This window comes from Elgaria multicarinata, chromosome 3 (assembly GCF_023053635.1).
Source record: "Elgaria multicarinata webbii isolate HBS135686 ecotype San Diego chromosome 3, rElgMul1.1.pri, whole genome shotgun sequence".
Lineage (NCBI taxonomy): Eukaryota > Metazoa > Chordata > Lepidosauria > Squamata > Anguidae > Elgaria > Elgaria multicarinata.
Window position 1 is genome coordinate 38,398,834 of NC_086173.1, and position 288,358 is coordinate 38,687,191.

Below are 288,358 nucleotides of genomic sequence, written 5' to 3' on the forward strand. Positions count from 1 at the left end.
ATATAGCACCATCAACGTACATGGTGCTGTACAGAGTAAAACAGTCAATAGCAAGACCCTGCCGCATAGGCTTACATTCTAATAAAACCATAATAAAACAATAAGGAGGGGAAGAGAATGCAAACAGGCACAGGGTAGGGTAAACAGGCACTGGGTAGGGTAAAACTAACAGTATAAAGTCTGCACAACATCAAGTTTTAAAAGCTTTAGGAAAAAGAAAAGTTTTTAGCTGAGCTTTAAAAGCTGCGGTTGAACTTGTAGTTCTCAAATGTTCTGGAAGAGCGTTCCAGGCATAAGGGGCAGCAGAAGAAAATGGACGAAGCCGGGCAAGGGAAGTAGAGACCCTTGGGCAGGCGAGAAACATGGCATCAGAGGAGCGAAGAGCACGAGCGGGGCAGTGCTGTGAATTTACATAGGTCGGGGCAACCATTTTTTTAAATTAAAATCCCTAGAAGCATATTAGTTCAATTATATGGTATGGGTGTGTTCTCCTGCTCTTGCAGTCCAAGATTATCCTTCTGATGAATATTTATTCATTAAAGATTTTATCCTGCTCCTTTAGTGCCTATTTGCATCACTCAGGGTAGATGACAAGAATTTAAAATCACAATGTCATACAATGCAATGAACATACAACAAATGAAGAGACCACAAATAAAACATAATTTTTACATAAAACAGATATTTAACGCTCCATCACACCTACACTTTTGCCCTCATATTATCCCCCTTCGTTTCCATAGCGTGTAAAGCCCTGATCACTTACACCTGTGCGCTTTTAGGGTTCATGCATCTTTACACCTCTACTCCCCTGCGCACCTGCAAATCGGCTATTGCATCCGCCCGCAGATATCCTTTGTACCTCCCCCTACACTTTAATGGTGGTTGGATAACTCCCCACTCCCCCGCACTGACTGTGATGGACATGGGGCTACTAGGGTGTTACTCTGCTTTTTCATCGGCAGTAGCTTCTCTTGTTGCTGAACAGATTTGGGAAAAACAAGGACTTCTCTCCCCTAAGTAATTTCATGGATATCCCCTGTAAGTCATTAAGTGCCCTCCTACACATCTTTACTTGGAAGTAAGTCTTGGTTAGGAGCACTGAACACTGCCTGGGATTGGGCTGGTAGAAGAAAGAAAGGAAAGGTGTGTGTGTTGGGGGGAGAGAGAATCCCACTTTAGTAAAGTGCCCACCTGTATGGAAAGAGACATGGGGCTCTCACTTCCCTGCTGCTTGACTCGAGGTTGCCTCTCCAACTCCCCTTGATGTAAAAAAGAGGGGGGGCACCTGGAATAAGAAAAGCCACCGCTGCAGCCCTCCCAGGATTGGTGTCCTCAGCCAACTGCAGAGACAGCTGGTGTCCAAGCCTTGTGGAAAGGGCACCAGGTAAACCCGATTCCCCTCACCCGCTTCCTCTCCCCGCCTCGCACGGTGCACCTCTCATACGCACTCCATCTGTCAAACACACACACATACACACACGAGCCATCCGTGGCGCTCTAGAACTGGAATATGTGTTGACTCAGAAGTAAGACTCTCTTTGTTCAATGGAGTTTACTCAAAGGTAACCCTGCATGTGACTTTAGCAGTTGAAATCAATGGGATTTACTTTTGAGTAAGGGAACCAGCAGATTTTTAGTTTACGAACTTGAAGATGCACAGTTTCGCATGATCAAAGGAATGGAAGATCGATCCTATGATCCTTCGCACTGGTGCAAAACAGAGGAAAAGAATTTAAGGGGGAATTTAAAAAATCATTAAAAAATCAAGGGACCCAATCTGATTCAAATGTGGTATGCTGAAAGCTCTCCTTAAGAGCTACCACTGTGCCAATTTGGATCTCTTTATTTTTAAAACTTATGCAGATGTAAGCATATGTTTAATTTCCATTTTAAAAATCCCTTAAAATCAAGCTATGATCCAATCGGATTCAAATTGGGCATGGTGAAAACCTTCCTTAAGGCCTATCACTGTGCCCATTTGGATATCTTTAACTTTAAAAATGAGGGTGCTGCTGGCAAGAAGGGTGTGTTTTCCACATTTCTTTTAAGGTGAAAATGCCTACTCAGGAGTAAGAACATAGAGTTCAATGGGTCCTCTTCTTGCTCCAGAGGGACTGCTTATAACCCACATGCAAATTTAGTCCATAGATTAATTGATTAATCAACTAAAACTCCCTTTTATTGAAAAGGAGAGAGGGAAAGGGGGGGGATAGAAGCTACGCAGCCCTCTTTTGTCAGCAATACCGCCCCTTGAAAACACACCCACAGAACATCAGATTGAAAATGATGGATGAAAATGCATGTTGGTTTGAGTGGTGTGCTTTTGCATTACCGGAAGAACCAGACTTTCCGTACGCCAAAATATGTCGCTGGGGGGTGAGGCGGGGGGAAGAACCACAATCACAGCAGGACATGGTTGACGTCATATGAGTCATTTGCATGCAATTCACCAGGACAGCAGATTATAACGCTGGTGTGATTCAGCTTTTAGCAAGCATAAGCCTGTCAGAATAAAAGTATCTTTATTAATTAACATTTATTTATTTATTTATTTATTTTTGGCAAAGAACATCTCTGCTTTTACACACCAGGAAACATTAAGCATGTTATTTCTAAGGGCTCATGAGTGTTGGCATTTAAGTATGAATGCAGTTAAATGTGCTATGCAACATCATAGGCAGTAAAATACATATATTTAAGCATTTCTTATGAAAGTAGAGTGCTTAAACAGGAAGTGTTTCTACAACAATGTTCCTATCAGCATTGGTGATGTATAGATTCAGAAATAAGTTTTCATAGATGGAACTTGCTGCTGAATTGAGTTACTACAACTATTGACTCCCTATTGTCATCATTGCATGCTAGTAAACCAGAACAATGCCTGCAGAATGTTTTTAATGGGGATTCACACAAGAGGGAAATAAAACCAACATTTTGCTATGTATCCTAGACCAAAAGAAGAGTTCATAGTGTTTCACCAACTTTAATGAAGTGAAACCCCAGTTTGTTTTGACAGTTTGCATTATTTAAAATATTTCTAAATTGCTTGTTTATAGGGTGGCCATCTTGCTTCATCTTGATGATCACAGGGGGAAAGCACATTGCTCTTATTCTCCGGAGAATATACTTCCAGGTAGGGGTCAGGCCAGGGCCGGTGCCAGACCTTTTTGCACCCTAGGCAAGGCGAGCTACTTGCACTCCCCCCCGCAAAATTGCGAACTTCAATTCAGCTGTTCAAGAAGAGTTTCTGAACTATTATATTTTCCTTTTATTATGTTTTTCTTAAAACAGCTAATTTGTATAAAACTGGGACCCTTAAAGGTCAGTACTGCGCCCCTCTGAGGTCCGTGCCCTAGGTGGCTGCCTAGTTGGCCTAATGGTAGCACCAGCCCTGGGTCAGGCAGAAGTAATAGCTCCCCCTCTCCCCCCATTATGTCCACTGTTCTGAAAAGAAGCAAATCTCTTAAGTTATCCAGGGCAGGATCTGAAGGGAGGGTGCTCCATATAACTGACTCAGCGTCACTGTGCAGCTACTGAAGAGTTTAGAAGCTGTATAGAAAAGGAGGACAGAGCTCCTGCATCTTTAACCCCAGAGAGGTCCGCCTGGCGCCTACACTGTACTGCTTTTGTCGCCAGCTGAAGACCTTTTTATTCTCTCAGTATTTTAACACTTAATTTTAACTTAAATTTAAATTTTACTGTTCTAACTCTGTATTTTAATCTTATATCACTTTTGTTGCGTGGTTTTATTCTGGTTGTGCTTTTTATACTGTATTTTTGTAATTGTGCTTTTAACATGTTGGTTGTTTTATTATGGTTTTAATTTTTGTGAACCGCCCAGACATAGGCTATTGGGCGGCATAGAAATGAAATAAATAAATAAATAAATAAAATTTAACAGTTGTATAGAAAAGGGCATTTCAGCAGGTGTCGTTTATATGCATGCAGCACCTGGTGAAATTCCCTCTTCATCACAAGAGTTAAAGTTGAAGGAGTCTTGCCCTCTTTTGTATCTGGTCACTCTAGCTATGCTACAGTGACCAGATACAGGAGCCCTGTTGTCCTTTTCATGCGGTCACCCTCATAATCTGAGCTATGTACAATATAAAACATAAAAAAGAATAAAAACAACAAGATAAAAACCAATAAATCATATGAGTAACAACAAAGTAAAAGGCCCAATATCAGTCATTGGGAAAAGCCAGGGTAAAGAAGAAGTGCCTTCAAATGACGTAAACAACAAAAGAATACCATAGGATCTCAAAAACTTTAAGCATGTGAAACCCCCATTATCTTTCGTTCATGACCATTTCCCTCCACTCGCTCCCACACCCAGCATATGGCCTGGATCATGTTTGTTTTAGCTGAAGCAATTTTTTCCACAGGCGCTGCTAACAAGCGTACTATCATTCTCCAGCTACTCCGCAACCATTTGTGAAGACTGCATGCACGTTTTCAAGTCAGCCTCATCAAATCCATGTCATGCCTCTCACAATCAACTCTGTTTTATTATGAGATAAATAACAGAGATAGAACACAAGAAATTTAAAAAGAAATGGTGGAAGGGAAACAAAAACAAAAAGGGTCAGATCAAATGTAAAGGACAAGGAGAAGCATAAGTTGCTTGGGCAGTAGTGATTCCACAAAAAAAGAAATGCATTATAGCCTGTGAGTTCCCTACTGTGGCAGTAGGTTACAGCCTTAAACACTAGGAACATTCATTAACTCTTAAAATGCTATGCGATCTAATTTACTTCTGCTCCCTTTTCATTCCCTAATGACACACACACACACATGGGAGAATAAAAACAACAAAATGGAGACAATGAAACTTTACCATACAAACAGTGTGGTTCTGCTCACCCAACATGCTAACGCACACTAGCCCCGTTCAGAAGATACCTTAAACCAGCGTTTCTCAACCGGGCCCCCCCAGGATATTCCAAGGGCCACGGCACGAGACTAGGAGGCCACAGAGGTTTCAAAATTTGGTTTAAAATAAACTAGCAGGGCGCTTGCATGAGTCTCTACAGATTGTAATAAAAGCAGTAAATTACATTAAATCAAATGCACTTAAGACCGCCTGTTTCGACAGCTTTGCGAGGACAATAACGAAGGCTTCACACGCTTATTATTGCATACAAAAGTCTGTTGGCTGTCCAAAGGTAACTGCCTTTGTCGTCTTGTTGCTTTGTGGGACTCAGCTGTGACATTTTTCAGAGGCAAGGAAATGGAAGAAAAGATAACCTCCGCTAAATGTGATATATTTTACCTGTGTGATGTCTTCGAAAAGCTCAATTTGTTAAACAAACAACTACAGGGCAGGAATTATGACCTTTTTTCAAGCAAGGAGATTATTATAGGGTTTCTTGGAAAAGTCAAGCTTTATGCCACCAATATTGGACGTCGAGAATTTGCCCAGTTTTCCTGTTTGGCAGCAGTTAGTGATGAATTGAAAGATTATGAAATAATTGTGTATGTGGATCATTCGAAGCAGCTTTATAATGATATGGAAGTTCTTTTCCGTGATCTGCTGGACATGGATATTCCGGCCTGGGTAGTTGATCCATTTGCTGTGAATGCTGCTGACGTTGATGTTTCTTTGCAAGAAGCGCTCATAGAGCTACAGAGCAACATAGCAGCCAAAGTAACTTTCAGTCAAGAAAAACACCATTTTTGGATAAAGAGTACAATATCTAAAACGTTTCCACAGCTTTGGGATAAAGCAAAATTGTTTTTCATGGCATTTCCTACTTCATATTTGGTAGAATCAGGTTTCAGTCGTGTGAATTATTTACTCAGCCTAACGTGGAATCGCCTTAACATAATGGACAGAGGTGATCTTCGGTTATCCCTCACAGCAATAGAACTGGATATTAAAAAGCTTGTTTCTGGTCATCAAGCACAAGGGTCACATTGATCGAGAAATACTTAAAGTATAATTTTTTATGTAATTGTATTTTATATAAATTATAAATAAAACATGTTCTATTTACAAATAAAACATTGAAATAGCTACCTTTCTACCGATAGGACGGGGGGGGGGGGGGCACAGGAAGAAAACAAGGTCGGAAGGGGGGCACAGTTGGAAAAAGGTTGAGAAACACTGCCTTAAACCACAGCTTTAACCACAGTGGTTAAGCCAGAAAGCCAGGCTGTGTTCAGAAGACACTTTAAACCATGGCTTTAACCACTGTGAATAAGGCTTTTTGCTGTAGTCACTGTGGTTAAAGCCATGGTTTAAGGTGTTTTCTGAACACAGCCCGGCTTTCTGGCTTAACCACCATTGTTAAAGATGTGGTTTAAGGTGTCTTCTGAACGGGGTCATTGTGGTTGAGTGTGGGTTGTTGTTGAACCACAGGTTGTTTGTTGAATTGTGGGTCAGCGTGTTGTTGTCTTGAGCGATGGGAGTGGCAAGCAAGAAGTCCTTTCAAATTTCATGAAATGTCTCAACATCTAAAGAACCTGTAAACAACTGTGAGTAAAGAATCATGAGCGCACAATAAATGCCTCATGTAGAAAAGCTCCAGTTCTGCAACTTGGGGCTTTGCTAGACCTACCGGGTGTTCCGTTGTTGAGGAGCGGTGAAAGCGGCTTTTCCCGTTCAGCTGTGACGCCTCATCATCCACACCTGCCTTCGATTTGTGGCGGAAGTTTGCGCCAGTTGTGCTGCTGCCGCCGCGAGCACGGTTGCGCAGCCACACCAGCCTGATTACCGCGGCTTTTTTTTCCGCTCGGTGCACGGTTTGCGCAAGTCCGAAAGACCGCAAACTTGCGCAGCCGTCAGCGGATCCGGAGCTGGCGGCGGCGGCGGCAGTGCCAGTGCTAGCTGAAGTGCTGCTGGTGCTGTTGAGGGTCAACATTGATGCGGTCACTTCCTGATGGGGGTCGTGGCGGGTGTAATATGACCCGAGGTCAATCGTCTGCATGGGCACTCTGTGCCTACATCTCCCATCATGCCTCTGAGGTGTCAGCGCCGATGACCGCCTCTGTGCCCTCTGCCCCATCCCAAGGAGCCAACCCACATCTGGCCGTAGCCATGGCAGCAGCCCACAAACAGCTCTGCCCTCTGCCAGCCTGGTACGCCCACCGCGAGGAGTCACCAACTCCCCATGAAGGCGGACTGTGGGATGCCCGGCTTTCCGAAAACTGACCCACGCAGAGGTTGCAGTAGAAAAAACAGGCGCACATGCCCCAGCAGCGCACCAGCCACTTTTCCGGTCCTCCGGTCCTGCGCAAATTGTCACTGTGGAAATAAAAAAAAAAGCCACTCCGCCGCGCTGCCCCAGCTGGCGGGCTGGGCGCAAATGGCGGAGGCGGCTTGACCAAAGCCGCTGGCCACTCCCCTTAGCACGCCTTTTCCTGACCAGTACGGACCGCAGTGACCTCACATCCTCCCACACGTACTCCGAATTAGCGCGGGCAGCCAGGAAAAGGCGCACTAGAACTCACTTTTTTAAAGTCGGGAGAAAGAGGCTTCACCGCAGGATAATGACGGATCCTGGTGAACGTCATCTGGAAGCCTCGACACGACTGCGGAAGGTAACGGGCGCTACAGCCTCGTCTAGTAACGCCCTTGGTAAAGAGAAGTGAAAGAAGATTCGTAATCAGTGAATTTTGGAGAAAGAGAGAAGCATGGTTTGCAAACCCAAGGATGCTTCATTAACAGTTGAAGAAAGAAATCAATCTAGTTTGAGCTGCAATGTACATTAGCCCTTGGCAGGATAAATCAAGGAAGTCTCACAGAAGGCTTGGTTCTCATGGCTTTCCGTATTTACATAAAGTCTCCTTTGTTTCTCTTGGGCTCAATGGGAAGTTCTTCCCAAGTCTATAACTTCAGGTGTAATCTGTGCTACAGTCTTTTCTATTACATACATTTCTGTGGCATTTTGCAACAGGAAGCAGGAAGGAAATATTCTTCTGTGTAACAAGGTCTAGCAAGTACTCAAAGTCACCATTTTACAAGCAGAGGGGGGGAAATAACACAGTAGCCATAGCAATAAATGACCAGGAAGTAACTTGCAGGCTTGTTAGCATAGTGTTTATGTTCCTTATCCTGATTTTGTTTTTTAATAAATACTTTTCACACAGCTTTGAAATACTGGCCAGGTGCCATTCTGCCTCTCCAGAGTGAAGTAGAAGAAAATGTGCAGACATATAGACCTCCAGCGACTGTGGCGGAGCAGAAAGACAACGCAGGCCTGTCTTGACAATGGTGCATTGGTGCTGCAAGCCCCACAAACCCTGTGCCACTCCTGCGGGGTTGTGCTACATTTTCCCCATGCCAAGGAGCGAGTGTGGGGTTTATATGGATCATCAGTGGAGCAGGAGTTGCTGCTGCCGCCGTCACTGCCTGTCCCTCTCTGACTTTTCCTCCCTAACCTTGCGGGGATTGAAGCCAAGGGAATGGAGAACTTTACCCCCAGCAAAAGGGAGACTCTTCTCCCCTCCACGCCAGAGGCAGTGCTGGGGTGTTCCGGCAGTCATTTGGCTCGGCCCCTGCCAGGCGGACAGGAACCAATCAGGGGTTGCCATCCACCCGGCCACACCTCTACCTCGCTCCAGAGTGGCGATAGATGGCAGGTATGCCATCCTCACCTTGCTCTGGAGAAAAAAGTGGGGGTAAATCAATGTCTTTTTACTTCGGAGCTTCGGGGAAAAGCCCCGGGACAGCTCTGCAGTGACTGGCATCGGATCACGATGATGGTGAGCAGTGGCTGGCAGAGTGAAGCTACAGGATCAGCCCGTCTGTCTATGATCCAGCCAAAGGCTGTGATACAACACTTTCAATTCCCTTCTGTTTCAAGCCTAAGCTTAATTTTGCCTGGACCATGCCTGAAACTTCTAATTGTGCACTTAATGTGGGAGTTTTTAAACAAGCATCTTGGAGCTCAAACGTCACAAGTCGACCTTAAAAATGATGAAGTACAATTGAGAGGTTTTAAATACCTGGGGACATGCAGTATTCCGACATTTGTCTGGCAAGACATGAAATGCACACAAAACAATGGATATTTTCATTCTAAACAGATCACAACTTCAGGCTTTAAATAGCTCATCAAAAGTCTTGACACTTGCCATTAAATCATGATAACCCTCCCTTGCACTAGCTTTTCTTTTAGCTTTAAAATACACGTAAGAGCCTTTGTTTGTCCATACTCTAACCACTATGTACCACCCTGACTCCACATGGCAACTCCCAGCATCCCAAGCCAGCATCACCATCTTAAGGGCACCAGGTGGTGTAAGATTTATTTAGAGTGACTGGTTAATCAGTGACATGAGTAAATAAGCATGGAGCTGCAGTATTAATGGGGCCTTTTGACAAATCCTGTCAGACTAATTTGATCTCATTTTTTGATAGGATAACCTCCCTTGTGGACTGTGGGAATGCTGTGGACGTCATATATCTTGACTTCAGCAAAGCTTTTGACATAGTACCACATGACATTCTGATTAACAAACTAGCTAAAAGTGGGCTAGATGGAACAACTATTAGGTGGATCCACAGTTGGCTACAGAATCGGACTCAAAGAGTACTTATCAATGGAACCTTCTCAAACTGGGGAGAGGCAACGAGTGGGGTGCCGCAGGGCTCAGTCCTGGGCCCAGTGCTCTTCAACATTTTTATTAATGATTTGGACGAGGAGGTGCAGGGAACGCTGATCAAATTTGCAGACGACACAAAATTGGGTGGGATAGCTAATACTCTGGAAGACAGAAACAAACTTCAAAGTGATCTTGATAGGCTGGAGTGCTGGGCTGAAAACAACAGAATGAAATTTAATAGGGATAAATGCCAAGTTCTACATTTAGGGAATAGAAACCAAATGCACAGTTACAAGATGGGGGACACTTGGCTCAGCAATACTACAAACGAGAAAGATCTTGGAATTGTTGTAGATCACAAGCTGAATATGAGCCAACAGTGCGATATGGCTGCAAGAAAGGCAAATGCTATTTTGGGCTGCATTAATAGAAGTATAGCTTCCAAATCATGTGAGGTACTGGTTCCTCTCTATTCGGCCCTGGTTAGGCCTCATCTAGAGTATTGCATCCAGTTCTGGGCTCCACAATTCAAGAAGGACGCAGACAAGCTGGAGCGTGTTCAGAAGAGGGCAACCAGGATGATCAGAGGTCTAGAAACAAAGCCCTATGAAGAGAGACTGAAAGAACTGGGCATGTTTAGCCTGGAGAAGAGAAGATTGAGGGGAGACATGATAGCAGTCTTCAAATACTTAAAAGGTTGTCACACAGAGGAGGGCCAGGATCTCTTCTCGATCCTCCCAGAGTGCAGGACACGGAATAACGGGCTCAAGTTAAAGGAAGCCAGATTCCGGCTGGACATCAGGAAAAACTTCCTGACTGTTAGAGCAGTGCGACAATGGAATCAGCTACCTAGGGAGGTTGTGGGCTCTCCCACACTAGAGGCATTCAAGAGGCAGCTGGACAACCATCTGTCAGGGATGCTTTAGGGTGGATTCCTGCATTGAGCAGGGGGTTGGACTCGATGGCCTTGTAGGCCCCTTCCAACTCTGCTATTCTATGATTCTATGATTCTATGACTCTTGGGTGCCACCTTGGCTATGCCCAAAATGTCTGGACCTGTATATGCTAGCTGTTGGAGGAGACATGACACTTGCAGGTTTGATGTGCAGGGCTAAACCTTTGTCCCGGTGCAATGTGGTGTGAATAGGATGAAAGACTTGTGCACTTGGTGTACATGTGAGTCCTAATACTGTTAAACATTCTAATGTGCTATGCAAAATATTGTTGGATTAACAAAGCTATCTTATTCCTTAGATTGAAGACTTTGCAGTGGTCACGTTCATCCTATTGCCAGCCTTTTTGATGGCAAAAAGTATAAAGGGCGGCCAGTGATGTATATAACCTGATGGGTGTACATTGGGTGCTTACCAAGCTTCTGTCGATATTCCACTTAAAATGGATAAAGAATGTGTTTATATATTGGGAGTCATGCAAGGTACAATCACAATCTGAAAATTGTATCGGAAAAGGTAATGAGAGTTTGAAACTCGTGTCAATTTTGATGAGAGAGGCCAGATGAGTTTGAGCTTGTTTTCCAAAAACAGCACTACTTCTCTCTCTCTCCCCACCCCCTTGCAATTCTATGGGAACATCTGTTTTTTTCTGTAGCTTATCTCTCACACTTCTGCTGTTAGTGGCAGTTTTGTTGTTGTTGTTTTTAATTTTAGATTTTGACGGGCTGGTGGATACACACATTTTGCCAGCTGCTGGCAGTCGAGTGTGTTAGCGAGTCATGGGGGTGGGTGGGGAAGTGAGTGTGCTATCCCACAGGACCCTGCCCGCTAACTGTGCGTGCCTTTGAGTGGCAGACCGTTCTGCAAGTACAGCAAGAGGATGATCATCATGATGTTGGCTGTAGCGCGGGAAACTAACAAACCATGGTGCACAAAGCAAAGGACCAGTAGTTCGTTAAGAGTGAGTGAGTATGAGAGAGAGACTTGAGTGAGGAACGAATTTAAGGTACATGAATCCAGCCACATATTTTGCCACCTCTACCTGCTTGCCAGGAGCAAATCCCAATTAGGTGTTCAACCACACGGCCAATTTCTCTTGCACTGTGTTTAGCTTAACTTCCATGGAGAGCCATGTTGCTGGAGGTTCATGTTCAGGGCTTGGCTTGAAGAGCTGGGGGAGAGAGGATGAATGCTCTGCAGGACAGGATGAGCAACCATCACCTCAATTATTTGCAAGAGGGAGGGTTAATTTTACTTACATGTACCAGCTTTTACCCTTGCTATCTCACCTCTTTTTACTCCGCTCCATCTTTGTCTCACCTGCTGGTGAAATTCAGATCTGTTTTGTTTAGTTTATTCTACAAAACTGCAACGTACGTTGACATTGCTGTTTAATAGTATTCCATGATACTGGTACAAAGTTAGGAACTGGTGATGCTCCTGAGTAAGCTTGCTAATTGAAACAGTATGAACCCTACTGAAGAGGGTTTACACTGTTTCAATTTACAGTGCTACAAAATGTGTGGCAGTTGGGGTGGTGGCAGTGGGGGAAGGAATCTTGTGATACGGATGATTTACAGGATGCCTAAAGTAGGCTGCAGCGTCAGCGGAGTGTGTTTGGGATGCACAGGGGAGCCATCGCAGGATGGCATCCCATGTGCCCAAGGCTGCCTCCCCCTGGCAAGTTGGCACCTTATTGGGCTGCTTCTGGTAGTCTCAAAGGTCTTTGTGATGGTTGACCAAGACCAGGTTCTTTTTATGATGGCTCTGCTGTATATCAACCTGTTTTTGAAAAACAGGGAGTATGGGATAAAGTCATTACAGTTATCATATGTACATAGAATGGGGGCAGACTTTGTACCCATCTTCATGCTATGCTTTTGGCTACTGCCTTATTTCTCCCGCCTCTCTTTCCACTTCTGTGGACCAACAAATGTATTGCACTTGCCCAAGTTCATATTTTCCATCAGGTTTATGGCTTTTGTTTGTATAGTTGAGTACTCTTTGTATCAGAGGCAGTCCGCCTCTGAATACCAATTGCTGGAGAACCTGAGCTATAGTTGGGCTCATGTCCTGCTTGCTTGTGTGCTTTCCAGAGGCATCTGGTTGGCCTCTGTATGAACAGAACAAAAACTAGCTAGGCCTTTGGTCTGATCCAGTAGTGTTAGAAAAAGAAAGCTATGTTAGCCAGAGTGAAGCCATTTTAGAAAGGAAGTAGAACTGCAGGCATTTCACAGCAAGCGAGAAGTCACGTCTATCCATAGGTGTCAGCTTGTTTCCCCCTTTATCTAACAAAAACTGTTACTCCTAGCTCCGGCCTAGAAGGTCATTGTTGATGTGGAACAAAAGAACAGTGTTAGTTGTTATAAGACGAAAAGAATACAGAGCAAGATAACTGTTATGCTAAACTTTATGTTCTGATTGGCTAACGCTGTCACTGGGCAAAGCCCAGACACTAACCATATAAAGGTACTTAACTTTCGTTTTGTTTGTCTGACCACTCGCCTTTTAGAGCTCAGATCTTGATTTAAATCAATAAAGCGCTTTTTGAACCCTCTGTCGTTGTGAAACTAGAGCCGTGCTTTAGGGCTAATTGGATCTCGCCCCTGGGCAAAAGAACCTTTGTCTAACAAATTGGTGCCGTGACTCGGATATTAGCCCAGCGCCAGTTCGTGGATCTGCCAGTGAACAAGGACGCCTGCTGAGAGGAAGCGCGCCAGGAGATTTTTTTCCCCTGCCTCTTGCCTGGTTGAAACGCTCGCCGAGCGGACCGTGACTGGATTGGCGGGACTAATTCGAGCCATAATAAATCAACCCTACGTGGCAGACGGAAACCTAAGCAGCAGAAAAAGAGGTCTGACGTGACTAAAGGAGTTAAAGGAGAAGCACAATTGCTTGGTGAGTACAGAATCATCAGCTTCGGGACCTCAGCTTCGGGGGAAAGGAGGAGAGGGCAACCTCCCCAGGGACTCCCAGGCAGGGGAAAAGAGAAGACAGGGTGATTCATTGGCCCCAGCGATGGGGGGTACACAATCTGTGCAATATAAAACTCCGTTGAACTGCTGTTTATAGAAATTGGAAGGCCTTCATTGCTAGTGACTGTGGTACTAAACTGGATAAGAAAGAGTTAATGTGTGAAAGAGAGTGGAGGAATTTTTGTGTTAGATTGCCCCCTTGTGGATCTTTTGGTATTTGCATACGTAAACGTAGACATGTTAAATAATGCAAAAGTTGAAAAGTTAATGTTTGTATATTTGTATGTTTTTCAATAAGTTGTGTTAAAGTAAAGAAAAAGAATTTCAGTTTGTGTTTCCACCCGGCCCAAGTGAAGAAATTGAAAGCTTTTTCAATTTCCCCCTCAGCGTTACATCCCCCTTCGCCTCCTCCTTCCTGTTTGCTGCTTGCCACAGCTAGAGAGAGAGAGAGAGGGAATGCTATAGTCTTTTTTTTTGGCTTGGTGCTTTGCAGACATGTGCAAAGCAGAATGAAATGAAGTTGTTTAAGAAAAGTTGATGCAAAAGCAAACAGGGGAAAATGTGCATTATGTTTTTCCACCCGGCTCAAGTGAGCAAGAAGAGATTTTCTTTTCTTCCCCCGCTGCTAGACGCCCCCTCTGTCTCAGCTTGTAGATACCTCACCTTCCCCTCTCCCTTCCTCCCCCTCTCCTCCGTCTCGGGCTCTCTCTCCCCAAATCCTTCACCCAACCCCCTCCTCTTCTCACTCTCAGCCGCCTGTCTTGTCTCCTCAGCAAACCCAGTCTCCCCTCCCACCTTACAGAAAGCCTTGAAGAAGGAAACCTTATGCAGTTTCCTGACCCCCTCCCTCCTGCGCCCACAGCTTCTCCCGCTCTAACGCGCGCCGCTGCAGCTCGAGCCAGAGAAGCAGCCCTTTTGCCTCAGAGCCCGCCCCCCTTTCAAATGCCTTTGCGAGAGGTGGTTCAGGGAGACGGAACGTCTTTCGTGTATGTGCCTTTCACGACGTCTGATTTATATAACTAGAAAACTCATAACCCTCCATTCATGGAGGACCCTCTAAGGCTAACCAGTTTGATGTGTTCTCTGGTGTGCACCCATCAGCCTACCTAGGGTGATACGCAAATGCTTTTGAATACTTTGTTACCGGAAGTGAAGGCCCAAATTCTTGCTGGGGCAAGGAAAGCGTTTTTGGAGCAGAATGATGGGGCTAACGAAGCCCAGATTCTGAATGCATTGCCTGTTATTGCGCCTGACTGGAACCATCTTCTAGATGAAGGCAGAGCAAGAGCTGCTGCTTATTATGGCTTGATATTAAGAGGCATGCAAAAGGCAGGACAGAAACTTCCCAGTATGAATAAGATTATAGAAATTGAGCAAGAGGGATCCTGCTCCCAGCCAGCAAGCAAGGCCTCCCAGCCAGCAGGCAACCCCCCATCACTCAGCACGTCTTTACACAGAAGAAGATTGAAGATGTCAAGGGCAGGGAACCTGACCCCATGGTAAAGATAAAAGTAAGGGAACATGTGTTTCAAGGCCTGATCGATATAGGCACCTCTTTGTCCCTCCTCCCTACGTCAAAATTGCCTGGTGGTAGAATTAGTGTTAAAACTATTGTGAGCGTGAATAGACAATTTCAAAATCTTGACGTCTTGCGCCCTCTGCTGACGAAGATTAGAAATATTGAATTGCTATATTTTTGTGTGTGTTTTGAATATTATGTTCTGAAAATTGCCCAGTGGCTCTTTTGGCCAGAGATATTCTAACTAAGTTATAGGCCCAAATTTCCTGTGGCCTAATAGAACACTTGAACTGCTCTTTGCCCAAGTATAAGACAATTGCTGGGCCATCATGAGTCCTAAATGTAACTGTGTCCTTGCGTCAGTATCCTTTAAAATTAAAAGCCAGAAGAAGAATACAGCTATTTATTGCTTTTTAAAAATGGACTTGTGAAATAATTAAAGCAATTAAAAACTCAAGCTTACACTGGCTTTACCTGATGAAAGAAAACCTTACCGAATATACATCCATGAAGAGAAAAGAATAGTCTCAGGTGTGCTGTGCCAAAAAGTCAAGTCCCACCTGGAGACCAGTGGAGTACAGTAGAGGAAGCCGACACCTGAACCCCGCCTGCCAGTCCAGATATGAGATCAGCCTCCTCATGGACCCAAGGCTCGCCTCATTGAATTCTGCCACATTGATGCCTGAACTACAAAGAAAAGAAGACGTTCCAGAGCATGATTGCCCTGAAGCCTTGCAATTTGGCACCAAACCTCGCCCAGACCTGTATGATGACTTCGAGTTGTTTACCGATGGATCCAGCTACAATTGTAAAACAAGCTGCTGAACTCGTAGCATGCACAGAAGCCCTGAAACTTGCTTCAGGCAAAAGACTATATTTACTGATTCAAAATATCACATGGACATATTTAGAAAGAAAGAAGATTTGTGACTGCCAGTGGGCAGCCAGTGGCCCATAGAGGATTAACAGTTGATTGGTTAAAAGCCCTGATGTTGCCAAAAGAATTGGCTAATTTGTCTACAAACAAGCTGCCATGACTGGAGCTAGCCGAATTTCTCAGCATTTGAATCCACACTATGAGAAAGAAGACTTGAAGTTAGCACAAGTACTCAAAGCTTCCAAAAACCCAGAAAGATGGTCTGTCGCACCAGACGGACGATTTGTAGTGCCAAGAATCATCATGAACACTTTGCTTAAAGACCTGCACACCCAAGATGGACACCCAGCAGCTTCTTCAATGGTTGAAAGACTTTAGAGAACCATGATCAGTGAAGGAATATAGATAGATGCTCCACGAATTGTTTCTACTTGCCTCATTTGTAAATGCATCAAAGAAAAGCCCCTGCAGCCATAGGAGAGAAGACATAGGCTTGTTATCCTTTTTAAGGAGCCCAGATTGACTTTGCTGAAATGTAGAAGTTTTTTTTGAATACCTACTTATTTTTGTTGACTAACTGACTAGTTAAGTCGAAGCTTTTCCCTGCCTAAAACCATAGAATCGGATCTAGAAGGCTATTTTACTTCTTAAGTAGTATAGAACATGGCAAAAGCCCTATAGAGACTCCAGTCTAGTAGATAAGTAGAGAATGAATAGGACCCTGAAAGCGAAAATTAAATTAGAAATTTCCTTGAAATGGGTGGATGTACTTCCTATTGCATTGTCAAAAGTCAGAAAAAGTCTTAAATTGTTTTCTTTCGAGTTCTAGGGGGGCGGGCAAGAAGAAATTAAATAAGAATTAGGGAATGATTTATTCCAAGAATATGTAATTGCCCTGCAGTTTTCTTTTTCAGCTACATCGCTACGCTGTGCCCTTCCAGAGATTGCCACTAGAAGGACCTATCCATCCATTCCAGCCTGGTAAGGAGGTCCTGCTCAAGAAGTGGAATCCTGAAAAGTTGTGAGAAAAGTGGGAAGGGCCTTACCGCATTGTACTTGTGAGTTATTCTGCAGTAAAACTGTTGGGGACACATAAATAGACACATTGCTCTAGAATAAAACCATTTCATTGGCCTCTGCCTTCTGGCGCACAGAAGCTGCCAGAGACGCAGGCAACACTGAGAACAACAGCCATCTGCCTTCTGGCGCACCGGAAGCCGCCAGAAACACAGGCGAAGAAACCAGCACGGAGCAGCCTAAGTACACAGCTCAACACTTGGGGGGGCACAAGGGTTAAATTTCATAAACAGAACCAATAAGCCTACAATCACGTGATGATATTGTAACTGTGGTTTTAATGATTTTGGTCCTGTTTACAGGTTTCCTGCTTTAGGGGTTCGAAGTTCCTCTTTGAAAACACAATAGAAATCAGCACTCATCTTATAGAAAAAGAGAGTGTCCAAAGCAAAAGCCTTTAAGATGAAGTTTTGTTTGTATTTGTGCCTTTTTAGCCTTACTTGGCCCTACAATGGCCAAGCACTCTATGCAAATCATAGAGTGTACTAATCATTTCTTTAAATGTGCACACCACTATGTTGATGAAACAAGTATTGAGATAAAGATGAGACCTAGAGATAGCAAAGCTGTTAATGTAAAAAGGTATATCCTTTCTCTCTTTCTTGCTGAGCAAGGATTATACTTTTTATGTAGAGAAAATCTGTATAAAGCCCTTCCTCCCAAGTAGAAAAGAAGATGTACTGTATCATTCGCTGTGCCAAATCTACACATTGTTAAAAACCTTACTTCTGACCAAATGACCACTCTTAGCTTTGCACATAGAGTTGTCCAAAGATCTGCTAACCCTTTAGCTAGACGCAACACTGGATTTCATTCTACTACCCGATGGATGTTCCCTTGGCTAAGAGTAGCAGAATTAGAGAAAGCTGTCAAGAACACCTCATTAGAATTAGAAAAGGCCTTTAACAGTACACTGGATGCTATAGAGAATTTGCAAACTGAAGTTCCCTCTCTCAGCAATGTAGTTCTGCAGAATCGTATAGCTTTGGACTTATTATTGGCCCAGCAAAGAAGTGTGTGCGCCATAATTAATGAATCTTGTTATTTTTATATAAATGAAGAAAGCAGAATTGAAACTGACGTAAAGAAAATAAAGCAAGCAGTACAGGTCTTTCATAGAACAAGAAAACCTCCTACTTATGACCTGTTTAGATGGCTTACTAGTTAGTTACCAAATCTTAGATGGTTAAAAGAAAGATTTATTTCAATATGTCTTATTGTAATGATTTTGCTCATTTTAGCCTTTTGTCTCCCCTGTTTGTTGTCCCTTGTGAAGAATCTTGTAAAGTCTGTAATCCATCACCAGATGTATATGCATTATGAAGCTTTAGCCATAGAAGATTTTGAAATAACTTATGTAAAATCAGCTTGAGTTTTAAATTGCTTTAAAAGGGGGGAAACTGTTAGAAAAAGAAAGCTATGTCAGCCAAAGTGAAGCCATTTTAGAATTGCAGCCATTTCACAGCAAGCGAGAAGTTACGTCTATCCATAAGTGTCAGCTTGTTTCCCCCTTTATCTAACAAAAACTGTTACTCCTAGCTCTGGCCTAGAAGGTCATTGTTGATGTGGAACAAAAGAACAGTGTTAGTTGTTATAAGACGAAAAGAATACAGAGCAAGATAACTGTTATGCTAAACTTTATGTTCTGATTGGCTAACACTGTCACTGGGCAAAGCCCAGACACTAACCATATAAAGGTACTTAACTTTCGTTTTCTTTGTCTGACCACTCGCCTTTTAGAGCTCAGATCTTGATTTAAATCAATAAAGCGCTTTTTGAACCCTCTGTTGTTGTGAAAGTAGAGTCGCGCTTTAAGGCTAATTGGATCTCGCCCCTGGGCAAAAGAACCTTTGTCTAACATACTGATGACTTGGATTCACGTGGCCTTTGTAAATCTCCATCTCTCAATTCTAAATTCCCCACCTATGAAAGGGGTGTCATAGTGAGCCACAGAGGGTAAATATTTTAAAGTCTCTTCCACAAATTAAATGTGGTATAGAAATAAGCAGCAGGAGTGTAAGGTGCTAGGGATGGGGAAATCACAGGTGCCTTAGAATTGGGGAGAAAAACACAGCTCTGGCGAACACTGATTGAGACCCTATCAGTTTTTCATTAGGAGTAACTCTTAACCGAGCATAATACACACAAATCAAAATGTGCATTGGGCACAAGAGCACTGAGTGGAGCAGTTCATGCGGCAGTTAAAAAAACCATGACAACATAGTTCTAGAATCTTGTTCTAGAACCTGACAGAATAACTGTGTATTTTTGTTTCAAGTGTTCTTCCTCCCTCTTCTTCAATCAGCGTGAAGATTACACACAGAGATTTTGTTTAACTAACCTGTGAAATCCTGTCCGACCTCCAAACTGGCAATGTCAAGGGTACCGAGTCCTCCTCCTCCGGCAGAGATGTCAAGTGGACCTGTTGCAGAGAGCTTGTTTTACACTCAAGTAAGTCTGCAGTTAGGGATCCTTCTGGCATTGCCTTATTGAGGGAGAAAGGATATCGGATAATGGTTGTGATACCAGCTGGCATTCAGTGTCCCCTGTTTGAATTGCCATGGCCCCAAACAAATGTCGTGATGTTTTCCAAGTAACTGAATTTGATCACTAAAACCTTGAAGGTCAAGTCCTGCCGGCTTTAGTAGTGATGAATATAATGTAAAAAAATAAAAAGTATGGGATTCCCAGAAACCTGTGGTGCCCCCTGCCAAGCTCCCTAGGGATGGACATCAACTTGCCCTATTATGGGTGCTCTGCTAAGGTCCACTCAGGTCCCCAAGGGAGCCAGATCCCAGCCCCTCTGGCATATGTACCATCGTTTGCAGTGTCTCCGGAAATCTATATAGTCCAAACTTTCACAAAGCATGAAATGTTGCCTTTTCATTTGTTCTTGGGAGTTTGATTTCTTTCTTTTTTAACCCAAGCCATCCTTCGAATAGTTAATGCGTCAGCACAATAAAATCAAATGGGCCCTTGGATATAAAGCTCTTAGCACACAATCCAAAGCTAGGCTCCCTTTGACTTGAGTGGGAAAAAGTTAAGCACATGAACTCTCCCCTTCAATTCATTCATTTATTTATTACATTTCTACACCACCCAGTAGCTGAAGCTTATTGAGGCCCAGACGTCAGAATTTTGGCTGTATTGTGCCCTTTATCCACAAATGCATTGACAATTCCCTTTAACTGCTTCACCCCAGCCATTAAAAATCATCCTAGATATAATAAGGAGTTGGCACTCCTTCCAGAGCATGCTGGGGCTCAGACGCCTACAGGTCTTCAGGGAAAGGGAGCCTTGTGTTTCGTTGAGCAGCCTGCAACGCTGCCACTCTCTGTTACAGGGAGTTATAATCAAGAAAGGTGTTTTCCATTGGTTTTGAACACCACGGTCTCAAGTGAGTGGACCTCCATTGTGGTATCCAGTAGTTGAATCCTGAGAATCTAAACATTCATAAAATGCAACAAATTCTAATCCTCATGGATGCAAACAAGAAAACCTATTGGCAGCAAACTTGTATACCTGTTAATAGCCATGGGAGTCTCTCAGTTGGTTAAAAGCCCATGAATTGCAGGATAAATGCTCCCGTTTGCTTCTATGTGAGAGGAACAAGCGTAGGAGTGCTGTGGGAAGCCATTAGTTTGCACAGATGAGACCCTTTTGGTGTACTTATCACATTTCAAGAGGATGGCAACATTTTCATGATATCGTAACACTTTATTTTCTCTAATGTGGATGAAAGATATTCACTTCCCAACCCCAGATTTCTTTGATTAGTAACATTAGTGGAATTCTTTTAGTTTCTGCCTTTCTTTTTCTTTGTAACTGTGTATATGAATTGTTGGCTGCTATTCTTTTTCCTTTTCCTTTAAAGATTAAAGTGGTCAAATTTTCCTACATGTGGACTATCAACAATTTCAGCTTTTGCCTGGAGGAAATGGACGAGGTCATCAAAAGTTCAACATTTTCTTCGGGAGCAAATGACAAATTGAAATGGTAAGGACCAACCTGGCCAAAATCTACAGTGAGGAGTGTCACGACTGCTCCCCTTGGGTCTCCTTTTTACCTTCCTCTATAAAGGATCCCAACCGTGGTCACAGTTGGTATACTTCTGTCCCCTGGTTTTGTGGTTTTATGACCCCTTTTTAGTCCCACAGCAACCAGCTTGGCACTCTGTGTCAAGGGCTCCAAATGACCGTTCGAGAAGATGGGGGCCACTGACCCCAGGAGGAAGGTGAAGAGCAATGGGATTGCAGCTCAGAAACAAAAGGCGGATGGATAGTCAAGGATATGGAGGGAAAGAGAGCAGATGAAACTGGAAACTCTGCTTGGCAAGAGGTTATGTAGGAGATATGTATGCTGTCGATCCCAGGGTGTGCTGTTGGTTACAGAATTCAGCTTTCAGGGTTTTGTTTTGGGTTTTTTTGAGAGGCAAGTTTCTAGCTCCTACGGCTGCAAATATAATACTTGAAAATGTGCAGCCAATGCTTACTGATACTCCAGAAGTCTGATGGATTGCTTTAAAAGATGTCCAGTTGTTGGAGGCAGATTTCAATGATCTTTGCCCTTCGCATAGCTAGCAAAACCAGAATGAATAATGCAAGAGTGTAAAATGTGTTCAACCTGCATCATTTAAACAGATTGCAGAATTCAGCTTAACTTAGATTGCCTGTGAGCAGAATGTGTGTGTGGCTTGTTTGGTTTTTAAAAATTTAGCACAGAGCGCACACAGTCCTGTATACCCTGTGGTGAGCTGGTTTAACTGAGGCTGACCTCACAGGCGGGCGGCATCCTCATTAAACTGCAGTTTCCGGATCCTCTCTTGCTTTGGGGTTGGGAGGGGATAGATGGATTTGGGGAAAGGTACTTTTAAATGCGTTTACTTCAGTGTACTTAAGCCCTCGGGAAGACCTTTGATACATTTCTCTCGTGAATATTGTATTTATTTTTGATATGTCCCCTTTTATATCGGTGCCTGTATTTGGAGGTACTGACTGTATGTGTCAGTTCCTCTCTGGAGAGGAAGTGTATCTCTTTGCATCTTTTTTAAATTGTGTTTGTGTGTTCTCTTTCCCTCCTCCCCACTCTGCCTACGGCAACAGCACGGTCTCCGGTTTTCAGCGCTATGTTTGAACATGAGATGGAAGAGAGTAAAAAGGTAAGTGGATGGAGGAGGAGGCAGCTTTCTAGTCTTGACAAAGAGCTGTTTGCTGGTCTGCAGGTGGGGAGATGTTGAGGAGGTGAAACCATTCTTGGTTGGCCCAGCAAGTGGCTTAACATGTTTGCAGGCTTTTGACATCCACCCACAAATGCCTTGCTCAGTCAAAGAGGCTCAAAGCAGAAAGAAAAGGTATTGCTGTTAATGTATCCAGGCTGACAGGATGTCTTGCTCCAGGAACAAAGAAGAAGACAGCTGACACTGAATTGCATCTTGGGCCGTTAGGTCTTGACCGGAAGAATGGCTAGGGAACCAGCACTGCCCACGAAAACAAAATGTTGCTGCAGTTGGGCAATTGATTTCCATTTTTTTCTGTTTTAAAGGGCTAGAGCACTGCATGGTACACTGAGATTCAAACCTCTGTTCGCCTGTGGAACAAGTTACAAGCCCTATGCAGGCATCTGCCGGCGTAGGGTGACCAGACCACCCGGAAAAATCCGGATAACTCCCCCAAAACAATGAGGGCCCGGAGCAACCGAGTCTCAGGTCGATTTACCGGGAATTGGGCGCCCCGGCAGCTCACAAGTATTTTTTTACCTTTTAAAATTATCCAGGCCCAGATCGCCGCATGTGAGTTCCTAGAGAGGTCATTTCCGGAAGTGCAGGAACAGGCCTCTCTAGGCATCTCCAAGGTCCGTCTATGCTTCTTCCAGGTCATTGCAATAGCAACGACCCCAAAGAAGCTCAGATCGCTGCTCCAGAGAGGCTAGAGAGACCTGTTTCTGTATTTCCGGAAATAGGCCTCTCCAGCCCCTCCCACTTCCCCTCTGGGCCATTCCTGGCCAGTGCAATGTCGCCGGCCAAGGAAAGCCCCGGAGGTGCGGCCTGGCCTGGCCTGGTCCTCCTTTTAGCTGTGGCCCTGCCTGGCACCTCAGCCAGGTGGTGGCAGTGTGTGGCCTGGCCTTGGAACCATGGCAACACCACCAGCAGCAATGGCTTAGCTACTTAGGGTAAGTCACCTACATTTTACAAGGACTTTGGGGGTAAAAAAAATTAATAAACCATTCATGCAATTGTAAAATCCATTCACTGAATCAAGCACGTCTTGGTTGCAGGGAAGTCACAAATCTGTTCCTCTTAAATCCATAGCTCTATTAGCATCACTCAGGCTTTTATGTTTCTTAAAGAGAGCTGTCAACTTTGGAACTTTCCTTCTGCACCACTGTTTTATTTGTAATGATCTCCTAGACCATGCCACTATTTTATTTATGCTGTAAACATGTAAATATTAATGCAAGAAAAATCATTTGAAATGGGGGGGGGGAGAGAGAGAGACAGAGAGACAGAGAAGAAGGAAAAAAGAGAGAAAGCTCTGTGTGATTCCTGCTTATGAACAGCAAAAATCCTATTTAGAAGCAGCAAAAGTAAGGATAATACTTTCTGCCTTCTCTGTCAACCCTGTGTTGCCAGCTGAATATTATTTATTTATTTATTTATTTATTACATTTTTATACCGCCCAATAGCCGAAGCTCTCTGGGCGGTTCACAAAAAATGACTGAATGACTGAAGAAGGGCACATGTACGGCTTTCTCATTGTTCACCTGGCTTTTCTTTTCTTCGGGATCTTCATTTTTAAAAAAGAAAGAAAGAAAAAGGCCTGGTAATAAATTAAAGACTTTTTAGTTGAGTAAATCATCTGCTCCTTTAGTGGTTGTATATATATATTTGCATATTACAGAAACTAGGGCCCTAAGGTTTTGTTTGTTTAAAAGATGCTGTGCACTTTGCTATCTTTGTGTGCCCTTTAAATTATTTAGGCTGCGATCTTATATTTATTTATTTATTTATTTATTTATTACATTTTTATACCGCCCAATAGCCGAAGCTCTCTGGGCGGTTCACAAAAATTAAAACCACAGTAAAACACCCAACAGGTTAAAACACAATTACGAAATACAGTATAAAAAGCGCAACCAGGATAAAACCACACAGCAAAATACAGAGTTAGAACAGTAAAATTTAAATTTAAGTTAAAATTAAGTGTTAAAATACTGAGTGAATAAAAAGGTCTTCAGCTGGCGACGAAAGCAGTACAGTGTAGGCGCCAGGCGGACCTCTCTGGGGAGCTCGTTCCACAACCGGGGTGCCACAGCGGAGAAAGCCCTCCTCCTAGTAGCCACCTGCCTCACTTCCTTTGGCAGGGGCTCACGGAGAAGGGCCCTTGTAGATGATCTTAAGGTCCGGGTAGGTACATATGGGAGGAGGCGTTCCTTCAGATAACCTGGCCCCAAACCGTTTAGGGCTTTAAATGTCAATACCAGCACTTTGAATTGGGCCCGGACCTTTAAAAATAATTTAAAGGGCACACAAAGATTATACCCATTTACCTGGAAGTAAACTCAATACAGTGAACTCAATTGAGCTTACTTCTGAGTAGGATTATGTTACACTGGCTAGTCATAGCTACAAAGTTAAAGAGAATTAACTTGAACTTCATATAGACTATGTATTGCTAATGTATAAAATGCCTGACTTGTGGTTTGTGATATAGTGGGGCTAGAGTGTTGGATTGAAAGTTGGGAGATCTGGGTTCTAGTCCCCACTTGGCTATGGAAACTCACTGGGTGACTTTGGGCCAGTCATAGAGTCTCAACCCAGCCTACCTCACAGGGTTGTTGTTAGGATAAAATGGAGAGGATGATGATTATGTACTCCACCTTGGGTTCCTTGGTGGAAAAATGGTGCGATATAAATGTAATTAAAAAAAATGTAAACTCTGTAATCTTGTAACTTGTAGTCAGATGTTTTGATAGTGTTATACGGTTTGGTAGAAACTCACCACTGAGGCCCTATGGTGGGTGCTTATCAGTTTTCCTAATAGTGTACAGCTAAAAATCTGAAAAAGGCTATGCCTGGAGCAAGACCTTTAATAGAAATTTAGTTGTGAAAATCTAGTTTACATTACATTTCAAATGTTAGAATGTTTTAAAGAGAGCCGCTCTTTCTTGCTTAATATTAAATCACACTGAATAGGCCTGGGAAAAGATTGTGACAGTGAGTGAATCATTTTTTCTCTCTTTTCTTCACCTTTTCAACTCCCTGAATACTACACACGATGAAATGTCACATATTTCATACTGGGGTTGCAATCCTATACTCAGGGCGTTACTAGACGAGGCTCTAGCGCGCGTTACCTTCCGCAGTCACGTCGAGGCTTCCAGATGACGTTCACGAGGATCCGCCGTTATCCTGCGGTGAAGCCTCTTTCTCCCGACTTTAAAAAAGTGAGTTTTAGGGCGCCTTTTCCTGCCGTCCCGCGGTAATTTGGAGTACGTGTGGGAGGATGTGAGGTCACTGCGGTCCGCACTGGGCAGGAAAAGGCGTGCTAAGGGGGAGTGGTCAGCGGCTTCGGTCAAGCCGCCTCCGCCATTTGCGCGCAGTCCGCCAACTGGGGCAGCGCGGCGGAGCGTCTTTTTTTTTTTACTCACCCACTGACAGTTTGCGCAGGAACGGAGGAACGGAAAAGTGGCTAGTGTGCTGCTGGGGTGTGTGGGGGATGGGTGGGGGATGTGCGCCTGTTCTAGTGGTTTTTTTTTTATTTCCCCAGTGACAGTTTGCGCAGGACCGGAGGACCGGAAAAGTGGCTGGTGACTCCTTGCGGTGGGCAGCTACCGTGGCCGCATAATGGCGGTGCTGTACGCTGCCTGTTAGTGTGGGTACCAGGCTGGCAGAGGGCAGAGCTGTTTGTGGGCTGCTGCCATGGCTACGGCCAGATGTGGGTTGGCTCCTTGGGATGGGGCACAGGGCACAGAGGCGGTCATCGCCGCCGACACCTCAGAGGCATGATGGGAGATGTAGGCACAGAGTGGCCATGCAGACGATTGACCTCGGGTCATATGACACCCGCCACGACCCCCATCAGGAAGTGAGCGCATCAATGTTGACCCTCAACAGCACCAGCAGCACTTCAGCTGGCACTGGCACTGCCGCCGCTGCCGCCGCCAGGGCCGGCGGCGGCATCGCTGACGGCTGCGCAAGTTTGCGGTCTTTCGGACGTGCGCAAACCGTGCAGCGAGCGAAAAAAAAAGCCGCGGCAATCAGGCCGGTGTGGCTGCGCAACCGTGCTCGCGGCGGCAGCAGCACAACCGGCGCAAACTTCCGCCACAAATCGAAGGCAGGTGTGGATCATGAGGCGTCACGGCTGAACGGGAAAAGCCGCTTTCACCGCTCCTCAACGACGGAACACCCGGTAGGTCTAGCAACGCCCTCAGTTACCTAGGAATAAGTCCTATTAAACACAGTGAGGCTTGCGTTTGATTAGACATGCATGAGGTTTCACTTCATCAGGCTGCATTGGATAGGAAAAAATGATTCTGAGTGCTAAAAGTTGAAATTGCAAGCAAACTTCATTGATAATATTTATATATTTTCCCAGTCCTTGTGCTTTGGATTTGGCTAGAAATCGGTTTAAGGCACAACCCTAGGCATGCTGCCTGCGGAATGCTGGGAGTTGTAGGATTTTTCTCTAGCATAATGGTCTCCATTACTCGTTCTTCCCAGTTAAGGAGTATATTTCACAGTAATTTATCAGACCAGGCGATGGAAGAGCTCCAACAATAACAACCCTCTACTTTCGATTTTGCTCTTTACAAGCCCGGACACCGGGCTAATTTCCTCACTCCTTATACTGATTATGCTTCCAAAAATAACACTTTTCTCTCCCTCTCCACATACACAGCGTTGCACCTTTTGCCTCTCTGTCTAATCTTTATTTACCATGTATTTTCCCTTTTTCTGTTTAGCCTAGCACTGGTGTACCACCTCCTAATCACAGTGTCCTTTAGCTATATATTTTTTTCTAATCCAGGAACTGGTGTTTTTTTTTTAGAAAAATGGAAAATAACAGATTTCTGTTAGTTTTACCCTACCCAGTGCCTGTTTACCCTACCCTGTGCCTGTTTGCATTCTCTTCCCCTCCTTATTGTTTTATTATGATTTTATTAGAATGTAAGCCTATGCGGCAGGGTCTTGCTATTTACTGTTTTACTCTGTACAGCACCATGTACACTGATGGTGCTATATAAATAATAATAATAATAATAATAATAATAATAATAATAATAATAATAATAATAATTTGCTTTTCACATTAGATACAAAAGCCATTTGTTCGGGTACTTTTTCACATTGACAGATACATATGTTTTAAATTGAAGGGGAATTTTCTCACACTCCAGAGATGCGTTGTGACATTCTGGGGTGCAACCATTTTTTGTGTTTTACCAAATTAATTCCTTGGTCTTGGAGCATGCCTTGATAGGTTTTCTGAGCCCTCCCAGCTCTCGTCAGATGGCAGGGATTGCCAAGTTCTTGAGTCAGGAGAGGAGCCAAATCCCTCCTCCCCTGCCAAGATGCTTTGTGGCTGCATCAGCCATGAAGTCATTACTACCTTCCTCCCCTTCTAACCAGTAGCTTGGCTCAACGTCAAGAAGTTCACAGGCAGGTGGCTACTAGGAGGAGGGCTTTCTCCACTGTGGCACCCCGGTTGTGGAATGAGCTCCCTTGTGCACGTTTAGACAGAAACAAGTCCTACAACTCCCAGCACTCCCCAGCAGGAGCCACAACTGCAAAAATGTTTTTGTGTGCCACGGGATTAAAAAACCACCAAAAACTACCTGGCTGTGGGGGAATCTCCCTCAACAGGAGGGAGATGGCAGTTTTCCTCTTTCTGGGCAATCTCATTGCAATATCCCTTTGTATGTTTTTGCAGTATGCTCTGGAACGCTTGAAGGTGATGTGCGAGGATGCTCTGTGCAGCAACCTGTCTGTAGAAAACGCAGCAGAGATCCTAATCTTGGCTGATCTACACAGCACTGATCAGCTAAAAACTCAGGCAGTCGACTTCATAAACTAGTAAGTAGGTTTTCCATTTTTCCCCAGAGTGCAGGAAAATCTGGCAAGTAGAATCCTGGGGTGAGAAGGTCCATTGCATTGCACTGACTCTGGGTTGTGCTCTAGCATTCGTATCACTGGTCCATCAAAGAAGATCCAAGCTCCCTTTGTTTAGGGAGCACCTGCACATTCTTTTTCAAAACATCAGCCCTTTACTCCGCTATTAACTTGTGCCTCTACTTCAGTAGAGAGTGAACCCTCCAGCGTGGCACTTCTTATGTTCTTCTTCGTGGTCTCTGTGCATCACACTGATGGGCTCTGCGCCTGCGCGGAGTCTCATCCGGAAACTTCCATAGCCTAGAGTTTTGGCGGGAACCCGATGCGTACTGCGCATGTCCTAAGGGGTTCCCGCCCAAGACCCTCCGTTCTTCGTTTACCGCCATTGTGGCAACACTCACCTCCGACTTCTCCGTTCGTCGAACTACCTAGAGTTAAAAAAAAAAAAAACTTTATTATTTCTTAGTTTATTCTATCTTTACTATCGTCTTGTTATTCAATCTTTATCTTTGCGTTTTCTTTCCTTGGATTATTTTTTCGCGATCTTTGATCGCTACTTTTCGGCTTATGGCCATTAAGGCCCCCTTCCGAAAGTGTGTTCGTTGTGGGGGAAAACTTCCACCCATTGACGGACATTCACTTTGTGTTTTGTGCTTAGGCGAAGGACATAAGGTGGAAACCTGCCACCACTGTATGTCCTTTACCAAACAAACACATAAACACAGAGCAGATCGCCTCCGATCCTTACTCTGGGATAAGGCACTAAGAGCGGTTGAGACTCCATCTCATATCAGCAGACACACGCCAACACCTACCCGAACTCAGGACACCAGCGGGCTAGACCTTGTTCAGATATCCCCAACAAGGTCGACTTTCGCGATGCCTGAGCCTCCACAACCACCCCCGGCTAAACAACGTGCCAAAAGGGTTAAAAAGACCAAGCACATTGACCCACAAAAGAAAAAGAAACGCAAAGAGCAAGCATCTCCTCGCCGCTCGATACCAACGTCGGCGCCGCCCTCGCCATCAGCGGAAAGGCAATCATCGATACCAAGGAGAATGCCCACGCCTGTACTGAGACGAACACCAACCCCAGTACCAAGGAGATCACTAACTCCGCCTCATTCACCCCTGCTAGAACCGACATCAAGAATGATACCCTCGGTCTCAGACGGAGAGTTAGTGGAGCCGTCACCTCCTATCACGGCAGGACAGGCTACTTTACCAGCCTCCCCTAGCCAACTACAGCCTCTGGTCCCGAGTCCAACTCAAACTCGAGCCGACCAAGCTCAACACAGAAGAGATAGATCTAGATCCCCTCACTGGGATGCATCTTCTCAATATTCACGAGGAAGGAGACCAGAATACTCGGATTGGGAGTATTATCGTCCTCCTCACTACGAGCGCGGTCTGTACCGACATCATGCTCCATACCGAGCCAGGTCACCTCTGCTACCGAGACACCAACGCCAACTCGATTTTCCTCGCAACCGACGTCGGTCCCCACCGACATCAAGACACGACACTCGAGAACACACTACGCGCCAATCTCCGGTACCGACAAGACATAGGGAAGCGCCCTCGATACCGAGCCGCCCACCATCTCCCGTAACGGATACTAACCTTTCGTCATGGCATCCACATCCTCGATCTCGTGACTCCTCAGATGACTACGAGTCCGACTCCTCCTCCTTGCAGTCCCGTGCACCGTCAACACCGTCGCCGGATTCAATTGTAGGATCCCGCCGGCCTCCTTCTCCACCTGAAGACGTAGCAAATTTTTCTGAGCACATTCTTCGAATGGCTAGAACACTAGGATTAGAAACACAACAACAAACAGAACGCCCAAAAGATCCCGTTTTCGATGCCGTGACCACTGAAAACCCTACACAAGTCTCGATACCGTACCTGCCTACACTGTTACAAACAGCTCAACAGGCATGGACCAATCCATCCTCGATGATCCCAGCTTCTAAGCGATTAGACAACATGTACAAAGTTCAAGAAGGAGAAGTATCCTTTCTTACTAAACACCCGCCCCCCAATTCCATAATAGTAGAATCATCCCAGGACAAATCTCACCGACTTCACGCATCCCCCGTAGACAAGGAGGGAAGACGACTTGACCTTATGGGGCGCAGAGTGTACACCTCAGCATCTCTTACCATGCGAGTTGCCAACTACCAAGCGGCTATGGCCCGGTATCAGCTTTTCTTGTGGGAAAAGGTAGGAACATTATGCGACTACCTCCCAGACGATCGTAGAGACTTAGCTAGGATTTTTCAATCCGAAGCATCTAACATCGCAAAACAACAAATACTTTCAGCCAAACATCAAACCGATTGCGGCACTCGAACAATGATGGCCGCAATCGCTCTCAGAAGACATGCATGGCTCCGCTCTACAGCCCTTTCACAGGAAGCAAAAACAAGAATAGAAGACCTCCCATTTGATGGCATCGGACTATTTAATGCTACAACTGACGACACCATGGACTCTGTACAAAAGGCCAGAACCAATGCTAAAAAGATGGGCTTGGTACCACTCCAACAACCCTTTAGGCAAAAGGATGGTACCGACAACAGTACCAACCTTCCAACCGTTTCCAAACAGACCGGCCCTTTCGGTGCCAACAACAACAATCTCAACCAAGACGCCCTCAATATGGATCTACAAAGTTTCCTGCCTACCGTAAGCGCCAGGAACCCACAAAGAATAAGCATCTTTGACTGTCACCAAAGCATACACAACGCAAACACCATCTTCTTCGATCAGCATCTCTCCTATTTTTTCCACGCCTGGGAAAGCATCACGAAAGACAAGTGGGTACTTTCGATAATTCAAACGGGTTATGCAATAGAATTCGACACCTCCCCACCCTTCTCAGGACTAAAAATAACAAAGCCATCAGAAGTCCTAGAAAACGAAATAAAATCCCTCCTATCCAAGGGAGCCATTCGCCCACTACTAGAACAGGAAATACTCAGCGGTTTTTATTCCCGCTACTTCACAGTACCCAAAAAAGATGGAGGGCTAAGACCCATTTTAGATCTCCGAGATCTAAACCACTTCATAATAACAACAAAGTTCAGAATGGTAACCCTTTCAAATATCACCCCACTCTTAATGCAAAACAATTGGTTCGCCACGATAGACTTAAGAGATGCTTATTTCATATCGCTATACACCAAAACAGCCAACAATACCTCCATTTCTTAATCGGAACCCAGCCTTACCAGTTTACAGTACTCCCATTCGGATTAGCCACGGCGCCCCGTGTATTTACCAAATGTATGGCAATTGTATGCGCCCATCTGAGGACTCTTGGCATACAAGTCTATCCCTACATAGACGACTGGCTGTTCGTCACAAGGTCCCGCCAACAGCTCCAAGATCATCTATTCATCGCTTTACAGACACTCTACAACCTCGGCCTGTGTGTAAACACCGAAAAATCAGCATTGCAACCCACACACATAATCAAATTCATAGGAATCAACATAAATTCCATACTGAACAGATCTTTCCTTCCTCTTCAAAGAGCAACCGTACTATCCTCTCTTGCAAGAAGAGTAAGACAACGCAACGCTGTCTCTGCTCATACAATCCAAAGACTCTTGGGCTATATGGCATCAACCACAGCCATAGTTGCTCATGCCCGACTTTACATGAGAGACCTCCAAAACTGGTTCATTCGCGTTTTCAGCACTCAATCCGACAACCATCGCACAATACTCCACGTACCACAAAAAGTCAAGAACTCACTAAGGTGGTGGGAAAATACAAGCAACCTCACCAAGGGCATCCCGTTTCGCACACCACCCTCAACCATGACTGTGACAACAGATGCCTCACTCTCCGGCTGGGGAGCACACTGCGGCCCACTCAAAATACAGGCTCTCTGGACAAAGACAGAAGCAGCCAACCACATCAACTATTTAGAGCTTCTCGCCACACAAAAAGCCCTCCAATCCTTCACCATCGCTCTCCAACATCAACACATAATAGTAGCATCAGACAATACCACCGCAGTTTTTTATCTCAACAAACAAGGGGGAACACACTCCAACCGCCTCGTCCACCTCACCAAAGCTATATGGAAATGGTGCATATCACACCACATACACCTGACAGCAATACATGTTGCCGGTCAAGACAACACCATCGCCGACATCCTGAGCCGCACCAAACACAATACACACGAGTGGCAACTTCATCATCAAGTCATCACTCATCTCTTTACCCTTTGGGGACCTCCAACCGTAGATCTATTCACCACCCATCTCAACACCGCATGCCCAGCTTTTTGCAGCAGGGCGGGCAACAGCCCAGACTCCCTAGGAGATGCGTTCAGCCTCCCATGGAACGGGACCCTCTTCTACCTTTTCCCTCCGTTTCCATTAATAACCAAGGTATTGGTGAAAATAGAGGAGGACAACACCAACTGTATCCTCATAGCCCCATGGTGGCCCCGCCAATCCTGGTTCACCAAGCTACTTCTCCTCTCCAACAACCAATTCTACAAACTACCTCACCTGCCAGACCTACTGTCGACCCATCAGGGCAGAGTCAGACACCCCAATGTCATAACACTACGACTAACAGCCTGGAGGATCATATCCTAGACCCCCAGTCTCTGCCAGAACCGATTCGACATATCATTCTTGAATCTAGGAAACCAACAACGCGTCGATCCTACGCGTCAAAGTGGAAAAGATTCACAATCTTCGCTCAAAACACCCATTTTAATCCTCTTTCAGCATCAGTACCTCAAGTACTTCAATTTCTCTACTCATTACACCAATCAGGCTAAAACCAACATCCATAAAAGTATACATAGCAGCCATTGCGGCATATCAAGGACATACCAATTCATGTCCGATTTCTTCACACCCTCTTGTGAAGAGTTTCCTAAAGGGTCTACGAAATACTTCAACCTTAGCACGCTCCATAGTCCCTACGTGGAGTCTTTCCGTCGTCCTACATGCGCTCACCAAACCTCCGTTCGAGCCCTTGGCAACCATTGACCTAAAACTTTTGACTCTCAAGCTCACCTTTTTAATCGCCATTACTTCAGCCAGAAGGGCGGGAGAGCTTGCAGCGCTAAGGGTAGATCCTCCATACCTAGCTTTCCACAAGGACAAAGCTGTCTTACATCCTGACATCAATTTTCTTCCAAAGGTGATTTCCGACTTTCATCTTGGTCAGGACATCATCCTTCCCTCCTTCTTTCCAACGCCATCAACACCACTTGAACGCACTATGCACTCACTCGATGTACGTAGGGCCTTAGCTTTCTACAAAGCCAGAACAGAATCAATCAGACTTACACCCAGATTGTTTATATCTTACGCTGGCAAGTCTAAGGGACTAGCCATCTCCACTCAAAGACTCTCTTCCTGGGTAGTACAAACTATCAAACTAGCTTACGAGACTGAAAAGCTTCCAATTCCAGCACAAGTCCGAGCACACTCAACAAGGGCTGTAGCTACGTCCGTCGCCTTTGGGAACGGCATTCCACTGATGACACTTTGTAGAGCGGCAACTTGGGCAAAACCCTCTACATTTATTAAACATTATCGTCTCGACGTACATGCCAGGCAAGACTGCACATTTGGTCGAGCCGTCTTCTCCGAAATTCTACGATGACAACACCACCCCACCTCCAAGGTAGGTTAGCTTGCTACTCGCCCATCAGTGTGATGCACAGAGACCACGAAGAAGAAAGTCAGGTTGCTTACCTGTAACTGAAGTTCTTCGAGTGGTCATCTGTGCATTCACTCAACCCACCCGCCTTTCCCCTCTTGGTGTTGTGGGTATATATTCTATAATGTTATGTATATGTAAATATTGCTCTCAGTACTTCTTGGCCACAATGTCGGTCACTTAGGAACTGAGGGTCTTGGGCGGGAACTCCTTAGGACATGCGCAGTACGCATCGGGTTCCCGCCAAAACTCTAGGCTATGGAAGTTTCCGGATGAGACTCCGCGCAGGCGCAGAGCCCATCAGTGTGAATGCACAGATGACCACTCGAAGAACTTCAGTTACAGGTAAGCAACCTGACTTTCTTCTGCTCCTTTGTTTTGCCCTTGTGCTGAAAAGACGTTGTGACTGCCTATTGCATATTCCTTAAGGAGGAGTGTGAAGAGAAGCACCTTTTAGAAGCCCCTGTTTCTGCCAAGAGGGACCGTGGTAGCTGCATTCATATTCATTCACTCTCAAGCATACCATGGGAAATAAGCTGGGAACCTCGAAAGCAAATGCCACAGCAGCAGAGGCATGTCAGGCTGAAGTGCAATGCCAACAGTAAACAGCCAGTGCAAAGCTTCCCTTCTCGGGGATGATTTGGAGGTTTCTTGCATTCTAAAGACAAGGGCAAAGGAGGGGGAAAGATGAAAGCAGCCCTTGTGTCTGAAATGAAGGATGTGCAGATCTGAGTGGGTGCAAGTGGGAAAACGTAACCTCCAAAACAACCTTGATTCTCCCCATGTTTCAGCCTACAACTCCCACCTATCAGATCACCCACCTATCAGATACACACCTTACTGGGGGATCCTGGGAACTGTAGCCAGAACATCGGGAGGGCCACAAGTTGCCCACTCCTGTCTTAGGCCAGGGTGGCATTAGCTTGTTTGCATTGCTCTGTCTAAGAATACTTACAAAAAAGCTGTGCATTTGTAGGCAGTTGGTAAGTTATTTAAATGAGCTATGAAAGTAGGTGTAAAATCCCCAAAGCCAGTTCTTTCCTTGGAGGTGTTGAGCTGTTCACTGTTGCTTTCCTTACTGGTAATCTTGGTTTCTTGGTGATTGCTTTCAGCCATGCTTCTGACGTCATGGAGACTTCAGGCTGGAAGTCGATGGTCGTCTCTCACCCTCATTTGGTGGCCGAGGCGTATCGTTCGTTGGCCTCTGCGCAGTGCCCCTTTCTGGGACCTCCACGCAAGCGACTGAAGCAGTCCTAAGGCTGGACCCCCATCGCACAACCCGGTGTGTGTGTGTGTGTATTTTTTTTTAAAGGAAGTAGCGACGGAAACAGTTGCTTCTCCGACCTTGACCACCAGGTAGACAATGCAACCTGTGGAGCTTTTTACTCTGAGCTCTTCCACACGTCGTTCTCGGGGCACTTCCATCCGCCCCCAGTACACCCCGAGAACGAGCGTGTAACTTGCCTGGTGAAGAGACAAGGAAGACACGTCCTCGCCGGCGGCGCCACCCAGCTTCCTCCGCGCCGGACGGGATGAATAGCTCGGAGGAAGAAGGCGGGACCCCGCCTTCTTCCGCCGAGCTATTCGTCCCGTCCGGCACAGAGGAAGCTGGGTGGCAGCGGCGGCGGCGGCGTGGACGTGTCTTCCTTGTCTCTTCACCAGGCAAGTTACATGCTCATTCTCAGGGTGCACTTGGGGCGGATGGAAGCGCCCCGAGAACGACGTGTGGAAAAGCCCAGGGGGGGCGGGGGTGGGGGAAGAAAGACTGCTTTGGGACATGCAGACTTTTAAAACTAAACAAAAAACAGCACCGAGTAAACTTGGGGGCAAATGGGGGAGGGGTGGACTTTGGGTAAAGGGGACTGTTCAACCTACTATATCCCTGTGGCTGCATTGTCTGTGTGTTTCCCTTTGACTTGGCTGAGTCAAGAACTTAAGGGGGTTGGCCAGGTGCCGGCCCGAGACAACGGATCCCCACAATGACAAATGGAATTTAAGGCAAAAAAAAAAAAAAATAGAATAAAAAATAGAGACACGCCAAATGGCATCTGCGTCAGACAGCACAGAAGAAGACGTCGGCCGTGCTTGGAGCAAAGAGGACGCTCTTGTTTGGCTTCAGAAATGAGATTGGCCCCGTATGAGGCAATGGGGGACATTGAGAGTTTGCCTTGACGGGATGAAGCCTGCTACCAGGAGCATCGGTGGGATATATATCGAGAGATGTTTGAGAGGGAGAGACCTTCCAGCCATCCTGAAAGCCCCGCATTTGCCATCCAGCTATGATGAGGGGGCGTTGGTCTCCCTTGGTAGCACTTGTATATGAATTGTGGGGAAAAAGCGAAAGCGAATCCCTCTCAATAAAAACAGCAGCTTCTTAAAAGTGAGGAGAGGGCTGCTTGAGGATACGCGCTCTGGCAGACGTGGTTATGATGGAGGCAGCCATTATAAGCTTTCAGGAACTGTTGGTGACTTGGAAATGGCTGCCCAAGGACAATGGTTACTTGTTTAGATATCGTGGGAATTTTGTTCTTCTGGTACCTCTTTTTCCTGCTTTAATTTTGTTTCCTCTTAACTCCTGTGATCCCTTCACACCTCCGGACCCTTTTTGTTTTTGTTTTTTTTAAAAAATTATTGTTCATGAGCACTGTGTCAAAAGTTTCTTGTTTTGAGTTGCTAAAATGATACTTACTGAGTGTTTATTTTATTTATTTATTTATTTATTTAAGGATTTTTATGCCGCCATTCAGCCAAAAAAGGCTCTCACGGCGGCTTACAAAAGTATTTCTTGGCAGTCCCTGCCCACAGGCTTACAATCTAAAAGACATGACACAAAAGGAAAGGGGATTGGGTGGGAGGAAGAGGAGGGGGGAAAGGAAAGCAAATTCAGGCACTACAATCTTAGTTGAAAAGTTCAGCAATTACAGTTGACAGCAGGAGGGAGGGGGCTCTCAGCTGGAGCTGGACCCAGGCACGGTGGAGAGGTGCCCGGCTGCTGCTTCCTCCCTCACTGGTGGCCTCTGCAGAGACAGTTGACAGCAGGAGGGAGGGGGCTCTGAGCTGGAGCTGGACCCAGGCACGGTGGAGAGGTGCCCGGCTGCTGCTTCCTCCCTCACTGGTGGCCTCTGCAGAGACAGTTGACAGCAGGAGGGAGGGGGCTCTGAGCTGGAGCTGGACCCAGGCACGGTGGAGAGGGGCCCGGCTGCTGCTTCCTCCCTCACTGGTGGCCTCTGCAGAGACAGTTGGTAGTAGGAGGGAGGGGGCTCTGAGCTGGAGCTGGACCCAGGCACGGTGGAGAGGGGCCCGGCTGCTGCTTCCTCCCTCACTGGTGGCCTCTGCAGAGACAGTTGGTAGTAGGAGGGAGGGGGCTCTCAGCTGGAGCTGGACCCAGGCACGGTGGAGAGGGGCCTGGCTGCTGCTTCCTCCCTCACTGGTGGCCTCTGCAGAGACAGTTGACAGCAGGAGGGAGGGGGCTCTGAGCTGGAGCTGGACCCAGGCACGGTGGAGAGGTGTCTGGCTGCTGCTTCCTCCCTCACTGGTGGCCTCTGCAGAGACAGTTGGTAGTAGGAGGGAGGGGGCTCTCAGCTGGAGCTGGACCCAGGCACGGTGGAGAGGGGCCCGGCTGCTGCTTCCTCCCTCACTGGTGGCCTCTGCAGAGACAGTTGGTAGCAGGAGGGAGGGGGCTCTGAGCTGGAGCTGGACCCAGGCACGGTGGAGAGGGGCCTGGCTGCTGCTTCCTCCCTCACTGGTGGCCTCTGCAGAGACAGTTGGTAGCAGGAGGGAGGGGGCTCTGAGCTGGAGCTGGACCCAGGCACGGTGGAGAGGGGCCCGGCTGCTGCTTCCTCCCTCACTGGTGGCCTCTGCAGAGACAGTTGGTAGTAGGAGGGAGGGGGCTCTCAGCTGGAGCTGGACCCAGGCACGGTGGAGAGGGGCCTGGCTGCTGCTTCCTCCCTCACTGGTGGCCTCTGCAGAGACAGTTGACAGCAGGAGGGAGGGGGCTCTGAGCTGGAGCTGGACCCAGGCACGGTGGAGAGGTGTCTGGCTGCTGCTTCCTCCCTCACTGGTGGCCTCTGCAGAGACAGTTGGTAGTAGGAGGGAGGGGGCTCTCAGCTGGAGCTGGACCCAGGCACGGTGGAGAGGGGCCCGGCTGCTGCTTCCTCCCTCACTGGTGGCCTCTGCAGAGACAGTTGGTAGCAGGAGGGAGGGGGCTCTGAGCTGGAGCTGGACCCAGGCACGGTGGAGAGGGGCCTGGCTGCTGCTTCCTCCCTCACTGGTGGCCTCTGCAGAGACAGTTGGTAGCAGGAGGGAGGGGGCTCTGAGCTGGAGCTGGACCCAGGCACGGTGGAGAGGGGCCTGGCTGCTGCTTCCTCCCTCACTGGTGGCCTCTGCAGAGACAGTTGTTTGTAGAATGTACCCAATCTGCTGGTTTGTAGAAGATCTGGTCCTGTTCGTTCTAAGCCAGTTTTCTTTTCCAGGAAAGAAGTTCCGAAATAGCTGGTAAAGCTTTTCTTTTCTTCTTTTTTGAAATATAATTACTCTTTTGTACTGTGTGTTGTTCTGTCTTGTCTTCATGGCTTTTCTTCCCTCCCACCTTTTTTTAAAAAAAGTCCCTTTCCCCAGTTCAAATTTGGGTTTATATGTCTATTTTATTGATGCTGATGTGGTTTTGCTTTTGAGTCTGAGGAATCATAGCAGCTGTCACGGAGATACTTTAATACTTCAGTAAGAGCTAGTTCTTAGAGCTGGCCTTCCTGGAGTTTCAAGAGAGGTGTAAGCGTCTGCTTGACTCCTCCCTCTTTGCTTTTGCATAAAGTAATTGGACCAAAGGTCAGAGTCAGAATCTCTGTCTTCTCACCTTGCCCGAAACTGAAGGCTAGAGTGTCTGTCCGAGACCATCTTCACTTTAGCTCGGGATAGGCAATCTTTTTGGGTCTTGGGCTCATTTTAAAATTTGAGAAACTGTCCTGGGCACCACCACAATATGGCTGCCCTGGAAGGCGTGTCAAAACAAACAACCTGCCCCAAAAATGGAGTACAAGGCAAAGGTGGGGTCTGAGCCCCTATACACTAAACAACTTCTTTCAATCCACAGTTTTCAGCACCAACAGAAACCTATTTCACAGCAATCCCAGCTGCCACTAGGAAAATAAGTTAAAAAAAACAACTGGGAGGGATAAGCCACCTTTGCAGGCACCAAAATGGTTTCCTGAGGCACATTGATGCCTGTGGGCACTACCTTGCCTACCCTTGCTCCAGCTCAAAGCTTTAGGAGAAGGTCTCAGAAGGAAAAGCCTAATATGAGAAGGTAAAGTCCCACACTAGTATCGCAACACAAACTGTATGGAAAACAGCCCTGCGATCTTAATTTGGCCATGCAGAAAACAGGTTTGACAATGGGGGAAGTGGGGTGATGAATGAATGGGTTGGACGGATCCCCAAAAGGAAGTTCTATGCCTGATGCTGCTTAGGCTTCTCACCATTGAGGCTGGGTGGAACAACAAAAGGGACCTGCAACGAAAGGTTGCAGCGGTTTTTTTGCCGCCTAATAGGAGTGCTCTTCTTCAGGGTTCCATCTGTTTTCTCCAAGCAGAGCCTTCCACTCTTCTGCCTAACCCCCACCCCACCCCACCCCATTCCTCCCCTGGCTTCTCAGTATGCTCCGTCCTCATTGGGCTGTTTTGTGCAGGTTTCCCTCTTGGATTTTGTGCATTAAAGATTTTCTTAAAATAAAATTTCTGCAAGCCTTGGGATTCTCCTGAGGAGGTTGATACCTCTCTTGTTTCTCAATGGCCCCATTTTGGCTCCTATTCTAGTAGCACTCACTTCCTGAGAGGGCGTTGTTCTCTCTCTCTCTCTCTCTCTCTCTCTCTCTCTCTCTCACTCATTCTCCCGCACCTGAGATCATACAGTAGGTACCACTTTCTGAATTTGCATGGTGCTAAAGCAATTTGAGATCGCTGGCTTTCTTTATAAAATTGGGTGGCAGGATGGAGATTTGAAAAGGGGTGTTTGTTAGGTTCACTGTTTTAATACTTCTAAGTCGAGATAAACAGGATTTTTACATAGGTAGAATTGTTTTGTTTTTAAACTGCATTAATAGGGAGTCATGCCAATCGCTGGCCCACTAGCCCTGCCTAGCCACAGCTCTCTGGCATGTCAGATCTTTCTCAGCCTTCTACATGAGATCTTCTAGCAGTGGGTTCTGGCAACTGAAACTAGAAGCAACCAGTTACTGGAGCAATCTACTCTGATAATGAGGGATTCCCCTGTAAATGGACCTGCTCCCTCCCCACTGAGGAGAGGTGGGATGTCAGGGAAGTGTTACGCTGGCTTGAATTTGTTCCCTTGGTGTTCAGGCTATGTGGTGTGTGCCTGCTGTCAAATCTAATCAACTCTTCCAATGGCCATGCCTCCCTTGTGTTGAGGGACTGCATTGTAACTCTGCATGCGCAGAATAGAAAGACCAACGCATTTAAATGTGCAAAGTGTTTTATACACCCCTGTGAAGCAGGCATTTGTGATTGCCTTTCTGCAGCTTTAGGAACAGAAGCTGAGGGCTGAGTGGTTGTTTGTGAAGCAAGAATTGGCACAGCTCTGGCCAGCTTTAAGACACCATTTCTCTCTCCAATTACACACTTAGGTGTGACATATGATCCTCCTCTTCCTCTGCCTGTGTTTCCATGTTGGTCACTGAGGAAGGGAAGCCCCATCCCGTGCACCCAAGCATGGGAATGAGGCTGCTTGCCTCTGAGCAGGTTAATAAAAATGGCCTTCTACAAAGCAGTCTTGCAGAGTTGGGGACATGGGTGAGGGAGAGGCTTGCTTTTTTCCACAGCCAGCACTGAAACCCAGCAGGATGGCAGAAGGTGGCCGCCAGCCCACTCGCTCACCTGCATGGAATTCCATGCACTCACTTCCAGGGTGGATTTGATTTAAATCAGTTTGATTTAAATCATGATTTAAATCACAGTTTAAATCACTACTCAGAAAGACTCGATTTAATCATGTGACTTCCCCCCGCCTTCCCCAAAGTACACTCTTCCTCGCTTTATTTTACACAACTCAAGAGTTACCAAAGACTCATTCTTGCTGGTATAATCTTAATATTTACAACCAGATGAAGGTTTCATTTTTAGAATAGCAACTTTTCATATTAGTTTATAATACTGATTTGGTTATACTATTAGAAACACATGTATAGATAATTATTAAATTATTGCGAGGTTAACTATCTCCAGTTTAATAGGTTAATCATTCATATTTGGACAAGTTTTCTGCTGTACTTTATTGGAAGGAGAAAAATAATCTTACAGAAACCTCTGGAAGAGCATGACATTGTGAATGGATTAATGGAATTCATTTACCAAAAAATGTAAACAGCCTCATAATACATAATTAAAAACTAATCCTTATTTCATGGTGAATAACCTTTGGACTATAACGTATCTTAAATAGAAAACTATCTTTAGGTAGATTTTCCTCAAAAAGCATTTTATTTTAAAAAATCTGATTTAAATTAAAAAAAATCAAATTTAAATAAAAAAAATCCATTTTATTTATTTATTTATTTTAAAAAAATCATTGATTTTTATCCACCTTGCTCACTTCCATGGAATTCCTGACCGCCTATGGCAATCAGGCAAAATGATCTAACAAAATGTGTTAAAGAATAAAAAGAGAAAGGAGTAAGTTAAAAGTATTTGGGGGGGGGGGTGTAATATGCCATAAATGTAAACAGCAGTTGCTGAATTCAAGATGGAAAGCATGTTATCAGTAGGGGAAGGCCAAATTTTGAGAACATTTTTGACAAAGCTCCCTGTCACAAGGAGAGAAGTTAGAGGCTCTGTTCAGACAACACATTTCTCAGTGGTGGTTTTAGAATTGCACAGTGGAGTTTTTACACTACCATTGAGAAATGTGTTGTCTGGAGGGAAAACTCCACTCCATGGTGGAGGTTTTTTTTAAGAGAATACTCCATGCTGAATATCCATGCTGTGCAGAGGAGAGTTCCTGCACAATCGTTGTGTTGTATGGAGGGCTCTGTGGAGTTTCTCGTTGCGTTGAGTGGACTTTTCCCACTGGCTACAGAGTTCCCTGGCAAGAGCAGCAAAAGGAGCAAGTGCTGCTCTAGGAGAGCTGCTGGGATTGTTTTTCAGCAGCAATGGCTGATGGGATACCATCAGAAGGAGAGGGGGAGGAGGAACTGTCAATCAAACATCGTGTTGCCTTTTACTCAACTCCACGGTAGCCCACAGTCACACAAAGGTGGAGTTAGAACATGTTATATAGGGAGTACCTCCTAAAAACTCAGCCGTTGAGTGCATAGAGAAACGTGTTGTCTGAACTGAGCCAGAGAGTTCCAACTGTAAAGCAGAGTGAGATAGAAAGAGGTAAACGAGCAAATGAAGAACATACTAACGGTCGGAACATTCTTGGAAGTCTGGAGAGAATGAGTTGGAGAATCGTGAAAAAGACGAGAAGTGAGAGCAGGTAGTGATTTAAGTGTAAGAAAGAGCATCTGGTTTTGAATGTGGGATGGAACCAGCAACCAATGCAGAGAACTGTAAACGGGAGTAAGATTATCCAAACAAAGCGGAACAGCATGCAAGGGGCTGATAGAAATTGCCCCAAACATCTGGAGGGTACCAGGTTGCCTGCGTTTGGTATAATGGATGTGGATTGTGAGCCTGAAAGTCTTATGTGAAAATCTCCACTTCAGCCGTAAGCTTACTCTGTGGGCTTTAGACAAACCAGTATTCTCTCTCCCATCTTTATTCATCTCTGCCCTCCCCATCCCACTGCTATGTGCTTTTTTGATGTGTGTGTGTGTGTGTGTGTGTGTGTGTAATACTGACCTACTCCAAAGGGTCATCTGTAAGGATTACTGAGATAATGTATGTGAAACACTTAGAACAATCTAAATGCTAAATATTATTATCATCATGTTGTGTTCAGCCTGTTTCAGCTGACGTGTGAGAGAGAACAGATGTGATGTTAACTCAGGTGTGAATTTTAAGATTCCTCTGGGGTGTTTTTTTTTTAAATTCAATGTTGAAAGCAGCCCTGACAGTGTATGGCTGCCTTATTGGGAAGTGTGCAGTCAAGGTAACGTGGTTTGTATGTAACGCCAGTTCCTGGATTAAGCAACCCAAAGTATTGACATGGCTACACAATAGCAACCCTGTTTGTATGAGCAAACAACCCATGGTTAACACACCATGGGTTGTTTGTGAGCATGCTGCCTCCTGCCCGCACCCACGTTCTCTCCAGTTTGCAAAACAACCCAAGTACGCCCCATTCATGGTTTGTTGTGATGAGTGAATCTGGCATTCCGGGTTGGTTAGGATTAAACAACCCAGAATTTTAACGCAACCATCACCTATGGTTTGTTGGTTTAAAACTCTTGAGTTTGCACGTCCCTGGGTTGTTTTGTGAATTGGAAAGTGAGTAGAAGCAGACAAACGGGAAGGAGACAGCACTCTCTCACACACAAAAACATGGTTTGTTAACTATGTTTTGCTTGTGCAAATTGGCTTGGTGTCTTTTGAATCTGTTGTAATAGCCAACTAAAATATTCTCACTGGATCACACTGGTTTCTCCACAAAGTAGGTTTCCCACTGCTTGAATTTTAAGGAAGGATTTGCCAATGGTTCCCGACCCTCAGTTCAGATGTTTTTTGGCTACAATTCTCATCAACCCTGACTATTGGCTATGCTGGCTGGGGATGATGGGAGCTGTAGTCCAACAATATGTAGGGGCCCAAGGTTGGGAACTACTCAATTAGACCAAATCATGGCAGGTTGGCCTATCAACGGCTGTGTGGATCACTTTATTTAATGCATTTCCTTGCCAGCTTTAAAGACCATTGTCTCCCCTAACAATATCAAAATGGAACCCCCGTGGCAAGGGGCAGTATACCTCTGACTACCAGATACTGGGGACAAATAAGGTAGCCATTGTAGAGGAAGACTGAGTCAATCAATCTTTCCCAAGGGTCTATTCCAGGGTTCCCCCCGGGTCCCCCCTCAATGCTCTGTACTACGTGACTGGTATATTTCTGGAATAAAGGCACACAGACACTCAAGTAAACCAAGATAAAAGCTTTAATGCATAAAAACAATGATTAAATGAAGACTTGGTTGGTAGCAGCTACACAAATAGCAAATATAAGGAAAAGGGGGAGAAAGGGGAGAGGGGGAAAAATGAGGTAGATGCGTATCAGGCCAAACCACCCATAAGTCCATCTAAAAAGAAACAGGCAGCCTCTCCGCTAGTCTCCCTCCCTTCCCTAGCGACAAAACTTGCCTTTTGGAAAACCTGCCTCTGAAAACAATAACACTCTAACTTCCCTTAAGCTCCCGGACCGGGCAGCTTCAGACGTCCATCGCCTCCAGGCTGAAGACCTAGCCCAACTTAATCCAATCAGCCTTTTATCCCCATTCTCCCTAATGAGGGTGCTTGATCTTTCTTCGCACTCAAAGCCCAATTAGCCCAGCCAGGAGATAGCTCACAGGTGCGAGGCCTCTGCCCGACCTCAGGAAGATTTGACTCCCACCTTTTCCCACATTCCAAGTTGGGTCCTGGCGCCGACTGGCTCATAAACAAGCTGACCAGATACCCCCCCCCCATAAACATATCAAACTACTCCTTATCTACCCGTCACCACTATGGTTTACTACCTAGCAGGAAGGCATAGTTTACTACCTAACAGGAAAACAGATATAATTCAGAATTCAACTGCACTTTACAGGCCCCTAGTCCTTCACAGCCATCACCTCACATCTTGCTTCTCCTAAAACATAGTGAAACTCTAGTTTGACCCACCACAGCGTTTCTTAAGTCTGTTAAAAAAAAGTTGGAAACTTTTCTTTTTCTGAACCCATTAGGCATTTCCCATCCTTTGTTATGCTGGTGGTATTATGCAAGACACCGAAAAGCCTATTTTCCTGGTCTAAACAGCATTTTGAGTGTTTTTTAATAACAGAGAGGTTTGCTAGTGTCAATCGTGTCGTGTCTGCGTCTCTAGGTATGAGCAAGAAGGCTAGCTTAATTATTCCAAGGAAGGAGCTGTGTTGTTTACCAAAAGGTTTGCTGTTACTTGACAAAGATTTCATCCCCATTGGGTTTGCAGGAGCAGCTATAACTGCTCAGGGAGTCTCTAGTCTCAGCTTCTGCTTGGAGGATGCAGACACACTTGCAAGAAGTTAAACGGACCTTGACATCACCAGCTCTGCCTTCTCTTCAGGGAGGCACTTGACTGGAAAGCAAGGCTGGTTTTGGCAATGTCCTTCCCGAGGGAGCCAAAGGCACACAGGCAGAAAAGGTAATCTGTTCTGGGATTTGTGCGTGTGACCTTTTTTTTTCCCCCTCCAAGGGAAGGGAAGGCCCAAAATGGATGTTCTCAGTGGCTTTGGGAGATTCCCCCAAGCAAGTGGATTGGCTGTATTTAGGTTTATACAGCCTGCTTTGCTTCTAAAGATTGAGGCAGTGAAACGAGAGCAAAAAAGGGATGAGCAGATTGGGAATTACAACTGGGAATGTCACAGTGGGGACAGCTTTGAAGCTGCGCACCCAGTGCGCAGATGCTTGTGTGTGGTGCCATGTATGCAAAACCTTCCCTTTCCATTTTGGGATGTGATCTATCCTCTGAACATGCCGTAATAAGTTAGTGTTTCTCCATTTCAATCATAGACTAGCAGAGTTGGAAGGGGCCTATAAGGCCATCGAGTCCAACACCCTACTCAATCGTATCTCCTCTTGGTTGACAGCAAAAATGACTCCCTTCCTTCCCAGACTATCCCTGTCTGGTTAGCAGTTAGCAGGTTCCCAACATGGTTCATACCCAACCTTTCGCAACATGATTTGAGCTTCAGCAGCCTTATTTCTTTTGGAGAGGCACCATTTCAGCTTGGGAGGGACTGAGGAGTGAGTAGTTTCTTTGCTCATTGTAAACTAGGGATGGGAAATGTGTGGCCCTCCAGATGTTGTTGGACTGAAGCTCCCAGCATCCCTCACCATTGGCTGTGCTGGCTAAGGCTGTTGGGAGTTGCAGTCCAGCAACATCTGGAGGGCTGCCCATTCCCTGCCATTGCTGTAAAGAATGGGGAAGCCTCAACCCACATTGAACTTTATGAAATGCCCTTCAAGATGTTAAACCTGCTTGGATCTACACCTATTCAAGAACCACCGGAGAAAGAAGATGAGTTTAAAGGTTGGTGCCTTCTGTCAAAAACAGGCTTTCCCCCCACACCCCCGACCTTCATCTCGTGAATTTTCACAGATTTTGAGACACTTTCATTCAGTTCATTCATGTCTGTGGAACTGGCTGAAATTTGCATGTGGGCAAATGTTTCATTTTGCCATTAATAGCACTCCTGGTTTTGGTATTACTGTGGTGGGGGGTAATGCGCTATTCATAGCTATGTTGCTGTTCAACGAACGGAATGCTTTCCAGTTCTTGGCATTGGTGTAGTGGAACCAAGGATCTGAGGGATGCAGAACCGGCACTTTTTAGAGGCACTTTTCTAATGTCAGAATAGTCAGTTGTGAGATCATGCTTTTGAAAACGTGCAGGCATGTGATACTTGAGTTCCAACCTCTTTGAAAATACAAATGACCTGGGCCTTCAGACATTTCTTGCCTTCATCCCTGCAAGCATTTCCAAGATGCAAACAGGGAAATATATTGGAGAGAGGGAGAGAGGCTTGCACCAAACTCACATCTATTTATTTATTAATAGCATTTCTGTGACACCCACCCACAACCAGATCTCTTTGGATGTCTTGCAGAGAATACTAAAAATATTAAAAACCATCTCTAGCTGATTGCTTTGAGTTGGTTCATGCACAGGAAAATGCAATGTAAAATAGACCTCATCTTGGCCCTGTCTTCACAGCGCTGTGTTGGTGCTGCCTTCCCCCCAAACCCCACAGTTTTTCTTACCCGTGCTGGCGTCAGGTAATCCCGATGCCAATGATGGAGCACGGGATTTCTGGTTGTCATCTGGGTACCAGAGCTGCCCCCTCTCCTCCTGGTGGATGGCAACCAATTGCTGGTCGCCTTCCAGCAGGACCCCCCCCCCCTCCCGGATTGGCCCCAGAGTGAGGTCAGACGGCGGAAGAGCCATATTGATTTTATTTTTAATGAAAAAGTCGGAGTAAGTCCCTGACATTTTCAATGCACAGCTTCAGGGGAAAGCCCTGCGGTGGCTGCAAATCTGCGGCTTTCCCTGCACTAAGTTTCATATAACTTTCCCTGCACTAAGGGGCTGCCTATACAGCAGTGGGTTGCTGCCATGATAAACAAAACTCCATGCTTTTGCTGCTTTGGGGTGGTGGCAGCTATTCCTGATGCTGCAGCAAAAGTGTGGGGGCCCAGTGGCCAGGCCTGCCCCCTACTTAGGCAGATAGCGACCAATCAGGGGTTGCTATCTGCCTAGCCAGGCCTCCACATCGAGGATGAAGCGATGTTACATTGCTGAAGGCCCATGTTCACCTCACTACATTCTGAAAAATTGGGATAAATTTCTGACTTTAAAAAAAAGTGGGGCTTCTCTGGAAAGCACCGTGATGGCTTTGAGGTGGCTACTTTATGAACATTTTTATGACCCCTGAACTGAAGCCACCACCGACAGATGGGAGAAACAACTTGGTGGCATCAGAGTAAATGGGAAAGACTCGGTAAAAAGACACTGCAAAAAAACTGCTGTTTCGGAAGTAAACCCCCAATGTGACAAAGAGTTGGCAGCTGCGTCATTTAAACAATGCAATGCCACTCCGCAGCCACTATGGTGTTAATAGAGTGTATAGACACCCCCAAAAACTGAACAGGAAAAAGCTCCTGGGCCAAACTGGCTGGAATTCTGAGCAGGAGCACTTCCCTTAAGGGCTGAGGATACACTGCAGCATTTTGCTGCAGGGCCCTTATTTGCCAAGAAATCTTAATGAAATTCCCTAAGAAATCCAGAAATGAACATGACCTGTTCACTTCAATGAGATTACTCCAGATTTGTAATCTTGCTATAATAAATGTATCTATATTAGTTATTTCTCCCCTAAATCATTTGTTTGGAAGATTTCAGGTGTAATTCAGCCAAAGTTAGGTGCTTCTTAGCCCCATTGGTTTCGAAAGGAGAGGGCTATGCATATATGTAAATCCCCCCACTGAAATAAATGGTGTCTAGTAGTGCTTAACTCTAGATCATATATCCTTACTATATATCATTGTATGCATTACTCAAAAGTACTGGAGATTAATGTTAGCTCTAATTTGGCCATAGCTAGACCTAAGGTTTATCCCTGGATCGTCCAGGGGTCAAACCTGTTCATCTAGGTGACACACAGGGGATCCAGTGCTCAGGCAGGGGCGAACCCTGGATGATCCCAGGATAAACCTTAGGTCTAGCTGTGGCCTTAGTCAGTCTACTATTAAGTTCCATCCTTTTCAAGGAGACTGAAATATCTGCGTAAATAACAATACTTAAGAACATAAATGACATAATCGTTTTGTGTGTGCTAAAACAGTTATTTTAAATCCATTGCATTGCACAATGGTGCCATCCAGTGGAAGACAAATAGTCATAGAACTGGAGTAAGCTGATGTGTTTCTCTCTGGGCCAACCTCTATTCCTTCGTTTAGGTGGATTCTACCTATAGAAACTAGGAAAACTGGTTTCTCCTTTCCTCTCAATCCTGGAGAAAAGTCCATACATCTGACCAAAACGGGGTGAATGTGACTGCTTAGTGGTTGGACTGCTCTCATGATGTATATCTGTGTATAGCTTAAAGCACCTCTCTCCTCCTCTTGGTATGCATGTACAAAAGACAGAAATGCACTTTTAAATGCACTGTAATCAGAGTGTTAAATCAACTGGCAAGTTTTTTCTTGTTCTTTTCTTTCTATCCCTTAAACCGTTTTTCATTTGTTGTATTATTACTTCCATACAACATATTATTTCTATAGTACATATTAATACTGAATTTTATACTTTTTCTGTAAATCTATTTTTTTAAAATGATCTGCAGGAATGTATTTATTCTATGCCAATATTTCTGCTCTTTTGTGTATTGACCCCCCCCCCACCTTTTCCCTCAGTAGAATTGTACACGTTTTGAAATGGCTTTTTCACATTTTAATCTGTCTTCTCCAGACTATTGTCACTATTAACATGCAAGGGCGTCTACAGGATTTGTCCAAGGGAGAAAGAGAGGAACTGCACAGTGGTATGCAACTAATTTGTACACATAGCATGTGCTACTACAACACCCCTGTGCATTTTCTTTGTGCATGTGCTTTGTTCAGAGCCAACCCTACCATAAAGTAGCCTGATGCAGGTGCATCAGGCAGCAGTATAGGAAGAGCAGCAAATTGCTCTCAGTCTTCAAAGGGCCCACCGTTTCTTGGTCCCACCAACCGCATTCAAGTGGCCGGCTGGACTAAAAAGAGTCTGCTCGCTGCACACCTCCCAGGTTCTTGGGCAGCTGGGAGGCTGCACCTATCATCTGCATTCACTGCTTCTTGGTCCCGCCAGCTGTGTGCACATCTGCTGCTTCTTGTTCCAGCCAGATGCCTGCATGGTCAGCTAACCAGGCCATATAGGTCACTGGCGAGACCAAGAAGCAGCCGGCCGCTTACTAGTTTCTCTGCTTGCCTGAAGTCTCACAAGACACTTGCACCTTGTCTTGGAAGTCTTGTGAGACTTGAGAGTTCCAGAAGAGGTGGGGCGCACATATGGGCACCAAAAAGAAAAACCCCAGGTGTTTGCTGCTGTCAGGTGGGAGGATAGGCAGTGGCAATGGGTGCTCACTCGCTACAGGCAGCATGTCTTGGGCCAGGCCTGCCTTTGTTGCTTAGAGTCACTTTTCATGATGTTTTGAAGCTTTCACAGAGCAGCAGAAGATCTGGGAATATGACACCACTAATGCAGAAGAGGGTTACATTCAAGCTTCACACAGGAGGTATGAACTCCAACAAAACTTTATTTGGAGTGAGGGACATTTAAAAATATTTATTTATTTATTTATTTATTTATTACATTTTTATACCGCCCAATAGCCGAAGCTCTCTGGGCGGTTCACAAAATAAAATAAAAATAAATAAATAAATAAATAAAAATATCAATAAGAGAAAAATAGATACACAGACATAATTCAACAGTCTCAAATATGTCATATTGGATATTTTCTAGCTTCACTGCTTTTCTCATATTGAGAGATTCACATTTGTCAGGAAAGGGGTTCTCATTTCCTTCATCTTGGAAACAATGGTGAATACTCTGGAGAGTAACAGTAGTGTCTGTGGGAAGTGTGGCAGAGTGAGGAGAAATGGGCATACTTGAATAGCTTTTAGGGTTCTAGAAGAGCCTGGACTACTCACTTCACTTTTCACATTAACAGACATTTTTAACATCAACTCATATAATACAACTTTTGCATTGCTTGAATTTTGAACAGCACAAGTGTTCTTTTGATCTGCACATTTTTCCTGACTCAAGTTTTCTTTTGTTCTTTCCTGTACAAATGTTCTCTTGAATTGTACGTATTTTCCTGGTGCAACTATTCCCCTGTTCCCTCCTTAACAGATTTTTGTGATAAGGAAAAAGAAGAAGCAGATGGAAAACATGGAAGGGTTACAAATGGATGTTGTTGGCATTTGTAAACTCCCTGTGGAGATGGTATAGTACTGTATCTTTAAGAGAGCAAGGACTAGATCCAGCTGAAGTCTGGGCAATCTATAAGGGGAAATTGGGGATAGCATTTGAGAGGGCTTAGTCAGGCATACAGCTATGCTGCCGGCCTTGCAAGGCATACTTTAAATAAAGGATTTATATTTGTACTTTTACCTTGCCTCTTTTTGGATACAACACTCCCCCCCACCAAAAAAAAATATTCCATGAGGTACAGCCATTGTAAAATAAATTCCTCATCTGGAAGCACCCAGGTCTACCCTCTCTGTATTTTCTTAATGGGTAGATGTGCTGTCTTTCTGTCTTTTCAGCTGCGGCTGAAACTCTGAATTCTTTCCCTGGCTCTCACCTCTCCTGTAATTAATTGCCTTTTGGAACAGTTAACATGGAAGAGTAAGCTTAGCTGCTCTGCTTTCAATCTTGTTCTAGGCTATGCAGTTCAGGCAACATACAAGATACACCCATTACCTTCACAACAGGATTCTTTATTATTGTAGTTCATGAGAATACACTAGCATTTGAGGAGCCACATGGCACATAGCCTGCGGTCTAAAATCTGCATAAGAAAGGAAGGAAGCAGCCCCACCCAGGTCTCCAGGATAAATGGGAAGCTAACACTTGCAGGCTGTCTGAACTATATATTCATATATCTACATCACAACATTCTCTAGGCCATCTCCACAGAAACGCATTGAGACTCACTTTCAACTTCTCTTTTTCCTAAAATAGGATTTGGTCCGTCAGCAACATACTAAGATGAAAAAAGCAGCGTGTACGCCTCCCAAACCAATCACTTTCAGATGTCACACTGCACTCTAATCTGCCTCACTTTGGGGTGGGGTGGGCAGAGTCCCACCAGTCAAAATGATCAATCACATGTGAGAGGCTTGGTTCCCGTTCCTCGCTTTCCCCTGCTCAGGGAAAGGAAATGTAGAGGCTTTTGTCTGGAAGTTTCCCTGCATCCCACCAACAAGTGGGCTTGTCAGTCTTTCTCTTCAGAAAGGAGACTCCCACGTCCCAACGGTGAGATGGAGCCATACAACAATATTGCACATGCAGAGCTGTATTACAAGAAAAAAACAGACTTAAAGCTCCATCCCACGAGTGTTTTATTGCACGCTCATTACTGGGCACTCATGGAGTTTGCTCAGGTCCCTCACATGGCGTCGTTTGCCTTCCGCCCCTTCTGGCCTTCCGCCCCGTCTGGCCTTCCTTGCGCAACAAAAAAACCTCATTAAATCCGATGTTTTTTTAAACTCGGAATTGCTGTTCTCTCCTGCTGTGTGCAGAAGAAGCACCGCCATTAGAGCAGCAGACTCAATGGGCCTCGTGCTCGTTCTGTACTTCTTTTCTACTCCAAATTTCTCTCACCTGAACTGTTTAATGTTCTATTGCCACAAGATGGGCGGATGGCTATTATCACTCTCTGAGCTGTTTCATATTTGCCTAATCCCCTTTGTAAGACATCTCTTCTTTTCTGCTCCAAATTCCCCCTCCCAAAGCTGCTTTTTGGAATTAATGAAATTCATTGCCCAAAGGATGGCCACATTTTCTCCTGATCTTACAGATTTACACGTGGAATAACATACCACAATTTCCTCTCAATTTCAAAAAGCTGTTGCAATGCCCTAGTCAGCTATGCTATGTGTGACGTTGTATGACAATCTGGAGGTCTCTGTGCAAATGAAGCTGCTGCTTCTATTATTGGAGTCTCCCCGTCTTTTTAACTCTGGTGTGCTTGCGATGGCTCACTCATGGCAGTTCGAACAACCTCATCTTCCAGGGCCTCTCCCGTGCTTTGCGATCATCATCACATTTTTTCTCTTACTGGTATATCCTGAGTAGCACCACTCAACTCTCTATGCAATTGTGCAATGCTGCTATACCACAATGCCATCTAGTGGCTGCATAATGAAACATATAGAAAAGGCAGAGAAAGAAAAACATTCGGGGTGGGGAAACGTGTAAAGAGGCCGATTTTACTCCTGCAAGGAATCTAGAAGCAGATGCCCCAGTAAAGCTGTGGGATAAAAGCCTCATACAGAAATGCCCTGAAGTTATCATGCCACTGAAACTGCTGTTTCGTTTTATAAGTACCCAACTGGCAACCAATTCCAGTAACATAAAATGAAATACTTGAAAGATGGGGGAAGTGGTCATAGCTTTGGGGATGAGAGAGTTAGCCCTTCCTATTCCTAGAAGTGCCCCTCCTCCCAAAATGCCCCCCCCCCCGCTGCATTTAAGCTTTTAAAAAATCTCCACTAGCCTCAACAGAGACTTCTTTCAAGCCTAAATACAGGGCGTTGCATGTGAAAACGGGAAATCTGTTATCTCCAAGCTCTACAGAGATTAGAGATAACAGATATTCACAGCTGAAAACTCTTTTATCTCTGAAACAATCAGAGATAACAAATTTTGGTTTGGGGGAGCAGAGGCAATAGGGCCTGGGGATAAAAGGGGTCGTCAGGCGGATAAGCTGATGGGCTGGATGGAGACCACTTGCAGGCGGTAATAGGCCTTCTGGTCAAAAGTTCCCCATGCCCAGGCTGTGAGAAAGAAAATAAATAATACCTGTGAAACTGCCAAAGGTCACTCCTCAAACTTTAAACATAAATAAGCTATTTTTTACCCTTTCTTTGTCAAAATAGGTATGGACCTACCTTAAACATAAGTAAAGTCAACATTGGCATGGACCTGACCTCTCCTATGCAGCAAAGTTTCTGGCCAATCTGTTGACCTGTAGATTTTTTGGCAATTCTGCAAGTGCAGTAGTGCAGCATCAATTATACGACGCAACTGCAATCGCACACCCACCCTGGGGCTTTTAGCCGAAGCTGCAGAGAAAAAAAGTCAGGACTTACTCCAACTTTTTTCTCCAAAGACAGGCGAGGATACGCAAGATGGCATCAAGACAGCCCCAAGCCTCACTCTAGTGTCACAGCGGAGGTGTGGCCAGGCAGTGTCTCGTGGAAGGCAACCTGCAATTGGTCACCTTCTCACAGGAAAAGGGTGGAGGTGGCTCTAAAACATCTCTCCCCTCCAATCACATTTCCTTCATCCCCCAAAGCAGCCCTTCACTTCCACAGTTTGTCCCGCAGCCTCTCAAGTCACAAATGTGACCTGAAAGTGAGGGAAATAATAGTAAGTTTAAGCAAACGGTGCCTGCGTCACTTTCCTGTCTGATGCTCTTCTCCTTTCCTCCCCTACACAGAAATGCCACCTCCTCCTCCTTCCACCCATATTCATGTTCCTTCTTCCCCACACATGCAGAATGGCTGGTTGAGCCAGCAACTGGCGCGGCAAAGGGTTGTGGGAGACGCACTGTGGTGGGCCTGGGAGGCAGAGCTTTCACAGATACAAAGCTTTTAAAACCACAGTGTGGAAACCCCAAACGCTTGCGTCCTGAGTGCTAGTCTACACTGAGCATAGTCTACACTGAGCAGAAGCAGCATACATATGCTCAACTTTCCACTAAATCAACTTCCTCGCATTTATTGCACAACATTTCTTTTAAAACAACGCTTCTTTGCAAAGTTTTGCAAAGTTTTGCAAAGTTAAACAACTTCCCTATTCTTGTTTAAGATGCCTAAACGCCTAGACATTGCATGCCTCCTGTTAGCATACTGTAAGTATTATTCCTATTATTTATCGTGCATATCTCCAAAAAAGTTGCCATTTCATTAACCGTATTTTCTCCATTCAGTTCATTTAGGTCTACAAAGCATGGAGAGTGGTGGTTCTAATAAAAGAGGTGTGTTGCTCTAATTTATTCCAGTAAGAGTTTTTTAAAAAGTTGTTCTAGTGTATGAGAGGTTCACTTGTCTGTAGTAAAGTATCTTTACTACACTCTTTACTGTAGTCACCTGAATTACAGACATCTGTGCAGAAAGTACAGGACCATCAGTTCAATCATGATCTGAAATTTTTATTGGGGCTTAAAGAAAATAAAACTGGCAAGATGGGGATTTCTATTTGGATTGGGCTTCAAAAAATATTACTAGACTTTTAATTTATAGGAGAGATTTACTGTATATGTATCTTTGTCTCTTTTGTTCTAAGTTACTCTGAGTACGTTGCAGAACAGAATATAAATTATTATTTTTATTATTACTACATTTTAAAAATGCCTTTGTTTTGATCACTGGTGCTCATTATGAGTTGTATCCAATGTCACTCCTACTTTGAGTAGACTTATAGAAATGAATGGGTCTTTAATTATGACTAATGTAAGTCTTCATTTCAATGATCTACTCTATGTAGGATTGACATTGGATACAGTCTTATAAAGCTAATTACAGGTTACATTCAGTTCTGAAACAGTAAGGGTTATTTTGTTTTTAAAAAGCAGCTTTGGATGGGGGGATTTGGAACAGAAAAACAGTGGCTGCGTTCACATGTCATGATAGTCCATGATGGGTTTATTATTATTAATATTTATTTATATAGCGCCATTAATAAGCTACTCACATTAGTTTATTTTTTAAAAAGCTTACGATTCCCCCGCCATATGAATGGGTTAATGTTTATTAAACTACTGTGTGTATGATTTGACTCAGGCCCCCTCTCCTGCTTCTTTCATGCCCAAACAGTGGCCCTGGTTCCCCTGGGGCTGCTCTAGAGAAATGTCAACGATGATCCCTTCCAGGAGCTAGGGAAGAACCCTGCTTCTTCTGTGGGAGTGAGGGTGCCAGCCATGGGGAGGGGAGGGGGGTTGTTTTCTGTCCCCACTTCCACCCTTCCACCATGCCTGGCACTCTCACTTCCTCAGAAGAAACAGTAAATCTCTTTTCATGCAGGAATTGGTTGGGGGGGCTTCAGTCCCTGGCAAAGGGCCCCACAGCCCTTGGCAAGAGCATCGTGTCCCCTCTGCCCCCTGATTTTCCAGATGGGGCAGCTTCAAATCATCAAGGGAACTCAAGAAGATCACTCCCATTGAGTTCCATTGGCGATTTGAAGCTGCCCTGTCTGGAAAATCATATTACGCCAGTCCTTTTACAACTTCATTGGCTGCCAGTCCAGGTCTGGGCCCGATTCAAAGTGCTGGTATTGACATTCAAAGCCCTAAACAGTTTGGGGCCAGGTTATCTGAAGGAACGCCTCCTCCCATATGTACCTACCCGGACCTTAAGATCATCTACAGGGGCCCTTCTCCGTGAGCCCCTGCCAAAGGAAGTGAGGCAGGTGGCTACTAGGAGGAGGGCTTTCTCCGCTGTGGCACCCCAGTTGTGGAATGAGCTCCCCAGAGAGGTCCGCCTGGCGCTTACATTGTACTCCTTTCGTCGCCAGCTGAAGACCTTTTTATTCTCTCAGTATTTTAACACTTAATTTTAACTTAAATTTAAATTATACTGTTTTAACTCTGTATTTTAACCTTATATCAATTTTGCTGTGTGGTTTTATCCTGGTTGTGCTTTTTATATTGTATTTTGTATTTGTGTTTTTAACCTGTTGGTTGTTTTATGATGGTTTTAATTTTTGTGAACCGCCCAGAGAGCTTCGGCTATTGGGCAGTATAAAAATGTAATAAATAAATAAATAAATAAATAAAAAATTGGGGTTGGTGGGTGGGGGAGAACCCCTTACCAAGGACTGTGCTGCCCCCCACAGTCTTTGGACAGGGCTTGGATTTTGCACACACACACACACCCCCATCTCCCATTTTCCACTTTTTAAAATTGTGGAAAAGGGCTTTCAGAAAGCAAGAAAGAGAGAGAGAGAGAGAAAGAGAGAGAGAAAGAAAGAAAGAAAAAGAAAGATTCAGTTTTCTGAGCTATAAACTGGAGCAGGGAATCCATGCCCAGGGAAAGGGTGAAAGCAGTTCATCTTCCCCGCTCCAAATTCCCACCCACCCCGAAGCTGCTTTTTGGAATGAGTGAAATTCACTGCCAAAGGATGGCCACACAGTTAGATGTCTTCTCAAGGGGGATGAGACAAATTCACAGACGACAGGAATGTCTGTGGCTCTCAGTCATGATAGCTCTGCATGGTGCCCCCATGACCAGAGACTGTGTATTTGCCTCTGGACATCAGCTGCTGGGAGCAGAGGGTCACGGCTCTGGCCCTCCTGTCCAGCTTGGGGGCTTACAGAGGATGAATCTGCTTGGCCACTGTGGGAAGTGGGATGCTAATCCAGCAGGGCTCTTCTTTTCTCTCTCTCTCTCATTTTATTATAACATTTTATCCTGTCCTTTAGCCCAAAAAGCTCCCAAGTCTTATGGTCTTGCTTTCTGACAACCACCCCCACCCCATTTCAGGACTCTAATATGGATGCTTATAGGTGATGCATCGTTAGTGCCTTGGTAGTACTTCCAGCAGTCCTGTAAGGCAGGCCACCATTTACCCCCTTATGGAAAGTGTGGGGCTGAGACTGACAATGCCTTGCCTAAGGCAACCACCAACCTAGCAAGATTTTGCATCTCATGGTCTAAGCTGCAGCAGTATTCCCAGGCCAAAGGTTATGGTGATTGGCAGGAGAGCTGATGCTTCCCAAAAATGCAGGTGATGCAAGGTCCCGCTCCGGTCCCGCTCCAGTCCCACTGATGCCCTCCCAGCCGTTTTCCATCATGCCTCCACCCAACAGCCATGAAAGCTCTAAGTTGAACCTCTGTGCTTACAATTTGTGTGGATTGTAGAGAAGCAATTGTGTGAATTTATGCAGGAAAAGCTGGGGGGGGGGGGAGAAACAATTTCTAACTACGATGCTTATGGAAAACTTTTGCAAATAAGAGTACAGTGCCCCTGAATGTCTGAGAAAAGAAGCCACACACACAAAACAGAATCCTATTCATCGTGCTTGAATGCTCACGACAAGCAAGCACTGAGTACTAGCAATTAGAGCAGGTATGGAGCACATCTGGAGGCCACAACTTCCATCAGCCTCAGCCAGCATGGTGAATGGTCAGGGATGACGGGAGTTAGAATAAAATCATCTGGTGGGCCACAGTTTCCCCATCCCTGAATTAGATTTCCTACTTTTATCACTTGGCTGATTGCAAGGAAATGTTTGAAAATCAATATTTGTTTTGTTGTTGCAGAGGTGCCCAAGAATGACACTTCTTGCTCAGTCCCTGTGAAGAAACTCAACATCTCCAGTCTCTCTTCAAAAATTGACATAGGCGCGGATGTGGAAGTTGTGTGCAGCTCAGAGATGGGTTGTCTGCCAATTAACTACACATTATTTTTAAATACAAGCAGGAGAGGTAGTGCAGTCAAGAACAAGAAAAATGAAATTGTTACGTTTAAATTCACAATCAAGTCCATCAATGAACTGGGTGAATATAAATGCAGAGCTCAAAACGGACTTACTAACACGTCCAATCTCAAATACAGTCCTGGATTCCACTTTACCTTAAGAGGTACGTATATTTTCCAATTGTGAGAAATAGCGTTCCGATTTTAGAGTGTGATCTTGAGATATACTGATTGGAACTCCTCATTAAGATCAGATATGTGGGGCGTTTGAGATGTCAGGCACTAACAACTTGTAAGAATATAGCCTATTATCAGGGATGATAGTTACCCTTTGAAAGTAGCACTCCATTTCAGTAGGAATGATCCATCTCTTTTGCAAGAGATCAGGATCACATTCTAATCTGAATGTGATATTTATTTTGTTTGGAAAGGAAAGGAACCTCTCGTGCAAACACTGAGTCATTACTGACTCTTGGAGGGACCTTTCGCTGACGTTTTCTTGGCAGGCCTTATAGCGGGGTGGTTTGCCGTTGCCTTCCCCAGCCGTGATTACCTTTCCCCCAGCTAACTGGGTACTCATTTTACCGACCTCGGGAGGATGGAAGGCTTTGTCGACCAGAGCCGGCTGCCTGAAACCAGCTCCCGCTGGGATCGAACTCAGGCCGTGGGGAGAGTTTCGGCTGCAGAAACTGCTGCTTTACCACTCTGCGCCACACGAGGCTCATTTATTTTGTTTACCTAACATTAATATAAATACTGTTTCTCCCATTGACAGAAGAGGAGAATAATATGGCAGTGCTCATTGGGCTTCCTTTGCTTCTGCTACTGGCGCTGATAGGAATAGCTTTAGCAATTCCATGGCTGATCCTTCCTTGGTGTAAAGCAAGTAAGTGCGGCTTTGCTTCTCTACACTGAGTTCCTTTTCTCAGAAGCCTTTTGTGTCCTGTGTAGAACATATTGCTTAGGGTAACCATATGGAAAGGAGGACAGGGCTCCTGTATCTTTAACAGTTGTATTGAAAAGGGAATTTCAGCAGGTGTCATATGTATGTATGCAGCACCTGGTGAAATTCACTCTTCATCACAAGAGTTAAAGCTGCAGGAGCCCTGCCCTGCCCTCTTTTGTGTCTGGTCAAGAGGGCAGGGCTCCTACAGCTTTAACTGTTGAGATGAAGAGGGAATTTGACCAGGTGCTGTATGCATACAAATGACACCTGCTGAAATTCCCTTTTCTATACAACTGTTAAAGATACAGGAGCCCTGTTCTCCTTTTCATATGGTCACCCTACTTAAGGTATACATGAAAATGGTGTAGCCATCATTAAAACAAGTTGTTAAAGTGTGTTTCACTCCTTTAACAACTGTACATTTTATTATAGCTCCTGACGAAGGACGATACGTCCGAAACATTGAGCAGAGCATTTTTGGATTTTAAGAATAAAATAGTTTTTAATACGTTTATCAAGCACCAGAGTTGATTTCTCTTTTTAGCATCTCCTCCTCTAAATAGAGCCAGAAGGAGAGGACACAGTTTTATAGAAAAGAACAAAGCCTTATTGACTAGGAACATACTTTTTCCATCACTGGAATTTGGTTTCTTTTTATAGGGAAGCTGAGAACAGCCAGTGTATCTGTCGGTTTGGTAACAACAAATTACCCACACTCAAAAAACTCTCCAACAAGTTATCCACACTCAGAAAACTGTCCAACTTATGATGATATTGGTAAGGGCTGAATAATTTACACTTTAATGATAAAACATGTATATACAAATATTGTTGCAGCACTAATATGTGGGGGATATTTTTGAGCTTTAAAGGTGGGAAGTATGGAAATCAGTGGCTTCTCCCAGCCGTATCCTGACATGAATGAAGTTACAGGGCTCTCTGATGTCTTCTGACATCTTTCTGTCTATGTAGAGCATCAGGAATGAGTATTTAAAATAATAATTAAATCAGACCATTATGGAAACTCTACTGCAAAATTATTAAAGCCCATCTTTCTGGGAACCAGTTCAAAAGCATTACTATGAAATGGTATAAAAACCAAATGTTTTGTATTTTTGAAGATTGTGTGGTTCTTGGTGGAAGTGCATTAAGGCTTCTCTAAATGAGTGATTTATATCACACTTATGACTGCTACTCATGGAGGTTTGCAGGTCGATTTCATGATGTTGTCAATAAACAGGATGTCTCCCAGGGTCCCCCCCCCATTGCATTCCATTTATAAAAAAACAACGATCAGAGATAAGAGGGAATAAATCTTTAATGGCACAAAATCGACAGTTTGTAAAGCTGGCATTGGGCTATGAACTTGCCCAGAAAGGACTTTTCGTGTCAGCAATCAGCAGGAGAAGAGGGTGAAATCTCTCCCTTCAAGAAAGGGAGGCAGATCTGATTCCCCACCCCACCAAATGCACCTCTTTAAGTTCAGTGGGGTTTACTCCCAAGCCAGAAATGCTGTCTAACTCATCTTTTAATTCAATTTTTTCTTTGCGTTTTGTTCAGCATTTAGAAAAAATGAAGAAACTGAGTATTGCAATGTGAACATTTCCAATAAGGAAAACTGCAGAAATGGTAAAGTCTGTCTTGTCTTCTACAAGTGGAACAAAACCAGACTGAAGTGTATGTACTATGTCCTTTTGAGGAAGACAAATCTACCAAAATAAAAACGTATATATTTGATAGATGACACTAGCCAGTGATACAACTTTCAAGTTCACACTAATGTCAATACAAATGTGAATTTGACTGTTTATTACTGTCTAAGTGCAACCTTCTAAAATGTGTGTGTGTGTGTGCCTCCCTATTTGTGTACGTTGGGTTTTTTTAAAGGACAGAGTCAAATCTGCATCAGCAACTATCCTCAAACTTCCTCTACTCCTCTAGTAGATTACCTGGTGACAGATTACATGCAATGAAGGCATTTGGAATATTAGTAATTTCAATGCAACAGCAGTATAACTGAAGTTCATAACAGAGACTCAAATAAATACCTACAATTTTCCTTGATGCATTCTAGATGGAAATAAAATTCTGTGTCTGAAATTCTTGCAGCCCAGGCCTAAATATATTTACTCAGAAGTGAGTCCCATTAATTTCAGTGGGACTTCCAAGTGTGTTGCCCTTGGCTGCAGGCATATTACTTGCTGGATCATAAACATGGGGTAAAATCCAACATAGGTCCTACTTAGAGTAAACCCATTAAAGTGAATGGGACTTAAATTAGTCATGACTAGCTTTAGTCCCATTATTCCAATAGGTCTACTCCTAAGTAGGACTTACATTGGACTTTACCCATGGATATCAATCAGGTGCATGGCCAAGTGCAGATACCATCCACCTTGCGCTTTTCACACTGGGATGCCTAGTCAAATGCACATACCCATTCAGGTACAAAATAATCCTGAAAATGCGTTTTAAAAGCACCCAACTAAAAAGTGGATGAAGGCAACCTGTTTAGGGTTGCACCCTTAGTATTGTGACTCTTCCAAAGTGTTACGCTACAGGACCATGTTTATTGCTAGAGTTAGTCACAAGATTCTAGGGACAGTCCAATACTAAAAAAACCACAAGTATCCTTTTTAGTTAACATTTATAAACAGAAATTGTGTGTTAAGCAGATGGGAGAAAACACATACTGGCACAAATACCAGTCATTTTATATTTTAAAGTCTTTAAATAAACATTACAAAGGCCTTTATTGCCAACACTGATATATATTAAAAAAGTGGTTAAATTTTGTTTACAACGCAAGGGGAAATTACAAGGTGCAATTGACAGGGAGCTCTCCATAACTGAAACGAATGGAGAATTCATATAAATTGCGTTCTAGGTTTTGGAAAGTTTAGGTTAGAAAAAGTTGAAAAGCCCCTCCACAAATCAACGAAGCAGAGGAACCTGTTACTAGCTATAAACTCTCCTGAATTACTGAATTAATAAGATTGTGACACCATGTGCAACAGTTCTGGATGACACAGGGCAAACTATTATGACCAAGATTAGTGTCTCATTTACCATGTTTTCTATATAGTTCTCCATGTTGTCTATTTCTTATTACTCTAGTTTTCATCAGTGAGGATAGCACAGTGAACTACGCAGAAATTATTATCAGAAGCTAAAAAGGTACAATTCCTTGCTCAGGTTTTAAATAATGATTTTCTTCTTTAAATGTTTTGGCTCTGTTTTGTTCATATCACTTTACCTGTAGAGCATGGAGCCCCTACTATCCCCAAAATGTCAGATGGAAAAATTGGCAGCAACCACTATGGAGGCTTACAAAGGACAATTTTCACTTGTTTCCTTAATAAGCCTCTGTAGTGGTTTAGTGCCAAATTTTGGTGGCAAAATGACAATTTTCTTCTTATGCTGCCATGGGGCAGGGGATGCAATCCATCTGTGTGTGTGTGTGGTTGGGGGTGTTCTGGGAGGCAAAGCTGTCCCCCATACCCCCGCAGCTTCCCACCACTGTGGGACAACATATGACCTTTCAGATTTTGTCCTATAACTCCCATCAACCCTCACCACTGGTTATGCTGGCTCGGACTGATGGTAGTTGTAGGCTAAAACATCTGGAGAGCCACAAGATTCGCACACCTGCTGCCAAGGATGGCACAAATATTTACATACCGTTTTGTGCTGAGGATAGTCAGCACCTTCATAAGAAAAAAGGTGTTAAGATAACCAGCATCAACAGACGCCCAAAGCCTGGCTCAGGTATAAACCATGGTTTGGCATTACATCAACAAGCCTTGGGCTCACTTGCTATATTTTTTACACCAAACCTTTTAAAATGAAGTATTGTTTATTCTAGGGCTTAGGAACTGCCACTTAAACCCCATTGGCTTGTGTTGGCCAGGATGGAAGATAGAGGGTGCAGCCATTTCCTTCCACTGGGAGAGACTTTATTGCCCGTATTCAGGCTGGTATAGCTTGCATTTGCTTGGAGGCATGTCATTGTACAAGGGAGTCTAGGTTCCTAGGCTGCCTCTGATCCCTCCACACCAGACACTACCTTTTCAGTCCCATAAGCAGGAGCCACGGTGGTAGAAAGCTCTGCTGCTGCCTAGAGAGAACCTCCCTCTCACCCCTGGATAGGGAGGTCCACACTATCTTATGGCCCCCTAGGAGGGTATCTCAGGGACCATAGGATTATCTTCAAAACTAGTTTCTAATCCTGTGCAATATCTTGGGCAACCAATCCCTTTTATGGTATGTAACAAGAGACCACAAACAAGATGGGTCCTATTCTCTGTGTTGTCAGCAAAGGCCACTTTTATTTTCTCAAGAGTAATTTCAGATACCATCTCTTACAAGACAAGATTTTTCTTGCAGTTTCTGCCTCAATAGCCATTTAACCCCATTGTGTAGACATGTACTTCATATGTCAATTAGAATACTTAGTTACCAAGAATCTGCTAATTGTTCATCTAAATCTCACAGAAAACTGTCACAAATTATAGCTTGATAATATTCATTTAAAAAAAGCTCATGCCTGTTTTTGTGTCTTTACAGAACTCTGGTCTGATATCTATTCTATCAAGATAATACAAGCAAAAACATAAGCCTTTTCAATGTAATGTTTGAAATGTTCAATACTACCTATTTGTACTTTCTAGTTTGTCTCCAAGCTGATGTTCAGGTTTTATTCAAGTCACACAAGACTGACACAGCAGAAATCAAGGCAACAGACAGCAATTTTATTCTGCTTCCCAACGGCCAATCTTTTCCCCACAAATACAGTGCAAAATTTAATCTTTATATGGACCTGAGAACACTTAAACTAGCAGTCTCCATTCAAGATGTCAAACTCTCAGTTCTTTTGTATGCTGACGATATACAGATTTATAATGTCCCATGTTCAGCTGACAGCAGTTTCACTGCACACTACTCTCCCATGCCTGCTTTTTCTAGCACGTATTGCAGAAAAGGACAAGTAGTATTGAGCAATACTGCACTAATCCCTTTCATTTGAACATACTAATACGCTGTGATAAGTAGCTCCTTTTAAGCCTGGAAAACTCCAAACTGGACATCCCTGAAGATCTATGTAACTCAGCTTGCTCACTCCTTTTTACATTATATATGGTTCGATAACATTACAATGAATCAATATTGTGGCTTTTCATTTGCAGGGTTCATCTCTCAGCTTCCTTCCATCACAGGTTGCAAGAGAGCACCCCCTAGTGAACAGAGCAGGGTATCAGAACTCAAGTTAACTGATTTTCATTTTAGTAGCCAAAGAAAAATCATTCAGACAGGAAGATGATAGAAAATTGTCTTTATTGTAGCTCAGACATTTTTAGCTGCTGAAATATACTTGGTTAAAAAGTCCTTTAATCTAGATATATGCATCATTTCTTTCATGCTGGTGTCTCTGCTTCTCAACTGGACCACGCCATTCTCTAATGTGGCATCACTGACCAAGATTGTGAAAAGGACACTCATTTCATCATACCTGTAAACAAAGGAACAAGAGTGTGGAGCTTCTATTCTGGTATATGCAGTAATAGAACTCGACCTTTATATTAGGAAGGAAGGCTTCAGTAATCTATTACATCAGTGGTGGGTAGACTTCTGGCTTGCAGAATTTACTTTGATTTTTACTAGAACCTCAAGATCCACCAACTAGAGCTTGGTGTCAAAGACATATATACCCGTATTTCTTCAATTGTAAGATACCATCGATTGTAAGACGCACCTTAATTTCAGTACCACCAACAGATAAAAAAACCCTAAGACACACCCACGATTCTAAGACACACCCCATTTTTAGAGATGTTTATGTGGGGGGAAAAGTGTGTCAGAATCGTAGAAATAGGGTAGTTAGAATTAAAGAATAAGCTTAATAAAAGAGTTTGTGGATTGTACAGCGAGTCTGTTGCCTCACTATTGGGGGTTGGACTCAATGGCCTTAAGGCCCCTTCCAACTGTACTATTCTGATTCTTCTGTGTGGGAGGGCTCGGAATCCTACACCTACTGTACTGGGGTGGTTTCCAGGATCTTCATTAACATACTTAACCCAAGGCTGACATTTTGAATGAAACTAACCTACATACTGGAACAACTAAAGGAAGTCCAGAATTGCAGTTTGCTTCCAAAATGAATGGCAAACTGCACCAGGCCATTTCTTTCCCTGCCATAATTTACTATCCTGTTCTTCTCCCATGGGTGACTACTATGCTATCCCTGACCTTTTAAGGTCAGGGCAGAGAGCGCACAAGCACAGCCACAGTATTATTACATCTGCTGTGTCCTCAATTGACAACAGCAACAGAGGGCTAGACCAGCTGGTGAACTAGCACAGCAGCCATAAAATGATTTAGGACTACAACCTGTTGTTGGGAAAGGGTGTGTTGAAATATGAACATCCAGTGCAAAGTTTGCAATTGATCTAAAGTAATCTAAAACTGGGACTTTTGCTAAAAGCAGTCCCAATAATTTTCAGAAGGCAAGTGAAACTTGAATAATTGTAAGAAACTAAAGTATCCGAACACAATTTGACAAGTCAATGCAATAATCAATTATATTGGTATATTAAGGTTAATTTGGTAATAAGACATTCTTCCACTTGACAATGCACTTATATTTTCAGAAAACCATAGCTCCTAAAACTCAGTTTCTAAATGAATTTCGTAACATAGCCCTTTTTTCCTCCTTACTTTGTATACAGTTGCTCCAATGATGACTGCATGGTTTCAAGATATCCAGGCCAAACAGAAATCCCATTTTCTAACAACTCTTTGAACAATTCCTGACACACCTTTGAAAGGAAAACATTGTCACTTGCTTGAAACAAATCTGTATAAAGTGGGTTTATTGTCAGCATTAATGAGGTATAAACATTTAAGACACTTAGTTGGGGTGCAGAAAGGAGAAAGAGAAATTCCTTAATATTACAAATGTCTTGTCCATTCACTCCTCTCGAATATATTTGACTATCTTGTATTTTGGCAAAAGTCAGGAACTGATGAAGATTCCCGCCCCCCCATTATTTCATTTGCAATTCACATTCAGCCCTCGGACCATCAGTTTGCTGAAGTTTCTTCACACTGCAACGTTTCCTGGAATCTGCTGCAATGGTGCTCACTCAAGAATTTTACACTGGTTTGTGTCCTATGTTTTCATCTGTTAGGAGTTTTCTTCCACTGGCTGCCCTTAAATCAGGCTTACAATTCTCAGAAACAATCTCTATATATTGCAGTATGATGCTGCATATAGTTCTTCCTACAGTAACTACCGTATTTCTTCGATTCTAAGACGCACTTTTTCCCCCCATATAAACATCTCTAAAAATGGGGTGCATCTTAGAATCGCGGGTGTGTTTATTATTTCTTAGAATCAAAGCTTTTTTTCTGTTGGTGGTACTGAAATTAGTGCGCGTCTTACAATCAATGGTGTCTTAGAATCGAAGAAATACGGTATTGGTGAACAGAGTCTCAGAGCAATCCTGTATTTGAGACCTGCCAGCTGAGATGCCACAGCGTGAAAGCCCTGCTACACCAGCAGAATCCCAGATATACCACCGCAATGGATAAATTGGTGTAACTGCCCAGATACACGGGCAGAATACTGCACCAGGTCAACTGTTCTGCTAGAATGTCGCAAACTGGGTGGAGTCATCAGAAGGACGGGGATCACAAGAAAGGAACATATTCTGATCTGGCTATAGGAGGTATCCGCAAGGCAAGGTGGCAAGGCAGGCTGGTGGTTGCAACAACATGGCTTTATGAAACTCCTTTGCTATCCTTTCCCAACCTGGTGCCCTCCAATATTTTGGAACAGAACCTCCAGCATTCCTGACTATTGCCCATGCTGGCTGGAGCTAAGGGAAGTGGATCCAAAACATTTGGAGGGTGCCAGGTTAGGGAAGGCTGCTGTAGTCAGTCTACTCCCCACTCCCTTAAGCTCCACATGCTGCCCAAAGACTGTGAATCCTTTAAAAGGCCAATCCCTCTGGCTAAGCGTTAGCACTTCTCCACCTTCCTGTGGTCTCCCGCCTTGTGGGCTCCCTGTGCTCTGGGGCAAGCATAGTGGAGCAGGAGGTACTTGCCTTTTCAGGTGAACTGGGCTTGGGGGAAAGAGCTTGTGAGGGCCCTGTCTCAGGTTCTGCAGTCTCGGTGTTAGCCCCATATGTAAAATATAAGCTATTCTACCTGAGTAGGGCTCCTCCTGCAGCGCGTATGACTGGGTCTTGAGACTGGTAGAATCCAAGCATCAGTATGCATGTTAAATGCTGAAAGAACTTCACATACATCCTCAGTGTTATTGCTCTAAAACTGCAAATGAGAGTTCAAGGTAACGTAACAGTGGCTAATTGCCTACTGTGTGCTCTCAATTCTCATCCACTGTATTGATGTTTGACAGCAGAAACCTCTCATAGCCAGTGAGGGGACTCTAAACAAGCACCCTATTTTCCCCTCCTGTGTCATCTATCGTGAGGCGCTTACATCTGACACCTTCTGGAAATGGGGTGTGTGTGTGTGTGTGCCCACTCAATCTAAGAAACCTGCTTCTCCTACTCCTCACGTCTTAATAACCAATAGAAACTCCTCATAGTGCCAGAGTAAAGCCTTTTCCAGAGGAGACCTGGTTGTAAAGGAGACTTGCATAGACATCACCTTCAATGCTAGGCACACAAAGCAAGCAGAGATTTTGTTTCTCTGCACAACAGCTTGTGGGGAGCCCTGTCGAAACAGGAATATACGGGGGAAACTTGTTTGTAAGGAAGTTGCTTTCCCTGGATTGAAATGTAATATTTGAAACTCTATCTATCCTATTACCGTGAAATCATGATTGGAAACAACCTCAGGACATATGGTAGATTCTGGCCTAATGTTACACTTGTGCCTTTCATTACAACTAGGACAAAAGGATCAGATACAGTGTTTGATCCAAATGAACTGAAGGCATTGTTATCTCAATTCAAACAGCTGCACAGAGTAGAAATAAAAGTTCTTGCTTCCATAGCTCACCTGTCTCAATTCTATTGTTGGGCCTCTCCCCACATCCAAAGATACTTTGACTGGTGTCAAACAAGGGTGAAGCTTAAGTACCTGAAATACAACATTACAAAAACAACAACAAGAAGCAATAGTGAATATTCCCAGAACTAGAAAAACACTAACGGCATGCAAACTTCATTTTTATTTTTAAACTCATGGAAATGGAGCCTTCAAGGCAAGGACTCAGCATTGCCAATGAAGTCTTGAGCAGAAGAGACACAATCCCAGACACAATCTAACAGAAGAGTCACACACCATTAAACACATTGATTTTCAGCTCTCTATAGGAGTGTGGCCCTCATGCTTAATTACAGGGGGCCCTCAGTATTTTAATTCTTCAGCCTCTTAGCTGGCCTGCACATATATGAGCTGAAGAGGCAGATCACCTTTCTCTGCAGAGCTTTCTTCCTTGTTAAGGCATTTTCAGCCAACTGCATACCATCACAGAGATACGCTAACACTCCATTGTCCAGATTGCCACTCACAGACAGGGTATGAGGAACAACATTTTTCCTCCCATCTCGACCCTGAAGGAGAAAAACCAAATGTGCAGTTAGGAACAAAACACACACATTGTGCTTACATTCCAGCATTAGAATGTAAACTGCCCAGAGGACTATTAAGTGTTGAAAATAATAATAATGTAATTAGAATGACACCTATCCCAAAGCTAGCATTCTACAGGAGGAATCTGATAACTTTCCATTCTTTAACATGAAGACTCAGTTTAATGTGTTCACAGAAAATAAAGGTGGGAAACATAAATTAAAAGTGTTTCTAAAAGAGCTGAAATGTGTGAGAAGCAGAAGTAGGGCCTATGCATTTCATCTGTTTGTTTCCAGGGAGGGACTCTACTCAGGTGCACCCTGCCCTCCCATTTGTTACCTCTGTGATAACACTGCCTGGCCCACAGTGAGTAGGGGATGGGCATGAATTTCAGCCCAAAAGCAAAGCAGCAACATGAAATTAAACTTTAATTATTCAGCTATCAGCAAAACAGTAAAGGCAGAATGGATTTTCCCTTCCCCTTACAGAACAAATATGGTGAGCTGCAGGAGGGAAGGGGAGCAAGGGGAGGTCAGCCAGCATGATGTTGGACTTAACCCATTACCTCTACTTTGAAAACAGCCTTGTTTATTCATTTTTAGCCATGAAACTGTCACCCCAGGCAACTATCTGGTTTAGTTAAATGATGAGCTACTTAGTGAAACTTACATGTAATATTGATCCTCTTCTTGCATACAGTTGTAACAGTTCGTTATCTCCTAGATTCTGCAGAGTCTCTATTATTTCCTTTCCCCAAGGAAAAGTGTAAAACAGTTTGCTTCCTCTTCTCCCTTCTTCATCATAATAATCGCTACTGCTGAAGTTGGATGGGCTTATTGCAAACTACAGAAAAGTGATATAAGGATCTATGAGTGTAAAGAGTAAGCATATGCCAGGTACATCATAGTTAACCCTGGTCTGACTAGAAGCACGTGCCTTATTATTTAATTTTATTCTCTGCACCAGAGACAGGGAACATGGGGCCCTCTAGTTGTTGCTGGAGGGCAGCTTGTATACTCTCTCACCATTAACTATGCTGGCTAGGCATGATGGGACCTGCAGCCCAGGAACATCTGGACTGCTCTACACAGCTGAGAATTGGCTGCCTTTTCACTCTGAAAGGAAGTTGCATATTCATTCATTGAAAAAAGTCAGATGAGAGAAAGGAATATCTGTTTATTTGCTGCATCTCAGGGCCAAACAAGACATGACATTAAATGCATCTTTGCATTTAATGTTCACTTTTTTAAAAAATGCAAACAGCAGTCACTTGGAAATAATTATCAGGATCTCAGTAGGGAGGTGGTGTTTAACCCTTTATCCCCTGCTGCATTCCTGATGAAAAGGACTGATGAGTGTTTAAAGCATAGATGATGGCATATAATTTCAGATTAGTGTCTCAAATCCATCTAATGTCAAGGAATGGCTGAGCTGCATGACACATTGTCAGCATTAGTTAATCTAAGCCTATTTAACTCAAGTAGGTATTAGTGGACATAGGAACCTTACTTCAAAGTAAACATGCTTAGAATTGTGCTGTAATTGGCCTTTCAGTGCTGTGGTACAGTCATAAGTCTCACAATCTGCCCTAGTTCAAAGAACATTAGCAGCTCAACATATCTATGCTCAGTCTTCAATGGAGTGGGAGAAACCTGGAAAAGACGGTAGTTGTCCAATGAATAGTTGTGTTTCACTAATATGAGTGAGAATTCAAAGCACAAGAAATTAACGTAAATGCAGGCCTCCACTCACGTCAAACATGGAATGTGGAAGGAAACAGAACTCACTGAGGTCACAAATGATCAGCATTAGTGTAAACCATACACAGATTGAAAGGACCACAATGCAGTACAATGGAAAATAAAACTGCCAACTAAGGGGGGGTTATCTAATGTTAATCCTACTTAGAGTAGACCCATTGAAATGACTTAAGTTAGACTAATATCAGACAAAAACTTAGGACTGCAGGAGCAGCTCTTTCTTTTTTGCTGGAATAGGATGTGCTCAGAAATCTTGTAAATAAAACTACAAAAATTACTATTCCACAATATATTTTACTCAGCCACTTGCTCATACATATTGGCCCTGTTTAGACAACATGCTAAAAGCTATGGTTAGGCCACTAACACTTTTGCAGCAAATGGTCAGTGAGCATGTTTAATCTGTGGTTATGTAGTCACCATGGTTAGGAATGGTTCACATAACATACTAAGCCATGGTTCACATGACACGCTAAGCCATAAAGTTTAGCTCAAAATTCTTAACCACCATGGCTTAGCATGTCGTCTGAACAGGGTCAATGTTGATTTTCTGTAGTGCATTGACAGAACACCCCCACATCAACTCTTTTCCAGTTTACATGAGTCTGATTACCTAAAGGCAATTTTTAGTTGCAACAGGGGGCGCAAAGCTGTTTGCAAGCCTGAATTAAGGTTCCCGTTGGCTTTTAATATTAATTAAATTACTGCTAACCAAAATACGGCTGAATTGTTAAAAGCAGATCTGCCCACCATTAAACTAATATTTAGGGCATTGACCTACATTTGTTAAGAATGCTAACCTTGCTTTTATCCCTGACAGCAGCCTCCTCAAGAGCACAAACAGATGCTGCAAAAGACAATCCAACATCTTTATACGTTAAAAACATGTAAAGTAGATACAACAACACCAAATACCTTTCTCCACCACTGGAGCCGCTGACGTAACCAATAGTCAAGCCACTGTCCAGCAGTTCTGGCAGAGCTGTACCACACTAGAGAAGCCATTGTCCTTTCACCTGTTCTTTAAACAGCAAGAGGCCAGCAAATTAACACTTAAAACACAAGTAAATGCAAGAAATTATTTTTCTTCCAGAAATGGAATAAGCATGCACATAAGAACCTGTGGCTAAGTATTGTATGAAAAAGAATATAGGAACCTAATATTACTGTACCTGATATCATTCTCTTTTTCATTTTTTGTTACTGGGTGGAAACATACTCCTATTTGAGCGATCCCAAAAGGTAGTCTCTTGTTTACAAGTTCCAGGCACTCAACATAATGCTCTAAGGCACCTATCAAAAAAGAAAATTTGGCTTCACTATTCATAGGAAGTCTAGGGTTATTGTAGATTAATCTAAATATTAATCTACAATATGGGGGGAATCCATACAAAGGGTGAGGGTGAAATTTAGCAACTACATCAGGTAGTGACATAGCTACACGCTATATCTTTTCACACCCTCATGATTACAATTTCTTATTTACACTACACCACACACAGTATGGTCTACTCTTGCACATTACTGCTATGTTTAAAAAAATCTGTTGTGCCTGTCTGCATTTTTAGAGAACAGTTAATAATCACACACCTTTAGGCCTTCATCATACTGAAAATTCCAAAAATAATAACATAGAAATGGGTGATAACATAGCTATACAATTCAATGGTCACACATTCTAGATACCAGAACTTTAGCTATATTCGTAGAATTGCATATTCCAGCAACAGAATTACTAAGCTTGAAATGGGGGGCAAAGGAATTTCAAGCCAAAAAGTAATGGATTTGTTACAGTTGCAAATTTGGCTCCCCCACACCAATTCAATAAAGCCAACAACACTAAAACATATTCCACCAGGAGTTATTCTAATAGCTAACCAGGAGCAACACTTTCCTTTGAAATGTGTCACTGTTGAATTCAGAAGCTCACTGGTTATCTAAGAGAGGGGTGGGCAGACTTCAGGCTTGTGGTATCTATTCTCTCTAACAGTACTCATCACCAACTGGAGCCTGGTGCAAAAGACATATAGGCTCAGTTTGGACAACACACTAACCAATGGTGGTTTAAGTAGTCAACAGTTGGTTATTGAGCTGTCCGTCAGGCAAAAAACACCCCACAGTTGACCATTTCCTCAAAATAACCAACAGAGATAACAACGCTCCACAGAGTTGACTGTCTGCACAACCGTTAGTTAGCGTGTTGTCTGTCGGGCTCAGTGGACTATTTTGTAGGGTTGAGTTGGCTATGGCTGAGTTCAGACGACACACTGTTCCTGTTACCTCCCTCCCTGTTGATTAGTGTATCATCCAAACTCAGCCTACCTCAGCTGGATAGAGTTCCTGGGCAAGAGTGGCCAAAACTGCGCTGGCTGCTCTGCTACAGCCAGCACAACTCGCAGAGGCTGCTGGGACAGCACCAGGAGAGCTGAGGGGGGCTGTGTCTGTCTACTAGTCCACTTAACACCAGCCCAAACCGCTCCACAGTTGTGTAGGAACAGGTTGTGTGGGGAGTACCCCCTCTATGATCAACCCTGGAGTTGACTATTAACCCACCAGACTATTGTGTTGTCTGAACGCAGCCATAATTTAAATGCTCTGAGCCCAGGACTTTCTTCCGAGTACCAGAACTGAAAGAAGCTTGTAATTCTTCCATGTATAATTCCATTTCTTATTACACATTCTTGTCATTTCAGTAGTAAAATTTAGGGTAGTGGAGCAGGGTGTGCATGTGAACTTGGGGTAAAATAATTTTGCAGCTGCTGTAATTAAATAGTTGAAACCCTTGATGACCTACTGCAAATGATTTGAACATCTATATGATCTAAAAGATATATTTAACAATAAAATGCAACACAACAGGTCTGCTTGTTTTCATAATCACTGTTCAAGATACTCTCTGGATCTAGCATTCTCCTGTCCACTCCCTCCCTTAGAGGTAGAGCACAGTAACCCATACATGATTAAGGGACTGCATATACTTTCCGAAAGAAGTAAAAAACCCTACCATGCAGAAGACTGTTCCGCAGCACCCCAGCCATCCCCAACATCTTCTGCAGGTTGGCGGACACCTGCTCACCAGTTAACTCGCCATTCTCCAAGGCTTTGCAAAGGGCTCGGGGCTGCACCATATGAAGGGCCTCCGCTGATGACCTTCTCCCTGCATTTGAAGAATGATGGACCAGGGCTTCCACTCCCACCACTTGCTCCCTGAACACCACCACGGACTCCCACCACTGAGCAGCGAGGTTCTTCCTCAAGTCCACCCCCAGAGGCCCAAAGCCCGGGTGGTCCCCCTTCAGGTAAGAGTCCCAGCTGAACTGCCCTGCCTCCTCTTCCCCTCCTCCTCGGAGGAAGTGCCTCCTCTGACAGATATCCAGGAGGGCTTCAGCGACGCCATGGCGCTGTTCTCCAATACTACTACTATTACTGCTGGTGCTGGGAGAAGCCACGTAATGGCGCCGCTGGGCGACCAGGGGAACGGCAGGTGCGCGGTGAAGCCTCGACCACACTCCCCGGTCCCCCACAGGGTTTTCCGTAGGCACCCGAGGGACTCCCACCGGCGGCCTCTGCTTCTCCGGCCGCCCCCTTCGGGATAGCGTTTGGACCCCCGAGAGTGCAAAGTGCCTCCCGCACAAGGAGCAGCCGGAGCCACGCGCTCCGCTGCTGGCTCTGAAGAGGAAGGAGAAAATGCCGCCGTTTGAGCGAGGAGAACCTCCCGGCGGCATCTCGAAGATTAAACACACCGCTCTTCGCAGAGGAGGTGGATTGGATAGCGCATGCGCTGCTGCTCAGGCGAGCGTGAGGAAGGTAGACATGCGGAAGGGAGGGGAAGCGCACGCCGTAGACGCGCGCGGTTTGGCGTAGACGGAACCGCTTGGCTGGTTTCCGGTTTCAATGGCACTTCATGGAGCTCTTTTCTTTCGCAAGGCGGAAGTGGGAGCTGCCCATAGATATCAACACACACCCGCCCGGAGGTTTTAGGACAGCGAGTAACTCTTTCTCCCACCCCATGGTACCAGCAAAAAGGAATCTCTGTTCTTATCCAGGTCTTATTTTGTATAAGTTAGTTAGGGCTCAATCCAATGCATGTTTAGACAGGGGCGGGGAAGCCCTACAACTCGTTTATGCCGGCTGGGGAATGCTGGGAGTTGTAGGACTTTCTGTCTAAACATGCATAGGAATGCGACTTTACAGTGCAATCCTTAGGCGTGTCTATGCAGAAACAAGTCCCGCTTTGTTCAACGGGGCTTACCCCAAATCAGTGAGTATAGGCTTGCAGTTTACAACTTAAAATGTTTTTGAAAACTTCAACTTTTGATCAACTAACTTTGATTAAGCTGATTTACTGTTCCATTAGAGGTGTGTAGTGAGAGAAGGCGGCTGGATTGAGTGCTGGATTTGGCCTAGGAGATAGCGTGAGGAGGCAATATAATTGTTGTAACCTGAGGGCTGTTTTATAATAAAAGAGTTTTTTTTACTGGATGTCCATACCAGAGACCCACCTTTGTAGTAAACCCAGCAGGGCTGTCGTTAAATCTCTCTCTCGTACACACATCCTCTACCTGCTGTGTGGATTTGCTTATGCAGCTTCCACTTTCGCTCTGGGGGATGTTTAAAATTAGCTTCTCAATTAGAACCAAGAAATAGCACATCTAGACAATGTGATGCTTCAATCTAACTATACTTTACATGTCTGTGCGGGAGTGGACTGCCCTTGGATACTTGCGGACTTTGACAAACCGCGGGAATCTCCCAAACCAGAGAGGCTCGACAGGAAAGAAAACAATTGCCGACTTGAGTTGAATAAGACAACACACAACGTCAGCCACAGATTTTGCAATATGCCCTTTATAAGACTAATGCGACATTCAAACGAAAAGTGGAATGAGGGCTAAGTCTAATTCGCTGTGATCGAATATATGATCGCCATAATTCGCTATACAGTGCTAGGAAAAACAAGAATCACTTATGTCATAAACAACAAATGAGCTTTCGTGGGTCAGAGTCCACTTCATGCTGCAATAAAGCCACTAGTCTTTAAGGTGCCACAGGTCTGTTTTTTTCAACAAACAACTCGGGCCACCTTTAGAAAAGAGATGATTTTTCGCATAACCAATGGAATTGAGAAGCGGAGAGATACGAATATAGAGCGGCTCCTACAGTGCTGTTTCTGAACAGCAAATGGCAATTTCAACTCGGAGCAGGAAATTTAAAGCTATGTGCTATTCTACATTTCTATCTCTATGATCGCCAAAGCTTGGGAGGGAAAGGTTACACCCCCTAGTTTCTCCATTTTATGTTGTTCTTGAGATAAAAACATGATGGGTTTGCATGCAAATGAGTGGACAAGGCACGGACAATTGAACGATGGCTTGGGTTTTAAGTAGCGGTTTAGCTTTTGCTGCAACCTGCATTTTGGTTTATGTAGAATTCCTTTTCCTGTACAGTCCGAAACATGACTGTGATGTCTGGTGATTTACGGTGCAATCCTATGCATGACTGCTTAGAAATCTCATTGTTTTTAATGGGGCTTTCTCCCAGGTTAAGTGTGTATAGTACTTTAGCCTCTGGCTACAATCCTCTTCTCCCTCACTTGGGAGTTAACCCCCCTTTGAACTCAATGGGACTTAACTTCTGATTAAACAGAAGATTGTGTGGTTAGACACATGGCATTGTGAGCAAAATTAGTTCATCTGCCATAGCTGCATATTCTGTTATGTAATTATTTTGGCCTTCTGTCTATATAAGGAGTGGGCAGATTTCAGACTTGTGGGATCCACTTCATTTTTTATTAGAACCCTGAGGTCCATCAGAATTAAGGAACAAGGGTTATTTCTGAGCACATGCTTAGCCCAGAAATATGTTTTCAGCATCAGAACAGAGTTCACTGTCCAGTCACACAAAATCCACTTCTGGCTCCACTGCCCGACCCAAGCTTTATTCCATTTCAGCAGCCAAATTTAGAAGGGGAAAAAGGTGTGGGTTTTTTGGTTGTTTATTATAAATAATGAATATTGTTGCTGTTGTTAATCCATTGGGAGTCAGAAATCCTTGGTAATCTATTGCAAATCACCCACAGATCTACCTTCTGCCCACCCCAGTCTAGAACACATACTGTGTAGCATTATAGTAAAGGTTAAGATTGTGTAGCCTGTCAATAGAATGAATTGTGATGTCAACATATGGGGAGGAAGACTTGGGAGAAAAGACTTGCACATCACTCTTTGACATCTTGACTTCCAAGATAGCAATACAACACACAAGTGGATCTATGAGACAGGCAGGAAGAGATGGCAAAGTTGAGGGAGAGAAATCTGGGTTACATGCAAAAATCATTAGTATATAGGTTGTACTGAAAGCCTAGAATTTGATAAGGTCACCCAAAGAGTATAGAGTAGCAGGGACTGATGAATAGAACATTGAGATTCCAACCAAGAGACAGAAAGAGAGAGGAAGCACTCCCCCCAGGTGGAGCAAGCAATCTGAATGAAGCGACCAGTAAGAGTTGTGGAAACGTAATTCAGAAGGATGATCAACTCTATTCAAAGGCAGCAAAAAAGTCAAGTAAAAACATGCAATACAGATAATTGGATCTGACAATGAGATTTGCAATATTAGCAAGGATTGTTTCAGAAGACAGAACCCAAACCAGAGTGGCTCAAAACTAGAGTTGGAAGTCAAGGCATCAACAGAGGATAGCATGCTGCAGCTTAGAAGCAAAGGGAAGAAAGAGCTGAAAGGGAGGTATTTGGGGAGGTTCCCCCCCCCTTTTTTGTGAATGGAGAAAATGGTGACATATTTGACAGTAGGAAGTCAGAGGAAAGGGATAAGTGGTTGATGTGATGGACAGGAGGGGATGGTAATCAGGAGTTTGAAATTATTTTTTCAGTGTGCAGTTTGTTCACACTTAAAAAAACACCCTCTGGGATTGCACAACAGCAGGTATCAAGGTTGATTAAAGGAGAACAAACATATTTGGATTTGGCTGGGTTTTCTGTCCACTACGAATTCAAGAATGCAGCACCAGATGCCGTGTAATTTTGCCTTTGGTACCCACAGAGCAATGAAAAGTTGGGTTACCTCACTTTCTAAGCCTTATGCACAATTGCAAATGTAGACCTACTATAAAAAAAATCTATCTGTAATATGGAGGTGATAATTGTGACAGCCTAACAGCCACTCTGTCCACTTACCCATCCCTTCCCGCTTGACTGCACAGCCAGTAAAAGGCTTTAGTAGTTATAGACTACTACATAAGTGCCAGAATATACCATTTAGCTACACAAATTCATTCTAGGTCAGTTTAAATGCTTGCTACACATTTTACACAGAAAAGCATCTGAAGAGCTGTAGTTTTGTCTGAAGCTTGTCGATTCCAATCCTGGAAACAGCCCTACTAGCACTGCATACACCTGAACATTTAGTTCTGAGAACTGTAAGACAACAATTTTAAAATCTCTTAAGTTCCCATTTCTATATCCTAGTCCCCTAGATGGATTACTCATCAGCAAACCGATTTAAAAGCACATCCTTCCAGTGCAAGGCTTTGCCAGTACTACCAATTATATTCTGGCTTGGCACAGTCACTCTGACTCATCAGCAGGCCAGCGGAAATTTCCATCATGCAACATTTGCTAAATCATGGGTATAACCTAGTTCCTTTAGGTGGAGCTTTCAGGGAAGCTGTATTAAACCCACTGAGCCTGTTATAAATGGAGAGTTAGCCATGTTCAAGTTCCAGTGAATAAGAATAATCCTATTATGGGTGATTTGAAGCACTCTTAATACACCAGAAATCCAAGAAACAGGAACAGAGCCACTAGGTCAAAATGAGAAAGCTATGTTTTTCTAAGCAAATTATGCAGACTGCAAGGCTCTCAGAACCCTGCCTTTTATTTTGCTTTTTGGATTTCAGATTTGGTAAGTGGAGGGGCTTTTTACATATGGCAATTAGTATATGCAGCCCAACCCACTGACAGGTGTTTGTGTGAGAGCAGTGGGAGAATAGAAAGTTTTAAACACTGAAAATTAGTATTTTTATAGTATTTTAATAACATGATTCTACTCTGAAGCAACTAACCCACTAATTTGTATGCCACTAAACAATCCTGCAAGGTTGAAATGGATCTGGCAATTGGAATTTCACACTAGAGTTTTGTATTTTGATGTTATTTTTAAACTTGCATATTAGTAACAATGTAAAATTTGCTATATAGAATTCTGGACTTGATCAGGTATTATTTCCTTTTATTGTCTAGAATTATAAGCAAACGCCAAGTACTTTTTATAATGAGCGAACACAAAATTCAGGGCCAAAATATAAATTGTTGAGATTAATTACTTATATAGCAGTTCTGGAGTTTGAGTGAGTTGTCCTAGTAACTATTTGTTCTTGCTTTTGATGCTAGAACATCTCAAGCCACACCTCTTTAGTATCAGGAACCTAGAATATTTTAGATGGTTATCTACTTCATGAAGTAATTCTGATCAAGCTTTAGCTTATAACCTTGAGCCTGCTCCAAATCCCCATTAACCCTTCTTTTCAATCATCTAGTTCAGGGGTGGCAACATGGTACCCATCAATGTGGCTCCAGAAACATTCCTTGGTCTTTTCAAGCAGGTTACTTGTCCTTTGCCATTTTGTTGTAACGTACCGACAGTACAAGAAGCTTGCCTAGCCCTGTTCTAGTTAAACAGCAGCCAATTCCCATGCTGGAGCAAATCAGGAAGAGTTTCCAAAACCATAGGTGCTGTAGAAGTTCCTGTTCCTCCCTTCTGAGAGCACAGAACAAGGCATGGTAAACCTTTCCAGTTGAAGTGGTAGAGTCACCCTTCCACCAGTTTCAGGACTTATGTACACATTTATTCCAAACTTTCAGCGTAAATCAAACCCTCACTGTAAATCTAGCAAATGTAGTTCTCAATTTGGGATAGGATGGAGTTTTAAACTCCCATCCTAACTGTTGCTCTGGAGAAAATCAGAACAGAAGTTTAAGTAAAATACAGTTACTAAGAAGATAGTGGACTGTTCAATATTTATTAAGGAGGCTTTCGGTAATAGGGAGGGGCAAGGGAGGAGAGTACACATATGTATAATCTCAACACAGGCGAGATTCAGGTTGTCAAGTCACTTTACGGAACTGAGCTGGAACAACTGTCCAATTCCTGCTTCTGTAGGAATACATATAAAATTGACTTTATCTGTTCCATTTGTACACTGTAGGATTTCACTATGTACAAGCTTCTCATTTTTTTTACATTGAGTACAAATAGTTTTGAGATATTGAAATGTTCACTTGCCAGCTTTTGTGGTGGAAGATAATAAATCAGTAGAGCAATTCTTAACCAAAGGTTAAGTAGCACTGCTTTCTTAGCACCACTCAAACCTTAACTGGCATATCTTTAAAATTTTATAGAAATCTTCATGAAGATAAGACTTTTGGATAAAACTACAGCTTTGAAGGTGTAGTTTTCAAACAAATTAGAGCTCACCCATTGATCTAAAATGTGCCTAAATGTATTGTAGTAACTTGTGTATGAGGCTGTGGCAGACCACTTTTACTAGGTCTCAAACATCTAACAAGCAAATTCTGTTTTCAAATATCTTTATTGGAAGGCCATGCATTGCCTCCAAGTTGTTGTATTTCAAATCACTGTACATTTACTTCGTGAAAACACAGTCTGCATTTTCTAGTACAAAAAACTAAAAATTGTTCAGGAATGTAGAGAATATTCAACTTAAATAGCGGAAAAGTGCACCATAGTTACTGCTGCACTGCAGACATTTCTGCATGTTCCATAAGATTTTAAATAACTATCCTGTCAACACACAATATAAAGAGCAATTATGAAAAACAAGACACTTAAATATACTAAGTTATTGGGTATAATTTGCTGGCATTGGATAGCCTATCATTGCCGTACCACCAGTTGCAGGGTATGCATACTGCTGTTGGTTCATTGCACCGTGCATGTTTGCCATGTTATTTCCATACTGTTGGTCATAGCCATTCTGATAAGCTGGGGTGCCAGCCCTAAATCCACCCTGCATGCCAGCTGCTCCAAAGTTGTTTCCAAAGGCATTTCCATTACCAAAACCTTGAGCACCATAGCCACCATTCTGAGTTTTTGCACCGAAGTCTCTCTTGCCCACTGCACCATAGGTTCTTTCAAAGTTTTCCCTCTCTCTAAAACCAAATCCACCTCTTTTGCCCGCAGAGTATCTGTCACGTCGGTCACCTCTTGAACGACCTGTAAAGATTAGAAGGCAAGTTAAACATACTCATGGGCAGCCATGCATAACAGGAATATCTTCTCTTTTGGCAAAGGCTTACAACTAATCCTTCCAATCCTATATGGTTGTAATAGTACTCTAGTTCAACAGAACTTTACAAAGTACATGTTAAAATAATGAAAGGTAATTTTGCTAACAATTATCTACTACTGTAACATTGCAAACAAGTACCATTGGGGGGAAAAAGGAATGCTGATGTGAAAGTCCATTACTAGTACATGCTATTAAGAATCTGAGGTTAGAAGTACAATTAGTAAGTTGACACTAGAGACAGATGAAAGTAAAGATATGAAAAAGCTAGATAGACAGATTTTAAGATGCTAACAGCTGTAATGAATAACCTACCTGAACCTCTGTCTTCAACCAACTGAAGCAATTTGGGGTTGATTGCCTGATTAGCTTCACGAAGTACAGAGATGAGGTCGCTTACTTGCTTTATATTGTTAGGTGTAAAGAACGTGTATGCTGTGCCTGTTTTGGTACTGCGGGCAGTTCGTCCAATTCGGTGGATATAGTCCTCAGAGGAGTTAGGGTAGTCATAATTGATGACAAATTTCACATCTTCCACATCTGTAAAGTGTTGCAGTGCAGCAAAGCAATGTACAAAATTTTGCACACCACAACAGCCAGATGAAAAAGCAAGTTAGACAGTAATAGACTTTAAGATGCTAACTGCTGTAAAGAATGTTAAATTATCTATGCCTGCAAAAAAGAAAACTGAGATCATGGATGCACTCTTCCCTCTGAACCTCTTTGTAATTAACCCCGTGATCTAAATCCTTACCAGAGTGCCCCTACAAGTCAAGTGACATCTGAATGCTTCTTGCAGTAGGACCAATAAGTTCACAGTAGCCTCTTCGTGTGCTCCCAAGGACCTCGATATAAAAATGAGGTTTTGCCACACACCAGAAGCTCAAAAAGAGGGCCACACTGCTCGTCTTGCCAAGACCTTTCAACCGCAGCTGCAAGAAAAACATACCTGTCCCCGAAAGGTCATCAAGTTGTTTTCATGCACTGTGTCTCGTCTAGGCAAGCGCTTCCAAGAAGCCAGCGTTCACTTGAGTGTGTCTCTCTCTGGCAGGTCTCGACATGACGGTTAGGGTATAGGTGACGGAGGAACTCCAGGTTTGAAAAGCCACTGCTTTCCCACCCCAACTTGTAAATGAGAGGTGGACTTTCAAATTTCATGTGCCAGTACTCACCAATTTGTACAAGGCTCAGTACATTTTAAAGCTGCTCTCTCCATTTCAAAGGTTGGAAAAAAAAACCAGAGACCACTGAAGTTTAATTATTCTTCGACATTTCAGCAAACTCACTGAAATCCAAAGACTCACGGACCACAGCAAACAGTATGCACACAGACTAAACAGCAGTGCACCATGGCAGTCATGCAAAGCATGGAACAGTAGAAATAACCGGGCAAAAGTGAACCGTGAATGAAGCTACCGCTTGAGAGAACAGTTTATAGGGTCGTAGTTTTTGTCTTTGCCTTTTGAAGATTACTGGCACACAATGTTCAACTTTCACCTCTCTATTGGACTGGAAGCGTCCAGACGATCACTTCCACTAGTCCTCCATCCCCCTCGAGTCCTCCGATTGTCATGCCTAGGCCTTGCCACAAAGACTGCACCTTTATGTGAAAAAACTTAGAAAAATGCAGAGGTTAAAGAAAGCAACGAACTTTCTTTAAAATTTGTGTGTCACCCAAGATTAGAATTGTACTAACCTAGACCTCTGGAAGCAACATCTGTAGCAATCAGGATAGGAGCCTTCCCATGTTTGAATTCTACAACAAGGAAAAAGTGATTAATTCATATTTAACATTCAGCATCTGGCAGAAAAATCACAAGTTGTAATTAGTAACTTTGAACCCATTCTGAATTACTCACCATTTAAAACCCAGTCTCGCTCCTGCTGACTTTTGTCTCCATGGATACCCATTGCTGGCCACCTGCAATTATATTTAACCTTGTATAAGCTTTGTTATTTTTTCAAGTCACCAAGTTATTATGCACTACTTAAATAGTACACTGGATCCCTGGGAACAAAATCCTCCACTTATACCAGCAAGACCCAAGTACAATGTTTTTGCTGGCACAACCACCATAGCTTCACACAAAGTTTGGAAAGAATATGACTGTGAAATTTTTATTTTTGCAAGTAAAATGGAATCCAATTAGTCCTGGTTTGCTAGTACCAGAAATTGCAAGAAAGGGATTAGGAAAACAACAATAGCAATGTGCTGCTGCTACAGCTATATAATGATTTGTATGGCAGCAGAATGGCACCACAGGAACAAGTTAAAAAGGAATCCTATATGCTCTAGAGACTATTTTTTCCTCCCACTACCTATATTAATTAATTTCACTGAAAATGCTTACCCATCTCTCCTCATTTTTCTAGTAAGGTCATCACATCTTCTTTTGGTTTCCACAAACACAATAGTCTTGTTTTCTTTTTCACTCATAATTTCCTCCATCAACCGAATAAGCCTGTCACAACAAGGAAATATTTTATCAGAGCAGCAAAACATACACCGGAAAAGGACTTAAAATATACTGACATGGTTAAAGTGCTACAAAAACACTTCAACTGTATTTTCAGTGGAAAGTATTTCCTTTTACTTACTTATCATCCTTCTCTACATCATGACATACATCCACTATCTGCAGAATATTGTGGTTTGCACTTAGCTCCAGTGCACCAATGTTGATGTGTACATATTCTTTTAAGAAGTCTTCTGCAAGCTGCCTAACTTCCTTAGGCCATGTTGCACTCCACATCAGAGTCTGCCTATCCGGCTGGAAATAAATGTAACATTTCTTAACATTCCACTCATAAAACTGGGATGTTGGAAATGCAAGCCTGGAACAAGTACGTTCCAACACAGATTTCCAATCATCTTTTAGTACATCGGCGAAGTGTAAACTTTTACACTTACTCTAATCTGTTCTACAATTTTTCGGATCTGAGGTTCAAATCCCATATCAAGCATTCTGTCAGCTTCATCAAGAACAAGATATGTGCATCTCCGGAGATTGGTTTTCCCAGCTTCCAAGAAGTCTATAAGTCTGCCAGGTGTTGCAATGCAAATTTCCACACCTGAAAACAGAGAGATAAAGAGGTATCAGGTAGACATGTGGTTTTGTAGCTTCTGCAGTACAAAACTATCATAGTCTAAACACGTATTAGAACACTGCTAAATGGTCATTTTTATACCTCTTTCCAGGTCACGTATTTGTGGTCCCTTAGGAGCACCTCCATAAATACATGTAGACTTCAAACGGCAGGCTCTGCCATATTCTGCAGCCACTTGCTGCACTTGTTGAGCCAGTTCTCGAGTTGGTGCCAGCACCAGACACTATGGACAAAAGTGTAAAAACAGAGTCATTGTACTGTGGAGCAATTATTGGTGTTGGATCCAACTTAGTTCTGGTATTACACCAAAGACATGACATTTTATTTTGAAAGAGATATGCTGCACAACGAAGTAGAACAGAGACACAAGTGAATTCATTTTTAATTGCTTTCTTTCTTGAGCTATACTACTGCCAAAGGTTATCAGCAATGAAGCCATTTCCATGTCACAGCACCATATTGTGGATTAAGGAACCCACAATTTGCAGGGACCTTGTGCGCGAGCCACTTGCAGAAACAAAACACGAACACCCAGGTAGGTTGTTACTACGATTGCTAAACCCAAATACTTTTGGTTGTTTGAGTTAATTTTAACTCAAAATTAAGCTAACAAAAAGGTTATGGGGTTGTTTTATCCACAAACCAAAGTATCCTGGTGGACAAATTAAAAGGGCATTTTGGAAATCTGGGTTTAGTACAATAGTGACAATATTCCTCTGCGGTCAACATTTCCCCTTCAGAATACTACACCTGGGGGCATTCTAATACAAAAGAAAAGAAAAACATGGCTGCTGAAGAGCTCCAGCACACAGGCTAACAGTAAATAAAACACAATACAAAAGGAAACTAGTAGGCCATTGTCACTCCCCAGCTATTTGCACAATTTCATCTGGGCTTTGGTCTTATCCCTATTTATTTTTCAACTCTTGTCTTCCTGAATTTTGAATCCAAAATTGAGAAATTCAAAACTTTCAGCTCAATCCAACCATGAACTCATTTTACTATTTTATAGTGAAGACATTCACACACAATTCATATTGCTCAGTACTTACAATAGGCCCATCTCCTCGCTCTAGGAATGGCTGATGATTTATATGTACTATGGCAGGCAACAAATACTATTAAGAGAAGACAAGAAGTCTTTAGTTTAGGGCATGATCTTATGCATATTTAGATAAAAATAAGTCCCACAACTCCCAGCATCCACCACCTATCATGGCAGGCATAGGATTGTACCCTTAAAGCTTTTAAACTTCTGAACAGCTACTTACAGACAATGTTTTCCCTGATCCAGTTTGTGCTACACCAACCATATCGAGTCCACTCAAGGCAACAGGCCAACCTTGTGCCTGAATAGCAGTTGGTTCAGTAAAATTCTGTCTCTGAATTACTTCCATAACATTTGCTAGAAGATGAAGCAGCGAACTAGTTAAAAGTCTGACCCTCATACTTAACTAAAGTGTATACAAAAATGCATGGTCAATGGTATTACTACTTACCAGGAAAATTAGCTTCATAGAAATTCATAACTGGTTTTGGACAGTTATGGCCTTTAACTGTGATCTCTTTGCTTGCTCTATATTGTTCAATCTCTTGCTGCAAATAAAGCAAAGGCCTTCATCAGCCTTCAGTCATAATATTCACAGTAGCTACAAAAATTCTATTTTCAATACCATGGAGACACAGTCGCATGTTTGAACTATCTAGAAGACACTTTACATACCATAGCACGCCTAGCAACATCAGGATGTTCCTGGTAGAAGTTCTTCTCAAATTTGGGAAGCTCATCTAGATTCCATTTCTTCTTTGTAAGCTTTTCTCCAGGGTTTCCAAACTTCTTCCCACCTAAAGATCCCCCTCTACTTCCTCCAAAACGAGGGCCACCAAACCTGTCAAGGAAAATGCAATCCTTTAATAACTTTTAAGTAAATAGCCTTAGTAGTACTGCTTTTGTTGTAGCATTTACGTTTACTTCTGTAAACCTCAGTTAAAGACTAGGATTTAGAGGAGACTTAAAGCAGAAGGTACAATACTAGGAGAGAAATCTGTACTTTAATAACGTACTACAAAACAGATTTCTTAACCAATTGTTTGGCACTCCCTCTCTGCGTCAGGCTCCTAAGTGGGCGGGGATAATTATGAAACCTACACGGTTCCGGTAAGAAGCTTGCTTTTCCAGCAACAGGATTAGGCTACTTTTCTCTTTGAAAGAACGATAAAGGGCTTCTTTCTAGGGCACTAGAAGAAACGAAGAACTGCGTGCTGGCGCCTGCGCACATTGCCGAAAGGGCTTAAGCCTAGCGAGAAGGATACCCTCCCCCCCTTCGTTCACTAAATCAATCCCGATTCTCAGCTAAGCTTTTGTCTGGTGCGCGTGGAAGAGTAGACGGTGGGGTGGAAGAGGCCGCCAAAAAGCGCCGTCCCCACATAAAGGAAACCCGTCGGAGAGGCTGCGGCGGAGCTTCCCCCCCTCCCCTTTGTCTTTTCCGTCTACGCCACATTTTCTAGTCGGCGCGTCCATTTTAACGCCGGGGCGGGGATAGAGAGGGGTAGACGGAGAGGAGGAACAAAGGCAGCCGCCGGCATTTTGATTTCCCCTCAGTCACCGCATGGCGGGGCCAGCCATTAACATCCGCTCGAATCAAGACAAAAGGGAAATGGAAGCCGGCTTCGGCGAGAAAGCGGCAGGCGCAGAGGGGAAACGAAAAGGTTTAATCAAAACCCTTTCGCCCCACAGCCACGCTATTTCCCCTCCGACTACCGCATTCACTGCATTTCCTCCCTCCCTTTCTTCCCGCCAACGCAGCCCATACACTCTTCGTCATCCCTCCTCCCTCCACCCACATTTAATCCTCCTTTCTCTCGCCTTCGTTTCCGAAACCCCCGACCCTGCGCAATCTTAATATTTGGCTGCCGCGAGACATCTACAAAAACTCTGTCCGCCGCTAGTGACATCCACGAAGCCCCCTCCCACACACAACGCCACGCTCCGTCCTCAAAGGAAGCCTTCGCTGTTTCTTTCTCTCCCCCTCCCTTTTTCCCCCTCCCGCGCGCCTTCAGCGGCAGATGGGAAACGGCTCATTCTACCGCCGCCATTTTAACGATCCCGCTCCTCGCCCAGGATTATAAAACCCGAGCCTCAGGCGCCGCCAAGGGTCGGTCGTGAGGTAACTAAATCGAGCCCCCACGGCTCACCCGCGGTCCCTCTCACTGGAATACCCAGGCATGCTGACAACGGCGATCAAGACGGCCTTCAACAACGGATATTGAGATGATGACCAGGACCACGAACGAAGCCGATGACGAGGGCGACTGAATGGGGAGTGTCTGGGCAGCCGGATGCCGGTTATATACCCGGCACCGCCGCGAATGCCGGGAAGCCGGCTCGTGACGTCACTGAAGATCCCGCGCGCCCCTCCCCTGCTCTAGATTCCAGTTCGAGCGGGCTGAAGGTTCTCTTCTCTTTTCCTTGTAGGCGGGGCCAAGACTGGGTATGTGAGTGTGCTGTGGCCTATAGGAGCCGCAAGCGCTCTCTTGTATTATATAGAGCCGGCCGGCCGGCGCACCGGCTTTTCTTTTCCTTCAAGACCAAATTGAAGGGCCCCTCCCAGTCTTGGGTGTTGTCGTTTCAGCTCAATAGCTGTTCTCTCACCCGACTCAGAAATCCCCGAGCCTGCACCAGCTTGTGGGGTTTTGCCCTCCCCAACAAATGCATGGATTTTCCGTTTCACGCCCACGCCTGCGCACACTATAGTACGCTTGCCTTGGGAGTTTTGGTTGCTTTCCGTGGGGGAAGCCTAACTACTTAGGCGCTTGCCCTGCATCCTCTTTTGCGAGAAAGAGGTAATCCAGTACCATATGTTTAATAATAATTATGACCTTCTCTGTGTTAGGTCCCTTTTAATTGTTTCCAATGAAGAAAGCCCTTGTTAGCTGACCTATGGGCCTAGCCCTTTTTATTCTCAATATTTTAACACTTAATTTTAACTTAAATTTAAATCTTACTGTTTTAACTCTGTATTTTAATCTTATATCAATTTTGCTGTGTGGTTTTATCCTGGTTGTGCTTTTTATACTGTATTTTGTAATTGTGCTTTTAACCTGTGGGTTGTTTTATTGTGGTTTTAATTTTTGTGAACCGCCCAGAGAGCTTCAGCTATTGGGCGGTATAAAAATGTAATAAATAAATAAATAGCTTTCTTCTATACTTGGCTGATGTCCCTGATGCGGGCAAAAGGCAGATCTCCAGATGTTTTGGACTTCAGCTCACAGCGTTCCTAATCATTGGCCCTGCTGGCAGGGAGTTATAAGGAGAGTTGATTGAAATTCAAAACATGGAAAGCTACTTTCTACCCACCCATTCTAAAGTACCTTCCCATTTAATGGATCTACATAAGGTTATTTCAAGCACCGGCAGCCCGTTGAAGTCAGCGAATTTAAGTTCAGATACCCTAATGCTGGATTGTTTCCTGTTCTGTGACAATTTTCCCCACTTGACAAGCAGCAAATTGCTGATATGAATGGGCCATCACAGATACAACACTATATCTTTGTGTCAGACTAAATGGCATGCTTTACTCTGCAGTCAGTTTACACTCAGCTGCCAGTAACCAAGTAATGTATATGCATGTATAAATCAGGCCTCAGGTAAAGGTCAAATGTTAGCAATTCATACACTATTTCCCTATACCCAAATAAAGCATAACCTACAATTAGTCTTCAACCCCAGTGATTTAGAGAATTGTGTCTGGTTTTAACTCAATCACAAATGTGTCATCTTCAGCTGGACAAAATATAACAACAAAGCTATGCAATTAAAATGTGTGAATAGCATCACAGGTATTTTGGAGAGTTCAGATTGCGAAGTGGGAGATGTCCAGAATAATGTTATAAATCTATTATGCAGTAGACAAAAGGATGATTGGATTACCTGAGCAGTAAGTTACCGCTGTTTTTCCAGTTCATAGAATCATAGAATAGCAGAGTTGGAAGGGGCCTACAAGGCCATCGAGTCCAACCCCCTGCTCAATGCAGGAATCCACCCTAAAGCATCCCTGACAGATGGTTGTCCAGCTGCCTCTTGAAGGCCTCTAGTGTGGCAGAGCCCACAACCTCACCAGGCAACTGATTCCATTGTCGTACTGCTCTAACAGGAAGTTTTTCCTGATGTCCAGCTGGAATCTGGCTTCCTTTAACTTGAGCCCGTTATTCCGTGTCCTGCACTCTGGGAGGATCAAGAAGAGATCCTGGCCCTCCTCTGTGTGACAACCTTTTAAGTATTTGAAGAGTGCTATCATGTCTCCCCTCAATCTTCTCTTCTCCAGGCTAAACATGCCCAGTTCTTTCAGTCTCTTTTCATAGGGCTTTGTTTCCAGACCTCTGATCATCCTGGTCGCCCTCCTCTGAACACGCTCCAGCTTGTCTGCGTCCTTCTTGAATTGTGGAGCCCAGAACTGGACGCAATGCTCTAGATGAGGCCTAACCAGGGCCGAATAGAGAGGAACCAGTACCTCACGTGATTTGGAAGCTATACTTCTATTAATGCAGCCCAAAATAGCATTTGCCTTTCTTGCAGCCATATCGCACTGTTGGCTCATATTCAGCTTGCGATCTACAACAATTCCAAGATCCTTCTCATTTGTAGTATTGCTGAGCCAAGTATCCCCCATCTTGTAACTGTGCATTTGGTTTCTATTTCCTAAATGTAGAACTTGGCATTTATCCCTATTAAATTTCATTCTGTTGTTTTCAGCCCAGCACTCCAGCCTATCAAGATCACTTTGAAGTTTGTTTCTGTCTTCCAGGGTATTAGCTATCCCACCCAATTTTGTGTCATCTGCAAATTTGATAAGCGTTCCCTGCACCTCCTCGTCCAAATCATTAATAAAAATGTTGAAGAGCACTGGGCCCAGGACTGAGCCCTGCGGCACCCCACTCGTTGCCTCTTCCCAGTTTGAGAAAGTTCTATTGATAAGTACTCTTTGAGTCCGATTCTGTAGCCAACTGTGAATCCACCTAATAGTTGTTCCATCTAGCCCACTTTTAGCTAGTTTGTTAATCAGAATATCATGTGGCACTTTGTCAAAAGCTTTGCTGAAGTCAAGATATATGACATCCACAGCATTCCCACAGTCCACAAGGGAGGTTACCCGATCAAAAAATGAGATCAAATTAGTCTGACAGGACTTGTTCTTGACAAATCCATGTTGGCTTCTAGTGATCACCGCATTGATTTCAAGGTGTTTACAGATTGAATTCTTTATAATTTGCTCCAGAATTTTCCCAGGGATGAATGTCAGACTGACTGGTCTGTAGTTCCCAGGTTCCTCCTTTTTGCCCTTTTTGAAGATAGGGACTATCTTCCATAGATTTCCCCCCACCCTAATCGTTGAGAAAATGTGATTCTGCTGAATTTCTGTCTGTTATGCAAATCTGTTAAAAGCATAAGAACGCTGCCAGAAAAAATATATAGCTATCCTCTGAGAAGCCCAATCCTAGGTTAGGCCTTTCAGACTGGCACAAGGGAATCTAACTGCAGTCCTATACTGTCTGTTCCCACATCCCTTGCATGATCAGGCCGTCTGTAATCTTCTGCATAGTCATGCTTAACCTCATGTTAGCTACTATACATTTCAGCAACAGTGTCCCTGAAAGACTGGCTGTGATTTTATCTGAACTTTGTTCTTTTAAAAATGTAATTTTAATGGTGCTTTTATTCTATTTGTTCACCGCTCCAAAATCTTCGGATAGGGAGTGGTATATAAATATTGTAAATAAAAAAAACCAGTAGTGATGTACCATGAGAGAACAGACCCACATTTTGTTTCTCTGTGCAGTGTCTAGAAAAGGGAATTGAGCAAAGAAAGAAAAGTAACTGTGATTTATTTGGTTTTTGCTAATGTAATAACATGAAACAGGGATAGGTACACCACCAGTAACATTGTGGGAAGCATAGACAATACTAGGTATACACAGCAGAAGATGGGGGAAAACAGAATGCTGTTACATGATGTGCTCTCATTAGACCTGTGTACAAACTTGCACACATTCTAATAAGAGTTACACCCGCTTATAAGGAATCTTTTGACATTGGCAATAGAGCATCTGTAGCTAAGTAAGCGATTCTTACGCAAGAAACTTACAGCACTGAAGGGGATAATGCCACAACGGCACATTTATTGAGGTTGAAACAGATACAAAAGCACAAGCTATTTTGGGGGAAATTAGCTGAGCAAGTAGAGGCTTAGAAGCAGTTTCCAGACTGTAAAATAGACTTAAGAGCATACACACAGAGATAGCAAGGGAAAGAGTAGAGGGAATCTTTAAAGGCAATATACCTTTCCTTGGGCTGCAGCCCTTTCCTGTAGACCAGAAGTGGGGAGCGTTGCAACTCCTGGTCTTAGGTGAAGAGGAAAAGAATACAGGGAGGCAAAGCACTCACCCATGGCAGCTTGCTCTCGCAAGCTGGAATCTGTAGTATGCTCTGTGTTTCTGGTTCAAGAGAAAGGAGAGCTAGCCTCCTTTCTCTCCCCCCCCCCAAACCTGAGGGTTTTTGTATGATCTTATCTAAAGATCTACTTACTATGGGAACAAAAGAGGGTGATTTGGGATGATGGCTGTACTTGATGCAGCCTGGAGTTCAGCAACAGGGCTACATTAGCATGTGTATGACCAGGTATGACTCTTGCCATCCAGCAATCATATTCTGCTTTGTTTTACCCCTACCTTTGTCTCTGGGGAATGCATTTGAAGCAGTCTATCAGGAAATGGTTACTTGACCCAGGCCTTTTGTGAATGCTCTCAGTCTGCAGGTGGGGTTTTGGGGTTTTTCAAAATGGAGTCAGTACTGCTCACAGTAGCTACCTTGTAACAATGCATATATCTAGAGTGAAGAGGTATGGAACTTCCAGGCCCACAGAGATTCCAAATCCACCCTTGGAGGCATCCCCACTGTTATCTCCAATCGGAGATTTCATTTAATCGGCGATAGCAGTGCTGAGTCCCCTGGATGCTGCTTCCCCATTGGAGGCACTTCCTAGAGAGCCTTGCTGAGTCCCCTGCTGCCTGCATCCCTACTGTTATCTCCACCCATAGAAATAATTCAGTCCCCAAAACAGCCCTAGATTATAGATGACAGCACACAACACAGTCCCAGAATATCAGGGACCAAATAAATGCAGCACAAGGAATCACTGCAGATGCATAGAAAGTCCTGGTGCCAGCAGCAGCAAACCATCACAGTAGGCAATAATGTCATTACCACAGACCCATGCTAACTGTGGCAAATGGAGGTACATGTAAGTCAGACACCTGGCATAAGACCACACTATTCTGCTCCCACATTAAAACAAAGGGGGAAAAGACCATCAGTGGAAACAAGGTGGTAACATAAAAGGCACACTTATTTTTGTGCAGGAAAAATGAGGATTGGAAACATTGAAAGCACTAAGTGTTTAAGGAATACTCACACAAACAGCAAGCCACAAAGTCAAGTAACAGTACAGCAATTATCAGATTTCCCACAGGACCTTTATGTTTCTCCATAAATATTCCAGTGGGATTCTGAGTTCTGCAGCTACAAACAGCACTTTCTATGTGCAGGACCAATCTACACTACTACAAACCCTAACCCTTAAAAACTCAGAAATGGGGAGGTCAGTTCATAGAATCATAGAATAGTATAGTGGGAAGGGGCCTATAAGGCCATGGAGTCTACCCCCCACCCCCGCTCAGTGCAGGAATCCGCCCTAAAGTATACCTGACGGATGGTTGTCCAGATGGTTGTTATGGCATCACCATATTGTTGAGTTAGACATCCACACTTCCCACTCCTATCCCAAGCTTGGGTACTTGGAGTTACTATGGGCACTGTGGCACATAAACTAGTCCAGGTGTGAGCCATATCTTCCCATTCCAAGGATGAATATGTAGAGACAGACAAAGATTTTATACTCTCTAAAATGCTCTTGTACAAACTCGTTTAAATTAAAACAATAAAACACACAGACGTCTCCACGGACAAAACGCTCAAAAAAACTTCCATTTCCAGGAACAAATACTCAGCCGTTCCCTTCCAAAATTCTCCACGTCAAGGTTCCCGTGTTTGCTGACCTTGCAGTGCTGTTGCTGGGCTCGACACCTGACACTATCGCCCAACGTCCTAGTCTCGCCTTTCCCCCTGCCCATTACACTAATCCCCTCGCCTGCTAACCCATAGCCAAGCGTTCATAAGCAGAATGAGAGAGAAGCTCTCAAGTCTGCCCGGAGGAGCCACATTCTGTCCGAGCTAGATCCACGCCGGCTCCTTTAATCTCAGATGTGGGTGAAAGCTGCCGATATCGTCGGCTAGTGGATTCCGTTTTCTTTAGTCGCTTCACATCCTCCAACACTGACAAAAGGCTCTGCTGCCTGAAATCCCTGGCGTTGAATCCAGGCATTGCTCCGCCGTATAGACCCGCACCCAGCTTTATTCGTGAACAAGACTAACACGTGCCTTCCCCGTCTCGTCTAATTTGGCCGTCAGCCACAAAGCTTGTAGTGGATGACCTTGGGCCAGTCGCTCTCTGTCTAAACTGCCTCATGAAATTGTTGTATCAAACGGGAGGGGGAGATAATTATGCAGGCTGGTCTCCGGAGGAAGGGCAGGAAAAACATAATAAACATTATATGTATTTGTGTGTGTGTGTTATATTGCAGGGCCTTGATCGGAAGCGGAGCTCCTGTTATTGTAGCCTCGTGTTTTATCTGGAATATATTTATATGTAATTTATATTATATTTATATTTCCTTATAACAAAACACGAAGCTATTATAATAGACATATTTTCTGGATATATCTACTATAATATAATATAAATTATATATAAATTATATATAAATATATTCCAGATATCAGAACAGGAATCTATAATAAAAAGAGCTGTGTTCCCGCTCAGAGCGCTGCGTTGCGCGCGGCGCTCTATTTCGCCTTGGCGCCTTCCTAAGAAACACGCCATTCATTCCCCCGTCACCCGGCTCCGTCCCCATGGCAACCAGACCAGGCTGAAAATAAACAAGCTCCCAACGCTTGACAAGTAGAACAGCGAGCCGGAACTAGGTTAACGACAGAAGGGAGGGGGGAGTGACGAGAGAGGCATTACGAATCCATGAGGAGAGGGCAAGAGGAAGTCCCGCCTTTTCCGCTTTTGTCTAGCCAATCGCAGCGTAGAAGGCCGTGGAGCGGCCAAACGTTTAAATCTCCTCGGGGTTTCGCTGAGGGGGACGGGTAGTTCATTGGGGTTTGTTGGTATCGGTTGCAGACGGAAGTTGTCTCCGCGTCGTAAAAGCGGAATCGTGAAATGGGCAGCGCTGAGGAGAGAGGTGGGCGGAGACCCATGATTTCGGGGGGCGAGGGCGGAGGGATTCAACCCCCCAACGGGGGTCCAAATTTCTGTTTCCCGCTTTCTTTGCACATTGATGCCAATGGGGTGGGGTTCCTTGGTGTAAATCCATAGTCTTGTGGCATCTTAATGGCTATTACATTTATTTTGGTATAAAACTTAGGCGGAATAAATGAGTTTAAGATGCCACAAGATTATAGACTAACGCCGGTAATACTCTAGAAATTGGTCCAAAATAGTATGCCTAATCCTGGAGAAATGATGTTAATTTGTAGCCTCCGGATATATAACCTATCAGGCAACTAGTTCTGTTGGTTTATTACACCAAACCCCCACAGCCATCTGGGCACCTTATTGACTGGATCCTTGTCAGTGGAGGCTTATACTATAGTAAATCTTTTTGGTTTTTTGGACTCCTTTTTATTTGAACCCATATAACTGTGCCACACAGTTTCACTGTTTTTTGGGCCTGGTGAGTGATTAAAAATAAATAAATCTTGCCTCTTGGCTGCATTTGACAGAGGTAGCTTTGAAATGTCTCGGTCCTCTGTATAGACTTGCAGTTAAAAAAAGAATCTGGTTGTATGGCTGTTTAAACTGAGTTCCTACAATAAATACAAGATTTCCTTGCTCAATACAGTGGTATTCAGATAACTGAACACCTGATCAAATGTTTTGCTTCTAAGGCAAGACATTCCCACCCACTTTTTTTGGGGGGGGGGGTAATAAGTCATATATGGCCCTGTTTGGGAACATTCTACATTTAAGCATACCTTTTGATTTCTTATGTACTATTCAATTTGTTTTGCATTTTAGCCAAAAAGTAGTCCTGAGCCATTCTTGTTCTCTTTGAATCCCCAGTTGCCAAACTTTTTAGGTTATTTCTTTATTGTGTTAGCATTTTACATTAGGCCTTTAATTTGAATGCATGTTTGCCCTTTAACTTGTACCTTTAGAAATTATTTTAAATATGTATAAACAACACTATCTGCTCTCTGTTTAATTAGGAGATACTTGTGCTGATTTAGTGTTCTCAGAAATTGAATTACCATCCAGCGTATTTCCAGAGGAGCAGCAGTGTTAGAGTTAGACCTGAGTATGCATATGTGCTTTCAAGTTTGAGCAAGTTGTGGGGTAGGGTTTAAACAGAAAACTACTGTTTTAGAGTATCTCCATTCTGTAAACATAAACTGGTTTATCAGTCAATCTCTCTTCACAAGGAATGCTATGGATTGTAGTTCTATAGAGGAAGAGGGTACTAGGGATTTTTAACTGCAGAAGTATCTCACCAAGAGATATTTCTGCAGGAGGATGGGAGTACGACCCATGGCAGTTAATGATATAAAATTGGTTGTAGCATTGTAGTGTAGATAGGATTTTAATAAGCAGGCAACCTACAGAATGTTCAATAAAGCTTTGAGTTGGTCCACACTACTAATTTTCCCAGGAGCAATCTATTTGCTGTACAAAAGTGACATTGTGGGAAAAGGTAGCTGTGTGTCTGTTCACTAACTTTTCTATGAATATACACTCTGTTCTAAAGGCAGCATTAATTGGGCCTTATTTTGTTTTACTAGCAAGGCATTAGTTGTTCTCGTAAAATTAAAAAATTGCCTATACATAAAACTGGGATACGGAAAGAGAAATTTAAACTGCTGAATGACTAGTGCCCCCTTCAAAATATCTAAACTTGTAGCTTTGCTGTCAAGCTGTTCTGTTCTGTTGGTGACATGCATACTCCGGTTAAACTTCCTTTGGTTAGAGGACAAAATATCCAAAATGGTTTGAAATGGGAAAATGTTCAGCCATGTGGCTTTTTCAAGGACAGAATTTGCCAAAATACCCCTTTTCAAGAGAGGCTATTGTTTATGACAGCCATTTCACACCTGCTGTTGTCCAGATGTTTAGGACTACAACTCCCAGCATTCCTGACCATTGACCATGATGGTTGATACTGATGGGAATTGAAGTCCAAAATATCTGGATGTTACTACATTAGGGAAAGGTGGTTTATAAGATAAGTGACGAATATACAAAATAAGGAAGGTACATTATATTCTGGGTCACCTAGGATTGCACTGTGAAGAACTCCTGTTCTAAGAAAATTTATGTATAATGCTTTCCTAGGTTTTTCTCTTGGCTTTCTCACTTGGCACTTGTCTAAGGTACTGTTTGACATTGCAATGTGTGATCTGTTGCTTGCATCTCCTTTCACAAACTTGGAGGGTGGCCAAACGGGAAAATTTGCAACATGCTACCCAAGAACTGTCTCAGTGTTCTTTGTTACGAAATTGTTGTAATAGCATTTTGATATTAGTACAGTTTGTTAGTACAGAAAGTAGAAATGGTTGAAAAGCCTCTCAAGGTGTGGTAGCAAAACTGGCAGACTATATTAAAATCGTTCCCACAGAAGCCTTATTTATATAAGTCACAGTGGCATTGCAACCTTTATCAGTCATCAAAATGTGTTCTAGTCCTCTTCTGCTGCAGTACATTGTATCAACAATATGATAGGTGTTAAACACATTAATATAAAATTATATTTCATTCTATCCAACATTATGCTAGCAGAAAAATCGCAAGAGTTGGTGCTGTTCCATTAGTGGTTGTGCAACCACTAGCACAACTAGCAGAAGCAACACATAATGTCCTGAAGTCATAATGAATTGTGCAACAGGTTGTGCAAGTGGAATCAAAGTACTGGATTTGACCCCTTTGCAGGGATAAAAATGGGGTTTCTTCAAAAAGTAGAATAGTTGCATTAGTGGAACAACACTATTAGATCCAATCCACTGTTCCTAACCAAAGGACTTGTGTTCAAAGAAATATTGGCAAGACAAAGATGAAAGAAAAGTCAGATCCTTACCTATGGATGACATGCATCTAAAGAAAACAGCACAATCATCTCTTGTTGTTTTTTCTTTCTAGCAATCCTTTCAAGTACCAAAATAAGCCTGTAGGTATTGAGCCAGATAATTGAAAGTGTAGAGTCTTTCTTTAACTTTGACATCATGCAGTTGAGGTGATCCTTCCACTAGCCATACCTGGCTGACGCATGAAATAAATGTTACATTTCAGGCTAGTATTTTATAAATATAGTGGTAGATTGCATAATGATTCCTGAAAATTATTGTAGAATATTTTTTTTTGTCAGTTTAATTTTGCTAACCTTGATATGTCCACAAGTGATTGATCTTGGCCTCTAAATGTTATTTTTTCAGCTAAGATCAGTGAGGAGGTTTACGCATCATTGACTACAGAAATAGTTATAAAGGAATAGGGCTGCCAGTTTAGGCTGCAATCCTATACCCACTTATCTGGGAGTAAGCCTCATTGAACTCCATAGAACTTCTGAGTAGACATTAATAGGATTGTGCAGTTAGTTTCTGAAGATTATTGTAGTAGTTATTAGTGATTGATAAATGGCAATTTTGGACCCTAGTTTGTTCATTCAGTAAATACTGCAGATTTCTGTTTTAATGCAGATCAGAAAGTATTTAAAGTCCTATTTGGAGCCCTTGGTAGAGGGTTCTGCACCTCTCTTCATGCAAACGCAAACACATCCTGTAGATTTGCAAAACCATAACGTTTCTCCTCTTTATTTTAATGTAGAATGGGTCAATGTTGCCAATGATCTTCTGACAAAATGTAACATTGATCTGCATGTTAATAATCTCTCCGACTGTGGAGCTAAAGTATTTATTCACCTTTATGAGTCCATACTGGGAGAAAGAGTGCCAGGTAAGAATGAAGGCATCTTACTGTTTATTATATTTCTGAGATAATTGTCTGTATGCACATTTGTAACGTATAGTAATGTACTGAGTACAGTTGAATGTACATGGGCAATATATGGTCTGTTTCTAAGAATTTTTAATAACGTACTGGGAATACATTTACAATTTTTTTAAAAGGTCAGCTCCCCTAGTTGTAACTAAATATACAGGAAAATATAGACAAGCTGGAGCGTGTTCAGAGGAGGGCAACCAGGATGATCAGGGGTCTGGGAACAAAGCCCTATGAAGAAAGACTGAAAGAACTGGGCATGTTTAGCCTGGAGAAGAGAAGATTGAGGGGAGAAATGATAGCACTCTTCAAATACTTAAAAGGTTGTCACACAGAGGAGGGCCAGGATCTCTTCTCGATCTTCCCAGAGTGCAGGACACGGAATAACGGGCTCAAGTTAAAGGAAGCCAGAGTCCAGCTGGACATCAGGAAATGTCATTACGACATTAGAGCAGTACGACAATGGAATCAGTTACCTAGGGAGGTTGTGGGCTCTGCCACACTAGAGGCCTTCAAGAGGCAGCTGGACAACCATCTGTCAGGGATGCTTTAGGGTGGATTCCTGCATTGAGCAGGGGGTTGGACTCGATGGCCTTGTAGGCCCCTTCCAACTCTGCTATTCTATGATTCTATATATTCTAAATTTAGGAGCCAGAAGTAAAAAGTGAATCAATTTTAAATTCTGAACTAATCTCAGACCAGCTTTGGATATTCTTCTAGCCCATTCCCCTCCCAAATATTTCCTCCCTACCCTCCATATCTGGAACGTTGAAAGGCTCTTTCAGGATAGCATTGTGTCTATGCTGATTGATAACTAATATCTGCAATCTTATAGACATTTACCTGGGAGTAAGTGCCACTGAACCCTATGGGATTTATATCTTTTTTTTTGTTGCTTTTAATAATTTTATTGTTTTCTACAAAAGAATAGAAAAAAAGAGAAGCAAAGAAAAAAAGCATAACAAAACATCACTTAACTAACAACACAATACATCTAATAAAACACATATGCAAAACATATAAGGCCATGTTCCATTTGAGGCAATCTTCATGTCAGATGTATAGGCTATCAGTTAACTTCACTTTAGCCAGCCCAGTGTTGTGTATTAAGGCCACAGATTATATGTAAAAAACACAAACAAATACATCATTCTTTTGCAACTCTTGTATATACTCTATCAGAGGTCTCCAGTCCAATACAAACGAGGTTGTTGAGTTTTCTCTTACTAATGCCATAAGTTTGGCCATTTCCGCCATCTCCAAAACCTTAAGCAGCCATTCCTCCGTTGATGGTACTTGTGTATTTTTCCATTATTGCGCGTAGAATAGTCTGGCAGCTGTTGTCATGTACAAAAGCAACGCTCCTCCTTTTTCTTTAAGTTGATCATCCATAAGTCCCAACAAGAATGTTTCTGGTTTCATTTGTAGATTTGTTTTTAATTTTTTTTTTTGCATTGACAAATGGATCTGAGTCCAAAAAGATTTTGTTTTTTTACATGACCACCACATATGGTAAAAAGTTCCTTCTTGTTCTTCACATTTCCAACAGTCTCCCAACTATGGGGTTTATATCTGAGTAGACACGTATAGGATTGCAGCCATAGCAATTTATGCTGGATCTGTGTAGACAATTTCAACAGTTTTGACAGAACTGTCTTTTATTTAAAGCTCCAATCACAAAATACCTGGGAAAGTGAATGTAAGTTCCACTTCAGTATTTATATATTTACAACAGTGCATGTAATAAGATTTCAGAGTTCCGATGTGTCAATCTGCTGTTATACATGCTTCTACAAATTTACTTATATGAAATGATCTGTGCAGACTTGTTCTCAGATTACACAAGTAGTAGCTCAATTCTATGGTGTGTTCAGAATACTGTTCTTTGCAGTAATTGTATGATGTAATTCCATTATTTTATAGATTTCATAGCCATACCTAGTTGCCAAGAAGATGATGCACATAATGTTCAGGCAATAATAGATTCTTTGGCGTTGGACTACTTGCAGGTCAGCTTATCACATATAACTGGTGGGTACCCTTAATTTAAGCTTGTTGGGAAAATGCATTTATTATCTTTTGTGAGCACTGTTAACTTCATCAGATGTATCATTTTATTTATTTATTACGTTTTTATATTGCCCAATAGCCAAAGCTCTTTGGGCGGTTCACAAAAATTAAAACCATAATAAAACAACCAATTGTCTAAAAACACAAATACAAAATACAGTATAAAAAGCACAACCAGGATAAAACCACGCAGCAGAAATTGATATAAGATTAAAATATAGAATTAGAACAGTAAAATTTAAGTTAAAATACTGAGAGAATAAAAAGGTCTTCAGCTGGCGATGAAAGGAGTACAGTGTAGACACCAGGCGGACCTCTCTGGGGAGCTCATTCCACATCATGCATTTGATGAAGCCTGCTATAGTCCACAAAAGTTTATACCATAATAAAGCTATTAGTCTTTAAGGTGCCACAAGACTCTTTGTTGTTTAGAGTTAGTGGAGCTACATTTCTGATTGTGGTCAGCAAGAATGCATTCATGTTGGTTGCATGAAGGTCTGAATCTGCAATGTGAAGAACTTATGTGTTTGTTTTTAAGGCTGCAATCCTGTTCTTCCTTGTTTGAGAGTAAGGGTCATTGAAAACAATTTGACTTGCTTCAGATTACACAAGCACGGGATTAGACTACAAAGTACTTATGCCCAATTTGTCCCATCACCCACATTGAGTTCAGTGGGGCTTACTCCCAGGTAAGTGGGTATAGGATTGCAACCTTGATCTGCTGTATAGATTTTAAAACAATGGCTTTGGAAATGAAGATAGCTGATGCAAAGTTAATTGTGGTTGTATACAACTAGCAACACCATTGTTATCACTGATCAATGTTTTGGGGCTAAAGTTATACCTTCATAAACAACCAAAACCATTTGAGAAGTGTTTATCCTGAAGACCTTTATAGTATAGCAGCCTCTATCATGTTAGCTCAGCTAAAATCTGGTCAGATTCAGCCAGTGTGGTGGTGGGGAAGTGCTTTGCTTTACCTTTGCAACAAGGAAGAAATTTTTACACTGTCCTCTATGTGAATGTGAGCTGCTTTAGCAACGCAGTAATAAATGAACAAATTGTAATGCTAAACATTGACAAAAACCTGCATAATCATAGTCAATTTATTTGTATACCTCATTTTCCACAATGCATTGTGCTGAAAGCGGTTCACAAAACAAACACATTCTCATGGGAAGTCATTCTTTTCGGTTTATATACATAGGGGTTTAGGTAGGTGTAACTATGCTGGCACTTGCACCTGGCCATGATGATGATACTAATGATGTTATTTTATTTTTCAGTAATTAAAAATGTTTTTAGCTAACAAAGTGAGAGCTGGCAGTCTGAACTAAACTGTAGTTACAAATAAATGTTTTAAGCAAAACTTAGATGGTGCCAACTGACACTCCTGTAGCATGTGCCTGGTTGCCTTAGTATTAAGTGAGGCAGTACCTGGGTTGGATCCAGGATCTGTCTTCTATGGACGGAAAGACTCTGCACATGGAGATGGCTTCAATCAATTTTCAGCTCAATCCATTCAGCAGCATCCCCTGACACCGCCCCCTCTCTGTAGCATTTTTAGGGGGCTGGAGGGGGCTACTGTGGGGAGAAGTGGGACGGGACATATGCTTCCACCAGCCCAGTTGCATGAGCCTAAATCTGGATCCATCCCCATACTGTTTGTAATTGTAAAAACATTGACTTCTCACCAGAATTTGTCAATTTTCGTAGTGGAGCTAGCTCATTCAGGGGCAGTATCTAATCTCTGCAGGACATAAATACAATGCTTTAGGATCTTAGTTACTGAAAAACATCTCAGGCAGCAGGAAAAACAAGGAGTAGGGGTAGTCTCTGTTTTGAAACCTGGACAATTTCAGGGAAGCACTATCTTTAGCACCAGGGTGCCAAAGGTAAGTCAGAAACAGTCCTTCCTCTCCTGGCGAAGCAAATGCACCTACATGGTGGTGGGGAACTCGGTCCTGATTAATCTATAGGAATGGATGCTGTACCCACAGTGGGCTGGATTTTCAGCTAGCTGATCAAACGAAGCAACAGAGTTAGCATCCCCTGCTTCTGCCCTTGCCTTTCATTTAAGGCAAGGTGGGGGATGTGTGGCCCTCCAGATGTTGTTGGACTGCAACTTCTATCAGTTCTAACCAGCATAGCTAATGGTGAGGTATGATGGGAGTTGTGATGCAGTAACATCTGGATGGCTAAATGTTCCCCATCGCTGATTTAAGGTCCATGACCCTGTGATGTAATTATTGGAATGACTTTGGGAGTTTCTCTTTCAGTCCAGTGCCACATAGAGTGTCCTTAAATGCTTTCTAAGTGCTTCCAAATTCAAAAAGCAGGTTGGAAAGGAAACTGCCTCTTCAGGGGTTTCTCTTGCTACATGTTTGTCTTTCAGGGTCAAGATAAGCTTTCATTAATTGTAATGAGCATCCCAATGGAGAGCTATCTACTATACTAGCTGCCCCCAATATAGAACCTATGTGTTGGACTACAACTCCTATAATCAACAGTCAGCATGCTAAATGGCAATTATGAGCATTGTAGCACAACACATCTGCTGGGCGTCAGGTTGGGAAAGTCTATGCTACATAGCAAGAATTGCTTCAGTTTAAGGGATGCCAATTTAAGTGGGAGTTGAGGCATGTGCTTGTACTCCAGCCTCATCCATCATTAGCCCTGTTGTGTAAAAGGCATACACCGTTCGTGCCTTTCCCTTCTCTGCCAAGTTATTAACGTAGATTTCTGTTAAGGTGAGAACATCGTGAAAGGCAATAAGGAGTCCATTAAAAATCTCTTGGAAATATTTGATGGCTTGCTTGAATACCTTACAGAAGAAATCAGTGAGACTGCTTCTCAGGATGGCGGTGAGAGAAAGGGCATAGTAAATGGCATATGCTACTTCTATGGTGAAAGAATATTCTATTTTTTTTTATTTGTATGGGCTTATATTCCTTTCAACCTTGTTTTACTTGTATGGTCTTGTGTTGCTTTATACCCACAAGGGTGTTGGTGGGGAACATTGTTGAAAAGAAAAGGACATTATACACCAATGTGACTTCCACTGATTTGAAAGTACAGTCAGGTTGGAACTATATGTTACAAAGGAAAACTGGCTGCCACTAAAAGCATCAGCCCCATAGCATCCACAGATGTCTTCGTCAGCACCCCAAAGTCCCCCGCCCCTGATAACATTTTACAAGACATGCTGCAAAATGAAGTGCTGTCCACCAGCTGCCTGCCATCTTCAGTTTCCCAGAATGATCTGAGCTCCACATGGAAGGAGGGAGAGCAGAGTTGCCAGGGGAATTGGGGGTGGGGTGGGGGGAGAATAGAGCAACCAGGGTGGTGATGATGAGGAGAAAGAAAGTAATTTGATGGTAGCTTTGTAAGGATTCCATGGAAAAACTAGAGGATCCATTTTAGTGGATTCAACATGTATGGGTGTGTGTATGTGCATATGCCTTCTTTCTCTTTTACCCTGTGTCCCTCTGTGTGTGTGTGTGTGTATGTGTCCATGTCCCATGCCACCCACTTTCTCCTAACCCTAACCATTTTTCCATGGAATCCTTACAAAGCTACCATCAAATTACAGATAATATCTGTCTGTATAGACTGAACCATAAAAATCATGGATCTGGTGCTTTCCAGTGCTGCCATGGTGCAAAAACATAGAATTGAGCCAAAGATCCTTAAGGGATCTTTGTGATTTTTACAAGTGATTATCCCTGGAATCAGTATCAAATCATAAGTCACCTCTGCATCCACAGACGTGTTCTGTGATTTGATAGTGGTTTTATTTGCATCCCGTGTACAAATCTTGAAGGACCATGAGGATCATTGCTTTGGATTCATGTTTTTGTACCATAACGGCACTGGCAAGCACCTGCATTGTGATTTTTAGCATGCAGTCTACAGACATCAATGTAAGCTTTAGTTTTATGGAGTTTTTGCAGGGGGGATCTTACACCAGGTAATAAACATGCAAATTTAAGAGGCTCTGTTTTAATTTTGCAGCATCTAGCTTTCATCCATAGTAGATCAGGGTGGGGGTTGGTGTGGTAGGGGTGTTGCTTTCTCTCTCGGTGTATATGCGGAAGTGATCTAATCATCCATAGCACTTTCTCAAAATTGCAACTGTATTTATAGACTTGTCTAGGCACCTGGCACTTTAATAAACCTTTTACTAATAATATTATTGTAGAAGATTCCTTGGTTCCGCCCTTGCCTTTTGCTTATTTTTTACTCCCCTACGGGGTTTTCCTTCTTTTCGCACTTGTAGTTCATTTCCCCCCATTTTGCAATGTTGTATATTTCCTGGAGAAATGTACAACAGTGTGACTTCGCAACACAAGGTCAGTTGGGCTAGACATTACAGATGAGGAAGGAGGCAAGCCTGCCCTCTTTTGGTGATAGACCAAAGTTCTTTATAATATGTGGCTTTGCCCTTAGCTAGGACTGTAGGAATGAATTCTTTGGAAACCCTATAAGGGTCTGATTGGGAGATTTCCTAGGAGCCATGTATAAACCCCTTTGAGTTTCCTGAAGAACAGCTACCAGGACTGCCTCTCTGCATGTTTTTTTTACTTGCATAATTATGTAGTAGAAACCGAATGTAACAACAATCTATTGGGTTGCCTTCTGCATGTTCGTCACTTCCACTTGGATTCCTACGTTGTTATCATGACATCTGAACCCAGAAATTCTGGGTTGTTTAGGAGTTAGACAACCCAAAGTTAACCCATGGTTTGTTGAGTGAGCTCTAAACAACCCAGGAACTGGGTGTTCATGGGTTGTTTTGAAAGAGGAAGTGACGAGTGCATGGGAGGTAGCATGTTTGCCTTCCCCCATTTGTTATCAGTAATTCCTGGGTTAAACAATCCTGGAATTGTCGATACGTGCAGCCAGGTCATTAAAATGCTTAGAGCTTTTTCTTTTCTTTTCTTTTTAAAAAGTTTTGATTGAGTTTTTCCAAACATAACAATAACAACCTTGAATTTGTAATATTAAACGTATAACAAGCTCTGTTCTGCATAATAGATGACGGATGAGGTTTACAAGTGACAGACAATGAGCATAAGAAAACAATTGACAGGATGTAATGCACTAGATACAGCCTTGGAGATGTTGGAGCCTGAAACTGGGACCTTTTTACATTCAGTACTTATATTCTACTACTAAGCTACACCATAAGTGTAATTCTTTTCCACATCAGTCAGCAAAAGTGATAAAACATTTGGTTCAGTCTTGCATTTTCAGCACCACTGGTCCTGACTGGGAACTTAATGGTCCCTTTAACCTGAAGGTCCCTTTAGCTGAACGTCCTTTTAACAGAAACCATTTCTTTCTTTTCTATGGAAAACAACCTTAAATGTGATAACAAACAATTGATTTTTTATTAACAAATGCTCATTCCAAGGTGATCTAACCTGTCAGATATAAAAGGATGAAATAGCTGGTATAGGGTGATCCTGAATTAGCACTCCTTACATAAATAGACGATGGAACATTAGAAGCCACTGTGCCAGTAGTAAAGTATGAAACAATAAGATTTTGCTGTGCTTGTCATATGCTGGCAGAGCTGCCAGTGTAGATGTGTAGGACGAAGAGGGTGGGATGTTTTGTAAATTTCATTCTTGCAGCAGGCAGAGAACTACCTAGTTTTTTATTCATAATAGTGTTTCTAAACAGATGTTCTTAACCTGATGACGAAAGATAAAGTCCAGAGTGCTTGTCTGGAAGAACAAGAAGATGGCCAGGAGGCACCGGTTCCCTCCCTGAAGTTACCATCAGCTGTGGGGTAAGGCAAGTAGTTGCCAACTCCTTCACTACGTAGTGCTTAACATATTAGTACCATGCATGTAAATCATAGTAGGGTGTCCCCTTGTTGCCCAGGTGATGATCAAATCAATTGGCCATTTATGGGAGTTGTAGTCCAACATATCTGGAGGATATCAGATTGCGTAAGGCTGAATTAAGTAGCAAATTAGCAGCTCTTTAATTTTAAGACCAAAAGTTGATCTGAACAGTGCCAACACTCCTTGGCACTGTTGAGAACAACTAGTTGGCTAAAGCTGTGAGATGTAGCATCTCTCACTAGCATAGCTTCCTGTATTGCATTGAATACGAGGTATTGTGTTGAATCTATTCCTTCATCTGTAGAAAGCTTCTATTTTATTTATTCATTTAAAGTGTTTTCAAGCCGCTTTTAGAGCTAAGTCCTCCGAATGTAATGTACAGAAAAGTGAAAGGTGAGGTACAATGTAAATGTGACCGCATTTGGAACCGTTGTGCAGAATTACTTTGTGAAGCAGTTCTGCTGAGATAAGCTAAGGGTATCGATCAAAGATGGCCCTTGAAGAGGAAGGTCTTCAAGGCCCACTTAAATGCTGCAGTAGAAGGAGGCAAAGTGTAACTCCGTTGGAGTACTTGGGCCCACCACCAAGAAGTTCACGCCAGTCTCACTGATCTGAATGGCAGTCACTTGAGAAGAGATATTAGAATACAGACAGGGTGGCATGGGTGAAGGCACTCTCTCACTAAGGGGCTTTAAAAGTTAAGACCAGAACTTAGAATTAGACCCAGAAAGATATTGCTAGACTGTGCAGCTGAAACAAAATTGGAGTTATGCATTCAGATTTTCTGAGCCCCCCCCCCCCCAATACCTGGGTGGCCACATCTTGCACCAGCTGTAGCTTCTGAACTGTCTTCAGAGGCAGCCCCATTATAGTAGTCTAGTTTGGAGGTTAACAGGGCATGAGTAACTGTGGCCAATGCTTCAGGGCTGTAGCTGGTGTAGAAGCCAGGACTTGTAAAAAGGACTCCTGACCATAGCCACCACCTGTGCTTTCCCAGGCAGTGTCAAGTCCAGGAGCATCCCAAGCTGTGCACCTGGTCTTCAGGAGGAGTACAACCCCATTCAGGACTGGTTATACGCCACTCTCTGAGTCATAGAACCTTCATCTTTAAGAATCAAATTTCAGTTTGTTCTCCCTCATCTATCTCAGCACCAAATCCAGATACTTGTTCAAGTGTTCCACAGCTGCCTCTGGATCCTTGGGTGGAAAAGAGAAGTTGAGCTGCAGTATATTGATGACATTAAAGCCTGAACCTCTAGAAGACTTCTCTTAGTGGCTTCACAGATGTTGAATAGGACGGATATAGGATGGTACCCCATGTGTCAAAGGCCATTGGACCGAACAGGAATTGCCCAGTACAGCCAACTAGGAAGGACTGGAAATGCTCTAGTACTGTGCCTCCTAATCCCAGGCCAGACAGTCAGGACAGGAGAATGCCATGGTCCATGGTATCAAACGTTACTGAGAGGTTACATAAGAACCAAGAGGATTAGGGTCTTCTGCCAGTACCACAAATGGAACTTGTTAGGCAACTAAATAATTGGTAGAAATACCGTATATACATCATTGACAATCTGAGCCCATCCCAACTCTCATGTGAGTGTGTGTAGGATTGCAGGCTCAATGTACTTGGATTATAAGTATCACAAAAAGCTTTTCTATGGTTAACGTAGTGCAGCCTTCCCCAACCTGATGCCCTGTAGATGTGCTGGATTGTATCTCCCATCAATCCCAGCCAGCTGGCTGGGGAAGATAGATGTGGTAGTCCAATAGATCTGGAGGGCAACAGGTTGGGGAAGACTAATATATTGTTATAGCCCTCTTGAATTACTAAAGATGCAGAAGTGGTCCTCAGTATTGTTTGAATTGTGCTCCTCTCAGCAAGAGTCACCACCTTGTGGCCAACTCAAGTAAACAAATTTACTTCACTGTATTCTGTTTAGATCTTCTCATTCATCAGATATATTTGTTCCGTCCTGGGAGGTAGATGGTTCAGAATCTACAAGTGAGCTAATTAAGCTTGGCGACACAGCTTATTTGTTTTCTCTAAGAAATGAAGGTGAGTCAAATCTACAAAAAACAGCAGCCAAGTGTTAGCGACATAGTGGCTGCTGCATGGAGATAACTTTAAATAGTTCTCTGGGGAGAGCTGTTTCCACACAAAGGAATGGTCTGCGCCAGCTTACCACACAGGCTGAGCAATCTCTCCATTCCACTGCAAACTGCCGCCCCCATAACAGCACAAGACAACAGTTATGACGTCTATGTTTCATGATCATACCTTCTCTTGTATTAATTTCTAAGATCAGTTACTTACACCAACAAATAGAAAAAACTGTAATCATCCAGATGATGATGGTCAGATCAGGTGCCAGTATGTGAAAACTGAAAGTCTCTAGCTTAGTGATCTAGTGTTGAATAGGCTTTAGGTCAGCTTATTAATTTACCATTGAAGCTAGCAGCTTAATGGCCAATATCGTGAAGCTGAGAGATGTAATTCATTTGTACCGTCTATATAATTTCACCAGTAAGTAATACTTGAAATCAACACATATGGCAGGCCGTTTGTGTGCATGCTATATTTAGAATGCAAAACACTTGATATATGTTGCCTGCTTCTGTCAAAATAGATTCAGAATAACCTTGGCAAAGATAGAAGTTTAAATTTAAAAAAAATTCAGTCTGTTAAACTAACCTGTAGCTTAAATCAACAACTTTAGTAAGCAAAGAACATACTTTAGAAGCAGTTACTTTGAAAGCCTTATCAATATAGCCATTAAATAGTGAGCCAGGAGATCTCTTAGGATTTGCTTTCATTCATAGACAGGAACCAGCCTTCCCCAATTTGGGTTCTTCCAGATGTGGTTAGTCTACAACTTTCATCAGCCCCAGCAAGCATGGCCAATGGTCAGGGATAATGGGAGGTATCTTAAAACCTCTGGAGGAAGCTATGATGGGGAAGGCTGCCCTAAATAGTATTGGCAGGAAGAGGAAGATGCTAAGCGATGGAATGTCATAGAGGGAGACCCACCGTGGGCAGATCTTCCTCTCCACCGGCAGCATGAAGTACGTTATCCTCCCAGGGACTATAAAATTGCACCACTGCACATTCACATTGAAATGCTGTCCATAATTTCAATTTCTCAGAATTGCCAGCAGCAAGAGAAATACCAAAGAAGAAAATGGAACCTGAAGGGCTTGCAGAATTTAGAAAACCATCAAGTGACAGAAGGGCTTTTGCCAGAGAAATTCAAGGTGAGTGTATATCTACATTCCTCAGAAACGTCTCTAAAATATCTAGGGTCTCTTTACTGGGATCAATTGTATTAATATAATGGATCATCAAACAAAAGTCAAACCCAGCTGGTGAAACACAGAGTGTTTGATCTTTGTTTGGTGATTTAGTGGGGAGCATGACTTTATACTTGTGTTCCATTTTTTTATACAAAGGCTGGGTACAATTAAAATCAAATAAACAATAATACATTTATTTTATTACTATTATTCTGCAACTCACATCTATATCTTCTTCTTCTTCTTCTTCTTCTTCTTCTTATTATTATTATTATTATTATTACCTTTGTGAAAACTTTGGATGGGATAAAGTCTGTGTTGTAAAAGAACTCAGTGGACGATATCCTAGTCAACATGTCCTCATAAATAACTTGCTTGTTTCCATGCCAGGGCCAACATTTTAAAGGGAACTGTTCAGCAATGTGATTTAAGTGTACGTATTGCCCATTTTTAAAAAGTACGTTTACTTAGCCTCTAAACGGTTTGCCTTTAAGGAACAGAAAAATCTGCTGAGTTGCCTAGAGCGCAGTTGAGTCCCAGTGCGAAAAAGCTTGGGGAACCGATTCGCCCAGCGATTCCTTTGCAGCCACCTTATCAGCCTTCAGTACCTAGACCCCCTTACCTAGCTGAAAGAGGCAATGGGATTTCAGACAGGCGTTCACCACCACCACCACCAGCAGCAGTACTACCACCGGAAAAACCTCAAGACCCTATATCCTCTGATGTAAGTGAGGATGCTTCTTCTGTTCCTCTTTGTATGGTCAGTATTTGTTTTGTGGCATGGTAGAATTTCAATGGCTTGGGATACCTGCTTGAACTATTTCCAGGTTACCACTGCTAGGCCTTCCTATTTCATCTGAATATGCATGTTTCACTTATTCACAGGATAAGTGGAAGAGTCTGTTTCCGATTAAATAACATTACTCTGTCTCAATTAATTTATGAGAAAATCACTAGCAAGTCTATATAAATGGTCTTTTACTCCATGAAGTCTGAGTAAATATAATAGAAGCATATTGGTGGTGGTCTGCAACTAATATGAGTGATAAGGATATGTGTTGGAATTCAAGATTACTTGGAAGAAGTGGTTGCTATTATAAGAGGGATATCTTCATATTCAGTTCCACTTCAACCAATATGAAAAATTTCAGGTCTATAGAAGGCATTGCTAGCAAATGGAAGATGGTTATATATAAAGCATACATAATTGGATAATTGGGAGCATTCTGTTGATACAAACATACTTGGCATGATATCAGGAGGGAAGGGATAAATAAGATAACATTACCCAGAGTTTCCCGACCTGGTGCATTGCAGATATGTCAGACTACAACTCCAATAATCCCCCAGCCAGGCCTAACATATTACAACAGTTGGAACATCTGCATTTTTGGAATGTCTGCTTCAGTCAAAATACACCATTGATGATACTAGTTTTTTAGATGAGAAATGGATTCACATCCTTTATTCCACCAGCGGAAGGACACCTCTTGCAGAACGGGACCTCCACATCCTCTCATTCCGTGAACACCCCCTCTCTTGCGGTTTAGGGACCCTCTGGAGAAGATTTGGAATGGAAGAGGAGAGGACATGGAAATCCTGTTCTGCATTTTGTTTTTGTTTTGTTACACCTTGTCTCTCTAAAAAACTGTTATTTAAATGTCAACTAATTTTATGTACCATATTTCTTCGATTGTAAGACGCCATCGAATCTAAGGCGCACACTAATTTCAGTGCCACCAACAGGGGAAAAAAGCTTTGATTCAAAGAAAAAATAAATTTCTCCAATCAGCCAGCAAAGCAATTTTACAGTACATACACGCAGCGGAGGGGGAGAGGAACAGGGAGCGAGCGAGACACAGACACGCACGCACACGCATAGAGGCAGGTTACATGAATGGGAAGCAGGAACCAATTGTCCCCTGCCTGGGAACGGACAGCCACACATGCATTCAAAAGCTGGTCTGCACCATTCACACGGACGGGAGGGGGTGGGCGGGCGAGCCCAACCAGCGCTGCTCAGGTGATTCTTCCGTTTCCCATCTCCTTAACAGAGGCGAGGCCGAGCTCTTTGGAAGCTCGCTGGCCTGCCGGAGCTGGGGTCCCTCCCAGCCGGCTCCCGGCGGCAACGTTTGAGATGCTCCGAGACGTTGCCCCTCTCCCCCCCCCCGCTTCTCTCTCCACTCCCTTCTCTCTCGCTCGCTCTTCACCCCCTACCCTCTTTCCCCGCCTGTCCCGCTGCAGACTCGACAAATGTAATTACCGTATTTCTTCGATTCTAAGGCGCCGTCGAATCTAAGGCGCACCCAATTTTTAGAGCTGTTACTTTAGGGGGAAAAGTGCGTCTTAGAATCGAAGAAATACGGTATTATATATGGTGATTTTTGTGGTTTTGATCATATTTATATGTAAACCTTTTATGTTTTTAAAAAAGCATGTTGCCCTTTCATTGCAGCCTGCAGCATCCCCTGGGCAAGAGTCTGTGCCCCTTTCAGGTGGCACCCTTTCGCTATCCAGGGTCCCTTCTGGTAAGAATGAAGATTGATTGGTAATAAATTGTACTCTAATATTTCTTCCAACACTGTTTTCCTTCTATTCTGAATTCATGCTCTTGACCTGGGGAGAAATAGGCTTTTGAAAACCCAGTGCTCATAAAAGTGCCTACTTGTGGTCTTGACTGTTTCTCTCTTCTTCTTTTGCTAATGTCAGAGGAAAATGGTCTCATTCAGATGCAGGGGTGGGGAACCCGTGGTCCTCCAGATTTTGTTGGATTCCAACTCTCAGCATCCCTGGCCATTGGCCGTGCTGGCTGGGGCTGATGGGAGTTGGAGGACCATGTGTTCCCCACTCTTGTTTTAAGGGCATCGATGCTACATACTTTTAGCTCAAATAATCCAAACCTAGGTATTGTGGTTCTTATGAAGTTGTGGTGGATTCTATTAGATCTTCATCTCCCTAGCAGAACTCTACTGTTCTCAAGAGTCCTTGGAATAAGCCATGACATTTAAAGCTGCAATAATTATACATACATCCTTGGGAGTAAGTCCCATTGAACTCTGCTCCCAGGCATTTGATGGCATATGATGAGGGGTTTAATATCTATGTTTTATCGGGTAATGGTATTTTATCATAACTTTTTTAGTTCTCTTAAACTGTTTTTAAATTTCTGCATGTTAAAGATTTTATATTATGTTACTATGTATTTTGGGTTGAAGTTTTTGTGAACTGCCCAGAGATGTTTGGCTATTGGGCAGTATAGAAAGTAAATAAATGAAATGAAATTTGTTTACTTATGAGTAGGCATGTTTATGATTGCATTGTAAACCCATTTAATATAAATAAAAGTCTGAGTGCAGCATTAATGACCACAAAGTATGTTGGCAAAAACATACAGTTTTCTTCACTTTAAGTCACTAACCCTTTAAGTCTCTTCTGCTAAGGCAGTATCTGTTCTTGGCCAATGGTGTTGGTGAACGCACATGAACAGTAAATGTTGCTGGAAAACTGTTGTAGAACGTGTGTCTAGCCACCCTGTGAGAGGGAAGTGCCATGGCTTAGTGGAAGAGCACCTGCTTTACATGCTGAAGACTCCCATGTTACATCCCCAGCTTCTCCAGGTAGGGCTGGAAAAGAATCCAGCTTGAAATCCTGGATAGCTGCTGCCAGTCAGTGAGCTAGATGGACCAATGATCTGGCGCATTGACCTGGTTCTCATGACACAACAGCCCATCGTGGGTTAGTTTACCCCTGAGGAGCCGCAGTGCATGCAGGCCACCATTATCAATATGCAAGCCCCAACCAGGGATTGCCATGGCTTGTCGTGTTTTGCAAGCCCAGCTGGCAGTTTATTTGAGGGGTAAGGAACCCTTACATAACCCATGGTCTGTTTTAGGGTTTATGCAAAGATGGCTTAGCCCTTAAATAACTCCTTGTGGTGAGGTTCACAACAAGCCATAGGAACTCCCGGTCAGGGCTTGCATATTCATAATGGCAACTAGCATGCACTGCAACTCTTCAAGGGTACATTAACCCACGATGGACTGTCATGTTGTGCGAACTGGCCCAGTATAAGCTAGCTTCCTAAGTTCCTATGACATAACCAGAAAAAACGTTTCCTTTTTGGAGATTTGATTTGAGTGAAATTGACAAATAAATGCTATCACAAATTATCCTGGCTGAAAATCTATAAGAGGCTTCAGTTGTCACATGGAGGTAACTTTATATTATTAAAGTCTTCATTCTCAGCTTTCTCCCTGTTAGAAGGGATATGGCAAGAACTCTTGGTTGTTTGAGCCGAGGGGTCGCCTGTACTTGTATGGAAAAAAATTACCTAATTTCTTGTGGCTTCTAGGGTCAGACCTTCCAACAGAAGTTGATGAGCTAGCATCAGAACCTGGTGTATGTGATGATACACCAGTGCGAGGAGATGAAATGGATGATGATGCAGTGCGAGGAGATGAAATGGATGATGATGCAGGAAAGGTAACCTGTAGTCTGTGGGGGTGCATATATATGCTGGCTGGGGGAAGAAGACCATGGAGAGTTTGAGAGGTGGGGGTGGTGCTAGATCCAGGAACAGGCAGGAAGCCAGCCTAAGGATTTAATGGTACGTTTTATTATCAGTGTTCAGCAGAAACAAAGCAAAGTGACTTCTGTTTTCATAAAACACTGGAAATGCGATTTAATGCTAATATAAGGTTATTATCTTATCTGTTTCCGTTAGTCATTCTATATACAGGTTAATATTGTCTTACTGTTACAGCTGAAGGTCAATTTACCCAACTATTTGGCATGCCGTTGTTATGTTGTTCCCTAAGGATGAGATTGAGAACTTGCCTTTACTGCATCCGATCACAGCTTGAACATCCACAGTGTTGGTACATAGGAAGTGCACCAGCTGTGTTCTAACGAAGATTTTTTTAATTAATGGAATTGTGCCCACACATCATTTCCATAATAAAAAAGTGTACTGTCTGATTATACTTGTGAATCACACAGGGATGCTGAGATTTTAAAAGACTTTCTTTCTGATTTTCTTTTTGAAGAGTGGTTAGCTTATAAAGAGATGGTACTCTTGATGATGGCTGATCAGAACTCAAAATAGCCTGCAAAAAAACATTGTCCTTTAAAGACTGCTAATGCCCTAAACTGCTTTCATATCATAGCAGTCTGATTTGGCAGCCCCTGATTCTTCTGTGTGATCCTCATTGCTCACTTTTGACACCAGGCGTTTTTCTTGAATTTCTCCTTTGCTTCTTGAATGAGAGCTTTTTTCCCTTCTCCTCTAAAAGGAAACGGATGAGAATATTCAGTATACGCCAACTCCTTTTGAGGACAGCTTACCACGGTTTGCATCTACGCAAAGCACAAGACCCAAACAAAGGAATCTGTTGCTTGAACAAAGGTATGTGTTTTCTCATAAAGTTATGTTGAACTACAAATTCCATAATCAGTGACCAGCAGCCATGCTGGGTGGAGATAATGGGAATTGTAGTCCAGCAACATCTGGCAAACCAAGGTTGGGGAGCCACTGATTTAAGATGATACATGCTAATAGCATGTTAAACTTTTCATTAATGTCCTCAAAAGCCTTATTCATCAAAACTGAGCACGGATTCTTAAAACATGAGGTCTGCCATATGAGGGAGAAGTGTATGAACTCTCACTGTGTTGCTAAAGCTTAGTCCTGAAGGTCTTGGGCAGAATCCAGCAGGGCACTTAACACCCTTGCCAATTCCTTTATACCACCTAATTCTCTTCTGCAAGCAAATTCTGTTGCACCAGTGGGAGCCGCTGTTTACGCAAGGTAGATTTTGCACTTCCTAAGGAAATCCCTGAAACAAGTGGAAGCAGTGGCTCTGTTCAGAAGACACCTTAAACCATGGTTTTAACCATGGTGAATGTGTCTTCTGAATGGGGCCACTGGTTTCTGGAAGGAAGCAGGTTGGTGGAGCTCCCTTATGTGAGCTCTACTGACCTATCTCTGTCCAGAAACAAGTGTTCCCGTTAGTTTTGGGTTGCTCCAGAAACGCTAAATCGCTGTTGCTGTGAAGGCTGTTTGCACAACGGAATCAGCAGGGATATAAGTGCCCCATTGGATTCTGCCCACTGTCCATGACATCATGGTGTCTGAAGTTGGCCAGAATGAAACCTCGCCTTACCACTGGTTGTTGTAAATTGTTCTGAGAACTTGTTTGCTAAAGAGCAGGGGATAAAAGTCTTTTAAATAAATAATTGCGAGAGAGAGAGAGAGAGAGAGAGAGAGAGAGAGAGAGAGAGAGAGAGAGAGAGAGAACACAACGTATTTATAGCCTGACACCTTGTGGTTTTCTCAGCCAGGATGAAAGCTCCGCCCTGACCAATTTGCTTGCTGAAGAACCTTTTCCCCTCAGAAGGGAGAAGGAAAAGCTGTCTAGCCAGGAGCTGCGCAAAATGTCTTGGAAACTCTCCCGCAGGCTGGATGAACTAGATGCAGTAAGTGAGCACTATCGATTCATGGTTGCATCTTCTCCCAGTGCAACGCTCCTCTAAAATTAAGAGCAGTGGGGAAGACCTCATGATGTGTGGTGGGACGGACCAAAGCTGTAGCGTGGCTGAAAGTAAGCAAGTGTGGACCTGACTGTGCTTGGCTGGGAGACCATTCAGGGCCTCCAGTACACTGTTATAAGGTTTGCTAAACATTATAGTAACATCAACAAATGTAGAGCAGGTGGGACAGAAAGTAGATCTCCAGCTGTTTGGGGTTTCAACTCCCAGCACTCCTGACCTTTGGCCATGGTGGCAGGGGCTTCTGGGAGCTGAAGTTCAAAACATCTGGTGAGCCATGTTCTGCTCATCACTGATGTAGAGTGTTGAATCAATTGATCCTTCCAGGGATTGATTTTTTTCTGCAGACAGTCCAGTGTTAAAATTGATTCACAAAGTAGCAGGAGGAAGCCACCCTGTTTTTTATCTGCACCTTAGTCATAGTGCAGCAACAGCAGTAGGCTTGGCTTCTGGACCAGCCGCCCTACCTATGATGAGAGTGGTGGGAACCCTCTCTTTCACCACCTGGAAACACATATTGGAGGATGCTCTGGAATGAACTCTTGACCGATAGGACAATTCTCTTTTAACAACAGATGCTTAAACATGCTTTGGGTGAGCGAAGCCGGGAGGAGTCATTGGCTGATGATGATAGACTTTCTCAGCACAGTGATAGCGCCATGGATTACCGCCACATGAAACCAGAACCAGGTAACAGTTTGGAGGGTTATGTTTATTTAGTCCTAGTGAACTGGAACTTTCTGTATGTGCAGTTGGGGCTCCTTCAGTAAATACAAGCTGCCTTCTATGCCTGGGTTGGTAGCACTAAATCAGTGTTATGACCACTGTTGACTTCTTCTTATTATTATTATTATTATTATTATTATTATTAATAATAATAATAATAATAATAATAATAATTTCTTACCCGCCTCTCCCTCCAGATCAAGGCGGGGAACAACATAGAATACAAAAATGTTATAAAATATATAAAACTGATTAACAATACATTGTTAAAATAACAGCCAGACTTCTTAAAATTCGACTGGGTAGGCCTGCTGGAGGAGATCAGTCTTTATAGCATTTTTATATTCAGAAAGACTGTTGAGTTGGCGAATCTCTCCCAGCAGGCTATTCCACAGTCTGGGAGCGGCAGAAGAGAAGGTCCTCTGGGTAACAGTTGTCAATCTAGTTTTTGCTGGCTGAAGTAAATTCTTCCCAGAGGACTTGAATGTGTGGGGCGGATTGTATGGGAGAAGGCGATCCCTGGACCCAAACCATGTAGGGTTTTAAAGGTAATAACCAACACTTTATACTTCGCCTGGAAATGGAAATAAGAATAAACGTTTTAAAGAATACGACTCTTAATTGCTAAAGGGGAATGACTGCAGCCTTGGAAAATAGGGCAGCAGGGCGTTTTGTCCCAGAAGCTTTATGGGACGGGAAGGCCTTGGAAATGGGAAGTCGTCAACTTGCACATTCACGCCTCTGAAGGTGTGTTTCCATTGAAGCCCCTCTCTGTTCAGCTGATGTTACTGGAAGTGCTCAAAGCTTGTTTGTTTCATAGCTTCTCCACGTCCCAGCAGAAAACCTGGCAGGCAACGGTCGCTTTCTACTTCCCCGCCTCCAGTGAGCCACCAGCGATCATCGGAGTGGCACATTGCACTCCGGAAGGATATAAGCGGGCCAGCAGGAAGAATGCGTGAACGCTTGCAAAAGGAACAAGATGAGAGGAAGCTAAGAGCTCAGGTGATGGCGGCAAGTTGGCACATGCAACTAGCTAGGTCTGCCTTCCCCAACCCAGGAGCCTTCCAGATGGTTTGGACTGCAACTCCCATTATCCATTGGCCATGTTGGCTAGGGATGATGGGAGTAGTTGTCCAACATATCTGGAGGGCCCCAGGCTGGGGAAGGCTGTGCTAATTGAACCCTGATAACTTCCATGGGCAAACCCATCTATAGGTGCTCTCAGCACTGAAAAAGCTGCACAAACACCTCTTACACTACGAGTGTGGAGGGTGTTTATCTGCTTGCCCAGAGGGGAGCTTTTAAGTTTTTTAAAAAGGGAGGTAGGCTCAGAGTTCGGGAGATCTCGGTGCTTAAGAGATCTGTGATCTGATGCCTTGAGTTTTCTGGAGCTGTGTCAGCGCACGGGCAGCCTAAAAACATACAGTCAGTGCCAACTTGGACTTGTTATATGGCATGAGCAAAATGCTTTGGAACCTATAAGTTTACTAACTCTTACTTCGCACTAACTTAGACAAACAAGATGGTTTCTCCTAATCCCAAAATCCTTTTCTAATTTGCGTGTAGTTTGATTAGCTTATTGCAGTCTTCTGTACAAAACATGGATTGATTAGCTTTGTAATTTCTTGGTAATGGCCTTATGCCCAGATCAACTGTGGAGTAGCCCCGCCTGGTACAGACAGAGGTTTTGGTCAAGTCTTAACAAAAAAAAGTCTTCCCCTAATGTTATGCTTGTTTCGGAGTGATATCTTTGTGTTGGCAGCTCTTAAATAACTAATTCTTTAAAACACTCCTTGACTATACCAGATTAGTATTTTTAACTCATAGTTAAAACAGCTGTGTGGGTGGGTGGGTGTGAATAATAATAATTAAATTAATACTGTTATGCTATGAAGTTTTTAGGTTTTTATTGCTAGTTCAAGATGTTGACTTGTTATTTTTTATTTAGTTAAAATTGTTAGCTGCCTTGATATATAAAAATACTGGAAGGTGACATACCATGTTTAATAAATAAATGAATAAATTAACTTGTTATAGATCATAACCTGACTTTGTTCTGCCTTCTAGCTCTTGACTAAATCCTATGATGCTGAATTAAGAGCTTATGAAGCTAGTGAACAATTTGAACTTGCAAAGCTGAAAGCAAAGGCCAAGGAATTGGTAAGGAGAACAAATGCACTGATAATGCTATCCGTTTCTTGTGCTCATCCTGACTTTCCTAATGTGCTGGGTGAGGAGATCCTCTCTTTCAAAGAGAATCCTTCCAGTGGATCGTGCTTTCAACCAGGCACTAAAACAATTAAGTGAAGTATGTCCATACAACATCACTGATATTACGTGATCATAACTTTTGCACTGCTGAAATCAGAATACACAGAGCCCACTTATGTGGAGTCCAGTATTAGGAGCTGCTTTTTAGACTTTGTGCCTTTGTGTTTCCTAGCACAGCTACCAGAAATGACTTAGGAGGAGGAGGAGAACATTCCCAGTCTGATTCTTCAGCATAAAGGTTTTTAGATGAAAAAAAATGGCTGTGCAAAATAGACTCTGGAGAATCACATGAAGAATATTAGTATTCTCTTAGCTTTAGATGGATGTGGTTGGTCACACCTAGATCTTATGTTCGGATGAACAGTAGCATTCAGAAAATACCAAGAGACTTTTAGCAAGCCTTATTTTCACTAATAAAATAGCTCCCTGGCAGTTATAGTAGAAGACTGCAATTTCCATAAAGGTGATGGCAGTGTCTAACTTTTCGTGAAGGCTTGGAATGAAATATTCCTTCCAGTGATGCAGGAAGAATGGATAGCTAATCCCCCCCCTTCAATTTGCATACATTCATGAAAAGCCATTTTGGAAGGTTCTCCAAGTCTTTCCTGCTGAGGTTCAGAGGTTACGGATTAGGGGAACCCTTCCTCTGCATGAATTGTTAGGCAGTGGGATTGTTTTTATCCAAGCCAGTGGTATTTGAAATAATAATAATAATAATAATAATAATTATTATTATTATTATTATTATTATTATTATTATTATTAGATGGTGGATAGGAAATAGAATATAGACTTGTGTGCAGCCTATGATCGATTAGTGGAATGTGAAAGAGGGACAGTTCTGCTCTACTATGTAGGGCTGTGTTTTCTGTTCTTTTAATGCTATGTATCAGTTTCACCAGGCATTGTATAGCATAAGACTTTTTTGGACTCTATTCACTTCCGCACCATCCATTTGCCCTACTGGAAGATTTGACCCAGGCTATGTAAATCTCTATGCACATAGCTGTACTCTATTTTTGGACTTACTTGCACTTGAGTAACTATTTCCCATGCATGTTTGCATCTAGGAACACAAATACAAGAAAGTCTTCAAAGCACCTCCGAGAACCTCACAAGCGGCGAATATTTATTCTCGAAAAAATGTACCTAGGAATTCCAAACTCAGCCAGTGGACTTCAAGGGGAGGCTTTGCCAAGCCAAAAAAAGCAGCTCCATGTAAGAACTGCAGAACACTGCTTGGTAGAAAGCTGGGCATCATTTGAAAGTGTGGGCTGAAGTCCAAGAATACTGGCATCTTGCCAATATATACCATTGAAAGCAGCTCTCTTATAACTGCCATAAGTCTAGACTTGTGTAAGGGAAGCAAATGCATTGACTAGTTCTTCACCATAGGCCCACAACCCCAGCCCCTCCTTAGAGGCTGCCAGAGAGGCCAAGCTCCTGCCATGGCATTCTCTTTTGCTCTGCCTGTCCGTCTCGGTCCGGTGCAGCCACCGGGAGGGTTTGTTGCTTTCAAGTTTGTACCCCAAGCAAAGTAGGCCAGCAATATTTACACAGCTTGATGTTCTCCCAGATACCCCAAGAGCATCTGCGTCAATCAATCTCTCCCTGTTTTTCCTTTCCATTCCTGCACACCTGTAATGGACTTGGAAAGCAGCTGCTCTTGTGGTATTGCTACGAGAACGCTGCCCCCTCCCCAAAAGGTGGTGGGCACTCAAGTGGCATGCTCAGTTTTATGCTGCATGGTCTCCATTTGTGGTGAAAAGTCTAAGTGGCTCCAGTTTTGCTGGCCAGCTCAGCATGGGATGTTATCACACCTGCAAAAGATGCCCAACTGTCTCTTTTTGGAGTAAGGCATAAACCTGCCATTTGAATGCTTTGATTTTTCTGAGCATTGGTAGACGACACGGGCTACTACATGAGCACCTAAATCCTGTGACCATGGCTGAGGCAGTGTATGTTCCCCTATTTCTGGGGGGATTTGGTGAGGCATGGGAAGGCTATGGATCCTGTGGGATGCAAACTGTCTCCTGAGCCACACCCATGGAACCCACCCACCCTCACCTTGTCCATCTTCTGATGTTGGAGAGGCAGGAGCTGCAGATGTTTCTGCCATGGCTGGAAGGGGGGGTGTTACCCTTAGAGGAGGACATCTGAAATATCCTATTGCCCCAGCCAGATCTGAAGGGCCACCGGTTCCCTACCCCTGAACTCCAGAATCAGATTGAAAAGGCAAGCGATAGTGCTTGGCCTCTGTATTCCTGCGGATAGGGGAAGGTGGTAACTGAGGGACTTAATTGCATGTTACAGTGCAAATGGTTGTAACCCAACTGGACAGCTTTTTTATTATTAAGGGAAAGTGGCTTTTGAGAGGGGCTGATCCTGGACCAAGAGAAGTGGCAGTGGGTGTTTTTGTGCCTTTCTACGACCACCACTTCTCTGTTCCAAATTGTTGCTTCCCGGACCAAGGATCTCAGTTCTGTTACATGCATTGGCATAGGATGTAGGCCCTGAGGAATTGGACGAAAGTCTTTCCTGCAGTTCATGAGCAGTAGAAGTGTTTAGGGCAGGTGTGTGTGTGTGTGTGTGTGTGTGTGTGTGTGTGTGTGTGTAAATAAACATACATATAAGTCGAGGCTTAGTTTATTCATGAACCTGCAGTAGTTTCCCTCTAGACCTTCAGCTGACAGTTGCCTTTTTCCTCACAGTGAAGGTCAAGGAGAACGATCTTTTGCCTCTGCTACTTGAAGACTTCCCCTACCTGCACATTTCCCGCCCCACTATGAACAAGATGTGCCGGCAGCAGCTTGCACAGATAGAACAGCTCAAATCTCCCAACGACAGAAGCCGGTTCAAACTGCAAAGCGAAGTGAGTTCTCTGTCCAGGCTGCGAAGAGCCCCAGCCTTTGAAAGGGGAGGTGGAGCAGCGTGCCAGCCCGGGCCGAGGCCATGCAGTCCTAGGCAGACTTTCCTGGAATGAAATGGGACTGGCTTCTGAGTAGGCCTGCAGCCTGTGCTAACCAGGATCCAATATTGCTGCTTGATTTCTCCTTTCTGCAGCACTGCTTTAAGGTTATAAAATGGCCACTGTCACTTTTTGGGGGTAGTATCCAATGTTAGTCATACATATAGTAGACCCATTGAAATGAATGAGACTTCAGTTAGTCATGACTAACTTCACTTCAGTGGGTCTACTCTACATAGGACTAACATTGGATACTGACACTGGATCCCACCTGAGGCTTTGACTGACTTCTTTCAACCAGGAGCTAGTTCTTACACTCTGATCACATTGAGTTGCATCCAGGATCTGCCTTCCATGGAAGAAAGGATTTCACTTGTAGAAGGAACCTCTGCCTGACTTTTGGGATCCTCCCCTTGCCCTCACCCCACATCTCACCCTACTCAGTAGGGTCCCCTGACACTCTGACTACCAGCCTACATGACAGCCTACTGTGACTTAATTTATCCATGGGGGCTGTCATATTGTGCCAGGTGCCCACGGGGCACCATTTTTGCCATGGCATATCATGTTGTGGAAATCCAGGCAGCAGGATTGTTTGAGGGTTAGAGAAGCCTAAAATAACCTGTTGCTTGTTTGGAGTTATTTGAGGGTTGTCTAACCCATCAAAATAATTCCTGCCAGCTGGGTTTGCATGCCATTCATCCATTGGCACCATGCAAAAATGGCACCTGGCATGACGCAACAGCCCCCTTGGGTAAATTAAGCTACCGGGGGGGGGGGGGGGGCTGTCATGATGTGTGAACAGGCCCTCTGTATAGCATTTCCAGGGGGCTGGAGGGGCTGCCGTGGAAGTCCACTTTTGTCAGAGAGGCTGATCCCACGCATCGTGAAGTTGAAGAGCAAAGGAGGTGGGAGAAGAGCAAAGGGGGACTTGGGTTACAAAGCTCTGCCTCTCTTGCCGTGCTAAATCAACTCCGCCTGCCTTTGTGAGAAAGGAGAAAGAAAGGCGGAATTAGAGTGGAATGTGTCTCCCCTTTGAAAGGTGTATCGGCTTTCTCTGTGAACTGCTCCCTACTCCAGCCTGGCAGTAGATACAATCTCAAGGTGGGAAAGAAGCTTTCTTGAGAGATGTTACATTAGACAACATGCAGAAACGTGGTATGTGGGGAAACAGTTTTAATGAGGTCTGTGTACTTTTTCCTTTCAGGTACTAGAAACCCTGAAGAAGCATGACCTCCTTGTTGACCTCATTAAGAAAGAGCAGGCTCATAACAGAAGGCTGGTATGTTTGAGTGAACAAACTCCTGATTGATTTTTAAATGATTAAGCCCTGCCTTTCAGGATCAAATCCACCCAAGCCAAACAGAAGACAAGCATAAGTATGCAATAGTACCATGTAATAAAAACTTGTAACATTCAAAAAATAAAAAATAAACCAACAGCATCTTAAAATATAATGCTGCTAGTGTAAAAAACGTTTCCAGAACCACTGCAATAAAACAGCAGCGTGATCCGTCAATGAAAAGTCTGTAGCACGAGAATGAGGAGGAGCTGGAGCTGGTCAGGGCAGCCCTGCACAACCCACCACCCATGACCCACAAGCCCAAATGCAGCCCAGTGGACAGCCATGCGATGAAACACTTGCTTTTGCTGCCTGCTTGGGATTGCAAAAACAGAGGGGATTGTTAAGTGCTGGGCAGGCTCCAATGTTACAAGTTTCTTATTTTCTTTATTCAAGCAGTTTCTAAAAGTTGTGCCAGCCAACTCTAGGGACGCTCTTCATGCCACTAGGTGAATATGCTGCCACACCCCATCTTGGTTGGAGGTTGATCCATTGGTTAGCATGGCGTTGTGCTATAGTCCTAGTCTTGCAATGAGAAACAGGGAAGTTGAACTTCTGAAAAACTCCAGGTAGAGCTCCACTCTAGGATGGGGAAGGCACTTTGTAACTTTCAAGCATTGGTTAATGAAGCCCTTCCAGAAAATGATGATACCTGCTTGCTTCTCCTCCAGGAAACTTAGTTGTTTTTCCTTGTCGTTTTCAGCAAGAGTTTAAGGAACGCATTCATCGGCAGAAATGTACTCAGAATAAAATGAAGGAGAGACGCCAGCAAATTGTAAGAGCCAAAAAGTACTACCAAGATTACAGAGTTCAGCTACGGGCCAAGATGATGAGGGCCAGGACACGTGAGGAACGCGTAAGTAAGGGGACCTCACTCTGCCCGAAGTAGGAGCCTTGCACTACCCGAGAAGGGGCTAGCCCACATTCCCAGTACTGTGTTCAGGCTCTGGGCCAACTCACAAGTTTCTGGTGTTTGGTTTCCGCAGCATAGCCACTCCTCCAGGGCCAGTTCCCCCACCATGCTGATGATTCAGGTATGTCTATGTCATAGGGGTAGGCTGCCTTTGTATGGATACTTCCTACCCTAGCGGTGGTGGGACTGATGGAATCGGAACACTACTTAGCAAATTAGCAGTGTGGCAGGAGATCTGGCCACAGGAGAGCAGTTTTGTGATGGCAGCATCTCTACTGCACCTGTAGCCACACGACTTGTCCTGTTGTCAGAATGCTGGTCAGCTTTAAGCAGTGAACTTAAGAGTTGGTGACCAACTTGTCTATTTTTGGAGTTAAAGGATTGTTAAATTCCTACGGTACTTTTAGGATCTCAGAAAAATGCCTTTATTGATATTATGGTAATAGGCAAATACATTTAAACATAATTAACTCCTTTAGCAACTACAAGGCAAAACAAATAATGAACTAAACCGTCTTCAATTAATTGACAACCCAAGTTAAATGTTGACCTGTGTTGCTCAAGGATAAATTGTACAGTCACAATACAAACTTGCACTTGGGGACCTTAATTAAGGGAAGTTAAATTCCACTGAAATCAGTGGGCCTGTTCAAATGACACGCTAAGCCATGGTTAGGCTGCTAACCCTTTTGCAGCAAATGGTTAGTGAGCATGTTTAAACTGTGGTTATATAGCCACCATGGTTAGGAATGGTACACGTGACACATTAAGTCGTGGTTCACACAACACACTAAGCCATAAAGTTTAGCTCAAAATGCTTAATTATCATGGCTTAGCATGTCATCTGAATAGGAACAATGAGACTGAAGCACAATTAACTATTTTCTGGATCAGAGCAATGTTGTTTTTAAACAAACTGCGCCTTAAGTTTGTGGATGCCATGTTTTGTTTGGCAGATATTTAAAAACCTTTTTGAAGAAGGCTTGGAAATTCAGAAGCAACGGCTGCATGAACTGAGAACATATGCTAAGGACAAGCAAGCTGAGCAAAAGAAACAACATCAGCAGGAACTGGAGGCCATGGAGAGCTACTATAAGGATCAGGTAGGCTTGATCCATCCTTCGTATGGCTAGAGCTTGACCCTACCTGCGCGCCATTAACTTTCTTGTGTTGTGCTTAGTTTTCAATGCTGGCAGAAGCTGTTTCAGAGGAACGTAAAGAAATCCAAACCAGAGAGAGAGCACATGCAAAAGTAAGTCTTTGTCACTCTAGACTTTTAGAGCTGTTGATGAACTGCTCAGTTGCTTAACTAAATCCTAATGGTCTCTTTCAGACATTAAACAAGGTGAAACGTGAGCTGAGATCAAAGATGGAGAAAGAAATTAAAGAGCTGCAGGACATGATCACACACAATGATGATGATTCATTCTTCCGAGAACTGGAAGCCGAACGCTTAAAGTCCAGACTTCTGGTGGCTTCCTTTCAGTATAGCAAAAATTCCAAGTTCCTTTAAGTCTTGGCATGCCTCTTATAAATAGTTGTGTGGTTTATTTCTGGCAAAGATACTTGAAAAAAAAAATACTGAGGAGGGCCAGAACCAGAAGTGTGAAGTTAGGAGCTTGTTTTGCCACCTGAGTTCTGCTGCCCAGAATCCAAATGTTACCATGTCAAGAAAATATTGAACTGACCTTTTCAGAAGATTTTTTAAAAACTGTTTCCCCTTTCAAATAAAGATTAGATTCCTAACAAAATTAAGCTGTTGAAAGTGTCTCCCAGGCTAATTTGTATGGTCAAGTCATTGAGAATGTATTAAAATCCAGACTGGGCTCATTTAGAAAACAAATACCAATCCATGGAGCAACTTTATCCTGCTTATATCAGTTTTGCCAAACTTTAATCAGTGGGTGATAAACATTTTGTCTCTGTTGATGCTGAGAAAAAGTGGAGAGAGACAAACTCCACCCTGTATCCGTCTTGGGAAAACTCTGGAAAGGCAAAGCATAGGACCTGTCATCAGGCAGCTTCAACACTCCTAAGCTTTCAATGTGCTGCTGCTGTGGAACTAAAAGGGAAACTTCTCTAGGAAGGACTCGTATGCTTTGGATCCTTATTTGTTTAGGGAAAATTTGTAAACTGGTTATATGCATAAAGCTTGCAAATTCCTCTGCTGAGCACTATTTTTTTTAATTAAAATCTTTTTATCCTTTGTGCCTTAGTATGGTTCACAATTAAATCTAATGTGATAACAAAAACACAAATAGCCAAAACAGAGAGTTGAATTCACCTTTGTCATGCTGCAGAATGGATACTGCTGGCAGAACAGGACCTCCCCTGTCTTCTCCTTCCCCCTGCAGCCCCTTGTGTGCCCTCCAAAACTCCACTGGAAGGTCCCCCAAGCAGCTTATCAGGAGTCCTTACCTTGTTCCATGGCCAATGGAATGTCATCCGGTAGCAATCCGTGAGCAGGCCTTCTCAGTGGTGGTACCCACTTTCTGGAATGCTCTCTCACATGTGGATCAAGAGGCGGAAACAGTGGCGAGTCTTAATTGCCTCTTGAAAACACAGGCTTTGTAACACTGTTACAACCCCATTTTATAGTTATGTTTTAAAATGTTATTTTTTGTTTGTTTCTATATTATGTTGTATTAAATATAAACTAAGGATTTTAATATATTAAGCACCATAGAACTATAATAAATATAAATTATGGGCAAGATCCTATGCTGCCCTTGCACAGGCAGCTAGGTCTGCTGGTCCTAGTTGTGCCACTGGCAGTCACAATATACCACTTCCGAAGGCAAGCCCCGAAACAAGTGGAAATGCTGAGACCCAAGGAGGGCACATTGGAAAGATCATAAGTGCTGGGACTCATTTGTTTGTCAGTTACTTGAAATTCACATATTTTCAAGAAAACATTAAAAGGAAGTTGTGTGGACACATGGCACTTCTAACATTTCTATGGCACTTTCATTGTGCAAAGTGCCTTGCTGTTCTCCCCCCCCCCCCCCAGCTTTTATATCAAGACTAACTGGGAGAAACATTACACTGAGACCATCTTCCCCAAAGCTTGATAGTGAACTTCAGGGCAAGCCGTCATTTGAATCAGTCTTTCATGTGTTAAAACTAAAATACAGCCCCTAAAAGGCTGATTGATATAAACTTAGAAACTATGTGTTGGGGGGAAAGTTTACTTCTTTGCAATGCTGGAGTAACGTTTTGCCATCAAATTTTAAAGCAATCATGAAGGCAAGAACTGAAGAATCCTGAAAGTCGGTGTTGCCAGGCCTTTGCTTGGACAGAGTTCCTGTGCCACTATGTCTTCTTGAACTGGTTCCCTAACCCTCATCCATCCCAGCTTTTGTGGCCAGTAAGACTCTAAATTTTGGCCCACAGCAGGTAGGAGAGAAGGATGGGTGAGGACAGCAGAAATGCAGAACTTGTGACCCTCTTCCCTCATCATTGACTATGCTGGCTAAGGGTGATGAGTTGCAATCCAAGAACATCTGGAGGGCCACATGTTCCCCACCCCTGGTGTAGAGACTGCATCTTGCCTCAAACTTTTCAAAGATATAGGCAAGGACCTGGCATTCAGACTTGAAGCCAACAGACTGGTTACTAGCATTGTGTTCTTTTTTCTTAAAACTAATTAATATGAACACCAGTATTCCTTTACTTAAAAGTGAAGTAAACACAAAACAAACTTTTTTAAAACCATTGATGCTGTGACAGTGCAAACAGCATACAATTTTATTGCTCAACTTCTGCATGGGTACATACTTTTAAAAAAAACATTTTATACAGATGTATTGTAAAGCTCATGTAACAGCTTGGTGAAAATAACAATGAATATCAATGCAAAAACACACACTCTGCAATAAATACAATAGAAATGCAACTAAAAAACCTGTCAGTCTGTGGAAGAGGAAAAACTGATACCAAATATAGACTAGTTTTAGCTACAAAGTTTTAAGAATTTGGCAGTCAGAAGTCTACTAATAAAGAGAGTGTGTTAAGTACAAATTGCACCTGTTAACTATATGGTGCAGTTTAAAGTCAGAAGCAACAGGATCATGCTACATTATGATGGATGATATAGAAGCAAAGCTCATACTTCCATTAATGCAGCCAGTTTAAATGCACCTTAGGTTTGACAGATGTAGTGTTGTGGAAGAAGAAGAAGAACAACAAAAATCCTGTGTGCTCTGGACACTAGCACAACACAAAATTTTGATAAAAATAAAAAATACTTTAGGGAAACTGAACCTATGTGCAAAAAATAGAATACATACTGTACAAAGCACCATTACAAAACTTTACATCTAGAAATTAAATCTGAAACGCAACTGAGTAATGTATATTTGAACCCTACCAAAGAGTCACTATCCATATTAACACATTCATTAATGAAAAGAAAAGCGTGGAACTGTGAGGTGGCATCTCTCTTAATCATTTAATGCAAATTCAGGATGGATGAAAGAACCATGTAGGAAAGAGGACATGTTGGAAATAAATATTCACATTTAAATCTGGGGTGAAAATTCAGAGGTCCAACACAATATTGGGCTTAGCGCTGGGAAAAGCGGCTATGAAACTACAGCTGATGGGTCCAGAGAAGCTCCTGGCAAATTGTGTGTTTTAAAGCTTTTAATGATTATGCTGATAAAAAGGCACTCAGAAGATGCAATATTCAATTTGCATCAGTCTGCTCAGTGTAGGTCACAGCAATATGCAGAAATGCTTTCATTTTGCCTAATTGTGAGAATTACATTTCACAAAGTTAGCCCTATAATGATAGAAGGATCTCTGGACACAAAGTATTTAAAGCAGAATGACAATGAAGTTACTCTTAAGTTTTGGTATCAGACTGGATTCAATTTTCCCAAACCTTTTAAAAAGAACTGTTCATTGAGGTTTGTCAAACATACTCTCTTTTAGGACTCATTTACCATTCCTGGGTTACTAGGCTGAATCTTGTTATTAGATAATACAAGGATGAGCACAAGATGTTACAAGATGAGCAGAGGCCATCGATGGAGATCTTAACATTCAGTACAATCTGAGGCAAAATGGATGCATCCTAACACAAAGTAAGGGCAAGGCTATTATCTTAAATCAAATGATAATTCTTCAGAGAAGAACGAACATATCTGACCTTCCCCATACAGAGCATGCAGCAAGGCAGGCCTTGTATAAAGCCTGATTTGCCCAGAAGCCACACAGCAATCTACAGAATGGCAGCTTTTGAAAGATCTGAAGAATATTCTACAAAGTAGGCTGGGATCTATTGGAAATCTTCATAGAGGACTTACACTGAGAGTGCAATAGTGGGTATGAAAACCAATACTCTACCAGCTCTTCATTCAACACAAAAGATAGAGGGAAACTGAGTCAATGCTATTCCTGAAACATGAAAGAAGAGTTGAAGTAAACAGATAATCTAGGGCTGCTTTGAAAGAAGCCACAACATCAGACAGCATATCAGCAAAGCAGATTCCCTAACTGGGGTTAGATTTGCACTCCAAATCAGCCATAACTTTAAACCATCAAACATGTGGGGTAGTAAGCTTAGAGTTCCATTTCCCCTGCTGCAGCCCATGAGCTGGGGAAATAGAAGTAGGATCTACCAGAAACAGCATCAAACTATTTCTAGCATTCAACAATATCAATAGACCATCTATCACCACTATCTGATATGCTACAGCGGTCTTAATTTGTGCAATTGGTTCATAATCCAATATGTCAGCATATTACATAAGAGCAAGGGTATCAGGAATTCATTATATAATTAGTGCTACAAATTGAAACTACGACAGTCTCACTTCTCCAGAGAGTACTTCTCAAGATGCAGTATACCCAATGTAATAAATAGGTAGTTGCCATGCAACCTGCTGGACTTCAGGACCAGCACTTGGGTCAAGTCAGGACAGGCAACATACTATCTAGTGAATACCTTCTGCCCTACTTTCTCTTCTTCCCGTTTTAGACATTTGTTTATTGAGGAAAGTTTCCATGCCAGACAAAATATGCAAGATCAGCAAGCCTGCAATGGTAGTTTCCAGCAGGTCTCAATCTGCTTGGCATGCTTGATTATCTATCATTAACACAGAAGTAGTGGTGGTTTTAGATCGTTACTTATGATGAGTTACCAAAGCATGTCTTCAAGTGCTTACTGCCCCTTGTTTCTGGATGGGAAGGTGAGCTAGTGAGCCCGTACTGACAGTTCACTAGACCAAAGTTCTCAAGGACTAGTTCACATATGCAAGTTCTACTTGTTTCCACTGCAGAATTGGGTATATGTACACGCAAAATTATAGTAAAATATCTGTATTAACCAGAGTGTACACCAAGCAGTCAACCGTGATTGCCACAACAGTGGCAGCACTTTTCCCCGCAACCAATCACAATTGCAAGGAGAGCTTACATGGGTGAGCTACTCACAAGCTACAAAACAAATATACATAGTTATTGATAAAAGATTCCTCACATGACTGCCATTAACAGTGCATTCCATTCCATCTGAATATGCCCTCTGTATTTTAACTATTTTGCATATAAGTTCATTACAACAATAATTTCTGATGTGTCCCAGCCAGCTATTTTATCAGAGCACATTATACAACACTTGCATTTCTGATAAAAGCAAAGCTTCTGCAGTCTTCTGAGTCCATTGCATCACCATTTCCCCCTTAGTTGTAGCTAACACAAACCTATATGCCACAAGCAAAAATAAAGGTAATTTTTAACCTGGATTATTTAGCAACAATATATAATGGAGATTGAATCTGAACATAAAACCTTTGGTTGGTATGACATCCACAGAATGTTTCAAAAGGTGAATTGATGACCTGGCAGAAGGCTGTTGATATCATCAACATATATTTAGGAGTTTAAAAAATGCAGCAATTCCATTTAAAATGGAAAGCAAATTAAAAACCAACAACCACTCAAGTATTGACTTTTTACAAAAATGCTCATTTAAAAAATGCTAAATGCCTAGAGTGTTTTTAAAAAGGGGTTTCCACATTTACCACAAAGTACTGTAACAAATGCAGTGCAAGTTAATTCAGACAAGGACTGCTAAAGAAATCTGACAAGAGAAGAACAGGACCCAAAACCTGTAATTCATGCTTGAGAAATATAAAAATCCTTACACAAAGAACACTGGAGTTTAATTCATAACAGCATAAAATCATTCACTATAAGAAAACAGTTTATCTGTTAAGTGGCCTTAATTTAAAAGGTTTATGATTTCTTTAGCCAATTTTATGCAAAAATTAGAATATTCAAAATATTTTATTTAAAAAAATAGCAGGTATAGGTGCTGTTCAGTATCACATGTTTATGCAAGTAGGCTGGAACGTGACTTGTACTGACAGCTGTGTCTTCGACCTGTAAGAATAGAAATCAGGTAAGCAAATAGATCAGATCACCTTTTACAAAAATAGTAGTCGTCTTTCTAAGAGAAGAATACTGCTTAACTGTTGAAATGAAGGAAAAGTCAGCATTCTGTATGTTCAAGATACTAGTTTTTAATAGCAGCTGAATGATTCCTTGGCAGGAGCCACAGATTTTCTTAAATGAAAAAATCCAAAAACGGTCCTTTCCCTCATATTGTCCTAAAGTAGAAAAATGGGGAGAAAGTTTCCTATATTTCAAGCATTTACTGTATCATGGCTGAGGGGAGGATTTTCTGCTTGACAGGAGTATAAATATAGTCCCAGGTAAGTCTGCAAATGTTCATTCCACAGCAAACCCACATGTTTCTTCAATGGCGGTTAGCAGCTTTTCATAGAGCTTCTCGTAGCTTTCATAAGGAGGAATGTCTATTCGATTGAAGCTGCAAGCAAACAACAAAAGCTATAAATAGGCTTTCAAACTGTGGCTTTGTCATAATCTATGCAACTAACTAACTAACTGATGGTGGTGGTGGTGATAAGCTATATACCTTCAGCAGTCTGCTACGATTATAGAAAGACCACCCCCCATGCAGAGCTACACCAGAACAGAACAGGTACTCCTCATGAACAGGAGACAGAAGCAGACAGGACAGGTGTATGATAATTTCCAGAGAGGTAAGCCATATTAGTCTATTGCAGCAAAAAAAACCCGAAAAGTCTTCTGGCACCTTCAAAAACTAACGTTTTTCTGGCATAAGTCTACTTCATCAGATGCATGAAACGTTACTGAGAGTTTCATGTTTGTATACGATACAGGTGGCGGTGAGAACTGTAAACAGTGAGGCCAGGAGGAAATTAAATGCAGAAAGTACCAACAGCGAGAACCACAATATTAACAATGGTCATTCACAAAAGAATGGCTGCTGCTAATACAAACATTCTGATAGTGGGTAACCCAATTAACACACAGAGTGTGATAACAAAACAAAAAAATCCTTTATCCTGATTCAAGCCCCTGGCAGTAGAATTGAACCTGTTATATAACTGAACCTGACAGAACTGTATGAGAGGCATTTTACACCCACACACCCCAATAACTTTAAACCACCAATTGCATTCAGTCCAAAGGTTGAAATAAAGACTAGAAAACATTCCTTGACTAAAGTCAAAGGTGTTAGAGTTTGGCTCTCTTCCTGGAATAAACCATCAAATGAACTACAGCAGGACTTATTGCTAACAAGCGCAACTGGAGGGGCAAAGTTTCATTCAGATCACATGAACAATAGTAAAAGAGGGCAGGAACAGACAGGGAGTACCAGCACAATGTATTACCCCACATCCATCACTTTAAAGTTAGAGCACTGGTATAACATTAAGGGAGTTCCAGTAAAACAAGTAATCCAAATACATCACTGCACAAAAAGCGCGAAACATGTGACCTGGGAATTTACTAATACAAATTCCATGGTCTGCACAGATGTATCTTCAGCTCACAAACTATGTTGCTCTCGGAGGCATGTGCCGTGAGCAAAGTGGTCCAAAAGAAGCCTACAATGGGACTGTAAGTGATCTGAGGCAGCAGGTGAATATTTTCAATTCTTGATGCATTCAAGCAGGGGTTGAGATGTTATTCTGAATGTTGCAGTCCTGAAATAGTATTAGACTTGAGATCATGTACACGAAACCGGTGTGTCCAACAGACACAAAAAAGGACCGTACAAAATGAAGCAGGGATTTCACTTTAGTCTTCCACCATGCTCATCAATTTTGACAAAGCATTAAAAATGCAATTTCAATTAGATGTTTTTTGAGGTCAATAAAGAAGGACTGCTGAAAAATAATTTACTACAAAAACAACAGGGAGAATCTATTAATAAAGTGCCAAGAGAAAGAAAAAAATACTGGCATTTAGAAAGTAAAGAATTATGGCCACAAACTTTGATTAAATCAGTCCGATTCTTTAAATAAAGCTTTAACTGCAGGTTAAAAATTGATCTTTGATTAAATCAACATGCAAAAGTGCTGGGACTTTGGACATTTTGGGGATACAACACCCTGTAGGCTGCACAGATGCACTATCCCAGTTCTCCCTGGTGTCTGTAAATGTCAACAAAATGGGTTTGAGTTCTTCATCACAGACTGCCAGTTGAATTACAAATAGAAAAACAGGTCAGCTTATATGGAACTTGCAAACTTACAAAGATAGTCTTTCATCTTATGTGGTCCTTTTGCTGTGAAAATAAACATTTTCCCTCTCTATTAATGTTTTGGATAATATGGTAATAATAAAATGATTTTAAAGATGGAAGATTATTGAATCATATCTTCAATTAGCTGCAAATTCCACAATCTCCATGCAGAAAAGAACCGATATAGCACTGCATATGACTTACCATGTGTGGGCTTTTGGCAGGTTATTTGTGCTAGCATCTATCTGGTGAATTGTAAATAGTCTTGGGCCAGCAGCACCTACAAATATATAAAAAATTATACTATTCAGTACTGCACAGCATAACCCAAGAACATATAATACAATTACTAGCTAGTTGGTCAGAGAAGCAAGCAATGGAAGGTGACATGGGGAGATGAGGGGAAGCACAAATACAATATAACTGGTAATAGCAAATGGAAAGGTGGTTTGTTTTTTCTGGGCATCCTCCATTTGACAATTGTTAATCTGAGGCTTTCTAGAACATATCAGAAGGGTGACAACTACAAACCACACACTCTCCCCACAAGTACTCAAGTGGAAGAATATTCCTATCCATAAGTGGAATAATGGCTCTAACCCACGGAGACATGCAGTGGGCTCTTCCCTGCTTCTCTTAAACTGAGGCCCCATGTCACATGCTTTTTAAAATTCAAGAGTTTTTTTAAAGATGCATGCGCTATGCGGCACAGGTTGGGCAGTGTGCGGACTTCATTGCGCCCATATAAGCCCACTAAAATAGAGAAATAATTTGTGTTTTAATGTACACAAATTATCTTGTGTTCTTCAAAATCCTGCCTAAGCCAAGGAGTCGCACGCAGTCAGGGGCAACTATTACTGATATGTTTATGGTAAAGTGCAGCAGATAGACTGATAGAGACATGTAGAAATCCAGTGGATAATGCAAATTACAGAAGTATCACAGTGATATTTGTTTTGGAATGTATGCTAATTATATTAGAAATATTACTAGGCGGATTATTTCAGAAATCGCAATAACTGTAGCAGATGGATGGGACCTGGGGCAGCAACGCAAAAGCGACCTGTTGTTGTGCTTCTGTTACCTTGCAATGCTTTGAAACCCTGCAGAGGCACCCTGGACGACCCAGTCACGAACTGCAGCAAACGGGCTCTCCTCTCTTCATCAAAGAGCTCCACGGCTTTCCAGAACCACTTTACAATGTTGCTGTCTGGTGTGCAGTGCTTCAACCTTGTGTTGGCCTTCCAGTCATTAACGTCTATCTTCCCAAGGCCACAAATGATGAGCTGTTCATAAGTGTAAATACAAACCACAGAGGCAGAAGTTATATTCAATCAAAATGAAGAACCAGAAGCTCTATGCCTCTAAATGACAAAGAACAGCAGCTGGTGAAGGGGGTAGTTTTTTTACTTTTGTGGTAAGAAAAGATAACTAGCAGGAAATGGCAGTTTAAGCTTTTAAAGCAGAGCTTTATGTTAAACTAAAAAGTCATCAATTTTGAAAGTTATACGGTCAATGGTTATAGAAAGCTTCTTCTTATATTCTAGAAGACTTAGAAATAAGAAACAGGTTGTACAAAAAGTGAGCAATATACACATAATGATCTATCAGTAGATCACCAAAAAGCTACTACCGTCCAGCCCCTATTTGATTTATATGTAGTTCTTAGGATGAATTTTGTTTATGTCTGTTTATTGTTGGTTGCTCTGATATCTTTGTTATGGCAAAAAAATGTGGTAAATTAATAAATTCTATTGCAGCTTTCTAGATGCACTGAAAACTTTCACGACATAATTGTAAAATTCTCTAAATACCTTTGACTAAGGACAAATAGGCTCCAAAATAAGCAATGTGTTCTATTAATAGCATTTTAAAATAATGAACTAACATGTCAGAAGTGTTGGTAACAAAGCCAGGTACTGACGGAGAAAACATATAGGGTTGGAGCAAGCTTTGTTGGTGGTGTTGGGGGCCTCCAGAGGAGATTTGGCGGGCGTGCAGTGGGGAGAGAAGAGAAGTCCAAAGTCCTGTTCTGCCAGTGGTATCCATTCCATGGGCACAACAACACAGTATTAGGAATCCCAAGCCCCTTGGTGATTTGGTATGTAAACTGTGGTTATTATTCTTATTACTGTACCTGAAAATCCTCCATCATTTAATAACGCTTTCGTTCTTGTTACATTTGATGACATAGCATATCATTAAGGTACTAACCTCTAACTCCTTCTCATCAAATGTCTTCAGCAGATGTTGTGGAATTACTTCATTAAATCCCTTCTGCAGAGCCAAAAACTGAGCTTCAATCCCTCGTAAAAATCGCCAGTTTACATAAAGCCTGCAACGAAGTGCATGTTCTATTTACAAAGGAATCTTTACACGTTACACCTTAGATTTTTTTTTACCTCAATCTGCAAACATTTCTACCAAAAACAGACAACCAATTGTGCTAGGCATCTACATAACAGATCCACACTATTACTTCAAACATACTCTCCAGACAGAACATTGTAATAGAAAACTTTTTTTTAAGACTATAGTGTTTAATACCTGACATATTCCTTTTTATTCTCCTCTGTAACAGGAATGCTTTTGCCATTGGGTTTCAGTTCATGTTGTATAATTTCACCATATGCATTATGTTCCACACAAAACGTATGGTCCAAGACTCCTGTAATATCATTCTCACTGAAGAAGAGAAAACAAAATTACACGAATTTTAAAAATCTAAGCATATAATGAGCATATATTCTGTAGTCTGCTATAAACCAACAAAAGAGATGTACTTCTACTGGTCTCTCTTGTCTACTGGCAACCCCTATAGATGATGGACTTCCCAACACTCTGTGGAACAATGAAAAAAGGAAATACATTCTTTTCCCTATTGTGCAATACAGATCTTTCCACATAAAGGGGTAATGCATTTCTGAAATATTACAACTGCAGTATCCCAAGATTGCTTTATAACATAAGCAAAGATAAAAATTACATCTGAAAAAACTTCTGGAGAATCAGGGAGAATCTGCTCATTAGTACATGACTAGGAAGTACATTCTGAAAAAGCCCAATACAAACACACACTTCCTCCCTCAAGGCTCAAATCTTCTACCCAAATGTCTTGACCAGTTGAAGATGTCAAGTAAGGAAAACCTATGTTTCGCTCAGTCTTTTTATGAATGAGAGGTGGGGAAACTCCGGCCTATAGTGTATTCCCATTAAGTACGTGGCCTCTCCTTCCTGGCTCCTCCTCATTCCTGACTCCCCTTGCCTGCTGGAGCTCAAGTGAGCTGCCTGAGCTCTGCTTTTCTGTGGCTCTTTTCCCTCCTCCCTGAGGGAAGGTAGACTTTGGCAGGGAGGGGGAGGAGGGAGATTTTCCCACTCCCGCTTTAATTAATCATAGTTCATCTACAGCTTTTGCAAAATGGCTGTAATAGAGCAAGTATAAATAAGTATAAACAGATTGTAGCTATTCCAAGCACTGATCATAATTTTGAAAAGACCAATACATACAGTATCCATACTAAGCTGTTGTGAAGATCTGGGTCAACTAATTCCATGTCGTCCAACGTAATTGGCTTTCCTAGTAACTGCTTATAAAAAGGCAATGTGAAGCCCCCATCAATGTAATGTCCATGAAACACAGCCATTCCCATGATCCGTCCGACAAAGTGGAAGTAGGATAAGTGTTCCTGGAATTGAAGGAACAAAAATACTCAAATCAGGGTTCCTGGTCTATTTTCAAAACATATTAATCATAGTTTTCTATTGGAACACTTTCTAAGCCTTTTATAACACTCACTAGGTTTGCTTAAATGTCATAATGAAAGTCAGAATAGTATATGATACCTTAAGGTACCTGTTTTTACTTTCATCACCAAGCCTACTTTTACTGAATAAACTTCTACCTTCATTGTGTTTCTGCACTGTTATTACTATTGAACATGGTTCTTTGACAAGGGGCAAGGATTCAGGCACATCCAGGATAAATTGGACTAAAATTGAAAAAGTAACTTGTTGTTGACAAAGAGCATGAGGATTTGTAAAGTGCTTCTTCATACCGGATTAACAGCAGAATCTGGGTTTATCTGTAGCGTATAAATGTCATCACGTGAATACTGGAAGAGGCCATAATACGGATTCAGCATTTCATGGGATAGCAAATACAGCCATTCCCTGAAGAAAACACAAAACACTTTAAGATCAGACAAACATTGCTGAACTGAGGCACAGAAATACAGATCTTCAACAATAAATGTCTATTCTTAAACCACAGTGGCAGAACATGGTCACGGGAATAGCAGAGTTACTCACACTTATGTCCTAAGCACAACACCTTCAGAGGTTCTAGTCTCAATTTATTTCAACTAGGTATCCTGTTGCCTTGTCCGACAAATTTAGTCATGTAATGCTATATTTATGAATATTTGGGGAAATACCTACTGAAATCTCAAAAGCTGGAGGAAGAGTGGGCAGAGGTTATGCAAGATTACTGGTGGTTGGGGCAGGAAGGGGAAATTTCAGTGTCTTGCACAGTTATTAACTTGTAATCCAGAATAAAATTATGTAAAATAAGGAAACACACAGAGAAGAAAGCACTGAAAGTAACAAAGTCATAATTGTATATAGAACAGGATCCAAACAGGTTTTTACCAGGTATATTAAAGAAAAATATACAAACAGATTTACCCACAACAGCAAAAAGGATGGCATTAGCCTTTTAGTTTAATGGAGCCACTAGCCGCGTTCAGATGACACAATAGTCAACCCTGTGAAATAGTCCACTCCATGGATGATTATTAGCATAATCATCCATGGAGTAGACTATTAACACAGGGTTGACTATTGCTCTCGCCCCCCCCCTCCCCACCGAATGGCGGCGCTGGTTCCCGCTTTCCATAGCAGAAGGAAAAGGAAAGGAACCTCTCGTGCAATCACTGAGTCCTTACTGACCCTTGGAGGGATGCCAGCTTTCGCTGACGTTTTCTTGGCAGGCCTTATAGCGGGGTGGTTTGCCGTTGCCTTCCCCGGCCGTTATTACCTTTCCCCCAGCTAACTGGGTACTCATTTTACCGACCTCAGGAGGCTGAGTTGACCTGAGCCGGCTGCCTGAAACCAGCTTCCGCTGGGATCAAACTCAGGCCGTGGGGAGAGTTTCAGCTGCAGAAACTGCTGCTTTACCACTCTGCGCCACATGAGGCTCTTTTCCATAGCAGAACACCACAGAAAAAGACGCAGGAGAGCCGCCCGTGCCTATAGCACAAAGAACTGAAGGGGCAGGCAGCTCTCCTGCATCTTTCTCTGCAGCATCCAGTTATGGAAAGCAGGAACCTGTAATGCCACCATTTGTTTGGGAGGATGGAGGGGGGAGGAAGATGCAGGAGAGCCATTACTGGGGATCCTCCTCCACACACGCTTTCCCCATTGGTGGGTATGGGGCACGCAAGAGCTCTTCTGACAGCAACCTCCTTCGCACACCCCATATCCACAAATGGCGAACGTGTGGCGGAGGTGGACACTCTCCTGGCATGCTGTCAGGAGAGTGGCCACCTTGGCCACGACCTCCTTTGCCATTTGTGCATCTAGGGACGAGGCGAAGGAGAGAACCTTCTCTCTCTTTCATGCCATTCTGAAATGCACAAATGGCGAAAGAGGGCATGGGACGCAGGCGGACGCTCTCCTCCTGCGCCCTGCTGCGGGGCAGGGGGGGAGGCAAGGGGTGTGTACGTCCTGGGAAGCATGTGGGGATCCACCGACAGTCAACTCTGCACACCATTGATTATTTGTGTTATTTCAGGGAAATAACCAACCATGGTGTGGAAAAGGCTTGACAGATGACACAATAGTCAACGGTTGACTATTTAATCAACTGTTGACTATGTAATCAACCGTTGACTATTGTGTCATCTGAACCCAGTCACTACCTTCTTACCTGTATCTTTATATATTAATACAACTCATATACAGTGGCAAAATTATATGTGCACAAGAGGGAAAACAAATGTTGTACAGTTGATTTTAACATTATTTCAATAATAAATAATATTGGTATCTACATTTTTCTAATATAAAATTTAAGAGCTTATTTAATGCGTAATTAGCATTCTGTACAGATCACAAAAATCAGTTCTTTCTGAAGAAATTGAATTACTTTAATACAGACTTTTTATTGTTTTGACACTGTGTTAGCACTATTCTGCTTACTGCATGCAGCTTAACGCACTGTACTTAATTACAGAATGCTGAAATATGCCTATTACCTGAAGGGCTGTTACTTTAAAAGTTTTCATTTTGAAGTTCTGAAAAAGTTTGCTCCAGTTGATAAATACTGGATTAAGTAGCAGCAAGAAAATTCATAGAATTTCACAGAGCTTCTGGGATTTACTTCCCTGACTCAGGTCACTAAAGATCATCAGTGCTTGAAGTCCAGCTGACTATTAGGTGTTAGTAATGAAAGCTAGAGGTAAATTTAGATGTTTTGGATTTAAGAAGAGAGGGGTTCATGGGGTGAGGTGGGGTGGGGGAGGAGAGAAGTAAAGGAGACATGTTTGTTTCTACAATGGGCTTAGTAAAGCATCTGCTGGGACCTATAAACAATGAAGCGAAGTACAAATACAGAAGATTAAAGCTACCCCTGGATGGCACTGTTAGCTTATTTGGCTGTAAGACAGAGAACTGTGCTCAATAAACATGGAAGAAGTAACATGTAAGCTTGGAATTCATTTCTTAGAAGTTCCTGGGACCAGTTGCAAGGTTCCATCCCTATTCTACCTGCTGCTTCTCCCTTTCCTACTCCTTTGATATCATTCCCTCTGCCCCTGCCCCCATCACACATTTTCCTCTCTACAGCCTAGATTCAGTTTTTCATGTACATGGTTACATGACATTCATTGCTACCTAATATTTGTTTTTATTTACTTAGTGTATTTATAGGCCAGCCTTCAATATAACATTCTCAAGGGAGCTCACACGTTAAAATAATAAAAAATACAATAAAACTAATATTAAAATTGAGTGATATGTTAACTATGCAGTTTATACCAGCTTACTATAGAATTAAAATATTGAACTCAACTTAAAAAATGAGTTTAATATTAGGGAAGCAGAATAACAGAAACTATATTACACTGGCTTGGATCTAGAGTTCCTGTGAGTAAAACATCACTTATGGGATGTTTCTGCTGGAGGAAAAGGGTAGGGAGGTGATTTTCACTAATTCTTCCTGCAACCCTCTGAAAATCTGCTTCAGAGGACTGGAGGACCTTCTGGACCAGTGTGGGACATTGTGGTGAGAACTACGGCAGGATGGTGTGGGGGACACACACAGCAAAAATGTCTATCTCCAGCAGAAGCCTCTGCTGGATTGCAGTCCCTTCTGTGAATAGAAAAGCTACAGCAGGCTAAAAAGGTCCAGGATCATTTGATACAGCAGAAAAAGGCAGACACTTGAAAACCACAAGACACTTAACAAAATTTTCCTTGTATGTTTTAATTTCCTTGGGTCTTTCTTTAAATTATTATTATTATTATTATTATTATTATTATTATTATTATTATTATTATTATTATTAATCTTTCAGATACAGATGACAGAGCCCATTTGCAATGACTGGCAAGTTTATTATTAAAATATAGTGCCACCCTTCCCACTTTCAATCTGTTATTTGGAATCACTGCCACTTAATGCTTAATCCAAATAAACAGGCAGAATAGAAAAGATCTCATAATACAGTAGGAGCCTGGAGATGGCATTCCTATTTTCTCCTTTGTTTCAAACCAACATGAAACTTCCAGCCTTTATAAGAAATTACCACAAGGTAGAGCTCTTAAAGGTGCAAACCTTCAGGTATCTAATTTGTACTAATTAGATGAGAAAAATTACCCTGTATTGAATCCAAAGGTTCTGTTACATTAGTGGAAGAAACCATTCCATCTACAGAAGTGAACCTTCGACTTTAACCTATTACCTTGAAATTGCTAAATCTAGTGCAGGGTGCCAAAGCTCTAAGAAACACCTGATCTACTAAACCCTTACTCTAAAACCAAACCTTGCTTTATAGACAGACTGCTTGGCATAGAGCAGAAAATACGTTTCACCCAAGTATTTAACATTACGTGATATTACTGTAAGAAGTTCAGCTTGGTGCCTAATATTAAAGAGCCCTCCTTTCTTGCCATAGCAACTACAGCATAGGAATAATCTTAGTGCACCACCTAAGGTAAGAGACAAACCTCCATGAACTTTTCCCACCCCCACCCCTGCAAGCTGACCTTCCTTACAAGATCTCTTTCCCTCTTCTCATTTCCAGATCTTCTTCTCTCTTCTATTTTTCTCCTGTTAGCTTTTGTTCCCCAAATTTCCCTAGTCCCAACTCTTGGAACTTCCTCAGAACCTTAGCCCAAATAATTCAAAGCCCAGACTCATTATGCATGTCCTAGTTCTCCATGCACAGCAGGCAGGCGTATTTTTGGAGCTATTTTACCCACAGCTCTTCAGTTGATTAAATCACGCTTAACGTTTTTGATAAGCTGAGAGATGGTAGAAACCATACATGGATGCTCCAAGGTCAATCAATCCCTGGCATCTTCTACTGAAAAGGTCTAAGGGTCGATATGGCCACAGATTATTTATAACCATAGAGGGCTTCTGAGATAAAGTAAACTTTTATACTTCTGACTGGACCCCTGGTTTCCCTAAGAGCTGTTTATCTTTGTTACACTTATCTTTGTTAATGTATACATTCTGTTCTAATAAGATCAAATTAAAGATGTTGCTAGAGTGCCAACCAACTTAGAAAATAAAAACACAAGCCCCCTCTGCCCCAGCAACTCACCAAAAATCACTGGACTCTACCCCTGGTGCAGCCCTCAGATCACTCTGGGTTCCACCCCCAGAATGTATTATTTCAATAACTGGAACCCCTAGATGCTCCTGGATCATTCTCATATTCATTAAGAGATGAAGCTAAGGTAATATTTGGTTTGGGTGGCACATTATTTACCTGGCAACTCCTCCATAATCAAGGCCTTCTTCCCCACGAAATTTTATCATTAATCTCTTCCACAGGTCTTTAGGCCTCATCTTCATGACTTGCCTGTAAGACTCCTGAAATTACATCAGATCCACAATTGTGAGTATTAATCCTTTTATTGGTGCTTCCTCTACTCATGATTAAGTAATGCAAAGACCCCAAACCTATATATCCTTATATTAACAGACATATAATGATATATTGCCAAGGATACATGCCAATAAAAATGCCTTTACAAGGTATTTCTTGTACAGCTTTCATAAAATTGTATGTTTCTGTCCTGAGAACACAAGGATGTCAATATTTTTAGTGCAATATTAGACTGCACAGTGTTTCTCCACACATGAAATATTTGGCAGATTCAGTTTGTGGGGCGTCTACATTGGACTAAGATGTTTCCACAATCCCTACAAAATGAAAGCTCTGGAAACCATCCTGGACCAATATGGCAGAATGTTTATCCTTTACTGTCACAAAAAAGGGGCAGTTCATACATTGCTGCAATGAAATCCTCTGGAATTTGTGAAGCAAAATCCTATGCACATTTACTCAGAGATAAGCCCTACGTTTTTAAAACCGGACTTAATTCCCCGCCCCCCCAAAAGCATGCTTAGGCCTGCAGACTTAGTTTATTTACTAACAGACAATGCACGAAAAGAAATGTCACTTGTATACGAAGAAGATTCAGTCTCCCTAAAGTTATCACATACCTGCATCCAAGATATGCATTGTATCTCAGAAGCATCTAGCTTTCGGCCATTTATAGTGCAAAGCAACAATAATCCCAACGGTAGTTTTCCCCTCCTAATTTAAAGTTTGCAGTAAATCTAGAATTCTAAAGTTACCTCAAAAATTTCTTCCCTGGAGACTTCTATGCGACAGTGTCCAGCTTGGGGCTGCTGCTGGGATAGCTCTTGTCTCAGGATCTTGAGTTTTTGCACTAGGTCCCGCTTGTACCTTGGCACAGTCAGACATTCAGCCTCATCTGGCAGCTGGCACAGCGATACTACCTGCTGCTGCTGCTGCTGCTGTTGATCTTTAAGTTGGTTCTGACGGCTGAAAAGAAACATAGCCGCTTCGGCTAATTAAAGACTTCCAGTGGTTTCCCCTTCCATAACAAATCAATATGCACTTGAAACAGAACTCTGTGGCAAATATAGTATTAGTTACCATAGCTACAGTGTTCTGCTCCATTAAATGTCTCTTAAGGAGACCGAGGGCACATATATCTGTTCTGTTTTGATAATTTACAACTAGCTTCTGAGCATTTTAAAATGTCTATTAAATATACTACAGTTGGTGTTAATTATTCCAAAACTCTCCTATTTCTTTTGCATGCTCATCATCTTTCATGTTAATAATTAGGATTATGTCAAAACACAACTCATCTAAAAGTGGAATGCTACGTCATGTTTTATATGGCTTGCCTCAAGAACTACCTTGTGCTGGCAGTTCGGCAAAGATTGTGTGCCTTGATCCTGGACTACTCTTGATGGTAGGAATGCAGCCAGCTATATATGTAACCAACTGGCATAGATAAATGATTCTATTCTCAAAAATGTCTTGAAGCTAGGTAAAGATTATGAAGGGAGAAACTTAACGTATTTTCAAGGTAAAAATTCCTGAAGGTTTTTTTTTACAGGTACAGTTCATTCCAAAATGTGCTGCATTGGATGAAGACAGTTTTATTTCCAAATACGGGTTTTGCTATCTCATATAATTTCTCCTCTCCTATGTTAAATACTTATATATACACCATAACGTTGTTAGAATAAAATGGACAGCGTCATTTTGATCAAGACTGACAGAAAAAGAATTGGTATTTTAAAAGGTTACATTCTTGTTATGTTACGTGTTATTTCAGCTGTATGAGCACAGGATGGCCTATGCACAAAGCTCTGTGCTAGGATAAACACAATAAAGAGGCTCCAAAGTAGGACAACCACAAATTCTGTATTGCATGGCCAGATTAATCAGCAATGGTACACAATTCTTCTGTACATGTGTCAGGGCTATGGGGGTGGCAGGTAAACTCAGACAAGAAGTACAACTTGGTACAGGCCACAGAAGTCAGTATCTTTAGAGTTTTGCTTTCTTTTTCTTAAAGAACATTTCTTGCCCTTATGTCACAAGGACTAGTAATAAGTTAAAAAAAAAAAAAGGAAAGGAAAGGAAAAAAAGATGAAAATGAAAGCCATAATGCTTTACGGCCATAAGAGTATAAGCAACATTAAGCAAAATCTCAAAAGCCAGTAGGATTCTTGGTGGTCATAGTGTGGAGATCCAGGGCCTTGCACAGCTTATTGCCTCTCCCCATTATTAGCAGAGTTTAAATACATTATGCAAATGAGGGAAATTATGCAAATTAAATACATATGCATACTTTATACGGGATGCAGAATTATTTGTCAACACAGAACACGCATATCCAGCACATCATTTTTTATTGCATTTTGCACGGAGCAGCAAATTCATTATTTTTCCCCAATTCAGAGAAAGAAAAAAATAAAATAAAGGCAAGTATGTGTAGGCTACTCGCATAAGTACTTTAAAGAATAACAGGGTTTTTCTACTTTTATCAGAATTAAATTGACAATCTGAGCTGGCCTTTAAACAAACCCAATACCAAAGGGGAAGCTAGGTGGCTGCCTCATGTCTCATTCTGTGTGGGGCAACACTTTGTCCGAAACACTAGAGGAAAGCCTTTTCTTCCCCACAGTCACGTTCAGGCAAAAAAGAAAAAGAGAAAAAAAAAGGAAAAGGAGGTCAGCTTTATGCTACAAGGTAGGAGAAGAAACAAGCCAATGAGGAATATAAGCTCTAGGATTTGAGACACAAGGTGAGAGTTGGGCCATTTTTATGTTTTTGTCTAGCCCATCAAATTCCCTATCACGATCCATGCTTACACTCCTTTTTCATCCCACCTCTTATTCTTTTCCTAGCTTAACAATTAGGAGAACAAGCACAAATTTTCAAACCATCAACTTAAATTTGGAACCATTTACATAGCTGTATAAATTATTACCTCCGCATGTCTGAGTGTATATATAAATATGGTAGTAACCTTTTCTATTTATTTTTTAAAAACCTCCTATACCGCCTGCCATGTAAAGGTGTACTATTTTAAAATATGTTCATACTTCAGATGTGGCTTTCCTTGCCTTCCCACCTCTGCTGCCCAGATGTAACTGTTATGCTCCAAGAACTATGAGAGCAAGCAAACTCCAAACATTCTCTAGTTTTTCATTGTTATACAACAAGAATCTTGCTATGGACTCGGGTTAGTTGCTGGTTAATGGCATCAGGAAGACATTTTACCATCTTTCCAGATTGCCTGGTAAGGTTTGAGCCTTTGTATTCACTAGAGAAAGTTGTTTACTGAGAAAACAAGGCCAGAAGCCTTGATATACCTACTCTGTATGTAGGCCTTTGTATGTAATTTGGTTCTTGCCAGTGAACTGCATGATGGGATTGGAATAATGTATGTGCCTGAATGCGCTGTAATGCTAAAACTGTTATATCAATAAGGAAATGCTTAATTGGAATTTCTAACTGTCAAGACCTCTTGATATAGTAGAATACAAGTAAGTTAGCTTGGTAGAGAGGACTGACCATCCACCTCAATCTTACACTGCCAGAAGAGTTATGGGCCATCTGTTGATAAAGAAGTTTTCTTTGATCTGTCTTTAGAACTTTACTAACTGCTAATTGGTTAAGATGCTATTATGTATAAATATACCTGCTTTTCACATTGCCAGTTGAAAAGTTCTTTGTCTCTAGGACTTTCTCCATACAACTGTTTTACACTCAATAAAACAGAGTTGCTTTACAACCAAAGTGGATTTTTACCTTTGACATTACTAATGAATGGTGATTGATTCTTCCCAATGTTACAAACGACACTCAGCAGCAAGCATGGACTGTACACCATGCAGGATTTTCCACTATGAAAGCAGTATGAAAGTGGTATATAAAAGGCAGGAGCCACACTACTGCTTTATAGCGGTATTGAAGTGCACTGACAACTGTTGGGGTCTATTGACACATACCATATATTGCTTTCATACCACTTTCATAGTGCTATATCCTGCTTGGTGTAGATGTGTCATGGGCCCCAACAGTTGTCAGTGCACTTCAGTACCACAATAAAGCAGTAGTGTAGATCCTGCAGTGCACTTCAATACCGCTATAAAGCAGTGGTGTAGCTCCTGCCTTTTATATGGCACTTTCATAGTTGAATATCCTGCTTGGTGTAGATGAACCCTATGTCTTGGACTTCCTACAAATCTCCTTCTGGAGAGTCCTCTCACAGGGCTTGGCCAATTGGGCATCATCAACAACAAGGATGTGTTGTCATGTCCTCAGTTTGGGATGCTATGGAATTGATTTAAATCTACCATAATTATGAGCTAGCGGTCAGCCTGGACAGTATAACATGCAAGCAGTCAGGTTATCAGCAACAAATGCCTTCTCTCTGCCCCCTTTTGCCAAATATTAAAATGGTGGTTCTGTTTCTATGCGAATTTTCTGAATTTCCACATCCAGCTTCTCTGCTGCCAGCACAAACTACTTTAACTTAGGTAAATTCTAACTTTAAAAAAAAGTATAGCTGTAGTACACTCAGCTTACTCACTTTGAGTTAAAAGGCAATTGAACTCATGTATTTAACACTAGAATTAATTTCACTGGGATAGGTATGGTTTTATCTTACTAATCTAAGACTCTGGATATACTGAAACAACAACAAGTCTTTTCTTTAGTGCAAATAAGGGGAAAATCATTTTCACACATCCTGTCTGGTACAATAAAATAACAAACACTGGAGAAAATTTATCAGACTGTAGACTTTGCTGATGACACTATTGGTTGAATTTCTGAAATCTTTTCATAATGCAAGACAGATGTATGAATGAAAAAGCTTAAGTATGTAGTAATAACTTGAGAAGTGCAAAAAGGTTCCGATTTTGGAGCCTGGAAGACAAGTAGGATTTTTCTACTGAGAGACAGCCCAAAGATTGTCACAGCTGTTTTGGAAATCTATATGAAACATTCATTTGTAGATCTAAATTGATTATTTTTAGGAAATTGAATAGCTTTTTAAAACAACAAAAACAACAAATGCAATTGTTTATCTTTGAATAATGCAAACTTTTAAAATAACATTCTTCTCTAGCGGATATGTTTAGACTCAGAAGTATTTTTATTTGGCTCTCCAGCCAACAGATAACTAAAGACACAGGAATGAAAGATTGTTCAGACAAATTTGATTTTCTAAGAGTAAGTAATCATACTTTAAAAGATGTACATAAGCTACACATCAAGTATTTTCAGATAACTTTAAGATATGATTTTACTTCTTTTGCTTGCCACAAACTCCGCCTGCCTCCCTCCAAAAAGAAATTCCTGATCCAGAGACCCATTACCAAAACTTACCCTGTGGCTCCCCACTCCCTCCCCCACTGCACATAGCTTTCTGGCCAACCAGCTTTTGTAGACTATCTACTTAATGCTATGCAGGTGTTTCCCTAAAATAGCATTTAAAAGGTGTTAGAATGGGGAACAATGAAGTAAAATTCCAGAAGTGTCTGAACAAATGCATAGATCTGTCTAGACAACAGCCAATTTGATTTAGAGCCTCTTCTGCTTTTGCAAACATGGCCAACAGAGGAAAGAAGGGAAGCCTCAAATGCAGGAGCAAAAGGAAAGGAGATCGCAAAAGATGCAGACAAGACAATTTTATTGTCTAATGCATTAGGGTTAGAACTCTTCTTCAGGGGCAACTGATTCAATTCTTTCAACACTGTCTTGTCATCTATCTCAAAATAACCCAAAATTTTGGGTTCCTCTGAAAGAATTTAATCATAGTTGTCCCTGAGGAAGTAGTATAACCCAAAACATATTGGGTAATAAATTGTCTTCTGTGTATCTTTGAGATCTTCTCCCTTTTTGTTCTTGGAAACATAGGATAGGAAAATTGTTTTTGTCCCAAAGGCTTTTTGGGGTTGTTTGTTTATTGGGAACTTGCAGGGTTTGGGCTTCTTTGATAAGATGAAAACCCAAACAAAAAATAGCTCTTTATAGTAACACATTCTCCTTCCATTCTCTATTACTTCTCTACTATTGTGAAGCAATTAGTAGCATACACATTTAAAATATTTCTAATTGACCTCTAGAGACATTGCATGGTAGAGCAATTAGTAAATTATCATTCTGTTTCACTTTACAAATTAATAATTTTACATTAAATACACTACGTGGCCAGTCTAAACTTATTCTGATCTTTAGCATGAATGGCGCAAGCAGAACCATGCCCTACAACAGTTCAAACATCTTCCTATGTAAAGTAAACATTTATTTAGTTATGACATTTCTTTACCGCCCCAAAACTGAAGCTCTCTAGGCAGTTCACAACAATTAAAACCATAAAATAAAGAAGGCACTGCGGTCCAAGGATGGGGAACCTCCAACTTGCGGGCTGGATGTGGCCCACCAGGCTCCCCCTTAGATCCTGCCAAGTCATGGCAAAAATCCCTCCCCCTCCCCATCAAAAATCCTGCCATTTGGAAAGGGTAAAAGCCGCAGGGAACAATGACCTCCCTGCATTTCAGTGGTGAGTGGTGAGGGTAAAAGAATGTGGAGAGTGTGTGTGTGTATGTTTCTGAGTGAATGGAGGGCATATATGGGAATGAGAATGAGAATGTGCTCGATATGCTTGTCTGGAATCAATTAAGGCTTTGGGCAAAAAAAACTTCCCCACCCATCGCTGCCATAGAGTTCTGAAGCACCCCTCCAATCCAGTTTTAGCATACCTTGTGGTCAGTACATATGTGCACCAGCTATAGGTGATGACCTCATAGACATAATAGTGCACTAGAGGCTGAGCTTGACCTTGATTTTGGATCTACACGTTTTTGGTCCTTTTTTGTGTGTCCTCTAATGCTGGATTTCTGAGCACTTCATACTGCCCTACACTCTGCTACCATGATGCAGGACTGGGCATTCAGGTTGCAATCATAAGCCCACTTTCTTAGGAGTAAATTCCACTGAACTTAGCAGAAGTTACTTTGAGGTAATCATGCACAGAAGCATATATTTTGTATTGTTTTCAAATATTACTGGCAATGCACATTATTATAATTCTGCACTACTTCTGATATGATTTTTCTTGCATGCACTCCCTCAGTAGTATATTTGTACTTCATAGAATGGTTGCAGCTTTAAAGGCAGTCTAAAAATAATGTTTGTTGAATAAACAAACAAACAACTTTTCTCCAATTACAGGAGATTTAAGAGGCTTAACTTTAATACAAAGAAGTTACGTAACACAAGGTGGCAGAATCTACCTATTGTGCATCCCCAGAGAACCACTTTCTTGCGTTAAATATTAATCCGCATGTGCTGGTGACATCATAAACTCACTTTAGAACCAGGTGCAAGTTAGCTGATAGCCGTGGATCTGTAAACTGTGTCGTTCTGTTGTTATGGTCAACAAAATAAACTCTGCCTGTTGCTGTATTTCGGATCTCCCATCCAGGAGGCAAAGGACCAAGCTCTTCGCAATTGATGTTGCTAAGATCCCTGCAAAAACAAACATAAAATGAAAAATACCTCAGCATTTGGCCTCTGAGCCAAACAAGTGTAAATGTAACATAACAATTGTATGAAGCCCGAGTGTATGTATTGTTTCAGAAACTTGATCTATTCAGCTGGAATCTCTACTCCCAAGGAACAAGCCCACCAAAGGAAAGGAAAAACACACACTCACAAGAACACTCTACTACACATGCATTGGAAAAGCTGTTATCAAGTAACCTACATTTTTGAAGTAAAATAAATATATCAGTAATTAGTCTAACACTAATAAAAATAAATCCTTTGCCATACTTGCCTACAGGAGTTAAACACTGGTTACAATTTTAATAAATGTTCTTAAGCATAATATCAGTTTTTTAAAAATACCTGAACTGCATTTTTTTAAAGCTCAAGACAGACATTTGTAAATAATAGTATTTTCCCTGCAGATTTATGTATGTGTCAATGTACCACAGACAATTTTAGCCAACTGTGAAAAACAACCACTAGATGCAATAAAAAGGTCATAATCCCATAAGAAAAGTTTAAGTTGCCATAAGCACATGGTGATATTGAATCATGTAGAAAAATAAAGTTGCTTAATGTGAGAAAACCCAGTTGAATATTAATGAGTGTTGTATTGTTGTAAAAGTAGTCTTCAATTTATTTACTTACTATATTTATTATTATGCCTTTTATCCAAGGACTTCAAGGCAGCATACATCCCCATCAACATTTTATCCTCACACACCCCTGTGAGGTACGTTATGCTGAGAGATAGAGACTAGCCTAAATGAGGCTGAATTGGGATTTCAAATTGGGGCTCCTCAGTCCTAGCCTGACACTTTAATCCCTGGGGTTCTCTGCATGGTGCCCAAGGGCAGCAATGTGCCCTGACACACCTCTCTTAGTGCATGCCAACCTGATTTTTTAATTTTTTGAAAAGATTAAAAAACACACCCAACAATCTGGGTAGCAGGTACACTGCAAAGTGACTCATCAGCATCCTACATTATCTTTTATTTGTAAGAATGCCTCTGGGCTCTACTTAATTTTGGACAGAAAAAAGAAAGGTTAGCTGGATGGGAGCACCCTGGGAGTGTAGAGGGGATTGTGTGTGTGTATATGTTTGTGTTGCTTGGTTTTTATTTTGGTGTACATTCACTGGTTTGTTGGTTTGTTTTGGTGTGTACTTTGCCTGATGTGTGCATGTGTGTCTTTAGCCTGGATTTTGTTTTGGGTATGGTGAGGTATTTCACAATTTGCCTGCTGTGAAGTGGGTATCCTGTTGCACTTTGTGGGGGCAAATAAGTGATTTGGCATATGGAGCTCAGACCCCATGTCTGCCTTGTAATCAGATTCTTGGGCAAGTCACTTTTATTTTAGCCTCATCAGTTTGCCTTCTGCAAAATGATTGTTTTGTGACTGTCTTAGCCCACCAAGACAGCCATTTTATGAGACAGGCCATGAAACACTCAGCATTTGAAATGTGACCACAGGCCCCAAAAGGTTGAGGACCCCTGCTCTAACCATTATACCATACACCAGACTAGCAATGCAGACAACTTGAGCAAATGAGTTTTAAATGTGCAAATAGAGGACAATATACTGGAATAATTTTATGCCAATGTGCATTAATGTTATGGAAGAACCACTATTAGCATTTTAGCGAAGAGGAGGTGATGTGAGGGTCTGTGGCTCAGTAGTAGAGCACATGCTGTGCATGCAGAAGTTCAATCCCCAGCATCTCCAGGTAGGACTGGAAAAGCATCCTGCCTGAAACCCTGGAGAGCCATTGCTGCCAGTCAGTGTTGACAATACTGGGCTAGATGGACCACGCGTCTGACTCAGTATAAATCAGCTTATGTGATGTTTTACTGTTTATTGCCAATTATATAATGCAAGTATTTGCAATGTGTTAATGACTATTATTATGTTAGGTTGTAAGTGCTGTATGGACTTTGGAAGGTAAGCAGTTAATGTTGTTGGGAGGGGGAGAGAGAGTGAAATGTATGTGAAGTTAATGCTGATTGGTTGGTGGTCCAAAGGTCTGGATTGGCAATTAGCAGTGAGAGGGAGGAGTTAGCACAGAGCAATAGAGTGTGTGTATGAGCCAGAGAGAGAGCAGAGGGTCTAGAGAGTGTAGGATCAACGTGTTTTATTATTGGGGGGGGGAGTGAATGGGAGGAAATAATGTAGATTAGTGAGTAGAGTAGAACAGTTACAGATGAAACTGTTCTGAAACAACCAATTAATATGACAAACCACATAACCTTATTGTTTAATAAACATACTTCTGTTTCATAAAACTGGATTAGATTCTTGAAGTACAGTGTTTTATGGTGGCACCGATGAAGGACAAGGGTGAATAGAGCGTGATGGGCTGGTGGCTGTGAGGTCAGAAAAGGGTCAGTGAGTCACAGAGCCAAGGAGCAGCATTACACTGATTGGCCCTTGAGTTGGGATCCTTTGATTTTAGGAAGAAATAAAGGAAGAACAAAGGGGATCATCACAGCTTCCTATGTTCCTACTGTGTATACTTTTATTTAAAAATATTCCGTGCCCAGAAAATGGGGATTCAATATAATGAGACTCAATATAAGTCAGCTTTCTAGTTTCTAACCACACAGAGAGAGGAAGGCAGTTATGCAAAGCACTGAAGCCCCATCTCTGACCACTTTAAAATTTTACTCAGCCCCTTTCAGGCATCTACAAATTTACTAGGCAGTACAAATACCACATTGCCCACAAACCTCTTCAAACACAGGGGCTGTAAACTTGCTTTCAAGGATTCTGAGGGTGCTATATTTTCTGAATTTAATTCCAAATCTGCACTTGCACAAGATCACAAGAAAGATATGTACAGGCCAATCCACTATTATTTGAGTTTTATATATTATGTAATTCTAGTTTGATTTGTGAAGAGGCTTTAATTTAACTTACAGCATCAAATGAAAATACATTATCCCCTTACCTAGGTACGCGGGGATCATGCCATGTGCTTACACCAGTCTGAGTATGTAGGAAATACACCTGCCCTTGCTGCGTTGTCCTTTGCTCTGTTCATCAAGAGATACCAATGTGAAAACAAATAACACTCAAAAGATAGTTTTTTAGAAGCCAAGGGGAGTATATTATTGCATATAAGTTACATTTTTTCCTTGGAATATTATGAAAAGGTATAGCTATAACAATAGCATTAAGCAGGAAGTCTACACAACCTGTGTATTAATGGGCATATCTTTTTTTAAAAAATTGCTTTGTACTAAAGGACCTGTCTTTCAGAATCCCAAAAGCCCTAGCTATTTTAAAAGTTTGTTAGCCTTTGCGGATGCAACGAAAAGTTCAACATGTACACTATTTCTCAAACAGTGAGAAAGGAATTGTTTTGCATATTTTTATGCTGCCTTTCAGCCAACAGCTATCAGTGGTGGAAGTAATCTGGAAGAGGTAAGCATTTCATGCCGTTCCTTTTCCCTCTCCACAGGACCTCTCCCATGTTGCTCTATGTCATAGGCATCTAATACCATCTACAAGAAATATTGACCTCCGTCCGAACCCATATATTTGTTTCACCAACATTTCCTCCTGGATGTTTTTCTAATGCATTCCCTCTTTTATTCTTCTTCATCATTCCCCAGCTCATCTATAATTCTCCTGCCTTTGCCCCTTCTATCATGACGATAAAAGTGACAATGATGATGAAACATCCCTTTTCCAAACCAACCATGAACTTGTGCACTGGACAAAATACACAAATCCCGCGGCCACAACCACTATTGGTCCAGTCCTTCAAGGGCATAGGCTTCTGCATATGTATCGCATTTGGGGTTGGAGCCAGTGCTTGTAAAAAGGAAACACATCCTGCAATGAAGCTGCATATTCAGCGTCCCTTGCTGGCTGGGGCATACACGCTACCAAAGGTTCAATCCCCAAGGTTCTATCAAATTGACAGCATTGATCATATATGTAGTGGGGAGAGCCTCATGTGTAGCACAGCATGGACAACACAGTTTGGATCAGACTATTGTGCGTCTACACCTATTTAAACAATCAGTAGTCAGATAATGCCACTTTTTGGTAAGCCTGCACATCTGCAAAGGTGCACAGGCAACATACTGAAAAGGCAACACACTCCCATTTTCCTATAACTGCAGCGCTACGCTGTGGTGTGTGCAAGTGCTAAAAACACAAATGATAAAACACACACTTTCAATCCTCCTACCTCTTCAGCAATTACAACACTATGTTTGGTGTGAAGCACTTGATTGCATTATGAACATGGTAGATACTATTCTGTATTCATTAATGTGTGACCCCAGAACGGTAATTGCATTTTTTAAAAAAATACCAAAAAAAGCAGTGCCTCTCAAAGGAAAGGGGCTCCATTATCAATCCTATCCTGACTGCAAAGTGGAGTAGTCAGTTTCACCACTCAATCAACTTATATGGTTCTATGGAAAGTGACAAAAATCAGAATACAGTGCTGAAACCTTCCTTAAAGCAAAGGTCCAGCATCCTATTATATCTGTACAAAGGTCAAACCACCAATGGTGGATCAGGGCCAGCGCCACGAAAATGGAAGCCCCTCTCATAGGTCTTTGTAAAGGACAAACAGATAGTTATACAATTTTAGAAACACATACCATATCCTTCAGGTAAATCTGGAGGAGTATGTAGATGGGTCCTGCTCATGTAATTCCTGTGTCTCTGAGACCTCACTCTTCTCTCCACTAGCCTGGGATCAGATGTCTGTCCACATGTTGCACCATTTATAACTGTAAGGGGTGTGTTCTCATCCACAAAGCAACTCAGAGGTCGACCTGGACTGGAATATTCTGATGCTGGCCTATAGGAAAAAGTAACAGATGCTTTCTATATCAAAGGAACTGATATAATATAAATGCCAGCATATAGAACTTAAATGAATGCAACTTAGAAGGTGATAGAAGACAAAGTACTAGTTTTGGCTACAAAATACCACGGCAGCTTTGCACAAAAACATATGCATTGTGTGTATCCTACTACAAATGGAGCAAAGGAGACGGGAGTAGGGGCTGAAGAGCCTGATAGACTGTATTTTTGTGGTAACATAGTAGCTGCTTCTGCAAAAGATAAGCCAGGATTCTGGAGAATTCTGGCTTATTGTGAATGAGCTGCATGCTACTAACATGTAGCCAGATCACTCCTGCTTCATTTCTCTCCACAAGTGTGACTGTTAAGCAAACCAAGAATGGTTTGTTTAGCATGCCTTCCAAACTGGGGATTCTGGCTTGTTGCTTCCTTTACAAAGCCAACAAAATGGGGAACTCCACAAGGAATGCTAAAAAGCCAAAAGCAAATTGGTAGACAAAAATGATGTTGTATTCAGCAAAAGAAAAAGGTTTCAATGCATTTCAGACCATGTGCAGGTCCTTCTGCAGTGAAATATATAATGTAATGCAACAAGTGCTGATTCCTCTTCAGAAGCCAGTTTCTTATGCAAAGTCTTCCTTTACAAGCCAGAATTTGTAAACTAAGAACACACTCTGGTTTGCAACTGCGGACTGTGAAGGAAGCAACAAGCCAGTCCCCGAATTTCAACGAACTGCTAAATATACCATTCCTGGGTTTCTTAGTAGTCATACTAGCAGAGAGGACCACCACACAGCTAGTTCATGATAAGCTACAATTCTCCGGAATTCTGGCTTATTGTTCCATGCAAATGTGACCATTTATTTGTGATATCTGGTTGACTTTATTTAACTCTTATGTAACTCTTAAAACTAAAATAAGAAGTTAGTAGAATAATGGCCTTATATGATTGCCAATATTATCATTTGACCCTCACATCATGTCACAGTGGCAGCTACTTGGATATGGGCCAGTCCCTCTTCCCATCTTACTTTTCCCCACATTACTGCATTACTTTCCACAAGGAGCACTACACTGATATAGGTCAGAGGCGTGCAATTTATCCAATACAAAAGAGAAATGCAATACCTCCTTCTAATTTTACTGTTTCCCAATACTTCTGCTCAAGTAGTAACATACATCTTGAGCGTGCCAAGAAAACTCCCATTATACTCTTACAGAGATGCAGTTTGAAAATCATGATGTACGAAGTTTTTACATTATGAGAGCAATCTTAGAGTGCACCCTTATAACCAAAAATATTAGTGTGAGCAGCAGCCATAACTGGGGGTTGGGAGTGAGGAATAATAACTAGAAATTCGTAATCTGATTACAAATAATAACAAGGAATTTATAATCTAGATGTTCAACATTGTTCACTGAAATTCTATTGTACACATATTCTTCTTTTAAGGATTCTTACCGTGTTGGTCGCTCCCACTGTGTTGTTCGTGTAATATGATTTAAATACTGAATTCTTCCAGAGGCTGTCCTCCTTTCTTCCCAACTAAAATTTATACAGTGAACAAAAATATAGTTTATAAGACATTCGTTTTAAAACATTTTCAGCCAACAGACAGCATTAATACAGTCAGCTAACAATCCATGCTAGATATACACAAACAATGTGTTTACTTTTTCACCCCTCTTCCATGAATGCTAAAAGACTTCTCTAGCCTCTTCTGAATTGTAAGGAACTTTCAACAGTAGCTTGTACTCAGGCACTTAGAGGTTGGAGGGAAGAGAGGCAAGTACACATTGCAGTTCTAAAACAAGGATGTTGCACCTATTTTGGTCTGGAGCCCACCCACCCTGAACTATTCCAGTGGGCCAGATAATTTCAGGGGGGTAGAGGATCATCCGAGAAGCCGCTCCATGACAACGTAATAACAGCAGGGATCCCACTTAGCATGCCACTTGTCCTCTCAATTGGGAAGGGGAGTGGCATGCAGGGGAATCCCCAAGGTTATGTCTGATGATTGACTGGAGATAGCAGTGGGGATTTCTCCAAAAGGCAGGGCTTGGTGGCCATCCCATGGGGTCTCTGTGGGCCGAATTAGATATGTAGGCTAGATGCTTCCTCTCCCTGTTCTAAAAATAACAGAAGAAATCCGTCACATTCAGTAAGCCTTTCTGTGTGCATGACTGGAGACATGCATGTGCATGCATAAACACACACGCCTATCACTCTCCCCTTCCAAAAGGTCCTGCCAACCTTCAAATCACTTGTTAAAGTTAAAGAATAAAAAGGTCAAAGATTGCATTGTGGCAGGTCCTGAAGAACTCTCTTAAAAATCCAGTGGTTCTGCAATATGTACGTGTACTTGGCATGGCCTTTAGGCTTTAAACTTTCTATAATGATGATTCATTACTGCTTCAGGAGAGCTGATGTTTATTAAATTGTCTCCCAACTTAGTTATAATTGTTAAACAACAACATTTTGTCCATGCTGTCACCTATATTTGGGTTAGGGAGTGAATTTATATCCCACCCTTCCACTGTCAAAACACTGCTCAAGGTGGGTTAGATCATTTTTTAAAAATGAAAAACTAGAATATTCCATAAAAAAATTAAAAATTAAATAGACAATTGCAGCAAATACTTTGCCCTGTTCTAATATTTTCTTGAAACAAAGAAAATCTCACTCAATAAAAATTTGTGTCAGAATTGAGAATCTTAATCATAACTTGCTTGATTATACTATATGTAACTTTAAAATTGTGCAGAGAGAAAAGAGAGAGATCTTCAGATATGCCTTTATAACGATACTGCTTCTCTCTCAGAAATGTGAATGAGAACATTTATGTTACTGACACGTTTGCCAAATATTCTTGTAAAATGAAATAGCTGACATCTCTCATTCCCAAATAAATCTACATGTAAATAATTCTTTCCATTTTATTTTATCACTGCAACTACTAGGCAAAAATTAAAATTGCATTGATGACATGAAATATATTCTTTTGCTATTGCTTTCAAAAGGGTAACTTACCCATCAGGTAAATCATTGTCAAATAGTCTACTGCAATCCACAACTTGCCCTCCTGTGCCTATGCGGTCTCTGGATTGAAGACTTACTATTAATAAACAAACAAAAGTCAAAATTAAAGATATTGCAATATAGTTCATATTTTGCAATATAGTTCATATAGCACATGTGGGCACTTGTAGCCCTCCACATGTCTTGGACTATAACTCCCATCTGCCCTAGCCAGCAGTACCAGTGGTGAGGAATAATGGGAGTTGTAGGCCAAAATACCTGTAAGTCCACAAGTTGCCCACCCTTGACATCTGTAAGTCGGGGTGGGCAACTTGTGGAGCTCCATATGTATCTATAGCTTTTTAAGAAGCCACCTTTTCTGCAGGCTTTTTTTTCATCCTCCACACATTTTTAATATAAGCAAGATCAGAAAGTCTTGTCTTAAACTGCTTAAATTCTCACATTTGAACTACCAATTTACATGAATAGCATCAAAGTTATGGATAAATAGCAAGTCATGAACACTCTCTCCATCATACGCAGACTGATCACGCTAAGTATAAACAAAGAGAAGGAAAAAATTTAAACTGGCCCGAGAAACAAGAAACCGTATACTAAGAAGTCATTACCTCCCTTCACTACTAACTAGACCTGTCTTTGGGGGAGCTGGGACCTCCCGCCACCTACCTTCTGTCACATTCCCACCACCACTGCAACAGTCTTTCCACAGGAAAATGGGGAAGTAGTTATGTGGCTGGGTGGTTTACATGACAGATTTGGTGCAGGGTAGCCCTATTTTGAAAGGGTAACGCTATTGCCTTTAAGTAAGCAAACTCCCTAAAGTACTCAGCCACATCCTAGTGAGGGAGGGTGCAAGCTCTGTGGTAGCAGGAAGAATAGCAGCACCGCATTATGGCACACAACAGAAAGAAAGCAGAATGTAGACCTGTAGCGCAGTCCCCACCTGCCAGTGGTGCCCCTGAGATCACCCCTTTGCTTTCTTCCACCCGTTTGAAAGGTTGCCATTAACTCAGAGGTTACCTTGGTTCAGAGACTTGCCAGACTGCCTTGATGGATGACTTATATCAGGAGAAGGACAGGGGGAATGCAGCCCTCCTAATTCTCCTAGAGCTATCAGCAGGTTTCAATGGTATTAATCATGGTACCCTTGCTAGACAGGGTCTCTGGGTAGGCACAGTGCTAAGGTAGTTCCAGCTCTTACCTGGAAGACTAGTTTCATGTATGCTATTTATTTATTTAAAACATTTATATCCTGCCCTATATCATTAAGATTTCAGAGCGGCGTACAGATAAAAGCATACAGTATAAAACAATAAATATGCACAGTTAAGAACAAATTAAACCATGAACAAATTAAACAAAATATAATTTAAAAGCAGTAAAAGCAGTTAAAACAGTTAAAACAAAGTGCCGGTGAGTTTAACTAACAAAGGCTTTGTTAAAAAGCCGTGTTTTTACTTGGCGTCGAAATAAAATCAGTGTTGGTGCCTATTGAGCGTCCAGGGGGAGGGCATTCCACAGTCCGGGTGCCACAGCATTGGTGGGATGCGGAGAAGGGCTCCTCCAACAGATCTAAGGTCTCGGGCAGGCATATATAAGGATAATATATAATTCTCTCTCTCTCTCTCTCTCTCTCTCTCTCTCTCTCCCCATCCAGTTAAGACAGTGAAAAATACTAAAACAGTACCTGGAATGAATAATGGGATGTATAGGGGCCAATAAATGGCAGTTCAGTCCTGAAGAGACTGAGGTTCTGTCGTTCATTTTATGGTTTTCAACCTGTTCTAGATGGGATCGCATTCTCCCTAAAAGACTGCTTGTGTAGTTTGCCTGGGGGTATTCCTGGATCCAGCTTTGTCACTGGAGTTCAGGTTGCCTCTGTAGCCAAGGCTGCTGCTCATCGCTTAGGCTGATACAGTAGCTGCAGCCTCTCCTGGATAGAAATAACCTGGTCACAGTTATCCATGTTCTGGTTACACCTAAGATTTATTACTGTAATGTGTTATACATAGGGCCAGAGCTGGCCTTATGTGAAGCAGGAGGAAGCTCCCACATGAGGTGGTAGGGAGTGAGAAGGGTGGCAAATCTGTGCCCCCCCCACGCCCCCACCAGGAGGCTCACCTGGTCGTCCTGGGCAAGGCAGCCTCGGCACAGCAAGGCAAGGGTTAACAGCCCTTGCTGATGCTGCTCTTCAGTGCACCTGCGCCAGGGCCAGTCTTACCATTAAGCAGAAGGAATATTAAAATACATATAATATCTTTCATTTTATTTTATCTTTTTTTGTAAATCAGCCTCAAAGTTCTGCTGAAGAACAGCATAAAATTGTTTAAAATAAAACTGAACGAGGAAGAGATGTGGACAACACCAGGGTGGGATCCAAACCTACTTACCACCCTTAACATTTGGGACCTGTTTTCTACAAACAAAAACTCTGTAGTGAGGGCAATACGTTTCTCTGCAGAGAGCATTTCCATTCTAGGGATTTCACTAATAGCAAACAATACAGCAGCAGTGCTTCTAGAATCCTTAATTTTGAATTATTTTGTAAATTCATATGGATTTACACTTTTCACTTGCATGTATTTTGAATGATGGAACTATGCTTAGATGCTTGATAAGCATTATGTAAACACAGTAACCTGTTCCTTTTAAATAACAGCACACAGTAACCCTGCAGAAATAGTTCACATTTCCCATGAAATATACACATAAATAAACATGACAGTCTTGATCCACTCCTTATGCTTCAAGATTTTTCACAACAGAATAATATGGCAATTCTGGGCTTGAAGTGTTGCAAATAGTGAAATAAAGCCTATGAAAGCCCAGGTAGCTCTGTTTACTTTATAAACAGGTTAGTCAGGAATAAAACTGAACACATGACTTTATTTGTGGTTTCTGTGGCATTAAGATTAATGTGCTTTTCCTAATCCTGTTTAGATTGGAAATGAAAGCTTATGTCTAGACCAAATGAACATCTATCCAACAAAAGATAACAGAGAAGCCAGGTCCCACTGCAGCCAAAAGGCATGCTAACATTCTGAATGTGGGGCGCCGTCTGCAAACAAAGCCCTGGAATGCCACCTTCTGAGGATAACATTCTCAAGGTAGTAGTAGGTAGGAACTGTGCAATTCTTAAACCAGACCTGGAAATATCAGTTAAATAATCTAGTGTTTTTCTTTGCCATATCATTTAAGTCAAAGTCACTTCAGCCCTTCAACTTGAGGAAGCGAAGTATTAAAGGTAATAGACCAAATCATTATATTAGGTTGAATTCAAAGGTTCCATTATGCTCATGGAACAGAAGCATGGAACAGAACCTTCAGACCCAGTCTGTTATCATATGGATAATAACTATATAAAAGCACAATGTGCAGTACAGCCGCATATTGGGCAAGCTGGCGGCAGATAAAGCACCAGGAGAAGATATGCTCCCCCCGGAACTTTTTAAATACAATATCAACTGGTGGGCCCCAATCCTGGCAAATCTCTTTTCAAACATCAACCAAACAGGAAATATCCCAGCCGGATGGCAGTCAAGCATTATAGTCCCTTTATATAAAAAAGGTGAAAAAAACGACCCCAAAAGCTACAGGCCCATAAGTCTATTGGATATTGTTTCGAAAGTTTATGGCAGATTCTTGTTGGATAAACTTCAAGCGTGGGCGAATGAAAATGACATCCTGGCGGAGGAACAGGCCGGTTTCCGCCAAGGGAGGAGCACTATTGACCAATGCTTTGTGCTCAACCACTTGATCCACAAATATCGGAGCCAACCCAGGGGAAGCCTGTACGTGGCCTTTGTGGACTTCACCTCCGCCTTTGACCTCGTTGATAGAGATCGCCTCTGGGACAAACTTTCACGGTCAAGCATAGACAGACGACTCCTGTTTTTGCTGCAAAAACTGAACTCACAAACGGACTCAAGAGTGAGGATTGGCCCATCTGGGACCCTCTCTGACAAAATTATCATCAGAAGAGGAGTCAAGCAGGGCTGTCTACTCGCCCCTTTTTTGTTTAACTATTATGTGAACAACCTGGTGTCCGAGCTAACAGCTCTGGACTGTTTTCCTCCCTCTATTGGCCCTAAGAAGGTCCAGGCGCTCCTTTACGCAGATGATATGGCCCTTTTATCTATCACTCAGGTTGGCCTGAGGAGACTGTTGAATAGATTAGGCAAGATCTGTAAAAAGGAAAAATTAGTAATCAACTATTCTAAAACCAAGGTGGTAGTCTTCTCTAGGAGAAATCGCGTGCACAGATGGGTCTTAGATGGCCAGCAGATAGAACAATGCATGAGTTTCAAATATCTGGGAATATACTTCTCCTATAATGGGGGTTGGAAAACCCAAGTGGAGGCAGCCAAATACTCAGCTATAAGATCAGCCAAAGCAATATTATCATATGGAAGACACAAAGGTGGCTCCTTGGTTGCCCCTACCCTGAAGCTTTTTGTAGCCAAAGTTCTCCCGCAACTATTGTATGGGGTAGAATTATGGGGTCAAGACTCTATTTCATCAGTAGAGACCGTACAGAACATGGTGTTGAAGGAATTGTTAGCTCTTCCAGTAGGGGTTCCCGCCGCCTTATTAAGAATGGAGGTGGATTTGCCCTCCTTCAAGTCAAGAATTCACAAGAGTATCATACTTTATGGGAAAAAGTTAATGACCCTAGATGAAAACAACTTAGCTAAAAAATGTTTCAATGAACAGTTGGCGAAGGGCGGATGGGCACATAACTGGTTAACTTTGTCCCAGCTCTATGTCAAGGAGGTGCAGGAGTTGCTAGCTAATAACAAAAGGAGCATTGGAGATAGAATCTATGAGGCTGATGCCCAAGGAAACGAAATAGCTAGCCAATTACAGGCCTTCTCTCCATGGTTTAGTTTTATTAAGAAAGAACAGTACTTTGCACAATATTTGCTTGACCTATCGTTTCCTGCCCTAAGAAAGGCCTTTACTGCCCTTCGTTTCCAGACAATGCCCTCTGCTTTCTTGGAGGGGAAGTATAAAAAAGTCCCCCATGCCCAGCGGATCTGTATCTGTGGCTCGGGGGAGATTGAAGACCTAGCGCATTACCTTCTGCGTTGCCCTCTGTACAAAAAAATCAGGGAGCGTTTTCTAAAGGAACTATTGTTAGCAAGAGCGGGTTGGCACACCAGAGACATTATCTGCGATCTGCTGGCGGACCATAGTAAAGCAATCACAATCAAAGTAGCAAAGTTTGCTGCTGCAGCCCAAAAAATCAGAAATAACTTTCTTAACACAGTCTGCGTAGATTGTAAGGGGGACCATTTGATTTAATAACCTTGTATAAACTATCATCAGAGATCCCACCTATCTGATAGTGCCAGCTATTGACTGTTAGCACTTCAGGTTAAAATGTAATCACTGAAATTATTCTTGTGACTTTGACATGCATGTCACCAGTGTGATAGCAAAGGGCGGGCGCTGCAGACAAACGGAACACCCCTAGAAAGATCTACAGATTGTCTCCGTGGATAATAAAGGATTGTACCCTAAAGATTATGAATATTGTAAATAATGTGTGTTGCGATGTTAGCAACTTTGTATTTTGTAATGGTCTTTGTGCCACAAACTTTGTGCCACAAACAAATGTGTGTTGCGATGTTAGCAACTTTATATTTTGTAATGGTCTTTGTGCCACAAACAAATAAACTATTCATTCATTCATTCACAATGTGCAGTATGTAATGTGTATGATTTTTACATGGATGTTGTCAAATGAAGTTCTCTTTAAAGGGATCATCATTTGAAACCATGATCACAACATTTGCTTATGGAACATTTGCAAACAAACCTGTCGCTCCTATTAAAACAATTCACGTGGGCCACAAGTATGTTTGCAATGCCTGAAATGTATGGGGCTTGATCCAGTCACCATTTTAAAGTCCACTGATTTCAGTGAGGAAACTGTACTGCTTAGCTCTCTCCCACTGAAAACATTTATGTTGGTTTTACTTTAAGCACTTGACACTCAATACTTGCAAATCTAAGCAGGTTAGATATTTTGCCAATCAAATAACAGCTAATACAGGAAAGGTTATTAACTGAACACAATTGTATTTACCAGAGAGAAATTTAACTCACAATAGTGTTAATAAATAAAGACGAAGTGAAGATAGCACGTAGATTTGGTATTTAATGGTTCTCCCCATTCACAGAAGGCAAGTTGTTCTAGCGGAGGTTTCCATGAACTGAGGGGGGGGGTTGCTGATTCTCTTCCATCTGCCTCCCCTCATGACCACAAAATCTACTCCAGACTGATAGGAAACTCTCTGGAACAGTATAGGAGGTAGCACAGGGCGCCAAAGGAGAAAGGAAGCAATTCTGAAAATCGCCTCCCTCTGCTTACGTTTGTGGAAGTCCCCACTTTATCAAAAAGCCTTCCATGAATGGAAAGACAGCATTGGATACAACTTACTACACTCTGTTCCATTTTTTCTGCACGACTTTCCAGGGGCTTCTTTTGGTAGACATTTGTATCTCTATGTACCCTATCTCACTTGTCACAAGATATATATCACATGCAAAGCAGGAAAAGAAGAGTAGGAACTAAAGTAGCAGGAACCTATTAATAAACACAGCCCAATCTGTAACACAAAGGCATTGAGAAACACCTTTACCAATTGTTCAGAAAAGTGAAGCTGATACATTTTACATTCTATTCATATGCTTTTCTAAACCACAAGTGTAACAGAATTTTCTCCCTCTTTCCTCCCCCACACCACCAAATTCTGCTCCAGAGGGTTTTCCAGTCCTCCCAATCTGATCTGAGGACACATGGAATCCCCCCCCCCCGCCCCGCTGATGTAATTGCTTCCATCACCAGAATGACACTGTTGGATGCAACCTTATATTAGCACTTACCTACTATCTGTCCTCTAACAGTATCATTGTCATTTGGCCCAAGTTTGCACAGATCCAACCTCTGATCTATAAAAACAGAAAACACTACACCTTATCACATGCAACAATCATGTAATACCCAGATATACTGCAAAGTACCATAAATTACTCCTCACCTAAAAAAATCTAGAATTTATGAAGTGGAGGCAAAGCGCATTTGTTTCTTGCCAAAATAGCTTCCACATCATACTAAATTTTGAGGTCTATCTAAAAAGCTTGTTCCAAAATAGGGAAATATTTGTATTCTGCCTACTCACAACCAGTGTCTTTAAGGCGGTTGATAGCGTTGGAAAGAAGTCTCACACAACCTAGAAAACCAGCTCCTTGTTTTTTATGGATTTTCTTGTGGTTCCATACACTGATCGTTATCGAATCTGACTTCCCAATATATCTGAAAAAGGAAAAGAATCAAGAGCAATGCAAATTATGTTGAATCTATACTTTTGACAGTCTATGGAATAGTTTATTTCTGGCTGCAAAATAGTTTTGAGGCTAAGAAGAGTAAACATGGTTTGCTCTGGCAGAAGAGGTTATATTCACAGGAACTGCGTGCTACAGATTGGCAAAAGCCTCTCAAGTAATTTATTTGTAAAAGAGATTTTACATGAAAGAATTTCAAAGAAGCTTTTCAAAATGTCTTACATAAATCAAAAACTGCCGACGTCCTTTGGCTACACAATGACAGTATGTCTAAGGGGAAATGACTGATACATCTCTGGGTGTTTAATCCCGGCTGGGGGTGGGGGGAGATATAAAATTTAAGACTCATGGTTCTCCCTGAGAGACATTTAGCAGTCTTCTTCCATTACATATTCTCTGTCAGTATGAACATCCAAGTATTCCGCTTACTAAAACACATCCTCCTACTCTCACTCATTTATGTTATCTACTCCCCCCCTTACTTCCAAAACTTGGAATACATCGTTGGTTATCTAACCATAAATGAAGCTGTCAAGGCTGGCAGACCAAAAATGTGACCTACCTTCTGAGACTTATAATACTAGGCCTTTTCAAGTGGCTATTCATGTAACAATTCCTCCATCCCAATTACCCCCACTTCTTTTTTATATGCAAGCCTTCAGATAACAAGATATTTGGAAGATTTCAGAACAGACAAGCACTGCATGGAACAGTGCTCTGCTCTGATTGTGAAGAGAGGGAGTACAGTTAGATTAAAACCAGTGCAGTTTTGTTTTCAATAAAATTGTTAGCAACATAAACACAGATTAATGTAGTTTCCTGACAGGTTTATCTTGACAATGCCAATTTAATGCTAATAAAGAGTGCCAGATAAATAATAGGAAAAGTGAAGCTGATAAATTTTATATTCTATTCATTTGCTTTTCTAAACCACAACAAGTTACAGAAGTTAAAGAAGGTGTGTTCACCATGAGGTGTTTTCACATGCTTTTTTTTTTAAAAAAATCATTTTTTCATACTATGAAGAGATCTGATAAATACATTTGATATGTAATTTATATATCATTACATTTTCAACTATTACAATGTTCTGAGTAAGGCTTAGCATCCACTATACCAAATAAATAAGATTGCTGCATCTAGTCAGTATTGCTAAAGGACACACAGTTCCAGCATCTAGCATAGAAACCAAGGCAAGCTACTCATGCCAAATAAAAAATGTTTTTCCAAAGGAAGAAAAACATTTCCTTTTTGGTTGAATTAGGATTTTTTTTGGAAAAGATTCTTCATCTAGCCTACTGTGTAGTTGAAGGCAGATAAAAGTAGAGTGGTTTTACTGCAGGTAGATTGGAAGAACAGTCCCCTGGAAGTGCATTACTTAGCATTTGTTTCAAATCAACTGGAAATAAAACTCCAACATGAAAGCAGAGTTACAAATGTCTGTTATTAAAAACCAGCTAAGATTCATCCTTCACTTAGCTCTTATATAATTCACCAAAACTGTGAAAATTTGATCATCACTCCTCCATACAAATACTTTGGTCTTGTAGCCTTTGATACAGGTATGGAGAATGACCCTGGGTATGAGTATGTGCCGGAGGGAGAATGCAAAGTTATGAGTGCTACAACAACTCTAGAAATTAGTCTCCTGATTACATCTAGACAAACTAATCAATACATTTATTATTATTTATTTATTTATTTATTTATTTATATAGCACCATCAATGTACATGGTGCTGTAAATCAGAACTAATGAAACATTTGTTTCATTAGTTCTGATTTTCAAGAAAGGGGTTAAACAACTCTGCGCTACACCAAGCGAAAAAGCTGTGATCCTTGAGCTCCTATCACAGAACTCTAATTGGGAGAAGAAAAGCAGTAGCAGCTAAGAAAGAAAAAACTGTCTTGAAGAAGCCCAGTTTGATGGATGCAGTATACCACCTCTATAGCACAGAACAGGAAACCAAAAACCCTTTCATTCAGCTCTCACACAAGCTTGCTTACAACCTAGTTCTCCCCATTTACAACATCAAGTTAATCTAAACAATATCATGCTATATTTAAAGCTCTACCACAATAGGGATGCTAAGTCTTTAAGCATTGGAAAATTTTAAAAATACAGTAACAATGGAAAATAATGAGAATATATATTAAAAACCATAATATTTTGTTGACAATCAAATTGATGATATATAGAGTAAATCTATTAGACATCAATTCTAGAAGAGGTCACATATTTTTCCAACTAGTCTGAAGAAAATAATTGACAATGTTGAAATTTCTGTGCCAGTGCTTGGAATTCTACACTTTTTTAGATTTTTTTTTTTAGCTTTACAAGGAATATAAAATGTAGTGTGATGTCTAATTTGGATTTTGATGAGTGAGGGCAGAAATAAGATGTGAAGGAATTTGCCAGAAATTTAAACATTGTTTTACAAATACATCACAACAAATCCATTTCACACTTAAGATGCAATATCCTTAGGGGAAGGAAGTGTTAATCCATTTCTTGAATGCCAAGCCATGGCCTTTCATAAGCAAAATCCCACATGAAGCCAACAGACAGCTTTCCCCTCCCAGTCATTATATTTATTTATTTTAAAATTTACAACATTTTTCCTCCTGAAACAGGACAAAAAAAATTAAAGGGATTGTATATTATATCAGTGCTAAGAATTTCATTTATTTGCCTCTTCCTCTGGTTGATCACCAATGTTCTGCAGCCACAAGAAGAGACCAAGTGGGCATTTTGCCATGTTATCTTTGGCATGCAAGCTATTTCCTGTAACAATGAATGTGTCATAAGTGAGAGACCAGGGTTCCCATGCAATAGTGTGTTGTTAGGGTAAACAATAGTATAACGCTTTCAGAATTCACTATATATTTTTTTCAGAAGAGGATAGTAAGGCAAATAATCTTACACTGCATGATTAGTCACCAATGTTTGGCAGAAAACTACATATTATCCTTAATATTATATTTTCTAGTCTTCTGCAAAAGAAAAGGAAAATCAAACATCTGTGCTGCACAAAGAGTTGAAAACTTTAGAGAGTTGAGAACTTGCAAGCATTATGTTAAAATGGATACATTTAAATGACATGGTGAATCAAGTGAACCAAAAAACCCAAATCCCTTGATTACTATTATGATTACTGCAATAAATGTTTTCTCAGAGTTAAGTCCCATTGGGTTCAAAGGGACTTACCTCCAGGTAAGTCTGTATAAGCTTACAACCTGTGTCAACAGAACAAAAATCCCTCAATTACCTGGGCCCGATCTACACGTTGTTGTGAAATCGCTTCCTTTTAATATGCACCTAAATGAAGCGCGTCTTTCTTTGCTGTCTCTGGCGCTTTTTCTTTCGTTTCATTTCGTTGGAGTGGTTCACACTCTTCTAAATTGCTGTCCCTTCAGTTGCAAGTGGGTTGAAATCAATGAAATGAAATCAATGGGATTTACTTTTGAGTAAGGGAACCTGCAGATCTGTAGTTTATGAACATGAAGATGCACAGCTTCGCATGATCAAAGGAATGTAAGAACTTACCTTTGAGTAAACTCCACTGAACAGGGACAGTTTCATTTATTACTTTTTTGAGGGGGGCAGGCTCAGGCAAGTCTACTCAGAAGTAAGCCTCAGTGAGTTTGGTGGGGCTTACTCTCAGGTAAGTGGGTTATTTATTTATTTAAAGGGCAGAATGGAACAAACCGAGAGTCTTACTTCTGAGTAAACATATATTACAGTTCTAGAGAGTCACGGAGGGCTCGCGCGCGCGCGTGTTTGACAGATGCACCGTGTGAGGAAGAAGAGGGCGAGGTGCCTTTTGAGGGGGGAGGCTTAGGCAAGTCTACTCAGAAGTAAGCCTCATTGCGTTTGATGGGGCTTACTCTCAGGTAAGTGGGTTATTTATTTATTTAAAGGGCAGAATGGAACAAACCGAGAGTCTTACTTCTGAGTAAACACATATTACAGTTCTAGAGAGTCATGGAGGGCTTTTGTGTGTGTGTGTGTGTGTGTGTGTGTGTGTGTGTGTGTCTGTGTGTGCGTGCGTTTGACAGATGGAGCGTGTATGTGAGATGCACCGTGTGAGGAGGGGAGAGGAAGAGGGCGAGGTGCCCTTTCCACAAGGCTTGGACACCAGCTGTCTCCGCAGTTGGCTGAGGATACTAAACAGCGAAGAAATGTTACACACGTTGGAAGAAGGAACGCATTAAATTGACTTAAGACGGAGTAAATAACAGCGCTCAAAAGCTGGGAAACTGCGATTTTAAAGTAAGGCTGTGTGTCTCAAGGAGCTTTCGGGCACACTCGAGGCACACGGAAGCGACTTCACAACGACGATCAGGCCCTGGATTTAAAACCATATCCTATTCCTAGAACTAGAGTCCAAAACAGAATGGAAAAAAAATCAAAAAGAAAATGGCACAGCTCAAATTGATAAAAGGAAACGACATTCCTTCAATCATGTATATTATTTTTAGATAAGGATGAAAGTGAAGAAAAAATAATGGACAGCAATTGCCTGCAGATCTCTTGTTTTTGGTAGGAGGGATACGGTGGCTGCTGACCATTCAACGGTTTGGAAGTTACCATTTATTACCCAGCAGGGCATGGATATTTACCCTAAACCAGGAATACATATACATTTAGATGCATTCAGGGCTCTCAATAGCCAGATAGCTGCATTCATTTGAGTGAAGGACCCAAGGCCAACCCATGCACTTCTTTTAGTAAGTGCACTTAATAAACTCTCCCAACTGTAAACAATCACAAGATCAGGCTAACATTAAATCAAAATATTTGTCCAACTTCTGTATGTCTTCCTTTATTATTAAATAACATAACAGCAGAAGTACAGTCCTGCATTTCCTCTTGCTCTAACCCACTGATTTTCCTTTTGTTCACAGTCAAAGTCTTCTTAGCCCCTAATACAAATAGCTGCATACATCTTTAATAAGAAGTAATGGGGGAGGGGAGAAATAGCTGCCAATAGCTTGGTTAGGCTAGCAACAGTATTCTTTAAAGTAGGAATAGGGAACCTTTTGGGGTATTCTGCTGGGGACCGCATGCCATGGTGGACAGGGCTGAAGCCAGCAGTTTCTACAGTCAGAAACAAAAGTGGGTGAGGCTACCTTTCTTCGTTCAATGCCCCACTTCTCTCTCCCCCTTCCTGTCCAGTCTGCTGCCAGGGGAGGAACAGACTGCTCTTCCTAGAGGTCTGAACTGACCACTTGCAGAGAGCTTACACAGCTACAGAATCCAATTACTACCTAAGCACTGTTGTGCTGTGACCGCTTAAAGTGAACTCGCTGTAGGAATAACTGGTTTCCAGAAAGCTGCTTTCCTTATCTAGTGTAGGGGCTGGGGATCTGTGGCTACAGTTTCCACCATTCACTACCACTGACTAAGCTGGCTGGAGCAAAACATCTGGAGAGCCAGAGGTTCTTCACCTCTGACTTAGACAGAACAATATTGCTTATTAGAATTGTTACGTACATGTAAGAGCATATTACAACAAAACCAGTCTTTTTTTTTTTAGCACAAAACACATTGCACAAATAACTGAGAGAATGAAAGGGGTGTGCAAGTGGAAAATAGCACAAGTATTTGTTCTGTGCCTGTGTTCATCGATTGTCATAAGAATAAGGATACTCACCTCCTCAGTTTAACACTTTGGATAGCTACAGATGAAAAGCACCACATGAGAACTAGATACTGTTACTGTGCTTCTGCTAAAAAAAGATGAAGCACTTAGAAAAGTTAAGTAAAATAGCTAATAAACCCCTGTGCATTTATCAAGTCTCAGAGTAATCATCGTCAGGGAACACCTGATTCCATTAATTTCTAATCTGTTAGCAAATACCCAGCTCAAGGTCTGGCTATGTTTTGATCATCCCTATTGACACCTACAAGTCATAATGCTGATTCCACTTTGGATCAAGGGTATTCTTCACAGTATCTGTAGAATGGCACTGGCCAGATCCGTCAACCACCACTTTAGCAAATGGATCAGGAAGCCCTGTCAGAAGGGAGGAAAAATACATAATAGGGTGGGCGTATAATTAAATTATATCATTTTAGTCATGACTGATTGCCATTTGTTGACTTTCTGTAACAAGCATTTTAATCCTTCCAAGTTATTATTTAGATTCAATAAACAGTAGTACTCTTACATTACTCTAGCAGTTTTGTTTGTTTTGAGAAACTTTTAGACATTTCAAATTCTGTTTCTGTACTCAACCATCTCCCATCTTGACAACATCATCCCTTTCAAGCATTGCAACCAAAAGTAACATTCCAAAATAATGAAAGGAGAAATTCACTAGTGCTTTTTCTATAAGAAAATCTACGAGGAAGTCCATAGTCTGTCCTTTTATTTACTTGTTCATTAACAACACACATGCCATTCAGGGTTTGTTTACTTGGGCTCATGGCATGGGTGCCTCTAGACACAGTAGGCTGTCATCATAAACACTGAAAGAAAACTGGTTCTTTACAACTGTTCTCACAACCCAAATACTTCGAAGAATGGGAAGGCTTTTTCTGTAGTTCCAAAATCAACACACCTGGGCACTTCTTGAAACCTATAATTGCATAACCACAAACTAAGCTTTAGTCAATAAGGAATGCATATAGCAATTACTAATTTATAAATATTCTGTAGTGCACAAGAGACCATAGCCAAAACCTTTAATATAAACTCACACCAAGTGAAAACACTTCTCACAAAAGTCTTCTGCACCCCTTTTCAGCTGTTTGTCATACCAAATTCCCATACTGCTTTTTGAACTCAAGGGAACTCTTACATGTTCTGCTGTAACAATTTCTAAAATGGCAAATCTACAAAATTGTTTGAGTTTTTGTGTGGAATACATATTTATAGTCCTTTGGATTGTGGCCTTGACGTTTAGGTCCAGTTAAAATATATTATTGATCCATTTTTAGATTTTCACTCTACAATCTAGAAAGTTACCCCAAATCAAAACCAATGATTAATCTTACAAAATGCTTCCAATAGAATGCCAGGTAATTAAATGTGCCAGAAAAATAGAGGTTTAGGAATACTTTATTCCAAATACAACAATACCAACGCACAATCCATAAGCCAGAGTACTTGAACTTGAATGGTGGTATTTCCACTTAATTCATGATGACTCAATTAGAACTCTTTGGCTTAGTGGTTTGATTATGACATGGTAGCCAGTGTAGCAAGACATTCAAATCTTATTTAATGTAGAATGCAGATATAAATATATAAGTATTTACTTACGGAAAAAATCTTTTTTCACCAAGTTTTTTGCACATAGAACTGTAAGGAAAAACAATATAAAGTTATGATTTATAATTAATCTACAAAGCATTTCTAAAAACTCAACAGCACAATCATATGCATGTTCATTCAGAAGTAAGACAATAGGATTTTCTCTCTGTTTAGGATTGCACTCAAAGTGTTACATCCTACAAATTGCAATCCACAGGTGAAGAGTCTCAGCCTATGGTGCCCCAAGCTTCCTCTACCAATGGCTCCAGTGGTGAAGGAAGGAAAGAGAATTGCTCCCACATATGGCCTGGTGTAATACAGTTCTCTCAGAGGTGCTAACTGAGCCTCTCCCCACTCCAATTTCCATTAGAGGAGGAGAAGTGAGATAACTTGAGGCTTACATAGCCATGCATTTTTGCTGAAGCACATTGAAAACTATAATGCAAAGCAAATGATTATGACCTTCAAAAGAACAGAGAAGAGGCAAAGCTGCTCAAGGTGGGAACTGCATGATCTGTCCATCACCATCTTCCTTGGCATGCATCAATTGCAGTTGCAGCCACATATACTCTGGCTCCCAACTTCAAGTGGGAGGAAAGAATATCCAGGCTAAGGAAAATACATTTCTTCAATGGAAGTGTGGTTGGACAAATTGAACACGTGCATGGGGAGATTGCTGTTGGTCAAGGGGGTTGTGGAAAGTAGGTCAGTGAGAGGGGGGGAAAGTGGTCTACATGTAGACAAAGTGGGGAACAGAAAAGCTTAAGGGAAAGAACCTCGGTGATAAGACTATTTCTATAAACAAAATACACTGTAAGTTTTGGCTTAGTACTGTTCACTTTAGGAACACCTACTAAAAACTTCCATGCAATAAAAGAGATTACTTTTGATTCAACTTGTAAAATCAATTTCAATTCAAGTTCCAGATCCTGAGATTCCAAGATCATGATGCTTGCAAGTCCAGTTACTATAAACATTGTGTCTTTATACCGTAGTAAATAAAAGGCAAGTTGGTGTCAATATGACAGCAAATAAGTCTTCAAATATTTTATTGTTATCCTTGTCTCAATCTATTTTGCTTATTTGCATATTCAAACAAAATATAGTTACTTGCAGTTTTAACTCTGAGTGGAGCACAGTCTATGATCTAAAATGTTTTAACCTAATTGTGAACAGGCTAAAGGCTATTCTTGTTTCAAATTCTACAAGAAAATATCTCACCTGTAAACTTCACCAATTAACACTACTCAAGGCCCATTGTTATTGTAATTATGGCATAAGCCAAGCAAATAGATTAGAAGGGTTTTTTTAGCTCACTTTTTCTATACTAATAAAACCTTTTCTTCTATAATCATCCTTAAAATAACTCTTCATAGTCCTGATTTTTTGGATCACTTTTCATTTCAATACACACGTAAGTTATTTTACTGCATTCTTTTTGGGGCACAGAAATGAAAGCTGATTTCCTCTCCCTCCCCATTATCTTCAACTGTATGAAATAATTTTTGGATGGGAAACAGGTAAAATTGAAAAACTGTGTTTGTAGAGGGAAGCTAACATACTTTTTCAAAGTACACACTACACACAATAGCACCGTTCTACATCTAAGGATTATCCCAGGAAAATGGAGGGATCATCCCTGCCTGATCCCTTGGAGGCAGGTGTAGAAACTTCGTTATTTTGTTTCTCTTATCAAAGCATGGCCACTGCTGCAATCAACCCTAGAGTCTAGCTGCCAATTTATCAGTAAGCACCAGGGGCCATTTCACGAGAACTTACCTAACTTTCCTGGGGCAATTTACAGATAATTTATTTGAATATTGAAATGGCCAAGCTACAGAGTATGCTGCACTTAACTCTATTCTTGAATAAGAATTGTAAAACAGCAAACCGTACTTCCCTTGAAATTGCTTCCTTCTTACTAATCTTTTAGCATTTTTGGCATCACATTTAAATCTCAACAATTTAACAAAACTCAGATTCTAGACCTGGTCAGATCTCGTGGGCTATACAAAAATGCTTTGGGGCTTCTGGCTCACTCCTGCTCTAGTAATTAACTGGAAGAACTGTGAAAATAGATTAATGGCTACTCTGAGTGTTGCAAATACTGAGCAAAACGTCAAGTGTACTAAGAGGTGAAGCTGATTATATGCAAATCTGTGTAAATTTTGCATTATTTCAGAATTTGAACAACACTCCTAAAATAATTTGAAATATTTCTCTGCCATCCCAGACCACTTGGTGTGCCTGGATAGAAAGGAAAACCCATGTGACCAATGTATAGTTTCAAAACGCCAAAAGCAAACATGTAATGATTAAAGATTAGATTATGTCTGCATGGGATTTATCAGGAATCCTACCCCTATAACAGTCACAGCTGTAGGACTTTCTTATAGTCCTGATCGAATTATATAAAGCACAAACATAAGAGCACAATCCTATGCATACCTACTCAGAGGTAAATCCCACTGAGTTCAATGGAATTTATTCCCAGGTAAATGTGTTTAGGATTGCAGCCCAAGTCATTTTGGCCAGATAATGACAACCACAAAACATCTGGTGTTAATTTGTTAGCTTTTACTGATGAAATCCAGACCACAAGTGTAATACACACACATGTGATAGTTGTACATCTTTGCAATCCATATATATTTTATTTTTAGATACATTATTTTCATTCCATCTGGTAAAAGCTCAATGTTGTGAGTTTATCAGTTTTGTCTATATTTATCAGTTTTGACTATATATTGAAGTATTTGCATTCAAAATGGTTAAAAACTGAGGTTTATTTATTTATCTGCAGCTGCCTTTCCACCAAGAAAAATGGTACTCAATGCTGTTTACAATGACAAAATGTTATTAAAAGAATAAACAAATACATGAAATACAATTTAAAAAAAATAACAGTGAAAAAACAATAAAACCTAATAGACCTGCTTACATGCCAAAGGCCTGCCTGAATAAAAACATCTAGGTTTGCCAGTGGAAGGGCAGAATAGAGGGAGTTAACCTAGCCTTCCTCTGCAGATATTCCATAGCCAGGGAGCGGCCACTGAGAAGGCCCTCTCTTATGTCACCACCAAATGTGCCTCTGAAGGCGGCAAGCTTGAAAGAAAGTTGGATCCAGATTGAGATACGCTTAGAACAGAAATCAATGGGGCAAATCAAGGTTTGATTTAGCCCAGGATATTTTCAAAGAAGCCAAAAAGTAACTTTTTACCAATTTAAATCTGTTTTTGGAAATCTTAAAGTAACTATTCTAAATGTCTTTAAAAAAACTATTTAAAAGGAAATCCAATTTTAATATAAAATATTAAAAGCCTATTTGTATATTCTCATAAAGTTGAATCATGAGCATTGAGGTCATTGACAGGTCATTGAGTAACATTGAGTTCAAGGGTGTTTTACTATGGAAATGAATGCCCTGGGTGGCTGCATCAATTGTTTTGATGAATCCATGGCTTCCAGAGCTTTTCTCCTCAGAATCGCGGCTAAGTGACCAGTCACAGAAGGCTTAAGTGAAGGCTTCCTAGATATCTCTTTCGCTGTAGAAAACAGCGAGAGAATGTGCAGACTTTTGGAAGTTTGGAATGACCCATGGTTAGAGTCGAGGTCCAAGGGGCGTAGCAATCAGTTCTATTCTTTTAGTCTGTCTCATGAATCTCATACAGTGGTGACAGGTCTAGATGTCATGAGCCTCTTCCAAACAAATATAACAAAGAGAATGTCTGTCTGTTGGGGAAGCTTGCTGCTGCTCTCAACATATTTTTGAAAAGGGGCCTTAATGGCCGTGCAAACCCTCCCCGATGCGATCCCAAATTGCTGGAGGGTAAGATAGCCAATAATAATAATAATAATAATAATAATAATAATAATAATATCAAGTAAAAACCTCAACACTCTACAGCTTTCTCCTCACAAGGAAGATAGAAGTTCCCAACGAGACAACCTTTCAGCAAGGCGATCGAAAGAGAACTGAGGAGAAAGGTGGGAACCTGGAGTCAGTAGACAGTGGGGTTCCTGCCAAAAACGTTTGCCTCAGCTATAGCAGTTTCCGAAATGAACTCCGCACAGGCGCAGAGCCCATGTGTATAATGCACAGAGACCACGAAGAAGAATTTATTGTTGTGGACTTCCAACTAGATCCAGGGACTAGCAAATAATCATACATGCTAGAATTCAGACGATGCTATCATGTATCTTACCAGAATCATCCACTGAGCAAATATTAATTATCTCGTATTATTTTATGCCTCCAGAAATCCAAGTTCTACAATGCTTTCAAGTTCTCAAATATTTATGACTCTACCAAACAGCACGGACATTTACCCTCCTCATGAAGAAATAGTATTTTGCCCCATAACTACCATTCCTTGCTTCTGGAGACTTCAGAACCCTAGTTTTAGCTCAATCCTATACATATGCTTGCCCAGAAATACACTGCCCTTTTTCTATGGGTTTTATTTCCAGATAAGTATTCACAGGATTGCAGACTTTGCCTTCAAATACATGGTCTTGCTTAAGATTATTATTATTATTATTATTATTATTATTATTATTATTATTATTATTAATTTATTTATTTATATAGCACCATCAATGTACATGGTGCTGTACAGAGTAAAACAGAAAATAGCAAGGCCCTGCCGCATAGGCTTACAATCTAATAAAATCATAGTAAAACAATAAGGAGGGGAAGAGAATGCCAACAGGCACAGGGTAGGGTAAGCAGGCACAGGGTAGGGTAAAACTAACAGTAGAAAGTCAGAACAACATCAAGTTTTAAAAGCTTTAGGAAAAAGAAAAGTTTTTAGTTGAGCTTTAAAAGCTGCGATTGAACTTGTAGTTCTCAAATGTTCTGGAAGAGCGTTCCAGGCGTAAGGGGCAGCAGAAGAAAATGGACGGAGCCGAGCAAGGGAAGTAGAGGCCCTTGGGCAGGCGAGAAACATGGCATCAGAGGAGCGAAGAGCACGAGCGGGGCAATAGTGTGAGATGAGAGAGGAGAGATAGGAAGGAGCTAGACCGTGAAAAGCTTTGAAGGTTAACAGGAGAAGTTTATATTGGATTCTGAAGTAAATTGGAAGCCAATGAAGAGATTTCAGAAGCGGAGTAACATGGTCAGAGCGGCGAGCCAAGAAGATGATCTTTGTGGCAGAGTGGTGAACAGAAACCAACGGACTGATGTGAGAAGAAGGAAGGCCAGAGAGAAGAAGGTTGCAGTAGTCCAACCGTGAAATAACCAGCGCATGAACAAGCGTCTTGGCAGAAGAGACAGACAAAAATGATCGAATCCTGGCAATATTATACAGGAAAAAAAGACAAGATTTAGCTACTGCCTCAATATGAGGAATAAAGGAGAGCGAGGAGTCAAATATAAAGCCAAGGCTACGAGCTTCCTTGACCGGAGTAAGCGTAACATCATTGACAGTAAGAGAGAATGAGAGATGAGGAGAAGGTTTAGGAGGAAAAACAAGCAATTCAGTCTTTGCCATATTAAGTTTCAAACAACGATGAAGCAGCCAAGCTGAGATATCTGAAAGACATGCCGAGATACAATCGTGAACATCAGGAGAAAGTTCCGGAGATGACAGATATAGTTGTGTATCATCGGCGTACAGATGATATTGGAGGCCATGAGATTGAATAAGCTTGCCCAAGGGCAACATGTATAAGGAAAACAACAACGGGCCAAGCACTGAGCCAATTCAAGTCTCCATAGATCCCTGTCTCCAAACAACTATAATGCAGCAATGCACAAGGCATGTGGGCTGCACAGCCAAAGGTTTTAGATTATGCTCCTAGGTTGTCTAAAATCATATTTACTTGGAAGCCAGTGTGTTTTAATTATTATAGCAATCAGTTACTGTGCATACTTATTCAACATACTGCCTTAAGAAAAGACATCTGGATCCCCACATAACTGCCAAATAACAATAGAGCAATTATTGCCAAATAAAATAATTTGTAAAGTCCCCCAGTCCCTGGGACTAGCATGACAATTCCTTTCTACACCAACTGGACAAGCAGAGGCTGATGGGACTTTATTAAGTGCATGAAAAAAGTCCTGGTAGAATACATATTATCTTTTAAAGATTTTAGTTACTAAATGCTCAGCTAAGAAAACAGAGTGAGGAACAGTTCTCAAAAATCATTTTTGCAGCCCCAACTGCAATAGGATTTTCAAGGCTTAACTGATTATTAATATTAACAGGGGAGTAGAATAGGATAGCTACAGTGAGGCAATTCAACTGTGAAGATGCATTTTAAAAAAACTTCCAGAAACTATGTACTACTCCAGTTATATTGCATATGTGTTTGAATTTTAACTTGTTTAGAAACTAGTAAATGCTAACTATAGGAATACTCTGCTTCCTAAGCATCATTTCCACATTTTTTTTCTACAGGCACAATCACTGCTAGTATAATCCAAGAATGTAATTACTATTTAGGCCAAGGGTGGGCAACTTAAGGGAATCCAAGGGCCAATTTCAACCTGGATCCCTGCCACCGACTCTCTATAATGTGCTCCATGCCACAAAAGACACTTGCGCCTCTAGCAACATAGATCTACAAGCACCCACCCCACCCCACCCCAAAGCCATGAACTTGATTCTTTGGGGAAGCACAACCTCTTCCAGAGGTTGAATACTACCTACTCAGGCATATGAACCACCACAAGCAGTATCTCTATCTTGTCGGGATTACAAATTTATTGGTCCTCATTCAGCCCATTACCATGATTAAGTACTTCTACTGCCTCACCTGTATCTGATAAAAAGAGAGACAGAGCTGTGAGTCATTAGCATAGTAATGGCTCCAAAATCTACATCTCCAAATGACATGAAACAACTACAGTTTCATGTAGTTGTTATATAGCATGGGGGAGGGGAGAGATAGAACCTTGTGGTACCCCGATAAATAAATGTCATGGGGTCAAAGAGAAGTCTCACAGCACTACCTTTTAGCAACAGCCGTCCAAGAATGAGCAGAAACACTGCAATGGCATACTGCTGCCCACATTCAAATCAAAGGATCACACTCACAAATCTCTTTCCTGGCACAAGTCATCCCACAAGTTAACCAAGGAAGTTTCTGTGCCAAAACCAGGCCTAAACACCAACTGAAATGGATCTAAAAATCTGTTTTATCAAAGCATGTCTGGATCTGCCAGGTGGCAGGCCAAATCTGTTCAAGCATTTTGTCTAGGAAGATAATGTTAGCTACTGGTCTATCATTATTCAGATCTTCTTAGTCCAATGATATTTTTCAGAAGTGGCCTCCTTTAAAGAAATTAGGACCACTCCCTCTTTAAGGAACACTTTATAACCTCATAGAGAGGGGATGACTGGCTGCGTCATCCCCTCTCTATGAGGGGCAAGGGGTAACCAAACAGGTGGCTGGTTGAAGTTTACCAAGCACCTTGCCCACATTCTTGGGTCCTAAAAGCTGGAAGACATCTAACAATATCTGACCAGATGGTGCCCTGGTTACCTTCATGGATTGAACTGAAAATCGTGACAGACATAAGCAATTTTGTTCTAAAAATGTTTTGCAAGCATATTGCAGCATGGTACCACTATCCCACTATGTCAGAATCTTCACCTTCATTACACCCACAGAATAGGCTTAATAGAGCTTTTATTCAATCAGACTAGTTTTCTTATAGGTGTTTCCGAGTTTGCTTCATTGCCTTCAACTCAGATATATACCAGGAGCTGAACAGGCTCTGCCAAGTCAGAAAGGATGCTCAGGAGCTATCATGTCAAGTGCTCTGATCATTTCCACATTTGTAGAGATGGATCATCTTCAGGGCTTTGACAAGAGCAGATCATATGAGTTGGAAAATCCCACAGAGCCCTCTGGGATCCATTAGAATCCACAGCATCTGAGGGAGACTATTCTAATAGGTCCCCCACCTCTGCAAAGAGGACTGGTTACTGCAAATCAAAATCTCAGCAAGAAGAGGTCTGACCATGACAAGGGAATACCGTAGATGTAATATCGCCCACCTTTAGACCACCATCCTCCTGTCCAGCAGAGAAAACTAAAGTCAGAGTGTGACATATGTTGGGCTGATGACAAGCTGAGATAGCCCCATGCTTGTCATGACTGTCATGAAGTCCCGAGGAGCTCTGGTGGCTCCAACATGGACATTGAAGTCCCCTAGAATAGTCATTCTGGGAATCCTCAACACCAAATTAGAGACCAGTTCTATCAGATCAGGCAGGGAGACTGTTGGGCAGTCATCTGTCCTGACTGCCCATCACAAGATAAAGCCAGTTTAGACTAACACTCAAACAGGAAACCTGGAGAAAGAGATGGAATTTCTATAGAGTACAGCAATGCCACACTAATTGGAAGACTAATAATGCATTTATTTAGAAAGCATAATTAAATTTAAGCTTGTGTTCTGAAGATGAAACCTCCTTACATCATCTTACTACATTCCCTAAAATGCCATGCCAAACAGCCTAAATACTTAACAGCAAGGCTTTTACAAACTACAATTTGGGAATTCCAGAATTAAAATTAACCCTGTCTTTAGATTCTGAACAACAAAGACAAGATGAGCATGAATAGCACAGGGTGGCACTTACCATCTTGTCTAAACTAGGGCAGCACAAGCTACAACCAAAATGTAAATCAGATTTACATTTTAAAAATCTGTTGTTGTTTTTTGGTTTATATATTTAAACCATTGATTTTTATCCACCCTGAAACATATACCCAAACCCATTTAGGATTGCACTGTAGGCAATTTTTCTCAAAAATATTACACGTTAGGCCTGTTCAGACAACATGCTAAGCCATGGTTATGCTGCTAACCCTTTGTGAGCGAAGTCTGCTTTCTCCATAGAAAACATACCAGCTCTCATTGAAGGTGCAGTTCTACAAATTTTCTTCTCCCAGTTATCAGGCAGGCAAAATCGGGGAGGAGAGAGAAAAATGATTGAGACAAAAAATGGGGAGGGAAACTATTTTCAGGAACTGCTGTTCCTACAGAGTACATATAAGGGCAGGTTGCTTACCTGTAACTGGAGTTCTTCGAGTGGTCATCTGCGCATTCACACCTATGGGCTCTGCGCCTGCGCGAGCTTGACTTCGGAACTTTCAAAGCTTATGATAATTTTAGGCGGGAACCCTCCCCCACGCTACACTGCGCATGTCTACTGGGTTCCCGCCTACTTCTTTTCAGTTATAAAAATTTATTGACCACATTGTGGCCCATTCATTAGAGGAAAAAACAATAAGTACATCTGAACACCGAGAGGGGATGGTGGGTGGGTTGTGTGAATGCACAGATGACCACTCGAAGAACTCCAGTTACAGGTAAGCAACCTGCCCTTCTTCTTCGTGGTCTCTGTGCATCACACCTATGGGCGAATAACAAGCTTACTCACCAGGTGGAGGGGCGGTGTTCTACTGTAGCACTTCGGAGAGGATAAGACGGCCGAATGAGCAGTCTTGTCTAGTTCTGACGTCCAATCTGTAATGACGGACGAACGTCGATGGTGTCGACCATGTTGCCGCCTTGCAGAGGTCAGGTAAAGATGCCCCTCTGGAGAAAGCAACAGATGTGGCCACCGCTCGAGTTGAGTGGGCCATTATCCTTCTGGGTGGATTGACGTGAGATGACTCATATGCTAAACGAATAGTTTGGACCACCCAGGATGCTAGCCTCTGAGATGAGACAGGGCGTCCTCGTTGAGGTCCTCCATAGCATACAAAGAGGCGTTCAGTTTGCCTAAAGGGGTCTGTTCTAGCTTTGTAAAAAGCTAAGGCTCTGCGGGCATCCAGCGAATGAAGGGATCTTTCGATCGCAGAGGTAGGGGTTGGAAAGAATGCTGGGAGGGTGATGGGTTGGTTAACATGGAAGTCTGATACTACCTTTGGTAGGAAGGTAGGATCGGTGTGTAACACAACTTTATCCCTGTGGAAAACTAAATAGGGATGATCAACTCGAAGGGCACATAGTTCCCCTGCTCTACGAGCAGAGGTGATTGCCACCAGAAATACAACTTTAAACGTGAGGAGCCTTAGGTCAACTGTGGCTAAGGGCTCAAAGGGCGCTTTGGTTAAAGCGTGCAACACTAGAGATAGACTCCATTGTGGTGAGAAATTGCGAACAGGAGGATTAATGTTTTTTAGTCCCTTAAAAAAACTTTTAACTAGCGTGTGAGAGAAGAGAGAGTATTGAATGTCCTTACAGCCAAAATTGTGTTTCGTAATGGTTGCTGAAATAGTGGCTAAATAAACTCTGATTGATGTAGCCTTTAGTCCTTTGAGGTGTAACGACAGAAGGAACTCAAGGATCTGTGGGACGGAAGGCTTATACGGGTCGAAAAGTTGATCCTTGGCGAAAGATTCAAAGTGTTTCCACTTTGCAGTGTACGATTTTCGGGTGGCCGGTTTGCGAGCTGCCTCGATTATCTCTCTCAGTGGTGAGGATATGGTCGGACGTCTGTTATGGTCACTCTCCATGCCGTCAGTCTCAGCGTGTGGAGGTCCGGATGGCGGATCGCTCCTTGCTCCCATGTTAGTAAGTCTGGCATTGGTGGGAGGCGACGGTACTCCCCTCACGCTTGCCGCATGATTATCGTAAACCACTGTTGCCTCGGCCACCAGGGGGTTATGACAATTCCATTCATTTTGTCCGATAGAATCTTCGCTATAACTTTCGTTAGTAGGGGGAACGGAGGAAACAGGTAAAGCATTGGCTCTGCCCAATTGAAAGCAAACGCATCGCCTAGGGACCTCATTCCCCGTCCTGCCCTGCTGCAAAAATGTTCGCACTTCGCATTGTCTTGAGTGGCAAACACATCTATTTCTGGGGTGCCCCATATCTCGAATAGATCTCGTAGTACAGAGTTCTTCAGTTCCCACTCGTGAGAGGGGGCGTATGAACGACTGAGGTCGTCGGCGAAAGCGTTGTCTTTGCCCGCAATATGTAAAGCTACAACGTCGATGTTTCGGGAGGCACACCAATTGAGGACTGTGATAGTCAGGTTGAGGAGTTTGAGGGATCGGGTACCCCCTTGTTTGTTTATATAATACACCGTCGTCATGTTGTCCGATAGTATCTGGACACGACGGTTCAACAAGACTGTCTCGAAGGCTTTCAGAGCTTTGGCTACTGCCAGAAGCTCGAGGAAGTTGATGTAGAGCTTGGATTGCTGTGCTGTCCATAAGCCTTGTGTTACCAGGGGTCGGCTGTGGACTGCTTGGCAGTGGGCTCCCCAGCTCGCCAATGACGCATCCGTCGTAATTACTCTGGACGGTTGTGGTGGGCTGAATGGTAAACCCTTCCAGAGATTTCCGCCAGTTTCCCACCATAGGAGTGATTTGGTTACTGATGGAGGGAGGTGTAACCAGGTGCGTCTTGGGTCCGCGTCGAGGTGGAAGTGACGGATAAACTAGTTCTGCAGCAATCTCATCCTGAGGCGTGCTAATTGGACTACAGCCGTGGTGGAAGCCATAAGTCCTAGGAGTCTTTGGATGGTTATGGCTCGCACTGAGGTGTGTGCTGCGACTTGGGATGCGAGTGTTGTGATTATGTTGGCTCGGCTTCGTGGTAGGAAAGCTCTGGCTGCTACCGAATCCAGTTCTGTGCCTATGAACCGAATTGTCGTGGTGGGGTATAGTACCGATTTCTCGGCATTCACTTGGAGTCCCAGCTGCTGAAGGAGATGTAAGGTTTGTGATATGTCCGAGCGAAGCTGGTGTTCGGATTTGGCCACCAAGAGCCAATCGTCCAGGTAGGGGTGCACCTGGACCCCTAGGAGCCTCAGGTGGGCACAGACGACTGTCATTACTTTGGTAAGGACCCTCGGGGCGGAGGCTAAGCCAAAAGGGAGGACGCAGAATTGGAAGCATTGGCCGCCGATAGTGAAACGGAGGTATTTTTGACTTGAGGAGTGGATTGCGATATGGAAGTAAGCATCGCGGAGGTCGATCGCTGCGAACCAGTCTCCTTTTTGCAGAAGCGGCAGAATTGACGTCAGGGTTGTCATCCTGAATTTTCGTGGTGAGACGTAAAGGTTTACTCCCCTTAAGTCCAATATCGGCCGGAGACCTCCGTCCTTTTTTGGGACTGCGAAATATCTGGAGTAAACCCCCCCCGTGCTTCTTGTGAGGTAACTGGACGAATAGCGCCCTTTTGAAGAAGGGTTAGCACTTCCTCGCACAGGGTTGGTGAGGGGTGTGTGGTTTATAGTCCCAAGAAAGGAGGGAGGTCTTCGAATTCGATACGGTAGCCTTGACTGACAATGGAAAGCACCCAGTTGTCCGTAGTGATGGATTCCCAGGTAAGGTAATATGGGGACAGGAGGGGGGGGATTGACCTTTGATGTCTAAGTTGTGGTATATCATATGGGAGTCAAAGGCGCTGCTTTTTGTTTGGTTCCCCCCTTTTCCTTGGGGTCTGGTATCTCGGAAAGGTCTGCGTGTATTGACGCTGTTGCCAGTTTGGTTGTTGTCTATCGGCGCGGTCTGTGTTGTGACGGAACTGTTGTGAGGGCGGACTCCTGTGCCATTTTCGCTGTCTAAAGTTGGGTTGCGGTTGAGTAATTCCCATTTTACACGCTGTGTTTTTAGCCTTTTGAATAGCGTCCATGGTCTCATCAGTTTTGCTGTTAAAGAGACCTTCCCCGTCAAATGGGAGGTCCTCTATTCTCTTACGGGCTTCTTGAGTTAGCCCTGCAGAGCGCAACCAGGCGTGGCGGCGCAGGGCAATTGCCCCAACCATCGCCTTTGAATTACAGTCTGTTTGGTGACGAGCAGTATTTATTTGCTGCCTGGCCATTCTCTGTGCTTCCGCCTGAAAAACTTGGGCAAGTTCTCTTTGCTCTTCTGGGAGATGGTCGGATAGGGCTCCCATCTTTTCCCAGAGGAAGAGTTGATATCTTGCCATTACGGCCTGATAGTTTGCAACTCTAAGTCCCAAAGCGGTGGAAGAGTATAAGCGTCTGCCTAATAAGTCTAACCTACGACCCTCTTTATCTACAGGGGAGGAGTGGACTTTCTGCGATCTACCTTGGGAAGCCTCTACGATTACCGAGTTAGGTGGAGGATGAGAGAAAAGAAATTCTGCACCTGGTTCCTGGACTTTGTACATATTTTCTAGTCTTCTGGCTGTCGGTGGCATAGAAGACGGGTTTTTCCATGATAGCTTAGCCGTTTGGAGGAGGGTAGGTAAAAAGGGTATAGCTACCGAGGTTGGCGTCTCCGAATGAACTGCATCAAAAACAGGGTCCTTAATGTGTTCTATAGTCTGGTGTGTCTCTAGGCCTAGAGACTGTGCCATTCTTTGAACATTTTCAGTGAAATGGCCCCTATCGTCTGGAGGGGATGTGGATTCACCCGACGCAACCGCTCCCTCGGGAGATGGAGTGGAAGGGGTTACCGATGAGATCGAGGCCGTATCTGATTGGTAATCCTCATCTGGAGAGTAGGAGGACTCTCGATCGCCCGAGCCCAGTGCATGATTAGGAGGTAGCTGCAAATCAGGTCTACGATGTTCAGTGGTCGTGGCTAGGTTCATGGTTGAAGTTGTCGGGGCGGGGGTGGGTAATGGTGTCGGGTTCGGTACCGACCTTGAGACTGGTGGTGGTGGAATAAAATGTCCCTCCTGTTGGTACCGAGGGGGGTAACCGTGCCAGTCATAATAGTAGTGGTAGTCCAGTGGTCTGAAATAGTTCCAGTCGCCCCAACCGTAATATGGCCTAGGGGCTGACCAAGTAGACTCCCTGTCCGAGTCTGAGCGGACCGATCGTGGGGAGCGTGATCTGTCTCTTGAGTAATGGCGTCCATGAGGCCGTGGTGCGTGCCTCGGGGACAGGGTCTGCAGACGAGATCGAGGGGATCTATAGTCTGTGCCCTCAGCCGGTATCTGTCTCGGCTCCATGTGTGTCTCCCTACGGGAGTAGGGTCCCGTATTTCGCCTTCCAACATCGATAGCGTGTGCCTCGATGCCGACGCGGTATCGAAGCCTCACTTGGAGGTGGAGGCTCGGCGCAGGAAGGAGCCAGCGAGTTCAACACTGGGGGAGGAGGCGGTAACATCGCGCTGATCCTAAGGGGTTCAAGTACGATTGATTTTTCCACAGTGCGTCTTCTTTTCTTTTTATGGGATTCTCCATGTTTTGGCGTACGGGCCTTTTTTGAAATCTTTTTTGCCGTTACTACGGAGAGGGAGGGGCCCGGCGGAGGAGAATCAGTGCAGTCTGCCAACGCTTGTCCCTGTTGGGCCGCGGTGCGGCTTGGCGCGGTTTGCATTGTGGCCGTTGAGATTGGGGTTTCATCTACTGCGAGTAGTGTTTTTTCCCAAAGGACCACACGGAGACGGTCTGCACGATGTCTTCTAGTTTGTCTGGTAAAGGCCATACAGTGATGGCAGGACTCAGGAATATGTTGCTCTCCCAGGCAGATTAAGCACAGGGAGTGGCCATCAGTTGGTGGAAGTTTGGCTCCGCACTTTACACATTTTCTAAATGGGGCCTTAAGGGCCATACGCGCCTAAGGCGGTGCGGGAATCGCACGTTTGTGCGCTATCTAACTATATACAGAGGAAAAACTATCTACAGAAAAAACAGTAATAACTTTTTTATTATTATTTTTTTAGCTAGAAAAAGCGTTTCTTGACGAGAAGTCCCGAAGAACAAGCTGCCACAATGGCAGTCAAAAAGAAACTGAAAAGAAGTAGGCGGGAACCCAGGAGACGTGCGCAGTGTAGCGTGGGGGAGAGTTCCCGCCTAAAATTATCATAAACTTTGAAAGTTCTGAAGTCGAGCTCACGCAGGTGCAGAGCCCATAGGTGTGATGCACAGAGACCACGAATAAGAACATGCCAGACACAATTTTGGACAAATATTGTACTACTGGAGGCAGACAGTACTACTGAATAATTACAAAGCCATTTAAAAAAAAAAGCAAAGTAGAGAAGAAAAGATGGGATGAAGATTTTAAATAACTCACATACCTAGATGCTTCTAAAAAATCAATCAATCAATCAATTCCCACTTCTACTGGTTTGGAATCTGAAAGTGGTTGTCTGCATCCTATTCCACCCTCCATCCCCACCCAATCAACATGCCACAAGCGTGTGCTGTGTGTCTTCTCTTTATATCTTTGATATCTTGGCTCTTCTGCTTCCAAAAAAATAGGAAAGCTCGCACACATATAACCCTCATAGTGCTATGCTTTTTCCCAAATGAGGACAATACAATGTCATTACTTCAATAATTGAATATGTCAGCTTTGTCCAGGTAAATTGTGACTTGCCTAATGCAAACAGCAAATTCCACATCAATGTGTATTTGTTTGTTTTTTCAAAATTAAAAGAATACAAAAGCAGAGAAAATATTCTTTGTAGCAAAAATATTTTGGTGACCCTTTAAATTGAATAAGCAGTATTTTTCTTTGAGCTAATTCAGGGGTCTGGCCTTTATTACTTTTGGGTTAACTGGTTATGCTAAGCAGTCTGTGCGACAGATTCTTTTCATCTTGAAATGGAATATGAACTAATTTTTAAATTTGCATAGTTGTTTTTCTGTACAATGTTTCAACCAAGCAAACAATAGTAGTCTTTATCATTAAACATGGCTGAAGAAACATATTCAATTTATAGGAACCAGCTCTACAAAGCACTGAGAAATATTTATATTTCTAGGCACCACCAGCACCATGTTTTTAGGAATCTGGCAACAAGGCATTTGGAATTTTTCTGTCTCCAAATAAAGGAATATGGAGATCTTATAATAAAACTTGTTTAATGATCAATACTCCATACAATGAACTTGCCTTAGATATACTAAGAGTTAAGGGCAAATGTGTATATTCCTATAGTATTTAGACAACTGGATCATTTTACAGCAAAATATTTTAAAAAGAAATCAGGGACAACCATCAGTCTTTTCCACTGTTAAAATCCCAATGTATTCACAAAACACAAGGCTGATAAAAAGTTACACTGTTATTACTAATGTCCAAAAGCAACAAATCCCATGCTAATAGACAACAATGTTATAGCAGAAAGAAGAATTTGGTCCAAAATTATGATTGTGTTTTCTAAATCTCTGACTTTCTGGTGTTATCACCTCCAGGGGGGGAAAAAACTTAAACCTTCTGCAACTGTAATTAACTCCAAAAATATAAAACAAAATAGCCAACAATGTAAAAACATTATATTTTCTCCAAGCACTCATTATAGAACTTGTGAGGAAAATGACAGCATAAAAAAAAAAGTTGTACAACACAACTCACACAATAGTTCAGTTTGGGGTGGGGGGTGGAGTGGGAATCCCCCTACTACCCAAGGTAATATTTTACTGAAAGTCATTACCATAGCTTTCTTGATTGGTTCCCAGCTGTTTGAATGTATTATACAAGGAATATAATCATTAAAATAGGTCCCAGCTGTAGAAACACAATGCTACACTGCTGTTAATGTGTGTTGTACTGATAATGAATAGACTATGCTTTAATCTGAATAAATCTCCCAACTGCTCTGCTGCCTCTTGCCAAAAATTCCCTTTCCTCCTCCAGACTGTGGTTGCATTCCAATTACACTGCTGATTGGAATGAAACTACTGGGGGGGGGGGGGGGGAGAGAGAGAGAAGATAAAAAACAGAAAACCCTCATTTTCAAAATACTGCATCTAAAATCAAAGCACAATATTGACAATTTAAACACATTGATAATCAATCTGTAAACATTTGGTGACATTTTACCAGACTCTATAGAAGAGGTTTCTTAGAACTAGAATTTAGGAAGAGAGTACACATTATACCCTAGTTTCTTTTAGTACTTCTCCCAAATTTCTATGTTTTTGCTGAACTGCTGGCATGCTACATAGCCACTTACATTTTTTCTGTGATTTGCCTTCCAGAGCATATCATAATTCCAGAAAAGACATGAACCAAGATTTCTGCAGGGAGTTGGGCAATAAAACTTCATATCATTCAACTTTCTGGGTAACATGTGGCAAAAGCTTATACACACACACACGTATGTATGTGTGTATATATATATGTATATGTATGTGTGTGTGTGTGTGTGTGTGTGTGTATATATATATATATGTTTTATTTTATTTATTTATTTATTTAAGGATTTTTATGCCGCCATTCAGCCAAAAAAGGCTCTCATGGCAGCTTACAAAAGTATTTCTTGACAGTCCCTGCCCACAGGCTTACAATCTAAAAGACATGACACAAAAGGAAAGGGGATTGGGAGGGAGGGGGGAAAGGAAAGCAAATTCAGGCACTACAAACTTAGTTGCAAAGTTCAGCAGTTACAGATGAATGTTCCACCTCCCAATTGCAAAATTGTTTGCTCCTAGGAAAATGGCTTGAATCCAATGGAATGACAGAAGCTTCTACTAGTACTAGGGAGGGTTCTCCAGTTTATGCTAAGTCCTTCTTCTCCCTGCATCTTTTTATGCAAGATCCCACTATTCTAGAGCAGGGACTCACAACCTTTCAGACTCAGCCAGCACGGCCAATGGTCAGTGATTATAGGGGTTGTGGCCCAACAACATCTGGAGTTTCACAGGTTGCCCATTCCCAGGAGTAGCTTTTCAGAGGGCATGGGGCTGCAGCAGGAAGGAACAGATGGGGGAAACCTGTTCTGTTACTGGATTCAAGCCAATGTTCATTGATCTATTCTGTATAAGCATAAATACATTTTTGCAACTTTATAAGGTTAAATCCAAATGTTAGCAGATTTTCTCCCTCTCTCCTCCCCCCTACAACCTGAAAATCTGATCTGGAGAGTTTTCCAGCCGTCTTGGTTCCACTAAAAGAAGCAGTTCCATCAGCAGAATGTCACCATTATTCAACCAATAGTATTCTATACATTGTTAATAGGGGAATCTCCACAAATTTTAATGTTTCATTTTGAATGTGGCAGAGTAAAAATCCTAAAACTATTTTTGCACAAGTATTATGCCCTAAATCTAAATCAGCATTTTAAATTGTGATTTTTAAATCACCAAGAGAAGGCCATCTTTAAGCCACTGACTTAAATAGAGATTTCCATTTGTATTTGAACTTCCTAAACAAGCATGCATACTAACTGCTTGAATTAACAACTGAAAATGTGATTTACAGCTAGATAGAGCCTTACTACCTAATACATTTTATTTGGCTTCCCATGGGTTTGTTGCTGCCTTTGTTCTTTCATTTAGAAAAGCAGCCTTTAACTCAACACATTTAATGAGGGCTCATGAATCCAATTTTAGCAGATAAAATTCAGTATTCAAATCATATTGTGAATGTTTCTAAATAATTTATAACTGTCCTATTGGCTAGCACTCATACTTTCTTCCATGAAACAGTCCACCCACCTTGGAATCATGTCTCAGCCATTTTTTGTGCTGGGAAGGTCATAAGTACTTGGTCACTAACAACCAGCAACACATTGTGGTGCCTATGAATTGGTACACATTTTCCAGCCACATGAGAATAACATTTGTCATCAATTTACTGATGGTCTTGGCAAAACAAGAGAGCAACTATTTCTTGCAGGCCATTCTACTCTTAGGCACTATCCCTAAATCCCTTCTTAGCAACTAATTTTAATGAGGGGCCAAATAGAAAGTAAGTGAGAGAAAGCCAGAACCCCTCCTTCCCAAAGCAGTCCCTCCTCCACCACAGCTCTAGCCACTACTATCAAGTTCATATTATGTGAAACAGCATGTGATGGAGAGATGAACACGCAGAAGGAGGGTTCTGCCTCATGCTTCACGTAATTCACTCTCTCTTCTGCTTTTCCCTCATGCATTTCCCAACTGGGTGTATACCTTTTCTTGTGTTCACCACCATCTCGCCTTCTTTAAGACTTAGAGGGATAGAGACAGAATCTGGCAACCAGGGGAGTTGGATAATACATTATATAAGACCATATAAGGCCAAAATCAACCCAGAAGACATGAGTTGCTGACGAAGTTTGGGTTGTCATGCTTGCCTTGTACTATGAAATCAGGGCGCTTCCACACAAAGGTTTTATTGTGCAATCTTCAAGCATGGAATTGTATTGGGGTGGGGGAATGGGTCCAGACAACACTGTCTTCCATTATTATTATTATTATTATTATTATTATTATTTATATAGCGCCATCAATTTTCATGGTGCTGTACAGAACAAAATAAAACAAAATACAAAACACCCTGCCATATGGATTACATTCTAAAATCACAGTAACAAACTAACAGGGAGGGGAAAGGCCAACCAGCATGGGGGACAATAAACCAGCATGGGGGACAATTGTAGCCCTCCTATGTTTCCCACCATTTCTTCTTGGGACGGGGAGGGTGTTCTGACCACAAAAAAATCTGTTAAGAAGAAAAAAATGGAATAGCTCCACAATGCCTTTTGATTGGTAAAACTAGGAGCTGTCCAACTGGAAGCATCCTTAATTCACCCTGAAGCCTGTTCACAGCCTCTTTTAGGCCTATAGCACTGGTGGACAAGATAACAGGAGCATATACTTTGTGTATACAAACATACAATTTTCAGCAAGGCTGCATTCTGCCCTTGGTCAGAGCTATGGGACCAGAACATTTGCTGTCTTGGGAATATGAAGGAATATAAAAGCAGTGTTGAATGCACATGTGGAATTGCAATAACCTCGACTGGATAGACACTCCAAGCATGCAGAGGAATCAATTAAAGTAAAGGGCAGAGGAATGAGAATGTTTTGGTGTTCCACACCAAAACCTTCCCCACCCCCTCTCTACCTTTCACCGACATGTTTAAATGGTTAGTAGAAACCTAGCACTCACTGCTAGAGAGTGATGGGGGAAGGGGCACGGCTCAGTGATACAGCATATGCTTTGCAAGCAGAAGGTCTCAAGTTCAATCCCTGGTATCTTCAGATAGGGCTGGAAAAATTCCTGACTGAAATCCTGGAGAGCCATTGTCAGTCAGCGTTGACAATACTGGGCTAGATGGGTAAATGTATAAGGCAGCTTCCTATGAGAATCAAAGCACCTTTTCATAATTAGAGATAGGAAGCAGTCCAACAGGGTGCATGTGAAAATCTCTTTTCTTTAGCAATTTGGAAAAGATTGCCTCACAATCTCAAAGCAGTTGCCTCTTAAGTGCAGCCCATTTACCTCCAGAAGGAGAAAAACATAAAACTAAACTAAAAAGAAACTGGGAGATAGGCAAGCCCACATGAAATGTGAATCTCTCACAAGATAAAATCCAGTACTAGACTATGATCACTAACTTCACAGTGATTTAGCCTTAATCTAAAAGAGGCAAGCCCACATGAAATGTGAATCTCTCACAAGATAAAATCCAGTACTAGACTGTGATCACTAAATTAAAGAGTCAGATTAATCAAAATATGATTAATAACTATAACTGGCCTTTCAATACGCTAATTGTTTTAATGACATAAGAACATAAGGTTATGCTGGATCACACTGAGGGTCCATCTAGTCCAGCACTCTGTTCACACAGTGACCAATCAGGGACCAACAGAGATCAACAAAGCATGACATGGTGCAACAGCACCCTCCCACCCATGTTCCCCAGCCACTGGTGCACACAGGCTTACTGCCTCAGATACTGGAGGTAGCACATAACCATCAGGGCTAGTAGCCATTGATAGCCTCCAGGAATTTATTCAACCCCCTTTTAAAGCCATCTAAATTGGTGTCCATCACATCTTGCGCAGTCCATCTAGAAAATATTCTATTAGCCTGACAATTATTAATATATATATTTTTAGACCACACAAGAGCAGAATTATGTCAATGGGATGTACTAATGAATATTAAGATAGCATTTGAGGGTTTTTGTGATGCATAATTAGTTCATTACTGTAAATAGAATCAACAGGGGGAAATTGTGTTGCATTCTCAGCGTTTGAGGAATGAAATTGAAAATTCACACAAACTCAAACATCGTTTTAAATTGATATCCATGTCTAAATAAATCAGAATTCTGCTACGAACACTAAGTAGCTGATCAACCATGCATTTCCAGTACCTAAAAATAAATAAATAAATTTTAATAAAGTACTGTGAAGTATAAAGATACATGCTTTATATCATGCATTATTATTTTTAAAAATTGCCATTTTATTAAGCTTATAACAATGCTACACTACAGTATTTTAAAGTTTCCACAGGAAACTGAAGAAGGGGAAAGATAAAAGCTTTTGGACAGATTTCAATTTTTGTTGTTTAATCGTTCAGTCGTTTCCGACTCTTCGTGACTTCATGGACCAGCCCACGCCAGAGCTTTCTGTCGGCTGTCGCCACCCCCAGCTTCCCCAAGGTCAAGTCTGTCACCTCCAGAATATCATCCATCCATCTTGCCCTTGGTCAGCCCCTCTTCCTTTTGCCTTCCACTTTCCCTAGCATCAGCCTCTTCTCCAGGGTATCCTGTCTTCTCATTATGTGGCCAAAGTACTTCAGTTTTGCCTTTAATACCATTCCCTCAAGTGAGCAGTCTGGCTTTATTTCCTGGAGTATGGACTGGTTTGATCTTCTTGCAGTCCAAGGCACTCTCAGAATTTTCCTCCAACACCACAGTTCAAAAGCATCTATCTTCCTTCGCTCAGCCTTCCTTATGGTCCAGCTCTCGCAGCCATAGGTTACTACGGGGAATACCATTGCTTTAACTATGCGGACCTTTGTTGTCAGTGTGGTGTCTCTGCTCTTAACTATTTTATCAAGATTTGTCATTGCTCTCCTCCCAAGAAGTAAACGTCTTCTGATTTCCTGGCTGCAGTCAGCGTCTGCAGTAATCTTTGCGTAGATACACTGAAATCTCTGCATATGAACAGTGCCATCCTTCTTACTGGAGCTTTTTACTAGAACTCCAAGATCCACCAACTGGAGCGTGGTGCAAAACTAAACAGAGCTCACAGTATTTCCACATAAAAATCCACTTCTGTTTACCACAAGCTTTCATAATTTCAGCTGTATAATCTAGGATGGGGGGAGTTATTCTGTTACTACTATTGTTAAATAATTGGGAGTCAAATCCTTGCTGATCCAGCTATCTGCGCTTAAGATTCCTGAGTGACTTACGGATATACCCAAATGGAGTCTGCCTACATTTGCCATGTTTAGACTCCTGTTTTAAACATCATGTCTACTTCACAGTATTGTTTTACAGTAAACAAAAGGCTTCCTTTTCCACCACTCCTCCCATTTTCTTCATTCTAAGCCAAAACTAAAACGAAAAGAAAATACGCACACTGAATTCTTTGCAGAGATAATATACCCATGTTTCTTTGACTTATTCTATAATGGATTCATGTCATCTCTGCACTAGTTCTACACATTAATTTAATATTGTTTTCAAAAAGTATGCTAGAAAATGGAAAAATAAAAATAACATACATTCAATATACAAGTAATTTCTATTGTGAAATAAGCAGAACCCTCCCCTTCAAAGGGTACTTTCATTGGTCTGTTTCCCCACCAATGGCAACTATAACGTTTATAATACCTGAAACCAAAGAGTAAACACTTCCTATGTACCAGATTTCATAAGCAGTGCTATTGTTGCTAGTTTTACACTCCTAAGTCTATTCTGCTAGCACTTTTGACTACCATGAGGATGGGACACAAACAACAATCCAACCAATTTAGGTTTCAGTCCCCGGTGTATCCAATCAGATGTACTTAACTATTTAAGATGCCCAATCAAGCAATGTAGACGGGCACTGCAAGTGTGAAATCAGATGTCAAGCAATTACCTGCTGTTGTTTGACAGGATGCACATAGGATACAATGGCTCTATCCTGAAGGTGTGACTGGAAAGCGAGTAGTGCCTTCTGGACCACTTGCATTTGTAGAAGATTTATGTAGTTTGTCTCTGCTCTGGGCTCCACAGACTGTGTACCCAGAGGGGCCAGCAGTGCGCCCCCCATCCCGATAAGGAAGCATTGGAGGTGACTGTTCTGCACGAAGAGTCCTTCTAGAAGGGGACACCCTGGAGGAGATTCCCCGGGACAGTTCACCATTAGGTGTAATGAGCTTTGTTTCTGAAATTAAGAGGCCAGTAATCTAGTGCTTTCAGCTTTCTTCAGTGGTCAGTACCGTAAGGTGTTGTTGGTGATTTCTGTTCTGCCCCATGGCCTCTGGTTGTGGGGCGCCACAATACACCATTCTATCCCCAGTGTTCTGTAACATCTACATGAAGCCACAGGGAGAAATGATCTAGAGGTTAGGGCTTTGTTGCCACCAATATGCAGATGATGCACAGCTCTACCTTTCTCTTCCATCTAAGAATCCATGGGAGGCAGGGGAACTTTTGAACAAATTACTGGATGCAATGCTGAGATGGATGAGGGAGAACAAGCTGAAACTTAAATCAAGAAAACAGAGATTCGGTAGGTTGGGAAGTCAGCACATTTGTTTATTTATTTTATTTTATTTTATTTTTATTTATTGCATTTATATCCCGCCTTTTTTCCTTCAAGGAACCCAAGGCAGTGTACATAATCGTCCTCCCCTCCATGTTATCCTCACAACAACAACCGTGTGAGGTGGGTTGGGCTGAGAGTCTGTGACTGGCCCAAAGTCACCCACTGGGTTTTCATGGCTGAGTGGGGACTAGAACCCGGATCTGTGGTAGAGTAGAGGTACTCCTGGAGAGTCATAAGTACTAGCTGTGGCTAGAAGTGTTTTTGCAGGTTCCAGCTTATGTGGCAGTTGCTGCCCTATCTGGAATTGTCAAACCTGCCTCAGTTATTCATGCACAGGCTTACCTCCAAACTGGGCTACTGCAGTGCTTTAAGAAAAAATGAAAGCTGTGTTTTCTTAATTACATTTTGTATTTGTTTTCATATTGATAGTCAGTCTTGAAGTACAATAATTCAGCTTCCTGACATGTTTATGCAAGCAGAAATTTAGTTAGATTCTCCCTTTGCACTTGATTTGGAACTTGGTTTCCACTAGTGCAATGTCATTTACATTAGTGAAGGGATAGGAAATCTCAGGATCACTGATCCAATGTGCCCCTGCTGGGGTCCCCAGTATATCATTTGCACTAGTGCATGGGTGGAGAACCACAGGCCCTCCTGGGTGTTCCATATGACCACCTCCCCGTCCCAGATACCAATTGTTTGGTGGTTTCCTAGCTTTTATATAACTTTCCCCCCATTTTAGGAAGTTGAAATGCCTCTCCTAAGACTTAATTACTGCCAGTTAAGAAGCTGAAGATGAAATATGCCCCAACCAATACTGGAATGAAGCCCCTGAGAAGTTCTTTGAACTTGACTTGAGCCCTTGAGATGAAAGAAGTTCCACAACCCTGCACTAGTAGAATGACATTGTTGGATATAATCCTATGTTTCAAAACTGAAGGAAGAGATTAATCTGTGTTAATTTTTTACTAGTACAACAACTATGCTATCAAATATATATTTTAAAATCTAATCAATAATCTAAAAATGACAGCTTTTAGACAACAAAGTTAAGGCAAGTTATGCTGGATGCTGAATCGAAAGAGACAAGAAATCTGAGCACTAGTAGTTCCTGGCTAAATCTATTTACATTTTACTGATGTATTTATAACTTCAGTAATTACTTGCAAGAGTTCTAGAAAGAAGTTTGCTATTTATACAATACTTACAATGGATTCATTTTTATGGTTTCTGCAGATGTGTGTAAAGGTAAAAGGTTTAAATATTAACCAATGTATATTTACTCTAACAGATAAACTTGTCAGGAATAGGAAGGTTTCTTCCCATTTCTCTGCCAAGATCAAGATTTTATTTCCTTTAAGAAAAACCTAGTGAAGGATTTTATAGTAACCCTTCCCCAAAAGAAAAGAAAATTGCTATCTTCACTGTCCATTTTCATAGTTGTAATATCATAACTGTTCTAAGGGAGGAAAAAGGCTTTATGGAAGTCACATGGTTGCCACTGAAAGCAGCAGACCCATATTTCCTCCTCTTCTCTCCCCTGATACTAAACTAATAGATGCAATAACAACTTCAAGTTTATCATAGAATCATAGAGTAGTAGAGTTGGAAGGGGCCTATAAGGCCATCAAGTCCAACCCCCCTGTTCAATGTAGGAATCTTTCTGCCTTCCCATTTGTACAGTTGTCTTTTGTGGGGATAGGAAACCTCAAAGTACAATAACACCATGTCATGCATTATATTTTACTATATGTCACTGTGAGAGACAACATTTTGGCAGACCTTTTTGTACATAAACAATGAATGTAGCAGGTACCCTTATCCTATGTCTCAGTTTGTGTTGTGCTCTAAAATGAATGTAAGAGGTCTTTCTAAGGTCCTTTTCTTTTAAGGAACACAAGATCTACATATTTTAATGTACATAAATGTGAGATTCTTTCTGATAATGTGACACATTAAGAGTAGGTCTGGCATTAGTCAACTTTTCTAAAGGAGAATATGTTGTTTTCCATATTGAATGTGTCTAACATTTTATATTTTTAACACAATTGTAATTCCTACATTAAAACCAACATACCCTATAACTATATAGATTAGTAACTACATAATCAGTCAATTGGAAGGAAATTCCTGAATGAATATGAGTGACTGCTCATTTCCTTGCACCAAGACCTGCTAGAAACCAAAACAGCTATTAACAATTTTAGGAATAATATGAATGACTGGAATTCATCATCAATTGGTTTCAACTGACTTCCCCTCTTCATAAGATCATAGTAAGCTGCCTTATTCCAAGTCATACTGGTTGTCCATCTAGCTCAATGCAGTTCTACTACACTGATTGGCAGTCACTCTCCAGGGTTTCTTCAGGTGTATGTAGCACTCTCTCTCTCTCTCTCTCTCTCTCTCTCTCTCTCTCTCTCACACACACACACAGAGTTCTTTGTCACTACTACTAAATCATGTGATGCTTGCTTCTACCCTGGTCTTCCTAAAATTAACTTACAGCAGTACAGTTTACTGAGACTGTTTTGTGCTGTATATAGGGATATAGCTTAAACTAAAGTCACATAAGTAACAATACAAATTTCTATATTATGAAGAAAAACATAGGCCACTGTATATTGGATGTGAAGAATTCTGCAGCACAGGACACACTGAGACAAAGGATAAGGGGGATATAGCCATAACCACATATTTGGTCATTTATGAGCCAAATAAGTCTGAAATTTAAACTCTCTCTGCTCAGTGCTCATCCCATTCGGAGACGGTGAATCATTTCCCATTTGGCAACCTTTCTGCCTACAAGGCTGACTTCTGTAAGGCTTTTCCTGTATTCTTGTTATAGGTTAACTAGTTTTGTATACCTGCTTTTAAGTAAAGACTCTTATTGCCAATTGTTGGACTAGACTTTGTCCTGTTTACCAGACATCATTAATCATTCCATTCCACTAAAGTGATGGAATAAACCTTATTAATAGCCCCAGTATATCTTGTGTGTGTGTGTGTATTAAATGTTTGTATATATTATATACATTCTGCAGCAGCAGAACAAAATCATTTATTGACTGCATTTGAACCAGATGGGTCTTTCCAATAACTACATTGTTTTAGCTTTTCTGGATCTTTTCTTCTTGAATTCCAAAAATTGCTAAGTGTTTTCTATAATAGCAACAAAAGGTATCCGTCCTACTTATTCAGACAGTAACACACAGAAAGCACAACTTTATAAACAAGTTTAAAATCAGTTTCTTGTAGGTTGGGATGGGTGGGTTGTAATTATTGTGAACAGAAGCTCAGCTAATTCCTCTTTAATTTTTTTTATGCAGACACAAGCTTGGAGAGTGAGAGGAGAGAAAAAGGAACAAAAAAATACACTCTGTGCACACTAAAGGAATGTGGCGATCCATCTGTTTAAATATTATAAACTAAGCTAAATCTACCAAGTCATAATTTCAAAGAATCAACAAATAGTAACACTTAACATTCCCAGGCTGATAGCATCTGTTATGTAGAAATAAACCTGTTTCTTTAGTACTAACCTAACTCAGATTGGATACTTTTAGGGTGATCATAATTTTACCTCAAAAGCTTTGGGTGGACTGAAGCTATTTAGAAGTGAATACCTACCTATGTTATTATTCACATGACACATAAGGAAAAGTGAATCTAGATTTATACTATGCAGCTGAAAAAGAAACATAATTTATAGAGTAGTTAGCCTTAAAACTGGAGGCACCAATAAGTTGCCATTCTGCATCACCAAAAATTAATAATCTCAAATGCCTTAAAGATACATTCTGATGAGTACATTTCTCTGGAACAGAAATGAAATAGCTATCTGTTGAATCCAAAGGTGCTTTTCCTCCGATGGAGGAAGGAAATATTTGCATCCAACAAATGTTAGGTGAGTGGGAAATGGAAGGTCAAAGCAGTACTAAAGTTCATTTTGTGCACTACCTTATCAGGTTTTGAGCTAACCACTTCGAATTGTTGCATTACGCAGAGAATATACCCATTTTTATTAACAAAGTTTGTCTACACACCTAGCTGCAAGTTTCCAAGACAGCTTTTACTCAATCCTTAATGTCCCAAAAGAAACTGATCTCTAGAATGTATAAAAAACAATTTAGCTCATTAGCTGTGGGTTGGATCCAGATTGTCCCTTCTGTAAATGGAAGGGCTCCTGTTCACAGAGGAATGAGATCTAGCAGAGGCTCCCACCAATTTTCACCAATTTCCCTTTATTTCTGCAGCCTTCCATTTCATATCCCAAATGGTTCCAAAATGTCTTTCAACTCTCCAAAGCAGCTTTACAGGAGAAAGGAGGTATCCGTGAAAATTGTCTCCCACAACAAGAAAATCCAAAAAACAGAGTTCCACTCAGAACTCTGGGTCCAAGCCTGTGTTTTTCATGCCTATGATTTAAATTTTCAGAGCATCCCATGATGATGATGATGATGATGATGATGATGAACCAACTCTTATTCATTCCACAATTGTGCCAGATAAAAATTGTTCCGTCTTCAAAGCCACATTTAAAACAGACATCTTTGCTATATTTAAGAACTTGTATATTTTAATTAAAAGTTTAATGAACTGAGGACAGTAAATCTGTCTCTAATGGTTACATTAGAAACAGAAGCTAGCTCCAATGGGGGAGAGTAAAAGATATTTTTCTCCTAAAATGCCAATTTACATAACCTGTGCATTCATTTTAACAACCACTATGACCACCACCAAATTTAATAATTACGTTTCTATTCTTGAGAGAAGTGGCAGGGGCTATTTCTCTATATGCTCTACATTACAGAAAACCTCATATTGGGTTCAAAATCTATGATAATACAATTCTAACAGGAGAAATCTATGCTTGTTTACTCGAATACAAGTCCCACTTGGGGCTTCTTCTTTAGTGAGCATATTGTGAACTGCAACCTTGGTCTACTTAAAAGCATTTCCAAGGAAGAACCAACATCTCTTAGTTCTCTAAGTATGAAGCTAACTTTAAGTAAAGTAAAATAGAATGTTTATAGCCACTGTGAAAACAGAGACCATGCAAACTATTGAAGCTGGGGGCAGAACTCGCATTGATTTTAACAGGATTAGATTACAACTTCAAAATTTACTAATTATGTAGTTGTGATTGTCAGCATATAAATACTCGTTTGTGCTCTGTGCTGTAATTCCACTTGTCAGAGGTTTCAAAAGTAGTTTTAGTGTAATGCAGATTTAAATGTATTCATTATATTTCATGGACTATATTTAATTATTTCTATTATTAAGCAGCCTAAAACAGGCCAAACTATTATTAGAGATGTGTATTTCATCAGAAAAAAAGAACATGCAAACAGCTAAAAAGTATCAACAATAACTTCACAATTTCCTGCACTGACATCCCTGACCTAAGCTTTCATATATATTACCCCTTCTCCCAAGAGCCAAACTAGATTATTCTGTACATATGGCTGCTGCCCGAATAGGAGCTGCATATTTAGCTCCATCCCCCATAACATCCTTTTGTGTTGTGACATCACTATGTTCAGTATCCAACCCCACTCACTGAAGCCAACAATATGAAGTGAGGTAGGCATGGTTCTAGATGGAATACCTAAAGATGTGGACCAGTCAGCTACATATATAACTGGATGGTTTAACGTATTATTTGTGGCACATATAAGAAAACCCACAGGATAAAGACAGAGGGACAAAAAATGATGTGACAATTTTCAGATCCCTTTTCATATTACCTTCACAGAATGCCATTACTGAAACATGGCTACTGCGTGCACTGCAAAGGTTATTTAGAAGCCCGAAGGCCATGTGAAAGAAGCCCATACCATGGTCCCTCTCCATGCTAGAACTGGCCCAGTTTCTGGATGAGGCAACATCAGCATAAAGCAGGAGTGAACAGAATTCAGGTTTGAGGGATCTACTTTTTTTATTATTAGAACCCTGTGAAGAACACCCAGGAAAATCAACACCTAGGAAAGTAGTGGCCTGATCTAACAGAGAAAGAAGAAAATGTTACTGAGTTAAATGACAAAGCACACATCCACATACAGAAGTGCTCCAAGTGTGATTATTTTGTTTTTAACTTACCCTTTGGCAAATTACTAACATGGTGTGAGAATTACCCTTTGGCAAATTACTAAGTCAAATGATATGATTTATAGGTGACTAAAAATCAATACTACACTTTTCACTGGGATATTACATGAGCAAAACTGGATGAAGGATTGTAGTATGGTTTCTCATTTTAATTTAATTCATTATCAAAATAATTTAACCAATTCATCCTTCTTCCCGACAGTACTGCTATGAAGTTTAAATGTATTTGCACAATAAAAAGTTGCTTGAGAAAACTTTTAAAGAACTATTTTGGATTACAGAATTATAGTTGTGATCAATATTTCCTAGTCTATAAACACCATATGTATCTACCATCTGCTGTATAGAAATGCAAGTGACAAGTTCATGACCAGCACTTAAAAAATCCAAGACATCACTGAAAAGCAGAAAAACAAGTTTTCCTTCTTTGTGGAGCTTGATAATGTCCTTCCAGCCAATAAGACTGAAGGGTGGGCAAAAAAACGAGAAAAACAGCTTGCCATAAAGGCATCTCTCCATAAAGAATTGAAGATGTTCAATTGAAAAAATCATGGAAATAAGCTGACAGTTTGATTCACTTGAAATAAGATTACAAGATTAGGGTAATACACTGACCACATGATTTCAGCAACTGACCCTAAAGGTTTTAGCACTGACACTATTTATTCCCAATTCCACCACATAATAAACAAATAGTATGAAATATTAGTTGTAAGAGTGTCATGCATACATCATAGCCCCATAAAATTGGGCTAATATGAAAACCTGATTGTCCAATAATGTAATTACTTCTTTAAATCTGAGCCACAGTCACTGGTTTATAGAAAATCATTTCAAAGAAAAGCATGTGTTTGTTTCCCCCCACAATACCAGAATCAGTAGTTTCTAAGAGGAATCTGCCAATATATAGTTTACACATCCCTGGTAATTAAAGTTACACTGGACCTACAAAAGAAATGTTTCCTTTAATAAGAAAAAGATATTACCCACAATATTACCCACAACATAATTACAGTATGCATCTTAAACAAAATTCACTAACAACCACTGGAATACATGCTTCTGGACAGAGTCCTCTTTGAAGCCCAAAAACACAAGAGGAATGGACCTGAAGCATAGGGAATGTTGCATAATATTGTCCAAGATAAAGGAAAAAGAAAAATTCTGAAATCCATATCACCATAATTTTCTTTTGGCCAACAAGGTACCTTCACTTTTCTAAAATCATGAAAACCATGGGTAGGATGGGGAGAGTTTTAACTCATTATAATTATGTATTCATTAAATATATCACCCCTTCTTCCTCCCAAATGGTTCAGTTGATTCATTCCTCATAGATAATTTCAAATTGTATGACTGTCACAAGAGTATCATTATGCTTTGTACTTCCCAACTACCTCTCCACACTACTGGCTGTTTATAGGGGCACGGAAGCAAGCAAGCGCACACACTGATGTCAGGTCACAAAGTAAACTGCTAGGTGTTGAGCGGAAGGGCAACACTTGACACAGTGTTGTAATTTTCAGTGGCAGCCCCTATGTCTTTTATTGTGCCCTTATGCACACACCTTGGCACAGCTGCACTTAATTTCAACCAGTCCTATTCTTCCCTCCCAAGTCTTTTCTACTCTTCCAAATCTCCAGGAAGCAGACAGCTGCTTTAAACATCAAAAACCTTAGAAACATTCCTATACTGTTACACACATACACTTTTTGCTGCAGAAACAAGATTTGCCATGTTTTCTATCCTATTCTAAAGGCTTGGGATTGAGAAAAAAAATACCTCAGTACATACCTACATCATTTGTACATCTACAAAATATACGTATGCAGAGATGAGAGAATTTCACAGGCATGGCGTAGCTAGTGAGGGCTTTGTTTTCCTATGCTGGCATATTGGATTCTGAATAAAAGATGTTTGGTGACATAAAACACGCAGTCTCAGACATACTGGGGTCATATATGCTACCATAATTCAAACCCACCATTGTGACCTGTGCCCAGAAAATAATAGGGAGTCACACCAGAAATAGTATTAGTAATGTGATTTCAGCTATCAACCCACATTATGAGACTTGGGCCTTAGCTAGACGGGGCAAACCCCGAGATTGTCCCTGTGCATCCATATGACGCACAGGGGATCCCGGGATCAGGGAGGGATCATCCCTCCCTTGCCCCAGGATCCCTCCCTCCCCTTTGGGCCCCTTTTTCCGCGGTCTCTGGCTGAGCCCGAGACCGCGGAATGTGTGGCCCATTGACGCGGTTTGAGCTGGCTCCGTGCGATTTTTTGCCGGGAGCCACGCTGCACCCATCGGGGGTAGGATGGGGGGAGCAGGAAAAGTACTTAAATTTTTTAAAAAGCTTACTTTTAGCGCACGAGCATTCATGCGCTCCTTTCTCTTTAAAAAATAAAAAATGGCGGGCACGACGCCTCTCCTCCTGAGGTCGTCGTACCTCACGTGTAAACGGAGGAGGGATCTCATATTAATCACAACGCGAGATCTTCCCTCCTCCGTCATGGACTATGAGAGGTGTAGCTAAGGCCTTGGTCTACAACAGTTGAATCCAAATGTAAGGTTCAGACATAATACCAGGAATGCTAGTTTGATAGGGAAGCACAAACTATTTTATGCCAGATCAATGTTTGGAAGGGCAGATGGAAATGTGCAAGCCCAAGGCTCCTTCCAGGCTCACTCTACAGCCACAATTGTGTATGCATCCACCACAAAGTAACACCAATTTGAATATACATGCATTTACACAATAAACACTAAATATAGCACCTGCTCTACTTCTGGGAAAGAGAGGTGCATGGATACCAGAGAGGTTCCATTCAGCCAAAACAGGAATAAAAAAGCAATGTATTCATATTAGGAAAAATAATGGTATTTCTTTTCTAAAAACAATATGGAGGGAAGATGCAGCTTGGTATTCAGGGACTTTCTGGAGGCAATTCCTATTCAAGTCCAGAAGACAAAATGCATCTCTGCAATAATTATACCCACAGGACTATTTCATTTGTTTGTAAATGTATCACTACCAAGCTGCAACTCTACCACTGAACTTTAATTTAGTGCCAGTAAATGTGTTAGGGACTGTATAAACACTTCCTGCCTAAATACTTTTCTGTTTGCATTAGATGGACAGCAGGTGATGAGGTGAAGAGAGAGACTAACATCAAAACGAAGTGAGGACTTGGCAGGATGAACTAGTATCAGAAAGGGAGGCTAAAGTAACGGTTTTGTGAACCGCCCAGAGAGCTCCGGCTATTGGGCGGTATAGAAATGTAATAAATAAATAAAGGCAGTTCAGGAAAGGAACTGCAGAAGTAAAGTTTTAGAAAAAGGAAGAGATACACAACCCAATAAGCAAGAGGGTGAGAAGGCTACTTAAGAGAGCCCTCCTTTTTACTGAAGGGAAACAGAAGAAAATCCTGAGTAGAAAGAAAGCACAGGACAAGATATTGCTTCTAAGAAAAGTTAGAAATTTAGAATTGTGTGAAGAGCAATCCATTATAAGACTCTGAAAAGAAGAGGCTGGTATTACCATATCAAAAGGCACAAATGAAGATATTGTACTATTGCTTGTTTCAAGAAAGTTTTGGATACTTGTTGCAGCTCAATCTTATGCATGTTTAATCATATTCTCACTTTGTTCAATGAGACTTGTTTGCAAATAAGAGTATATATAGGACTGATGCTTCAGCCTTCAAGTAAGTGAACTTAATTAGTATCCCTACCTTGTTTATAAGCAGACATAATTCTACAGTACAATTCTTACTCTGCTGTTTTAATTAATATATGAATTGACTACTACGACTGTTATTGTTGTTGAAGTAGTAAACTGCCCTGGGATAATTTCTGATGAAGGACAATAAAATATGAAAATAAATACAGAAGGCATATAAGCAGTATGGCCAAAGGTTTTGAATTATGCCTTTAGGCTACATAAAGACTCCATTTAGTTGCAAAGCAAAATATGCTAATTGCTAGAACAACCAGTTAAATCATATGAATGGTTGCTCAAGAAATCTATGAATTTCAATATGGGAAACTTGATTTAAAGCAATCTTGTTAAGAGAAAACTTGATTGGCATTGACCATGAGACACAGGCTGTGTTCAGACAACAGGACAGTCAACAGTGGGGTAATAATCAACTTTACAGTTGTTTTTCTAGGGGGTACTCCCCACAAAACATAATAATTAACCATCACAATAACCCACCACTGACTATTTAACCCACTGTTGGTTATTTTGTTGTCCAAACACAGTCACACTATTTTTTATCATATTTATCTCCTAGTTTTCAACCAAAATCGATTCCAAAAATTTTAGAACAGGCAGAATAATTTTGAGAAATTAACAATAAAACTTGTTAAGAGAGAGCCATACACTTCTAAGAGTACTCTCCCAGACTGCAAATATGCTCCTTTAGGGGGAGAGTAATCCCTTCCAGAAGAGGAATAATACCGCCTCCCAATTCAGTTGGGTCTCCTAGAGATATAAAGGCCTGGGGAGAAGCAGAAAAATTCAGAGGGAAAAGGTATTTCCCTCATTTCCAAGGACTTCCCATCCTAATTATTCCAGTTGAAAAATGTTGTGGACCACAAAAAAAGAAGAAAACCGTATGAAGTATTTTCTCCTTTAAAATGAGTGAAATGCTTTTCAAGAGAAAGTTTTACTCACTATGTGTGGAACGAAGATTCTTACATATAACAATCTTTAGCATTATTATTATTATTATTATTATTATTATTATTATACCACCCTTCATCAGTAAATTCCAGGGCAGTGTACAAAATTCATTAAAATAATTAACATTGAAATAAAATCCACAAAAACACAGGAAGTCTAGCTAACCTAGGCTCTAAAATCAGGAAATGTTTGGTTAAGTTTTTAACAGGCGTCAAATCATCATCAGGGTTGGCATCTACATGTGCATGCAACATTATAACTAGGCCCTAATCTGCAGATCTCAATGAACAAGCAGTTTAACAAGGAAAGAAGGGCTCTCAGGTAACCTGGTCCCAAGTAGAACCCCATATGTCAATAACATCATCTTGAACTTGGCCCTAAACATATTGGCATAAAGACTAGCAACTTTACCTACAAAGTATTTAGCCAACAGATTACAAAGAGACTCCATGAATTCTAACACCCCATTTGTTAGAGAAGCATATTTCCTGTGTATACAGTAGACATATACAATACTCAAATCCATGATGAATTTCTGCACCTCGTAGCATATAGTATAGCAGTTTGCTGATCTCTAGTACTGGGTATACTCACAATTTTGCTTGTACAAAACAAAGACATTTTGAGGCTGCAAACCTATGTGCACCTACCTGGTAGTAAACTCCTTTAAACAGAATGGACATTACTTTCGAGTAAATATGCACAGGATTTCACTATAAATTTCATAAATATGCCAAATATTACAACAGCACATGCCAAGCTATAAATGATACCTTTTATGGAGTTAAAGCAGTAAAATAAGCTTAGATTTGCTAAGAGAGTAAGAATTACATGTATTCCAATTTTTACCCAGGGAAAAACACTATCCCATCCCCATCCAAGTTTTGAAAATTCTACAATCTAAAGGTCTATTCAATACCAACAACTCAAGTCTTACATGAACTAAACTTCAGTGTATAAGTCATCATCCAGCTCATTACTGACTGCAAACCTGGGTTCAAGACCACCACCATGGAAGAAATGAAATTAGTGTCATCAGCCTTCTGTGGACACCAAACTCCAGACAAGTGCACAATCTCTCCCAGTGATTTCATGATGTTGAAGAGCATTAGAGACAAGTATTGGTTAAATGTGGTTTGCAAGTCTGGTTTGGAAGGCAAGTGGAAACCATAACTTGCATACATAGATGTCATGACAAACTATGGTTTGTGTCAAACAGGAAATAACTAACAATCCGAGTGCAGAAGGGAAGGGGAACACACAAGCTCCAGGCACATTTCCAATCTTCTAAACTGGGATTTGAAAGGTCAAGAATATGTGGTAACCAACCCTCTGCTCAGTAATTGAATTCAGTTGTTCCATTTTGCAAATCTTTATTTCTACTTATTTCCATGATGAATTGACTAACATAAAATCAATGGTGAAAGCAGAGTGTGCCAGGCCAGAAAACATTCTACACATTTTCATCTTGGAGCTTAGAACATTAGCAAAGTACTATGTGAGCTCTAGGAAAACTTGTAAACCACACTCATAGTTGCATGATATTTTACTATTAGAGATGCATGAGGTCACCAACATTTACATTAGCTGCCAAAACCAGAAAAAATAACAGTATTCTTCCTAGTTATATTCTCCATGTTAAAATCTATTGAGCTATTCTTGAGGGTAAAGCTGAGTGTTTGGTATATGACTGTGTATGGGTTACACCTGAGTTGAGCCTGCCTGGAACATATGACATTAATCACTGCCCTAAAGGGCAAGGGAGAAGACCACACTCTTTATTTTAGCTTCAGTTGCCTGCTCCTATCATATAGCATAATTATTACTCCTCTTAATCATTACTAAAATGCTAAGAACTGACAGTTGTATGTTGCAAGAATTGATCAATTTCTGCAAGCCTGCAATCTGTAGTAGTTTTTTTTTACCATGATTGCCTAGCAATTCCTTAATAAACAAAAAGTAGATAATAGCATAATGCTTCTTTTCATTTGACTTTCAAAAGTGAGCAAATGTGAAGAAACTACCCTGTCACTAACACTATTATCCTCCTCACATTATGAAATAGCTGTGATAATCAGACTTTCCGGCTGAAGTTCTACTGGTAACAGGAAATTAATGCATAGTCTAGTCTGAGACTTGGCATTTAAGATTAAACTTTTAAATGCATTTCTGAAAGGAATGGTACAAAGAAGTCAAGCAACTTATGACAGAAAAGCAAAGAAACCTGGAGACACAACTACTTTATTGTTTGAACTGAGGAGATCCTGGGCTTCAGTTTTAAGTTACTGTATTCTGAAAGACATGGGAGTGGCCATCAGGCTGGAAGTCAGAGAAGTATGGTTTTAACTTGAAGTTAACACCTTCAACAGACAGTCTCACCATTGTGTCTGTTTCTTTACATACAAATTAAAATTAAATATTCTTCGCTCAGCTTTCCAGGTTCAATGAACTGAAAAAAATAGCAAGTATCCTAACTAAGGCTACAATCAAGCATATACACTTTCCAGGGAGTGAGTCTTATTGAACTCAATGAGACAAGACATATACTATATATATCTACTTCGATTTATCATGTAGTTAGTGAAAGACAGGAGAGAAATTCTTAGAATTTAACCTTCCTCATGATTAATTCCAACAGCACTTCTACAGACTGACTCATGCTTTAAGAAACAGCTATCAACCTATTTTACAGCTGAAGCTGTTATTACTTATTAATATGCAAAAGCCTATACACTAATCAACCTTGTACATTCAAGCTTCAATTGCCAAAAAATAATATTCCCATTTATCAGCTAAGTTCTATCTGGAGCAATACAGAAGCAGTGTATGCTACTTCTTCAGAGAAATGCAATAGTTTGTGATTGTCTATAATTTTTCGAAGCCAGAGACTGGCTTCGAACGACATGATAGCCTGTGGTGGGTTAAATAGTCAACGGTTGCTTATTGTGTCATATGCCAGGAGTTTTTCACACCAAGGTTGATTATTCGGCTAAAATAATCAATGCATATAACCAACGTTGTGCAGAGTTGATTATCTGAACAACTGTTGGTTATTGTGTTATGTGTCAGCACTGTTGACGTTCCATTGCACACAGTTTTTTATTTTCAGTGTCTACAGAGTCCCCTGGCAAGTGTGACCAACGTGGCAGCTGCTGCTCTAGTCCAGCTGGCAGAACTTGCAATGGCTGATGGGATACCAGCAGGAGGACTGGGGGGGGAGAGGGCAGGGGATGTGTCAATCAAACACACCAGTGACTAACAGTGAACTCGACGCTGACCTTATTCCACACCACAACCGATTATAATCATGTTGTGTGGGGAGTACTCCCTCGATATTCAACCATGGAATTGACTATTAACCCACCATTGACTATTGTGTTTTCTGAATGCAGCCACAGACAGGCTTGAGCACTACGACTAGGACTTAAATATGTGATAACTCAACCCAGTAAATAGATTCTAAAATTCTATTAAGGACAGATTCCATTTAGAAGTGAGAAAATTGCAAATAACTGTAATCTAGATCCATCTCCTCAAGTAAAGTCAGCAACCACATAATCAAAGGACAAATTAAGAAGTGTGTATTCAATGTAACTGCAATCTGAGAGCTGTAGCTACTAGGACAATCCATTTAATTCTTGAGAATGCCATCAGTTTTAGTAAGAAGATCTGCTCCACTAATACTAGCTAAAAAGGTTATGGGTGTTTTTCCCCCTCATTTTCACGATCTATGTTCTGTTGTTTTGTTGATATTCACAATAAAAATGTAAAATTAAAAAAAATCTAAAGTAACCTCTGTTAAGCTCTGAGATCTGATGCCTAGCAAAAAAAGGAAATCATATGTAAAAACCACACAAAAGAACAATAAAACAAAATATGATGTTGAAGTGTCAATGGAGAAAGACAAACAAGTCTATATAAGTGTCAAAGGAACACCAAAAACTGTAATGCATTTTTTTTTATTTTGAACCAGTCATTCCACTATAGATTGTTTGAATACATGCCCTTTGAATTAATTTTGTTCCAGCCCATACTTTTAAAAGTTGTGAACAATACCATAGTTTTTAAAAAGTAAGTATGAAATTACTTGGCCTGCATGAAGTGCCAGCAGATGGTAAAGATAAGGCTGTAGAAAGAAAACACTCGTTGTTCTTAAGAAATGTAACCAAGAAGCTGAAGGCATTTTGCTACAGTCTTTAGCAATCTTAGCAAAAGTGCTTTTGGAGCAGCACTTTTTCCAGCCACCACAATCACAGGAATTTCTGTCAGGCATGTACATGTGAGTATATGAGAAGAGTGAGGATTACTTGCATAGGGTAAGAAAGTGTGTGAGATGGCCCTTAGCTTTTATTCTGATGTATTCCTCAATGGCATCTTCTTCCCCATCAAGCAAATAACCTCTACATTTATCATTAAACAAAATAGAACTAAGAAGCTAATATGACAATACTGATGCTTCGTTGACTGATGCTTATTTGACTAAATGTCAATCAGGTAAGTTCCCATGTTGTTATTGATGGTGTACCACAGATGCTTCCCTGCTAAGATTAGGAGTCAGCAATCTTGTGAATCCACAAATTCATACAGGAATTGAAGGGGAAACATCAACAGTATTTTACACTCAGTTTCAAACCATCTAAGTTGCCATTACCTGCCTACTGTATACCAGCACAATTTTTCGTGTAGATAATTGTACCAATATAGTGTCAAGTACCATCCAAAACATTCGCTTGTTGGTGTGTCAACTTAGGTCGTTTTCACAAGTGACATATGCAGCACAATCTGAAGTAAATCCCAGTAAGACTTACTTTTAGGGCCTTGCTAGACCTGCCACCGAATCCGGTGGTGAGGAGGGGCCAGGCCACGCTAGAAGTAGCGCGGCCTGTCGGCCCCATCTACACCTGAGGCGTGACGGGGCCAAGGGGAGCCCCGTCGCATCCGCCATTTCCCCCCCTTAAAGCAGCCGCGTACGCAGGAGCGCACCAACGGCCAAGTAAGTATATTAAAAAAAAAAAAGCCCCCCCACCTTCCCTGGCCTCCGATCCCCCCTCCCCCCATGTCCCCACCTGCTGTAAGCCGCTGCCAATGTCCCAAGCCACTCTGTGCTGTCGCTGCCGACGATGTCCCCAGCCAGCGTTTCCTGCTGTCTGTCCCCCGGCCTGTGATGCCTGCAGGCCAGGGGACATGACAAAAGCAGGAAACGCTTTTGTCATAGGCGTCATCAGCAGTGGCACAGAGCGGCTTGGGACATCAGCAGGTGGGGACATGGGGGGGAGGGGGGATCGGAGGCCAGGGGAGATGGGGGGAATCAAGGGACGGGGGGGCGGGAGCACTGTGGCCCATCCGCCGCTTTTCCCGGCTTCTCGCACATAAGTGCGGTAGCCAGGAAAAGCGGCAGAACACTCCACACGCCCACGATTTCGGCCTCAGCCCAACCTAAGGCCAGGACCGCAGGAAAAACGGGGCTAAAAGGGGTTTCAATTACCCCGGGCCCAGGGAGGTTTCACCCCTGCGTGACCCCGGGATCCCCTGTGTGTCATGTGGACGCACAGGGGCGAGCCCCGGGCTAAACCTCCATCTAGCAAGCCCCACAGTCTCCAATGAGTCACTTCTGAATACCGTGAACTCTGGAGAGACAGCAGCACAAGGCCATGTTTAAAAACAAAAACTTGTGAATCAATACAGCTTTTTCATGTCATTTACAGATGAACAAAGCCCAAACAGATTCAAGGATCAGTTGGAGGGGGTGGGGAGCCTTCTAAGGCCACTAACTCCCTTTCAGCATCCAATTAGACATGATAGATAACAGTGAACCATCTCCCTAGCCTACTTACATGGACAACATTGTCATTGGTAAAGTCAAATCAACAGTAATAAAAGTGCAAAATCATATCTGGATAATTACACTGTACAGCCAGAAACCAGTCTTCATTCTGATAACCAAACACATGGTAATCTATTGTAGGTTGTACAGTGATGTTTTGGCAAATAAAGAGAGACAAAGTGAACATTTACAAAAACTACTATGAAAAGGCTTGGGATCCTGTAAAATTAGAAGTATGTCTCTACAGTGGTTATAGAACAGAGATCTAAATAAACCGTTAAACACTTAGTGCAAAGGTATGCCAAACATTTTTCAAACATTCTTAAAGCCTCACAAAGAATCAACCTTTTCTTCTAAATCAGGCCTAGGCTAAATATTTTATTTGGCTCCTCAAGATGGACAGAGAAGTTGGGCATTAGGTCCAAATCAGTTCTTGGACTCACATCAAACACTATCCTGTCATTTATCCAGTCAGTCAAAACAATGTTTCCATCTAAAACTTTTAATGTTTATGTCCTGAAAACAGCTAATTGAATCCAGTTTTTCCAATCCATTTTTCACAGTCTATACTGTCGAGTTCTGAGATAATGAATTTGAAATAAATAAGTATTACACACTGATTACAGACTTAATCCAGGGCAAGAGTAAATGTTAAAGCCAAAACAGAAGACTGCTAGTTTCATAAAATCTAAAAAACCTGTCAAGATTCTAAGTCTACTTGGAAGTAAGCCCCAATAAGTTCAACTAGGCTTATTCTTAAGTAAAGGTGTATAGGATATTTGCAGCCTAAAAGTATTTTAATTTCAAATAAGTTTAGCATTTATGACTTCATGAAGTATATTTTAAACCAAAATGGTTAATCAAAACCACAAAGTACATGAGATTAAGATATTCCAAAGCAACCTCTGAAAAAATCACTTACAGCTCAAACCAATGCAAGTTTCCTCAAATGTCCCTCTGAGTAAAAAAGTGTGCACTGGATTGCAACCTTAATTTATTTTTTAAATATTTAAACACTTAAGGGTGCAATCCTATGAACGATTAGACAGAAGAAAGTCCTAATAGTCCCAGTTGGAAGTTGAAGGACTTTTTTCTGTCTAAACATGCATAGATTGCACCTTAAGATATATATTTTTAAATTTCCTTTCAGAAAAAAACTTCAAATGCAAACTGTATAGTTAGCTAAAACAAAATGTTTCATCTTAACAATCATAAGCATTTTGACTGCTTATTATTTTTTTATAACCAGCAGCTATAATTTCTCTAATACTTTATTATTCAAAGTACATTACAATACTTATCAATTCTTCCTTGTGAGCCAAACTACTCTAGCTCCAATTTTACAAATCAAATATTGGAACTGTCATTTTCCCAAGGCTCCTAATCTACTACTAGACCACACTGGCTAAAAAGACCACCACCATAGTGTTTTTACCATTAAATAAAAACATAATTTAAAACATCACTATTCCCTTTTTGTCTCTTACCAGCAAATATGAGTGCTTCACAGGGCATTATCGTGAAGGAGAATCCTACATCTTTACATATAAGTGGAAATGGAAACTGAAGTAGGAGTGCATAGGCCAAAGACAACTGCCTAAAAACATTTTCCCCTCAAGGCATTACCAGGTTTTCAATGTTTAAAAGCAAGTTTTTGTTCTGTAGCTTAATAAGCATCAAAAACAGAACCACAACTATTCCACATTCCAATCAAACATTGTTGTTCCAAGAGCCTGTTTCTAAGGAGTTTACCAGAATCCTATAAAGAAACACTCATAATAGTTTAATTGAGCTCAACAACACAATGTAAACAATTTTAAATGTAGTATATTTTATCATTAGAAATAAGTTTGGGGCTGCAATCCTATGAACACTTACTTAAGAGTAAACTCCATTGAACATGGTGGCTTGGATCCAATGTTAGACAAGTGGAAATCCACTCATGCAACAGGGCTTCCTTTAGATATAACCAGTAGGACTTACTTCTGATTAAAAATGCCTAGGATTGCACTGCAGATAAGTTAAAATGAGAACCATTTTCTTACAATTTGTTTGGATTTAATGTGACTGTTAAAGATTCATAAGGAACCACATGCAATTGTTTAAAGCTAAAATAACAGCACATAACTGAAATTATGTTATTTCAAAACATGCAAAAATTATATTAACAATTTTGAAACCTACCTCAAACTGAATTAACATGTTAACGCCCAGCAGTCCTATTCCTTTGCATTTTATACATGTTTTCCCCTAAAGCTGAAATCTTACAAACATTTAATTGGGAGTAAGTCCCTTTTAAAATGTGCATAGCAACAATATTTAAACTGCAACAAGATCCAGCAAGCCACACATTTTCAGATTTCTTTCCATCTGCGAATGTTTTCTACACAATGATATAAAATGTTAGTTTTTAATACCCAGAAGATTAATGCTCTTACACCCTACAACATGAGAAACTATATCAAGATAACCTTACACAACCTTCACTACGGAAGTTGATTCAGGCTGGGCAGCACAGCAGATCAAAACAAAGGGTACAAAGAGGCTGACAACTGATTCAAGTTTATGCTCAAATAAGAGAGGATAAAGTATTTTCTGGCCCTCTCTGCTTTAGAACTTATAATGACCTATCAGTGACATAACCCTCCAGCATCCTAAACTGCAATATTTGATTTCACATACAATAACCTGTTTTTAGTGCATTTAATTCTCCTAAATCCCAAAAATATTGGAATTGGAGGACAGATTAAAACATTAGGAGGAGTACCCGTCCCATATACAGCAGAATGCGTATTCTGGAGCTTCAGATCTACTTTTATAATAGTGTTCAACATTTGTAATAATCAGTCCTGCAAATCGTTGCATTGTGTACCATTTCATTTAGATTTTTACACCTTTCTCTCAACGATATGCACAAACACCTTGGCAATCCTTCCCCTCACCATCACCCGTCCTTTATTGCAAACATCGTGGGGAGGGAGGAAATATGGGGTGAAGAGTTTACTTTTCTCCTGAGGCCTGAAAGCTTTCGAAAGAGTCCTTCAGTCCACAGGTTCAATCTCAAATACACATGGAAGCCGCTCACTTGCTCGTTCCCAGACGAGTCCTCCAGTTCGAGGCTCTTTCACGTTTCTTTTTTATCTCATTCTTTTTCTTCTTTTTAAAACAAACTGTGGTCCGAAATGCTCTCTTCTTCCCCTCAACTCACTGGGCCCTCTTCTCCCCCACCCTCTCCATTCAATACATAAAATGAGCCCCATAACTTCAGTTTCTCGCCACCTCAAACCCATTTCATCTGTGCCCCTTCTCAAATGGCTTCTTCAGATTAAAAACAAACATTGTTTTCCTCACAACACCGCCACTGCTAATATCACACGCGTATTCCCCCCCCCCACACACACACAAAAGAAGAAAAAGCAAAGGGTCTCTTTCCCCAGCCCACATTCCCTTCTTCTCAATCTGCTTTTTAAGAGCCAAGCGGCTCCCCTCGAGAAAGCACAAGGAAAACAAGGCCCGCGCCTATCCTTCCACTTCCCGAGGTTCCCTTGTAACGTGTGTATGAGGGGCGACCCTCTAATCTCTCCCTACCTGTCAGTCGTAGCTTGACGGGCCCGTTCCTCCGGGCCCCTTGGTTGGACATGACACCGTGGATACTTCCGAGAGCTCGGCGCTACCTTCCCCGGAGCCCTCCCTGCCGGGGATGGGGGTGGGGGTGGGAAGATAGGCAGGGAGAGGAGGGGGGCGGGAAGGGAAGGGACCTTCTAATGGAGTCGGGATGGACGCGGCTCAGAGGAGCAGTAGCAGCAGCAACGGCGGCGGCGACGGCCGCCGAAGGAAGAAAAGCCCGGATGTGCCCAGTGTCGCCATGAGCGGGGCTAGCGTCAGGAGGAGGAGGAGACGCCGCCGCCGCCGCCGCCGCCGCCTTCCCTTCCGCCCCCTGCCCGAGGCTCAGGCGGTGAGTACAACAAAGCAGGAGACAGAGAAAAGCGCTTTGACCTGATGGGGGAGCGTGTGGGTGTGTTGTTAACACAAAGGGTTCGCTCCTCTCCTTTACTGTGAGAGAAGATGCCTCAAACGAGACGCCTTCGCACGCTGCTACTTCCTCCTCCTCCTCCTCCTCCTCCTCCTCCTCGAGGAGAGGAAAGGCGGGAGGAGTCCTTTGGGAAGGGGGGCACTGTAGGAGATGTTCCCCTGGCCATATAAATGGTGACAGGCCTCATTACACGCCAGGGTTTACCGGATGACCCTTACAATAAAGCCTCTCTCCCTCATTCTAGATCCTTCTGGTGCCACAGCGAACCGCAAACACACTTGCCTAGAACTTAATGGGTGCCCCTTCCTGATTCGGGCACTAGCGCGCTAATTCTCACTAAGTTAGTGGGGCATGTTTACCATATGTACCTCCGGACACTCTTATTTCATGGTACCTGTGAGGTGTCGCCTATACATTTCTCTTTTTTCTTTCTTGATTCGTAACTGGGCTTAAGATATGCTCCTCTTAATTGGAATAAAATACCTGCAGCAACCTTAGAGTATTTATTATTCGAGCATATAGTTTATACAAGTTTATAGAACTAAAGGCCCAGTACCATCTAATGTCAAGGAGAGCCTGAGTGGAACAGATGCCCAGCAGCCTTCACAAGGGACAGAAGTCATTTCAGATAGAGCATCAGATAGGGGGCTCAGCCAGGTATATGAATTTGAGCCTCCAGTGTTTTTGGGATCAACCGCTCTCACCAAAATCTAGCCCAGTTCCTACACTTTAATGGGTATCTGGTTCTGTATGGCAAGCTGCCGGTTGCTTACTTGAGCCTGGCAGAGGGTGCGGAATAATAAGGAAGTGAGAAGGAATGTTGGAGTGAGAAGGGCCATAGTTCAGTCCCTCCCTTCTCCAGTAAGAGCTTCAATAGTAGCAGAGCTGCTTGTGAGTCCTTGGATAGCAGACAGAAGTACTAGGTTAGATGGATCAGTTATCCACATACACACCCACTCTAATTCCTTCGATTAGTGTCATTTAAATTCCATTTAGCTAGTACTTAGGCAAATGCCTAGTTATATAAATATGTTGAATGTCTTCCAGGTCATGCAGGTAAATTGAACTTTAATGCAATGTCTTTTCGGATGCATTAGTGTTTCACTCGTTATGGAGATTCGCTTTAGAAATAAATCATGGTTCAGAAATAAGAAGCAATCACAACATCCTTTATTTATATATTTAGCAACATCATTGAATGCATTTTTTTTAAAAAAACCTTACATCTGTAATCGTTTCAGAGGAAATACATTCCTTTCTACCTTCATTTTCGCATCAGCTTCATGAACTGTAGTTTTTGCTGTGATCCCCTCCCCCTGCATATTTCTTCTAGATATTTAGAGATTGCTCAAGATTTTGGGGAACATATTTTAATCTCTATAAGGGTTCTAATGTACCTCTGTGGCAATGTTAGGATCCACATCTATAAACTGTATTAAAAAGTCTTATAAAAATAAGTTTGTTAGGTCATCCTGACCTTTAAGGAAACCACGATGCAGATAAATACCAAAACTTGTAATAACAAGCACATTCTTCCCTCCCCATATGTCACAGGACAGTTCGATCAGAAGCTGTAGCAAGCTAGTTACCTGGAAGGAATATTATTAATCATCTTACATGAGATGGCATGTGGCTAACGTAAAGGTTGCCCTTATGTTTTATCTACAGATGCTGTTTCAAATATTTTGATATTTATATAATCCATGCTGATGTCTTTAAACCACTAACTCTGGAGTCATCCTATTGAAAATTACTCTAGAGCAGGTGGTTTATGAATGTCACAGGTACACAAGTTTAGATATTTAAAAGCTAAGCAAATAAGCATGAATTAGAAGAACTTGACAAACTGTTTCAGAAAGTGGCTCAAAGAAAATTGCCTGATTAAAATATTAAAAGCAGCAGGCACATTGTAATCCCTCTTACTTTAGGCAACAACTACTGTATTTGGATTACATTTTGAAATTATTATTATTATTATTATTATTATTATTATTATTATTATTTCTTACCCGCCTCTCCCTCAGGATTGAGGCAGGGAACAACATTAAATACAACAGCCATTGACTTCATTGGATTTCTGGTATAACACTTGATTAACACATATTGTCTCAGGATGGGGCGTGTGTAGAAAGGCAGAGATAAATGGGGCAGAATGGAGCACAATGATCCCACTCTGTCTATCTTTCAGATAGATGAAAATGTAGTCCAGATTACTATTGACAAAAAAACAACAGCTCTGTGCTGTAACCATGTGCACAGAACTGGTAATGCTTAACTTACTGTAAAACAAAAAATGTTTCACCTGCCTACCATTAGGGGTCGCTTCTCACGCTATAGAAATAGTAAGTACAAATGTGTCTAGTAGTGCATGTGTTCCCTGTAGGGAGTGAGAAGATCCATGCTTGTATGTAGGGGAGGTGCTATATACTTTCTATAGTCACAGTTGGCCCTAGTACCTGTAGTAAGAAAAAGGAAAAGTATGGATGTTAGATGTCACATGTGTTATACAGCTGTGTACACTCGTCAATCTCTGTAACCTCTGAGGATGAAAATCAGAACCACAGCACTAAGGTAAATCCCTAGAGAATCCAAACATTGAATATGTTTTAGATATCCCACAACCAAGATTTCTAGCATTATATAATTCTGAAAAATGTAAAGCCAGCTGAAATTTAGCCTGTTACAGATGTCAGTGCCAATATGACTATTCTTCTAAGCAAGTAAAGTGAATGAAAGAAATTGCAACTGATTTGCAAATGGTGCTGCAGGATTAAGGAAAACTAAATAGACTATTTAGTTGGATATTATATATAGTTAAAATAATTTAAATAACAATAGTAAAAAGTATTAGCTATTCTGTATTAAAACTGAAGAAACTGCCTGCTTGCTAAACTACAGCCCAGTTAAAGAGAAGTATTTGAGGTTATATTAAAGAAACTATTTAGGATTATTTTAAAACCAAATAAAATGTGTAGTGTTTAGGGGACGATATTTGGTTACTTAGAAGTTAAATAAATTTAGTGTTTTGATCTAAAAGTGCTTTTTAAAAGACATTGATGGAGCACAGATCAATAAAATCCTCCAGGCTTTTTTATAAAACAATTTAATGATATTAAATTATTTCCAGATTATTGAACAAACCAGGTATACTTGAATGAAAATTAAGTGATATACATTCATAGTGTTTTATCATAGCTGCAAATGCCTGGATTTCTTCTCCTCTCTCTGCGCACGCGCGCACACACACACACATATAATATTGATTACTATTGTATACTATAACTCAGTTGTTGAGCACCTGCTTTATATGCAGAAAGTTCCAAATTCAGTCCCCAGCATCTCCAGGTAGGGCAGGAAATTCCTACCTGAAACCCTGGAGAGCCACTGCCGGTCAGTGTCAACAATACTTGGCTACATGGACTGACTCAATATAAGGCAGCTTCCTTTCTTTCCAGCAACCCCCAGCTAGGAATATGAGAAATTACAGGACTTTTTTCTGTCTAAACATGCATAGGATAGTGTCCTAAGAGACTTTGGGTGCTTCCAGATGAGTTTTTTCTCATCCAGCCTTGACTCATTTACAGAATTTTATGGGAGGTTCAGATAACTTGTAGCCCTCCCATGTTATCCCGTGGCCTCGTCCGTCTTTTTTCTTTCTGTGAAAAAATCTGCTAAAGAGGAAAACACAGAGTAATTGCACACTGTATTTTCATTATTAACACTAAGAACCCTCCATCTGGAGGCACCCGCTGGCTGCAATCCTATACACATTTACCTGGGAGTAAGTCTAATGAGACTCAGTTGGGCTTAGTTCTTAGTAGACACATATAGAGTTTCACTGTTTGACTTGCAAACACAGCCTATAGCTAACTTCTTTAATTTGGGAGCATAGAAAATATGAGCATAACTCTTGTCATTTACCCTCCACCATTTCACAGCTGAAAAGAGGCATACACATGTAATACTCTGTTTCCATACCACATATCATAGTAAGCGTCTTGCTAAAGGCTCTTCTCTGACTATTGTATGGCATGTATTTACTGCGCACTCACCTTTTCCCCCACTGATTTAAAATATAAGACAATGTTCATTCACTTCTTTGGGTTAAAGATATTCATGGTTCAAAATATACCTCAGCAATGCATCTGCAGTGTGTCAAATGGCAGCTTATGCTCTACACGAACACATGAGACCACTTTGCATGACATGACAGCCCACTGTGGGTTAAATAACTCAAACTGAGGCTGTGAGGTATATGCAACTGCCATTTTGGATACCCAACCCTTGCTCAGGGGTTGTCGTGTTGTGCAAACCCAACTTGTTTGGGCTATGTGAGGATTAAACAACCTTTGCATAACTCTAGAATAACCCACCGTTGCCAAGTTCGCACAACATGAGAACTCCCGAGTGGGGGTTGGCTATGGAAGGCGGCACCCATAGGCACTGCAGCTCATCATGGGTGCCCCACAACGTCGTGCAAAGCAGGTCATGGTGTTCAAATGTATGCATTTATTTGCAGGTGTATTAGAGGCAAGATATATTCAAGCAAGACTTTAACAAGGTATCCCAAAAAAGGCAAAAAAAAAAAAAAAAAACCAGACACCAGGGACAGGTAACAAAAAAAATAGGGGCTGTCTGGGATAAATAAATAAAGTTGATGCATGTGCCGTTTACTCTTTTGCAGTCATAAGAAAGTTCGTTTACTTAGCGCTAGTACTTAGCCAAATGCCTGTTTATATAAATGTACTGAATGTCCTTCAGGCCATGCAGGTAAATTAAGCTTTAATGTAATGTCTTTTTAGATGCATTAGGGTTTCACTTTCAGTGGAGCTTCATTTTAGAATTAAATGGTGGTTCAGAAAGCAGAAGCAATCACAATCTCCTTGCTGTTTATTTATATATTTAGTAACATAGTTTTATGGACAGATTTCTTTCAGTGGCACAAACACCTTGGCAATCTTTCCCCCGCCCACATCCTTTATTGGCGAGAAAACAAGTAGAGTAAGGTCCAAACTACATGTTTAAGGCTGCAATCCTAAGCCCCACTGAATTCAATAGGTCTTACTTCTGAGTAAGACATGTGTAGATTTATATAAAAATCTACACATTTTTTATATAAATCATTGTAAATTTATATACAAAACCCACAGGGGGGAAAAAGATACTGGGTGGGGCAATTAAGAAGGAAGAAACAGCAGGTGGACAAAGAGTTAAACACTCTTTCTCTCCACCACTTCAACATTCCCAGTTGACCCTGGCCCATCAAAAGTAGCTTTTCCTGTTTTAAAGGGCTAGTCAGTTTACCATTGTTTGTGTATGTAGTTTGGGACTAAAGATGGATATCAACTCTTCTCAAAAACTAAGAGAAGAACTAAGACTAAGATTTGTGAGGAAAACAGCCCAAATGCCTTCCATTCCTGGCAGTGCAAGCTACTACCACCCCCACCCACCAAAAAAAAACCCTTAATGATCTTGCAGGAAATGTCCTGTGATTCTTTTCCTTGTAGTCAGCCTTTTTCTTCCACAGTTACAGAAGTGAACTTTGGCAAGAAAAGAAAAGTTATAAGGACCTGCTTATTATGAGCTTACAGCAGGGCCAACACAAGATATTTTGCTAACTGAGGCAAAGAATAAAATGGTGCCCCTCTCCCATTTCACATAGGGCTTTTCCACACGAGGCAGTTAATCCACTATATCCACTTTCATCACAGAATTGAGAACTGAGCACTACATGAGAAACATTTCTTTCCTGCTTTTACGCTACATAACCTCTAAGTGGCAGCCTTCATCAGAAACAGCCTTCATCAGAAATAATACCCCACTTTCCCTGCTCTAAAAAAAACTCGTGGTAAGTGCCATTTTCCCAGTATTGGAGAAAAGGTGGGATACAAATAATTATTATAATAAATAATAATAATTTACAAACAGAAATGAAACTGGAGGGTCACATCATTGTTTAAAGAATCCATAAACAACCATGAGTAGAGAATGATGAGCACACAATGCCTTGTGTAGAAAAGCTCATACAGAAACCCACCCTAGTGATAGTCTTATTTCAGCAGTGGTGAATGAACAGTATCCTTCACCACACCTGAGAACAGAAAGCTGCTTAGGGAGTGGACGGCAGCCTGTGTTGCACTCATAGCTCTGTTTCCAGACACCTCACTGCTGACCCCCAGCATCTGCCTCCTCGCTTTGCCTAATGGGAAGGCTGGCCCTGGCTTACAACTTTCTCACAGAATATAGGCAAAATTCTCTCATAGGTAGTCGACTATTATTCTCGAGGCTAACCTTACTAAATTGAACTTGTTCCAGGCCACAGACATTGAATACCATTAAACATTGTCAGAGAAGAAGAGCAGTGCAAATATACTGAAGTTCAATGAGACAGGCCAAAATCCTAGAAACACTTACATGAAACGTAAACTCTGCTGGCTTTGGGGCATAATTTAAATACTGCTTTGACCTTTAAAGTTTAGCATAGCTTGGATCTTGGGCACACTAGAACAGCCTTCTCCAACCTGGTACCCTCCATATGTTTTAGACTTCAATTCCCATCACCCCTAGCCAGCATGGTTAGTTGTCAGGAATGCTAGGAGTCCAAAGCGTCTGGAGGGTAAGAGAATGCTGTGCTAGAGAATGCCTGTTCCTGCATGAACCTCCTCACTTCCTAAAATTCTCTGGAGAGACCTTGCTGTGCATGCCTTCTTTATCTGTAGCCAGCGGTGATGTGTAGCAGGATGTTTCCCATGGTAGCCAGTGCTGGCTCCAGATTTGGGGGAGCCCTCAGGCATGACAACCTGGAAGGAGAGTGACATACAAACTGAGAGTTCTCTTAGGCTGCTTACAGTCTTCTTGGATACTGTGTGCAAAGTGAAAATGGTAGCACTGTTAGGGTCGTGATGCCCCAGCAATGCCCAACTTTTCAGCCTCTGAATGTGGTGGCACTTTTGTTAGATATCCCTCCCAAAAGAAGCTTGCCAAGATCAATCTTGATGGAAAACTGAGCTGTAAATATTGGTGGTGGTGATAGGTATTTGACTCCGGTTAGTTTTAGTGGCTAGTGCTGGTTTTGTTAGTTCGTTTTTGTTTTTGAGTGATTTACACTGTCAGTTCTTTAAGGAGATTATTTATATCCATTTGATGTAGTTGACTGATCTTAGTCGTTTTTGAGTGCATACCTTCTCTTGTCTACTCAGAAGTAAAACTCACTTAGTTCAAAGCGACTTACCCCAGGTAAGAAAGTATAAGACTGCAGCCTTATTGTTGTTTTCCTGTGAACTGCCTTGAACCCCTGCATAAATAGTGGGATATACATTTTAGAAAAATAAATGGATGAATTATAAAATACTTGCAAACAATGACCAGAGTCCAATGCAGAGTTAAACATATTAAATCCACTGGTTGCAGTGGATCAAGGGGCTCGTAAGGTGTGTTTAAGATTGGAATGAAAGAGACAAAATACAGAGATTGGATTTGGATAATAGAGAGCCATGCAGTAGCCCATTAAAAGCCTTACTGGGTGGGATCTGCAGTTGTGGAGGAAGGTGGTAATCTATACCATTCAGATCTTGAGCTTCCCAGGGCTAGCCACAGTAAAAGACAGAAAGCTAGAGTTGAGTGCCATTTTCTTGGTATAAAGACAGGGTACAAATCAAATCAATAAAATATACTAAGTGGACCTTGGTGTGATTCAGCAGGGCACTTCTGATGTTCTTAAGAATGCATATTCAGGATCACTTAATCTGCCATGACTGAATAGGTCCTGTTTAGACACTCTTGCTTTGAATATGCGAAGTATGTTGGTGAACCTCTGGAGGTTCTAGTTAAAAAAAATGTAGATCACGCAAGTGATGCTAGCTCATCTCTGCTTTACAAGATGCCTTTTGCTGCAAGAGGCCCAACGAAGGGTGTACACCCACCACTACCACCACCCACACACACTAGTTTAGAGGAGAAGAAACATCTGGCAGTTCCACAAGGTAGTAATCTTGCCTATCCATGGAATAATGCAATGGAAATTCTGTGACTGGTAACTCAGGGTGTTTCTGTCTTCATCTCTAATGGTTTCCCCCACTCCACCCTGCTATCATCTATCCTTTGATAGAAGCATCACACCTTAAATTAATATTGCCCAGGGTCTCAGACATGTGAGGAATATTTTGACATTCCAAGCTAGGTGGTTAAAAAAAAGTAGCTGTGTGCTTTTTATGGAATGGATTTTGTGATGTGAGCATTCAAGTATTAGCATTAAATTCTGTCAAGCAATCTCTGTTTAACTCAAGGCTGATATCACCAAGCAACAAATCCTTTCAAGATGAGGTAAAGAACACAGTCCCGGAGGGAAGGGAGTGCCTTGCATCACCCAACAGCTCACTTTTTGGATGATAGTAACGCTGACAAGCTCAAAAGGGAGTTTCTTCTAGTCATCCTCCAGCCGCCAAAAGGATAGTGATTGAGCATGTGCCTGTCTCAAAGGTGGAAGAGAATGTGTAAAGGAAGGAAAAACTGAGGAATCCTTTAGGGTCTGTGAGGAATATGGATGTTCCAAAGGGACAAATGAACAAGTAGAAAACTCACTATGAAATCACAGGACTCCCTAAAGGCTATCATTTCACAGCAAGTTTTATATTTTGTTTATAAATACTAAAAGTAATTTAGCGGGGGTGGGTGGGTGAAAGAAACAAACAATAAACAAAACAAAATGACCCTTCAGAGTCATAATGAACCCAACAGGACTTCAGTTCTCAAATTCCCCAGATTGTATGACGAGGAAATGATTCACGTAAGCAAATGTTTATTGAATTTGGTGTTTTTGACACAGGAATGCATAAGCATATATCTCTGACTAGGTCATATTTTTCATTAAAAGGTTATCTCACAAAAAGGAGAGGACTTCAATACACAAATAGTAGAGGGTACTGAAGCATTTGAGACATGGGGATTTTAAAATTTAGAGAACAATTCTTTAGGATATCTCAGTAGGTTTAATTTCATCTGCTCTAACTGGGAGGGACTGTGGCTCAATGGTAGAGCACTTTGCATGCGGGAAGTCCCAGGTTAAACCCCCAGCATCTCCAGCTAGGACTGGGAAAATTCCATTCTGAAACCCTGGAGAGCTGCTGCCAGTCAGTGTCAACAATACTGGGCTAGATGGGCCAAGGGTCTGACTCTGTATAAGGCAGCTTCTGGTGTTCCTAATTAGTGATGGCATGGTTGTTGCTAAACACATTACATTCAGCAAAATACTATAAAGGCTGGATAGGGGGCTCAGACAGCTCTAGCTACTTAGAAAATGTATTCTAAAGCTGTGGGCTGCAGCAGTCAGTGGCTAGAGCTGGAGATAGGAGCTTGAGATGGAGGCTGAAAAAGCTCAAACTTGAGGTGGAGTAGGAAGAAAGTATTGCCCAGTTGACTTGACAATGATCAAGCAGGTTCTCAATATTTGTACTAGGCTCGGCTAATGTATTTATTTTATTTATTTACAATATTTATATACCACTCCCCATTCAAAATTTTGGAGCGGTGTACAGGATAAAATAAAATAAAAACAGAATAAAACACTTTAAAATAAATTTTAAAAGAAGCAAAATGTACATTGAACTGTGGCTGGTCATTAAGGAAAGGCTTCCTGGAATAATGAAGTTTTCAGGAGGCGACGAAAGGAATACAAAGTTGGCGTTTACCTGACCTCCAGAGACAGGGAATTCCATAGGAGGGAGCTACCATGCTGAAGGCTCTTCTCCTGGTGGACTCCAATCGGAGGATGGGTCTATGTGGAACCACCAGGAGCATGCCCTCGGATGACTTCAGTGACTGGGCAAGGTTGGTAGGGAAGAAGGCGCTCTCTCAGGTATCCTGGTTCCAAGTTGTTTAGGGCTTTGTATACAAGTACAACAACCTTAAACCTGGCCCGGTAGCGAATAGGCAGCCAGTGCAGTTCCCTCAGCCGAAGAGTTACATGCTGGAAAGGGGCTGCTCCAGACAACAGCCGAGCTGCAGCATTCTGCACTTGCTCCAGCTTCTGGAGCAGCTTTAAGGGCAGCTCCACATAGAGTGCATTGCAGTAATCCAATCTTGAGGTTACCAATGCCTGTAACCACCGTGGCCAAGCTATCAATGTACATTGATGGTGCTATATAAATAAATAATAATAATAATAATATCCCTGTCCAGGAGAGGCCGTAGTTGGCGAACCAGCTGAAGCTGGTAAAATGTAGATGATCCATATGGCCTCTAATCACACCGTGTACTCTGAAGTCTACCTGAGCATACGTAGACCAGGAGACCCATAGTCAATTTAACCTGAGATCATGGGATTCCTTGTTTAAGCCCTGGAGTCCTTGACACCCACATAGTGGCCTGAAAGATTTAAATCTTCCATCAAAATATACTATTAGGATTCAGTGTGGGAACACTGAAAGTTGTGGTGGCCATTTCTAAATTGGGACACAGCAACAAGTTGCAGCTATGCCCTTGTGCTTGGTTCGCCATGCTTGCAGGAACAATGGTTGATAGTAATAGGCTGAAAGACCTTCTGACAAGAAGGGGTGGGCAACCTGTGCCCCCCATAGATGTTGTTGGGCTACAACTCCCATCATCCTTGCCCATTGACCATGCTGGCTGGGCCTGATAGCAGTTGAAGTCCAATGACATCTCGAGGACCTGATGTAAGAGGTCAAGCAAGACTCATCTTAGCTAGGGAATAAATCTAAATCCCACATCCAAAGAGTGAAAAGGAGAGATCCTCACCTGTCGAATAATAGGACAGAACGTGTCTGGAACAGGCACCATTGCCCATTGAGACAGGATGCTTAGGGAAATGATGCATCTGCAAAGGGAAATGACTGCAGCTGTGGCTACTGGGGTGAGGGGGGCAGCTGCCACACAACAGGATTTTCCAAGAGTTAGTCATCCTCTAAGCCAATCCTTGGCATATTTTGTAAATTATGTACAGATACTTTGCTCCTGAACTCCTTATGTGTGTTGTTGAGATGACTTTCAGTTTTCCTATCTTGGTAAGACTTACTGCCAAGCAGCCATGATGGAGATTATTAGGATAAGCAGGTCTATCTTTAATCAATGGTCCAAAAGCTAAACATCACACTCTCTATGGGAAGCAAAGGTAATATGCATTGTAACTGAGAATACATCTACTTTGAGTTTATGGTAGAAATTCTGTACAATTAAAATATCCGAGTCAGCTCACTGAAATTGATGTTGAAATGTTTGCTGGTGTTTACTTTCCCTATTTAAACTTCCGTTAGAAAGTTTAGGGTGGCGTGCAGCGGCGTGTGTGTGTGTGTGTGTGTGTGTGTGTGTGTGTGTGTGTGTGTGTGTCAGTCATAGTGGCCCCTCAGGCAGCCAGCTCATGAATAGCTTCCACCCTGGATTACATTCTGGCTGCAGGGAAAACGTGATTTCCCAGTAAAAGATCCATTTGTTGGAAGGAATATTATCTGAAGCCCCCACAGCAAAGGGATAGCAACAACATATTTCTTAGGTATATTCCTAATATCAGCCAATGTCTGTGCTGGCTGGGATGATGGGAGCTATAGTCCCACACTTTTTGAAGGCACCAGGCGGGAAGGCTGCCTTATGCTTAAGCATGGGTGGGGAACCTCTTTCAACCCAAGGACTGAACTCTGTTTGAGAGAAGCTCTCTCTGCATTCTAGGAGTGGGTGGGGCAAAAGGCAAAAGGGGTGAGGCAAAATTTATAAAAACATTCCAGCATATTGTAGTTTAGCACTCTTTCTTTCAGTGATTAAGCCTTAGGAGAGACATTTCAACCTTTTAGAATAGGGGCAAAACTGCCCCAAAGGTGTGAAACCACCAAATAATTGGGCAAAGGAAGGGGGCATGTCCATCTGTGGAATCTGGGAGGCCAGATGGGGAGCCCAGGAGGGCCGGATTGGGAGCCCAGGCCTGAGGTTCCCCACCACTGTGCATTAAGCAATGTCATTCAGAAAACTGTTGATGGAGGGGATAATGCAGCTTCTGTTGGCAGGCCTGCTCTGTCCTGTCTGCCAGACACCATATGAAGCTGTAGTGGCATATGCTAGAGTTAGCACCACCACAGCTGCCCAAATATATAGGATTGTGGAAACAATGTGAACCCACCACTGGCAGTGGGCAAGCACATTTTGTAAACTGTGCAATTATTCTGAGGATGAAACAATAGCAAGACGACGTTTGCCATCCTACTGTTTTCCCTTTCTAAACAACCTGAAATGCTTATTGGGAATGGTAGAAAATTCGAGCTTCCTATTTGTACATGGTAGTGTATGACAGCTGACTGTTTTGCTTTTTCAAGCTTTTATCCATGAAATGAAGCTCAGGATGATGGGACTGGAAGATCACTGTATGCGGGGCAGTTTTACGGTATGACATGGTGCTGTTGTCAGTCTGATGATTCAGAGAAATTAAGAGAAGGAAGGGAAAAGATATTCCTCATTCTGTTATATTTGTCTGTGTTTTATTGCACCGTTACATCAGATGACCTATGATTTTATAGAACATCACGGTTTTGAAATAACACGAATGTAGATGTTGAAGGAATCAAATTGTATGTATGCTTTTGAAAACTTTATTATTCTAAAACTTTGTATGAAGAATATAGATTCAGTGACATAATGGTACAATGAAGCCAAATATAACAAGAAATCTGAATGTTCTTCTCACTCCCAGTTGCTGTAACCTACTCAGCAGTATCTTTACATAATAATTATGATGAATACCATATGAACTTACCCCAGAATGGATTTCTCTTTTCATATCCTTGACAATTCTATATCTAAAAATGTCAACTAGCTTTCTGACTTTCAAAAAACAATAATGCAAACAACTCTGTCATCTGACGTTTTGAAATGCTGAATATACATGGGCCATCATTCCAACTGTTATCCAGGTCACTTAGGAAAAGAAAAATTATAAATGGTTTGGTTGTCTCTTACGATAATTGAGAAAACTAAAGCTGCAGTTTGCCCTGCTACTTGCAACTGCTGGAGGTATCGCTGAAAATGCTCCCATGTTACTTGACTAGTAGTGGTGGTAATCCTGTGGTAAATTGACAGGTTTGTCATATCTAGCTGAGTGCAGGATTAAGAAATTATTATTGGAATACATTTTAACAGTCTTTTGTATTATATATTAGAGCCCACTCCCTTTCCATCCCACACTCTGGCATCCATCCTACAGGACCAGTCCTGATAGCATGACATATGCATGAGAGGAAAGGAAAAGGTTACCCAGATATGAAACTAGGGCCAGCATCAGCACTTGACACCCTTGGGTCTGTTCTGGCATTCTGAGAAGCATCAGGCAGATCCCTTTTAATTTCCCACGATGCCGCTCACCTAGCATTATACTGAGGCCTTGTGGGAAACCAAAAGGGTGGCTAGACAGTGCCACCAAGCACTGCTTGTATCCATAGCCAGAAAAATCCTTCAGGACCCACTGACAGGGGGGCACCACTTTTTCCAAGGCCCTCTCAAACCTGGAGCTGGCATGTATGGGCTGAGGACACATCATGGCATTTTGGGTTGGATCCAGATTTAAGCTGGATCAACTGCACTAGTGACTTTCCTGCCCCCTCCTTTCTATGGCAGCCCCCACCCCACCCCACCCCAGCCCCTGGAAAATGCTACATAGAGGGTCTGTAGACCCTGCTGACTACGGTAAGCTGTTGTGGGGAAGGGGTCCCTGTGATGTTTTGCTGCTTATGCCTATGTTATTAAGTATAAAGCATAAGAATTTATTAAGGTTTGCAGAGTTTAAAGTAATAAGTACTCACTGTATGGTTGTTGCAGATTGGTAAGTATGAGCCATAGAGGGGAGGGAATGAGTGCTGGATGGAAGGACAGTGCTGATTGGATGTTTGTGTGGAGTGTCTGTGAGAAGGGGAGGAGTCGGAGGACTGGAGAATATATAGGCTGCTACTGAGGAGAGAAGGTAGGAGATGAGAGGATTTTATGAGGGATAGAGATAGGAAGGGTTTGCATGTTTGTTGTTTTGGTGGATTAGAGTGTGGGAAAGAGGATAGTGTAGTTTAGAAAGGGGTAGAGTAGGTAGGAGTACTTGAAGTTGTATATTATGAAACATTAAAGTGAAATAACCTATGAAACCATTACGCTTTGTGCTCTGAAACCATTACGCTTGTCACTGAGAGAAACCAATAAGCTTTGAACCTGCATATTCATCTTGTTAAATAAATAACATTCATTTAAACTTGGTGTGGACATTGGAGTACCTGGGGAAGGGTATAGGTAATCATGGTGGCAGCGGAAGGGAGAAGGTTGGGTCAAGGGTGCTGAACTGAGCTGCTGTGGGGGCCTAAGCAGGAGTAGGCGCCCCACAGGGACAGAGTTGGCATCTCTAGTCCTGATGAGTGCACCTGAGCTGGGTCCTTTGGAGTCATAAAAGAAGTAAAGTGATCCAGAAGTAAACCCAGCGGAGGGTGGGCATCACAGTCCCCCCTCAAAATTGGGCAAAGGGTACTTCCTCTCGTGGAAGGCAGATCTTGGATCCAATCCTTTGTACTTTGAAACTGATTCCAAATACAAAATACACATACATAGTTCAGTTATGAAGGTCCCCACATTACTTTATAATGACTTTCCCCTTCAAAATATATATGAGCAATGACTGAGAAGAGATTATGTCCCTGGGTACTTGTATTTTAATGGGGGAAAGCTACATATGGGAGTACTTTGTAAGTAGCACTGTGGAATGGATGCCTGAGAACAAAATGTAATGCATGAAATGGTGCTGAAACTGCTGTAGAAGAGCTGTGAGTGCTATGTTAAGTCAAAGATGATATCTGTTCACATATGAACCTGAGCCCTCTTGGGCTGAAATCAAAGAACTAGAGAGCACACAAAGGAAGCCTACACACTTTTTATGGGTTATCTCCATGACATCATCAAATTATTGCTCTTTCATCTTCTTTTTAGTGTTTACAAAATCCAACATTTTGGGAAAGAATGGAACAACCTTGTAATCTCCACAGGTGAATATCACAGTAGTTAGTGCTGTTCTTCCACCTTTTTTTTTAAGAGGCATGATTTTGACGTGTTTCAAGTTGTTGAAACCTATCATAATATTGCTTGCTTTGGCACACCTTCACTATTTTAGCAGCGTGTTTTTCTTAATTGCTCTTTTAATTTGCAGTAAGATGCTTCTTAAATTGCATTTTAAAGAAATTATGATTAAAGGTTAAACATCTAGCTACAGTTGGTGCATTGTCACTCACCCAGACACTAATGTGAATGAATCTTAGCAGGATATACTGTATATCAAAGAAAAGCACTATACCTATGGCACACAAGATGTGGAAAGCCAGTAGCAAGTTTGCATGTAGTTTACAGTTCAACAGCATATTAGGTAGTGCTGAAAACAGCCTGTTTGGAAACACTCTTGGTATGAGTGTGATCCCAGATACTGCTGATGTGGGTGCTACAGAAGTGAAGTAGATGCCACATGAAGGTGTTGGGGGCAAGATTTAAAAGTGGTATTTGCAAGAACAAGTAGGTTGCATTCATACATGCAAATACAGTTAGGTTGTATGTATATGTACCTAGGAGTAAACCCCATTGAACTCAATGGCGCTTACTTCTAAATAGACACGCACAGTAATATTAATGCACCATGATAATCCAGACTATGGAGTGGCAAGCAAAGAGGCCATGGTACACAACATAATATAACTGCCGCTTGAGGTCTCCCTATGTTGTGTTATGAAAGGAAAGTAGTGAAGAAGTATTTGTTTCTGGTTAAGATGTTAATTGTAAGCATTGTTTCTCAGAAATATTTCTGGGTAATTTAATCAAAGATAGTGTAAATAAAGTTGGGGTGTTCCTGGGGTAGGTGTGGGTGGGGTTCTTCATTTCCCAATTGTTTTGGATAAAAGTAACTAACATCTCAAGGAATATCGGGTATCTACATGTAGCAGTAAGGAACTCCGATGCCCACAGGACCCCTGATCAAGCCATGTTGTCTAGCAACAAACAAAACCGAGCCCTGTCCGTTTGTTTAAAGTACAACATATGTTCTTGGTTACCCCAGACAGAAAGCATTTCAAAACTAGTCTGGATGAAGTACAGGGAGAAAAATATGACATTGCTAACAAACGTGCCTGAGCTGTGGGGGATGGACTAGGTGATCCCCTCCCCTCAAGTCTTTGTTAACTTTGATTCAAGAATGATTTAACTGATTGGAAAACTGTTTTGCAGAAGGTAAAAGTGTCTTCCTGCCCTCCATCTGTTCCTACCATTTCCCCTTTTCTAACTAAATCCCAACCTTGCCAGCACACCTGATTGTTCTCGTTGATGCCCTGCTACTTTTCACCCATCCTGAACTCTAATGCAATTTTAAGAGGGTATGTCACGGCGAGTCAGGCCAATGGCTCCTATGCCTCATACTGTCTACTTTTACTGGCAGATGCTCTCCAGAAATCTTTTCCAGCCTTGTTGCCTGAAATCTGTTTTAGCTAATGATCAAGCATAATGCTGGAGATTGAGTGGGCAGCCAACTACACCCAAAGAACATGCTTGTCCTGCATGGGCTACAGCAGACTCTGAGTTGGAGCAAATCCAAAAGGCAAGGCAACAAAGTAGACAAATGGCCATGCACAAGAGTTCCAGTCCATTATTGGATCAGGCAAAGGCAAGAGTGGCCCAGATACAAGCAAAAGTCAAACCACAGTAAAGCCATAAGTTACATACACAATCTAGAAGCAGAGTCAAATGGGAGTCCAAGCATCAGTAGCATGGAAGGTCAATCACAGGCAAGATCCAGAAAGCAAGGCAGAAGAGCTGATGAACAATGTTGTTCCAACTCTGGCTAACTTGCTGAGCCCCACTTAGAGCTCAGCTGTATTAATCAGAGCTCTCTGGCCAGAGCCCTACTCCTGAGGAGTCCTCTGCAAGTGAGCACTCCTTCTCACAGGGGCCCTACTGGCCTGTCACTTGAGGCAATGATACTCCTGGGGGCCAGAGAGTTGTTCACCCTCTGCCTCCTCCTGTCAAGGATGGACCTGTAACCATCACGCCCCCCCCCCCAAAGGACCTAGACTCTTCCTGGTCTGGTGGCATTACCTGATCTGGGGTGCCCTGGATCTCTCACTCTATGCAAGGAGCAGTTGCCTGACTCTGCCAGTTTCATAAAGCAATAATATGAGATCCCCCTACTGATTGGCTTACTTAAAGACCTGAAGAGGAAATATCATCCAGGAAGACTGGGAACCCACTGCTAAACAAAGTATAGGTACTTAGTTGTCATTAGCATCCACTTATGCTAGTAATCTTCACCCAAAATATGCACACAACTCCCTTTTGCAGTCTGCATGAGATACCCATAGTGAGAAAACCAAATCCTACTCCCATGAACTACTCACCCTGTTTTCAATCTTAGAAAAACCCTCTTCCCATAACCTAATATTTTAAAAAGGGATTCTTTGCAGTTAAGAGTTTAATTCATTGCAAGGGTTTATCATACAGTAACAAGTGACTTTATTGTTTATGTAGTCCATCATACATTTAGAAGCTAGTTTGTCTGCCACACACAAACATCATTTTTGCACCATTTTGGAGGGTTCAAGGAGAACCCAAGATTTTGTTATATTTGAAGTTCCATGCCATTCAGGACTCAAATCTGCTCTTAGCCCTCCACCAGAACTGTTTTTTTCTAGATTTGTAGATAATAAGCTGCATCTCCTTATTATCTAAGAACTAGGGTGGCTGCACCCAACCATAATTATTAAGGAACAACACGCTCAACCCTAGTGCTTTAGTCCACAAGACAGTCCTGGCTCATAGCTAATTCCTGAGTAAGAGCCCTCCTCACTTTAGAACAGGTTATATTTCCCCTCCAGTCCCTTTTGCTTTCTGATTCTCCTTTTCGTTCTTTCCTTCCTAACTTCAGAACATTTATCTATGTCCCTGCAGGCCAAGTTATTTAAATTCTAGTCTCTATCTTCAACCCATTAGGACCCTCCTGTGTCTATCTCCCTCCCATCTCCTTAGATTGAGGGGAGACATGATAGCACTCTTCAAATACTTAAAAGGTTGTCACACAGAGGAGGACCAGGATCTCTTCTCGATCCTCCCAGAGTGCAGGACATGGAATAACGGGCTCAAGTTAAAGGAAGCCAGATTCCAGCTGGACATCAGGAAAAACTTCCTGACTGTTAGAGCAGTACGACAATGGAATCAGTTACCTAGGGAGGTTGTGGGCTCTCCCACACTAGAAGTCTTCAAGAGGCAGCTGGACAACCATCTATCAGGGATGCTTTAGGGTGGATTCCTGCATTGAGCAGGGGGTTGGACTCAATGGCCTTGTAGGCCCCTTCCAACTCTGCTATTCTATGATTCTATGATTCTATGATATTAGGTATCAGCCTTTCCTCCCTCCACTTCCCAACACACTTGCATGTTGCGCTCCCCCGCTTCCCAACCATCTCTACAGATTTACAGATAACTGACAGTCCCCTTCAACTACTGCACATGTACTTAACATTTATATTTCTGTCATAAACTGCATCTTCTATTATTATTCTGAAAGTTTGCATGTTCTCTCCTAGTTTCCCCCCCATTTTGGATACCCTGATTCTTGCTGCAGCTTACTGAGACTTTTGGTTAAAGATCCTAACACAGTTTCATTTGGATGCATGTACATAGTTAGACACTTCTGATGAGGCAATAATGTGCACATGGGAGCCTGATTTTGTGCAAAGATCTTAACTGGATTTTTTCGGGATCAGGACTTGTGCTTTCTTTAAAGGCACCCAAACAGGTTTCTTTAATGATACAGCCTACTGTCCTGTGCTTAGCCTTTCCTTCTGGCTCTATCCTGCTTCTTGTACATAATTTCAAATTTTCTAAAACTAGCAAACTGTTCAGAGAATAAAATATGCATGTCTCAGGATGACCGTATGGAAAGGAGGACAGGGCTTCTGTTTCTTTAGCAGTTGCATAGAAACGGGAATTTCAGCAGGTGTCATTTGTATGCATGCAGCACCTGGTAAAATTCCCACTTCATCACAACAGTTAAAGCTTCTTTTCATATGGTCACCCTAATGGCATGTCTGTATGTTACTGACTTGATGTTTCATTCTGAAAAGCAGCAGCATGCGTTTCTTTGGCTGAAACTTGAGTAGATCTGCTGGTAGCCTCTTTTCCATACTTGGACAGACAACCTGAAGGCTGTTGAAGGTTTTGATATATAAGACCACAAGTACAGCCTACTAATAATCAGTAATGTTGGATAAATCACATTTGTTTCAATGTAGCTTGCACAAAATAAAACACTTTGGGGAGTATGCATAAAAGGGCCTTGTGTATTCTGCAGTGTGTTTTTTCAAGGAATGCTACTCCACTGCATGATATTCTCCCTGTGATAAGTTAGATTGGCTGAAACAATGTTCTTTTGCCAGCCGTTAGAGGAAATGGAATGGTATGCAGAGGTGATTCAAGCCCCTCCCCATTCCTAGAGAGTCTATTCAGAAAGGGGGAAAATGTCAAGTTTTATCCGAGTATTGTTTGTGCTCTACAATTGGGGGTGGGGGTTGAGAAGTAAGGAAGGGGCAAAGCTCTTGTGAAATTGCTGCCTCTGATTAATACACAGCACTAAGAAAATCATTGCTTTCAATAGAATTGAATGTCTGAATCCCCAAACTGTGCAACCATCTACTCATGAAACAGTTAGTTTTATATCAGGTGGGTCAAGGTGAAATTATTTGTTTGTTTGTTTTGTTTGTTTTCTTTAGTTATGGTTACCAATGTCAAACAATATCTTTATTCATTAACATTTCAATCTCTACCTGGTATTTAAGCATTAATTAATTAATCCTTTAGTCATTTAATACATCTTAATTCATTTCTCACAGATGTTAATTCCTACTTTAACCCTTGAAACAGCAAGTTTCAAATCAGACATGTTGAAATAGGAGCCTTGTTTCCTTAAAGCTGCACTCTCCAGAGCTCTGTATTTGCCAAAGGAGGCATGCACCCGTGTTCTGCTAAATTTGCAAATTCAATCAATTTCATCCATACATCTTCAAATTTGTATTTTTTTAATTGCCCTCCAGCTATCCTTAACTTTTATGTCAATTTCTGAAGGAGAGCAATGTACCATACTCTCTGGCACCAGCTTTCAATATGCAGCCCTTTACAATCCTTAGCTATCATCCATCTTGCTGCTAACAATAAATGGCTCACTAATTCTTCCTTTGCTGATCAACATCTAATCCTATATATAAATTTAACAAATGTGGAGATGGGTAAAATTATTGGAGATGCTTTAAGGTTTTCTGGTAACATCAGAGTATTCAATTTTGTCTGTAAAGCTGATAAAACCTAGGTTTGATATTACAAACTAAACAAGGTCTTTCAAGACTTTGTGTAGAGATCAAAATAAGGCAAAGTTCCTTTCACTCCCTTTTTAAAACCTTCAAGAAGAGACAGGGTCATGGAATTTTAATATAGCAGCATGAGCAGGCTATCTGAATGTACACTTAAAAGTAGAAGGCTTCCTAAATACACTAATTAGAATCACATGTCGCATCCACTCAAAAAAACCCCTCTAGATGTGAAAGTTGTTTGCTTACACATCATGGATTTGATCCAGCATCATGGTTCAGCCAGCAGAAGTATCCCCCCCTGCAACCGCCCGCCCCCCAAGGGGCATATGGGTTATGGGGCCTTCTGGAGGAGATATGGAGGGCACATGAGGGTTGCAGAGAGCAGGAAAGGATGTGGAAGTCATGTTCCACCAAGGATGGAACTATGATGCTGGATCCAATCCCTCCTCCATGTTTGGGCATTTGTTCTTATTTAACTGATGACTATGGGTTTTTTTTTATTCACACAGAAGAATTTAGTAACATTTTCTCAACCTTTGTTTTCTAGTTCCTCAATTCCCCCTGTGGGCTCACATGTCTTTAAGTGACCATTTTTCAAGGCAGTGGGTGAAATGCAACCTGGAAAGCAGCCACAGCTCTACCCAAAACCTCCTGTCTTCTTATAAAGTGGGTCTATTTCCTGGAATCAGACATCAGTTCTGTAGTCAGCACTCTGTCTGAAGTTCTACTACATCCTTATTTATTTTGTCGCATTGTTGTCTTGGGCCAAGTAGGGTTTAGTATGTCTTTAAAGCACTGCAAAACCCTACAAATCCTATTTACCAGAGATATCAGTGATGAGTGTGTACTGTACACCATGGGCAATGATGCGAGTGCTGTATCACTTTTAAGTCTCCCAAAAAACCTATGCCCAGCCTAATTGCCGTCAGGAGGCTTGGTGTACTGGACTCTACTGAAGTAGCTTATAGAAATGAGAAACAGGCTTAACAAAGCAAGCAGAAAACTTGGGGAAGGGAGAAGAAGAAAAGAACTTCTTACCCTGTGTATGTACCGAGATAAGACCGAGAGCTGAACTTCACCATCAGAATCAAGGGTCAAAGCTTCCTTCTAGAATCAAACCACAGGCACGGCTCACCATCTAGTGAGGGTGGGGCAGTTGTCACCGTTCTTCTTCCCCCATCCCCACTCCAGGAGGCCACATTTTATGATTGGTCAGTAAAGTATGTATCCCTGGCCAACTCATTGGTTCTGTTTACAGAGTGACTACTATTAAAAACAATGAAATGAGCCTATATATGCATACCAAAGTCAGAAATACTTTTGATTAATGAATGGCTGAGTGTTTGATCTGTATTTAAAAGATTGCTGTTGATTTGGGGTTGGTCCAGACTTAAGGTGGGTCAACTGTGCTGGTGGAAACAGATTTCTCTGCCTCCTCTGTTGCACAGCAGCCCCTGCAGCCCCCTGAAAATGCTACCCAAAGACCCTGTTTGCACGACATGCCACCCCATGAGTGATTAGCCACGCACTGGGTGTTGTTTACCAAACAACCTCCAGTGGTGTGCCCGATAGACACTCACAGTCCGCCCCTTTCCCCCTTGGCCCTCCAGCCAGCTCTGCCTGGCATCCCAGGGGACCTGGCAGAAGAACCCGTCCTGTCTGCCACCAAGTCCCCTGTCCTCGCTCCTACTGTGATCACGATCAGACCTTTCTTTTGAATTTTCCCAGCCTCATTTTTGCACAAAAATGGGGCTGGTAGAATTTTTCCCCACTCTTCCCTGTGCCCAGGGAATGCGCACTAATTTTCCCCTTTACAAATATAAATCCTTTCGTTTATTGCTGTTGCACACTCGCTGGAGCCCTTTATGTTGCACTTAGCAAATATACAGGGTTATTGTCATGGATAGCCTATATCTAGTCCCCTGCATTCATTTTTCAGGGTGCTCCACACATACAGCTCCTCTTCTCCTTCAAGAAGTGATGAGAATGATCTTTGTCGAAAAGTGGGGTGGGCGTTTAGTTTCATATGATGCAGTGTGGGGGGGGGTGCTGGTATGGGTGGGCTAGATGAGGCACTACTCCAAGGATGGATCAGAGGCATACCACTGGGTAGTGGATAATTCTAAGCATCTGCCCCCCCCTTCCACTAGGTGGTTGCAGGTGGTCTGAAGCCCCCATCTACAATATAGGTTAATAATATTCATCACTACAGGGCTATAGTAAGGCTTATATGATAAAGTGTGAAATTATTCGAACATTATTTCTATATAAATGCGAGATACTATTATGATTTCATACATCTACGGCATCAGTGCAGGGTACACCTCTGCTAGTTTCAACTTTTCCCAGCTATTGCGTGAACTGCTATACAAAGTTCTAAAACCAGAGGCCATGGTGGAACAGAAAAAAACCCAACATGTATACTGTGGATAATGACTATGCTCTAACTGCTACTTCCATCATCAACATCATGAACAACAATAACACACCATCCCCTAGAATATGTTTATATCCTGACCTCAAACATTTTGGACAAATTCCATTGTTCTGATTGAAAACCGCTGCATAGGAGACAATGTTTTTTGGTCTCCTGTAGGCTTTGATTTCTGTAGCACATCACATGTTTTAGGGGGCACATTTCCTTATTTCATGGACCAACTTTAAGCTATCTGTTTATAGATGCTGTGAAAGGCCATTTGTCAACCCAGGTTGAAAGTGCTATTTTGGCTGGATATTTCAAATAAACTTGGATGTTTTGTGATTTTGTTTGGGCGTCAAGGTACCTACTCACCTTAGGCAACTTTGGAGGTTCCAGTAATAACACCTAGTGAGATGTTTGACTTTCTTGGCCAAGACATATACTGACTTTGTCTACTTTAAATAGATGTCCATGTAGAAGGGACAACATATTTTGTCTACAGTTTTAGCTAAGCACTCCCACATCACGAGCTAGTGCATGAAAGCCATGGGCTTAAACTGTCTTAATGCATCCCACTGCTCATCTGAGCCATATGGAATTAGCTGGATGACTAATGGCCCATGACTATCCATGCACTTAAGCAGCCTTTCCCAACCTGGTGCTCACCAGATGTTTTGGACTTCCAAGTCCCATTAGCCCCAGTAAGCATGGCCACTGGTCAAGAATGCTGGGAGGTACTGTTAGTGGGTGCTTTGTCTGTCTGGCTAGGTGATGTTCACCCTGTTCTGGAGGGGGTTGCACTCCCCCTAAAGGATCAGGTTCAGTTTGGGGATCAGGTTCAGTCTTGGATCCAGAACTGTCACTTGAGGTACAAGTGAACTCAGTGGCAAAGAGCACCTTTTATCAGCTTAGGCTGATATACCAACTGCGCCCTTATCTGGACAGAGATTGCCTAGCTACTGTTGTCCATGCTCTCATAATCTCTCGTTTGAATTACTGCAATGGGTAATTGAAAACAACCCGGAAACTTCAGCTGTTACAAAACAGGGCAGCGTGTTTACTAAAAGGGACTGGCCAATGAGACCACATCATGCCAGTCCTTTTCCAGCTTCGTTGGCTGCCAGTCCAGGTCCTGGCCCAATTCAAAGTGCTGATATTAACATTTAAAGCCCTGAACAGCTTGGGGCCAGGTTATCTGAAGGAACACCTCCTCCCATATGTGCCCTAAGATCATCCTCAGGGGTTCTTCTCCATGAGCCCCTGCCAAAGGAAGTGAGGCAGGTGACTAGAGGAGGGCCTTCTCTGCTGTGGCATGAGCTCCCTAAGGAGGTTCACCTGGCACCTACTATATACTCCTTAGATGCCAGGTGAAGACCTTTTTATTCTTTCAGCATTTTAACAGTCTATAAATTAATTTTAACTTTGCTGTTTTGACTTTGTATTTTATCCTGGTTGTGTTTTTATATTGCATTTGTATCATGCTTTTATACTGTTTGTTTTATACTTTGAACAGTTTTAATTTTTGTGAACTGCCCAGAGAGCTTCGGCTATTGGGCGGTATAAAAATGCAATAAATAAATAAATCTACACATCTGGACACACCAGATTGGGGAAGACAGGGCTAGAATCTGTTTCCTGAGACATCCAAGTACTAACCAGGCCTGACCCTGCTTAGCTTCCGAGATCGGCCGTAGTAACTCCTTGGCAAAATACTGGATATCAAACTTTATGCCGGCATGACTGAAAATTCACTTCCACAACACTCCCTCTGTGACTCTAGTATGGGCCCAAAAACGGACGTGTTGCGTTTCCCATAAGTCTTTTGCACCTTTAGGCAATATCCTTAGCATCCTTAGCAATATCCTTAGCACCATGTACATTGATGGTGCTATATATATAAATAATAATAATAAATAATAATCTGGACTTGAATGAGATGGGATTAGATGTCAGTCAATTTTCCATCAATTGAAAGACGGCCTTGAATATTCTGTTGGTCAGGCATTGTTGAAATTCTGCATTGAAGCACTATAGATCAGTGCCTATGTTCATAATACCTTATAAAAGTAGATTAAACAAACAGAAGCTCACAGGTTTTGTCTCAAGCAGGTCTCCAACCTTTTGGATTAGTGGGCACATTTGGAATTTTTATAAGTGTCATGGGCACACTTAAAATGGCTGCCATGGTGGTCATGGCTGGTCACAGAACACTTATTTTCTAGATGGCAAACTGGTGAGACTAAAAGAAATTGGTAAGACTTGGCAAACTGCCCAAGAACCTAAGTATAAGACAGAGCTGGGGGCTGAGCTACAAATCACATAACCACACTTTTGAAACCAAATAAGAATGGCACTAGAGGGCAGGACTTGCCCCAGTTAAAAAAATAATGTAGAAAATCTTAATAAAATAACAAGCAGGAACAGATTGGTGACAAAATAAATGCCTGTTGAGGACCCAGACAATGCTTGGGTATGAAGTTTTCTTTAGTCCCATTATTAGATTTCCCCCCAAAAAAAACATTTTCAAGGGTTTTTTCCAAAACCCTTTTTCTCTGTTGAAGAGCTAGTGTTCATCGGTGGTTAAGAGTATGAATTAGATGCCCCAGGCTCAAATTGCAATTTAATCATGAGATTACTGAGTAGCTTTAGGCAAGTTTTTTTCCCCTCTCTCTCTGTTCACTGGGTACAATTTTTGATTTAGCTATGTTGTTTTGCATACCGTATCTACCTTTCTAGAGAGCAAACATTAAGCTCATGTTAATAATACTGCAATAATATTTAGGGTTGATTATAGTACCACCTAGTGGAACAAAGGAAATAAAAAATTATTAAGAACAAGTATACAGGACATATACATCAATCCTAGGTTACACCCTAGGACCGTTGACTAAGAATGATGGGAGTGGCAGTCCAACATACCTGGGTAAGGCTACCTCCCATAGGAGGTGGTGCAGGTTTACAAAGCACTGATACAGCAGCAGGAATTTAAGAACTGAAACGCTTCGACATGCCTAAATTCTTAAGAAATAAATTTCCAATATTAATTTGGAAGACATGCTTCATGTGCTCGCAACTAGGCTGACTTGATGGAAAAGGGAATAGGGCGCCCTCTGTCTTGAATGGTTCTGTAGAAGAGGAATGGTTGTAGATAGTCTGCATTCACTGTGACATTACAATTGGCACCTGCTGCAATACTCCTTCCTGCAGCAGTATTGAAGGTATAGGAATGCCACCATTGACTGTTTTGCATCTGATCCATGGACAGGAAAGTGAACAACACACCCAGCTCTTAAAAACACATGAGAACTAGTGTTACTTTAATTTGATCCACATCCTCTTATCTTTTAATCTAGACAAGGGCCTTAAAATGCAGGGATGATTAGGATGTTATTATAGGGGTGGCATTTTAAAAACAAGGCTTCTGACCTTTTAACAGCAGCATTATTGGTAGAAAGTCAGCCCTGGCAGATTTTCTCAGATAGTTATGCTGTTAATAGAAAAAAAAAACATTTTTTAAAAAAAATTCTGTCATGTAGCTGTAAAACACAGAAGCCATTCCAGAAAAAGTAGCAATCTAATTTCAAAATACATGTTTGTGTAATACCTTTATATTAGGCCAACTCAAAGGTCACCAAAGAATACACACACTTTCAAGATCTCCAGAGATCAGGTGAGATGTTACAAAAAAATGTGTGTAAGTGTGCGCACATGAAGGGGGCAAGATAGGAGAGAAAGGACTGACAAGATATTGTAGTCAGTATGTCTGTATGGTCAGAGTCTTAAGTTGAAATGGGGGAGGGAGACTTCTACTCACATTCGGCTCTCCCAGATGTGGTGGTTTCATAATTTCACCTGCATCTGCCACCCCTAGGACTACTGGGAACAAGAAAGAAGCAACCAAGAAGCAAACAATTTTTGAAAAGGATTCTAACCATAATGCAGATACCAGTCAGCCTTTTCCCCATCCCCTTTCTAGCCATTGTAAGAGCCTGACAGAGATTGGAAGACCTTGAAAGTTTGCACTTTTTTTTTTCTTTCATCCTTTGAGTTGGCCTAGTAAAGATATTACACTAATATAGATTTGGGGATTTTTCTCATGGTTTTTGCGTGGAGATTAATTTTGGTTCACATTCTTTTTTATTAAAGTCCATTCTATTTTTTTTTAAGGGGGTTGATTCATAAGTGGAAAAGCACCATTGGATCCAACCCACTGATACATATTTGATTTCACAAGTGACATATTTTCTATTACATTAAATATTAGTATTAATATGCAAATGTGATTGGACAGAATATATCACCAGCCTGCTATGTGTTTGGCCTCTGTCAGTGAGGTTGTATCATGAATCAGGACCAATTTCCAACTGTTATTCTTTTAAAATGAATTCCTACAAACTAATCTGGCTGTGACCTTCGTGTGTATACTGGCTTATATAATTTCAGATATCATCAGTATTATAGTTAAGAGAAATGAAATAGAGCCCCCAATGCTTTATATTTCCCCCTCAAGTGATGGCCCTCTTCTATCGAAGCAGGCGAAGTAGAGTGTCTCTATTTTAGCATTCTCCAAAATGGGTGGCCTTGGATTTTGGTAAACAGCACCATATAGGGATGCGATCTAGCCAGGAAAAAAGGGCATGAGTTGCTGTGGCTGTGCACTAGGCAAAACATAGAAATCCAAGGCTCCCTTGCTCACACACATTAGCACTACACCATAGTTTAGCATTAAGTGCTAACTGGGCCAAGAACTTAGAATCATAGAATAGCAGAGTTGGAAGGGGCCTACAAGGCCATCGAGTCCAACCCCCTGCTCAATGCAGGAATCCACCCTAAAGCATCCGACAGATGGCTGTCCAACTGCCTCTTGAAGGCCTCTAATGTGGGAGAGCCCACAACCTCCCTAGGTAACCGATTCCATTGTCGTACTGCACTAACAGGAAGTTTTTCCTGATGTCCAGCTGGAATCTGGCTTCCTTTAACTTGAGCCCGTTATTCCATGTCCTGCACTCTGGGAGGATCGAGAAGAGATCCTGGCCCTCCTCTGTGTGACAACCTTTTAAGTATTTGAAGAGTGCTATCATGTCTCCCCTCAATCTTCTCTTCTCCAGGCTAAACATGCCCAGTTCTTTCAGTCTCTCTTCATAGGGCTTTGTTTCCAGACCCCTGATCATCCTGGTTGACCTCCTCTGAACACGCTCCAGCTTGTCTGCGTCCTTCTTGAATTGTGGAGCCCAGAACTGGACGCAATACTCTAGATGAGGCCTAACCAGGGCCGAATAGAGAGGAACCAGTACCTCACGTGATTTGGAAGCTATACTTCTATTAATGCAGCCCAAAATAGCATTTGCCTTTCTTGCAGCCATATTGCACTGTTGGCTCATATTCAGCTTGCAATCTACAATTCCAAGATCCTTCTCGTTTGTAGTATTGCTGAGCCAAGTATCTCCCATCTTGTAACTGTGCATTTGGTTTCTATTTCCTAAATGTAGAACTTGGCATTTATCCCTATTAAATTTCATCCTGTTGTTTTCAGCCCAGCACTCCAGCCTATCAAGATCACTTTGAAGTTTGTTTCTGTCTTCCAGGGTATTAGCTATCCCACCCAATTTGGTGTCATCTGCAAATTTGATAAGCGTTCCATGCACCTCCTCGTCCAAATCATTAATAAAAATGTTGAAGAGCACTGGACCCAGGACTGAGCCCTGTGGTACCCCACTCATTGCCTCTCCCCAGTTTGAGAAGGTTCCATTGATAAGTACTCTTTGAGTCCGATTCTGTAGCCAACTGTGAATCCACCTAATAGTTGTTCCATCTAGCCCACTTTTAGCTAGTTTGTTAATCAGAATGTCATGTGGTACTTTGTCAAAAGCTTTGCTGAAGTCAAGATATATGACGTCCACAGCGTTCCCACAGTCCACAAGGGAGGTTACTTTATCAAAAAATGAGATCAAATTTGACAGGACTTGTTCTTGACAAATCCATGCTGGCTTCTAGTGATCACCGCATTGATTTCAAGGTGTTTACAGATTGACTTCTTTATAATCTGCTCCAGAATTTTCCCAGGGATGGATGTCAGACTGACTGGTCTGTAGTTCCCAGGTTCCTCCTTTTTGCCCTTTTTGAAGATAGGGACAACGTTAGCCCTCCTCCAGTCGTCCGGCACCTCACCCGTCTTCCTTGATTTTGCAAAGATAATAGACAAAGGTTCTGAGAGTTCTTCTGCTAGCTCCTTCATTACTGTAGGATGCAGTTCTTGATTGCATACATCCACAGAACAGGGGTGAGGAACCTATGCCACTCTAATGTTGCTGGACTCCCAACTCCTAACAACCTTGATCATTGACTGTAGTGGCTGAGGCTGATGGGAGCTTAAATATAACATCTGGAGGGCTAAGGCTCCCTAACCCTGATATAAATACATATATTTAAATAGAATTAGTTGAAGCCCAACAATGTCTGAAGGGCCACAGGCTGCCCCCAACCTTGATATAAGTGTATTTAAATGTAATTAGTTGAATGCTAGACAATTGCTTTAAAAGCAGAGTTGCTTTGTCATCAAAAGGCTGCCAGGACCACTGCCCTGTGCAGGATGATTACACTTTGGTGGATGCTGCATGCTGACATATTGGATTGAACATTTTTGGCTTTATTTTTCCATTCCCCTTTTCCTTACTATGCAACCATGTATAGAAAGTCAAGGGCTAAAACAATTCCCCCCCCCCCCAGGTCTCTCTAGTGTTTGGTTTGAATAGACTGATTTACAGCAACAAGTTTATAACAGAGAAGACATAAGTAACAGTATATACTCACGAAGCAACTCTTTTAGCAAGGGTTTTCCTTAAAAAGACATAGCAATTAAAAGTGTACTACATTGCTATAAGCCTTGGAGTCTGCAGCAGACTTTTTTTTAAAAAAAAGGAAGAGTAATAATACATTCCAACGCACTGGCCTTTTCTTCTCCAGGGTAAGCAGCTATGCAGAGCATTTCCTGGACAGCTGATGTCTGTTACAAACCTACAAGAATTTTGCAGTACTGTCCTACATCAGGTTTTTTTAAGAGGAAAAATGTAAAGCTATAGAAGGCTTGGGTATTAAATGAATGCATCAGTAAATCTGACAATTGTTTACCTTTAAGTGTAGGTCTACAATTGTGGAACGAAGAAACACATGGGTGACTCTTGGGGGTGGGAGTCCTGCATACAGCCCATCAAATGTGCTATCAACACTCCCATCAGCTGTCAATTTACCACCAAAATTGTCAAAACAAAAAGAGAGCAGCTGGTGATGGTGTCACTTCATGCTATTTTAAGTTGGCATATTTTGTGTTTGGACCTCTGTGGCTTTAGCTAGACGGGGCTTTATCACGGGGAAGACCCTGGGATCGTCCCTGTGTATCCACATGATGCACAGGGGATCCCGGGATCATCCCTCCCTTGCCCCGGGATAGAGCCCTCCACTTTGGGCCTTTTTCCGCTGTCTCGGAATGTGTGGTCTATTGCTGCAGAGCCACTGCACCCATCGGGGGTAGGGTGGGGGGAGTGGGGAAATTAATTTAATTTTAAAAAAACACTTACCTTTTGGCACTTGAGTGCTCTTGATGCTTTAAAAATAAAAAAAATGGTGGGCCTCTCCTCCTGAGGTCGTCACACCTCACATGTAAATGGAGGAGGGATCTCACGTTAAATACAATGCGAGATCTTCTCTCCTCTGTCCTGGATTAAAAGGCAAGTCTAGCTAAGGCCTGAGTGTGGTGCTTAGAGGACCAGCCACAGGGAGTGTCTACTTAGCACTTCTGGTCTTGCAAAGGGCATACTTCTGGAAAGACAGCAAATGCTGAGCAGAATAATGGGCAGGCACACTTGCGGGTTTACAAGTAGACGCCATTGTGAATGCAGTGGTGGTGATAACATCCAGATCTGCCTTTGGTTCACCACTATTCCAAGATGGAATGCATCCCTCAACCCAATAGAATGGCTGAAAGCATATTAAACTGATTAAGTCTGGGATCCACCCAACTACACCTAGTAAGAAAGTGACTTTTTTTCAGGTAGAACTGCATGTCCATATGCCAAAAGAACAATTTGATTTTGTACCTTTTGCTAGGTTTTACCAGTGGTTTCCTGCTTGGTATTAAGCCCTATTTTGGGTTGGGAGAAAAGCAGTAATGCAAGTGTAGTCCAGCCTTCCCAAACCTGGCACCTTTTGATGTGGACTACAGCTACCATTGGCTGGTAATGAGAGTTGAAAGCCTAGCTTGCATGATCGCTGTCACTAAAACAAGCTATGGTGGCTTTTTAAGCCAAGCACATGCAGGGCACTATGCGCCTGATTACCCACCCAGAGATAGCTTGTCATGTCACCCAAACCAAGGTGGCACGGCTTATTAGAGAGGGAAACAGCCCATTGATTAGTTGAGGTTTGTTTCCCCCTCCAACAGGCCACACTGTCCAGGTCTGGCAACACAAGCCATGCCCAAGTGGGTAATTAGGCAAATTGCGCCTAGCGCACACCAGAGCTTAAACAAGCCACCATAGTGATTGCACAAAACTTGTCCAAAGTCTAAAATATCTACAGGAGACGGGAAGGCAGGACTGGACTACCTAGCCTCACAGCATGTTATAAGCAACACATTCCCCTTCCTCCTGGGTTGGAGGACCCACCAGAGCCCTTTCAGAGGGCTGCAGGGTGAAGGAAATGGGGAGAAAATCTCATTGGCTGGTAAAACCATACCATGGACCCCTTTTGGATGAAAGGGTTCCTAAGGTTTGAATGGAGAAGTTACCAGAAGAAATAAAAAATAAATGTGTGACTGGGGAACATGACTGGGGAAAGCTGACTGGGGAACATGAACAATTAATTAGTAGAGTCTGATAAAACCATTGGACAAAGACTTCCAAGGTAAGCCTAAAGCATAAGACAAGGGTCGTTGCCAGCAGCTGAAGTGGTAGTCAGGGTTTCTAAGGGAAAGGTGATGTCTTTTCGCAGCAAGAAGAGCAATTTTCAAGATATAAAGTGACCTCAATGAACGTACAACCAGGATTGTATGATGTTGAAAAAGACATGGTTTTCAACATCATGCAAAGACTTGGAAACATACCAAATCAGCATGATATCAAAGAAGCAGGTAGTGTACTGGCACATCTCCTGCCTCCGAGTGTATGACCTGGGTTGATTACCAACTTTGGGAACTACTTATGTGTATTTGAAAAGTGTCTGAATAGACTGAATTCAACTGCATTTTATCTAAATAAAGGTTTTATGCTTAGCTGTATCTCATCCCTTAATCCCAGCAATTTGTAACACTATCACACAAGAAAGCTTCTGTTTGTAACTTCACTGCAAGCTATATAGCTGTGGCAATATCAAGAGTTACACTGTATTTTGGATATTCCAGTTTTTCTAATTAGCAAGAACAATTATTTTGCATCTTCAAGGAAGACATTTCAATTGACGTTATGTTCAGATACCAGTTTATTACATTTCAACAAGTACTCTTTAAAATCATTTTGAGGGATTTATCTTGAAAGCAGAGTTAGCTTTCGGTGGCAGGAACTCCTTTGGAGGCCATTTTGCCAGGATGTGACTACACAGCTTCAAGTTCTGCAAGCCAATGTGAATGTTCAGCAGGCAGTTATCAGGAGATCTATGTCCCCTATGCTGTTTCATTCTTTCCAATATAGAATTGACAGCCAAAATCTAGGTAAATCCATCACTGAAGGCTTGTTCAGAGATACAGAACTGAAGAATTTACAGGTATACAAAAAAAACCCAAAATGAAACACAGGAAAAGGAAGACAGCTAGTTCACAGGGCATGAACCCAGCCTGTGAACTGTTCAAGTAGTTTCAGTTGCAACAAAGTGCTACTTCATATTTCACAAAGAAAAAAAAGGCAGTATAAAAGAGAGAGCAGACAGACAAGACAGATCAGAACTTGGATGTTGTGACATATAAAAGATCTAGAAGTTGAAGCCATCACTACTGTCTTGAATCTGGAAAGTGTATGCATCAGCACTTGATTCTGGAACAACATTCACATCTTCTTCTTCCTGTAGAAGCAGTAAGGATACGAAAATGCTATAACCACAATACTAAAACAGCATAGCTATAGTAGCCTATAGGATGGCCGAGGCCAAACAGTTTGTGCCCATTAGGTATAATTTGATGAATGCATATCAATACATATCAAGTTGCAGAATGAGGTTTCACATCTACCACAACCATCTCTTATCTTCGCTGCCTGATAGCCTTTGGCAGGGCCATATTTAACAGTCAGCCAAATCCATATAATAGCATTAGTAATATCCTACTATCTGTGCATCCAGGCACACGCACAATTTGTATTAAGCCCATATAAGCTCAATGCCACGTATCTTGATGTGGCATCACTGCAGTCATTGAACACTCTGAACGGTTATTTTGCTGGCAGTTTACTCACCTCCGCTGAGAAATATTTCTCAATCAGATTTGCAGCTGCCTTGTACACCTGTTCATTTTCATGGGATTGTAGAGCTTCAATTTTATCTAAGCCGCCACACTCTTCAATGACAATGCAAAGCTTTTCAGTCTCACCTATTTTGTCAGCCGCCTAAAGAGATTAAAGATACTTTATGTTTGGTAGAACTAGCCTGTTAAGCATAGTAGAGAATTGCTCAGCCCTCTGAAAAACTGTTAGGCTGAGTGATCTTCAATACTGCTAAATGATTTCGTCAACTTACCATAAAGATGTTACTAATGGCATCCAGAATTACTAGGACGGTCTTGCTGTCTTTAACCATCAGCAGGTTCAACAATGGTTCCAACACACCAGTCTGAACAAGGTATATGATCTGGCTAATTGTGCCACCGCTTGTGAAGTTGGTCACAGCCCATACAGCTTCTTTTTGAGATTTGAAGTCTCCCTGTTTTTTAAAAAATACACAGTATTATGGAAACCACAATTGTGTAGCCTGGAAGAAGTCCAGGGGAAGCCTGGATGCCAAGGCCTAATGTGAGAAAGTTCAAATTTGGGGGAAATGGTTATTAACATCAATGAAACTCTATATAGTGATGTAACAGTGTTACAATTTCTGTTAAACCCTTCAAAGGGCTTTCTATGTGACCAAATATTAAATGAAGGTGCTGTGTGCAATATTAAGCTGGGGCATTTCTGATATACAATTTCTATTCCCAAAGAGAGGCTTCTTTAAAAAACCCATAAAGTAATGGATTCTAGTTTCATCTGTATGTGAGCTGGCAAGAACGATACAAGTTAGCTTGCATCTTCATTCCTAGCATTCGTTGGTTTACCAAAAAACCCACAAAAACAGCAACCTTCAAATATGTGTTTTCTCTTAAAATAAATTTAAGTACTCTTCGATCTGCTAAGGTATACATAATGTGCTGGATGCAGCAAGTGCCACCCACAGACAGAAGGAACCCATCTGCTTCTATGTGCACATGTGAAACTTCCTTCTGTTCCATAAAAGGCTTCTGATCTAGCAGAGCATTTCCACTGGCAGAATGAAGGAGACTATTTTCACTGATTCTTCCTCCTGCTGCTGTTCCCTATGCCCCTTGAAAACCTGCTCTGAAGAGCTGGGAGATCCTCTGGAAGAGTGGAGAATTAAAAACAAGAGCTGTAGGAAGAGGGGGAAATTGGCCAAAATTGCTTCTCCTTGCTGCTGGCAGGAGTGTTCTAAGCAGAACTCTGCTCAATGGCCATTAGGCTTTGCAAATAATTGGACATTTGTCTATTTACAGGATGTTAAAGAAAAATTCTAGGCAGAGCATGAATGAGTTTTAGAACTAAGCTTAAGTTTCTCTTCACACACATTTAACCATATACAACTTCTCTTTTTAAGCTTATAGCCAAGGTTCATCTAAGGCAGCAATGGCATAGAGGACAAAAAGTATAAGTTTTTTACCTTTTTCAAGATACCAACAAGATATGGGATAAGCCCATGGTCCACAACCTTCTGGATCTGGTCCTGCCGGCCAGCAGTAATGTTAGACATGGTCCATGCAGCTTCTTTTTGGATGTTGTTTTTGTGGTGAATAAGCAGGCCTGGAAAAACAGCAAGTGCTCCGGAGTCTATTACAATCTGAGTTTGTTCATCAGTCCCAGTTACAATGTTTCCTATGGCCCTTAATGAAGGAGTCTGGAAAAAAGTGAATTAAAGTGAATTAAAAGTGAATTAATGAGGGGATCAGTCAGTACAAGGCTACTGCAAAAAAAAAAAAAAGAAAGAAAAGAAGACCCATTTTACTCAATAAAATAATCTTAAACCAAATGAGCTCTTGCAGCATCTTCATAGTGTGTACATGTGAAGTTCTCCAGCAAGATTAAGTGCTTCATGCCTTACTTAATCTTCCCACTCCATTAAGAGGAGATATACACAAGAATGCCACTGCCAGATCAGTTCGTATTTCTCAACCTCCTGGGCATTATCAGACCAGGTTGATGAGAATTGGCAGTCAGACAAAGTTTCCTTCCCTGGTACAACCATTAAATTGTACCCTGGTGGTAGCAATATAACAGCAACACACTGTGCTGACAATGTGTCTGGATCGCATTCTAGTGAGTGTATTGGTATGAATTAGACCTCTAGCCAATAATTGTAACAAATGAAATTGACCTAGCTCCAAGCGTAGAAGTAGTAAAGCCTATGTTTTTACATGCAGAACATTCCAGGTTCAATCCCTTCATGGACAAGACAAATAGGCAGCCACGTTATACGAGATCAGACTATGTTCCTATGGAGAGCAGCCAGTCCTTGGGATAAGACCGGCACTAGCAGTCGGAACACAGGAGGAAGAAATCTTGCCATAATTGTATTTATATTGTATTTCATAATTGTGTTTTAACCTGTTGGGTGTTTTACTGTGGTTTTAATTTTTGTGAACCGCCCAGAGAGCTTCAGCTATTGGGCGGTATAAAAATGTAATAAATAAATAAATAAAATAAATAATTGCTGCTCTTCTAGAAGAGAGATGAGGGGAATAAGCTGTGAGACATCTAACTTGGTGAAACCCACCTTGTCTGAACTGCTGGAGTGTAGTAGGAGCATTAGTAATGTGGGTTGTCTTTACTGGAGGTTTTATTGACCTATTAATTTTGATTTTGTTCAGTACTTGTTTCATTGCACTATTGATCTTTATATTTAGTGAATAGCTTTTGTATTTGTTTTTTAACTGACTTCTGTAACAAATTGTTTTTCAGTGTCTTTCAATAAGCTAATGCTTATTGAGAGTGACCTGGAGTACTTTACTGAAAAGAAGTGACATATAAATATACCAAATATTCTTTTCAGTACTATTCAGTGTCCACTATTCCGTTATTTTCTGATATCTTGTCTATCTGCTTTCTCCTCAGATCTCTTTACCTTCCTCACCTCCCCCCAATACCTCTCTATCCCCTCCCTTGCTCTTTCCCAACATTCTATCCTCCACCCTATGCTCGACTCCCCAATGTCATGGAGTAGGCATTATACACGGTTGCTTTTCCCAGACCATTTCCCTTACAACAGAGAGAAAGAGTAAGACACAGACCTAGGTGTTTCTTTTGACAATAGTATGAAGAAGCGCCAGTTACCCTGCTGCTTCCCATGAAGATCATGGCAAGAAGGGCCCCATCCATTTGTTAAGTGAAAGAGCAGCTGCTCCAATACTTGCTTCATTTTTCCTTCCCTATTCCTTTTGTATCATATCTACAAGACTGTGTATCATATCTACTAGAACAGGACAGGAACTGTTCTCTTTTAATATCTGTACAGTGTTTAGAAAATTGTGATTTCTAAGTGCTAAAATAAATAAATAATTATGCTGTTTACTGCCGACATACATACAGGGGAAATAATTAGGCCCAACTTGTGTTAGCGAGAGAAGTCGTGTCTCCCATTATTGTAGCAGCACATAACAAAGCCTTCGTTTAAGCTACATTAATTTATTAAAACTCTTTCTAGCCAGGGAACATTGCAGCAAAATGTAATGTTAAAAGCTACACGTCTCAGGAAATCTGCTGATTTAATGAAAGTAGATATATTTAACAGCCAAGATCTAGCTGGAATAGCTCACATAAAGAATTATGTATAGTGCATAACCTACATTCATTTTGCTTGTAGCCATCTTACCATTATTGGAATTTCTCCACAGCCCAGAAGCTTCACTAGCTGAGACACCAACCCAGTTTTTACTACTACTTCAATCCTGTCATTTGAGCCATCAGTCAAGTAAGAAATGGCCCAGCAGGTGTCTGCCAAAACCTCATGATCATGGTGGTGCAGTAGGCGAACTAACGTAGGAAGGATCTGCTCAATGGCTTCTATGGGTGGTGCAGGGTTCTTGTTACGACAGAGATTTGACAGGGTCCAGGTTACATTGCGCAAGTAGCCAACCTGAAAGAAAATTAGGGAATGGGTTTAGTAATGCTACTACTGCTTTTAATATAGCTATTTGTAGTACTACAATTGCTGTAGCAATGCTCACACACTTACAGCTATAGAAGATAGATCAGGAACAGCAAGCAGAGCCAGAAGTGGGTCAAGTGCACCATACTTAATAACTAAGTCTCTGTAGGCTGAACCATCACCTGAAGACAGAGATTGAGATAGGATTGTTAGATGTAGACGAAGAAAACCAGAGTCACTTCTCTGTCAAGGTAGGAATGCCATCACAGGACGACTTGGGCTTTCCTTCAAGAATTATAAGCACAGTGCAATTGCCATAGAAAGGCACTTTGGGGTGGAGAAGAGAAGGCCTGCAGCCAATCCAGTATCAGATCAGCTTCCAATATAGCTCAGCTGAATGATACAACAAGAGTCCCTATCAGGACTCCTCAGCCAAGCCATATGGCAGTTACAGATTTTGGCCATCAAATGCCATCATTTAGAAATAATTTCTCAACATCAATAAAACTACACACTTGGATCAGGCCATGTAAAGTAGTGTAGAGAGTCCAACTCCACCACCTATTTCAGGGTGCTGTGGTTTAGAATTTGCAGAATTCCTACATTAAGCACCCTGTGTGGAAGAGTACCAAGGATGAGGACATGTTTGCAGCTCTAGTCTTAAGCTTTACAGCATATGTAGTATCTGTGGCTGACACACACCCCAGCCCCTCAAGTGACTCAAAAACTCACCCGCTTTCCCTGCCACCCTAACTCTTGCTATTAAAAGCTATGAATTTCATCAAAGATTCCCACAAAATTTTGTAATTAAGCAAAATTTCCTTTAAATCTTAAACACTGTATTCAGATATCAAAGCTGAGGCTGTTGGTATAGGAACACCTTCCCAAACTTGGTACTTTTCAGATATGCTGGACTACCTCCAACCATGTGTGCCCAGCTAGCATGGCTATTGGTATAGAATTACATTCTTCAAAGTAGTAGTATTAGCAGGAGTGCAGTTATTTACTGAAATTAATTCCATAGAAGAATAGTGTATCCTGTTTCAAATGAATTGCTCTATTTCTTTACTTTGCATGAACATTTCTTGCAAGAAATAAGTATCCATGTGCATTTCAGTTGTATTGACATACCTGCAATATTTCCTAAAGCCCACACAGCTTGCTCACTGATATGAGTATGAGGAGAAGCCAGCAAACAAATAAAAGCAGGGATTGCTCCACCCTCTACTACAGCTTTTGTCTGTTCTGATGTGCCAGATGCAATGTTGGTCAGTGCCCAAGCAGATTCAAATTGAATAGGGCTGCAATCTGTATTTCCCAAGAAGGACACAAACTTTGATATCAAGCCTGCTCTGATTATCTGGTCTATAGGGGGCTGCTTTTCTCGGGATAGCAGTTTCCTATGAACAAAGAGAGTACAAATTGCATTAGTCTAGCATCATCATCCTACTGCCCCATAGCTGACAATTCATAAATTTCATACAGTTCATAAAAATACAACATAATAAAATTAGTCTAAAATTTAACATAGAAAAATTAAAACAATGTGAACAGCTAAGAAACAATTTAAATAAACAATGATTTTCATAATATACCAATTCTAAAGAGCACTTAGATGCCACCATTAAATGCCTGGGAGTAGAGGGTGGTCTTTTCCTGGCACCAAAAAAATGTGTGTCAGTACAAGGCAGGCCTCAGTGGGGAGCTCATTTCAGAGTCAGGAGGTCACGCCTTGTTGCCACCTTCCATGCCTCTCTTGGAGGTGGCACTTGGAGGGGAGGGGCAGATCTAAAGACAGAGTCCTTAGATAATTACAATAGTACACTATCCAATATAAATAGTTATTAGCCCCAGTTCTATACTATGCATTAACTGCAAGCACCACCATGGTGGCCATTATCAGCCTAATGTGCTGCAGCAAACATGCCAACTCCTGCACATGGGACTTTGAATTTCTTATTCCAATAATATTGATGAGGTGAATGCATCAATTTTTGGCTTTGGTACTAGTTTCCAGCAATGCATAATTGTCCCAAATCTGAACCCTTAGCTTCTGATTATTCACAGCTAGTGTTTTTGGAGAGACATTCTCTGTCTCTCATTATTACCTTGTATCAGCATAGTGACAGACGCTTGTCTGATGCAATCTAAGCATGGTTTTGTCCTAACGTTTTAGCTATATGAGTTATTTTTTCAGTTTTACTGTTATCCATGCTAAGCTTTTGGGATAAGCAGACAATGAGTTGAAGTTTATTTGGTCATCCTCCAATGTATGTTCAGTTTGTGCTATATAGCTTTAATTATCCTCTATATCCACTAATACATTCAATCATTTAATGTTTAGGTCAAAACAACATCGTGGAAAGTTTATTTAGCTAAACATCTGGCTATGTTTAAAAGAGGAAATGGGTTTGTCTTCAGCACTGAGAATTGGGTAAAATTCTTAGCAATCTATTCACACTAGTCTGAATGAAGCCTCAAATTATATTCAGTGTCTTGTTCTTGCCCTCAGGCACTAGCTTGCTCATATGCAAGGTACAAGGAACAGTATTGCCTCTGTATGGTTACCTGGCTGCCTGTGTAGCTTGCAGCTGAACTTCCAAATTATTGCTGTTGATGCCTTTAACAATGTCTTCAACAGACCAGTGGACAGTGGCCTACAAGAGAATCAAAATCTTTATATACCTATATTAAGCTTCTTTAATAATTATTAATATCCTTGATTAACATCACAATTACATCTTCACAACATTGTTTCAAATATAGGATTTGTACCCATTAGTCCTAAATAGAGAAGACCCATGGTTTCCAATACAAACAACACTTAAATTTATTTTGTCCTTAAAATTCTAACAAATGTAGGCCAAGAGTTTGTTACTCCATATTCCAAATCCATGCTAGCTAAGCAAGTCCCTAAGTAAAGAGGGACTGTAGCTCAGTGGTAGGGTACATGGTTTACATGCAAAATAACCTCCTGAGATAGGGGTGGGAAAGACTCCTGCCCAAAATGCTGGAGCTAGATGGACCAATTGCCTGAAAGGCAGCATCCTGCATTATGCTTTTTAACTAGGCATCCAAGATAACTAGAAATGGAGACAAAAAGCCTCTGAACTCATTTGAACCAGGTGCTTACCTGATTGCTCCGGTTGTTTTCCTGCAGAGGGGAAGTGGCATCATCAGGGAAAGTGCCAACATTTCTTCTTTTAAGCATCTGATCATCTTTTTTGGCTTTCCTCAGTTCCACATTGACTTCCATCCGTCGCCGCCTCATTTCCTGGTGAAAACAAAGCATTTAAAATCCAAACAAAAGCTACAACTACAGACATAAAATTACTTTCAACTGGCAAGTTACTCACACTGGAATCCTTTCCCTTATTCTTGAATCTGTTCAGACGGGCGGCTGCTCCAGCGGCATTTTCATTGGTAGACATTTTTATCTTGATGTAGAAAAGTTTTCAAATCTACAAAGAAATCTACAAAGAAATTTTATTGTTAGAAGTTAAGGTTTTGAGCTGCAACAATAGCAAGACCTTACAATTCAAGAACCACAATTGATTAATGAAGTTAATCAATTTAACTTGGTTGCCAACTATCTCCAAGGGGAGGAAAAATAAAATGCAATTTGGGAGCCAAGTAGCAATCCAACCCCAAAACATGTTCATTCAGAAATTCAGTCCCCCTGATTGCAATGGTTCTAAATTCCAAGTAAGTGTCCCTAGGATTACAGCCTTGGGAACTTGCAATCCACTTGCAAACACTTAAGACCGATTCATTTGATAAGGCTGACGAGAATAAGGTTTATTTTGTTTCACACAGCTTAGTGAACCCCTGCCCCTCCCCCCCAACAATGTTAACTTCTGGTTCACCAATGCATTCCATTAGGATAAGTTTACGTGTACAAGCAATCACAAACGCCACAGACGTTGTTTCATGTTTTACTTCTCTAAATAAAGAGAGGAGGAGATGCAGTGATTAGTACTATCACTGGGACTTTAATAGAATGAACCGCTTTATTACGGTTAGGAACCTAACACTCCATAACGGTTTAAAAAGTAACAGCGTTTTCTCAGCCCCGTGACGTTGTACTGTTCTCTCTCTTGCGTTAGGACCGCAACCCTCTCCGCAATTATTGCTCCTCCGAGGTAGTGCCACGGTGGTGTGGCGAGTTGCACATAAACCCGACTTCACTCCGCTTCTTACGCCTCTTTTCCACCGGCAGCCCCCTTTAAAACACACGCATGGGGAAAGTTTCCTGGGCGTAACAGGCCCCCCCCCCAATATCTAGGCAATGGAGAATTATATTGCCAAAACGCCTTGTTCCACTCACTGAAATAATCGGCTTTAGGTTTATTAAATAAATAAAGGAAGGAAGCGAGACGAGAAGGGAGAGAAAGAGTAGAAATGAATGTATTACGTGAACCTTGCTGGAAGCCCTTTAAGTCCTCTTCCTCATTTGTCCTTACCATACCTCTCCACAGAGCACTCAACACATTCACATTCCCCCACTTTTAGCCCCAACAGGCCTTCAACACGTTCCCACTCACAAGAGCAACTGCCGCCTCTTCCCGTCTCTCCAGCTCCAGACAGCAAACTGACCAAACCACTCAACGCAGCCAGCGCCCAAACACGTTGTGTCTGCTGCTTCTGTTAAGGCTCCTACTCTCCCTCCGCCCCCGCGAGGTGCGATTTAAACTTCCAACGCCGTCGCTCTCTCATTGGTGAGTTCGAGTCAAACCAAAGCCCTTATTGGTCAATTTGAAAAAATAATAAGCTCCAACCTCGCGCTCCTAACGGAGGGAGGGACGTCCGATGATCCAGAGTTCTCGCGATTATTACACCTAACGCCGATGCGCGCGGCCCGCGGGGCCTCAGGACTACATATCCCAGCATACAATGCAACTGTTTAGGCGGCAAACGCTATACGTCCCAGCGTTCAATGTTTTAATCTGAATCTAGACTGGGCGTGTTGTGGTAGGATTGATAGTTGTGGGCAGGTTCCTTCTAAAATATTCCGTGAGATAAAACGAGTCTGAACAATTAGTGGCACTGAAAGCTGCTAATGCAATCTGCTAGCCATGCTGCTGTCGGTGGCCTGACAGGTGTTTAACCCCTCCTGTATGTTTGCACTCCCAGACAGGCAGCCATTTCTGAAGCCATTGATCGCGAACTTAGCAGAAGCAAAAGAATGCAAAAAATGAAAAATAAGAGCATCTACTATTATTAAGTGGGAAGAGAGACGATGGGATAGAAAATTAACATAAGTAATGAAAAGACTGCTGCCTTTTCTCTGTAATGCTAATTGACAGCACTGTTTAAAGGTGCAGTTTCTTTTATGGAGTTCGACTGCTTTTGCTCTGAAATAAAAAGCGATTTCCATATTGATGCTTAGCCCTGGGTCACACGAATCTGGATAGATCTCTGACTGGATGCTGGGGACAGAACGGCATAAAGAGTTAGGAGGATTTCACCTCCAGATTCGGGGAAACATCAAAATTAAAGTAATTCTAACAGGTTTAGGGCTTAATCCTTTTCATGTTTTGACAGGAAAAAAGTCCTACAACTGCCATGCTGGTAGGAATTTTTTTTCTGTCGAAACATGTATAGGATTGTGCCATTCAATACTCTTTAAAAGTACTAGTGACTGAGTGAAACTTATACAACACTTACTGTGTTGTACCCCACCTTGATCCAGAGGGAGAGGCGGGTAACAAATAAATTTATTATTATTTCTAAATAAAACACGCTGGGCTGAAAATTCTTAGAGAAAGTATTGAATCAGTTCTGTGCATTAACATCAGATCCTGTTCACCTCAATTTAAATTATTTGACTACAACTTGTTCTCTAAATATGATTGGGTTAATAAATGATGCTGTGTTTGCTGACCATACAATTATGTTGCAGAAACATTACTGGGTTATTTTCACATATAATAAAAGTGCCTTTATAATTTCCATTGCCTACTATGAAGGGCATATAAAATGTATATTAGCTAAACTGCACACTCAATTTAAACACACATGCACATGAAAAGGAAGTATGCAAGCAAATATGTCAATACAAATATTTATGGATTGTCAAAATACACCTCACAATCTACTTCTTCTAAACTAGGTTCACAGCTATCAAGATTTTGAACTGGTGTGGATAGCAGCTTGAGTATTTACATTTGGGATTCAAATTTTCTTTAGCAGTTAAATGAAAACTAAAAATGTACATTGTAAAATAAAACTTGGATTAGCGTATAATTTAATAAATACATGACTGTTTAAACTGGGGGTTTATAAGAATCAGGGAGCAAACCTATGCATGTTTCCTAAAGCTTTTAAAACTTGATTTTGTTCTGACTTTATACTGTTAGTTTTACCCTACCCAGTGCCTGTTTACCCTACCCTGTGCCTGTTTGCATTCTCTTCCCCTCTTTATTGTTTTATTATGATTTTATTAGAATGTAAGCCTATGCGGCAGGGTCTTGCTATTTACTGTTTTACTCTGTACAGCACCATGTACATTGATGGTGCTATATAAATAAATAATAAATAATAATTTAGACATTTAAAAATGTCATACAACTCCCAGTATCCCCAGCCAGCAGACTCTGAATGCTGGGAGTTGTAAGTTTTTTTCCTGTCAAAATACATAGAACCCTCAAACAGGCAGCAGGAGAGATTTTGAAAGTCTGAAATTATATTATAGGTATTGTCAGGAAATCCATTTTCTTTTTGAGATTTAGCTGTTGATAACCATCTCCATTTCATGAGGAGGGGCTGGCACACACTCATTAAAAGCACCTGGGTGCATTATCATAAAGTTTTCTAGTCTCCATGCCTTCATTATTATTATTATTATTTATTTATATAGCACCATCAATGTACATTGATGTACATTCAAGGTCCAGGCTGAATTTCTGTCAAAATTAGATGGACTGATTTCAGCTAGGTTGCAGTGAGAGCTTTCCATTCCACCTCCCCTCCGAGGTAGTTATCCAGCCTGACTGTGATTGTGGAAGCTCTCCTCACACATCTCAAGGGCCAGGAGTTTCTCTATTGTTCCAAAAGGTTTCTCCATTGTTTAAAGGGTTTCTCTTGATTGCGCTGGGTTTTCTCTGATATTTGTGTCTTCTCTACCTCTTTCCCCCTTCCTTATTGTTAATAAACTTCATATCTATTCCAAAGTTTGTGTGTAGTTTATTTCAATTAAGCCTCAGTGCTGAATTCAGAGCCTTCTGCTTTGGTCTTACTACTGTTTAGAATTTTTGGGCTTGGGACATGACACAGAGGGTGTCAGGTTGATTGAACCCTTATTTCTGTGCCCTAAGTGTGTCCTGAAAGTTCTGAGAATCCCCTGGCTGGATTTTGATGTTAACTGGTACTGGCAGTCTACCAGGTATTTTACCTGCTGCCCACTCTGCCAGGAGTAGGGCATTTGGGAGCTATCCCTCTTAACCCCCTTATTCATTGTTGATAGTAAGCTGCAGGGGACCCAACCAGTTTCATGAAAGACCTTGCAGTGATCTATGTCATTATTACATTTAATAATAAGAGGGCTTATTAAAAAGCATGTTCTACCTTCAGAATACAAACTTGGTTAATGGACTTTTATTAGATAGCAAAATTCTGTCATTCAAACTTTACTTCTGTACTACGATCATCTCTGGCATAACCAAAGGTAAGATTACATGTACCAAATAAAAAAGATAGGGTTACCAATACCCAGTGGGATACCTTGAAAGTATTTATCAAAAACTATGCTAATATTGTATGGAGTACATCAATTGTGAATACTGTTAACGCAGGACACAAAGGTGGGAGAGTAATTTAAAAATCCAAATTAAAACTAAGTAATGCAGCATTTAGGACATTTTTTAGAAGTAATGCCCAGTTGTATGCAAATTTGTTCAGAGGCTCCTGAATTTAATGGGGCTTACTATCAAATAGGCATACATAGGACATCAGCCTCAAATTGCACTTTGTGCCTTCATTTGAGTATACAACAGATGGCCTAGAATGAACATTTGGATTTTTACAAAAAATCTATCCTACCCTAAGGGTATTTGCAAGACATGTTTCAGATTATGAATTATTACCTGCTGCAATCCTACACAATTTGTGTGGAACTAAAGCTGCAGTCTTATGTATACAATGGAGGGAAGGCCCACTGAACTCAGAGGAATTTACCTTTGAGTAAACATGCCTTTGATTAGGTCGTCTCACTGACACTCTCTTAAATGTGCAATCCTATGCATGTTTAGAAAGGAAGTCCTACAACTCCCAGCATTCCTCAGCCAGCCCTGCTTATTCGGAGGAATGCTGGGAGTTGTAGGACTGTTTCTGTTTAAACATGCATAGAATTGCACCCTGTCTGCAATATCGTACCCATTTACCAAGGAATAAGCCCTGGTGATTAAAATTGGACTTACTTCAGAGTAGACATGTACTGGGTTTCTCTGTTTGAGAACAATTTGAATGAAGGCGCATAATTCGGTCGACCTTATATTAAATACGTTTGGCTTGGAAATTGCCCGAATGAAATATCACCGGGGAACTGTGTCTCAGCCATTCAGAGCGTTTTGGAGAATTGTGGGGTGGGGGGGGGGGGAGCCCACCAAACGAGATTTACGTCTAAGTAAAGTAAACGTGGTTAATTAGGCTTGCCAATCTCTCCTTTTAAAAGTCCGTCACGTTCGAATAACAGCCCTGGAAAATGTAAAACTCGGTACACGTAAATACAGCCCGAAATCGTGAGGGAAAGGGCGGGAAACGGGGTCGACCGATCTCGCGCTTACGAGCCTTACGGTGGCAAGGGGGCGCGAGTGAGCAGGAGGCCGTCCCGGTTGCCAAGCAGGTCACGAGACTGGATTTGACGCAGCGCCGCCGAAACCCACCGTCGGCATCCCACATGTAAGCGCGCCGCTTCGCTCGTCAGGCAGAGGACAGCCTGACATGCGCAGTACAGGCTGCGGATCTAGGGGTGGCGTTAGAACGTAGCTGGTATTTGAATCCGCTCAAGACAAAGCTTAGTAGACTGGGAGAATCGAGGGGGCGGTTGCTGTAAGAGCGCGAGGCGAACAGTAAGCAGGGGGCGTGGTTTATTTCGTCGGGTCTGAAGACGGAATCAGGCGAAAAGGGATGGACGTAGGATGGGCGGAGTCATGAAATGTCGGGCGGGGCCCTTAGAATGCGGCGTTCACCACTTTTTGCCGGGTGACCCAGTGGCCTAATGGATAAGGCATCAGCCTCCGGAGCTGGGGATTGTGGGTTCGAGTCCCATCTGGGTCGTGCCTTGTTCTTGTTTTGCAGCAGAACCAAAATTTACAAAGCCCTTTCCCCAGCTTGATGATAGACTTCTGAGTCCTTATTACCGTGCATCCGACCACAGTCGATGCGGTTTTGAATTAATTATGCAAATCTTGTTTAGCACGGCCAGAGATGTTAATAGGGCAAGAGCTCCAAATTGTAGTTAAAGGTTGTTCATACATTTGCTCGAAAAGGCTAAATAAATGATCAAGGCGGTTCTTCGGCTAAACGGCGACTATGAATCGGGCGCGTCCGGAGATCGGCGTGCACAGGACAAATTTTGCTCCGGGGAGAATATATTACTTGTGGGTGAAATAGCAGGGACCCTATTAGATTAGCGAAGGAATAGACGAGGAAAATCTCATTACGGACCTTTCGGGTTGCAAAATTAACACCTTCCGTAGGCGGTGGCTCAGGACAATATTATGAGAAGGGAATCCGGAGGGATCATGCAACAAAGTACTGCCTAATTTGCACCCTCCTCACGTATTTTCTTTGCCCGCCTACCATCACCAGAGCTAGACTGATAGTTCAGTCCTATACGTGTCCTCCATTCAGAAGTAAATCCCATCATTTTCAGTGGGGCTTACTCCCAGATAAATGTGCATAGGATTACAGTCTCACTTTCTCTAATATGCAAAGCTGCTTTGGTTCCATCACGAACCAAAACAGAACTTTAAAACCAAACTTAAAATTATTTCCTCTCTTTCTCTATATGTATATATGAGTGCATCACACACTACAATCCCATACAAGTCTGAGTTCAATAGCACTTACTCCCAAGTAAGTGAGCAGCACTCCTATGCACACTTACCTGCCTGGGAGTATGCACCACCGAATACAGTGAGACTTATGAGAAAATGTGTAGGATAGCACTACATAATTTAAAGCATCCCAGCACAGCTCCTGATTTATTTAGAGGGGTGGGGGGCAAACTTCAGGCTTGTAAGGGTTAGTGACCTTTCTGGGATTGCTTAAAACATCTGTCCCAAAGTCTACAGTTCGGGCGAATGCCTGTGGTATTGCTACTTCTGCCTTTCCTTCTTTATGTATCCCTACAGTTTTATTCTTGTTCTATGTCTACTTATCTCAGTACAATGAGTGTGTTCTTTATTTTCTCTTGTTTTGTCAAACTGGCTTTAGATTTCTATTTTCTTCTATCTTCCTTTTTATTCAGTTATTGGCAGCTGAGAATATATCCTACAATCCATATCTATCTCTTGCATTTCTTCCCATCCAAATTTTATTTCTAGCCTTGTCTGGCTTCATTTTTCTTGCGTAGATTGTTAAGCTGTCACTGAGCTGTTTCATAAATCCTTTCTTCTTTTGCTTAGTTGGATAAGTCCTTCTTATACAGTCATTGCTGCAGCCTTTTTCTTATTTTTACATATCCTATTCTTGTAGTTTAGAATGGTGACAGTAATCTTTTCTCTCACCATCACTTTCAATAACACCTTTATCTTCCTCCTTCAAGAAATATATCTAATTTTATCTCTTCTCTCCTTTTAATATTTGTTTAGCACCGTTTATCATTCCCTAACTGGCCCTACTTCTAATTTTCTTTCTGAATTTGAATCTTGTCTCTAAATTTTATTTCTTCTTCTCTAACAGTTAACATGGGAGATTTTAATATTTATTTTGGTTCGGCCCCTGATGTTTCTTTCTAGCAATTTTGTAACCTTCTTTATTCTTTCAATTTCCCTTGTTCTATTCACCCCTCCTACCTATCTTGCTGTTAATACTTTAGATTAAATTACTGCAACTTCCTGTTCTGGAACCGTGAGGAAAAGGAGAGATGCTGCTGTCCTCCTCTTTCTTTTTTTCTTTCCTTTTCACTCTTCTCTGTCTTTACTCAAGTCTCCCTGCGACTTCTAGACCTTTTGTAACGTTTAATCGACCAGGACTCATTCTTTTTACATCTTGTTCTTTTTCTTATGTCCTGTTCACTCTTGTTCCTAGCTAACTCAGCTGTTGACTGGTTTCCTTCTGTTTCTTATTCTTTTAACCATTTATTCCTCTTTCTTATCATGTTTGCTGTTCTTCCCCTCCTCAACCTTCAACTCCACCATTCTCCCCTTCTTAAATACAAATTAAAAAGCATGATGAGAGAACAAAACTGTCGCAACCTAACATTTTATCTCTGAGGCTTTGTGTTGGCTTCTGTTATCTCAAGTCCCATTTCCAGACAGTTAAACATATAAAGCTGCCATATGCTAAGTCAACTGTTGGTCCCCCTGGGTTAATATTTGTCTAATCCAGCCTTCCAAAACATGGTGCCCTCCAGATGTTTTGGTATTCAACTCCTATCAGCCCCAGCCAGCATGACCAATGGTCAGGCATGCTGGTAGTTGTAGGCCAAAACATCTTGACAACATGTGGCAGGGCAAGACTGGTCTAACCTGACCAGGAATGACTCTCTTTGCAGGTCTCCATGGGATGGATGGACTTTCCAGGCTGCTCCCCAAGATCCTTTTGATTAGAGATGCCAAGGATTGAACCTGGGATTTCTACATGAAAAACATACATGGTATTGTTGAGCTTTGCCCCCTCCGCACTTGCTGCTAACTTTTTGTGCCGCCTTGGTGAAAACCACAAATTCCTAATTGCTAGAATGTGTGAGACACACTAATAATCAGCATCACTTGAGCGATGTGTGAATCAAAGTTTCAGCTTTATAGTACCTTAATTTGGGGGGATTCACTACCAGATTCCCCTTTTGTAATTCGTGATTTATTCTACATGTGCACCAAACTTCAGTTTTTGGGATTGGGTTAGGGTTATCTAATTTGGTATACAGTTCATGTCCCCCACTTTTGAGGGATAGATTTGCAAATGATCTCTCCCCCACCCACCCCGAGTTTTCTAGTAATCAATGTGTCTTGGATTAAGTGGCATTACTAGCATTCAGGTTTCTAAATAACTTAAAAGAATTCGTAACAATGTTGATAGTCAATTCCAAGCGTATTCACAGGATATGTAATAATTTTCCTCTGCTTCCTTTCTCTGCATATTTATCCAAGGCTCAGAAAAAAGTGATTAGGCATGTTTTACTCAAAACAGGAAAATTAAAAAGGAAATTGAAATAGAAACCCACCCACCCCAGAAATTATTACTATTGCTGAATCTCTCTCTTTAGGTTCTGTTTGGAGTTATGATTTCTGTTTTGGTGAGTTCATGCCACTCCTTTAACTATAATTTGGAGCAAAACATTTAAAAAGCACACCTCTGCAGATTATTAGACTACATTACATTGAATGCATCACGCTCAAGCTATATTACCATGAAGCGATTTGTAGTTGCCTGCTTCCCCATTAAAAAGATGCTTTGAAGTATTTTCTTGAATTAAGGCAAGGTTATTAAATCTTGACCCATGTATCTATTCTACGCCTTCAGGACTCTACCCAGGGATATAGCAACCTGCGGGGGGGGGGGGATCTACACTACTGCTGTAAAGCGCTTTATAACAGTTTTGACAACTGTTGGGGCCCAGGACACACTGCATATACAGGTTTCAAAACATTTTCAAAGTGCTTTAAAGCGCTTGAAAAGCAGTAGTGTAGATCCCCCCCTGGAGGCAAAGAGAGGCTGGGCCTTCCCAAATGATAATTCTGCCTCCCCATATTTCTTTCAGTCTTCAAATTCCTAGCTTTTCAGTATCTTAAAACCTGAGCTTTTAGAAATACAGATTAGGCATCCAAAGAGAGGGGCAAGGCAAAGTTTATTGGTCATATGATGAAAATCTGAACACAGATAATGAACACAAGCGATAAAGGTACATAAAACAAAGATATCCATGCTGGTTCTGAAGTTTTTAAAAAATCCAAAATCCACAGTAAGGCAATACTGTTATTGGGACCAATCAAAGGTTGTGCAAGCGATGAGAGAAGAGCAACCGGGATCGATGAGGAATCTGGAAACCAAGTTCTTTGAGGAACAGTTGGAAGAGCTGGGTATGTATAGCCTGGAGAAGATTAAGGGGGACACACAATAGCAGTCTTTAGATATCTGAAAGGCTGTCATGCAGAAGATGGAGCACACTTAGAGCTTCCTTAAGTGAGTGTTTTATGGCACGCCCGTTACTGACCACTGACGGATGTTTGCAGGTCATCTGACAATGACAGCAGCCTCCTGTGCATCTCCTGCTCCGTTTTCCGGTTTTAGGGCTAAGAATAAAACCTCAGAAGACTGACTTTTCTAGGATAAATCGATATTTGTCAGGTTTTCCTGCCTTGTGCAGGCAAAGTTGTTCTATAAAATGCCCACTAGAGAATGCTGTCCCACTTAATTGCATTGAGGCTATACAAGCCAAGTGGTTGCTACTCTCTTCCCGGCCTTTTTCTTGTGTAACTACAGCTTGCTGTGGAAGCAGAATTGATGCAGGAAGCAGAGCGACGGTAAGGGCTCTTCCCCCCCATCTGAAGGAGCCTTTTTTTCTCTGTTGCTCCTCAGGGGTAGGACTAAAACCGACTGGTGAAAATTGCAGGGAAGCAGATTGTGGCAAAACATTAGGAGAAATTTCCCAACGGTGAGAGCTGTTCAGCAGCAGAACAAATTGCCTCTGGAGGTGGTGGCCCCTCCTTTGCAGGAGGTATTTAAGCAGAGGCAGGCTGTCCATCTATTAGTGAGGCTGTACTGTAGCTGCACTCTGCACTGCAGAGCCTGCATTGAGCAGGTTTGGACTTGATGATATCTAAGGTTCCTCCCAGGTCTATGATCACATGGGGATTTCCCTGCATCTCTTGGCCCCTCCCTGTACCAGTTACAAACAGGAAGTGTGAACCCAAATCCTGATAGGTGGGGGAGAAGTTGGCAAACCTAAGTGTCGGCAGTTGGGGAAGGAACTGGACGAAGGACATTAATTCTGTTCTGCTGTGAATCTCCCCTTGCAGTAGTGGTGGTGATTAGTGCATAAGTGGTGGCTAAGCTTTCATGGTAGGCCCCAGGCAGAGAGTGCACAGTGCAGTAGTCTAGCCTAATGGAGGCCAGGACCTGAGAAGCAGAGAGGCAAGCAGGAAGCCTGAGGGAGCCCTTACTTAGCCCAGGCAGTGGGGAGTTGGAATATTTATTTTTATTTCATTTCTATATCACTCAATAGCCAAAGCTCTCTGGGCAGTTCACAAAAATTAAGCTAGTTCACAAAAATAATTCTGTGTGTGTGTGTGAGAGAGAGAGACGGGGAAGGAGAGAGAATGGAGAGATTTCTTCCCTAAATTATTAAATACGTTGAAATATATAATTTTGACAAGTTCACCATCAAAGTGACAGTGATCATTATTTTTACGCAGTCCTTTCTTTCTTCCAAATTGATTTGGTTGCTTCTTCATTCCTTCAATTGTACAACTAAAATGAAAACGGTATAAATGAAATAGCATGTATTTAAGTACTAACTTACCATTTCTCTTTTGTTTCACACACTTGCTTCATAGCGGTTATTGCCAACACACAGGTTCTGGCCACCACACTACACCCTTCAAAACAGTTTTGAAGTTGAAGCAGGGCAGGAGCTACACCACTGGTTTATAACGGTCTTGATAACTGTTGGGCCCCAAGTCACATTTCATTTACCGTTTTCAAAGTGTTATATCTTGCTTGGTGTAGATCTGGCCCAGTTTGAAAGGAACCTCCTGAGCTAGTGCTGAAAATCCTAGCCTTCTCTCACAGAACTACAATCGTCAGAATCTTTTCAAGCCAGTTCCATTTCAAAATGGTTTTGAATGTTACAGTGTGGCTAGAATTTTAGTTGCAACCTTTTTAGACCACCACCCCATTGTGTAAATGATCGCTATAAATAATTCACCTTATTTAACTTTTCCTATGCAAACTTGTGCACTAGCAAAATAGGGTGTGTGAGATTTGGTGGTGAAGATGATGAGAAGTAGTGTGCAGCCGCTGCAAAGAAGGCAAACTCCATGTGAGACATTATTAGAAAAGGAATTGGGAATAAAATTGCCAGTATCAGACTGCCTTTATACAAATCTATGGTGTGACCACACTTAGAATACTGTGTACAGTTCTGGTCACCACACCTAAAACAGGATATTGCAGAGCTGGGAAAAGGGCAACTAAAATGATCAAGGGGCTGGAGCATCTCCCCTATGAGGGAAGGTTACATCAGCTGGGATTGCTTAACTTGGAAAAAGGAGGTTAAGGGGAGATGTGATAGAGGTGTACAAAATTATGCATGGTGGAGAATGTGGACAGGGAGACATTTTGTTAGCAGAACTCAGGCTACAGGTCACTGATCTGAGGCTAAAGGGTTAACAAACACCTACAGGGGTGGGAGGGGATTGCTACTTCCTGTCTCCTCCCTCCTTCTTTTTCATTCTGCTGTTTTACCCACCTGCATGGTGTGCTGACCATGATGGGGGAACCAAGCCATCCCATCGTAGGATATGTTAAATGTTGCTAAGTAAAGTTTTCTTTTAAACCACCTGGAGTGTTTCTATTGTCTGTACGTGTGGCTACTCACAGGGCGCTGATTCGGTCGACAACACATTTTTCTCTCTCATAATAATACCTGGTGTCATCCCATGAAACTGATTGGTGGGAGATTCAGGACAGATAAAAGGAAGTATAGTTTAACTATGGAATTCACTACCACAAGATATAGCAATGGCCACCAATTTGGATGGCTTTAAAAGGGGGTTGGATAAATTTCTGGAGAAGAAGGCTGTCAATGGCTATTAGTCCTGATGGCTATGGTATCAGATGTAGTAAGCCTATATATACCAGTTGCTGGGGAACATGGGTGGGAGGGTTCTGTTGCACTGTGCCATGCTTATGGGTCTCTGTTTGATAGCTGGCTGACCACTGTGTGAACAGAGTGCTGGATTAGATGGACCCTTAGTCTGATCCAGCTCTTCTTATGTTCTTAGGGTTAGCCAGTCGGCCCCTCTGTAGAACAGAGTGTGTGTGCTTGTACAGTTAATTTTAGGATTGTAGTTTGGAGAGAGATATAATTCCTAAGTGACGTGTTGTCAAGCATTTGCTAGTGCAAAGTGAGGTTTACAGCTATTAAGTTTACTTTTAAAAGTGAAACTTTTTAAATGCTTGCATGACATGACCAATGGCGGTGCCAGGGCAGTTCTTTGGTTCTGAGAAGTAGTTGCCTTGGGAGAACTCACAGTTGTGAGGCAGTTGAGGCTTAGTAGAAGGGAAGTCAGCCAGAATCTGCATTGCCCACACGTAAGTCATACTGAAAATCAAGATCAAGCGAGCTTTTGCCCTTCTTTCCATGTGCTGAGGCATGTGCTGCAATTGCACGGGTGGCAACAGAAAGTCGGACTACATGGACTGAAACTGTAGGCTCTTCCTAGTTTCTGAAAAATATAAAACAGAACTAATGGAAAAATATCTAAAACCACATATTAGTTCTGCATATCATAAAGTATTGCTCAGCGTGTCGATCTGTCTCCTTAGTGTATAACATTTTGCAGTTCAAGTTGATGTTACCAATAAAATGGTTGGGATGGTACTCTTATCCTGCTTGTGGGTTCCTGGTCGACAGCTGGTCAGCCACTGTGTGAACAGAATGTTGGGCTAGATGGACCCTTGGTCTGATCCAGCAGGGTTCTTCTTATATTCTTACGAGATGTAAAACACTTTTCCTACTGAAAGTGCTCTACTGCGACTACGACTACTATATTCTCTAGTCACTGTTATTTAGTTTGCACAACTATTTTGCATGTGGAAGATTTTGTATTTTATATTGATTTGATTTCATGAAAATTTCACAAGCTATTGTTCCTGATTAAAACACATACATCGGGTTTAAAAGTTTTTTACCACCATTACCTATCAAAACTTCCCCCCTCAGGAACCTCCTTTATGGTGATGTATCCCCCAAGCCTCCTGCCTCCCCAATACTTGTCCCTGTACCCCCAATGAAAAAATGTCTCTCTACACCTCTGACTCTGCCCCTCCTTCGGCTGCATGTGTAGATCCAATCTGATTGTGAGTACAGTGGGGTAGTTAATAAACATTAAAAAGTAACTGATCTGCATCAACTAAGCATTCTAAAGACTTTGATGACTTGTTGGAATTGGCCAGAATTGTCAATATCCCAAAATATAGTAATGTAGAAATACCATTTTTTTAAAAAGCAAGGGTGGGAGATCTGTGGACCTGCAGATGTTGTTGGACTCCAACTCCCATCATCTCCAGGCAACATGGCCAGTGGTCAGGGATCATGGTAGTTGGGGTCCATCAACATCTGGAGTCCGACAGGTTAACTGCTATGAAGTTAACCTATGGGCCTGTTTTATATGGCCACTACAAGCGGTATTAATGTGGGCAAGCACCACAGTACCTATTAATACTGTGGGACAATTTCAAACAAAACTGTCATAACTTACCTGGAGGAGGATTTGTCAGATGAGGAAGAAGAGGTGAAAGCCAGCGCAGCAGGCCCCAGCTGGAGCCAGGGGGAGAGCTGAAGGCTCTGGCTGATAACACTCCCCTAGAACCATTAGAAGAACAGTCTGGTCCCTCCAGTGTTGTTCATAGACTCCCCCAAATGTAGGAGGCAGAGCTGGAGATGATTCATCCCTACAAATGGCATAGGCTCAGATGCGAGCAGAAGCAAGAAGAGGCAACACCATGGGGCCGCTCTTAAAAGCAACACGTTGACCTAATTAGCCAGCTGTGCTGATTAACAACCAGCTGATTAAGAACCAGCACAGCTGGAGCCAGATCTCTCCTGCAGTTAACCATTAGTTAACCTCAGCATGGTGACATGCTTCTCCGGGCCTTGCAGACTCTGGGACCCTCAATGACCCTCCTGGATACCCCCAGACTGGCTTTGATGCTTTGCACACCTGACTCCTGTGGCTCAACCTCTGGACTGGTTTTAACCTCACCCCTGCCTTCTCCTACTACACTCGGACTGCACTGGCTTCTCTCCTTGTTTACACCTGGGAATAGCTGAGCCTTGACCAGAACACTTGCCGACCTTGAAATAGGACAAAAACACTGGACCAAAACAAAGCATCACAAACAGCCCTGCATACTCCTAGGGTCATAGGACAAAGGAAGCTGTCTTATGTTAAGTCAGACCCAAGGTCCTCCTAGCCTAGTATTAACCCTGACTCACAGCTCTTCAGGGTTTTTTCCTGCCCTACCTGGAGATGGTGGGGAATCAAACCTGGGACCTTTTGCATGCCAAGCAGGGCCTCTGCCATTGAGCTACAGCCTCTCCTCCTCGGACCAAGAGAATTTCTAATATTGGATACTGTTTCCATCAATTGTTAGCCAGGTGCCTCCAGGACATTTGACCAGTGGAGGTTGATGGCACTAATATCATGGGGAGGTGAATCTGTTCTGGGTTTCGGTCAGAGCTCTAAATGAGCTGTCCAAGGTGCTGAGCCCCAACCCCAAAATAGGTTCAGCACATTGGAGAGCTCTTTTAGAGATTGGGCTGAAACCCAAACTGGATTCACTGTCCCCATGACATTGGAGCCACCAGCCTCCACTGCATTTGACATGAATCCCAGAAGCTTTCCCTGTTGTTTGTTCGCAGCACCAGGTTTTCAGAGATATACTGCCTCTAAACGTGGAGGTTCCATTTTGCTAGCATTACAGCTGTTGACAAAATCTCATCTCTGAATTCGTGTAATCAAAGATGAGTAGGGAAAGAAGATATGCACACCACCACCACCAAGTGTGATAGGCAGCAGTATTTATTTTGTAAGAAAAGAAATATACTGTACCTTCAGTTCTATTTGATTTCTAGGCTGTATGCTTGTGGGAGACAATCAATGGAACAGAGTCGCAGACATCTCTGCCCTGTCTCCTGCCTGCAGGAAGCGAAGGAACAGCTTTTATTCTTTTCAGGACCTTGTTGCCAAGAGTCAGGAGGCACCGAGTGGAGGTATGATCCCATTTTAGAAGTGGCTTTTTTGCACCGCTACTGGGGACAGCAACAGCTTGGTCTTGCTCCAGTGGTTTGGCCAGTGACCGATTCCCGTTTCCCCTAAGGATGCCTCTCATTAGCATGAACAGGGGGAAGGGCCAAAAGACAGAGAGAGAGAGAGAGAGAGAGAGAGAGAGAGAGAGAGAGATTGACTCTGGCTCATTTTTAGTTTGAAAATGCTTTCCTTTGCAATGACATCCAAAACGCTCTGGTTCCTGTGCTTCGCCTTGGGCTCCTCCTTCAGCAACAGGGCAGGTAGGTTGGGCAGCATTCAACGGTAGGACGATAAGGCACTTTGCTGGGCTAGAGCTGACAGCTTCTCTCCCCCCTTCCTCTCACCGCCCCATTCTGCCAAACTTTTGCCTTCACCAGCTGCAGCCTTTGCACCGAGCGTCTGAAGCCCCTCTCCTCGCAGCCTTGGAAAGACCATTTGTGCTTGTCTATCCATCGGACCAGATGCATTAGAGGGGTGGGCAGGGTCGTATTTGCAGCCATCAGCAGATGCTTGGACTCCCTGGCTACCCTGATTTCTTCACCACCACCCCTGCGCCTAGATGTGTGAACTAGTATACTAGATGTATACTAGTTCATACATCTCTGGCGTGTGCCTTTTCTATTTCCTCCTTTGCCTTCCCAAATGTGAAGAATATTTCAGGTGTGGGCTTACTTGGAGCTGGCACCTGTTTTATAGGGAATAGAAACAACTGGGCATTGCAGTATATTGTTGGGTGGGTGGGGCAAGACAGGTGCCAGACAGGTGCCTCCACTAACTCTACATGCAGAGTCTGAATTAGACGGAGAGATGGCATAAAAATTAGGAATAGATTACAGGTGGTAACCGAATGTGGGGGAACAGGGAGAAAGCGGGTAGAAGGCGACATGGAAGAGGCCGTGAAATGGACTCCTGTCAACCTTTTGTGGGGCAACAACCAGTCTTTTCTCAGTCATGTAAAACTGCTGAAGAGCTAATGTGATCAGCCCTAAGCTCCAGGGGTAGGGCGGGCAACAAAAGAAGTGAATGCAACGTGCAAAGGAATTGCTCGAGATCTTTCAGGCCTCAAGCTTGCTTGTTTCAGCTTTCAAGTAGGGTTTTAAATTCTGCATTTCCATTGTTAAGAAATACGACCAAATAACTTCTTGCCACATAATTTTTGTTTTGTTTTGAGGGAGCCTGGGAAGAGGAGGAGAAATCTGTTTCACACTAGATAGACCAAGCCTGCTTGACAAAGACTGCAGTCCAATGGGACTTTATGGAACATACTTCTGAGTAAACATGCATGGGATTTGCATATTTACTCAGAAATAAATCCCATTGAGTTCAATTTGGTTTAATCCCCAGGAAGTATGCACAGGATTGCACTGCCAGTAACCTAAATATATTTTATTAAATAATTCTTTCCCACACACCCAGATTCCACCTGCCCCATCGTGTTCTATATGTGTAACTCCAGATATTGAGGACTCTATACATTGAATACTTTGGCCATGCATGTGCTGTGATTTTACCACATGTTTATGCAGGGGCTACTACAAAAAATCTTCCTAAGACTTGCAGGGTTCATATCCCCAGAGTCTGTTCAATTAACACCCTGGGATGACCTGATGCAACCCTGAATTTCCCCTTTTTCTTAAAATCCTCTTGGCCCTGGTGCAATATGTACATATGAGTACTTGGATTCTGTAGAGGCACCTGAGAATACGTGGACAGGAACGCTGACATAAAGGGAGTGTCGTTTGATGAAAACATAACTCATTGCATGAGAATCCATCCCACTGAATAGTGTGAGGGAAGTGATGGTCTTAGACAAATAATAATAATAATAATAAATAAATAAATAAATAAATAAATAAATAAATGAAGGGTCTGTTCAATCAAAGAGGAATAATAGGGGTAGCGTCAGATGGGAGCATGTTTGGGCGGGAAAGCGGCCACCGGTCCTGCACTCCCAGCTTCTTCACATGGATTTTTCCTCCCTTCATGGCAATGTTCTGCCTTCACAGGCGGTATCAGGCAATCTTTTCTCTCACCAGCTGTTGTCATGGGAAAGAGACAAGTAAATAATGAAGTCAACAGGCAGGAGACTTTGGAGTTGGAGCTAAACCAGCAGTCACAATCCGCAGCGAGAACTGCAAGTCAACCATGTACGGTTTGTTTGTCTGTGTATGTATAAACTGGTTATGTTCTTTTTAAAATACTCTGTATTTGACAATGTAAATCAAAAGTAGAAAAAAAGGGTTGGAGTAATTTAACCACTCATCACAAATGGTCCTGCCTGGGAAAAGCTCAGAGCCAATGCAATGAAGATGTTAATAGGGTTAAGGAAGTTGCTCACTTGTTAATACCAGTCTGCAGGCATAACAAAATGCAACTGATAAGTTGGTTGTAATTTTCAAGTTTTCATTTGTAAAGGTCAAGTCTCTCATATGCCTTCTTCCTTCTCACCTTTACTGCAAACAAATGATCTTATATAATTAATAATTAAGTTTAATTTTTTAAAAAAAAACTCTGCCAATAACTTGTCTACAAGGGAAGGTTAGTTAAATCTAATTCTTGTGAAGTAATTTGAGTTCAAGGTAGTTAGTATGCCCAGGTAAACAGCTTGGGAAATACTGAGAGATCTTTTTCAAAGCTTGGCTTAAATTTTATTTGCAAGCTAGAATAGATGGTGATTTGGGGAGACTGAAAATCCTACTGTGTATACTACAAGTTCATCAAAGTTGCCTTTTTAAGCTTTTTTGCTTGGAAGTCAGTCACAGCCCATGGATGGAACAACTGAGTAAACATGATTAGGACCAGGGCAATACAAGGTAAATGAGCTCTAAAGTTCTTTATAGGGCTCTCAGACAACTGATTTGAACATCTGGGGATCTAAAGAATTATTCAACAATACACTGAGCTGGTGACAAGTCTTAAGCAGGGCAGATGACATTGTCAACAAGGCTTCCCATGGATGGGAAAACCAAATAGCCATGTTTGTCAGAGACTTTTAAACAATCAGATCAGGATGCAATGTGAACCCTGCTCCCCGGATGCTCCCTGGACATGCAGAATTCTTTTTTTAGAGAGGGGTTTGTTTATAAATTGTGCTTTTAATTTGTAACAAAAACAGGAGGGGGGGAAATGCAAAACCTTCATGCTTCCGCCTGCCCACTGCTGTGCTTTTAAAAAATTTTTTGGGAAACATTGTGCTCCCAGGGTTCAAATGCAAGATGCTAAAACAGTCACTGTGGCCTCGTCCAATTATTATTATTATTATTACATTTATATCCTGCCTTTTTTTCTTCCTTAAGGAACACAAAGCAGCATACATAATCCTCCTCTCCATTTTATCTTACCAACAACAGCCTGTGAGGTAGGTTGGGCTGAAAGTCTGTGACTGGCCCAAAGTCACCCAGTGAGCTTCCATGGCTAAGTGGGGGCTGGAAGCCAGTTCTCCTGGCTCCCAGTCCAACACTATAACCATTACACCATACTGGCTGTATTACCTGCAGTAACAGGGTTAGCATGTCTCTGTATGCCAGTTGCTAGGGAACATGAGTGGAAAGGTGCTATTTTGCTGATGTCTATTCATACTATTTGTGGGCTTCCGAGTGGAGTATCTGCTTGGCCACTGGGAGAACAGAATGCTGCTCTTAGTTAGGCCTTTGGTTTGATTCTAGAGGGCTCTTCTTACGTTCACGTTGTGGGGCTGCTGAGACCCAACCCCAGCTCTGGTGGAACAACAGCAGCTACTGTTCACTACTGCTGTCCCAATGATGGCCCTGGCCTAGACATAAGGAGGACAAGGGATAGGAAGAGGCCAGTGTGCTCTGGTTTGTTTGCATGGCATTTATGGAACCTTTAACATACACCAGAGACAAGAATCCACCACAGCGCTTATGCTGTGCATGTTTATTACCTGCTTCAAACCGGTAGGCTTGACAGTGAATACATGAAAGAAGGCAACTATGCCCCACAATTAAAGCATCCATCAATTAAAACCTTTCCATCCCATCTCCTACCAGGTTAACCTTAACCTCTCAAAGCAAGCCTAGTTGCTCTTAGTCAATAGAATCAACTTGCAACACTCCCAAAGAATTATATAATCATAGAACAGTAGAGTTGGAAAGGGCCTATTAAGGCCATCAAGTCCAACCCCCTGCTCAATGCAGGCATCCACTTTAAAGCATACCTGACAGATGGCTGTCCAGATGCATCTTGAATGACCCTAGTGTGGGAAAGCCCATGACCTCCCTAGGTAATTGGTTCCATTGTCACACTGCTCTAACAATCAGGAAGTTTTTCCTGATGTCCAGCCGGAATTGGGCTTCCTATAACTTGAGCCCATTAGTCCGTATCTTGCACTCTTGGATGATTGAGAAGAGTTCCTGGCCCTCCTCTGTGTAACAACCTTTCAAGTATTTGAAGAGTGCTATCATGTTTCCCCTCAGTCTTCTCTTCTCCAGGCTAAACAGGATGCTAAGGTCTGGCCTTGACAGGAGAGAGTTCTGCAGTGAATGCCCTGTGTTATGGAGCCTGTGGCCGGGATCACTGCACTCACACTTTAACCTCTTGTTCTCATTTATTTGAACGCAGGGCCACTGTCATATGCTGGGAAGCCCATGAGATCATTCAACAAAGATGTGTATGGGTCGGTGGGCTCTATGCCTAGCCAGAGCAAGTCTCCACTCAGAGGAAGCAGCATGACCAGGGATGGCCACACGGAAGGCCAGCCGCTGCCTCCAGGTGGCGAGCAAAAGGGGAAAACAGGGAACACACACCAGCTGCCCTTGGAAAAAAAGAAAAAGGTCAAAAACGCTGTAGAAAACCACACAGGCTTAAGGAAGCAGCCCACTCAGCATGTCAAAGGCCTTCCTTCCGAGAGCCACGAGGAGGAGGGCATTCTCCCTGCCGCTTACTTCAGTCAAACAAACCGAATACACACAGATAGGCTCCAGTTGGAAGCAGCCAACACCATCTCTGCCTATTTTCACCCACAAGTATATTCCCATCATCAAGGCAGATTGCTGGCAGAAAAGCCGGCTTTCAAAAACACAGGGCTGAACGTTGGGCAACTCTCTGGTAACTTGGGTCACCTCAACCGGCCTAGCAAGAACAATCCTTACTACAAACTCAGCCATTCCCTCAGAAACACCAGTAAGCCCTCCTGGCTCACAAACCGACAGACATCGAGCCTGCTGCATGACTTCAGCATCTTAAAGAACGGTAAGCATGTTGAATCTAACTTGCTGTGTTCAGAAGCGACATCTGTGGCAGGGCTCTGTTAATCTTGAGTCAATGAAGAGATGAATGATTTTAGGCCACAATCCTATGCACACTTAGGAATTATCATTGAACTTGCTGGGGCTTACTTCCAAGTAAACATGACACAGGGTCAGGATATTAAATGGAGGAGGAGGAGGAGGAGGAAATCATTAGTCTTAATCTACCCTCTCACATAATATAGTTCATGAGATTTCCATTTAACCCACTTGATAATATGCTTGCATTCCTCCTGGCATGTTACTTTGTGGTTTTTAATGTACCATTTATCACTGCCAGTAGCAGCATGGTAACATTCACACTTCAGAAGTGGGCAATACTGTGGGAACACTGATTTAATTAATCCTGTAAAATAGTCAGGGTAGCTACTTGTTTCCTGCTTTAAGTGGTTACAAAATAGCTGTCTTGAGGTTTCAATTATCCTGCTGCCTTAAAATAATTGCTGTTAAGATTACGTTCCTGCACTGAACACCTCATCAGGTGGATGAATGAGCATTCAACAAGTCTGCCATAGCCACAGCAGATGGTTGTTCTTCTGGAAGTATGCTCTGGAAGTCAATGCCTTGCACACATCTAAAGTATAGTGGAAGGCACTGAGAAGATATTAAGTGGGGATCTTATGGCTAATCATCTGAAGCAGAGGTGTGGAACATGTGCCCCCCTAGATGCTGTTGGATGGCAACTCCCACCAACCCTAGACAGCGTAGCCAATGGGAATAGAAGATAACAGTTACAGTACAACATTTGGAGGCCCATTTGTTCCCAGCCCTGATCTAAGGGAATTGAGTGAACCATCTGTAAACTGAGCTCATGAGGAGGTCACTGCACATGTTCTCTGCTAGGATCAGTCATCTATGTAGGAGGATACCATAGTACGCAGAGGCAGTGAAGCTGTACTGATTGCCATACGCTAATTGATACAAATGTGTTGGAAGCATGTCGAGGCTAAAAAGGTAGAGTACAATATTGGAAACAGTGTTTTCATATTCCGAACCAAAGAAACTTCTCATGTGTAAATTGGCTAACAATGTTAAAGTTAGCATCTTGGCCTATAAACATGAACCAAACTTCAGTGGTGAGAAGAAAAATGTCTGCCAACAGCAGAAACCATGGACCAGAGAGGTCAGAGACAGGTTTTCAGTACCCAGGACAGACCACAAGGAGGCTACATAACCTCGGTTTAAACATACTCACTATTTGCTACAAAAGGGTTAGAGGCCTAACCATAGCTTAGTGTGTCATCTGAACAGGCCCAATGGCTGCCAGTGCTTTGTCTCATGAAGCCTCCCTGAGGCTTGGGAAGCTGTTGCTTGTTTGCTGAATTTTAGGCAGGAGTCTACTTTATGCTCTTCTCCAAATAATTATGCCAGTCCTCCATGGGAACTTTATAAAAAGATACCCACTGTGTCACAAATGTGTAAGGGATGTAAATGTGAAAGAGGAAATCCCTGCAACAAAACGAAGCAGTGTCCAACTAAACTAAGAACTGGAAGAAAAAGTTCCTTTTCTAAAGAAAAAATGTCAAAGCGCATGGGGTGGGTGGGGGAACCCAGAGAAAGTTCCCTGAGGTGCTGCTATCATGCTAGTCAGAAGAGAATGGAGCAGGAAGCCATGCTTTGCCCTTTGAGACGTGAGCAGACATGCAGCCGCTCCTGTCAAGTGGAGGAACTATTTGTGTGTTGAGGGTTCTACAATGCTCCGAAGCCATTGTGGGACTGCAGACACTCTAAGGAAGAGATGCTGTATAGGTCGCCATGCTTTTTAACTTACTTATATGTCTATTGAATTTTGTAAACATACAAGTGAAGGAAAGTTGCATGAAGCGGGGCCAAAGTTTCTGGAAACTACTCAACCGACCTCTGCTAGATATCAGAAGAAATGAACAAAGCCTGATAAAATAGCAAGACATAATAAGATGTTGTAAGGTAATGTCCTCAAAAGGTCTGGGAGAGAATGAAATTGGTAAGGCTGATAATATATCAAAGGAGAGCTAGGAGAGCCCTTGGGAATGGTATGGTAAATAGTGCGAGAGGCTGTAGATGCAGGAGGTGGAAATGGAGGAGCAACTTAGGCTCCCAGCCTTGTATAACCATGAAATTCAAGAGAATAGTAAGAAACAGGGAAGGGAAAGTGTTAGAAACACACCAGAATTATACAGTGATTATTTAATATGGAAATTAAACATGTACAGATTTAGCATGGTTCATTTTGATTTAAGGCCGTGTATGAACAATGCCCATATTGGGCATTCAATGTTAGAATAAGATTGTTGCCTTGCCTTTCGAGAGTGTTTTTGTTTTGAGAGAGAGAGAGAAGATCTTGAGATACATATAGGCATTGAAGAGTAACAACTTTTTCTCAATGAAAACTGAGGTGGTACAAATAGCAGTGTTTTTAGAGCAGCCTTTCCCAGCCTGGTGCCCTCCAAATGTTTTGAACAACTGCTGGCATTCCTGACCATTAAACAGCTGAAGTCCAAAACATCTGGAGGGCAACAGGTCGAGGAAGGCTGGTCTAGAGGAAGTTTTCAAAAATGGAGGAGCGGTTGCAAATCTGAAGCTCATTTTCAAGCTTGCTTGTTTTTGCACCCAAATGTCCCTACTATACAAAGTCCTTCTTTGGAAATCATAAGCTACATGGAGTAACAACAAATAATAGAATCTGGGATCCTAACGGGCAGCCTCAAAGGTTAACAACACACTCACACTACATTAGATCTGATGGGCCAACAAGACGGGCTGCACACAAGGGTGGGGGAAATAGTCTTAAAATGTATTTGGAGAAGAAACCGCCATTTTAGACAATATCCTCTCGGTGGCACAACTACAGCAATAGCTGCTGCTCGAGCATTAGGATAGAGCTGCCATCCTATACCCACTTACCAAGGAGTAAGCCCCTCTGAACTCAATTGGATTTACGTCTGAGTAGACATGGATAGGCTTGCACTGTAAATGTCTTAGGAGGGGCCCTATACCAGGCCGCTCCATTGACTGATCACGCTCAAGGTGGAACTCTCCCCTTCCCCGTTTTCTAATTTGAGTCTGTGCAGCTTAAACTTCCAGCCCTTTGGGGTTTTGTTCTAGATGCTGACAATGCAGAGGTGTGCCTGACAGCCTGCAGGAGGGAGCATGAGGAGGTGGAGGCCTACTGCAGCAGCGAATTTGGTAAGATCATCCGGCTCCATCTAAGCTGGTTCAGGTTCAGGTACAGGTCATGTAGTGTGCATGCTCATGTTACTGGCACACACAATTCCTATTCCAGGCTTGGGGCAGTCTTGGCAATGGTTTTACAGCACCCTCCCAAAGAATTTTCTTGGCACCAGCGAGAGAAGTGTCCATCTTCCCAGAGCCAGGGCTTGAGCCAACTTCCAAGCTATTTCATTTCATTTCGTCTTATGTTGCTGTGCATTTCAACAGAATGATATGCTTTAGTTTTATTACTGCCAAAATTATGTTATTGCGAACCATCCTGGGCACTAAAAAGAGCAGGGTAGAAAGAGAGCAATAAATATAAATTACATTTCAGTGCCTGGAAGTGGCTTGACTGTTGGGACATGCTCCTACCAAATGCAGAACACTGTTCCTTTACATAAATGCAGGAAGAACCTGTCGTCCTCCAGATATTAGACTACAATGCCCAACCTTCCTGGACAGCTGGTCATGCTGGCTGGGGTTTGATAGAAGTTGGGTGTCCCAATAACATCTGGAGGGCCATAGGTTCCCTTTCCATTTTACATGGTTTCAGTTTGAGCACCTATGGCATTATGGGATAGGAAACCTCTTGGCCATTTTGCATAGCAGTTGCTTTCCAGCAGACTTTTTGAGTTTGAGCAGTCTTTAGTTCCCGTGTATATCAGAAATATATGTTTGAAGTTACAAACACCTCTGTTAATTTGCTATATTCAATTTAATTCTTGTGATTTGTTTAAAAAAAAATCACATAGATCTCTCTGACGTATCAGGACAGGATGAACATAAACACATAGTGTTGCCTCAGAAAGGAAACGTTGGATCTAATCCATAGTCTTGAGGCAATAAAACTGCCAAACCCTACTCTCAAAACTTCGAGCCTCACTGAAATCTATAGGATTACTTTGTCTCATTCTGAGGAAGAGATGGGTCGGTGTTTTGCAACTGTACCATTATTTTAGGTATGTGGCATGGATGCTGTGAAATCTCTCCCTTCATTCCAGAACTCCCTTTACACTCATAAGAGTTGCACCAACAGAGAAAGCAGCTAGTGCATATGTGATTTGCAAAGACTGCAAGTTATAAGCTCACCAGAATGAGATATAGGAATCCCATTATTAAAAATAAATGTGCCTGAAATCTTAAGTTAATTCTCTTGTGAAATTGTTTGCTCTTATTCAGTGATAGATGAATATTGTCCAACTTGCTATTTGTGTTCATTTTATACATGACAACTTAATTGGATTGTGGGTTATTTTAAATTGTTATGTACACTGCCTTGGGAACATATGTTGAAAGGCAGTTTATAATCACTGTTATAGCTACACATCATTGAACAATTAGTACCAGCATCCCAGGACTGGTTATTAATTTCTCCCTCTCTTTTTAAAAGTGGCGAATGGGATTGTTCATGATGTCACCATGATACATAAAGGAACACGCTTAGTGATGCTGTTGGTAAACAGTAATGGACTATATAAGATGAATCGCCTGTACCTCAACCCTGATGGCTTCTTCTTCCGAGTTCACATTCTAGTCGTGGATACCTTGAACTGCAGTAAACCTTGTCCAGACTTCAAACTTGGTAAAGAACCAAAGTCTTCTCTCATCTAATGTAGCCCAAGTTACCCACAGAGAGGAAACAGGGTGGTGGTAGCATATACGATAGGTGCAGTGGGTTACTTTTTGCAAAAGAAACCTTTCCTACCTCTGTTATTATTAAAATCGTTTTTTACCCTCCTCTTCAGCCAAAAAACAGCTTACAAAGATTAAAAATAAGCCAGTGCCTGCCTGCAGTCCAACCATGTCTGGAGGGCCACACGTTCCCCATCCCTGCTCTACAGGCATGAGTCTTGTGTTTGAGTTGGCAGCAAAAGGTTACTGCAGAACCTCAGACTGTAGAGTTTCAGCACAGGGAAAGCACACAGCTCCAAAATCAGAAAGAGTCTTGTGGCACCTTAAAAAAAAAATACATTCGTTACGGCATAAACTTTTGTAGACTACAGTTCACTTCATCAAATGCATGAAGTGCTTCCTGATGGTTGAGGACAGGGACAAACACTGAGGTCAGAGGGAAATGGGACTATAGGCAGTGATAATTACCTTAACGGTAGCCATTCACAAAACAGTCATTGGGGGATGACACAAGTCATCCTTGCAGTTATGAGCTGTGATAACACGCTCCTGTCCTTATTCAAGCCATGGGAGGTAGAACTGAACCTCTGTTGTAGTTCACTTGTTTTGCAGTAGAATCTGTCTTTGAAATTCCTTTCTTGAAAAATGGCCACCTTAAGGCCATTCTTAAGCAAAATAACCTCAAAGACAGATGATAATAATTTTATTTATTAAATAATATATTTATTTTAGAGCTGATAGCGATGTAACTTGGTCCCAAGCCATTTAGAGCTTTACAGGTCAAAAACCAGCACTTTGAATTGGGCTCAGAAACACACCGGTATTCTTTTAGTTCTTGCGATCTTTCCAGAGAATGTCTATTACAGGGCGGATTAAAATAAATGTCTATTACGGGGCGGATTAAAATAAATAAATAAACAAATAAATAAATAACCCTGCATCAAATTTGCCTCTACAATTGACACGTCATAGAACGCGAAGCTCCACTTTGTCACTTCCTATCTTTACAGGTAGCAGATACATTGTGATGGGCCAGATCTACCACAGGAGACGACAACTCCCTGCAGTTCTGCAGGAGCATGTGAGGGGGCGCCTGAGGCCAGGAGATGGGCTGCTTTGGAGGGGCAGCAGCTATGTGAAAAGGTTCAACAGAAGGCGAGACCAGAAAGTTCGAGGGACAGCTCACACCAAATGTGGATGAGGCTGCAACGCAGCCACAGCTCCTGGGGCTGAAGCAGTTTTAGGGCTGCTGTCGGACAAAAAATAATCCCTGCTTTTGCCACAGACTTTATCTACCTTCTCTGTAAACAGCCTCCAGGTTTTGCTCCGGGGGTGGAAGAAGTGACTGGCCCAGTTATTGAGTCATGAGTTTTCAATGGCTTACAACAACCTACCAGTCCCCCCCCCCCCCCAAAAAAAGCTACAATAAAAGAGTTCGTGCTTCAAGGCACACAGCTATTTTTCTGGAATTTGTTACTGCTTGGCCAATGTGAACCTTGACGTTTGTGATATACTTTTATAGCACTATTTCTACCCATTGGTAGCCATATTGCTTCACAGGGTTATGTATTCAGTCAAAAGCTGAACTTTTCAGCATTTGGGCAGGTTTTTACAAGAGAAAATCAACATGACAAGAACAGTTCTTGCGGAATACATATGCAATGGTTTATGTGAAAATGATGAAATGTGTTATTTACACACATTTCTGCTTCATGTTAGGCATAGTTGAGGTTCTGTTCATGAATAATTTCGTCCTCGGTTCTTAAATTGAGTCAAGCCCCATTTAGCTCAAAGTCTACTTATTCTAATTAGTTCTCAAACCAGATTGCATCGTATGTACTTTGTCTGAAGCTATAATTTATTATATAAAATCATCAGAGCTCTGCGGTTAATATAGCAATTGCAAGCATTCTTCAGAAAAGGCTCATTCAAATGCTGACCCCAGTTGCTAGCAAAAGTGGGAGGTGTTCATGTTTGTACAAGGAACCAAAAGAACATAGGAGCCCTGCTAGAGCAGACAAAAGGCCTATCTAATCCACCAGCTGGTTCCCCATAGGGGCTAAGCAATTGCTTATGGGAGGCCCAAGCCCTATCCTCCAGAACCAACAGTTCTGCATACATTTTTGGAGTTAAGAAACAAAGATACACAGGTTTTGATTCCAATGACTACGAGCAGACCGCTCATGCTTATGGGCTTTCCCAATCCCCCACCCCCCAAAGCCTCTCTTCAAGTGTTGGGGCAAGTGCCAAACAGCATGGGATGTGACACAGGAGCCTGGAACAGGGAGGGGGAATTGGCACAAGTCGGAGGCAAGGGATATCTCCAGCTATGTCATTCTTTCCCTTCCCTTTTGCTTGTTTATAGAAGTAATTTATGTGGGAAATTCTGCTTACCTCAAATCTATACCAAGCTTATGCATCCATATTCATCTTCTCTTGCACCTCGCACTCCAAAAGGCAAGCCTCTTTTGTTAGCAAGCTCTTCCTCTAGCGATTGTCTAAGAAATTAGGCTCATATAAATATTGATTGAGCATGCCCACAGTTAGCTACTGGTTGGCCACTTTCATAAATGCAATGACTAGAGAACAGTTTATTCAAACATCTTGGAAGAACATTAAGAGCTCATCATTGGTTGTTTGGCTAAAGCAGATCTTTATACAGGGCAATGCCTCAAAAGATGTAGCCGCTATTAAGAGAATACATTTCAAGGTTTGTAGAACTAATAACATATTGTGTCAAAATGGTCAGATAAAAGGGCAAATTATATGGCAATGAAAAAATGCGGCAACTCAGATTAGATGACTGGAGAAGAAAGCAAAGACAGAGTAATTTGGGGACAAGAATACGCCATGAAAAGAGTTTGCTTAAAGAGAGATGGAAAGGGAATGGAGGAGTTTATTAGCTCTCTCTGCCACTGTAAAAAATAACAATTAATCACCCAGATATGAGCCCAGGCTGGAATCTCCTAGGAGACCTTGTAACATTATACTGGCAAAACACAATTCTGCTAGATCTCTCATGGTTTCTAACAGGTTCATACATTTTCTAATAGGAGAAAAAGAGTTGGTTAAGACTGTGTGGGTAAATGGCAAACTCACAATCAAGATGTCAGAGTTGACATTTCCCCAAGATATCTTGAATGAAGGCATTTTATTTTGTCAAAATTAGACTTCCTGGCAACAACCCAGGCCAATGGGAGAGGATGGGGGGGGGGCAGCCCACATACAAGTCTTTCCATTTATTTCTTCAGATTTTCTATATTTAACTCAAATCTGAATGCTTGTGATGTCAAACTCTTTCATTACAAGCAGAGGACAGGATAGTAGAGCAACACTAGCATCGTTTCTGTGAGTTGCTTCTCAGAATAATCAAATAGCAGTTTCTATCACTGTAAGGTAACTATTGATGCACCTCCATTAGAATTGAAACTAATGAACAAGACAGAGATTTCAGGGACCATGTCAACAGCATCGCAGACCTTGATGATTCACTTTCCTTTATTTGAGCCACACATACTGACATGAAACTAAAATTTGCCTCCTGATCTACTCCAACCTGATGAAACTTCATGCTTTTGTTACATGGATTTCTCATGTTCGTAAACTAATGCTGCCATACTAACAGTGGCTTGGACCTTCATTTCTTATGGAGCTTTCCTGCATCCCCATTCCGACTGGAGCCTCATATGCCACATCCCATGCAGTCCTAGAGGGTCTACCAAGCTCAAGGAATGGATGGTCTAGGTACACAGGGAAGTGGGAATCGTAGAAATCAGATACCCATTTGTTTCTGAGGCATGTCCACAAATGCAACAGGACTTCTGCAATGTTCCTTACAACAGCCATATATGGTAGGTCAGGATTATCCCCGCACTGCAGATTGGGTGCATGTGCAAGGTTGATCGTAGCTTTCCAAAGTCTTCTGTGCAACGTCACAACTGAGGTTAAATTTGAACTAACTCGTTACTATTTCAGAGCTTAGTCCTAACCTAAATATAAACATACTAGAATTTGTCAATGAATTTGATAGGACTTAAGCATGCTTAAGATTGGACTGTATAACTCAATGGGTATATTTCTTAATGTTCATGAATTGGATCCAGACTTCATCATGCTTAGAGTAGACCCAATGAAATTAATGGGCAACTTAATAATGGCTAACTTATGTCCCATTTTATTTCAATGGGGCTACTCTAAGTATGACTAAATCTTGATCCAAGCCCAGGTACACAGATCAGGGTCAACACATCTATTGAAGACAGTCTACCTGCTTAGAAACGAGAGTAATAAAGTGAGCATTATTACATAGCAAACAATGCCATGCATTCCTCTTATCCCACCCGGCCCTTCATCCGTAGACGGCCTGACAATGAGTTGTGGGAAGTTTTTGCTTATGTTGTTTTTGCAACGTAACCCATAGATTCCCATTTGCAATATTCTATTGTGAAAACTTGGAAAAGCATCAGAATTTTTAAAAAGCTGCCTCTTCCCAAGGTTTGAAAATACTTGCCTCGGGTTTTATATAATGCGGAATGACCAGGTAAAATTTCTTCCTGTCTCTTGATTCCTGTTTTGAGTCAGAAAAAGAAATGTGACAGTTCTGTGCATACCACATTTGCAATTGTCTGGAGATGTGCATTCCAGTTAATGGCATTACTTACCTTACAATCTGTAGCCGGATTATTACATCTGCTAGCCCCTGTCATCAAAAAGTAAGGTGCTGCGCCGTAGATAACTTTTCTTCCATTTTCAAGAGTATTATCACATGATCAGTATTTGAAAGAGACTTTGCATTTCATAACGTAGTCTGTTCTCTTTCTTTGTGGAAAGAACTATTCTGGTTGCATTTGCACTTTGCCTTTTTTTCTCAGGGCTATCCACATTGAATCCTTGTCCCCACAGGAACTAGTCACTATGTGTACAGTTCACTCAGTACACACGTTTTTCTAAATGTGATCACTTCTAACTGCTGGGAACTTTGTAATGGGAAAATCCATTATGAAGAAAAGTAGCTAACATGCTATCCAGATTCAGCAGATAGTAGCTGCTCCACTTCCTCACTGAACGGGAACTATCACCCAGGCTTATTTGTACATGAGCCGTAAGCTAACCTGTTTGCTCCTCCTTGGCTCCTCCTGCTGGCTTACAGCGGATCAACAAGCCAGGATCCCTGGTTCACACTACATCCTATACCAGGGGTGGGCAACTCCGGGAGGTCAAGAGTCAATTCTACCCCTCCCCACAGGTGCCAAAACCAGGGGGGATTAAAAAAAAGGTATCTGAAGCAGCTACCAGGCACCAAAAAAGTCAAAATTAGCTTGTTTGATCTTTTGGGGTTCCAGATGCGTTTGTTTGCAATTTATTTTAAAAACTTTGAGCCTCCCCCCCCCCCGGGGGGAAAGTTTCAGTGGATGGTAGGGAGCTGCAGGTGTTTCATGCAGCCCACAGGCCACATGTTGCTCACTTCTGCCCTAAACAAATAGTTCCTGATTTGTTTAGACAGCAGCTTGTGCACAATAAATGAAGATTCTGGAGAATCCTGGTTTAGTGTTCCATGCAAACTTGGCCAATAATTATTTGACCAACCCTAACAAATGTCATTTTAAAAACTCTTGAGAATTTTTTTTAATTCC

At 41.9% G+C, this 288,358-nt stretch overlaps 8 protein-coding genes and 1 non-coding gene across 13 annotated transcripts; 5 read left to right on the top strand and 4 right to left on the bottom strand.

The window, feature by feature from the left end:
• Positions 1-19,326: 19,326 nt before the first annotated feature.
• LOC134395321 (speckle-type POZ protein-like) lies at positions 19,327-35,140 on the top strand. Its single transcript, XM_063121480.1, has 6 exons — positions 19,327-19,404; positions 20,828-20,949; positions 22,024-22,166; positions 27,350-27,358; positions 27,830-28,025; positions 34,880-35,140. The coding sequence occupies exons 1-6, from the start codon at positions 19,327-19,329 to the stop codon at positions 35,022-35,024; spliced, it is 693 nt and encodes a 230-aa protein (XP_062977550.1). The 3' UTR covers positions 35,025-35,140.
• Positions 35,141-38,055: 2,915 nt separating this feature from the next.
• MILR1 (mast cell immunoglobulin like receptor 1) lies at positions 38,056-63,901 on the top strand. 2 transcript variants are annotated; one of them, XM_063120008.1, is made up of 8 exons: positions 38,056-38,261; positions 54,153-54,200; positions 57,484-57,804; positions 58,416-58,526; positions 59,247-59,363; positions 60,147-60,263; positions 61,704-61,763; positions 63,153-63,901. In XM_063120008.1, the coding sequence occupies exons 2-7, from the start codon at positions 54,173-54,175 to the stop codon at positions 61,757-61,759; spliced, it is 750 nt and encodes a 249-aa protein (XP_062976078.1). In that variant the 5' UTR covers positions 38,056-38,261; positions 54,153-54,172; the 3' UTR covers positions 61,760-61,763; positions 63,153-63,901. The 2 variants fall into 2 exon arrangements, with proteins under 2 accessions (XP_062976078.1, XP_062976077.1); XM_063120007.1 differs by lacking the exon at positions 38,056-38,261 and adding an exon at positions 53,964-54,074.
• Positions 63,902-63,903: 2 nt separating this feature from the next.
• On the bottom strand, positions 63,904-73,674 carry POLG2 (DNA polymerase gamma 2, accessory subunit). Its single transcript, XM_063121481.1, has 8 exons — positions 72,954-73,674; positions 71,122-71,242; positions 70,865-70,970; positions 68,859-69,032; positions 68,030-68,170; positions 67,614-67,694; positions 65,301-65,401; positions 63,904-64,095 (listed from the first exon to the last, which is right to left on the bottom strand). The coding sequence occupies exons 1-8, from the start codon at positions 73,672-73,674 to the stop codon at positions 63,930-63,932; spliced, it is 1,611 nt and encodes a 536-aa protein (XP_062977551.1). The 3' UTR covers positions 63,904-63,929.
• A 5,863-nt stretch (positions 73,675-79,537) lies between these two features.
• Positions 79,538-86,721, bottom strand: DDX5 (DEAD-box helicase 5). 2 transcript variants are annotated; one of them, XM_063120010.1, is made up of 13 exons: positions 86,601-86,721; positions 85,105-85,270; positions 84,881-84,977; positions 84,653-84,786; positions 84,434-84,499; positions 83,463-83,604; positions 83,185-83,345; positions 82,872-83,044; positions 82,625-82,735; positions 82,133-82,194; positions 81,970-82,029; positions 80,589-80,813; positions 79,538-80,200 (listed from the first exon to the last, which is right to left on the bottom strand). In XM_063120010.1, exons 1-13 carry the CDS (start codon positions 86,606-86,608, stop codon positions 79,827-79,829), a joined length of 1,779 nt encoding a protein of 592 aa, XP_062976080.1. In that variant the 5' UTR covers positions 86,609-86,721; the 3' UTR covers positions 79,538-79,826. The 2 variants fall into 2 exon arrangements, with proteins under 2 accessions (XP_062976080.1, XP_062976079.1); XM_063120009.1 differs by having other exon boundaries at positions 86,577-86,721.
• A 6,928-nt stretch (positions 86,722-93,649) lies between these two features.
• On the top strand, positions 93,650-125,332 carry CEP95 (centrosomal protein 95). The gene is made up of 22 exons (XM_063120011.1): positions 93,650-93,740; positions 97,373-97,501; positions 99,470-99,577; positions 102,367-102,480; positions 105,305-105,413; positions 107,415-107,530; positions 108,619-108,726; positions 109,260-109,489; positions 111,221-111,293; positions 113,117-113,247; positions 114,057-114,169; positions 115,101-115,239; positions 115,887-116,001; positions 116,858-117,039; positions 118,105-118,197; positions 119,379-119,526; positions 121,020-121,180; positions 122,484-122,558; positions 123,322-123,474; positions 124,488-124,634; positions 124,712-124,783; positions 124,865-125,332. Exons 1-22 carry the CDS (start codon positions 93,719-93,721, stop codon positions 125,042-125,044), a joined length of 2,718 nt encoding a protein of 905 aa, XP_062976081.1. The 5' UTR covers positions 93,650-93,718; the 3' UTR covers positions 125,045-125,332.
• Positions 125,333-127,239: 1,907 nt separating this feature from the next.
• On the bottom strand, positions 127,240-215,994 carry SMURF2 (SMAD specific E3 ubiquitin protein ligase 2). The gene is made up of 19 exons (XM_063120012.1): positions 215,830-215,994; positions 172,230-172,268; positions 170,870-170,978; positions 164,797-164,930; positions 164,501-164,566; positions 157,601-157,685; positions 156,032-156,115; positions 154,362-154,564; positions 152,690-152,774; positions 149,563-149,721; positions 142,989-143,199; positions 142,114-142,217; positions 137,173-137,287; positions 136,625-136,803; positions 135,665-135,802; positions 135,332-135,452; positions 134,202-134,403; positions 133,322-133,397; positions 127,240-131,368 (listed from the first exon to the last, which is right to left on the bottom strand). Exons 1-19 carry the CDS (start codon positions 215,879-215,881, stop codon positions 131,269-131,271), a joined length of 2,262 nt encoding a protein of 753 aa, XP_062976082.1. The 5' UTR covers positions 215,882-215,994; the 3' UTR covers positions 127,240-131,268.
• Positions 215,995-248,503: 32,509 nt separating this feature from the next.
• On the bottom strand, positions 248,504-258,076 carry KPNA2 (karyopherin subunit alpha 2). Of its 2 annotated transcripts, none has more exons than XM_063120013.1 (11): positions 257,980-258,076; positions 256,792-256,896; positions 256,569-256,709; positions 256,004-256,092; positions 254,567-254,835; positions 253,523-253,617; positions 253,160-253,423; positions 250,955-251,188; positions 249,767-249,949; positions 249,487-249,636; positions 248,504-249,097 (listed from the first exon to the last, which is right to left on the bottom strand). In XM_063120013.1, exons 2-11 carry the CDS (start codon positions 256,864-256,866, stop codon positions 249,008-249,010), a joined length of 1,590 nt encoding a protein of 529 aa, XP_062976083.1. In that variant the 5' UTR covers positions 256,867-256,896; positions 257,980-258,076; the 3' UTR covers positions 248,504-249,007. The 2 variants fall into 2 exon arrangements, with proteins under 2 accessions (XP_062976083.1, XP_062976085.1); XM_063120015.1 differs by having other exon boundaries at positions 256,792-256,908; positions 257,980-258,062.
• A 4,562-nt stretch (positions 258,077-262,638) lies between these two features.
• TRNAR-CCG (transfer RNA arginine (anticodon CCG)) lies at positions 262,639-262,711 on the top strand. The gene has a single exon. It is a non-coding gene; the product is annotated as a tRNA-Arg (tRNA).
• A 2,430-nt stretch (positions 262,712-265,141) lies between these two features.
• Positions 265,142-284,175, top strand: C3H17orf58 (chromosome 3 C17orf58 homolog). Of its 2 annotated transcripts, none has more exons than XM_063123178.1 (6): positions 265,142-265,256; positions 274,641-274,781; positions 277,216-277,845; positions 280,986-281,066; positions 282,484-282,675; positions 283,736-284,175. In XM_063123178.1, exons 1-6 carry the CDS (start codon positions 265,241-265,243, stop codon positions 283,924-283,926), a joined length of 1,251 nt encoding a protein of 416 aa, XP_062979248.1. In that variant the 5' UTR covers positions 265,142-265,240; the 3' UTR covers positions 283,927-284,175. The 2 variants fall into 2 exon arrangements, with proteins under 2 accessions (XP_062979248.1, XP_062979246.1); XM_063123176.1 differs by lacking the exon at positions 265,142-265,256 and adding an exon at positions 272,793-272,894.
• The last annotated feature ends 4,183 nt before the right edge of the window (positions 284,176-288,358 follow it).

What these genes read in the sequence shown, in the direction of transcription:
- C3H17orf58 (XM_063123176.1), top strand. Translation starts at nt 272,816, where the DNA reads ATGCTTTCCTTTGCAATGACATCCAAAACGCTCTGGTTCCTGTGCTTC. An exon ending in CTCCTTCAGCAACAGGGCAG is followed by an intron (nt 272,895 to 274,640) that starts GTAGGTTGGGCA and finishes CTGCCTTCACAG; the next exon opens with GCGGTATCAGGCAATCTTTT. An exon ending in CTACTGCAGCAGCGAATTTG is followed by an intron (nt 281,067 to 282,483) that starts GTAAGATCATCC and finishes TCTTTTTAAAAG; the next exon opens with TGGCGAATGGGATTGTTCAT.
- CEP95 (XM_063120011.1), top strand. Translation starts at nt 93,719, where the DNA reads ATGGGCAGCGCTGAGGAGAGAG. An exon ending in TTTTGCCAGAGAAATTCAAG is followed by an intron (nt 108,727 to 109,259) that starts GTGAGTGTATAT and finishes TTTGCCTTTAAG; the next exon opens with GAACAGAAAAATCTGCTGAG. An exon ending in AGAGCTACTATAAGGATCAG is followed by an intron (nt 124,635 to 124,711) that starts GTAGGCTTGATC and finishes TGTTGTGCTTAG; the next exon opens with TTTTCAATGCTGGCAGAAGC.
- MILR1 (XM_063120007.1), top strand. Translation starts at nt 54,032, where the DNA reads ATGCCTAAACGCCTAGACATTGCATGCCTCCTGTTAGCATACT. An exon ending in CCTTCCTTGGTGTAAAGCAA is followed by an intron (nt 58,527 to 59,246) that starts GTAAGTGCGGCT and finishes TTCTTTTTATAG; the next exon opens with GGAAGCTGAGAACAGCCAGT. An exon ending in TCCAACTTATGATGATATTG is followed by an intron (nt 59,364 to 60,146) that starts GTAAGGGCTGAA and finishes CGTTTTGTTCAG; the next exon opens with CATTTAGAAAAAATGAAGAA.
- KPNA2 (XM_063120013.1), bottom strand. Translation starts at nt 256,866, where the DNA reads ATGTCTACCAATGAAAATGCCGCTGGAGCAGCCGCCCGTCTGAACAGA. An exon ending in AAAACAACCGGAGCAATCAG is followed by an intron (nt 256,093 to 256,568) that starts GTAAGCACCTGG and finishes ATTCTCTTGTAG; the next exon opens with GCCACTGTCCACTGGTCTGT. An exon ending in CAAGCTACACAGGCAGCCAG is followed by an intron (nt 254,836 to 256,003) that starts GTAACCATACAG and finishes CTTTGTTCATAG; the next exon opens with GAAACTGCTATCCCGAGAAA.
- DDX5 (XM_063120009.1), bottom strand. Translation starts at nt 86,608, where the DNA reads ATGCCTGGGTATTCCAGTGAGAGGGACCGCGG. An exon ending in ATGTTGCTAGGCGTGCTATG is followed by an intron (nt 84,978 to 85,104) that starts GTATGTAAAGTG and finishes CTTTATTTGCAG; the next exon opens with CAAGAGATTGAACAATATAG. An exon ending in GATCAGGGAAAACATTGTCT is followed by an intron (nt 84,500 to 84,652) that starts GTAAGTAGCTGT and finishes TTCTCTTAATAG; the next exon opens with TATTTGTTGCCTGCCATAGT.
- LOC134395321 (XM_063121480.1), top strand. Translation starts at nt 19,327, where the DNA reads ATGTCAAGGGTACCGAGTCCTCCTCCTCCGGCAGAGATGTCAAGTGGA. An exon ending in AGAGCTTGTTTTACACTCAA is followed by an intron (nt 19,405 to 20,827) that starts GTAAGTCTGCAG and finishes TTTCCTTTAAAG; the next exon opens with ATTAAAGTGGTCAAATTTTC. An exon ending in GCAGTCGACTTCATAAACTA is followed by an intron (nt 28,026 to 34,879) that starts GTAAGTAGGTTT and finishes GATTGCTTTCAG; the next exon opens with CCATGCTTCTGACGTCATGG.
- POLG2 (XM_063121481.1), bottom strand. Translation starts at nt 73,674, where the DNA reads ATGCCGCCGGGAGGTTCTCCTCGCTCAAACGGCGGCATTTTCTCCTTC. An exon ending in GAAAAAGAGAATGATATCAG is followed by an intron (nt 70,971 to 71,121) that starts GTACAGTAATAT and finishes TGCTGTTTAAAG; the next exon opens with AACAGGTGAAAGGACAATGG. An exon ending in AGAAAGCTCTGCAGAGAAAG is followed by an intron (nt 67,695 to 68,029) that starts GTGATCTGCCTC and finishes GTTGTATTTCAG; the next exon opens with GTACTTAAGCTTCACCCTTG.
- SMURF2 (XM_063120012.1), bottom strand. Translation starts at nt 215,881, where the DNA reads ATGTCCAACCAAGGGGCCCGGAGGAACGGGCCCGTCAAGCTACGACTG. An exon ending in AGATTTACCTGAAGGATATG is followed by an intron (nt 152,775 to 154,361) that starts GTATGTGTTTCT and finishes CTTGATGAACAG; the next exon opens with AGCAAAGGACAACGCAGCAA. An exon ending in CATGATCCCCGCGTACCTAG is followed by an intron (nt 149,722 to 152,689) that starts GTAAGGGGATAA and finishes TTGTTTTTGCAG; the next exon opens with GGATCTTAGCAACATCAATT.